This window comes from Corvus cornix, chromosome 15 (genome assembly GCF_000738735.6).
Source record: "Corvus cornix cornix isolate S_Up_H32 chromosome 15, ASM73873v5, whole genome shotgun sequence".
In the NCBI taxonomy this organism is placed as follows: Eukaryota; Metazoa; Chordata; class Aves; order Passeriformes; family Corvidae; genus Corvus; species Corvus cornix.
This window is the reverse complement of record NC_046345.1, coordinates 10,344,243-10,558,045: the sequence shown is the minus strand read 5'-3', so window position 1 is coordinate 10,558,045 and position 213,803 is coordinate 10,344,243. Positions and strand designations below refer to the sequence as shown.

Genomic DNA, 213,803 nt, shown 5'->3' with positions numbered 1-213,803 from the left:
ATGTGTCCAGGTAAAAGAATATACTTTCTTGGAGCAGCACAACTCACTGACCAAAAAACCTAATGCCAAATATCTTGTGAAGCCTTTGAAGATGTAAATACAAAGGACTTTTTGCAAGTTGGGTAACTAAAAAGCTGTCTGTAGTCAAAAATACTTTGGAAATTAACAGGAGTAATTACTTACAAATTTCATTAAATGTCAGTTCTGGCTTGGCTTTAAACCCTGGTTTGCCTCAGTTCTGCAAAAGGTTTTCACAGATCACAGCACTGTCCACTCTACAAACTGTATGCCCTAGAACAAACAGGTCTGAAAAGTAAATCAAAGTGTAAGTTTGTTGAAAAATTAGTTTGTAAAAAGAACAGTTTACATCAGAAGGATCAAAGTCAGAGCCTTTATTAAATGTTCCTTCTCTAAACAGACTGCATTTAATCCCTCTTTCGCATCTGTGATTTCTAAGGCTATTTTAAATACTCCGTTTTACAGGGATTTTCAGTCTTCAGAACCATCACAAGCAGCAAGTTAGCAGTACACAGAAACAATACAACTGAACTTTCACTGAGTTCTATTCCTGCCTCCCAGAGTATGTGGAAAAACCAACAATACTTAAGAGTACTGGAGTTTTTGCACAGACCCTGGAAAGGAAATAGTTGTCATCAGAGTTTAAGCCTGATGTGCTCTAGCCACATCTCACAATTGGCCACAACTGACCAGTATTGGTTAGTATGTCTGTCTCTTGCACATAATCTGTTTCAAAAAGGGGACCAAATTTTTAATTTTCAGCTAATGTGGGTCTAATTAAGGCTATTGTGGTATATTTGATACTAAAATACTCTCTGGGAGTCCTTTTCATGAAATCCCATCAGAATTAATATTTTCAAAAATGAAAACATTTATAATAGGTGTTTGAGTTGAAATGCTGATGCAGCGGTTGGTTCAGTGTTTCCAGGTCTTTGGGAGCTTTATCACGTCAGGATAGTGTCATCAATCTGTTCCTCGGAGTCAGCCTGCCCAGCCAGCTTCCGCAGGGACCTCCTGCAGCTTTCATTGAGAAGCTCCAGGCTGGCAGCATCAAGAATCTTGGAAACTGACTGTGGAAGGGAGATAGCACCTATTAACAACTCCTTATGACACACCATTCAAAATCAGAGTAAGTGTAAGTGCCTTACACGCTGTATCAACTAAAAATCTTTCAAACATATCAAAAGTCTTCACCTGGTTTTACAATTCCAGATGGGGGAACTATCCAAAAGCAGGTCAGACTTAGAAAACAGGTCTGGAAATGGATGCATGAAGTAGTCCATCCTAAATACTCCCTAGCACCACTATGATCTTACAAGTGACCAAAGCAATGAATCATCAGTGCCAGCTGAGGGAACTCCAGCACAGGCAAGGCTTAAGGGGGTATGTTAAATGCCTTGATTCTATTAATGCTGCACTAGAATAGGTGTTGCTGATTTCTTCAGAGCTTAGCATGAGAATGCTGCTGAAGGCCTAAAAAGGCCTACATGAAAACTGGGATGTCCCACTTCCTATTTCATAAGAGACTTCCAGCACATTCCAAGGCTGCAGGCACCCCACAGACAAAAGCAGAACGAGGTGACACAGCCTTTTATGGTTTTTTATGTCTCATACCTCAAGCACTTCTTCACCTGCTCTCATCTTCAGAAGGTTGACAATAGCCTGGTCACTGTAGGCTCTTACACTGGTGTTTTTATCCTTAGTGTTGTCCAGAAGTGCTTTGAGAATTGGTTTAATTGTCTGAGGATCCAATGGGGGAAGATGACTTTTATTTGCCCACCAAATCATCTTTTCTGCAACTAACTTAATGTCACTGGATGCGTTCTGAAGACACTAAAGGAGACAAAGATACTTATGTTCAGATATACCAAGGACACATATTTAAAGCAGTTGTTAATACTTTTTTCTAATTTAAGTATTTAAAACTATGCTAAGAAAAGCAAACAGTTTTCAACTCACAGGTACACAAGAGACACACTTCTTACCAATTAAGTCTGACTAAACTGTGTAAGAGAAGATCAAATCTTGAAAACAAGACAACTTTTCAATAGAAAATTTCTAAATATGTAGTTGATGACAGTGTCACATATTCATCTCAACTGTCTCAGGAAATGACAATGGCCACTAAGTGCAGAAAAGCTGATAGTGTCGGCACCTCTACAACACACTCAGCAACAACATCCAAGTCAGTCTCTAGTTGGAATACTGGGTGCATTTCAACAGTGGATTTCACTTCAAAATTTAAAAATTGGGAGTTTTATATTTTAATCTTAACCCATTTAAAACATGAAAGCTAATATCTGAATGTCAAGTGCATTTAGTGATAAAGATTTTGTGACAAGTGTGATATTTTATATTTTAACACAATACTATTATAGTAATATAGAAAAGTAGGATTTCAAACAAAAGGTCTGCTTTGAACAATGTTGGCCTGTATCATGTCAACTTGGCATGTTTGGTAGTTTTTCAAGTAAATTGTAAATAAATGTAAAATCTGAAAACGTAACATGCTCCAGCATTACCCCTCTCTATCTACCCTTGTCTACCAAGAAGGATACTTGGGGGTGTGGGTGGGGTTCAGGGAGGGCAGACCATGAAAGAAACCAAAAAAATCCAGCCACACACCAAAAGAAACAACCAACCAATAAAGGAATTTTGAATCAAAATATTTAAATAGAAAAGAACTGAAAAGATGTTAATTTCAATGTTCTCAGGTCAGGTGAGTTTTGGTATTTGACATATTTCTAACAAAGGCCGTTTGACCTTTAGCAATCTTAAAAACCTGACAGCTTCCTCACACTCCTCTCTGCCTCTCTGCCAGCTGTTTGCTACTGCAAAGGAAAAACGCATTTATAAGAACCAGACTTGGGATTTAGCACAGAAAGCTCGAAAACAAATTTCCATGTTAGAGCAGCGATGGCAGTGTTGTATTCACAGGTTCAAAACGGGCTCATACAGCGATTCTATCTGCACTCTGCCTCAAAAAAAAATACAGATTTTCAGGGATTTGATAGACCCACCCATGAGTTAGGTCAAACAGAGATTCAGATCACAAGACCACCACCAGGTAGTTACCATGAAAGTTCTTACCTTAATAAAGAGGCTGGAAAGTTTGGGAGGCAGGTTGCCTCCCCCTTCCATGTGGTATTTCATGAGAAAGCCCATCCCTCTGATGCCACTAACTGCAATGGGGATCTTCAACATAAAGACAAGAATTGGTATTACTACAGCAGAATTCAACAACAGCCTTTATAACCAAACTCATGGTCTGTCAGCTTTTGTGGAAAGCCAAACCCATCTTTCAAAAGAACAGCAGCATCAAAGCAGGAAAATGTTGGGTTAATGTTATTGGGTAATATGATGAAAAAAATCCCAATGCAACCATGAGCCAGATGGAATAAGACATCCACCAAGCCCACAAAATTTCTACCCCAAATTACTCATTCAACCCCAGATTTAAAATCATCCTCCTAAAATGAGTAATTTCCACTTCTTGTAAACTTGGCCTGTGAATGAGAACTCTAGGGAAACAGGAGTGTAATTTACTCCAAATGAAACCTACTCTGCAAGTTAAAGATTATTTAATCTTCATCTCCCCAGGGATGAGAACTTAAAAGAACCAGAACGGTTGTGTAATTTCACCATAAAAACTGCATCTAGCCAAGGGAGAATCTTCAGATGTCACGTGGGGATTTTTGTCCTGTTTGGTAACACAGGAACCTGTTCACACACCTTTCAAAACTGCTCCCAACAAGTGTTTGCAACAGCACTCACCCACTGTCGGGCAGGACTCACCCTGTCGGCCATGGCATTGCTGACAATCATCTCCTGGACACTGTTGTAGTATTTTGGGGAACACAGCCTACCAGAAGCCACATTCACAGCCACAGAGAGAGCCAGGCTCCGGCCATGCCTCACCATCCAGTCAATGCCAGAGACATCTGCTGCAGAGGAAAGAACAGAAAAATGGTAGGGCTCCTGCTATCTAGTCCTCTTTATCTGAGAGGCTTTTGGCAGTTTGTGAATTCACTGCCATAAAATGAAATAAAGAGTAGCATCTAAAGCAATAGCCTGCTTCCTCCATTTCTCCCAAAAAGACATACAGACAGAGCTAAAATGCAACACCTTTTCCAGGCAGGAACACCACCTGGGCAGGCAGGAAAGCAGACACAGACAAGGGACTCTCTTGTTCAACTCAGATACTTCTGATGGCTCAAAATTAGACAAGCTTTGACTCTCTAATAAAATTGTAAAAGTCATCTGTAATTTGACCAGTCAACGGACCCCCTTTTTAATCCCACAGGGGAGAGTAATCCATAACACTCTCAAAACACTGGAGTCCTATAAAATCTATGGGTTTTTCTAACTTAGAGGCAAATTAGTTAATTCTCCAAAAGCATGTGAAGCCATCAGATGCTGTCTGCGATTAGCGTTAACCAACCTAAGATCAGAGTGCCCTCCCAAAAGGTGGGATGGCCTCCTGTCCACCCTGCCTGAACATCCTGTCATGTCCAGCTGTCCTTGTGTCGGCACCAGCAATTACTCAGCCGTGCTGGTACTTCTATCAAGTCGTCTGATAACAAATCCAGAGAAAAAAGGTCTGGGTAACCCCAACTGACAACCAGTTACCTGTGCTCCCTGTGTACCAGAGTGCATGAATTAAGAGCCATGAGCAAAGAAAAGCACAAAAAAGTACAAAGGAGAGATTCAGTCACAAAGTTATCCTGAATCAATGGCTGAGAAGGAGTCTTCCCTGCTTTCATAATCTGTTCCAGTCCTGTAAACAGCTTCACCTACCCAGTAAGTGCTGGTGGAGAACAGTGCTGAGCTCCTCGTCAGACAGAAAGGCGCACAGCTCTGCCAGGCAGCCGGCTGAGGCCATGCGGGTGGCATCCTGACAGGGGATGGGAGAACAGAGAACATGGCTTGAGCTTAACACACTCCAGAGACAGGCAGCAAGAAAAACAAGTGTCAGAAGATGACAGGAAATAAAGAGGAGGAGAAAATAAATAGTAGTATTTCACTCCTACTCCCTGTGGATTTCTGTCAGTTCACATAGTTTCTTGTACATAATGGAAATTAAAGCCAAATCTAAGGTCAAAAAAGCCAGCAGAGACTGAAGAATTACAGATCTTATCTAAGTTCTGATTTGTTGAATGGAAAAGTCAAAGATGTTTTAAAAGATGAGTTCGTAAGAGCTTAGTTTAGATTCACTTACTGTAAGTGTTATTTCTAGCCATTTCTGGATGAGCTGATCTCTGTGATAAACTCTTACTACTTTTCATTTAACACTTCCAGGCTTTCACTATTTTGGCTTCCTTATGTGACCGTCCCATTACTACCCACTCCTCACCAAAATTTACAACCCAGTGGGAATGTTTCAATTTTTCTATTTCTAGCTTTTCAACAGTTGCATGTCTGTTGCAGAGACTGACATGAAAAAGAAATTATTAGATGATTTAAATTAATCTCACTCATGTTACTGTTGTTATCTGCTGCATACAGAAGACCCTATATTAAACTTGGAGGGTTTCTCTCGTTGGAGAAAAATCTGCCATTTTCTGAAAAAATTCTCACACTGAATGAAACCTCACCTGAGAGGCTACAAACACATCCGTCCATACAGTGAAGGTATTGCAGGTTTTCTCCAAGATAAAAAGCAAATCCTTACTGCAGAGCTACCTCAAACCTGTTAGTGAGGAGCTGCAGGTCAAACCCACACAATGCAGTTGCTGAGGAAACGCTAAACTGGAGGCTTTTCAGAGTTACCAGGGACTGGCCAGGAATCTCCAGTTCTTCACTGTGACTACATCATTAGTGATTTTCCCAGAAGTTATTTTAGATAGTAATTCTGCTAGAAAGTTCAGATTTTAAATGTATGAACAAGACTGTCTACAGCAGGGGTTCTTTGCAGCTGGCTGAAGCAGTACCTCATCGTGTCCCAGCATCCCCAGCAGCACCACGCTGATATTCTTCCTAATTGCAGCATCTACTTTTGCACCAGCACCTCGTGTGACAAACCGCAGCGCTTGCAGCATCGTATCCCTGAAGCAATCACAACGTACAGTCAGATACTGCTTCTCCCCCACCCTCCAAGAGAAATTTTGCTCTGGATACCTATAGATCCTTGCACAGCAATTACACTGATATGCCTTACAGTTTGGGAGAATGATCCCCTCTTTGCACTGCTGGAAACTCCATCCTAGACAGTACTTCCATGTTTTTCTTTGTTATAACACAGATGTTTTCTGATCGTTCAAAGATTTAAAAAATTCTCAAGTCAGGAAGTTTGTATCTCAGGGATCTGTGCCCTTAGGATACAAGAACAGCTGCTTTACTTCAGGTCAGGCTAACAAGTGGGCTGCTTGGGGATGTGCAGGAGAGGAGAACTGGGCAGACCCCAAGCACTGTTCCTCCTAAATACTCTCACAACTCAGCTTCTGACACAGGAAGGCCCCATCATGCCCATTCTTGGTTTACAGTCCACTGCTTTCATTAATACATACATCTTACTCTAATTGGGGGTTTTGTTCATTCATCCCAGCTCTTTCTTTCATCCTTAGTAAGCAGGAAGGTCTAAGCTGTCAGCTGCAGCTTACCTGATGGCAGAGTCATCACTGGAACGAATTCCATTCAGGAGCTCCATGAAGAGAGGATCCACTTTGACATGGATGACAATGAGTTTCCCAAGAGCATCAGCAGCTTTAAGGCGAACAGCACGGTTTGAGTCTTGCAGAGCTTTGGTGAAGGTTGTTTGCAACTGGGGCAAAAATGGTTTCAGGGCAATCTCAACCTATTCCAGAGATGGAAGAAGGGAAAGTGGTGGGGTCAAGTATTAAAGAGCAGCTAGAGATCAAAGCCTGAAAACAGCATGACCGCTTCTACAGCAGTTTGTTATTAGAGAGCCCTTGTTAGATCTAACACGCTACTAAAATAGGAAAAAAATGAAACAACGATTTACCACAAAACCTTTGACCTTTTCCAATATAATCATCTTTTCTTCATACTGAAATACAAGGGTAGCACTGAGAAATTTTACACTATCACCAACAGCCTTTTGTACACAGAGCCCTGAAAAAAAGCTCAGCTCTGTTCAAAGATACGTAAGATTTTTGCACTTAACAATACATAAAAATGGTGGCTATAGGAGAGATTAATTACATGGTGGGCTTTAATCACTTGAAAGCAGGACCAGAATTTATCAATATTTCTAAGAAGCCCAGTGGTTCAGCACTGGGGGCTTTTTTTGTAGGCCAGAAGCTGCTGGAAGAATGCAATGCAGTTACAGTGCTATTCCTAAATATCAAATCCACAGCAGCAGGCATTCCAGCTGTATTTACATGAACAGCAACAGATATTTCTGAAGGTTGCCATGGAAAATGTTCACAAACCACACTTTGAATCTTACCTTAGCTAAAAGAAGGCTTAAAGTTTCAAGCAGAGCCACCTTGACATTCCAGCTGAACCGATCTCCCAAGATTCGAATGAGGGGCCCAGTGATGCTCACCACAGATGGTTTGAGAGCTTCAGCAGAAGTCAGCTTAATAACCAGCCCTAAGGCCTTTGCTGCCTCCTCCTTCTGTTCTGGATTACCAGTTAAAACACCTTCCCGCAGAACCACAAGTATGGAAGTCACTCCCTATCACAAAAATCAGATAAGAAAGCTTAGAATCTAAGATGCAAGAAATATGTATCTTATTTTTGCTCCCATTATACACCAGATGAACAAACTTGGAGAGTTTCTCTCAATTTCCTGTTGACCTTCAGCTGCCTGATTCCATATTGACAGACCTACTTTTATTTGGTTTGATTTCATGCCTCTTCACCTTACTAAACCAGTTGCTATGAAAAAAGTGGTGGCAGCTCAGGGAATTTTTAAACCAGAGAAATTTGGCACAGAAGTCCAATGTTACTCCCCCACAAAAAGCAGCCAGCAACCATAACTTAGGCGCATAACAGAATTGTCAGAGACCTCATTTCAAGAGGGGTCTTCTGTAGGGTTACTCAAGAGCTCTAACCTACAAAAAGTCCTCCAATATACAGGTGTGGAATGCCTAAATAGTCACTGCTTCTAACAGCTGTAATACCAATCAGCTCTCCGCAAAGGTAGAGTATTGTGGCTGTGATGAATTCACACTCATTCTGATCCTTTACCTTCTTAGGAATACAGAATCCTGGCACATGCTCGCCCTTGGCCTCATTCCCCACAGTCCGGATATCCTTGTGCAGGTCCTCAATGAGAGCAAGCTGGTTCCCAGCATCTAATTTCTGCAGGAGAGAGAGGTAAAACAAAGATCAGGTAACATGACATCCAGATCTCTCTTGTGAAGTCTTCTCAGGCCAGACATTACCCCTGTAACCTTTTTAAGCTGCCTCTCACCTTGGTGATGGAATTAAGTGCATCCCAGCTTTCATTCAGAACTACAGGGTTGGTGTCATTAAACAGGCGAATCAAGCCCGAAACCAAGCTCCTGAGATGACCAGTGTAGTCTGCTTTTGTCTTGGAGCAGTAGATATTCAGCATGACAGCTGCTGCCTGTCTCATGCCCAGCTCAGGGCTGCGGGTAGCTTCTAGCAAATCTTCAGTTATAATTCTTTGTCCAACATCATCTTCCACAGACAGGATCACAGACTGGCAATTTGCCATCTCCTGAAGAGCCCAAATTAACTTTACATTAACTCTCAAACAGAACAAAGCCAAATTTAGCCCCACGCTTCTCCATGTTATCCCCAGCATTGTCTCTAGATAAATACTACAACACACTCCACTCACTAATTGTTTCTCATTAAAGAGCTGGTCACATCACCATTAAAGGCTTGACTCAGTCCTGATGCAGACACAGGTATGACCAATTCTTAAAATTTAACAAGTGACCAAACTCTGCTGAACTGATTGCTGCAGCAGCTGCAGGAGGGCTAAGTTACAAACACTAGAGTAGCTCAGTCTCCCCCATCTTACTTACCCATGAGAGACTGTGAGTCTTGTCAGATAACATTCTTCTGATTTAGGTAGTTTAATGCTGTGCGTCACAGCCCTAATTACAAGCACGTCTGTGGGTACATTAGAGATCTCCGGGCGGACTTGGGGCTAGAAGCTGATCTAATGGGCATCCACAGCAGACAGACAACAGGACTCTGTCACTCATTCCTAATTCACCAACTGATTATGAAAATGTCTGTCCACAGCCACAACTCCAGGATGTTCTCTGGAGTCCAAACACCAGATGTTTTGGAAAGCAGTACAGGAGGAGTGCAGCATGCAAAATAAGAGATTTCCTCCCTGCAGCCCTTTAATCTCTCAGTCTTCTACACCAAGAATAAATACAAAGTTAACTAGACTCTCTGGCAGTTCTCCAGGAATAAGTAAACTGAGAATTGTATCTTGTAGCAGGCCAAGAAGACTTTTAAATGGATACAAATAGATTTGGAAAGCATATGGTTTTTTTGACTCACAATATGCCACCAGGCAAAAAGACTCATCCTGGAAAAGCTAATGGACTGAATTAAACATGCAATCTGTGAATCTAAAGAACACGGATTCTGGGCTGGGAAGTAAACCTGGTGCACTATCTTCAGGCAACCTGTCACAACAAAGAGCTGAGCTGTGCTACTTGCCAACTGCTCTTCACTGGTGCCCAGCTTCTCTTTGAGTGCAGACATCATAGCAGGCAGGATGACACTCAAGTGCCGTGTCAGAGCATCCCCTGCCACTGAGGAGAGGAAAGCCAGCACCCGGGTGTTCACTGGGGGGGTAGTCAGCTACAAAAATAAAAAAATAACAACAAAATATTGAAACAAGCAGAAAGTTTTTCCAAGAGTCTCACTTTCTCTACAACATGAAATATTTATGCATCACAGCCCAAATGACAATGTTTTGAGCACAAAATCAGAAGAAAATTTCAAACTATGTTCTCCCTTTTGCCATATTGGTCCAAAGACAACTGGCAGCAAGCAGAGGAAACAGCACAGATATAAAGTTTAAAATTTGTTTCCCATTGTACCTTTGGCACCAAATAAGGCAGCACCACACGGCTCTTGACAGCCATAACTTGTTTAAGACCATCCACAGCAAAGTCAGCTGTCTCTTCATTATCCTACAGGGAAAGAGAAAGAGACTAACTGAGAAATGATCTGTGACACACCAAGCTAAACCCTGTTTCAAGGGACAATTTTCCATGTGATCATAAAAAAAAAAAAACCCTAACTCTTTCTATTCAAAAATGTTCTCATATTCTCATAGTACCTAGCAAAACCCAAATCAAGCTCTTGTCACATCAGAAAGATTTTCCATTTCAGGCATGGTGGCCAAGCAACTTAAGCAGGTGACAATGGCAATTTCATAGCAGAGCTAGGTACAGCAATCCTTAGGCCTATGCTTTAGCCACAAGATCTTCCCTACCACTGGCTAGGATGACTCCAGGAGGAGACAAAATATTGCTGCCATTCCCTGGCAGGTCTGCCACTACAATCCTCCTTCTTTAAGTTAATTATTCAAAACTTGTCCCACATCATTAATCAGGTTGTTGACTAATGCTGAGCAATGCTCACCAGCTGCTTCAGCAAGAAGGGCAGGATGTCTTCAAGAGCCTGATGGCCAATTGTTGAGTGCAGCTGTTCAAATGTTTTGGCTGCAGCCTCTCTAACTTCTTCCAGAGGGTCACACAGTGCTTTTCTCACTGTAGGGACCAGGGACTCGGAGAAAAGCAGTACCTGAAGATGAAGAGGTAAAATTGCAGAACATTTAAAGCACAACAGACATGTGTATCTCAGTGAAGTAGCTAAGAATGCAGAATTTGCACAACTGAAACTAAACCGCAGTTTGCTTGAAATAATATTGGAAGAAAAGCAGGATAAATCAGCACAAGTAGTTGCAGGGCTCTGACTGATACAAATTCATACAATTTGCCTGAGCAGCAACTCAGTGTTAGTTACAAGCTCTGACTTCAGTCCACAGAACGTATTTTTCTGTCTCAAGTGTAATACCTGCACCATAACATGGAAAAATGGGAATTTCATCTGGAACATGTAACTCACCGCATCTCTGCTGGTTGATTTCATGATCTCGCTCAAACCAATGCAGACTCCTTGCCTCTCATCACTCTTGTCTGATCTCAGTCCATCTTCCAGGATAGGAATGATTTCAGGAAGGATCTTCTCTCCTAACTTTCGGACAAGATCTCCTAATGTCCGTGCTGCAACCTGTCCCCAAAAATGTATTAATAAACTATTTTCCTTTTTTATAAAACTTTAGAAGGTGAACTGCGAGCAAATGTTCAGCTACTGTTCATAGTGCAGACAGAGCAGTATTAATGGAAACAGTATTACAAATAACCATCGAAAAATAGTTTTACTGTCATCACAATCACTCTTGCCTACAGCAAACAGAGAATTCAGACATGCTCATGCTCAGAACAGTTAAACTGATGACAGCTTTGGCGTGACTTATAGAGAAGAATTATCCTGTGTTCCTCGGGAGTTATCTTCTACAGTCACCCACAGGATCAGGAAGGCACAACTTAATTCCTCACCGTTCGCTTATCTGCACAAGTACTGGCCAGGAACTTCAGCAGAAGGCCAAAGAGTGTTGGCAGGATTTCCCGCAGCGTGCGAGGAGTGTTTGAGACAACGATTTTCCAGACATGTAAGGAGGCCTGGCGCACCACCAGCTGCGTGTCCGAGCGGCCCATGTACAGCCCCGCCAGCACCCTGTTCCTCCTCTCCACTCCCAGAGCATTAATGATAGCCTGGAAAGAAATAGCACAAAATTGTATTATCTGCCCCTGAAATCTATAAAAATAATAGAATACATTATTATTCCAAATATCTTTCCAGCAGGCTGTCCATGCTGATTTAAAATGGGAGAATTAAAAAAAAAAAAGAAAAAAAAAAAAAGGCACAACAGGCAAGAACAGAACAGCTTTACCTTGTTTGATTGGGCTGTTCCAAAGTTGTCATCCTCTGAGGCAGTTTCTGTGGTCATTTTTCCAGTGACTCCTGAGATGTGGAATAGAAGATCTCCAAGGAGCTGAACTGAGCTAAACCTGGCAACAGGAGCAAGTCAAGTGTTACGAACAGGGCACTCAGGCAGTACCTGTCCAATTCTGACAGGACATCAGCTACAGACTGGAGCCAGATGTGAGGCACAGCTAGGTCTGCACTGAAATGCTGCATGGGCTGATGTGCAACATCATCTGCCTACATGGCTGAAAGGAGCATGCTAAACAGAAAGGGAAGGAGTGAATTCCAAACTGCAAGGGCTGAGAGAATTTTCAAACCAAAGCAATGAATCTGAGAATAGCCTTGACTCTAAAAAGGAACAAGACAGTGCCTGCATCTGTCTAACCCAAATGACATTCACCTGGGGTAAGAATACTTAGCAGCACTCAGCTGGCACAAATCATTTAGTACAGCTAATTTTTGAGCAACTGCTATCAGCTGTGAGTGCTCCACTGCACATTTTCATACACAGGAGAACGATAACTTGCTCAGCATTTGGAGAAATGAAAAACAATACACAAGGGCTAAATAATGCAACATCAACTGCCTTGGAAGTGCATTTCAGAGTCACTGCCAGAATTAATAATCCAGCATGAATGCTCTGCATGTAGTAGGAAACCTGACCCAGCCTGGCAGGGCTTTGCAGACTCAAGTGCTATAAGGCATCATACTCAAATCAACAGGCAAAAAGCAACACTTGTTTTTGCTTCACAGGAGGTCTCTGCATTTTTTTGAGGAGCAACATAGAGCCTGAATCACACCAGTTTTTCAAGCATGGGGGGAAACATTTGTGGCTAAGCTGATTTTGCCTACCTTATCCTCCACAAGTCATCAAAGAGCCCATCCTCAAGCTGTGGCAGGAGCAGAGCGATGGCTGTCTCTGCATACATGCTGATGATTCGCTGCCCTGCACGCAGCGCCGTGTCCCGCACAAACTCATTCTCGTCGGCCAGGGCCTGCACAGAGGCACAAAAAGGGCCCTGAAAACTGGGCCTTTCAGCACAATACACAAAAGCAACAGGAGGAAAACAAAACAGTGTTTTCTCTCTCCACCATGAAAAGCAAATGAACTACAGAGTTGTGAATGCACAAAGATGTCTTCAAGAAAAGACTAGTGACCACAAATAAAAGACAGCAAGCCCATAATGTAGAAGAAATAATTTATAATTTAAATTCCCTTTTTTTCTAATAGTCTGGACAAGTCTCTGCACATCCCACAATTACTGAAAATAATACTTAAAATACTCTGGAGGCTTCTTTTTATTCTCTAATAAATAAAATCCTTCAGTTTTGCTATATACCTTAAGGATACAAGGAATGATGGGACCAACATAGGGAGTGAACTTGTCTCCAAAGGTAATTGGCAGGTAGTTGAACATCATGATATAACCATCTCGTACATGTGGAGCAATATCCACTTTACTGGCAGTCGCTACAATCTCTGGCATAAGTTTCTCCAGCTTTTCTACCCCCAAACCAGCCATAACTTCAGCCAGACCTGGGGGAAAAAAGCAGGGAATGGAGCTGATACACACAAGAAACAAGCAGCTAATCTGATTTAATATGAGAAAACCTGAGCTCAGCACTCACGCACAGGTGTCCCCACCTTGAGCAGCACCAGAGCGATCCACTGAGCTCTGCTCATATGTCAGTGTCTCCATCAGCCATGGCAACAAATCCTCAAAGCAGGACTCTCCCATACCTTTCACCATGGCCCCCAGGGCCTTTGCAGACACTGTGCGCACCTAACAGACAAGAGAAACAGAGATCTGCAAAATGTCCAGTCAAAGATATGCCAGACTGATCAGGACAATGTTTAACCTAATGCACTGAAAGACAAACTGTGTTTGTACAAAAGACTTACTTCAGGTACAGGATCCAAAAGAGAGGCCTTCAGTCCAGGGGTCACACTGGGTAGGTACGGAGCCAGATCCTAAACAGCCCGAAAAGTCAGAACCAGATTCAAAATGAGAGAAAACATAGTCGCCTTCATGTAAAGGACATTCACCCCTTATTATGAGCAAACATCCCTAACATCCTGAGAGTTTAATTAGTTGCTCTCACAATACTGCAGATAAGCATAGTGAATTACTCTGCAAGTCCGAGAAACACCAGTTCTGTGCAGATTACTCAAAACCTTTTTAACACTCACTCACAACCCAGCAGTTTGTATCTAAGGAAAATCCAACACTCTTAACATTTACACAAGGTTTATATGTAGATATTATCAGCACAAAAATTAAACACAGATCTTTAGCCTATAGTCAGGTCCTACAAATACTTTTCAAACAATCCCTGGATCCATTTGTTAGCAGCTGATCTGTGTTTCACTTCTTTGTTTGTTAAGGCATTTTTTATATGGTAAAAATTACAAGACCTTTTTGCGGGGATAAACTGGTAATAACTAGATTACCAAAGCACAAAGCTGACAGTCTTAAGGACCTGAGAAATGTCACTATCTTTATTGTCATCTGTTCATTTACATACATTTAATTAAGAAGCTGCATGGATACTAATATTTTCTACCTTAACAACAAAATCCCCAAGCCAAATGAATTCTCTCTAGTGCTTGTCAGAGTAATCTATTAGAATACAGTTAGAGAGCATTTTTAGCACTGTACCTTCTGGTCCGTCAGGGAGTACATGTTCCCAATGATCTGGGCAGCCATTTTCCTGGTGTCTGTGGAACGATCCTGAAAAGCTCTCTGAACAATTGGCATGATCAGTGCTAAGGATGGAGCATCAATGAAATGGACAAATTTGGTATCCAGTAGAGTCTGCAAACACTTCTGAGTCTTCCTGGAGGGGTCCGTGAGAGCATCCAACAGAACTGGAGCAATTGCTGAATATTTTTAAAAAGGAGAGAAAAGACTTTATTTGTACATAAACCAAAAACATGTGTCAGGATGAGCTGGTGTGTTCTCATGAGATGTTTGAGGTCCTTCTCAAGCAACAAGCAGCATAAGGACAGGGGAAACTCTATTAACATCAGCTGAAAAAATGGACAGGAACATTTAAAAAGCCTGGAAGCAGACAGCTGCTGTTAAGTCTTCATGTTATACTCCTGTAGGATTAGTTTCATTTCTATACAAATTTGCATTTAATCCTAAATACTGTGAACCTAAACCTTGCTATTATAAACCACAGTCACATCAGGACATTAGAGATGCACAGACAGGTCTTACCCAGGATCTCTGGATTCCTGATGACAGACCCAATCTGCCTGAGAGCCTGCTGCCCTGCATTCTGCACCTTCACATGAGAATCTGTCAGCACTTCAGTGAGTTTGGGCACGATGTTGGGTAAACAGGAAGAGAGTTGTTTGGGAGCACAGTATGCCATAGCCCCCAGCAGTTCCACTGACCCTGTGAACAAAGTACACCAAGAAAAAGAAGACAAAAGAAAAGACAAAACACAGTATTAAGAATTGACATGAGATGATGATCACACTTACTCCAAACTCAAATCTACCAGTCAGAGAACACAAAGGGCTGAAATGCATTAAGTTACTCTATGGTACCTAAACACACCAAATAATACTTTTCTTTTGTATGAGGGAAAAGGAATGTGTTAACAAAATTCCATGTTCTGAAGTGCTACTACAGAGATGGGTTACAAACTGTCCCTTGAATATGCCAGGGGAAAAAAGGTTATTCAAATGTGTCAGGGAACTCAGCTGTAAAAAGCTGTGAAAGATCCACAGTTCCTTACAAGAACATAAAGCATCATGGCCATCTGTAAGGATGAAGGAATACACAAGGGGGATGACAGCAAAGGGAACTGTGGGTTACTCTCAATCATGTCAGGCAAATATTGGTCCATACCAGCTTTAGTTCTCCATGATTCCTCTTCTAGTGCCGCAAGAAGCGATGGCAAAACCAGCTTCACTCCGTGAGTACTCAGATTGCTCATTACAGCTTTGGCACAGTCATCTGCAGCCTCCAAGGAGAAGAGAACACTTACATACTGTAACACAACACTGTTTTCCTTCCTCTGAGACCCTCTGGGAACAAAGCCTTCATGTAAATAGTGTCTCAGTACAACAATACAGCTGGCTAAGTAGCTCCCAATTAATGGCCAATGAAAACAGATGCTTTCAGTTACTAAGAAGATCAAATTGTTATTAGTGCTTTCTTAAGGGATAGGTCACCTTCTCAACTTGCCTCATTACAAACAGGATTCACATCCATATCCATTCCATCTGGGTTTTTTAACACTCTGTGATAGCAGAAATTTAAGGCACCTTACCTCTCGCACGTACTGGTTCCCATCTCCAAAACAAAGCAGCAGGTGAGGCAGTACATGAACCACATAGGGCTCAAAGAGCTTCCCGAGCATGCTGCAGAGCATCTCGAAGGCAAACAGAGCCCCTACAAACCCAAAAAGGATGGTCAGAGGAAAATACAACTTCATTTAAGGATGATGGGAAAAGAAGATACAATTTGCCAAGTATCTGTATAACTGTTCCAAAAGCACTCAAGTCTCACAGCTGAAAGTCTCTTGCTTTCTTGCCCTTGTGGCTTGTGCTGTAGTGGGGATTTGTGACCTCAGAGAAGGAGCTCCCCCCCAGCAACACCTGCCTTCGGAAACAGGAGAGAGGGGCACATCCTTATGGTCTAGGACTAGAAATCCTTCTTCCAGGATTGAATTGAGCAATTTTGGGACACTATACACAACCAATGACCTCACAAGAGCCACTTCCCATTTCTTTCTTGCCAAACTTTAGTAAAATAAATGTAGCTAAACCAAACACAGGGGTGCAAGAATCTCCTGATGGAGATCCTCATCACCTGATGACAATGCTAGTAGGTTCAAGAGAAATGCTAAGTATCTGGAGGGAAAAGCTCCTGTCCCTTACCCTCCCGCCGGCGGAAGTTCTTCTTGTCCTGGATAGCATCAGTCAGTGTGGTCATCATCTCCTGCTGCTTGAGAGAGAGGATGCCCAGGCCTTTCACCAGGCCAGCCAGCCCATAGGCTGCACCTTTGCGCTCAGCATACTTATCAGACTCCAACAGCAGCTGCATCAGCTTCTGGATCATTCCTCCCGCATCCTCTTTAATTGCAGGCACCAGAGGCGGTAAACAGCTTGCCACTGACTCTTGAACCTGTAAAACAATCCACCAGATCACAAAATAGTCATTACTAACACAAATTCCCCCTAGAATGCACCCCAAATGAAACCTTTCTGTCACCATTTTTCATCTCTCTGCCATCCCTAACAGTATCCTGGTGTTAACCTGCCTCTGTGTGGAACCTGACAACTCCTCCCAAAGGCACCTACCTGCTGAGATGGGGTGGACAAAGCTGCTATCAGTTTGCCAACAATTGGTTTCACTTTAGGGTCACTCTTGTCCAGATGTTTTGCCAGTGACCCCATAAGAATGACCACGCTTTGCCTGACAGCATCATAACTGGCATCATTAGGAGCATTTTTCAAGAATTCTTCGAACACTGGCAAGAGAGAGTTAACATTGTCCTGAAAAACAAAACCACAGAACTTGCCACTAGAGACCACTCAGAATGAGATTTGCTATGCTCAGTGGACTTGTTTGTTCTTCTCTGAGCCAACAACTGAACAATCACACTGTATTTACAGTTCATTTCATGTGTCACATCACATAAAACCTTGTACCATCCCGACAGGCAACAAATATTTCCTGCTAGAGAGAAATTAGCTCTTCAAAATTAGAATCCCCAAGCCTGCCAGCATGATGTTCTGCCAGAAGCAACGCAAGCTCCCAGAGTTGAACATCAGTGCCCGCTCCTCTGCTTGCCCCATTTGCAAAGGGAGAACAGAAACATCAAACAAACTTCACACTGTTTTTCTAAGAAACAGAAAGAAAGAATGAATAATATGAAAATACCCCAATTGTCTTGGGCTAAACTAAGGAATAAAGACATCTGTCCAGAGGTGACTGGCACACATGAGGAAATCAGAAGCTGAGCAATTCACACCCTGCACACCCTTCCCCATCTGACACTGCTGGGGAAGGGCTGGCAGGGAGAAGGATGGTCCTCAATTCCTTTGATGTCTTCAGTTTAATGAAGCCAACCATCAGCAAGGTTTCATGTCTTGCTTTGCATGAAGCCTGAAAAGGAATTCTCATCTTCGCAGGATTAAAAGATCTATGGTCTGATTTTACTTTTATTACTCTAGTTTTATAACATTTTAACTCCATTTGATTCAGGGATATTACTTTTTTATAGCAATGACAGGGATGAACCACACCTAGTCAACACTAGACACTAAAAGAACAACTCTGAACACAAAAATTCCTAAATGAAAGTCTTCAGCTGTTACAAGCAACAGCAACCTCAAAGAAATTTATTAAAAAAAAAAAAAATCTATGGGCTCCAACACAGTATCTACATATCCATTACATCTTTTTTCCACTGCTAGAGAGAGAAACGTTCAGACTTACTTTGCCATGAGTGTTGAGTGTTGAAAGAGCTGCATCCAACATGCACTTCCTGACCTCAGGACTGCGATCATTCAGAGCATCCGGCACAAAAAACTGGAAGAGGGGCTTCACCTGAGAACTGTCCAGATGCTCTGAGAGCTTGTTAAGGGCCAGTGCTATGCCACACCTGTGAAGAAGGTGAGCCTGTGAGCTTACTGACTTCTCACAGAATTGAGAGCTCACAATCCCATTTGCTATCAGCAGCAACTGAGAGCAAGAACCATTATGGAAACAAAAAGCCTCAGTGTCCAACCTCTGTGCATTTCATTATATAACCCCATGCCACAGTCCCCCATGCAAGGACAACGATCCCTCAGCCATGTAATAGCTTTTATCTCAATTAATCACTAGGGATACTTGAGCCAAGTTAGACATCAGGATCATATTTCAACTACTGCTGAAATGCAGCAGCTTTACAACAAGGTACATCGGCATTAAAGGATAGATTATCTGAAGACAAGTAGCAAACAAGATGATCTCCAATTACACCTGTACAGAACATAGAAGTAAACAAAAAGTAATTATCCAAACTGGAATTTGGCCAGTTCATTAAGACTTGCACTGCTGCTCTTGAAACAATCAATGGCCCATACAGAGGTGGGAACACAGTAAGCTAAGACAAAAATCAGACAGCCTGTTTTTATCAGGACATAGAGATGACATCATCCAATATTTTGCTGGAGTTCTGCCTGCCCCCAGTTCGCTTGAGGGGCACAAATATTATCTACCAGAAGGACACATGAAAATAGCAAGTCAATACAATTGCATGTAATATGTCCTTCCAAATAAAAATCAAAAACATGTCATTTGGATGCACAGGAAGTGATGAGATTAATCTGAACATGACTATACCGTGCTTCCCACTGGTCAGGTGGTGATTCAGATATCACTCGTCCCAAAGCATCCAAAACTGGAGGTGGCCTCTGGAAGGAGAAAAGATTTCATTGAAATACCTTTTCAAGGATAGGCACACAGAGAATCTGTCAATCATACCTGCAATGCCATTTGATAATACTGCACAGACTTATGATACCACTAGCAGAAGAGCAAGGTAAAAAAATAAGCAGAAAGCAAGTTTGGGGTCAAAATTACTTAAACTGACACTGCCCTACCACAGCCTTTCTGTATCATCTAAGGTGCCCCTCCCACCTGTACAATGGTGCCATTAGTGGCTGATAACATGAAGTTCAAGACACTGAAGTCTGTGCTAAGCTCAAACACAGCAACAGTGGATTCAATGCACATCTTCAGGACAGACAAAAGGAAAAGTGACTAACAGAAAATAAAGCATCAGCTCAGGCCTGTCACCCACAGGGCAAGAGTACTTACATAGAGCTTCTCCTGGTAAATCTCTGTCAGCTTGCTCATGACCTCTGCTGCTTGCTTTCGGTACTGAGCTACAGCTCTGGAAAGAGCTTCAGCCCCTGCTTGTCGAACTGCCTCTTCATGGTAGATAACATCTTTGATCAGCAGGGAACAGAGGTCAGGCTGCAGCTCCAGACCCATGGACTCCCACAGCCTGCAGCACACACACAGAGGTGATGGGTCACCCTTCAGCAAAGAAGCCACTGCTATTATGTACTACTGGAGTGACCTACAGCTGCTCTCCAGCTGTGGAGGCAAAGCCCCTGAGTGCAGCTCCATGCCATGGGCAGAGAAAAGGTCCCCCTAAAACCCAATCAACAAAGAAGAACCCTTACCTCTCTGCCAGCTCCTGAATCTCATCTTCAACGTCAAACTTTACTACCCAAAGGCGACGCAACAGGTTCAGTCCATTATTCTCATCACTGTCTGGGGTTGGTAGAACCATTTGTAGCTCCATCAGTCCCTGAATTAGGTAACAGGAAAATCAGTGCAAGGATCTGACTTTTAGAAACAGATGCATTAAAACACTTAAAACTTTTGGCAAGTCAAGAACTCAGTGGTTGTGTCAAAATTCATGTTTACTTATGCCTTATACTGCCCATGGTGGTCAAGGACTTCCTACTGCTAGTAGGTGAGATGGTGAAACTCAAGAATAGTGCTCCACAGGCAGGCTGCAGAGAGGCTCTGGTGACTACAGTCTAAGTACAGACAAGACAGCTCAGGTGAGCTAAACTGGAACTTGTTTCATGGCAAAGAACACCAAGCACCCTGGAGGCTTTTCTTTCTATGTTCTCAGAATTGACTAAGCCTGAAGCTTTCCAATAACAAGGCCTAGTACAGACAGGAGTTTTCTGACAGCCTCTCTCTTTAAGACTAAGCTCTATCCAGTTGTAAACAGAAGGTGTTAAGTAGTCCTAATTATATGTCTTTTAAGGAAACAAAGGTGTGGATAAACCCAGAGTACTCCTTTTTGCAGATAAATCTGGCACAAAGAGTATGACTTGGAGCATTAGTTGCTCAGACTGCCTCTGACACACTGCCCAAAGCATGGCATCACAGCTGAAGCCTGTCTGCATCAGTGTTAGAGAAGATTCACCTCCCAGAAACTTAAGGAATTCGGTGTCACCCCGAATGATTCCCACCTACCCTGAGAGCTGCATCTCGAACATTCATGGAAGGAGACTGGAGGGCCTGCAGGAGCACATCGATCTCCTCCTGCTCAGCGTAGGCACAGCCATCCTCACCGCTGCTGCTCATGCACAGCACGGTCAGTGCCTCTGAGGCCAACACCTACAACACCATGAGCAAGTGTGAGAGATTCTACTACACCTTGAACTGCTGTCAGAGCAAGCGCTGAGTGCTATTACAGCAGAAGAAATTCCCAAAGAAGCGACAAAACCAAGAAGTGACAAGTTCAGTCCAACTCTTTGCTTTTTATTACTGACCTGTCTGCCACCTCATCCCTTAGAACAAACACTCAGGGGAGAGACTACTGAACTTATTTGGCAGAGCAAGGCCTTAAAGAAAGAAAAAAATGTCACCTCTGGAAGACTGAAGAATATATTTGGTGCAATAAAACCCACAGAAGAAAAGATGCAGATATTTTATTCCAAGAATACCATAAACACAAAAGAACATTGGCAATGTATCAACCACTAACGTCAGAGACTTAAACCAATTGGTACATTTCCCTCATTTAGATGGTGATGAAAGGGAGAATCCTGACTGTGGTTATGAAGCTGAGCACTCACCTGCAACCGTGGAGAACCCGTTCCTATCACCTGGGTCAGCAGAACCAGCATGTCCCTGCGGGGCAGCAACTCTGGGCCATTCTGAAAGGTTGAGGGGAGAAAAGGTGGGGGGAAAAGTCTTTTATCTTGTGATTCCAAAGTGCCTTGCCTGTGTATGACACTCCTTATAAAATCCCAGTCAAAAGCCAGGGCTGGACAGGTACCAAAATCCATGACAGAAAACAAGCCTATACTGTTAACTCTAACTTGGGGAATTTATCTGCTTTGTCCAGTTTACACATCAGATTCTGTTTTATCACATGGCTCATCTGAAGGAGATCATCTGACCCCACAGCTCTCACCTCATCCACCAACAAAGACTGGCCATTTGCTGATGATCTCAACTGAGCATGGACTGTAAGGATCTGCAGAATCTTGACCAGGAACTCCTCCTTGTCTTCACTGTTATGCGGTGTCTCAATCATAACCATCTTCAGCAGAGGAAAGACTAAGGAAAATGCTGGAGCTGATAATGGGCCAGCACCTGCGAAAAGGAAAAACCATCCTGTGAACACAGCTGACCTTCCCATGACTTGGTTTATAATAGTTACTGGTATAAAATGTACACCTGAGTAGCTCATAATAGATATGGCCAAGCTTCAGCCTCATGCACAAACATGCTGAGTAAACCTAAGTATTTGCCACTTCACAGCAGCAACAGTGTAGCTCTGACAGTGACTTTTGGCATTTCACTGTTAAGGGTAGGACTTGATGATCTTAAGGGTTTGCCAACCTAAATGATTCTGTGATTCTACCTGGCTTCAGTTAAAAGTCACATTAGGATTCCAAATTACTACCAATGCCTCAAGAGTACAGAAATACATACTGTAAATGGAATTGAAACAATTCAATGGATTAGACAGTCACTTATAAAGTTCATTTGTCCCAAAGCAAGGCCCTGTTTGCCAGCCACATTTCCTTTAAACACTTCCTACCAACCTAGCTAACCTGTCATTCCAGTCTTCGGCTGGATCCTTGAGAATTAAGTCCTTTTAAATCTGGTGCAAGCTTCAAATCCCCTCCGCTCCTTGAAGAATTAAAGCTTTTGGATTCCCATTGTCAAAAGATTTTTCTCCTTCCTTTTTACAGGGCCTTGTCTATAGCATATAACAAATGCTCCTTCCAGTCCTTCCATTAGTCCAGTTAATATTCAAATATCAGATGTCTAGGGAAAACATTTCTTTTCTATACCCTGTCTGTGCTGACAGAGAATGCCCAAGTTTAAATTTCTAAATGTAAATGAAGAGCACTGCAGATACAATACTGCAGTATTAGTCAGCTTATGTAGGGCAAAAATACTGCAAAAGTACTTTAAGAGAGAAATATTAAATCTCAAACACATTCTGAGCTCCTATTTAGCATGAACAGCTTCAGTAAAACCCTCTCTATCTCTGATGCGCGATTTTTCTCTGTTTGCTCAGTATCTGTTTGCTTTTACACTTTTTTTTCTTTTTTAATTATTGGCCAGATATTTTTAGCCTTAAACCACTGTCCCTCTATACCCAGAAGGAGGAAGAAAGCTTTATTTGAGAAGATAAATGTTCTATTTACACAGTAGCTGGTATTGACCAATATGAGAAAGATTATAAGATCTATCTTGGCATTTCAGCAATGAATGATAAATTCTATCATCCACATTACAAGGAGGTATGGTCTCTCTTAGGTCTCATAGTTACCTAAGAAATTAACCTCTACTAAATCATATCGCACAACTACATTCCAAAGAACTTTGAAAATGAGGAAAAATCCTTTGAGAATATAATACGACTTGTCCAATAAAGTACTCTGGAAACTACTGTCCTTCTCTTGCAAAAGTGGAAAAAAATAGTAAGATATTAATTTAATTAAGCAATATAGGAAATCTTGGAGGACTGAAAATACTTCCACTACATTCTGGAAATAAGCCTGAAAAAGGATTCAAATGTTAATGAACTTGCACTTACTATGGCAATCAATTGCACAGTGGAGACACCAAATTATCACTGAGATGTTCAGCACTGAAGCGGTGCTCAACATGGTCAATTGCCACTTGTCAGCTGTGACAGTGACACGTGCCACAGTCACACCACTGCACATCTGACTGGCAGATGAACAGCAAGAGAACTGAACTATGGGGCTAAGAGACCAAACAGAATCCCACATTTCCCTTAAAAATATACACCATCTACCACAGCAGCTTTTGATTGGGTTGCATGATGAACAGCTCCAAAGCCTGGGTGAAGTGAACCACCTCTGTCCCTAGAGTACACCCTGAGACAGCCAAAGCCATCCCAGCCCCCAAAGGACACACATCAACCCTCCTCTTCTGTACTATTACCTTCAGTGGAGTGGCACAAGTACTTGTGCACCCCACTGTGAAGAAGATTCTGGAAGTGACCTAAATTAAAACTAATCCGTGAAATAAGATTTAAAAAAAAACACAAGAAGAAAGGTTTACTTTAACTCAAATCATATCCTTGCACTGTAATAATATTGGTTCTTGCCTTCATGTTACAGAGTGGAAAGAACTGCTCTTTCTACAATCATGCCAGAATAAAATATTCATGAACTGCAGCACTACACAGCAAACAAGAAGAGGCCATGGGCACTTCACTGGTGTGATCACAGATAACATGCAATTATTTTGTCTTTTCACTTAGTCTCACCGAATCCCTTACGGTAAGTGGTGTTGAAAGGTAGGAGCTGTCCTTGGCAAAGATGAGCCTTAATCTCAGTGCCATTATTTCCGTATGAACCATTTTAAGAAAAAATACTGTTATTTCATTTCTATACTTAACTATAGTTGTAACACTCCTACTACTACCAGCACAAAAAAACCTTGAAGTTTTTCATTATCTATGAAGAGTTATCCAATTAAAATAGAAAAAGTGAAGTTTTGCTTGCAAAATAAAATACAAACTGTGAAAACTAAACCAGTTCATAGTTATTGGAAGTGGGGGCAGTGTCAGCAGGATCTACCATACTTCATACCCGGCTCTCCCTTGCTTGTTCGGCTGGGAATGGTGTGGGCATGCAGCAAACTGACCACCCTGTTCAGAGCAACAGGCAGCTCCTCCTGACACCAGGATTCATCTAACTCACACTCTGGTTTCATCAGGCGCAAGGTCACATGGCTTACTAAAGTACCTGGAATGGAAAAATAAAGAATCCATGAGAGGGCTAAATCCAAAGATTTCTCGAGAGAAAAACCCCCAGGAACACAGGCCCAAGAAATGTAACAAAGCTCTGGGCAAGAGCCCAGGCTGCAAAGAGGCTCAGAGCAGCAAGCCCAGCCCAGGGCTATCAGGGGACAGATTTCTTCACATGTGTGAGTTACACTCACACCCTCCAAACTCCACACAGGGAAGATGTTCCCACAATGAGCAGCTGCTCCTCAGAGCTGGTCGTTGACCAGACAAGTCGTTGTCTTTGGTCCCAGTCCCATCCAGCAGTAGGATCTCTTAGTCATCTCCCTAAGCACTGTTCCAGATGGTTTTTCCTCTTGACTTTCTGTGGTACATGGTCATGATCCACAGTTTGTAAGAGCAATAATTTTCACCACCATCAAAATGACACACCCTGCCCTTAAAGAGCAACTGCAAATATTCACCAAAGGTTTTCAGTTGAGCAGGCATGACACAGGAAGCTAAGGAAAGAAAAGGCTTCTTAATCCTTGGAGCAGCCAAAGGAGATCGAAAAAGTGGCAAGAAGGAACTGATGAGACTAGGGATGTACTGAGTGAGACCGGGAGGCTTTTTCTTTATAACAGTGTCCAGGAGTCCTAGAGCTGTTTCCAGCTCATTATCAAGCTGTAAGAGAAACAATTCAAGAGATTACCATAAAAAAAAGTCCACTGGGAAAAAAATAGAGTTGTTAAATCTCATTTCTAGTAACAGAAACAAATAGGTGATTGCTAGACCATTTTCCCTCTTTCAAAGTGATTTGGGTCATGGTGCCTGCAGAGGACCAAAAAATACAACCAAAACTTACCTCCTTCAGCCGTTTCCTTATCTGAGCCTCCCTTTCCAGCTGTGCGTGCATCAGCTCCTTCTGCTTGCTTGTCAGCTGCACCTCATCCTTTATTCCCTTCTTCTTCTTTATCTCCTGCAATAGAGAGCCATGGACATTATTATCTGGGAGCTACAAACACCATCCCTTCAGACAGAGAAGCAAGTTGGAAACGTTGGGGTTTTTTGCAATTTACTTTTAAAACAGTACCAAAATATCCTTCCAAGTATATCCCTCTTGAGTAAAGACACAAAATGAAAATCAGAAGGTTAATTAACAACACTTTAGTGTCCCTTTAGCAGCATAACATAAGTTTCTCTGCATTGGTCACAAATTATGTGCTATCATTAAAAAGTGCCGTCCAGTTCATTTACAGTGGATGATATGTCACCCTCCCCAGAGCAAAGAGAAGGCAACCTTTATTTTAAAAATGGGATACATACAGATAGCAGAATTCCAAGTAGTTCAGAGAATCTTTCCCACCAGCACACACACATATGCCAGAAACCATAGAACAACACACGACTTGCAGTGAAGATTGTGACCAGCCTGCCATTCCTTTTTCCATCAACTTACCTCCTTCAGCTCCAGCTCAATAATTTGTTCCTTGAAGGAATAAGCTTTGTTCTCCCTCTTCATGTTAGCCTTTTTCATACTATCCTGTTGAGCACTAAGAAGGAAAAGTAGAGAAAGAATCAGCACCGCTCTGGACTAAGGACCAGGCATAAAAATCCAGGAACTTCTGTACAGAAAGACCATCTGACATACCTAGTCACCCACTGGCAAGAATACCAGCAGTGATCAATCCCCAGGTGCACAAAGAAATTATGAAGACTTACCTCTGTATTATAGATTTGTCATACAGTTCTCCCTCGGGTGTCTTCATGATGGCAAATTCCTCTCGAGTAACCTGGCACAGAGCTGGGTTCTCCATTGATGCTGAGACAGTGCTGATGAGCTGTGGGAGCACTCTACCAGGTGAAAGCAGAGAGAGAGATCCCACTGCATTCATAGATGACTGTCAGTAAAATGAAGGAAAAAACATAATCAGTATTCCTTAAAATTGTTTCCAAGAAGTATGTCCTGCTGAGGCAGCCCCCATTACATTCTAATCCCCAATTCATTGTTCAGTGGATATTTGAATCTTATCTAAAATTTTACTCAGTTGCTGGTACGTTCTTTCCCTCTTGAGTCCCAGCTCCTTTTCACCAGAGACATTCTCATTTAACCTCCCTCTTCCCCACCTTTTAGACCAGTTATTACTGAACTCCTCGAAGGTATCTCCCAAAACTAACACAAGGAAAGCAGTTTATCACCTGGTTCTCCAGAGTGTAGGTGGTGATCCTGGGTAAGATGTCATTCAGGTGCTTGTTAATGAAGTCTTTAGGATCTATCTTCATCTTGATGAGGAGGGCTGGCCAAAGTCCTGGCTGCACTGCCACTAGCAAGAAGAAGTGAGCATAATAAACATGAAGCAGGTCGCTGGCACAACAAAACAAAAAAGTACAATAAAAAGTCATACATTGGCCATGAGAATCTTATCCCTGCACTTACCTACAGATGGATGATGGCTCACCAGCAGGATCTCCAGGGCCAGCTTCTCTGGCTCAAAGGAGTCCACGTCAAGCCCTGCCACACTGGAGATGACACAGAGGGCCTCATGTAGCACACGAGGGGGAATGTATGTCCTTCCCAGCTCTGACAGCTCTCCCACCTCTGTCACCAGGACCTCATGAGGCAGAATCTGAATGGACAACACCAAACCTTCCTGAGACCTGAGCACACTTTTCCCACAGTAAAACCAGACAATGCCAACAATCCCTGTCAGTATCAAAAACCTGAAGTTTTCAAAGGAAAGAAGGGGATACAGGATAACAACAAAACCAAAGCACAGGGATGACAGTGACAAAAAGATTAAGAATAGAGGACTATACTGGATTTGGCAAGCTGGGATAAAACTAAAATGATCACTTCTGGCAAAGACTTTGGAAAAGGTCGAGCCAGCTGGCTGGGAAGTATGCCCAACTTCTGCAGTCTATAATCCAGGGCCAAAGAACCAAGATACAAAGAAAGGAATGAAGCATAGCAGAGGTTAAATCTGCATTAAAATAATAAAAATACATGGAAAAATACAGCTTCCGACCCAAAACATTTTGAATATGTCTTTCCTACATATATAGGGAAGACTAGGCACACTCCAGACATTCATGCTGTAATATGCAGTAATCCAGTATAAAGGGGCATTCCAGGAGATCATCTGGAGCTGAATCCTGTTCAGGCTAACATGTAATCCTGTACATCAGGATGTAATCCTGTACATCAATGCTAACAGCAAACCCAGGGCAGGGAGGTGACTGGCAGCACTCAAACATCTGTCTGAGCAGAGACTTGCTGGCTACTCACCTTATGAGAACTGAGAACCACTTTGAGCTCCTCCAAGAGCCCATAGGCCAGCTTGTACCCTCCAAGAGAGGACAAGAGCTTCTTAACTGTTTGATGGGCCTGTCTGCGGACGTGCCAGGTCCGGCTCAGCAGCACAGCCACCAGGGCACGGTGGTACTGCCTGCTAACAGAGATACACAGGGTTAGCCAGGGAGGCAGCTCTGCAATCAAGTGGACACAAAGGCACCAAGAGTTCAACACTCTGTGCTAAGCCCCAAGCCCACCCACCCAGTGCCCACAGCAGCACTCTGAAGTCAGACACGGATCACGGACAGCAAGTGCACTCTACGTACTGAACTTTGCTTTCAGGCAGCCGCTGTGCATGATCCAAGAGCAGGCGCTCTGTCAGCTGCAGCACTGTACACATGGCTGGGGGAAAAGACAAATATTTAAAACAGCATGAGACTTCATAAGGAAACAGATTTTTTTACCTGAAAACAAATGAACAGCAATCAGGACACATTAAAATAGCTCCCCAAGCTGAGCCTCTACATGATCTTCTCATTGAAGCTGGAGACAAATCCAACTCAGATCTGCCAAGACTGGGAACTGAACCATGACTTAATTGAAATGTTTTTAGCTGGATCCCAGGACAATTTTCCTGACCATTGTGTGTGACCTACTTTGGTCTAAGTTGACAGAGCAAAGCAAATTATAAACACCATGCTCAGTGCTTCAGTTCTGTTAATTCCTGAGCCCTGCCAAAACAGCTTCAGTGGCAATGAAATGGGTACTGAGTGTCAGCTGTCACAAGGCCCTTCCATTTGTTTATCATTTGGAATGATAAATGAGTCATAACTCAGGCTCATCAAGAAATAATTCATTTTCAAGCTTAGACTACAACTAGTCTAGATGTACTTCTGAAGAGTACAGAGCTCATTTTAATCTGAAACTGTATCCTCCAAGGATCACAGAACAAGGCTAACAACATTAGCTCTTGTCAAGTACTAAGAAACAGTTAAACAGTAACTGGATATACAGTAACTGCCAATTTACCTTCCTCTGATGCAGACTGCAAAAACTTCTCAGATGTAAAAATTTGTTTTTTCTCATCCAAAATCAGCTGCCAGAAACCACTCAGCTTAGACTCTGACAGGAAAAGAACAGATATCCATCAAGGATGTTTCAAAAGAAGTCAGAACTCATCAGTGCACACAAAATACAGTAGAATTCTCTCTCCTGAAATCCCTCAAATTACTTCTAGCCTTACTTGTCTTCAATTCTAAAGCCTCTCATTTCTCTCATTCAGAACTATAAACATGCCCAAAAAACACCAGCTGACAAAAACACCTTTCTCTGACTTACACATGTGAAATGTAAAGTCTGATTCACCTTAATCTTTAATAGGACAAACCTTCCTAAAAGTGAAGAAAAGGAGGGAAGTGGGTGTGTTGCTTTTGATAGAACACACCTGATGGATGAACAGATGAATGAACCCAGAGAGCTCTTGTAATATCCTCTAATGGGAGGCAGAATTCCAGTCCCTATGCTTTCCAAAGGTTTGTAAAAACACTACCCAAATAACAATCAAGTAATACTTCCGATGCATCAGTCAAATCCTACCATGAAAGGTCAGGGTGAACAGCTCCTGTCAGAATAAAGAGGAATATTGCCCTATGTGAATGGAAGCTGGAATTTGCAAAGCCATGGAAGAGTAAGAATTCTTCACTCACATAAATGAGAGAGATGGAAGTTAATCTTTCCCTGGTTTATAGAAGACCAATAATTCTCTATGTAGAAACTTTACACAGATTAAGAAATAGTATTTCCTGCACAACGTCAAGGAGTGTTAACCCTCAGAACCTGTTTATATTGGATTCTGCCACCTGTTTTGTGACCTTACCAGTTTGTCCCTCTATTACAGACATCCTGCAGATCAACAAAGCTGCAGCAACTCCTTCAGTTACCATGGAAACCTGAGTACTTTGAGATGCTGCTTTTTCTACTGTCTGGATCAGCATCGGTAGCAAGTCCGTTCCCTGCAATAATGTGTCACCTGAGGGGACAAAAGAGACATGTTACAAAACAACACAGTCCTCACTTTACAACCCAGGTATAAATGGTTTTTCTGCTGCCATAAGACAAGGAAAGGAATCAGACACACACTGGGAAGACTCTGAATCTCCAGAGTATTTGCCAATCACTATCATTAAACTGCAATTATGAAAAGCTCAATGGCAACCACTTCAGTCCTTTCTTCACAGACAGAAAAGTGCCATCTCAGTATACTGAGGTTCTGCTCACAGGATGCAAAAGAAAATGCTAATTCAGTTACATTAAAGGAATTACTTCGAATCACAGGAAGTCTGACTTCAAAGATTAATATTTCCCTAAGAGGGAGAAAGCAAATTCCTGGCAAGCCATGACCATCTGTTTCATTTCAAACATTCAGAGGTTAAGGAATCCCAGAGGTCTAAATGAGGATGACATGCTGCAGTGAAAGGGAGCAGGACCAACAGATGTAAATCACTAGAGGATCACCAAAAGAGAATAATTTCTCGAGTTCTTCATTTCAAACACAGTAATTTTTACTTTTTTTTTAAGTTTCCAGGAGTCAAAGCCAGAGACCAAGATCCCACTGTGCTGGGTGCTATATAAAACAAAAGTATGGCTCCTGAGCTAGAATTTAGGTGTACCTTACAATTTAGGTGTAAGACAAAAATAAAGCAATCAAATATTACTTTGAGATATATGAAAGACAGCATGACGGACAGTGATTTTAGTTATACATGGAAACAAACCATCTTTATAAACTTGAAGGCAAAAGAGAGTTTAAGGAGAAATCTGAAGGTGGTCAGTAAACAGACATTGCCTTACAAAATCTTTCCTAATCCACACAGCTCTCTATGTCAGGAAGTACAAAGTTTGATAACTCTCCTCCTAAGCCCCATGGCCAAGAGTTATTAACAGCCCCCAGTTTTACCTTTGAAGGAGGCTAGCATGCACTGCAGGTAGGCATGTCTCACCGCTGAAGTCGAGGTTTTAAGGCTGAAGGCTTTCTTCAGCCATTCTACCAGCTTTTTAGGAACTTCTGTGGTGAACCGAACACACCAAAGAGCCAGGACAGAGACTGCATGAACCAATGTGCCCTCATGGACTGCAAAGAAACAGAGAGCTCACATCAGTTCAGCAATTGCAGAAAGCACAGAACATGAAACAGAAAGCAGGTAACAACATCAGGATGCAGGAAAAGAACACATGTGGATACAAAAATGCTGCTAGCAAGAATTTTTCTCGCTATTTTCTAAGTCTGTGAGAGACTTTTCTCTCTCACAGAAGATAGTAGCAGAGTTCTATAAACAATGAACACCTGCGACCTTGCAAAAGCCTTGTTTATAGTACAGTCAAAAAATATTTTGACAATGGATGTTTTAGGATTTTAGCCAATCACCCCCAAGGGGTGGCTGATCCTTTGTCCAATTAGACTACAAAGAAAAAGTCTATGAAAGAGTTTGTAAAATAATTAAGTAAATCAATCTTGCTGCACAATTCCTGCTTGTTGGATCTTCTCTCCTCCTCCCTACGGCTGCAGGATACAGTAATATTTACTGCACTAATAAACACGTGCTTCTAACAGGCACAGCACTGTCTCCATGGAGTGGCTCATCAAAACAGGGCAACAGATTCTGTAACACAGCAGGCAAGAATCCAGATTTATCTGGAATAACCATGTGAAAATCCTGCTGAAGATGAAAGAAGCTTAGCAAACCCAGAACAAAGGCAAGAAGTCTCACCTTCTTGTTGCAGGAACGGGATGAAAAGCTCAGCCACAGTTGCACTCAGAGCTTGGCTGGAGGGTCCAGAAACCACGTGGTGACTAAGGCTGCCAATCCCTGAAAGGACAGAATTCTCTCAGTAGTTCCCAAACTACGCACGACATCTAAATCCAATCAAGAATGACCCTTCACACTTCAATCCTTGCACAGACATCTCTTTTTCTTGTCACTACATCTGGATGTCACATCTACCACGTATCACACTGCCAGATCTCTGTCTTCATTTTCACCCTGGGTACAAGTCATCCTCTTTGCATAAAATTTTTGGCCTACTAGCCAATTATTATTCATTTATTTTTTTAATAGAAAGTCAGGAACCGGTATGTGGTATCCAGCACCCTCTAATGGCTTCAACTACAGCCAACTTAGAGTGACAGGCAGGAAATCCTAAAGGGTGAGGTACAGATCCCTTCCGTTCAGCTTTCTGCTCAATTTCTTCCACCAGAGAAGCAGCTTTCTTCTAGGATCCTCACCTGAAAGGACACTCATCTTCTGAGCAACAACTGTCAGCTTCCCTTCTGAGCCTGCCAACAAGAAACACAAAGGTGATAGGTGATTACAGACAACAGCTGTAACCAAGAATCTCCTCCAAAACACAGAAGCTTGCCCCATTATCCCTGATCCAAGCTAAGCCATCCATTCCATCCAGGCAGAGAAAGAGAACAGAAAATACAATACGCAAAACTCCTTGAGGCTGTCAAACCTCAATTCAGCCCCACTGCTTATCCTACAATTCACTCACCACCCAAGATGGCAAAAAGGTGCCTGCCCAGCAACTCCACAGCCGAAGGATCGCTGCACTGCCGAGCCAAGTTCTTTAATGCCACAACTGCTTCATCCATCAGCTGCACACTGTTGGATTTCAGATGACCTAGAAAATAATGCACAAGCTAAGAGTTCCTTACAACAAGCTGCATAAAACCAGCAAGTAAGGACTGTCTTTACATGCGGCTTAATGCAGCTTCTGGAACCATCATGTGAACTACTCCAGTTCCAAGTTACAGCATCATCCTCCCTGCCACCTAAAACAACCTTCACACCAGCAATCAAGCTGTTGTAGATACAGCCAGAAAGTTGCAGAAAGCTTTATTCTGAATTCATAATTCCCTCCAGAAGTGAGAGTACTTACTGGCCAGTCCTTTCACAATGTCTACAGCATACTGGCTAAGATCCAGGTTCACAGATACGAGCAAGAAAGAGATTGCTGACAACATAAGAGATAAAAACAGTTACTTAACAAAATGTGATATGCCATTAGCATTTTAATACACCCTTCCCCACAGTTCACATCAAGAGCAAACAGGGTAGTAAGGAGTAGGAATAAAAAAAAAACCTACTGAAAATGATGCCCAATGAACAGAATAATTCAGGATTATTCCTAGCACTAAGCTGCAAAATCCTGTCCCCGGTACAAACAGTAGTTATCACATACCCTGACACTTGGGATCACACCACAAATGTTGCTTCTCCACATCTAACCCTTGGATGCCAGACAATCCTGCCTGCACTCATGGGACCAAAAGCATAGTCCAGAGTGACACTGCCCCAACAGCTCCAGACCACTAAGGATTTAGGCTCTTTGACAAAGCAATGCAGAGAGATGACAGACTCACTTTCAATTACATTCTCAGGACTCCGCAGCAGGGATTTCTGCAAAGTTGGCAAAACAGAGTCCTTGAATTCAGCATGGGACACATAGCGAACCAGCGGAGAACAGCTGTCCTGCAAAGGGGACAGGGCACTCAGCACAGGGCAATGCTGCCTGTGGGACAGCATCACAAGCAGCTGTAACACTGTGTCTCACCAGCACGTGCTTCTGAGGCTTTGTCTTGCTCATAAGGATGGTCTTCAAGTAGAAATCCAGGAGAGCACTCTGAACAAGCAGAAACACCAGATTACAGCCACATCTCAACCTGTACACAGCTCCCCGGCACACAGTCAGGTGCCAGGCTGGACACCCCACCTCCTCCTCCTCTGGAAGCTTTCCTTTCACTCTCACGTCAGCCAGTCAAGCAGAGACCAATGCTCCCTGCTCTATCCTGAGCCCAACACCCAAACCACACCAAAAGCTACGTGCTGCCTTTCACTCCCACAACAGGGACAAGGCAGGAAGCTGTACATTGGACATTCACAGAAATGCACAGGCAAAACCAAACAGCCATGTATCTGGCACCTCCTCTCTAAACACACCCCAGCTGTTTCAATCAGAAGTGCAGGACTACTGAACTGACAGATAGTGAAACCAGGGGCAGATGCAAAGTACCAGCCTCACTAAGATGTCTATTCAGTCCCTTCTTCATGATAAGAAGTGATGCTTCTTATTCCCCAACAAAAAAAGCTGTGCAACAGATTTACCTTGTATCGTTTAATAATATCCATCTCCTTCTGGGCTGTGCAAAACTGGACCACAAGTCCCAGCATTGCAGCATAATTCTGGTTTGGTTCGAGCCCAAGAATGACATATAGGTACTGATCCACCAGATCCTGGTTCTTAAGAGAAAAAGAGCAAGGCATGTTAACACCACAGAACCCAGAACAGCTAGAGAATATAGCACATAATGTATACATCACCTCTTTCCACAGCCTGTTCAATTTCTTCACGGCCCCATCCACTGCCTGCTTGTGGGACCCTCCCAGGACTTCCAAAAGGAGCAAACACTGAACCTCCACCTGCCAAAGGCAACAGCCGAGAAAACCTGCTTCTCAGAGAGCTTGTATCAAACAAGGCATGCCAAATGTCAATGATTAGCTGAATCTGCTTAAGTCTTTTAGGTCATCCAAGCTCTTCCAACAAGCTGCCTTTGCTTTCATCCCGCACCTCTGTTCAGAACAATGCCTAACAGTTTTGGAAACACTAAAAACAGATTACATCTCTTCTTAAAACCTGTTCCAACTATATCCCAATGTGCTATGAGTACAGTAGCACATTTGTGTTGTTAAAAGTGAAAGAAAGGCAAAAGTTCCTTGACACTGTATGACAGAGTATCACACACGCATATTTCAAGGGAGGCACAAGAACTTCATGCCACACTGCAGATGTACCTCAGAGGCACCAGCAGCCATCTCTGTATGCAGAACAACTGCACAGGTGCAAGACCACCCCACTCATGCTTTATATATCTCCTGCTTTCTCCAGGGGAAGAGGAGACATCACAATACACCAAATCTTCCTCCAAACCTGGATTCTAACTTGGTGTTTTCAGTTACATTCAGAATTATTTGCAACATTTCAGCAACTTAAACACATTGGAAATATTTAAGTCTGTATCTGCGATGGGATATTTCTGCAAAGCTTAAAGAACCTACCAGTTTTTTCCATGTTTCTCCCTGTCTCTTGTCAGGTGTTGGAAAGACTGTGCGTACAAGCAGGCATGTCCAGGAGAGTGCCAGCAGAGCTGCAGATCCACTGCTCTTACTGTTGTACAAACAGGAGAGGAAGGTAAATCTACACTTCCCAGGACATAACTTACACCTAACTAGACCATTACAGACCCATTTTGCCCAGGTAAGAACAGCACCTGACTGACAGGCAATTTTACCACACAAAAATGCAGGTAAAGCCTTTAGTTTTTAAAGGAAATAATCAGTCCTCAGAAGCTGTTTCAGCTCTGGTTTGACACTCAGAGCTTCCAGATGGCACAAGAGGCAGCTGAATGCTTGATAGGTGATGAAATCCCCTTTCCTAATAATTTTGGAGACTGTTTCTTGGAAGAGTTTGTTCCTCATCTCTCCAGACTTGAAGTTTAACAAAGGCTAAACCGAAACTCAGACCCAATCCACCAGCAGCTACACCAGGATACTCCCTTTGCCATCCCAAATTACATGGAAGAGGTAAGAGAGGAACATCTGAACAGCGTTAACAGTTTTGTCTCTAAAGGCTTTTAACGCCTCTGCCAAGCAGCAGCACAAGCCTCATTCTAAACAGGAGGAACTACCAGCAACTCAGAACTGCTTCCACACAAAGCGACTCCTCCACACCTGGGAACTCCAGCCTTGCCGCCGATCCCTGAAGACTGAAGTGAGTGCAGCAGGTTTTTTGCCGTTGCCTCGGGCTGGGATTCTGCGAGCTGCTGAAGGGCCAACTGCAGGGCTCTGCGGGACGCAGCATCCCTGTGACAAACATGGATCACGAACATTCTACACCTGCCACATTGCACCGTTACCACCCCTGCACCACACAAAGGGCTCTGCTTTCCCATTTCAGCAGTCAAGCTAGTAACTATTTTATCCTTGCTGTTCCACAAAGTGGAGAAGTTTCTGGCAGAAAGCTCCATTCCCTTCCTCAAATGACAGCAGTTATGTGGAGGCCCTCTGGCAGACTGCAGAAGAAAACAGGTTCTGAACAGCTCCTCTACCACAGAGCACAATTTAATCCCACCTAAAATTGTCTAAAAGACAGCTCAGTCTTGCTTCACAAGGACATGGGTATTCATTCTTGCAAACTGAACCACGGGACTAAAGTTTTAATTTCAAAATTAAAGGTGAAATGCAAGGCAAATGTTGTAAAACATTTTAATGTCAATCCTCCCCTGAGAATGTAATTACAAGATGACATCCTTTGGTGTCATATACATCTCTGTGACACTGCATGCTAACATTTCCAGATGCTCCACACCAATTTAACTACTAAATACTGATAGATTAAATAATACTGCCTTTCCACATCAATTTACTTACCGGTATCGATGCAGAGTAAGGCAGAAGAGTTTGCAAAGGCCTTTCACTGCGCCCTCTGGAAGATCTGTAACAATGTATTCCAAAATATTTCTTCATAAATCAAAGAGCTCTTAATCTTTAACACAAACACAATTCACTTCATGACTGAAATCAGTAAACTGCTCACATCTACGAAATTGCTTGCACAAATCACAGTAAAAGTTTGCTCTTTTCATACATTTTATGCATATTTTTTAAAACAATGGTAAAACTGGAACACACGGTCATCTTCAGAAAATGAGAGAAATAAGTTTCAAAAATTTGCTTCAGCTGTTTTATTAAGACCATCTGAAATCTCCCATACTCCCCCTCTCTATACATGTACATACCCAAGGATTCCATGAGTACTAAAAGAACAGGCCAAGAGTCATGACAGAAACTCAACTGACACACTAATGAAGAACTAATGCTACACAATGCTACAACTGCTGACTGGAAAAAGTAGATGTGCCAAAAGCTGGGGTTCTCTGCTACCCACAAATTCCACGCTTGGAATTAACCCTGTGATGGAGCACTGGCTCCAAACTCTGCTAGCCCCCTCCCTCAAACAAATACCCCTCACACAACCTTTTGAAACAAAACATTATAACACCCTCCTTCACCCTGGTAACCAGAACAGTGCTCCCAAGTTTTTTACCTTTCCCAGAAACACATTTTCCCAGCTCACTGAGGATCTCTCTCCGCTCCTTCACGCTGGCTGTAGTTACTTTCACTGCAAACCGCTTCAGTGTGTCAGAAATCTAAAACCACGAAGCAGAAAAAACATCAGACTGCCTTTGTTTTCAGCCCACAGAACACAAACCAGGGCAAGCAGAATATGTCACTTGCTGCCACATGACCTCTTAGTGCCCAAATGTGAGCATCTGCCATCTCATCTGCCAAGGAAGGGTCACTGTGCACCACACACTCCTTCCCCAAGGCTGAAGGACGACTCCTCTCCATTAATCTGTGCTCTCGTGCTCTGTAAGAGACCCTTACCCCTCCAAAAGTAACACAGAGTAAGAGCTAAGACCCATAATCTGGAGTACAGGACCTTGAAAAGCAAAAAATAGTAACTTCTAGAATTCAAAGGAGCTTTTCCCTCCATGTTATCTCCTGAAGTCCAGGCAGTTCCAAAAGAGCACTCGAACTGCAGACAACCCAGGAAGACCTACACTCCCAGGTTTTCTGCATTTACATAAACCAAAGCACAGCTCTCCAGGAAATGCTTTTGAAATTCAGCTCTTAAACTGAGCAACTTTATACCAGCATCTTTCCAAAAGGCAGCAAATGAGCATGTCTTTAGAAACTCATCTAAAACGATTCCTTCCCTTTTCAGTCTTTTTCAAAGAGCTCCTCAAAGCTGCTTTCAGTGCAGCTTTTTGCTGACGCGCTGGAAGGCTAATCCTGCACAGTGGCTTCCCAAGATTTAAAGGCCACCCACACCTCCCTGAGCCTGTGACCATTTCACACCCACAGGTCCCCTTAATAACTGGCTGGAAGCAAGGCTGCACCTCTGAACAGCAAGGCTGGGTTGAGCTGCAAAGGATGACCAACAATGTCATTGACACCAGAACCAACAGAACCAGCTGCTGTTACAGACCTGCTCTTCTCGCAAAACTTTTCAATTACATGAGTTCATCACATACAAACCCAAACCAAGCTGCACTTAGTCATGCTGCTTCCATGCAGGAAGATGTGCAGACATGAAAAACGTGTTAAAATTATCCTAAGCCTAGAAATGAAAAATATAACTTATGTATAATACTACAGAACCTCACCAGCATCTCAGTAACTTATGCAAACCGCAAAACCTCGACTAGTCTAAACCACCCAGTCTCCCCGGAAGACCCACTCGGACAGGCTTCACTAATTTGCTTTTTATTTTTCTTTTTTAGCATGTTTATGTACACGTTACAAAGCCAGCATACCAGCAATGCTGCTGCAACCAAATACAGAGAACAAAGGCAGTATCTATACAAGTACGGACCTGATGCTGAGCAGACTAGGATTTGCTCTAGGAACATCCCAAGCCCCTCACGATGAAGCCGGCGGCCCCAGGCAGTCCGGGCAGAGGGAGCGGTCACACCGCGGCCAGGCGGTGCGAACCGGGGGCAGCCGCTCACGGCGCCGCCGCCGGGCGGGACGCGGCTCGTGCCGGGCCTCGATCGGGACGGGCTTCGATCGGGACGGGCCCCGCCGCCCCCCGCTCCGCCCGGGTTCCCCGGCGGCGGCGGCCCCTTCCCGCGGGCCGGGCACGGCGCGGTGCGGGCGGCTCGGCGGGGCCCGCCCCAGCTGCCACGTCCCCAGGCGGCTTCGGGTGCCGGGCCGGGCCCCGCAGCCGGGCCGAGAGCGCAGCGGGGCGGGAGCGGCACGCGGCACGGCCCCGAGCACAGCCCCCGCCAGTCTCCCCTGCCCGGGCTGGGCCCTACGCGGCCCATCCCACACTCACCTGCGTGTCGGCCGCCATCACTCCGCCGCGACCCCGGAACCGGTAGCGGCTTCCGGGGCGGGCCCGGCGCCACGGCGATGGGCGCTGCCCACCCGTCCCGGGAGCGCCCGTCCCGCCGCTCGGGGGGAACAGAACAGGATGGGCGGTAGCTGGACTGACCCGACCTGCTGCGGGCAAGGCCTCTACTGGGCCTGGCCGGGAACAGGTGCGCTCCCGCCCCGAGAACAACTGCTCCCCTGCAGCACCCGGGGCCAGGACACAACCGCTCACCTGCCGTGCCCCGGCCCGAGGAACAACCACTGCTCTGGAGCACAGGGCCCCGCCGGTTACACTTTCCCCAAACCCCAGCTGATACGCAGACTACACCATCAATGCAGGCACACATGAAGGTGTAAAACAGCTTTTTATTTCTCCCATTGGGCCAACTCTGACAGAGGCATAGAGTGGCTGCTGTTAGTCAAAGAGACCAAATCCCATGTCCTCGTCAGACTCCTCCGACTCCTCCTTTGCTGCCTCCTTCGCTGGAGCAGCAGCGGCGGCGGCAGCAGGTGCAGCTGCTTCAGCTACCACAGGCATGGCTGCCACAAAAGCAGAGGGATCTGCCAGGAAGGCCTTCACCTGCAAAAGGTGGGGAAAAAATGTAAACTCACAACAAAACATTTTGCAGGACTGAACCTTTGCAATGATAAAGACAGCACTTGCAGCTTGCCTGAATCCAAAGAGGTCCACTTATCACTAGCAGATATGAAGAACCATTCATTACAGCCATTTCAGCTATGCTGAGTGTAACAGCCCCAAAGAAGGAACACCAGGTAAATCAGCTTTCTCCTCCCGTTTGTACACAACACATGGAAGCAAGCACCCCTTCTCCAGACACATGCCACACACAGGTACGTCCCACTCCTCTCAAACCAGGGAACATGCTGTGAATGTGCCTGGCTGCATTTCTAACTCTCTGCAGAGCTGAGAGCCAACCATTCATTACCTTTTCAGCCAGTGGGAAGGTGTAGTCAGTCTCCACAGCCACAGCCAGGACACGCTTGTACCCGTTGATGATGGAGTGGGGCACGGATGCAATGGTTGGGTACCCAATTTGCAGACAGATGCTGGCAACATTACGAACACCCTGTGAAGAGACGGACTTGTGTTTCTGTGGTCTGAGAAATAACCTGGACTAGAAACCACAGCAGAGGATGGCCAGATGACAACTTGTACACTGCCAACACAAAGGACAGTGTGCAATGCACACACAGGTAACAGCTCCAGTGAAATCAAGGCATCAAGATTTAAATGTCACTGATCTCTGCTCTGTGGTGACCAGTGACAGGACCTGAGAGAACGGCATGAAGCTGTGTCATTGGAGGTTTAAGTAGAATAGTAAGAAAAGGTTCTTCCCCCAGAGGGTGGTCGGTCACCAAACAGACCCCCAGAGAATGGTCATGGCCCAAAGGCTCCTAGAGCTCAAGAAGCATTTGGACAATGCTCTCGGGCACAGGGTAGGATTGCTCGTGCAGAGCCAGGAATTGGACTCGATGATCCTTGTGCGTTCCTTCCAACTCAGGACATTCTATGATTTCAAGTGGCCTTAAATGATTTCTGAAGCAGCTTCAGATGAAGAATCCTACAGGAAGGTACTCCCTGACACACAGTTTCTGTGGGGAACCAAGGAGAGTTCCTGGCTCTGCAGGACCTCATGGAAAACACCAGACAGGACGCTTTGTTCTGGGGCAGCACTGGCTCCCAGACCAGCGAGGCAGAACACAAGGGACACGGACTGTGGCACTCACCTCCAGGAAGCGCTTGTGCAAGGTCTCCTCGGTGATGTCCAGCACTTCAGGGTTGTAAATGCTGCCATTGTCAAAGACCTGCTGGATCACCAGCCCGAAGGAGAATGGGGAAATGTTCAGCATGTTGAGCAGGGTGGCTTCACTGGCACCCACTTTGTCTCCAGTCTTGATAAGCTGCACATCGCTCTGAGGAGATCAGGGAAAAGGAATCAATACACACCAAGAAATTCCAGTACGTCAAAGCAGTGGGACACAAATACAGATGGTGGAACTGGAGGAGCAAACAAGCACAACCAACACACTCCAGATTCAGCTCCACAAGCAGAGAAAGCCCCAAACCATATAAGCAAGTCCGCATCAGCTAGGAGAAAGGCAGCACCTTTCCTGCATTACCTATAGGTAGCTCACCTGCATGTTCCTCTGACAGAGCCTACCCCTGGAAATCTGATGGAGAATTCAATCGCCCCACGCTGCACACTGGAGCCAAGCCAGACACCCTCCTTCCACATCCCAAAGTGCAATAATCACACTGCTCATACAGTATTTTGGCACTAACGGGAGCTTTGGCCTTCACAGCTCCCTCAGCTACCACAATCAAGGCCTCCCAGTCAAGGAACAGCTTCAACAACACGCAGCTCACTCACCAGAATTTCAATGGTTCCTCTGGAAATCTTCGTGGTGATGCCCAAGGCCTGGAAAAAGGAGGTCTTCTCGGGTCCAAGACCCGTGTTCTGGGCCGGCACAGTCACATCACAAGGAGCAATAGCACCGGCACGGGCAGCAGCTGGCACCTGGGAGGGCGGAGACGAGAAGCTGCAAGAATGCTCTCCTCAGATCTTGTGGGATCACTTCCTCTGTGACACACTCATTGAGGGTAGACAGTACCCAGGCACGCACAAATGAGACAGCTGAACTTAAGCAGTTTGGCTAAGACTGCAGGGGACAGTTCCCAACCCTTGAGGACTCCTACTAATCGGGTGTCCACTGTGAAGACCCAGTTTTATTTTTCATTCCATCTCAGCCTAAACATGCAGTGAGGGCTAATCTCCCTTACCTTGTTAGCCAGCAGCATGTCCCGGATCTCAGTCAGATCCTCCTTGGTGAAGACAAAGCCCACATTCCCACGGATATGAGGCAGCAGCCTGAAGGGAAGATGACAGCTTTCAGTTTTATTCCTTGGACAACCTCCTCTCCTTTCAAGACAGAGGACCCAGAAGTGCCCTCAGGCAGCATTACCCACTTTTCTAGGGCAGGGTTATTCTCCAGATGACCACGAATAGCTTTGCGCATCATCGTGTTCTTCCCCATCAGCACAACAGCCTTTCCACGCAGGGACATACGGATCTGCTGCATCTGCTTGGATCCCACATTGTCTGCTCCCACAATGAAACATTTTGGGTAATCATCCAGGAGTTGCTATAGCAAAAGAAACACTGCAACTATAAAAAGAAATTCGGAGCAGTGCACATAGCAGCATTAAAACCTTAACACGTTAAAACGTAAAAAAAGTCTCTCAGAAGTTTGAGAATGCTAAGCTCCAAGTGAGGCTGGATGTGCCACCGGCTGCATCTTTCACTCAGCCATCGAGTCACGTCCCTGAAAAAGTCTGCAAGCGCCGAGGCAAATTCTCAGGAGGCCTGATCTGGACTGTCTCAAGTCTCTTCCTAGCGCCAGGTACTCGTTCAGACACCCCATAGCATTCACCTATCTCTCTTAACAAAACCCCGCAGCCCGGCCCGCCCGGCTCTCGCTGCCCCGAGCATGCCCCGGCGGCGGCAGCGCCCCACGAGGGCTCCGAGTCGACACTCACGATGATTTTCATAAAATAGTTGGACTTCCACGTAGCCCTGTCTTCCCTGGGCATCTCGGCGGTGCTCCAAGGATCGCCCGGTGGGTTTAAAGACGAGCTGGGACCTGCCAGGAAGAAGAGCGGCTGAGGTGGGTCCCCACCCTTCCCTCCGCCGTGGGGCCCAGCGCTCCCAACCCCACAGTCCGGCCGCGGCCCAGGACCCCGCTCCTGGTCCCGGTCCGCTCCCCTCGACGTGGCCGCAAGTCCCGCCCGGGCCTCGGAGACGCCGCGCCGCACCCACACCCGCACCTCCACGAGGGCTCCGGGAAAGAAGGGCCGCAGGGCGGGCCCGTCTCCTTTTATACCGCGCCTAATGACGAATCGCAGGGCGCCGCGGCACTGCCCCTCCTCAGCCCATTGGCTGCCTTCAGTGTCAATCATCCGCCGCTCTGTGGGCAGCGCGTGACGCCAGCGGAAGGCGCGAACGCCGCAGGAAAACGCGCGCGGCCGGGCGCACGTCGCCCCCTGGCGCCCGGAGGAGCGCACTGCCCCCTTCCCTCCCTCCCTCCCTCCCTCCCTCCCTCCCTCCCCTCGCGAGCCCTCTCAGCCGTGAGAGCGGGGCCCGCCCTGGGTCCGGTCCCTCACAAGCTACGGGGCGGGAAACAATCACGACACAAGCGTGACAATAATGGTGAAAATTTTATTGGCGTAACTGCAACAATTTTAAATGGAGTAAAAAAAAAAGCGGAGTTAGAAGTTTACAAGGGAGGAAAGAATCAAATAATTGTTGACCCAGCAGAGCTTCCCCCCCAGCCCAGCCCGGACATGATGTGAAAGGCCTTCCCCAGGGATAGCGCCTGGCCCGGGGGTGCACTCATAGACCCTGCCGGCGCACCTCCATCTCCAGCCCTCGCACCCCCGCACCCCAACAGCGGCTGTGCTACCCTAAAACCGCATCTGCAGTGAACGAACAGGCATTTTGGACACCCACAGTGGCGGCAGCCACCACAAGGCGTTATTTGGCAGAGTAGCATCAGTGTGGCATCCCAGCATGTCAGACACCAGATGAAGGCAGAAGGTGACTGTGAAATTATCTCAGTTAAGCACTAAGGCCAGAGGAGCCTCCTCTCAGCACCACGCACCCTACACAGCACCCTGCACCCAGGTGTGCCACAAGTGTCACTGACACAGCCTCAGCTAGCAGCGAGATAGGTTAAAGACTCCGCAGACAGGGAAAGAGAGGCACAGGATTACACAGTTTGCAGGTGTCCCACAAAGTGGCAGTGCCAAAAACATTTCACGCCTCTCCAGCACTTCCACAAAACGGCTGTGTGTCCCCTCAGTGGCACCAAGGAAGTTGATCTTTCCAGCGAGATAAACACAGGCAGCTTAGGAGCATCCATTTTAAGTCAAATAGACTCACAAGATGAAAAGGCAAATGCATAAGGACTCTTGCCTCAAGAATTTCCCAGAGCTGTGCTCAGCCCAGCTGACACAGCTCTAGTGCTCCCACAGCTCTCTCTGGCCTCCCACCCACAGCACTGAGTGAGGTTTGTTTGTCGGGAGCAATCAGTGGGACAGTTTCAGTGACCTGAGCAGGGCAGCACTGCAATGAGGTTACATGGGGCAGTGACCCAGGCTTTCAGGGCTGGTTTCTGACACAGCTGCCCCTGGACCCCTATAATGCGCCTGCCAAGCTGCACAACACAACCGGATGCCAATGGTTGTGTTGTGCTGCAATGGCAGCAGCTCTCTCGAGCAGTAATTCCAAACACCACTCCAGGGCTGGTACCACAGAATGGCCACCGGGAACTTCACCGCAATACTTCCCTCTCCATAGCACCCTCCAGCCAGAGACCTAAAAGTGCTTTAGCAAACATGAACTAGGCCTCAGAATAACCTCACAAATCCAGGCTAAACTGCCCCCATTTTACAGATGGGGAAACTGAGGCACGGTAAGGTTTAGTAACCTTCCCCAAAGTTGCACAGCTAGTCAGGAAGAGAGTCTGTCTCCCAGTTTCTTCTCCTCAGTCACAAGACCTTTCTTCCACAAAAGAAAAGGAGCCCCTTCCCCAATTAACCCTGCTCTGGTTTCAGGCAGCTGAAGATGAGAAGCCAAGGGCAAAGGTCTAAGCTCCTTCTCCCATAGCATCATATTAAGACTCACTCTTAACATCCTGGAAGCTCGGCTTTGGGAGAACAGCAGGTGATTCAAATACAGCAGTTTATAGGTTACAATAAAAACCAGAATCACACTTTTAGGTGACCCAGAGGAGGAAAAAAAAAAACCCCAAACCTATTCACAGTTCACCTGCCTTTGCTAGGGAAAAAAAAATACAAGTCACATTCCCTTCCCCATAGATTCCAGCCCTCCCAACCCGCAACAAAAAGGAAATAGTGAATGTTAGTTAGGCTTAACAAAGCATTGAGGTTACAGATGTAGTAAGCCAGCACAACTGGCACTGTCTAGAACAGCACAGCTTGATATAAAAGTTGCTTTCTTAAAATCACTTCAAAAACAATTTCTGTATAAGAGGATTAAAAGTAAATTAGATATGAATTCAAAATCAGTGTAGAAATCTAGTTCTTATCAAAGACAGGATACAGTATTCACTTTGATAGTAAAACTCCAAGTGTGTCATGCACACCTGACCCCCAGGACTTGTTATACCAGTAACAGTCAATATAAAAGGTTATTGCTGTAGCATCTCTCAGTAGAACATGTTTAACAAGAGTACAGAAAAGGGAAATACTAAGGAGCTGATAGGTCTCATTAGCAAACTGGAAGAAGAAAGGATATAAATTTCAGATTTTTTTTTCTGGCTTCTTATACCCTTCCTTCTCCCCAGTCTTGTGACAGATTCAGGCCCTGATAGATGGGAGAGTTTCAGGCCAGATAAACACACGCACATCACACTCACTCATGACAGGGATGGATGAAAAAGGCTGCTCTGACCTCTCTGCACCTGTGTTTAAAGAAGGGGTGATGCCTCTTCCTCTCTCTCAGGAGCAGTAGGTGAGGGGAGCAGATGCCCTGAGCTGGCCTGGGTGCCTACGGAGCTGCCTGGCACAGGCTGTCCGCACAGCAGAGCACAACAGTGCTGAGGGATGGTCGAGACTTGCCCCACCTCCTGCTCCAGTGTGCTGAGAAAAAGGCATTGAGATAAGGAGTAACAAACTAGGGAAAAAAAGAAAAAACACCCCACACAGTAACATCTTGATTCCTCTTAGTTTAAAAAAAAAAAAAAAAAAAAAAAGAGCAAGTGGTATTATCGCCTTACAGTGTAATGGAACTGGAGAGACCCTTGCAGGGTCTTGGCTGCCTGTGCTGATGCTCCAGTCTCAGGAAGTCACACACACCATGTGACTCTGTGAGCAGAGCCAGAGTGGCACTGAGGCCACAGGGTGCCCTCGCTGTGCTGTCGCTCACCCTACACACGTGCAGGCAAAAGCTTGAGAAGGAGGTGTCAAAGCAGAGGGTTGTGTTGCCTGCAAGTGTCACGATTTGCTCAGAGCGCTGACACAGGCTGAAATGTACTGGCAAAGCCTCCTGCTGCCAGGAGGGGGCTGGGAAAATCTCCCTGTTGGAGCCCTCGAGCTAACCTCAGCTATCAGTCACACACACAGACACACACACAGCATAATGAGGGATCTCAGCCTCTCTCTCCTGAGACACAGCAAGGGCGTTTCCAGTTTAATGGACCATCTCATCCCTGGATCTACTGCCTCTCCATAGCAGCACCCCCCACCCCCCACCCCCCTCCTCCCCTGCCTGGTAAGGATCCTAAATCACAGTAATGTTCAGAGAGACAGAACTGCCAAGGGGGTGGCAGAAAGATGCTTTAGCGCCCATCTATGGTGCCTCTAACAGAAGAGCTTGAGGAAGCAGTTCTGGCAGTAGGGCTTGTCGTTCTGCTCTTTGAAGGTTCCTTTGTTGAGCTGCTTGAGGCAGAAGGCACAGACAAAGTGTTCGGGGTGGAATTTCTTGCCCATAGCAGTGATGCAGCGTCCTGTGATGGGCTTCTGGCAGCCGGAGCAAAGCGAGCCACGGCGCTCATGGTAGTGCACCTCACAGTAGGGCTGCCCATCATGCTCAAAGAAGCTGCCGTTGATGAACGGGGTGAAACATTCCTGCAGCAGGACAAAGCAAAGGGGACAGGTTGTTTGAGAAGCTGGGGTGGTGCGGAGGGGCAGCTCCACAAGTATCCTCTGCTCTATGGCACAGCCCAACTGTGCTGTGGGCAGATGAACTGCTGCCTTTCAGCACTGTCCTGTTATCCAGGGCCAAATTCTGCCCATTGCAAAGAGTTTCCCAAAAAAGTCTGAGAAATGGACAGATACAGACACAAGCAAGGGAATTAACCAGCTCCTTTGCCCAGCTGGCTTCACTTCTACAAAGAAAATACTATGAATGAGCTACCAGATGTATCCAGCCAGGAAAAAAGAGAGCATTCCTCCCCTGAAATGGGAAACACTGCAGCACCTTTGCCTGGTTTTTTTTTCCTCACTCCAGCTTCCCCACAAGCGCAAGGAGAAGCAAGGACCAACTCAGGCTTTCATGCAGCAGAATCCTTATGAGCATGGGACTGGTTCCAGCTGAGAAAATCAGGCACAATTAATCTTTATGAGTGACCTCTCCAGAACGGCTGGCATTAGACAGGTACAGTCTGCAAAGGATTGTCAAGCCTGAAACATTTCCACCAGTTACACATGGGTCACTGCTGGGAGAAACTGTTTGTTTTACAGTGCTACTGATGTTGAAAAGATATGGGGAAGAGCATACACCAGCTATGTGGTAAGAAGTGTCCAGAGCTGCCCCTCCCCCTCAGTGTCAGGCAGCTGAGAACACTTCACTGCAGAACCTGCAACAGAAGCACCCACCAGACTGGGGAGACTCCTCTCCTTGTGGGAGTGGGAAACTGAGGCAGCAGAGTAAGGGAGAGAGTTGAGGACACCACCAGATCTTACAAATATATCAGCACCAAGACCCAGAGGAGAAGCCAGTTTCCTGACTCCTGGTTTTGCTGTCCTCTTCCCCAGGGAGGACACTGAGTATCACACACAACTGGATCCCAGCGTGTGGACAGGAGTCCAACAAACAGCATAGGCAGCTGAACACTTGCAATACTGGGGGAATGCAGTTTGCCTGCAGTGAGTCCAAGATTTTACTAATGCTGACAGTTATTTCAGTGAACAGTCTTTTCCCTCAGTCAGCTGAAAAGTTTGCTCTGCTTTAGCAGAAACAGGAAGAGAATCACATCTTGTGGCCTGGAAGAAATCTGTGCTGGCCCCACTAATTCAGGCCACAGCAGGGGGAAAGGAAAACAAAACTGCTTGATGAAGTCTCAATCTCTGCACAAGAAAGCATAGCCCCTCCCCACGCCCTAGCCCCAGTCAGGCACGGCTTCTGCTTCTTTCACTGCACACCACTGCAGGAGCGCCAGACAGTCCCAACAGGCTGGTGACCGTCTGCTCTGAGCATCACACCAGGAATCAGCAGGCTGTGGTTCTGACTGCTTGATCTGGTTTCTGCCTTTCTCTCCCACTCTACGGAACAGTGGTTGATTTGGCTCATCTCTTGGGGATTGTGAGAGTTAATATTTGCAATGCTCTCTAAAAGACTGCCAAGTATTTAATCTGCAATATTCCTGTTTACTATGCTTGCTGTATGGAGCCTGCCACTATTTCACCGATTTGCATGTTTGTCTGAACAAGGTCAGTCTCATTAGTTTACATTGTCAGATGGAGCATGGGAGGAAGATCCTCAAGATCTGATTGCTGAGGCAAGTGCTCAGAGAGCAGCTTAGCTTGTAAGTATTTAAAGGTCACAGAAAATAACTCTGTTTATCTGTGAGCTGCTGCAGGAGCCCGTAATTGCAGCTGGGAACAGGAAGAGCAAAGCAACTCAAAAGTTTAATGTAAACAGGCAGAGAACAAGAAGGTGTTTGGTTTTTAAGTTGTGGGGCTGGCTGCCCTTCATTACCCCACAGATGCCTTTCCCTGATATGGGACCAGATGCCTCAGGGTGGAAACAAGAGGGGTCGTACGGCAGCAGCAAAGGACCTTGGGTTTCTTACCCGACAGACAAAGCACTCAGGGTGCCACAGGGTGTTCAAGGCAGAGATGTAGTTTTCCAGGATAGCCCGGGCACAGCCTCCACACTTGGGAGCAAACATATCAAAGTAGTCCTTGCGGCAGTAGGCTTTGCCATCCTTCTCATGAAATCCTGTCAAAGGAGAGGAGAGGCAAAGGGATCAGCTCCCCATCTTCACCTGCAGCCACACAAGCTGTGCAGGGTAACCTGCATGGGTAGGATCATCCTTCCCCTGGTAACACACACAGAAGCTATAGCTGTTCCTTGTTCTGTTCCCTTCCCATCCCATCCCAGGCACGTTCTTCCTTCCCGGGAGGAAGCCATGATTACTGGCAGCATCCTTCCCCCATAAACAGCTCCCTTGGAACTCCAGTGGTTCCCCTGTGATGCCTCAGGCTGTCCCTCCAGCAGCAGCTCTGCCTTACGCCCTTGTCTGCAGTTCAGGGGGGAGACTGTTTTCCCCCTGCATAAACCAGCAATACCTTCAGGTCCGAAGAAAGCTCCACATTGGGCACAGAAAAAGTGTTCAGGGTGCCATGTCCTGTCCAAAGCCGTCACCACTTTCTGTTCAGAAGAAAACACAAAGTGCAGGTCATGTAAATGATGGCTTCAGCTTGGAGGTGAGTAAGGGGGGGCTGGAGGGAGGGGAGAACACATGAATGTTGGTGCTGACAAGAGCAAGCATTAAAATAGACTGTCCTTTAGAGAGCAGAGTCAATTCACCCCTGCGTCTGGCTCATTCGGACTTTCCCACTGCACACTTTTTTTTACCCTAAAAGGATCTTGGGCACTGCTTCCTCCCTTACACAGGGCCCCACCCAGTCCTCAGGACCAGCCCTGGTGCCTGTTACCACAGGCTACCAACAACAAAAGCTGAGGAATCATTACCAGAATGATGGAGCAATGTGGAGTTCTGAAGGAACTTCAGCAAAGATAAGAGGGACTAACTCCACTGACTAGTGTAAGAACTTGACTGTGCCAAGTTGTTTCCCTTTCAAAGCAAAGACAAAACAAATACAGAAATTCCTGAACAAAATCTTCCACCCAGGACACATGGGTGAAGTGGAATTTTAACACCTAGGCCTGCAGCAACTTGCCAGCACCATGATTCCTCCAAGGAACTCACATCAAGGATGGGCCCATTGCAGTAGTAGCAGCGTGGAGAGAAGAGGTTGTGATAGTCCTTCTCGCAGTAGGGCTGCCCATCCCGCTCAAAGAAGTTCCGAGACCCGATCTCCTCCTGGCAGTGGGTGCAGACAAAGTGCTCAGGGTGCCAGGTTTTCCCCATGGCTGTAACTACCTGTTGGGAAGACAAATTATGGAGAACAACTCTATCTCTTCCTCCCCTAGACCACATGACAAGATACCAGCTGGAGGTCAGCAAGAATGACAAGTTCTACTACTCAAGTGAGCCCTGGACTGGGGTAGCATGAAAACTGAATTACCTATCATCTCAGGAAAGGGCAGTCGCTCAGGGGCAGGGTAGAGGTCACTGGAGGAGCTTACAGCGTACCTAGCCAGTGGATAAATAGAGTACTTCAGTTTCTCCAGCATCTCCAGTCTCTTCAGCCTCACGAAACAGCCCTCCCCATTACTCCCAGCTGCAGTCCAAGGTTCAGCAATGAGGCAGCACCTTCAACTCACCTGCCCAGCAATAGGCTTCTTGCAGGCTCCACAGACACCTTTGGCAACTGTAGCTACACCCAGTTTATTCAGGTCAGACTGAAGACTTCCCAGCATGGTATCCAGCTGACTGCCAGGCTTGGTGGCTGTGGATGGAGGAGAGCTGCTCCCGGCTTTTCCCTGTGCCATGAACTGCAGGTAAGAGAAAACAAATACTGTAAGGTAAATGCTGCTGTGCTTATCAGGTAATTTCCTGCTGTTGCTGCCAGTGGCTCCTCTGCAGAGACAGACAGGAGTCAGCTATGCTCTCTGAAGAAGCTGGTGAGAGCCAGGATCAAGTACACACATGTATTCTGCCCATGCAGAGACATGCAGAGAAGCTGGGATATGTAACAGCAGAGCTGCGAACTGAGGATTTGATTTTCCTTCACTGCGCACACAGCAGAAGTCATCAGCACATCCCAGGCACTCAGTACAGTGCTCTCTAAGCCTCTGGCAAAAATCTCCGTTTACCTCATCAGTTCTTGGCCTGCTGACAAAGCAGACACCATCCAGAGGGCCCCTCCTCCTCGACCTCTCTCCATTCCTATGCTCTTGCTCTCAGTTGTCTCTCCTCTCTAATAGAGATGCTCTTCTCTCACTCACCTCACCTCCCCTTTCAGCTAGAAAATCTTCTCCCTTTGCACCAACTTCTGCACATCTGTTTTCCAAGTCTCTCTCTCTCTCACTCTCAGGTGGTTCTCATCCCATGCCTGAGCTAAGCAACTGGAAGCAGGAAGGAAGTAACTCCCTCCCAGTTGCCTGCTGTTTACCTACAGTGCATCCCCAGCAGACAGGGCTGCCACATGTATTGTCAGAGCTGGAAATGCACCAGTGGGGGAAGGGGATTTGGATACTTGTCTCAGAGGCCATTTCTGAAACTCACACCACCACAGCACACATGGTGTGAAAAGGCTTCCTAGAGGAGCGGAGAAATGCTTTACTGAGGTTCATAACTTATAAACAAAGTGTATGTTTTCCTCGGCCATCACAGCCCCTCTGCAGACAAACCCCAGCAAGGAATTAAGAGGTTATTTTAGCTGACTTCGCACTGCCATAGCTACTGTCAGGTTTAGGGACACATGAAGAAGTAGGGTTTGCAGCAGGTGAAAGGGTAAATTAAAACAGACAAAATCTATGCCTGTGAACAACCCACCAGCCTGCTGCCAGCATAGCCAACGGAGCTATGGGACACACTGAAGTGCTCCAAGCCTTGGCAGACCCTGCCCTTCCAGCCACAGGAGGAGCTCTACTCCCTGTCCTGCAGCTGCTTGTCCTTGCAGTCAACCAGTTTACTCAATGACAAATCCTGGTTTCTGCTCGTTTGTATAAAAATTCTCATGACATACATGAATTTAGCTGCTTTTACACACACATCCACACGCTGCCCAGTCTTGCCTCACATGCAGCATGACTCTCAACAGAGCCTAACACGCAGCTTTTTTCCTCCTCTCTCCTCCCATAACTTGCAACCTCTCCTAGTCCAGCAGCACAGAGCAGCCCCATCACACCCCAGTGTCCTCAGCTTAAAACAAACCCTTCACCACACAGCAGACATTTGCTACCAAAAGCTGTTACAGTGACTGTTTCCAAAGCACACACACAACTGCAAGGAGACTCTCACAGAGGGAGACAACAGGTTTTTGGAGACAAAGCCTGTCCAGAGCCCCAGGATAAAGCCCAGGCTTCCTGCATGGTGCAGCAGGAGGAAAAGGGCTGCACTCTGTGGAAAGAATCACAGCTTCTCTTGCTCTAGCCAGGGGTTATGGCCATGCAGGGCAGGCACACATGCCACACACAAGTGATAAATACCATCCAGGGAGAAAGGAGATAGGATGAATTCAGTATGTAGCAACAGAGCACTTCACCCTTGTAGTGACCTGTAGGGACCACACACTCCTGCCAGTCACGTCTGACCCCAGAGCAGGCACAAATACCTGTGCACACCTCAATTTCTAGCTGGCCTGGCCATCCAGCCTTCTTGAGAGCTCACAAATGAGCCCCTACCTGAAAGAGGTTTGTTTCCACCTCCTGCAGGTAATGCCTGCTGTTTGCAGGGGACACTCAGCACAGCATCCACATAAACTTATCATGCAAAGGCCCTTCAAATTCCCACCCTTCACCCATGAGATCTGCCATCACTCAAGTTCAGAGAAGGGCTCTATGAGTAGCAAACCATGCAATACAGGATATTATCCACATTAATGGTGCTGGGAGCTCCAGGAGCAGATCCCAGCACACTCATCAACCAGAAGAGCACACACCATGCTAAGGAAACAGAAGGGGGATCCTGCCTTGTCAGGGCCTGGGGGGCCCGGGGGTGCAGGAGCAGCCAACAGACTGGCACTGTGGACAAGGGGAGGAGCAGAGGCCACCTGAAAAGTACAACAGATCAAGATGCAGAGGTGTTTCCTTGCTCACTGCTTGAGAGCTGCCTGTACACTAACACTGGACTGCACATATACATTAAGACTTCCCGGCACCCTGGAGCTACAGCCCTTCCCTGGCAGGAGATGCAGAACTCAGCTCTTGACCATGCCATTTCCTCCCCCAAATCCACTCATACTGTGGACACCTGTCTAAAAGGGCAAACACACGAAGGACTGCTGAGCTGCTCCTTCCAGTATGGATGTTCTGCCATCTTTTACTCCCCTCACTTCAGAGAGATTATGGCAGGGAAAGCTGCAGGCTGTGTTTCAGAGTTACCTTCTTAATCTCAGAGGGCAGTAAGAGCCCCTGCTGCACAAAGTGACTGTCAGGACACACAGGACCCACATATCCCAGCAAGTTATTGCACAGACATGTACTGTGTACAGCTGGGATTAGATATTGTCCATGAGTCCTCTCTCCCATCCAGCAGTTCATACCAGGCTTTACCTCAACACTGTATCTACTGAGCTCTCAAATTACACGCAGTAGTTGGATTGGAAAATACTACTAAAAACACAGAAGCCTGCCTGCACTTCTGGGAAGAAAGCTTCATCTTCAGTCTGACAGCCAACAGAGACAACTGTCTTGCTGCTAGGAGTCCAGGTCTGGGGAGAACAGGAATGTTTGGGATCTTCATTAGGAGGGGTGCCCACAATGGAAACCACATGATAACCATTATCAGAAGCTTCCCACTGGAAGAGAGGCCGGGGAGCCAAGCTGAAGAAAGAGGAAGAGACTGGACTAGGAGCTGGGGTAGATGACACATGGGAAGGCTGAGGTGGGAGTGAGAGAAGAGGTGCAGGGCCAGAGACAGGAAAAGGAGCAGTGTTAGCAGGGACTATCTTTGCAGTTTCTTTGAAAGGCTGGAGCTGGGAAGAGGCTGGAACAGAGATTGTCCTCCTGGGGAGGAGTGGGGATTCTGGAGGAAAAACCACCTAGAAAGACACGGAGGAAGAAGAAAGGTGAATAAATCCAGAGAGGAACCAACAAGCACTTCCTTTAACAGGAAGGCTGGCTGCTACCAGTATGTTATCTGAGGGGAAAAAGCAGCAAGAAAGAGAACTAGAAAAGGTGCTGCTCTGTGTAGCTCAAGGAAGAGCACCATCTTACTCATCCCCAGAAAGCCTGCACAGGTACAGCACTGGGTAAAACAAAGTACGTCTCCATGTCAGGCTTCCCAGTGTGGTTTTAAAAATAGTCCCCACATGGACATCTGAGATGTGATAGCAGCAGACTGCATCAACAAACACCATCAGCAGCTCCCTCAGATCCCACTCCAATTCTTAAACACCCAAAACTAGGACCCTGTGCTGCTTTCCTTCTCAGGCCAGACAAGGATGAATAGAAAGAGTTAGTTCTTCATTCCGTGTTGTTTAGGATGCTCAGAAACTCAATCTGCACCTCCACACAATGCTGCCTGGACAGAGGGACATGCTGGAATTCCCCAGCACGAGTGACCCTGCTTTCTACCTTCTCTACTTGCTGTTCACCACTCTGCTCTTCCCCCCGGGGCCTGGCAGTGACAATGACCCCCTCTGTCAGCCTAGCATCCTGGCTTTGCCATTCTTCCTGCTCCTGGTTATCGATGCCCAGTCTGTCCTGAAGCTCTTCAATCAAGCCATCTTGGGACTCAGTCTTGTGGAATACGGCAGGACCTAGTTTACGCCTTGGAGAGAGGTCTCGAGACATTGGATGCACATTCGAAGTCTCTTTTGTCCTCTTGATTAAAGATTTAATCTAAATGACAAAGGCAATAGTATCAGCAGACAAGAGCAATGTCATAGCAAGCCCCAAGATACAACAGCACAAACTCAAAGACATTAGTGACAATTGTGAGCAGGAAAAGTGATGTCATTTATTCCACAATGACAAATTTCCTCTTGGCACAGCCCAGAACAGTGACTCAGTGCAAGGAAAAGCCCCATAAGGATAATCACAGCAGCCAAAAATAACTGTCTAGAAAAGGAAGAGAAAGATTAACCAGCAGGAAGCCAAGATAAGAGGTGCAGCATGAGCACTCCACTGACCATTACAGAAACCTCAGCATCACAAGAGCACAGAGCTGCCTCTCTGTGTTTGCCCTTGACAGGCACAAGGCTCTTGGTCAGAGATGTCTGGTGCACAAAGTGTACTTACAGCACGGGAAGGAACAATAACAGCTTCAGCAATGAAACCTAAAAAGGTAAGTAGAGCAGAGGAGCTGCCATCCCCATCAGTGGCATGAAACAGCCCTTTCAGCTTCCTGGAGGTCTCTGTGGACTGAGCCTTACCCCAGTTAGGGAATAAAGTCCATTTCACAAGGACAACCCTACAAACTGCCATGTTCTGTGCTGCTGAACCACATGCAGGAGAGACCACAAGATAAAGCCAGGGGTTCTGAAGCCCTGTGACATGCAGCTGTCATTGACACCACTCAGAGCTCATGCTGTTAGTGGAGGTGAGCCAGGCACGCTCACTGCACACACACACAGTTAGTGTACTGGCAGTACAGTCCTGGCTAGGACTCGCCCTACTCCTACATTCACTCAGTGCCTGCCTGGCCTGATGCAGAAATCCTCTCAATGGGTGGTTTGGAGACACATGGCAGATCCCATTCAGCTTTCCCAAAGCTTTCAGGAGATTCCGGAGTGACTGCAGAGCTTCTGAACTGCTCATTTTCCTGGTCTCCTCTGGCCTTGTTCATGTTATCAATGCCTGCCTTCCTAGGAGTTCTGTCTCTGCCCTGCCTCTTCTTGCCCAGATCAGGATTGGTTTCATGTAGCACTTCAGCTTTTAGCTCCTGTCCTTGCTCCACTACAAAGCCCAACTGGTTTTTAGTGTCGGGGAAGACATCCCACCAATCCAGGGCAACAACAGAAGGTTCATTAACAGAATCCAAAACGACATTCTTTGCATGCACCTCTGGCACATGTGTAGGCAGTGCAAGGGCCCCCAGCTCATCTAAAGCTGTTTTCACACTTCTGCCCTGGGAGGAAAGAGCTGAGTTGTCCCTGAGTGCTCCCTGCTGATGCAGCTCTTTGGGTACCTGCCCCTTCAAAGCATTTGAAATGGGTACACTTGAGATTTTGAGGTCAGTTCTCTGCTCCTTCTCTGTCTCTGCCAAGTCATACCCTAAGCCCCATGCCTCCACATTAGCAGATCTACAGAGAAGCTCCACACTGGAAGCTGGCACAGCCTGGGAAGTACTTCTGGAAGAGTCAGGCTTTCTGCTCAGGTGAACTAAGCTTGCAGAGGTCACCTGCTCCCCACGAGTAGCATAACCAGAGGAACTCCGTGGTGGGGGCACAGGGACAGTTTGTGCTAAACCGGGCACAGGTGGAGGGGCAGCAGGATGCCCCGACGAAGGCAGAACTGCAGTCTCACTGCCTTCCTCAATGCAGGGGTCTGCTGAGGGGACAGATGTTGGCGCTGTTGAGTTCCCACTGTGACTTGCAGAAGGGTGTTTGGAATGGGACAGCACTGTTAAACTGTGGTGAGTGTTGCTGGAGTCTGCATTTGCTGAACAGGGAACCGGTTCTAGGGAAGATTCAGAAATCAGAGACATAGTGGAACTAGTCTGAAAAAAAAGAGATAGAAGGAATAAGGAGAGGAAAAGATAAAGACAGAGATAAGGAGAAGAAAAAAAAGCAAAGAATTAAGCATTACAATAATCATGACTTCCAAATCAAAAAGCCATGTTGACCCAAAGCCTTACTTCCAAGCGTAAGGAAGAGAAATGGGACACCAAAGTGCAGAACCAGTATGACATTGTACCGATCTTCATGAGTTCTACAGCCACTAGGATCCTTTTCCTGTGCCCTTCTCCTCAGTGACAGCTCAGTGTTCACTTGCAGCTGTGATGGGGGCATGGCACAGCCACTGCCACTGCTGGGAAGCCAGCTCCAAACCCAGGAATGTCTCGACTGTGAATAAAGGTCACAATAACTTACTCACAAGCCAGACATGTAGATTTTATATTCCAAAGCTGAAAAAATTCAATCATGGAATAGAACAAAGCATGACATTTTCTTCTTGATACACTAATAAAATGCTCCAGTTGGCTAAGTTCATGGCAGCGAAAACAAAGCTTCAGGGCATTCATAGCAAGAGCAGATGACATGGGCTTTGTTCTATTCATATCACTAATCTCACCTTGGAAGTGACACATACTGAATCTATACAAGTCTGCCAGTCATTCCATGCCCTTGTGAGCATTGCTTAGGTGGCAGATTAGCCTCTTCCTCTTAGGCAAAAGACTCCACATTGATACTGTAATAGAATCAGTATTAATTTTGATCCAAAAAAAAATCTAAAAAGAGCAACTAATACAGAGGTTTTGGGTTTCCTTGACTTACAGGATCTTTTGAAAACAAAAGCTTATGGGTCTTTCTTTCCCCACTTCCAGTAGTTCCTGACTAAACTCTAGGAGACAAAGTGGTACTACTCGTTTTTCTTAAAAAGGAAGAATCATAACAGCAACTTGGACAAGCTCACACAGCAGGTCAACCTAAGACCAAGACTGGGCCTTCTCAGTTTTAAAAATGCATCCACAAAGGATCTCCAAATCCAAGAGCTATCAAGACCTGCTCTGACTCTTAGTCATATTTTCCAGAGAAGGCTAAAGAAGTCAGATGCTTACGCTATAAGGTGGAGGGGCACATAACTTCCTAAGTCCCATGTATGCTATCTCAGTCTCTACTCACCTTTCTGAGATACTTATAATGAAAAAAATGATATAATTAACCAGAACATGCACAAAACCTGTCAGTAAATGGAAGAATCATAACCTTCAGATGACCTGAGCTCCTGCCATGCTGAGGGGCCAGGAGCTGGCACACATGCACACATTTGCAAAGTCACACCAGTAGTGCTACAAGAAGACTGTGCTCAGAAAGGAAAGAGCAATAGGAGACCAAATTTCATTAGATTGCTCTTCCCCTCAAGTAGCACAGCCAGGCCCATAGTCACAGCAGAAAGGAAAATGACTAGCAAGTATATTAAAATGAAGGAATTTCCCAATAGTGCCCTCGCCCGGTATTTTGCCTAAGCTGGGTACACCTGTGAAAGTAACCTGGTTTGATGCTGTGCTTCACACTTGGTTTCCAGACTTCCTAAAATGAAGTCAGTCATTTTCAAGGCAAGAGTAACATTTTGCTCAAACATCAGTATTTTCAATATATTGAAACCATACTAATTCCAAAATAAGAGCAATGGGCGAGCACCCAGCCGTAACAGAACAGCTAACTACAAGCATCCAGCTATGCAGTAAGCAGGCATCACATTACACAGAAATGGCAGAGGGTAAAAAAACAAGTGCATTAAGTAATCTCAGTGGCCGCTGACTGATGAGCCAGATAACCAAAATCAAATGGATTCTGTAAGCAAAAAGAAGGGGCAACAAATTAAAGTGAGCAAAAGATGATAAAAGGGTAATATATCAGCACCTTTTACTCTGGGGTATAAGGCAAATAAAGCACCAGTGCCTCCACTCCTCCCATCGCGATCTACTGCAACTTCTACCAACTCCAACTAATTATACATCGTATTTGGTTTTGGTTTTTTATCCTATTTCCTGTAGTCACACACAGGTCCGGTACCTGAACAGCAGCCTTTCATCTTCCTCCTTTGCAAGGACTCCCCTTCTCTCCCTTGTATTCTGACACTGGTACAGATTAGAATACATTTTTACAGACAAGTTAACACCACCAGCTGGCACAAACAGAAGAGGTATAACCAAACAAAAAGGACTAAAGGGAAAATGAAGCAACCTGGAGGACAGGAATAAATGAAAGTAACTTAAAAACACTCAAAGACATCATTAACAAAAGGAAAACAATCACAGAAGCTATGTTCCTTGCGCTCCAGGAAGAATGTTTGGGCACAGATGAGCTCAATGCCTCACAAAAATACCAATGCTGTGCTTAATATATCCCAAATCTTAAAATCTTGCCGGATTTCAATTTGTTCTCTGAAGTCAACTGAAAATTAAGCCAGAACGGCAGGTGGTGTATTAGTCACAGCAGCTCATCTCTGTCACTCAGGTTTTACTGGAGATTCTAAAGCTTTTTCTCAAGAGTGCAAAGTACTGGAACACCGACACTTAAAAATGTCTCCTCCTTGGATCTTGCCAGAAAAACCTGTGCTGGGCAAGGTCATTCTCAGTTGCCAAGAGCACACCTAAGAGCAAAGACTGGGCCACACCCTGAGCTTGTTTCCTGATAAAAGCAGCAGGGGCACAAGGCCACAGTACTCAGCTTCCACAGCACATGGAAGGAGCAGGGCAGGGAATGCCAGCAGCACAAGTGGGAACTCCCTCCAGCTTCACAACACTGCAGTGTTTCAACCAGGCTGAACAAAGCTTGTGGCTATCCTGCACTCCACCCTAGGACCTCAGAAGGAGAAAAAAGGCAACACTAAGGTGTCAGTATTTGCAATTGATTAAACACACACTACAGTAAGTCTAGGGAAAACACTGAGTAATTCCCAGATTCCACCAAATTAGGTGCATGTGCCAGGAATGGCAGACTGAATTCCATTCCAGCAAGCACAAGCCAAGTGAAGCTTCTCAAGAATGTGTGTGCTCAGTGCTGGGTTCTGAGCTTACACACTTGTCGTAACTCTGGGTATTGTACTGACCTCCATGGGACCCACCAGGCACAGAAAGAACAGCAAACAACAAAGCTGTCACTGAATGTCCTGTACCTCTCCTCACAAAGCATTGCTCAGCTCTGGCTGCCCCACCTAACATCATCTAGGAGGGGGTGGAGTTCAGCACAGACAAGAAACCTCAAGCATCAAGCAGAATTTTTCATATGAGGATAAAACAGAGAGCTAGGAACTGACTTCAGATTAGAAAGTAGATACGTATGCAAGAAAGGCAAACAAAGATTATCTAGTATGTTTGCTTTCTCCATCTCTCTCAGAACAAATCCAAGTCAACAGATCAGTAAGACTATAAGCAAAGCAGCTGAAAGTAGAGTGAGAAAATATTTTTCATTTTGCTATGACTATGGGTAAATGAAGTCTCATGAAAACAACTTCCACACTTCATCATCTAGCGCAGGAATGGTAACATATCCACATGAATAAAGAAAAAGTTATTCAAGTACGTATGACAAGACTGAATAGTATTTGCTATCCTTTGCCCCCACAAGAAGCTCAAACTTTAATCCCATTTTGAGGCGAATAAGAGATTTTGTTTTAAGACAAAACCTTTGAAATCTCCTTCGGTCTGATGCAAAGGCTTCAGTGCCCACACCACATGCCTGGAATATCCATCCTCCTCAGGGAAAGCATATCAGGGTAGAAACACACTCCAGAGAGGAGAGTCATCCTACAGAGCAGAAGGGCCTGGTCTCTGTCAGTAAGCAGAGTGGTGCCCCATGCCCCTCTCCTTCTCATTAAGTTGTAGCATAGCAAAATAATTCACTCTGTACTGAGCAGTAACAAAGCTCATGATCTTTAGCAAACAGACGAACTGCAGAATTGAAGGAAAAACAGATCCCAGAACTGCCTTACCCTGCGCCAGTGATGAGAATTTATAGCAGTCAAGGACACCTACAGCACCACTCAGAAAGCACAAATACACCACGAGAAGTTTATCAGAGCAAATGTGAGAGGTAAAGGAGGCATTCTGGAGATCACCCAAGGTCAGCAAATGTGGCTAACAGGCAAGAGAGACTGTGGTGGGTAGGGACAAGATGAAGCATTAAGCTGTCATGACAGGGTACCTTAAAGTCAGAGAGAGATGCCATCAGCTCATCCAGCTCTCGTGTAGCTGAAGAAGCAGAAATACGGGTCTGCTGCTGACTGGCGGTGACGCGCTGGGGGCTGCTTACCTCGCCCTGGCTCACAGTGATCGCAGGCCTGGCCAGGGAAAAAAATAAAAATTTTTAGAAGAGTGTGTTTAAGCCTGGGAGGGCACTCCTAGACTGGAAGTCCCACTGTTCCAAGTAAGCAGAGCATGAAGAGTTTCATCAGCACAGCCCAACCTGGCCCAGCTTCCCCAACACATGCAGACTCTGCCTCAAGTACGCACACACATCCCATCTGGTAAGAAACAGATGATGCCCAAACATTCATTTTGTCAGACGGGTGTTTGTCGTCAGCTGTAAATCTGAGCTTGAACAGTCCACCTCTTATGCATGACTTAGGCATTTTTTCATCCAGAAGTAGATTAAAAAGCACCAGCATCTTCATGCACCTGCCTGACTTCTGACCCTTTACACAAAGCCCATCTTCCATCCGTCACTCTCCTGCAGTAGCTGCCCCTACACTACAGTCACCAGTCCCACAGGAACCCATCCCATCCCACCCCACCCAAGCCTGCAACCACTAAAACATTACTCACACTGGACTTGGCACAGAGCTCTCCAGCTCATCTAGCAGGCTCTCCACACTGGGACGCACATCTTCAATCCCTCGTGCACCATTTCGCTTTGGCTTTTCTTTTGTTGCGGGTGCAGCCTTCCCTCCCCCAGAGCTGCTACTCTCTGGGACAACATAGTGAGGGCCAGCCACACTGGGCAGTGATGGGCTTCTGCCAGCCTCATCTGAAGAAACGGGAGCAGAAAACAGCCATTCAGAGCCCCATTCCAGAAACACACACACATGCTAATCACAGGCAGGAACAAAAAATTGTCCAGAAATCTTGTGGAACATCCATCTTCGAGGATATTAAAAACTTAACAGTGCAAGGGCCTGAGCAACCTATCCTAACTTCAAAACTTTAGTTAGAGGCAGTTTTGAAGTTGGCCTTGCTTTGAGCAGGGTCTTGCAGCTCAGACCTCAAGTGATCCCAGTCATACTAAATGAATCTTTGATTAAGGGCTGGAGGAGTCTTCCTCACTAAGGATGTTGGAAAGAAAAAGCAAGCTACTATTGAGAATCAAACTATCCACTCATACCAAATGTCTTCCTATTCCTTACCTGCTGTGAAGCCACTGGCAGGAGTATGTTGAACAGCATTCAGTTCCAGAAGGAGTCTGTCCAGTTCTGAGAGGTTGCTGCCCAGAGAGGAGCTGGTCATTGTGGGAGATGGTTCTGCAGACTTCTGCTTGTTTGGGAAACTGAAGATAAAAGGGAAATGTGAAACTTCTGCATCAAGATACAGCAGAAGGATGGAGGGAACCTCACATTAGGTTCCCAAAGTTTACACATATGCTGTGCTCTTTTCAGGCTGATGCTTTTAGCTCTGGGGGGAAAGAAGACATCTGCTTTGTGACATGACTAAACACAGCCACTGCTGCTTTTGTAAATTACAAAAATAGCACTGATGGACAGGGCCTCTGATTTTAGGACTACGTGCTGCCCAGCCCTGTAGGAAAGAGTTAACTGTCTGCAGATCCAAAATGCACAGAACAGCAGCAGAACCATTAGCTCATATATGGGAAAATGACTTGTTTCTGCTGACACCACAGCAACCTCACCCTCCCTGAGCGAGGGAATGCAGGGCTAGCACAGACTGGAGAGAGAGGCAAAGTGCAAACCTCAGATTATCAGCAGAAACTCTGAAGCAATAGGTTATGTGATAGCCTCTTGCAACACTCAAGGTCTCCCCAAGTCCTCACACCTTTAATTTGAGTAACTCTATTCAATTTATAAGAAGGTAACTTGATATTATTTTCTATTGTGTTAAATACACATGCATGTATAAAGCACTGGCTGTAATTACTGCTAGTCTTATATGGGTGATACCATTTACCACACAGAATTGACAACTGTTTCAAAGCAGAACTTCACATCAATGCAGTGATTTTTATAGCAGTTGCACTGTAGTAACAGTCTTTCCATTGTCAGTGGCAGGAACACTTTTTTCCTCCTGGTTTTACAAGTGAAGAAAAAACTTCTAATGCTGTAGAAGTTCTTATTTTATCAAAAAGACACTTTCCAAATCCAAAATGGGAACTTCTGCCTTGTGCACAGGACCACATTATGCTCAAAAAGTTAGTATCTAGCAGGCTTAAGGTCTCTGACACCAGCAACACCAGTGACAATTATGAATTCCATAAGGGAAGTTATCCTTCTCTCCAGACTGAAAAACAAAATCCACAACTGCAACCTGAGGAGAACATACTTCACACCAAACCAACACACCAGCTGCAATTCACACCAGAACTGAGCCATGCCAGACCCTTGTTCAAGAGGACTTATGGCTGTAATTACCTTCATTTCATACTAATTGCATGCAGTCATCTGAAAAAATTGCAATTACTGTCTCCATTGGACCATCTCTGGCTAGGCTGCCCAGAGAGGAGCTGAGCTCTACCCAGAATTAGTTCTGCTTAGAAGCAACTTCCTGCTCAGCAGAAGGAGCTGGCATAGTTAGATTATGACTCCAAAGAAACACCAGTCTCCAAAGTGTAAAAAGGTGCCCAGGATGAACTTCTGACAGCCTCTGCATCACTCATCCCTATGTCAGCAGAAAAGTCTGTCTCCTCCAACCTCTCAGAGTGAGAACAGATGCCTTTTCAAGTGTAAACTTGTTATCTATCAATCACCTACTGAGATGGAGGTTTTAAGAAGTTTGAATTTACCTGAAAACTCGAGTCTCTGCACATCCCTCCAGGCCACAAGTACTGAGTTCCCACAGAAAAATAACCCAAAGGCCATCCACCTCCTAAAGAACTTTTGTGCTGTTTAACAGGAGAATGGATTTGTCACCTGTGTCTGGATCATATCCTTCACAAGACTGTCCAGATCCTGCTCTGTCTGACGGATCCTTAACCTCTTGCAGCTGAGCAAGCCAAGGGGCCAGGTCAACTTTGAAGTGAGTATGAAAGTTACAGTGGCATGTTACAAAAGAGGCAATCAAAACTGACACAAAGCAATGTAACACACACGGGAAGCACTGTTCGTTTCCACTCACAGAAGGCAGCTTGAGCCTCAGCAGGCTCAAGTCGTGAGTCAGGCTTATCTCTTAAAAGGGACGAGATACCTGTAGACGTGCTCCTCCTCACTGGCACGGGGAGAAGGAGAGCTGAGCCCGTCTCTAGGAACTGAGGCACTGGAGCTTTTGGCACTAGAGCTGTATATGGGAGACTGGGACTGAGGCTGTGGAAATGAGACTTGTGTTGGAAACAGAAAATACAAAACAAATACGTACACTACTGCACTGCAAACTGACACATCAACAGGGCAGAACAAAGCCCAGCGGAAATAAAAAAAAGACCTGCTCTTTAGTCAAGCCGGTCTCTATCAGATGAGCTACACGAGCAACAACTTTTCTCCCCTTACTTCAGACCTGCCTGTGAGTCGCAGCTCTGTGCTGGAAACCCCCAGTCTGCTTTCCACAGGCTCAAGACAGATGACTAACACTAATCTCATCACACTACCATTTTGTCAGCACAATGACAATGGCTTCAAATTCTTTTCTGCCATTTGTTGCAACCAGTTAGTTCTAATAAAAGCTCCTACCTCCCCCCATTTCCCCACTCTGTTCATAGCCAAATCCATCTTTGCTTCTTTCTATTCCCTCCTCCTTACTTTCCGGAGAGATCCTGCACCCACAAAACAAGCACCCTCCCACCCGCACGCACCCACTTACCTGCTGGTGGCCGTATCTGGGTGTGTTGGGTTGCCACTGGTCTAAGGGGTCGATCACGGTGCCATTCAGGGCCTCGTTGGAAGGCGGTGGGGGCACCGGGGGTGGCACAGCAATCTCCTGGTACGTGTGGTTTCCAGTTGGGTAGGAGTAAGGAGTTTCCTCCGTGAGAAACACTGGTCGTTTGGAGATATGTGAGGTGGTGGATTCCAGGTCTGCCAGTAAGGCGTCTGCAGGAAAGCCAAAAAAACCCCAACAAAATGGTAAAAGCCTGGACTACAGCTTTGTCTCTTTCTTCTCATTCAAGGTATCTGTATCAGAAGCTTTTTGGGAAGACTTTTCATCTAGGGTAATCTACCAAATGCCCTGAAAAACACTGCTGCTGTCCAGGAATGAACGAGTTAATCAAACTTCTACTACAAAGAAAACACCAGGATGTAACAAAGCAGCCAGAAAAGCTGTGTCAGTCTCAGATTTTTGCCTTAACTGGAAAACCACCCAACAACAGGAACCCGTAGTCTCATTGCACCCTGCAGAACTGCAACCTAGGCAAGCCTGTCCAGAGATCTACTCCAACAGGATATTGACACAGACTAATTACAGGCCCCACATCATCACAGAGTCATTTACTGTGGCCGCAGGCACTGCTTTCTGCAGGAAACAAGATCTCAGGAGGTGTTTTCTCCAGAGTCCAAGGTCGTGGAAGAAGCATGAAACATTCAGATCAGTCCATCAGTGCAGCAGGAGAATGCGTTTCAGTTTTCTTAACAAAAAGCCCTCTCAGTACAGCATACAAACAGTTAACAAGTTTCCCGAGGCTGCCAGGTAAATGCCATTTCTTCTCCTGGAAACAATTCTTAACTAGCTGGGTGGAGACCGCTCACAAATTCCTGAAGAAAAGGAAAACTTCCACCAGCTAGAAACACTGTCACTCATGCCAGGCAGAGCACTGTCACTCATGCCAGACAGTTAGCACTTCTCAAAAATCTTGAAGTCCCCTCAGAAGTGAGGCATAAAAAGGCATTCCCAGCTTTCTGGATTTCTCCCTGCAAATGTATCCTCTGCCCATTCCCAACCCTGCACTCCTCTGTGGTGACTCAAAGGCAAATCCTGACCTGTTGGACCTTCCACTCCATGAGCCCACCCTGCAGAGCCCATTGCAGTCCCTATGGGGGAAACTCCAGTGAGCGCCTGCAGGTCTGTGCTGCGCTCACTTTCCAAAGAAAGCCTCCCTGGCCACGTGCCCAGCTTTCCACCGGGGCAGCAGCATCAGTGCACACCTCTGGAAGGCAGAGAGAGAAGTCAGCTCACTGGGGACATCTGTGCTCTCCGTGGAACAGCATCAGGACATACCTTGCAGGTCCCTTTGGAGATGTGGAATGCCACCAGAAAACAGTAATGCACCTTCAGCAGAATTAGGAGGGGACACTCTGTGAACCCCCCTGGATCTCCCTTCCCCCTAAGCAGACTCAGCTGTCCTCAGAGAGTCTCAGCAGGTCCCTTTGCCTGCACACAGCAGGTACTTGACACTCAGATTTGGGGCACAAGGGCTCAGCCTGAGCATGACCATCCTGCAGTGTCCCCCGGGTCACAAGGAGCTGGAGCTGTCTGGTGGTACCAGAATAGCAACTGAGCAACTGCTCGCACTAATGGCTGCCCACCCACAGCTCCCCAGGCAGCACCTGCCAGCCCCGAGCCACTTCCTGAGCACAGCACTCCACAGCAGCCAATGCACTAAGCAAACCTTCAAGAAAATGTATTAGAAGAGGACAGTACTATTGCATTACAAGATGAGGAAGGTGCCACTTTTATATTGACTCTTTTCAAAAAACCAAAGCATCACAAAAGAAAAAATAAGTGGTCCTGAACTCAGAGAGCAGAATACAGCCATTAGCAAATTAAATACTGTGTTAAATTATTTCTATACACCTTTCATTTAGTTAAAAAGATGCTCCAAACCATTAAAGTCACAGGATCTATCTTCCTAAAGGGACCAAAATATCCCAGAAACAGATTCTGTGAAGGGAGACAAGCATTCTGCAGCTGGGGAAAAATGAACTGAATCTTCTTTCTAAGGAAAAACAAAAAAAAAAAAAAACAAAAAAAAACAAAAAAAAAAAAAAAAAAAAGGTTAGATTCCAGAGTGAAAGGCACATACCTCCAGGAAACTGCCGATGAGCTGCAATTCCTACAGTCAGGCAGGTCCTACGACTGCAGATTTCAGGCACACAACCTCCCAGAGCAGTGCTTGCCGAGAAGGAGTGGTTTTTGCTTCTCCTCTCCAATGACAAAGGCAAATCAAACTCCACCAGGAAGTGAAAATCCCGTGAGGATGTTGGGCTCCTCCGGCCCTGCAGACGGGACCCAAACCATTTTTCCACCCTCCACCTCCAGCCCTCAGTGCAGGACCGGCAGCTGTAACCATCTCGCCACATAAATTCCCCTGCTCGGCTCCTCTCTGTGCTGATGATCCATGGGACGGACACCCGCTGCCTTTTGCTAATGACACAGAGCGAGCTCGGCTACACGCACTGGTTTACTTCTACAAGTCTGCGGAAGAAGGGAGGTCTGGAAATACCAGGAGCACTGAGCCCCGTGGCTGTGAAGGAGTTAAGATTAATGATTAACTTCCCCCATATCCTCCCCCTTCCTGACTTGAGCAAACAGGCAGAGCCGAGGAACGAGAAGCGGAGGGAGGAGAAAAAGGCTGGAGAGGAATCAGTCGGTTACTCAAACTAAACTCCAACTTTACAACTGATACCGAAGCAGCTGCACGAAGGCACCACCCCAACCCGGCGGGACAGGAAAGGCGCTCACACACCGGTTTCCCGATGCCAAAGGACCTCTCCTTGTGCCTGCTCGCCCCCAAGTCCTACAAATCCGTGTCCTCCCCTCCCTGCGCCCCAGCCGCTCCAAGCTCACAGCCACAACAGACAGGGCTTCCCCATTCACGTCCCTCCCCGTTGCTGTTCCCGGATCCAATCCCATCAGCAACCACACTTCCCTGAAACTGATGAAATGGGATATTGCGCCTGTTTAAAGGGTCCAACACCAGCAGCAGAACGTCCCCGGCGAAGGCAGGGTGAGAGTGGCAGTGGCACTGTCCCACCTCACGGACATCACCCTGCCAGAGAGAAGCGACTCGCCAATCCACAGGCACGGGCTGCAGGTCACTCCCTTGGAGGTCACCCCAAGGAGTTCTGCAGTCCAGAGTGTGACTTGAGGCAATTATTCAAAACCCAACCAAAAAATTAACCAAAGGGATTAACATTTTGTTTTGCATGAAGCACTTCATCCCAAGAGGTCCCAAAACACGGTGCATTCATTTAGGATTTGTGCAACTACCAGAAGACAATGTAAGATAAGAGATGAGGGGGAAGAAGGGAGATTTATTAATCGAAAAAGATGCATTGCTCTCTCTTTTACAAAAGGGCCCAGCATCTGTAACCTGATGAACTGTGACAGGGATGCTGTCCCTTGTGCAGTGCTGCACTTCTCATCACAGCTCTGAGTTCACTACAGTGGCCGCTCCTTAAATGGACTATTAAATGCTTAAATAGAAATATTAAAGTCTCGATCGATTTACTGGGTAATGAAGTGTTCCTGCCCAAGGTGACCCCTGAGGGACAGTGCTGCAGGAGGTGTGAATCAGCCAGTTAGTCCCCACAACCCGTAGGAAGCAGCTGACTGGGTCACCTCAAGGCAGTGAACTCGGGCCAGTGCCCACGGGCACCATCCATCAGAGGGCACCACCAACACCCTCACAGGGATAGAGCGACGAAACCCACGGCAGTGCCCAGCTTGGCAGTGCCTTCACCTCACCTGTTCAGCCCCGCAAGAGCCGGGAACCTGCCCCTGTTTTAGGCACACAAACTCGGCGGTGCCACGTGTGCTACACCTCCCCACCGAGACGCGCATCTTCACAGCAGCTACCGCCCAGTACTCCGGAAACAACCACACACACTGACCTCACCACAGCCTTACCGCTGCCCCAAATACCCTCTGGAACACTACAGACACAGCTCTAGGACGCAGAACCTCCCAAGGATAAAGACCACAAATTTAGTTATCTCTAGAGAATAGATTTAACCATTTTGTAGCAGTAAAGTAAACCACAGTTATAATGGACCTTCAACCAATTGCTCCTCTGCAGAATCACCCCTCTCTCCACTTTTCACCACTACAAAAAGCCACTAACACAACCCACAGACAAAATGTCAACTCACAGACATGTGCATGGAGCAGAATCACTCCAGTTTCCAAAGATTCGGTAGGGCTCAGCTATGCATGGGCTGTGCATAGAGAAATCTGTATTTTCCACTCCATTAGCAGGGTGCTGCTCAGGAGGGTGCAAAAGGGATACCTGCTAAAACACCAACGTGGACACTCCTGCTTATCATGGCTACTCTGGAGCGATCACACAGCCAACAAAACCCTAACCTCGCTGTCCACTGCAGCACAGAGCACCTCAGCATGTACATGGCTGGTCCCCCACAGGCTCAGGTAACCTGGCCTGGCCCACCCACCTGGTAAAGCTGTGTAAAAACATGAAACAGAAGGACAGAGTCTTCCTCCCCTCCACTGGGCAGCCCAAAAATTACATATTCTATTGAAATCATATTCAGGCCTGAGGGCTACTCATATTGAAATCATATTCAGGCCTGAGGGCTACTCAAACCACATCCTCCCCAGTATGGGAGGACATTGGTGTTTGCATTCAGGTGGGTTTTCTACACAGGTTTTCCTGTGGAGGAGGGGCAGTTAAAGAATGATACCACATTTGACACCTTTACCATTATCAAGCGCTCCGAGACACCTGGAGGTCCAGGGACATTAGTCTGCTCCTCTGTCCCTTTCCTCACTTTTGCCAAAAATCATTATTGACTATGAGGTCCTTGGGATTCTGGTCTACAAATCCCCCACACCACTCTGCACATATGTTAGATATGTATAAGGAGCCCTTTAATACCAACTGCATTGCTTCAAGGTAATTCCCAGCAAAAGCCAAAGCTCTGCTGGTCATTTCAACAGCTCAGGTCAAGAACTCTCAGGCTGACATCCAACGAATTGAACCACTCAGAAAGTATCCCTTCTACCACCAAAGTAGCAAGATGGAAGAGCGCGGCAAATCTTTAGGCTAAGCCTCATTTACCAGTTCAAGCTGCATTGAAAAGAGCAAGTTCTATACTGCACATTCCTGTGCTATCTCCCCAGCCCACACCTCTGTGGGCCGAGGAACAGCTCACACATTCCAAGGGGTTCAAGGCAGGCTCCTTCACCATTGCTTCGTGTCAGCACTCGCTGGCCTGCAGATGCAGCATCCTGCAGCAGGAACAGTGTCTGTGCAGCCAGGGGCACATTCTTCAGCTTCCCAAGAGGCCAGGTCTGTCTGACAAAGAGCAGTTAACACCAGCCTAGGGATTACAGCACTGCTCTGGTCTGGAACAGCAATGGGTAACACCGGGGCCCCTTCGTACTAATGCATACATCAACACCCCTTTCTAGCAATCTGAGCTGTACTCAGCCCCCTTAAATAGGTAGAGTGAATTTACTAAAAAGAAAAGTATATATAAATATATATTTAGAGGTATCTTCCCATGGATATCAAAGCATCAAAGTTTGTTCACTTCCCCTTTCCTGTGTATCTCAAAAATGCTCTTGGATTAAGGTGACACAGTGAAGCAGAACACATCATGGACTAGTTCTGGAAAAACTGTCATGACAAGACATCGACAAATTCACATTTGCCAACTTACATCAAGCAGCTTTTCAATGCTAATTTTTCCTCAAGCAGTAAATAATTTCCCACTATTCATAAGCAGTTTAGAATTTATCTTTTTCTTCCTTTTTTTAAAGTGAGGCAATTTAGAGAAATCTAAATTTGCTTTCCCCTGGAGAAAAGATTTCCATATGCAGTTCATCTCTCTCAACAACTGAGGATTATTAAGCTGTGCTGACACAGCAAATCACAGCATTATCAATATAGTGAGTAGATCAAAAGGATGGTGGTCAATTTTCTTCCACATCTCATCTACTGCTGGGGAGGAAATGGATGCATAACTGAAGCAAGATACTTCAAATGCCTCATATATCCGCCTTTCATTTTCAACAGCTAAAAGCCACATCTGCACATGTATCAAACCACACGTTGCCTGTAGCTTGGCTTCTTGCATGGGACATCTGGAAATAGAGTAGCACTGGAGACAGGATTTCTCATCCAGCCACCACACAGAGCAAATGCATTCAGCCACAGAGTCCCATCTCCCCCAGCATCTCTGGTGCCACACATCCCTGACAGCCTAGACACAGAACACTGAGGAATGAGGATGAGGTGTCTGAGCACAAGCTACAGTACTTCCTCTACTGCAGCTGCACAGAACAGGCATCTTCACCTATCTGCACCCTATTTTCCCCCCTGCCTCTACTTACCGAAATAAATAGAACTGCTACAAGTTTTCCTAGTTTAGGCAGCAGAAGATTCCTAGAGGACTGGCAAATAGAAATAAAAATCAAGATACCCGTAAGGGCAGCCCTAAATGAGGACATGGACTTTACATGCTAATCCTATCTCACTCTGCGTAAGATGAATTGCAGACCTCTCATTTGTAGAATCACACACCATTCTCCAGCCCTTTTTTCTTAATACCTGCAAGATGCTGAACTCAAATCCTTGATTTTTGCTGTCCCCTAAGAGAATGAGGGGAAGTGAATTGCATCTCCAGAACCAAAGTTCGAGCTTGCAGCCTCATCTGAGCCACCTCTTTGCAAAATCCCTGAATGAAAACTTTTTAAATCTCATTAGGTTCAAATAAGTCTTCTTCCCCCCACCTCCAGGAGTAAATGCAGCTCCAGCTCACATATAGGGAGACAGCTCAAGGCAGAAACCCAATCCCTGGCACGACAGTTTTACATTGTGAGTAACTGCAGAGGAATGGGAAGCCTGGGTATATTTATCCTATTAAATAGCCTTTCAAAAGAAATATTTGCAGTGCTCTACAAGACCTGCATCAAGACAACTTGCTGGAGCCTTGCTGTAGGGACTTCTCATTGCCCTGGAGTTTGACAGCAGAATGTGTGGGGAGCCCCAAACACTGATGGCAGGAATTCCCATTTTGATTTTTCTCAGCAAAATGGAAGAGCCTTATCAGAAATAGGAAAATCATGAACAGGTAAAGGCAGGCACTGACTTCCAGGTAAAAGACATTTATTAACAGGTTCTTAAGGCATTATATTCTAATCAATGCTTTTAAATGCAAAAAGATCAGAGACTACAAAAGCAATAAAATACAAAGGCTACATGCAAAATGAGACCTTAAAAACTCGAAGTGCAATTAGAAGCTCTTAAAATCCTTAAGTTCTCCAGTTCACATATACAGAAAGCACGTAAAATAGTTTGGCTTACTGTGTAAAACATTTTGAGGAGATGACATTTAAAAGTTTTCCAAAATTTAACCAATATGTCAAGAAGGTGGTTAGAACACAGGACACATAAAAGTTCTCAGCTTTCTTGTGAAGCAGGGGCAGATTGTTATTTAAGATACACAAAAAATCAAGGCACAAAAGGTAGGTCATTTTCCAGACCTAACAACTGCTGGAGTATCAGTACAGAGCAGCCACTGGGATTTTTACTTCATGTTGCCCAGATCTGCCTAAAGGAAGTTCAGATTGCATGGTCAGTAAAATCACTCAGCTCTTTCTTTGATGTACTGATGTTTAAAGCCTTGTGCTTTCTCATTATCAAGTCATGCCTTGTGTCACTGCTTAACAAAAAAATGTCCAAACTAATATCAGTATGTCGTATGGTAAATTACAGTAAAGACAATATCCATTAAAATTTTAAAGCTTCTCTGTACCTTCAGACCAAAACTGCCCCTTAAAATTAGCAAAACTTTGCATTTGTGGCACCGATTTACAAATTCATGTGGGTCCTCCTGAAAAGCTCAACAGCAAAGGCAGCCACCCAGCAGCAGTTATGCCTGGCTACCTGTTGGGGAAGATGAAACGGGAAAGCCTTATAAATATGATTGCCTGACAAAAGATTTTGGGAATATGAAAACTACAGGCGACATCGAAATGAAAGCCACTTTTGAAATACCAAATCTTAGTTACTGAACAACTGGAAAACAATGGTATGGCCGACTGAAGGTAATCCCCTCTTGATGGAACAATACCCTCTGCTTGCAGGCAGGTCCAAGGGTCAGAGTAGACCCTACTAGCTCAGCAGAAGGGGTCCAAAGAGTAGTTTTTAGAAGTTAAGATGTAACACTCTATGGTAATATAAGAACTCTTATAGGCTGTATGTAAATGCTATAGGATTTGTATCTTGTATTAGATTGGTTAGTGACAATTAGAATATTCAGTACAGAAGATGATTTATTGTATTGTAACCAGGACTTCAGACACTCTTGCTCTTACTCCTTCTTCTTCACTCTCTTTGCTCTTACACTCTCTCTCTCTCTTACCCGCTTACTCTCTTGCTCTCTTGGGCCTGCTCCGAGCTGAGTCTGGCAGCTCTGAGCAGTGCCCCTGTACCCACGCCCTTTGCAATAAACTGCCTGTGTCCCAAGATCAGACTATAGAGATCTCTCGTCTCCGTCACCGACCGTCCCGACCGAACCCGTTAGTAACCTACACTACCCCAGGCTGCAGAGACAAACTGAGCAGGTATTCATCCTGTGACAGACAGAACTGCTGTCAGAATCAGGTGGTGGCAGCCACCATGAATCCTTTCTGTGCCATAACCGGAGTACTGACAGCCAAACCAGTGAGCCTTGCCCAGTACAGCAGCCCATGCACCCAGCTCTGACCACTATCAGCAAATGTCTAAACAAAGACAAGACACTGCAATGTGAGATGTGGTCTCACATGAGCAGCTGCAGCAATGACTGTGACTTCCTTTCCCAACCATTGAGACCCAAGCTGGAGAGCTTATTCCAGAGCTTGTGGCCAACTCACTGGTCACAACTAACATGCACTACTACCACCCCAAGCCTGAAATTGTAGAAGAGTGTGCAAATACAGCCTGTGTAAAGCACTTTCAGGAACTGTTTATCAGTAACTACTCCCTGCACATTTGGGGATGAACTGCAAACCCCTGGAGTGCTCTGGCTGTAGTTCCAGCAGAGCTGACAGCATCATGCAGTGCCAGTGTAAGGGAAGGGCCCAGGGCCCCTTCCCCAGCATGCAAACCCATGCTGTTCCTGGAACTTGCCCTGCTGATCACCAGACACATTCTAAACTAATTCAATTTACTAATTCAACAGAAGTTTGTTGAAGTGTTGGTTTGGTTTTTGCAGATGAACTCATTCGGTTTCTTGGAAGCACAACTCCAACCACTCTGACTTAAGCAGCTCTTTAGAATATGTATTAAAAAGACCAATGCCAGAATTGAGCCCTTGTTCAAGTGAATAAAGCGAATAAAACTTCTGCTTTAAATGGGAAATGCTCTACTTCCACCTTCAAAACTCAGGCCAGAACACAAATTGTAAATCCAGCCCATCTTGCCATTAGTTGAAAGAAATCACCTACCCTCCTGTCAGATTCCCATAATTCATCTGCAGCTCAGATGCACACCAGAAAAAAAGGCAGCCTGAAAAGATGCAATCAGCAGACAGCTCAAACTGAAGTGCTCTTAATTCTGGAGACATCCCTCACCATTACCTGCCGCTTCCACCTGAGCCTACGCTGACACTTTATTTGGCTTTCCACCCCCAGAACTGTGTGACAGCTCAGTCCCTAGGGCTGCACACGCTATGTATCCACTGGTGCTCTCATTTGTGCTGCTGAGCTTAAGAGTAAGCTTTTGACAGAGACTACTGACCATACACCTGAAGATAAGCCAACTCTGTATGCTACAAAAACCCAACAGAAGCCATCATGTGAACTCAGACCTTCCACCTGATCCCTCTGATGGGCAGGAGGGCTATTTGTGCGTGCATGTGTGTGTGCTGAAAAACCATTAACATCACCGCTAGATCCTTCCTGGAAGTGCCCACACCACTTCCTTGCAAATGAATACATTTCTGTGACGCCCAGACCTGCACGCTCAGCAGTGGTGCATTTGTCTGCATGGTCAGGGTGCTGGAGTGCCGGGCAGCATCACGTGGAGTCAGCAGGTTCCTGTGCAGCCCAGCAGCTGCACGGCTCTCAAGGGCACGACGACACTGTAGGAAAACCAGCTGACCAGTTTGCAGCTTTACACCAGCAGTCCCTGGGAATCACAGCCCCACTCCTTGAGAGAGCACCTCAGAGCCTCCTCTTGTCATCTTGGATGCAACAGGCTGGGAAATCCTTCGGCTGGCTCCGTTCACATCACTGAGCTGGCAGGTAAACTAATCTTAACTAGATCCACAGGGCATGGCATCACCAACTCAGCGTGCTGGCTGAAAGACACTGCAAGTGCTTTAAAGATTGAGTCATCACAGTTTCCTGGATGAAACAATACAAATCCACAGCACTCCCTGCCCTACAGTCCAAGTTGTGTGAAGAAACCACAAATGATTTTCCTGTAGGACTAGAATTTTTCCACTTAGCTCTCTGAACACTAAACTAGACTCCAGCTCAAAATGGGTGAGAGAAACGAACCACCACCTACAAAAGAGAAACATGTAGTTATTCTGGCTTTCTCCAATTTCCTTATCAAAGCTTCCATCCCCTTTCCACTGTCTCAGAACAGTTCATTAGATGGCTGAGATAAAGGCAGCCTCACAAGGTACGTAACTGCTTTCACAGAGATAAATATTCCTCAATATGTTGCAAGTGTGCTGAGCATCCTTACACTGAAAACGATTTGCACTTTAAGTCCCTTCTCCTGTCAGAAGGGATGTACCTGATGTTCCAGAGAAACAAAAAATATGGTTTGAGTAAGTTTTTTCGGTTTTCAGACAAAAAGCTGCTAAAACCAAATGTAGCCTTTTGAAGTTCTTCAAATTAACCTCAGCTGTCCACTCCACTGCCTTGGTTATCATATTCAAAAGCTGGCAACAGAAATACCAAGAAGAACAAACTCTTACTGGCACTGAAGATCTAAGGACAGCACAGAGGAAAGCAAGGCCATACAAAGCCAGCAAGGTTGGCTGTTGTACTCTTCACCTATTGCCTCCAAGAGGAGCACTCGAACTAAGCAGCAGCACTGTGACAGCTACTTTAAGAGGCTGTTCCCTCTCAAAGGTGTGTCCTCCCGTTTATTTCTCATTTCCAGAAATGCTGGATCAGGGGGAGGGAAGGATTATTTCCTGCCACATACAGCATCATCTTTTTTATAGCATGGCTTTCTCCACACTTGAAGTGAAAAGAGACATCTTATATTTACATCCCTCTGTTTATAGACCTGAGCAGCAAACAGCTCATGCCAAGTAAAAACACCCTATGCTAAGACTAGCTGCCTAAATCTGAATTCATGTTCCAGCTTACTAAACAAATACATGTTTTCAGTTTCACAGCTACCAAAGGCTCCTGAGAATGCCAGATCCAGCTACACAAGCCTTGAATGCTTCAGAGATTCATGGCTCTGTGAAGCTAAAACAGAAAATAATCCCTTGTGTGGTTCCTTTCTACCTAGATTCATTGGACTGTCAGACTCCTGAATAACAGGAAACCATTTCCAAAACTGTTATAAGCGCAGTCAAAAAATTCTTTCACTGCTCTATGAACAATCTTCAGGAGAATGAGGAAAAGTTTGTCAAGGCTTTGCACGTCACAGCTGCAGCACATCCTGTGACACAGCGCGTGCAAAAGCTGAACCGACCTCAACAGTTGCACAATGCTGCAGAGCACAAAGCTGGGTTCTGCTTCACTGGACAGAGAAGTTGGAGATTGCACAAGTATCACAAGATGATACGTAAAATGCTTCCCGCAGATGTAACCAGCCTTACCCAGTACTCCAGCTCCGGACCTCCAGGGATTCAGACCCCTATGATTTATGCACCACTGTCCTCAGATGATTATCCCACCCACAAGTTACAGCACTTACCACACAGAAGCCTTTTTCAGTCACAGCTTCACACCCTAAACCTGAATCTCCACGTATTCCATTCCAGATAGAACTGGCTGTGGCCTGCAGCAACTGCAGGCAGTAAAGTCTGCAGGCAGTAAAGTCTGCAGCCACTGCACCTGAATCCCAACGGGGCTCACAAATCAGAATCCTCACTTCCTTGACAGCACAAAAGAAATGTACCTTTCAGAAATGGAGAACTGAGACGCAGCCCTTAACAGCGTAACATAACATGGCAAGTCCACATTATATCAGAATAGAAAGCAAATCTGACTCTCAGGCCTGTACTAAAAATATTTAGGTTGGAATTTCTCAGCCTGCAGTCTGCTATGAGCTCCACTGGCCACCAAGTCTTTTGTCAGAATCCTCTCCTTTTGGAAGCAAATTGACTGGTGTTCAACAGGCAGTTATAGCTAGCCCTGTAAAAGATCACAAGGAACAACTATCTGCACAAATTAGAGAGTCTCCCCGTGTGTCAGCTATGAAATTGGAAACAGCTTTGGGCTCCCAGGAGGGTAAGTACAACCTCTGACAGTCTTCTCCTGGAGTGGCTCTTCTTATGCAAGATCTATTTCTGATCTCTGCCTGACAGCAAACACATCCTCAGGCATTTCCAGGAAGTCCCAGACAAAGGCAATAGTAAATGGCCAATCCTGATCCAACTATCTCTGGGAGGGAGGTGAGTTGGCTCAGGCTAAAGCAAGGGACATTGCTCTGTACAAACAGGAATGAAATGGCATCCTGTCCAGTTTGGTGGGAGGAACAGACTGGAGTGAGTGTAAACATTTTACACAAACAACTGAACAGTTAACACCTCAGTACTGATCTGGGCTGGATTTTAGCCAACATTCTTGATGGGAAAAAAAAAATTTAATAAACTCAAAACCACTAGTAACCAATACACTGTCTTTTTTAGCCCTTTATTTATCTTTATGCATGCAAAATATTAAGTTAACCCTTCTCATGCACATCATAAGAATTTTAATTTGCTGCTGGCTTCCCTCTGAAAGTCTCTAGAAGTCCAACAGGATCTGCTCTCCTCTGCCAAAACAAAACAAAAAAAAATTTCATGAACACCAAACAAGCAGCCACTGAACTGACCCCTCACAGAAAATTTCCAAGGCCAAGGCCTCTGGACAAAATACCAACTCCCTTGTATTCCTACAGGAAGAGGGGCTCAGCCAAGCCAGCTATCTGAGGAACCAGACCCTTCCTGCTACACCAGCGAGCAGCTACTCCACAAGCACTAGGTCAAAACATAGCGCTGCCATTCTACAAACATCTGACAAATCTGGTACAAAGGAGATGTCCACTAGACAAAGAGCCCGAGGATGGGAATAGAACCAGCAGGAAACAAGACACTGTGGATTTTAAACCACAGCTCTGGTAAAGGGCATAAACAGAAGCTCAAGGCTTGAGTGCAGAGGTGTGTAGTACTCCAGCTACAACAAGCAACCCTCCACATGCCCACTGAAAAGAGGATAGACAAGGGCATTTTTTAAGCCCTGCATTGGTATTTGGTTGAGATTTATGTAACTGAAAGTTGTCATAAACAGCATTGAGATTACAACACATGCTGATCCAGGACTGTATCACTCTTCCAAGCAGCTTCTAAGCAGTAGCTTAGTGTGAAATCAAGAGTGGCAAATCACAACATTGTTAACATACAGCAGTGGTCTCCAAATCTCTGGGCAACAGCAATCGTGTGCATCCTCAGGTGGAAATGACAAGTGCATGGGTTTGACCTCTCAAGGGGACCCCTCACAACAGCTGTAGAGCACTTGTCAACTTGGAGATCATAATTTGGTAACTGCTGATTCTAACTCATCTAGGGAAGGAAAACATGTTGCATCAGACTTTACAGTGCAACAGAGCACAGGAGTTCCACTGGACAGTGAGCACCTTGGAGTGAAGGATACAGTTTCATAAGATGCAGAAAGGCAAATTAACAGCTCACCACTGCCAAAAATGGAGAGGTTTTACTCCCTCTTCCAGACATATGCAGCTGCCACTTACTTGTGCAGGCTCTGGCTCTCACAAGTCCCCTCTGTGAACCAATCCAACAGAACATCCACCCAGTCAAAAAAAGCTGTCTTCTTTTGGGTCAGGAAAGAGATGAGCACAGCAGTCAGCAAGAAGGGCTATGTCCAAACAGTCAGAGAGCACAGAAGGAGAAAGGACAAGTAAAAGTAAAGCCATCTTCCTCTTCAGGAGCAACAAGCCCTTGTATTGACTCAACCACCAGCAGGACCACCACCTCAGACACCCCAGCAGCACACAGGTAACCACACTCAATAACAACACTGCTGAAGATCCCTGTGATCCTCTCCATCTGCATATGTAAAAATGGATTTGGACACAGTTGCAGACAAAATACCATCAGAGCCTGCACATTCCAAGTTAATTATCTACCTTTTTAGAAGTAACAGAAACAGGAAAGCATGTGGACCCTATAACCAATAAAGGGAAGAGTAGGATTTGCATGGTTATGCAATAATAGACATGGAACTTGAGGGGGAAAAAAATAGCATCTTTTAAGCTGTGGGAATCCTATCCAAGCAGCATAAACAGATCTGAAGATAGACCCATTCAGGCAAAGTGCCAGTTACAAAATTTGAGACACACATAAAGATGATTAAATAAATGACTGAAATACTAGTGTAAATTCTGAATTCATTAAAAGCATTAGAAGCACAAATTCTGCCAATGAAATGTAGAGTATCCTGGTTACCAGCAAAAGAAGGATTCCAGTAATAATGAATGGGCACACTAAAGAGATTCTGTAATCATATCCATATTTAGTACAGTCTTATTGAGGCATTCCTATCCTGAAGGCTCTTAAATGGGATATCAGAATGCAAACTTGACAGATTTTGTCCTTGAAAAGCATTCATTAGCTTCAGCAACTTCCCATTCAGTAAGAAAAAAGCATATCTCCAGAGAGCATAAATGCAAAGAACATTCAGCAAATGCAAATCTAGCCTTAAAAAACCAAGGTATCTCAAATTGTAAAAGCCTGTGTCAATAAGGAGATACAAAGTCCCAGGTAATCTCACCCAGATAAAAAGTTAGTATATTGAGACATAAAGACTTGCTGGCTTCACCTGCCAACCACTCTGAAGTGAGTTGTTTCCCTTTTTTTAAAATGGGAACTTGTGTCAAATGTCATACGTGGTTTAACTGGCTTGTTAAAAATCTAATTACTGAGGAAGTACTTTTAAAATGGTGGATGTTTCTTTTAAGAAGTTTTCATTTCTGCAAGGGTTCTCTGCAACAGGGTGGGAGTAGTCTTGGAAGCAACACTGAACTCTTTGTAAGCCAAAAAGCGTAAGTCATCACCAACAACTGACAAAGCGCTGCCAAAAGCACAACGTAAATTCACAGAACAGGGCAAGGGGAAATGACAACAAAATATTTCACATTTTTCAGTCGTGTGGATCTTGGTACTACTTATAACTATAATAGGTAGAAAGCTTTAAAATAAAGCTTTCAGTCTGATGAGCACTGCACTGTAACTTAAAATAACCCAAGTAATCATAGATACTGGACAAGCAACAGCTTTGAAAGAAAACAGAGTACAAGGGGCCAAGAAGCACATGGTTAAAAATCTAGTTAAAGCAGCTTCTTTTCACTTTAAAAGCAGCTTCTGGGAATGTAAGGTGGACAGTGTTTCAGAAATGAATGTGGGAACTGGTCTCCCGGTCCACTTTGGGATATGTGGGTGGCAATTTGATGGAGACTGCTGATGGCTCTACAGCTGCAGAGCTCTGACTTAGGTGGTTTTTTTTTTAGTATTGGCACAAGAATGTGGCTCAAGAGTTTCACAATGGCCCACTGAAAGAAAGAAAATTGTTAAATCTAGACAGAAAACTAATATTTTTAGAACTGGAGTATATTTGAGTCAGTAGATGGAGAAGAGCTAAGAGAATGTTTAAGGTTTTCTTATCTCTTCCTACATGAGAAAGTAGATGACCCATTGTTCTACCTGTCATCTGGCATCATGACACAAGTACTAGTTACAAGTCTCTTGCTTGTTTCAGCAGCAGCAGCAAGAGAAACAGTGAGGATTTTTTACCAAGAGCAGTATTAACAAAGCAATTAAACGCATGACAGCTTTTTCATCTCCCTGCCCTGAACACAAGTTGTTGTTGTTATGTGATAAAGAAAAATTTTATTCTATCAACCAAAGGCTGTTACTCGCAAGAGAACTCTTGACCACAGAAAAGAGCGACTGGAAAGAAAAATTACAAAGACCAAAGAGAAAGTAGATTTTTGAGAGGTAAAGATGAGTAAGAGAGACCGATCTCTAGCACTGACCAAAAATGGAAATGGCAGCAATACTGAAATAGAAGCAGCATGAGAATAAAATTCCCTTTCAGAGGTACATGAAATAAATCCTTCTTCAAATTATTTTCTTAAAAGGGGGTTTCAGCACAATCTCTGATTGTTCCTCCACCAATCCTATGATTAAAGTCAACAATCATCGGAGATAACTGGAGAGACTGTTTTGCACTAGTCTAAAGAAGTCAAGATTCCCATTGCCTACATTTCTGCTTTGCTGAAAATTAAGTGGACTTCTTTGTCTCAACTCATCATGTTCTTCCCTGCTATGTCCTGAAGTAGGGCACAAAGGAAAAGAGATTAATTTTCCTATCAAGTATCTAGATGCACATATATTTTATATGGACATGTACTTACCCACATCACTTTCATCCTGTTACTGTTGGGTATTTTAAAATTAACCTGCTCCACCTCAAACCACACCAGCATCCACAACCCTCAGAGGAACACAGGGACCAGACCCTGCCACTTACACATCCAGTGTACAACTTCCCACACATGCACAACAGTGCAACTGCCCCCTCACCAAGAACAATATTCCACTTCTATCTTCATGACAAATCCAAGCCTAAGTGTTTAAAGCAGCTGGAAAATAGAGCAACTCCAACTCCTTCCCCCCCCCAAAATAGAAAACAAGAAAAAAAAACCAGCTGTTTCTGCCAAGCAAGTACTGAATACACTGCATTCCATTTCATTAAAACAATTATTCAAAAGCCAGCCAAGAATTACATAAAGCTTCCTCCCTGCACCACCCCCAGCCCCTTCCTTCAACCCCTCCTCCCCAGCAAACAGCCTCCCAACCCTGCAAGGACAGGACCACTCCAGAGAAACACTGCTCTGAACGCCTCGCATCCCACTGGCTCTCCCATCCCACATACAGCATTTTCCAGACCCAAGCAATACAATCAGGGGGCTCCAGCCCAGACAGCCCAGAATGTTTCAGAGTTTCACATCACCACAGCCATACTGCGGTGATCTCTTTCAAGTAGATTTCTTCCTCGCATTTGATGGGAAAGTAGCATCCAACAAATAAAGCCCTTAACCAACCCTTACAGAAAAATGAATGATAACCTAACAGATTTTCTCTCTAACTCACACCAAGGCTTTTAAGCATGATCCCAAGAGAGAAGGTGCTGGAGGCACTGGATTTAAGCAGTTAAGAAGTACAGGAGCAGCATGCCAGAGCAGCTGTAAGGCACTGCCCAAGCAAACTGCTTAGGACAGCCAAGCAGCAAATCCCAGATTAAGCACAAGCAGGATAGATTGAAAACTACAAGCTTAGGGTTATAAGAACCTGACTGACAAATTCATCCCAAACTCCACACAGCTGCTCCACAGCTCTCAGCCTCACTGACAGTGCTGAGCTCCTCATCTTTCACAGCAGAAATAAAAGGCAGCTTCTTCTGGCCAATGCAGCTCACCCACTCAAAACACTGAGTTGGCCACTGATAAGAGATTTCATGACGTGGATGAAATGGCATTTCGTTCCCTCCCCCAGTGCTCCAGCTCTCTGCAGGGATCCTGTCTAACTGCTGGAGCTGCTCACAGCCAGGCAGAATAGTTCCAGCTGTGTGTCACACTGCCTGACCAGGCCTACACAGCCCAAAAAAAGTCTCCCCCATAAAACCATAACGAACAGGAGATTCAAACCAGAAGTACTCCTCCAGGCACCTTACTCTTGGGGATCACCTCTGCCCAAAAGGGGTCATTTGCTAGCAGCAAATCAAACCTAGTCCCAAGGCAGCTGGTGGTGCTGAGAAATGGGGAGCAACAGATGCAACTAATGGTCAAACAAGATGAGCAGCAGAGACCAGCCAAGCCATCATCTTATTCCAGCTCATGGGGCACCAGTAACCTCAAGTGACATGCAGTTAGCCTTAGGCTTTTTTGTCTGACCCAGCTGAAATTAGTGGTTTCAACCCAAAAGAAACCTGTTCTCAGAGAAGCCCTGAACTTGTTCAGAACCATGGAAGAGGATAAAACAAGGGAATATTATGCCCCTAATCCACAGCACATATTTTACAGCCCTCCTGCCCATGACCTTTTTCTACCTCTGGCTTCTTTTACCACCTCCTACTCTTATTAAAACTCAGCCTAACCACAGTCCCTGAACCACCACAAACTTCCTTGAAACACAAAGTGAAATTCTCTGTTCACCTTCCTCTGCAGCAGTGGAAATAAAGCAAGATCCTGTGAGGCACCTAGTCAGACACAAGATTAATTCTGTCTGCCAGCTCAGTTCTGTGACAAAAACATGGGACTGGTTTATTCCTGGACCCCCATAGTCTGATTTATAGCTGAGCCATTTAAAGCACAATTCCCCATGCAGAGTTGTCATTCAGAAGGTTTATTCCCTGGCGCGCCATTTACTTTTTTTGATGTTCTTCAAATAATTTGCAAAATGTTAGAGGTTTAAGCATATCCAATAACCAGTAAAAAACCACAAGAAATCAAGCTACACTCCACTGCATGCTGCCAGCTAGACAGTCACCACTCACCCAGCAGAGCCATCTATGCAAACGTGCACATGGTAATAAGAACACTGTGAGAAGTGACATGACAAGCTGCATTGGACAACTTCAGACTACCTCATCACCGTTTAAATAATTTGAACTGTACTTGTTCACAGTGTAGAGACAGTCCAGCTCAGGAAAAAAGGAGCCAAGCACTAACAATGCAGGCTGCCTCCCCCTGTGCCATAAGTTCTCTTGGCTCCTCAATTTACAGTTGTCTCAAACCGCTTAGATAAACTTCCCATGTAAATTCAGAATAGTTACTGTCTGCTACAAGAAAAAGCTGCATTTGTGCGAGCAGAAAAAGAGTTTACCAGACTCCTAAACAGCACAAACACAAAACCTCAGGGACTCAGTTCCTGTAACCAAAACACCACCACCACCAAACTTCTTCCACAGCACTCCAGTTGCCATTTCTACTTTGTTTGCTTCATCAGGAATTAAAAACACACATGCACAGAAGAGAAAGCATGGGTTTTAACACCCATCAGCCAAGGGAGACCGCCCCCAGCCAGCTGGTAGCTGCTGCTCTGGGACCATTTGCAAAGAGACTTGAGCATGAATGGGAAAAACAGCTAAAACTGATATGAGAAAGTCATCACCCACCTCCTATTTTTATGGTATATCTTTAGCACACAACATTCTTCGAATGACTTCATGACACTCTGTGGTAAAGGGAAAGACCAGGGTAGAACTACTGAGGGGAACTTGGAACGGAAAGGAAATCTTTTCTCCCTACTCACAGCCTGTCGTAACAGGCGATGAAGAAAGGATGAGCAATCAGAAAGCAGAGAGGGAACATTCAACAGGGCTGAGAAATTCAAACGTGCCACTGTAAGCTTTTCCAGCAATGGTGACCAGAAAAGCTTGAAAGAAGCTTTTCAGCTGAAAGCTATTTCAGAAACACAAAGATCTCAACCAACATTAATCACGCTTTGCAGGTAAGGAGTAATTACTGCTGTTTCACAGACAGAGAAACAACAAGCCTTAAGTTAGAGTACATTTTTGAGGCTGCGGATAAATGGTTACCTTATGCTATATTAAATATAACCCACAGCTGAAAGAGGTGGCCTCACTTCCCAGTCCACTGTTTATGTAAAAAATGACTTTGAGGAGAATCAGCTCACTGACCCAGTTAACAGTTATTGTGGACACAAGGAAGGGAGATGGCCACAGGGAACAACATCTCAGCAGCCAGCAGTTAAATCAGGTGAAACTAATTTGAGATCACAACTTCACAGCTTATTCCCTAACCCATTCAACTTCAACCAAAATGGAAAGTAATGGTGCCACTTCTTGCTTCTACTCTGCACTACTGGATGTAGTAATCTTACCACAGACCAGACAGTTCCCTACTTATCATTTTAAAATGCAATATCCTAACGGTCATGATAACCTGTACTTCCAGGGCTTGTTACTAAACCTCAGTTAGTTAGGACAGGTCTAAAGTGAGCAAGAAACTCATTCCCTAAAACCCCATCATCTTATCACAGCATGAGAAAGCTTCCTACAGACAATGTCTCACTTTCAGGCAGCTGGAATAGAAGAGCATCTTCATTAACAGCTTCCGCATTAGACAAAAAGGGAGACACAGGATCAGTACACAAAGAGGGAAGCGTAGGCTGAGACCAGAGCAGGAAACTGGGACCAGAGATCCTATTCATTTGCACTGATTTTCCACTAGCGCACACAACTGCATTCGGAATTTGCTCTGTCTGTCTCCAAAGCTGCAGCAGATTCTGGATATCACAACTAACACACTAGTTCGATTCCAACAGATTTGTTTAGTGGCCACGGACAGGCTTTTTCCACCCTCTAGTTAGAGAGTTTTAATTTAAAGGATTTATCTGTCTCTTAGCAGCAGATCAGAAAACCAACTCTGATCTAAATACAAGTGCATAAATACAATAAATACAAGTCCTTGTTCTGTTGCCAGACTTTAGAATTTTAGCTGTCATTTCTACCATTTCACAACTTGTTTCATATAATAAATACACTCCAAAGGGCAAGAGGTAAGGAAAAAGGGGTCCAGAGAAACTGAAGTATCACGATTCCCTAGGAAAGAAAGAAAAAGGAGAGAGAGAAAGAGTTGAAGATGTATGAGAAGTTTCCCATTTGCTTCTCTAGTGGCAGAGATGGTGTCAGAGGATCAGTTCTAACCAGAAGGGCAGCTGAACACTTGTGATAAGTTGACCTCTCCCATGAGGGACAAAGGAGCTAAAGACATCACAGAGTCCAGCCTTTCTGTGGAAATAGAGCAACAAGAAAAGAAGCCTCTTTCTGCATCGCACACTGCTTGAAGCAGAGGACTCCCTGTCTGAGTTCCTCAGGACAATGAAGTCCCTGTTTTACAAGGGGTCACAACAGCTAAGGAGCTGAAACAAGTCAGAACCCTATTGTGCAGAGCATTAGTTCTGTTTACAGCCTTCTCACCCAGCAGCAGGAAGGAGTCAGAAATCTGAGCCAGTAGAAAGCCAAGACACCAAATTACTTTACCAGTACTTCCCCCCAATACCATTTCCTGGGCGTAGCTGACCATGAGCAATTTCACAGTAAACTTTTAGTTAAGTGGGCCCAAAACCCACAGCATATGACCCCCCAACTACAGGAACTGAGTCAGAAACAGGCAAGCATCCCCCTCTGGAGAGGGACAGACAGCACCGCCCTGCAGAGCACAGCAATCTTCCAAATGTAAGGACAGATGACAGATGGAAACACGTGCACCTCCCTCCACACTCCCTTAAAAAATCAATGGCAAGATTGCTCCCTTTAAAGTCAATCTTGAGGGGATTAAACACTGAAGAGAGGGTGGATTAGAGTTCCTAAAACAGAGGGAAACAACTTTTAAAGCAAAATCTCTTGTGCCACTGAACCTTTGCACCCAGAATTTTGAAGCCAAATTGCTAGACAAACCTTATGCAAAAGAAAAATCCTTCTAGAAGTGAGCAAGCACACCTAAAAAAAGCAGCTCACAGTCTAGTTTACATGCACAGCCAAAATACTGCCATAAATATGTCCCCATTAAACAGGTATAACTTCTTTGTAAAACACCTTTTAAAAGCTCCAGTGAATGCTGTTTTGGTTTTGATTGCAAAATCCAATTTAAAAATATCTGAAGCCTTTGAAAACAAAATTTTTTAAGAAAATAGGAGTAGAGAAGTGAGAATTTCAAAGACATCAAATGAAAGCTTCTAAAAGCCACAGCATTTCTGTTTGGAGTCACCAGAAGGTTTCCCAGTAGTATTTGCAAACAACCCCTTTCAGAAAAAGGCTGTAAAAAACTTTTGGAGTCAAAAATCGAACAGTATCTGACTAAAGCAAATGTAAAGTTTCTCTTCTCCTCTCACCACAAATACACGACACATGACACAAATTAGGTTTCTTCCTCTGCAACAAGCAGATCCTAATGGATCTGTTCCCTCATACTACTTAGACAAGGTAGCACCACAGAACCAGTAACTCAACATCTCACTCAGTGGCTCAGGTTGTCTGAAGCAAGTATGTGTGGATGGTCACTTATGTGCTGGAAGGTGTGCTTTGGCAATCCCGTGAAAGCAGCAAGAGCCCCAAGTCAGGATTCTCACTCTTTAGGACAAAGCTGTACTCTCTGTGCCAATTTACAGCACTGCAGAAAACTCATTCAGCAAACTTCCTGTCAAACTCCAAGCATATCCACAAAATGCGCTTGCGCTTCCTTAGAGAGATTGGAGGGAGACAATCTGGACAAGCCTGGCCAGCTGCTCTCCTCCCCCTTCCTACCATGGGCTGTTCTAGTTTACATCCAGCCCCAGCACTGTGTGTCCTGTGCCACAGAGGCTCCCCCAGAACAACAGGGTGCAGCTCCAGCCCGCAGAAAGTTTCCTGTGTGAGCTTCTTCAACACTGGAAGAGGGGGAAAAAAGGAAACAAAGACTTTTTTCAATTCCAAATGAATCCCCAAAAAGAGACAAATCCACTCTCATATGTTTCATAACCTCTCCAGTCCAAGCACGAAACTGAGATACTTCTGGACCTCCATTTTACAGTGCACAAGTACACACTGATCAAATCCTCCAGCTCTAGGAAGAGGGAAGAGATTTTTGATAAAAGCAGGGAGTTAAGAACAGACACACCAGTGGTCTCTGTGAGAGGTTCCCTCATGCCCAGCAAGGCCCTTTACTCACTGCTCATTTTCTGCACCACACAGATTCCAAAGTGAGGTGTGGAAGTATCCAAGCTGACTTTACTCGACATCAACTCTGAACCTGCAAGTACCGGCTCAATACCAAACTCCTTTTGGGCCAAAACTGTCCCTGGAAGCAGAGCAGCTTTGTCCACATGGCACCGTGCCTGAACCAACAAGTCCTGCCTAACCAGCTTGACTCTGGACAGAGCCAGTGCAGACATCTGTATCCATGGCACAGTTAATCCACAACTCAGATAATCCACCTGTAGATAATGAGGAAAGAAAAACAAACAACTCTCACTTGAGTTCAAAAGTCTGACTTATTTCAGGGGAGTTGTACGAGCACAGCACTGTTCCATTATGTGTGCATCCCAAGGTGAATGGCTTCACCATGGATGAAGAATTAGAGAAGTGAGACATTTTGGAGCTAACAATGATTCGCAGATGGAAAACAGCTGGTGTGCTTTACCATGGTGAATTCTGTACACCACAGAAAAGCTTAGAGAGAGAAAGGGTCACACTTTTTTGTTCAGCTGCTTACTGTTAATTAGATCTTGTCCAGTCTGAAAGGCTGCATGAAAATTGAGACAGATGCAGTGTAATTAAGACTTCATGAAATCAAGTTGCTGAGACTAAAAGTTCTATTTTCAAAGTCAGATCACAACTTTAACTTTTGGTTGTCTCAATACACTTTGGAGCTCAGAAGAACAAACCAGGCATAAATTCAGATCCTTTTCACAATTTCTTTGCAGTTCACCTCTAATTTTCCTACAGAGGAAAGAAAAAATACTAAGAAACTGCAGCAGCCTATTCCAACAAGCGGGAAGTCACACTACTGCTGTTCAGGAATGCAACTGTTGCAGTGGGCACAGTACAGCTCCCATGGTTTACTCAAGAGCATGTTGGTGAGACACTAAACTGGCCTACACAGACCCGTATGCTCACTCTGAAGGGCCACTCAGCAAGTCAATACTGGGTGACTGGGTGAATCCTGGTCTGACTAGCAATGCATTCCTGAACATGCTTGGATCTTGCACCAAATCTCCAACAGATAACCAGAACGAGGGATATGAGAAAAGGTAAACAAAGCTGTCTCCACTTAAAGGAGCAATAACCATGAGAAGAAGCTGCAGTAGAAATTAATTCTGTTTCCACCAACAGCTACTTCACCCAAGCAGAGGGTACGGTTTCAATTCCCAAGGATCAATCCTTCGTGGGCACACCTTTCACCAGGAAGCCATGCAGCAGATGGACTCCCTGCCCCATAAGTTTTATCACTAGCCCAATTCAAAGTCTGTTTTCTGAAGGTGTGACCACCAGCTTTATGCCAGCACCGTAATGTGAGCTTCCAGGTCCAGGAATAAACCTGCAATTTTCTTGGACTATATGTTAAGAGAACGTCTGATTTCTATTAAAGGTAGGATGGAAGTAACGGATCACAGCCCCTCCCCAGTGTCTGATTTAATCAGTTTCATAAGCGGAACTCAGTCGCCCTAATGCCTCCCAGAGCACAAGGGATTTTGGCATATCCACACCCTTTCCGGCTTGGTACCAAAGGAACTCAAATTCTCTAGATCTTTCCCTTGAGACCAGTTGCCTGACATGTCTCCATTACACGATTTCAGGCAACCGTATAATGCAGCACACCGGGGAGAAGCAGAGGGAGGACGACGATGAGCTCCGAGCCCGGCTGGGCTCCGCTTACCCCCGAAGGCTCCCCACTCCATACCCGCGCAAAGTTCAGATCTCGCCCAAGAACGGGCTAGAGAGGCTGCGGCGGGGCAGAAGAGGAGGTGCTTGCTGAAACCCGAGCACGCTCCACGCTGCTCCGGGCACAGGAGCGCACGGCGCCCTTCCCGGCCAGGATAGCCACCGCCTGCCCTGGCCGCGAGCGGGCGGCGCCGGGACAACCCATCCGAGGGCGCCCGGGCGCAGGCGGCGGCGTGGAGAGCCGGGATAGCCGGCGTAGTGCGCGGGGAGCGACACGTCCCCGGACGCCGGCAGGCGCGGCCCGAGCCCCACGGCGCAAAGGGGCGCAGGGTGGCTGGGCGGGCCGCGGCCGCCACCGCCCGGGGCGCGGAGGGGCGGCGGCCCCCGTCGCGGGGAGCCCGCGTAGCTCGGAACTCACCCAAGTCGTCCATGGTGCCACCGTGCCCGGTGCCGCGCCCGGAACCGCTCCCGCCCCGCCGGTGCCACCGCCCGCAACTTTCCCGGCCCGCCTCCCCGCGCGCGCGCCCGCCCGCGCGCCCGCCCACCCGCCCGCGCGCCCCCGCCGTGCGCCCCGCGCCGCCCCCTGCCGGCCGCCGCGGGAGCCGCCGGCCCGGCCGCGGGGAGGGCAGCGGGGGATCGCCTGCCCGGTCCCGTTCCCGGTTCCGGGGCGCAGCCCCGGGCTGGGAAAACCCCCAGAGAAAGGTCGGGCGAGGCAGCAGCTCCCAGAGCCCCCACCCGTCCGCCCGCCCGCGGGGCTCTGACCCCGGGGCGAAGCCTGTCCTGCCGCAGAGGAGCCGTCCCGCTCTCCTGCGGCCCCACGCGCATCAGAGACTGAGCAGGAACACGACACGAACCCTTGCACTGTTCACTGGAGGAGCAGGACCCTTTCCCAGAGGAACGTCCTCCGGGGGCAGTGATGCAGCCGCGCCGGGCTTGGTGGGTGCTGCGGTAGGGTTGTGCCCCAAAACCTTCAAACAAACATTTGAGCCCCAGCTAATTTACCCCATCCCAGGGAAGCTGGGCGGCGGAAACCTTTCCTGAACAATTTTCCACAAGCTGTGGCCACCATAAAGGAAAGTCATCAGCCACTTCTCCTTTGCTGTGTTCAAAGACCGTAACAGCCCACCTGGATTTCTCATGTGATGATCTTGAACCATCATTTCCCACTGGCTTTTCCTTTGAAACCTCCATCAAACAACACCCCAAGGCAGCAAGGTCCTTGCTTCGTCCGAGCCACAGCACAGCTCCACCCTCATCAGAGATACCGTTTCCCATGGCACTTCAGCCAAGTTGACATGGCAGTAAATGCAGTAGTTTAGCCCAAATGTTCATCTCCTAATCTGATGAGAGATGTACCAAAAAATATCAGTGTGGAAACTGCTGAGGATCCAGGAAACATGACTCTTGTAGCTCTTCTCCTTACAAAATTACTACCAAGTCAGAGAATGTTCCCAGAGCTGAACAGCACACGTCCTGCTGTTGAGCTGAGATTACAGGATTGTATTTTCATAAAACAGAGGCCATGAGGTCAGCTGTGAGCAATCTCCAATGCTGTATTTTTCACTCTCTGGGCACAAACATGCCCAGTTTCCCCTGCTAGCACAAGTCAGTCATCATTATTTCCTGTGTTAAGTCATGCTTTAATGGGAATTATCGCTAGGGGGTCAGGGAAATATCTCCTCCCTCATCCCAGCCAATGCTTACAAATAGTCAACAACCTCCAAGAAATTCATTACAGCTTTTACTCCAAATACAGGACTTGTCAGAAAATAACATCCTTACCAAGATCTAAGTATAACACAAATATAAGCAAAGACTTTCATTGCATGCTTCACCATCCATGCCAAAGATCTCACCTGACATCCCCCTTGCTGGTCTCCCTCAGCAAAATGTAAAACATTATTTGGAGGGATTGTTAAATTTTCTCAAAATCCATCACTGGCTGTACAGTGACAGCTTCAGGATGTGTGTCCCCAGGTGGAGCAACATAAACCACTAGCACTGACTGGTCACAGAGCAGACCTAAGGTCATCAGAAGCATGTCCTTTCCTGGGGTCTGTATGTTTCCTCCAGCAACATGTGACAGGCATGTGCCTCAGCTTGGGTTGTATTTTTACCTCTGCATAAATAAAGTGCCTAGTGTGCTCTGTTCATATTATAGCCTGGTATGCAGGGGGTTTTTTTCAGCTTCCTACAGTGTTCTTTGGGAGTCTGGAAGTGAGTGCCAATCAAGAAAGCAGTTTCTATTGTGTCTCAGGGCTGAAATTAAGCTGTCATAGTACCAGTTAGGGTTGCACCCACAAGAAATGGGTTGTGTCCAAGCTGCTCAGTGTTAAAAACAAAAATAAAGTCATTGCTTCTAAAGCTTTGCCTGTGGCTTCAGCACTGCTTTGAAAGGGTTGGTGAGGTGGGAAGGCAGGGCTGTCCCATGAATGATACTATCCTCTAGTCATACTGCTTTTAAAATCAACCTGCTCATAGCCAGGTGCTGTTCATAACTGAATTCTTCACACACTGACATTTTTTACTTAAAATTGCCAGTCCCTAACCCTCCCATGAGAGCTGAAGGAGTAGGGGCAGGTTTAAACCCCAACTGCCAAGACAACTACTCAGTGGTGAGGGCTCAAGCTAAACTCACCCAAGCAATGCTCACCCTGTCCTTCCCAATGCCTTGAACTCCTGTTTCCTCATCATCTACCTGCTCTCTGCCTCAGACTCTCACTGACTCATGAACATCTCCTTGCTGATAGAAACACAGGCCTTCCTCTTACACTGTGCCCTGTGACTGAGATACATTACGGTTTACCCTTGTCTTTCACAGAAGGTGTTAACAAGAAGTTACCACCCCCATTTGCAGATGGGAAACAGGGCTGGGAACTGGAAATGAAGTCAGACAGTGAGTCAACATCCACAAAATCTTGGACTTTAGGGCTTCCTGTCTCCACACAATCCGTGTTCAGAGTATTTTTGACTCCACACAACCTGTGTCCAGAGTACTTGCTCAAGACATCTTTCCCTCTTGTCGAAGCATCGTTTACCAGTAACAGACCGGCTCCCTCAAAGGGCAGCTTAACCCAGTGACCACACATGGGAGCCTCAGAGTAGGTGGATTAACTGTCCACCTGCTCCTGTAATTTCAGACTGGCTGCCAAACAGAGCAGTGATCCAAGCTCATTTCATAGTACCACCAAAGAAAAGCATCATTATTTGCAATCTATGTCAGAGAAGAGATATAAAGTTACACTGGCTCATAAGGCATGTTTAGAACTTACCTGCGCACTTTCCAGAGAGTGACTTGAAACTGCAGAACAAGGACAATGCCTTCACTGCAGTGTGTGCCCTCTGTGCTGTGCCACATGAACATCATGCAAGGAGATTTAGCTCTTTCTTCAGGAGAATGCAAGAAAAAAAATTTCTATCAGAGCTTTAGGGTTCAGGAAACAGCAGTAAATCACAACATGCAACTTCCCCGTTTGAGGTCCACCTTCACACCTGTTTAAAGGATCTATTACAGCAAAACAAACAAACTTGGTTTCTGACATAAGATGTGGGACATGACTTTGCAATGCAGATTGAAAGCACCACACCAGGGCATTATCACAGACAATTCTGCCAGCAAAGATGAGAAACAATCAAATGAATAAACCCAATATTTATCAACACAGAAACAATAAATTACCTGAAGTGTATGACTCACTGCAAACTGCATATGACTTTGCTATTTACCCGTGTGGCTTGTTCTGCCAAAGGGTAATGGCATCCCTATGCTTCAGGTTTTGATTTCAATTGATATTGCTGGCAGTAGGAACAAATGGGGGGACGAAGGCAATCTATGAGGTTTCACTGTCACTCTTGGTCACTGTTATGTATAATACCCCAGCATGGCTGAATGTTACCAAAAAAAAAAAAAAAAAAGAAAAGAAGAAATCATTAAGAGGAAACACTAATGTTCACTACAAAGTTTTTTACTCTACGGAAGTTTAAACCAGCTGCCCAGATCAGGGTTTTACTGGCAGGGCAGGAGCATCCGGATGGCACACGTGGATCTGATTCTCTGCCCACATGGAGAAAGTCAGAGGCAACCTGTCAGCAGCATAAGGTACATCTCATTCATACAGCTTGCAGTTGCAGTAGAGCCTCAGCGGAGCTGGTGTGCACTGGTCATTAGTCTCCCTCCATAGGGTCTGCTTAGCTATTAAATAAGACAACTGCTGCAAATTAGGAAGGGATGGGGTTTACTTACATAATAGGATTTGACACCAGCAGCTGCTTTTTCCGGAGTAAAGTTTTGTGATTTCTTTGACAATAAGGAGCCTTTTTCTATTGTTTTGGGGTTTTTTTCTTCAAGTGGTGCCAATGGCTATACATAAAGAAATGAACACAAAATGGAGTTTACAGTATTTACACTAAGTGTTCCCTAATAGGTTTTCGAGGACTTCTGTAGCTAGGGAAGCACGATTCAGACTTTCACTCCCCCTCCCCCAACCTCCTCACTGCCTGTTGAGAGGCTGAGCTCTTCTAAGGATCCTGCTCAAAAAGAGCTACTCGAGAAACCTTTCTCCAGCACCTAAGCCCCACCACTTGCATTTTCACTGACCGACTCCTTTTTCAGCAGCTTTGAGAGAAAAAGAAGGAGATTTTTATGCAAAACCTCCCACATTTTATTAAACCGCGTTTTCGGCGGCAGCAGACGCTGGCAGCGGTAAATAGTCAAAAGCCGTCTAACGTTTTGTAATGAACCTCTGCAGGCGTCGCGCAGAGCTTCGTAACAAAACTAAACTGTGAATGCTATTTATACTACTGCAACAAACCTATTCTTTTACCAAAATATTCAGTCTCCGTAGAGACTGTCAAAAATTGCCAATGCCGACTATATTTCAAGTCGTCATGGCGGGGTATTGGGAAAAGTTTTCAATTAGCAATAATCGCGCCTCGGATTAACCTCATTGGCTACGATACTGCCACTGCGCAAAGCTGACGCCCAACTTTCCGTCGCCGCCGCCACTCGCCCCGGGGCTGCTGCCTAGCTCGGGGTGAGTCCTCGCGTTTAATCGGCTCCTCCCTGTGCTCCCCCAGCAGTGCCCCTTGCCCGCCCCGCGCTCCCCATGCCCCACCGGGACCAGGGCGCTCCGTTCTGCCTCCGTTCTGGGCCCCGTTAGACCCGCGAAGGCTGCTGGGAGGGAATATGCAAAGTAAGCGCGACGTCACTGAGGCCAGCCCCGCGCGGAACGAGGGGGGGGCCTCCGCCCCCGCGCACCCTCAGGGCATCCCCGCCCGCGCACCGCCAGGCCGTGAGCTCCAGCCAGCCCGGAGCGGCCACCGCCATCGGTGTGCCCCATCCCAGTACGAGTCTTTCCCCAGCATCCCCACTACCTGCTCCAGCGAAAGACGGTTTAATAAATTGAGCGCGCTTTTAGATAATGAGTTTAGTTCCTGTCTTTTTCTTTCAGAGGTGCTGATGGAGGAATGGATCAGTGCAATTAGAAGCGGAGGAATCTAGGTACGAGAGAGCCCCCCCACCTGAGAACACAACCTCCAAAAACAGAACACCTCTCATTGTTCTTATGCGTATCTGTCTTTTAACCACAACAAAACCCGCCCGTAGAAAGGCTCTCAAAAATTGCCAATGTCGACTGTATTTCAAGCCGTCATGGCGGAATATTGGGAAAAGTTTTCAACTAGCAATAACCGCGCCTCGGATCAACCTCACTGGCTACGATACTGCCTCTGCGCAAAGTTACTAATAGCCTCCCCCCTCCCGGGCCCACGGCCGCCGCGCCCCCGCAACTGTTAGAGCGTGTGGGCACGATCTCGCTGGCGCCCGTCCGAGCCCCCTCCCCACAGCCTGCGCAACGCTGGGGCGGCCAGGAATGGACCGGGAGGCAACGGAGGAATGGACCGGGAGACGGTGGCACCACCGGGACCCGCGGAGGTTGCCGGGAGGGCACTATGGTAATGAGCGTCAGGGAAGGCGCTGCTCCAGCCGGGGACATTGGCCCAAAATCCCGGAAGGGAGCGCACGGAACGGGGGGGTGGAGGGGCACTCTCGGGGAGTACCAGGGAGAAACGGGGTCTGGGGGTGCCACCTGCCCTCACCACCCTGGTGCAAAGCAAAGTCATCACCCAACAGTTTAAAACACGTTTAAACTCCTAAAGTATAAATCACTGAAAGTAATTTAGACTCACGAAGCTGCCAAAAAGAGGGTTGCATTCCACACCTCTGCCCAGGGGCAGAAGGACAGGCAGGGTGGCACTGCACACCGAGCGAGCAGGATACACTTCTTCCTTGTGATCACAAAATTACGCACTGCTACACAGAGGCTCGGGCTCACCTGGGCTTTGAAATAACTGTAAGAGACAAGAAAAATGGATTAAAACTTTTGCAATGTTTTGAACTGTTTAGCAAGAGTTCTTTGGTGAATGCATTTAAAAAGCAGTCCAAATGTTTAAAAGAGCCCATTGTCTGTAAGACAGCTGAGCATCCAGTGCACCAGGCTGCTACCTTGGAGCAGTCTGGCCTTTCTCAATTTATTTGTTCCTCAGAAAAATAAGTCTCATTTGAATAAAAACAAACAAAACCCAAACCCAAATGCAAATTCCTTATTGCCAGGCAAACTGTACAAATTACCAGGTGATTATTGAGACTGAAACCCGCACAAATCAGAGAGGCATGATCGGTTCCAGCCAGAGTGCAGAGTCGGCAGCAGACAGGTTGGCACTGCCCCAATTCCCCAGCTAGAAGAGATGCCTTTAGCACCCCTCAGTGGATTTTTCTTCCATTATTTTAGTCACATTTTAAGCCTAAAACCTGTTAGTATCAGTTAAAAGAAAATGCATCTTTTATACGGACAAACATCTACAATGCATTTTATCAATGCTATCACATGCATTTGTATCAAATTAAATCGGATTTTAATCTTATACGTTTCCGTGAGGGCTGTTATGAAGTTCTCAGCGTTTTCAAGTTGACTCAGCTGTTAGGATGTTGGGAACACTTTCGCTGCCACTCTCCCCTCTAAACCCGCGCCTTGACGCATGGGAATTGTAGTCTTTGTGCTTAGGGCTTGTTCTTCCCCCATGAACTACATTTCCCAGAGGGCTCCCCTTCCGGCAGGCCAGCCTTATCCTTCCGCGGCCAGGCACGGCAGCACCATGAAAGGTGAGTTTTCAGCGTTATTCACCGTATCTCTCTTATTTCATTAGACAGGTTCGGTTCGACTGTCACCGATAATGCTCCGCCATTATCACAGCACAAGAGACACGTGGGAAGATGACGTGGGAGTCCGTTTGGATTTGTGGCCTGTAGCCGTTTGTAGGATCCTGTTTATCTTCTACCTTAATCTTGCCTGATCTTTTTCTGTGGAGCATCTTGGGTGTGTGCTAAAAACAAACTCTAGCCTCAGATCTCCGTAGGTACGTTTAAAGAGTTTCACTTATTATGTACAGTAATTTTTTTTTTTTAAATCTGAGCACTTTCATTTTAAAAGCAGCTTTGTATTTGACGGGTAATATTCTGTCCTTTAATTTTCTCTCTTTCATAGTCCTTACCTGGTTCACAGCAGCTTTCAAATGTACCTGTAATTTTTGATTTTTCTCTCCTGTGGGCCAAGCCCTATTACATTTCCATTACATTTCCCCTCTGAACATTTCCTTCTGAGAGATCTTTTGATGATAAGGAGCAGGAATTAAGAGTTTTCATCAGTGAAAGCAATTTAATTACCATCAAACTGGCTTAAGAGTCTGTGGGGACCATCATGACACAAGTTGCTCTCAAAGCAAATTAGTTTATCGGGAGACTTTGTCCCTTCCAATTAATTCATATTGGAAATTAAACCTCTTCAGAGAGAACGCCCAAGACAACTCCTGCTAAACAGCAAAACAAAGCGAAAATCATTGCAAACAGAATCACTGCTTAGATACAAAAAGTAATTCAGACTATGGAGTCTTGTCCAATCTTCCCTGCATTTCAACTGATGATGACAAAAAGCCTTGAGAACTGAAGACTATCTGAGCCAAATCTACTCTTTGCCACTAGCATGAATTTAGAATCACAATACTTAGAGCTGAACACCTAAACCTCAGATGTATCTAAGCCCCCAGTTGCCCCCAAGTACTAGGTCTTACAGTAAATGGAGCAATATTTAAATACATCTGAAGTTTAGGTGTTCAGGAGATCGTCCCCTTTTATCAGTAAATAAAATTCTTCCTCCATCTTCCACATCTTGTACAAGCCCCCTTGCTTAGGGAGATTTAAGGAGGCAGAAATACCAGTCAGTTCTCAGGACCATTGCTTTCAAAGCTTTTTGTACATTGTTTGCAAAACCATAGAGAGGCCCAGAAAAAATAATTCTAAAATAGTGAAATAGAGAAAGAACTGCAGACTGCTAGAAAGCCCAAACAAAATCAAAGTCCAAGCCCATCCACTTGTGTCTCAACAGGTCCTGCACACAATTCCAGGCTACTTAATGAGCAAAGCCATCCTGCCCATCCCCAGCAGGGCATGTCATTCCTCCCTTAAAGCAGAGTATCCCTCCCATTCCTACCTGCCAGGCAGTTCCTTCTACCCCTCCCCCCCCCCCACTTTTAATGATCTGTTCTCTCTCAGAAAGCCCCTGTTGTGGAAGCAAAGCAGTACCTCTCCATCTCCCCACTGACTCTGGGGAGGTGGCACCCACAAAAGAGGAGGTGCCAGAGGCACTGAGACAGTGTAGACAGTGCCCTCATCATCTTCAGTCCCATTTCAAGGCCTGTTCTGCACCAGGCCTTTGTAAAGAAAAAAAAAACAAAAAAAACCCCAACCAAAACACACCACACAGGAGTAACTCCAGTCAAGGCCTTTGTCAGGAAAAAATAATATTTCAAGGTTGTTTTTCTCTCCGTTCCTACAACATATGTAAAGGATGGGGTAAATAAAAAAGACCGATTTGGAGCAGGCAGAATCTTAAAAATACAGAGCAAGGCTCTCTTCTGAGGAGAAACCAGCCAGTGCCTTTGGGGTGAGGTGCTTGGCCTTCCTGCCATTTCCTTTCTGGCCCACTACATATACCTGGGAAAGGCTTTGCATGCACAGGTCTTTCTGGGCTCTTTACAAGTCCTCTTAGGCACTCATCCTTTACACCAGGATAGAACAGCAGGAACCCTGCAAGTCAGGGTTGTTAACTTTGTGCTCAGTGTTCCCCTCTGCCAAAGGAACATACTGTCCTTGGATGGTGGGCTTTAGTTAATGTTTCCAAAATAATTTGGTTTTTTACCAAAAAGAGAGCAAAGAATACTTATCAGCATAATTTTCTAGAGAATTCCAAGAAAATGGCATTAAGGACATGCTTTTTACTTTCTTTTACCTGCCATGTGTTCTGTTCTTGCCTTTTAGCTGAACATGTTCTCTGCCAGGAAGTGTTCTGGAGTTTTCAGAGCCATCAGACTGCATCATTTCAGATCCCATTCTGTATCCAGAGCCTTTCCAAACCTGACTTTCGTGCCAGCCTGTCTTCCCCCAGATCCCGTGGAAGTGGAGGAGCTGCAGCGCTTTGTTTCTAACTCCAAGAGGCTGTTTGTAATGACTGGAGCTGGAATCTCGACTGAGTCAGGGATCCCAGATTACCGCTCTGAGGGTGTTGGGCTCTACGCCAGGACAGACAGACGGCCCATCCAGCACGCCGAGTTCATCCGCAGTGCCAGTGCCCGGCAGCGCTACTGGGCAAGGAACTTTGTGGGCTGGCCCCAGTTCTCCTCACACCAGCCAAACAAGGCACACCTGGTACTAAGAGACTGGGAGAAGCTGGGCAAGCTTCACTGGCTGGTGACCCAGAACGTGGATGCCCTTCACACCAAAGCTGGGAGCCAGCGCATGACGGAGCTGCACGGCTGCACACACAGGTACAGCTGCTGGCACAGGGGGGTTGGTCAGTGGGTGACTGACAGGCAGCTGCAGTGTCAGCTGCTGAGAAAGGAGGCAAAATGTCCATGCTGTGTTCCTGGAGATGACACGCACAAACGTGGTATTGGGCTGGGGTGGAGGAAAAGATCACAACTCAGCGCTGTTCAGAGCACGGTATTTAAGAAACATGACCCCCACTCCATTTTTGGGAAGCATTATTTGGATCAGTTTCCTTGAAGCCTGCATCCATTTCCCCTTTCCTTGGTACAGTGAATGTCCTCTTAGTAAAGAGAACAAGGGGATCATGAGGATGCAAGGATTATCCACCTTAAGAAGAGTGGATAGTGCCAGAATTGCATGGGATGCATGGACTGGAGAAGGGCCATCTACAGCCTGGCTGGGATCATCCAAAATTTCCAGATGTAAAAGCACATGCTGAGAGAGGATGTACAGCAGGACTCAAAGCACTTCCTCTAGAGCATTCCTACAAAGCAACAATCAGAGGCAGAAAGACATCTCCTTGACCTGTACTATTTGGTAAATAAATTTGGAAAATCATTACAGGCCTCCTAAGGAACGAGGTAGAGTCTCCAGATCCTCAGCTGACACGAAACTCTCCATTAAGACTTTGCTCTGAATTTCAGGGTTTTCTGCTTGGCCTGTGGAGACCGAATCTTGCGTTCTGAGCTCCAGGAGCACTTTGAAACTCTGAATCCTACTTGGAAGGCTGAAGCATTTGGTGTGGCTCCTGATGGGGATGTCTTCCTGACGGACGAGCAGGTGCACAATTTCGAAGTCCCAGCCTGCCGTAAATGTGGTGGAATCCTGAAGCCTGATGTGACCTTCTTTGGAGACACAGTGAGCCAGGAAAAAGTCCGTTTTGTACACCGACGCCTGGCAGAATCAGACTCCATGCTGGTAGCAGGATCCTCTATGCAGGTAAGTAGGTCTGCCTCCCAAACTGCATTCCTGCTTCTCTGCTACTCTGCCTGCAATGATCCTTGGTCCCACAATTTAGGACTACGAATGGTTTGTGGATCAGATCAACCTTTGCAGAGCTTGTTTATATTTTATTTTTACTGTGGTTGGAATCTGGCTTTATGGGTGACCTGTTTGGGCTTCCCTGTCATTCTGTTGCCAGTCTGCTTCATGCTGCTGTAAATAACGCCATTCAGACCTCTCTCTGCTGTCTCCTCCATCAGGTCACAATTGTCCATGAAGGCAAGATACCTGAAAAATTAATTCCTCACTTTTTTTTTTGCCTGAAATTTTTAGCCTTTGGTAGTTTTTTAGGCTTCATGGCACACTGTGTAGAGTACCAGATTTTAGGACCTCTCATTCCTTATTAAATTCTCAATAAGAGAGCTGAAATATCTCTGCTGCTTGGGGTTGTCCTTTGTATCAGGATGTGTTTTCTCCACTAGCCTCTTATCTATAAGGTAAGGTAGCTAAACAACAGGGGTTTCTAAACCCATACAAGCTTTTGTTGTAGTGTTTGTATAAGATAGAACTTGTTCCTGGAAAAATATATTACATTAAAAAAACCTTATTCTAACACCTCTCAGAAGGAGAAAAAACCAAGGCTGCCTGATTGTGATTCTCTTGGCTTCAGGATATTGGATACAAATTCCTTGAGCTTGCACTTCTTAATCTTATAATCCTCTGTACAGGAATGATTGAAATGCCTTAGGTTCGTTCTTGTACTACCTAAGCTGGGCCATGCAAGAACCATCAAAGTGCAGCATTTAAGTACCTGTGATAACTAACAAAAACTGCTGCAGAGATTTACTAAAAGACAAGGACATTTTCCTTCAGTGTGCTCTGAAGCTTCAGTTTCTATGAAATTGCATATCCTTCACTGACAGAGGGTAAAAGCTGTTCTTTTTTGTGCACTCCTGAACGAAGACATTTCCTACCTGAGCTCAGTGCAGCTGCCTAACATAGCATGTACATACAGCCCTTTTCCCATTGCCAACAGCAACTATTTCATTCCTTTCTGTAACTCTTCTTTTGCCTAAGCTGCCAGTAATTTTGTCTTCTGGTACTCCCGCAGGTATACTCTGGCTACAGGTTTGCTCTTGCTGCCCGAGAGAAGAAGCTGCCAATTGCAGTCCTTAACATTGGGCCCACCAGGTTAGATCACTTTGCATCTTTAAAGCTGAATTCCCGCTGTGGAGAGCTGCTGCCTTTAATTGTTTGCACATGATCCAATCAGCTGAGCTTCAGTAGCTATCAGGATTAAAGTTATTTTTACGAGGTGAGTACCTTTCCTGGTCAGTCACCTTACAGGGTAAGAATATGGGTTCCTGGCAAATGCTGAGGCTGAGATGTGCTGACTGACAAAATGTTCCCAAACTGTGCACCAAAAGGTGGCTGTAAATTTTAATCTGTACCTGGGCTGTTCTGATGGGCCATGATACCGTTTCCCGTGATGTTAAACAAAAAACATACTAAGTGCTGGCACTCCCAGAGGATTGGGTAGGAGTAGCCAGAAAACTCAATAGTGTAGAATTCGAATCCATTTGTTACTATCAGGAAACTACAGGATCACCTGTAGTTCCAGAGAACCTGATCACAGCCATTGTCTTTGCAACTGACCATTCAAAAGCTGTTCCTGATTGAATTGGTCCAGCTAATCCTAATCAAGGACTGCTGTTTAAAGTAACCAGTTCAATCCATAAAGCAGCTTCTTTCTTCCTCTCTTGCAGGACTCATCTCAGAAAGGGGAAAACTCCAATCCAAGAGGCAGCTGTGAGATCTACTGCACGGCCGCTGAGGGCACCAGGAGAGGGCAGCAAGCCTTGCACATGTCAGCCTCACCAGTTCTCTCCATTGAAACCATCTCCACTTACCCGGAAACAGAATGATGATGGGAAAAAAAGTACTTTTCTGCCTTACCTTGCCATTGTAAACAGTGCCTTTTCATTCACTGGGGCAGGATAACTGGACTACCGTATCCGAGGACAAAGTACCTTTCTTATAGTTGTCCCCAGAGGAGAAGTGGGGACAGGGATTCTGAGGCTATAGCACAGGAGGGCAATGTGGGAAACCAGAACACTGCTGAGGGATCTGATGTCACTGGTGGGATACTGTGGAGTGTGCAAAGAGGAAAAGGAGGCAAGAGGAACTGCAGTTGTCACATAAAAGAAAAAGGGTTCAAAATAGAAGCTGGACAAGAACAGTGCTCTCGTAACAGATTAATTGGAAGCAGAGGCTATAAGGTTGATGTCTTCCAGCAAGGAGGGGAAGTCAGCATTTCTCTCAACTGTCAGTTGATGAGCTAAACTGCTTCCTATCTGAATCCTTTAAAAATTAAATATTGTTGAGGTGCCAGAGCAGTTACGTTAAGCTAATCTGACCAGCACTACTTTCAGTGAGGTGGCTACATTTTCCAGAATCCATTTTTTGAAGATGTTATTTAATTAATGAATAGCTAAGGAATCAATTAAAATTGTTTACAAGATTGAGACTACTTGCATAGTAATTTTCTCTCCCTCCTGTGATTTATTTAAGTACATTCTCAGTAGCCAGTTTAGATTCAATTTTTACATTGCAAAAATGCAGGATGTAAATACTAGCAGCTGATGAATTAAGAGAGAAATACAATTAAATCTGTACAATAGGTCTCCCTCAGGAGGTAATCTCTATTAACAGGTGCAATTTCCACTCTCCTAACAGGAGATCCATCACTACTGGGTAGTGATCTTTTGTTGATTCTTAGGGTGGTATTGTAAGCCATGTCAAACCATTTACAGAGTAAAATACAGAACCTGGCACAAACTAGAACACTAAATTTTTGACCCGACCTTCTGCATGAATCTACCACTCCCCTTCTAGCTTTGAGGGATTTAATTGTCAGGGTTGCCCGAGTGCCCCCTCCTACTCTCCAAGTAACATGTCCTGTACTAATATTTTGACAAGAACTGTAACAAGCAGTTGGAAACAAGGATGCCAGAGTCATCTGCTAAAAGGTCAAGTAGCAAAGCAAGGACAACTGACCAGAGGATGCAAAGTTCATTTTTGCTTTGTTGTTGGTTCAAATCCATGCCAGGAAGGAGCAAATAAAGCACAGAATCAAAGGGGTACATAAGACATCCAATTTCTACAGAAGGTAGAGGGCACTAAGATGCTTAACACGTTTCAAGATTTGGCTGTATTGGGTTAGAGGGGAGAGAGCTTCACTTAGAAGCCAAGCAAGAACAGTTTGGGACTCCCACCTGCCTTCTGCTGTCATTGAATGGTGACTCCCTATTCCGGTGACTCCATATTCCAGTGACTCAGGTGTCTGCTGTTTGGCAGTGAACAAAGCTCACAGATGTCAGTCCATCTTTAGCTGCCCTGTCCATAGTACAGCTGTCCCACTAACCAAAGCTATTGCAGAAATCATGCCTAAAGCACAGCAGAATCTCCACATACATCACATTTTCATATAGGGATTTCCCTGTAAGAAGAGACACTGATGCCTGCTCAGCAGAGGAGCTGGGGCTGAGCTTCTCACTATCCACATCATCTTCTCCCCCTCCTTGAAACTTGCATGACATTGGTGTGTCAAAACCAGAGGCTGCAGGTTCAGTGCTAGTAGAGCATTTTGAGAAGGTGTGGGAACATTGCCAAGCAGTCTAAAACAAGTCTTAGAATGAGTTCTGTGACAGGTAACTAAACGTCCCACATCTACCCCTGCCTCTTCTCTAGTTCTGCAGGCCTATGGGAGGGGAGTCAGGTGTCTCTTCAGCATCACTATCAGATGAGTCATTACCCCAACTGGACACTGATCATACTTTTAAGCCACCAGGACCATGGCTTACAATAAATGAACATTACAGTAAATTTCCCATGCATGGTTTATTACTACATGTTAATGAGCATATATACAACTATATGAGGCTGAGATGAAGAAGTTCCTTCTTTTTTGTGTTAAGTTGATCCAGCACTACTAAAATTGACTTTTTTAGAGCAGGATCAGAGGACTTCACTTCTTACCTTGTTTCCCAAAATACCATTAAAAAGTTTGGTCGCATGAGAAATGCCTGAGAGAGCCTAAAATTCCTACACCAAAAGCCGTGGCATGAAATTAGCTGAACCAACAGCTTTTGCTCTTCCCTTTTTCTTACAGCTGTTTCTCCTGAAGCTTGGATAGAGGAGCTTAGAGTAACTTATAATGGATTTTTCTTCTGCTCCTCTGACAGTGGGATTGGAGTTACGCAAAGCAAATAAAAGTTACTTCCTATTTGGCAAATCTTGTCTTTGTTTCTGGGCAAATTCTCAGAGCAAACTGTAATTGAGTCCAGCAGCCTGAGGAAGGTATTTCATATACTGAACTCCAGTGAGGGCAGCAGAAAATTCAGATGGCCCAGAGGTTTTGGTATCTGTGGTATAAGTGCAGCCTCCCACATCTTATAGTCAGATTGCTCCTACTGACACACCTGCTTGTTCATTACTTCTGGAAAATGACCCAAAATCCAGGGCATGGAGAACTTGGGAGGTTCAGTGGAGTGAAGATGACTAAATCTACCATCTAGAGCATGCTTCTTCCCCTGTGACTGCTTGGGATATCGCCCTGTGAGTGCCTGGGATATCGCCCTTTCCCAGCCTTTGCAGTAGAGTCAAGCCAGATGGGCTTTAAAACCACTGTTCCAGACTGTTCCTGCAATTCTGTGTGCAGCTCCCTGTCATCTCCCTTCCCACTAAGGAAAGATACCCCAGTACCACTTTCTGCACTTCTTCCCTTCTGCACCACTAACTAAACAATGGCAGAGAAAAAGAGAAGCTGAGCCTGAAGAGGACAAGCAACAGTGCAAGTGTCTCGAATTGTCTCCAGGCCCAAGCAGAAATTGACACAGGATCATTACCATGAGCAGAGTTGTTTGCTGTCTGCATGTCTCACCTCTGCTGGAGCACTCTTTTTCATCTGTGCAATGCCCATATAGTTAAGAGTAATTCAGCTCTCCCTGCAGGGAGTGAAAAATCTTGGCATGGAAAACAACAATAGAGAAGAGAGTGAGACTTCACTTCTGCAGTGTGAGCCCACGGAGCTGCTCTCCCTCCAGCATCTTGCGCACCAGCTGTGGTGCTGTGTAGGGCCTCAGAGCTCCCACTTGCTGAAAACAGGGATACTTTGTGTTCCAGGCAATTCCTTTCTGGTTTGGAACAGAAGTACAGGCCAGCATGGCAGAAGGTCTTCACGAACTCCTTGTACTCCCCTACACTGGAAGTTCAAGCAGTCACTAGCCCTGCTCTTATAGTCTTCCCACAACGTTCCTCAAAGCCCTAATGAGCAGCTTTGCTCAACCCCTTCAGCCTCCCCACCTGAGCCATTCATTAGGGCCTGACACTGCATTATGTGGGAAGGCTCCCTATAGATGGGGGATGTTTGGATTGTTTGGATTCCCATGCCATCAAAGTGTCATGGGAATGAGAAGCATGATCAAGGGACCAAACATAAGTACATGCTTATAAAATCCATATGGAGTAAGACAGATATGGAATGAATTTGAGCCTTCATCTCTGAAGGTTTATCCATGGAATGCTAGTGTGCCCTAAATGCTGAATGCCAGGAGTAGATATACTGCTCACCTCAAATCTAGAGTTCCTGTTACAGGCAAAATTCATACTAACAGTTTCTGAAATGCTTCCAGTGCACCCCAGCAATATTCCCTACTTGTGATAATACAGCTCAAAGGTGCAGTTCCTTCTAGACAGTGATGATGTTAGTTTTTTTCTCTACAATGAGATTTATCACAAGGGGATTTAATAACATTTACTTAGGGACTTTACTGTTCTACAAACAATAATTTCAGAGAATCTAAGCTAGAGAGTGAGTACAGGAGACCTCATCTTGCTCTTCCAGCCCTAAGAATGACTCGTTTTGGCCATATGATGGGATCTCATCCAGGATCCTCAAGATTTCTGTGGAGGACTCCAAGTACTCAATGTTTCCAGAAAATTCATATACACAAACACCTGAGGACAAATAAGCAACAAATACTTGTACAAAACTAGGACAAAATGCAATTCACTATCCTTTCTCATTATCATTCTAATGCCCTCAAAGATACATTTACTTTCAGTAGGAAGGCATTGCAAATACCTTCCAATAACATATCAAGACAGCTTCATCCTTCTCCATGTTTCTCATTTCCCAGACCACTCTCAGATCCTTGGGTTTTGCTCTGTGTTTGGGTACAGTTCATTCTGATGATGAACTGGGGCCCTCCTCATGCCCTGCCAGCAAGCAGAGGTGTGTGTAGACCCTGCCCTGGGAGCTCACCCACACCTCCAAAAGCCTCTGCCAGCAAAACTGGTACCAAGGGTGGGGGTTAGCTTTGGCACAGGACCTTGGCAGGGTTGGAAAAGTGGGGCAGATACTGTCCCTCAGAAGGGCTCCCTGCCTTCCAGGCCAACATTACCTCCTTCTCTCCAGCTCCTAAATGGGAACAGTGTCTCCTTCCCTGCAGCTCCTGACTGGGAACAGCACCGGGCAGGGGAAGGGCTCCCCGGGCTATGCACACAGGACACCCTCAGGAGAAAGGAGCACCAAACAGCTCAAGACCGTCACGCAGCGATGCCCCGGGGAAGAGGGACCGCTGTGCTCTGGCTAACGCATGGGCAGCCCGAGGCGAGGGAGGCAGAGGCGAGGGCGTGAAGGGCGCCCTCAGGAGTCCCGGGAGGGCGAGGAGCTGCGCGAGAGTGAGGGCGGCGGGAGGGTGAAGGCGGCCGTCAGAGTGAGGGCGGGCGAGAGGGATGGCCTGGAGAGTCTCGGGAGGATGAAGGCGGGCGGGAAGAGCGCCCTGAGGAGCCCCAGGCGGGCGGGAGGGGAGCGCTGAGCAACCTCGGGAGGGTAAGGGAGAGAGGGTCGCCCTGAGGAGCCTCAGGAGCGTGAGGGCAAGCAGGGACAGTTGCCTTCAGGAGCCGCGAGAGGGTGAGGGCGGGAAGCCACGGCCCCGCCCGCAGCACCCCCAGCTTGCGGGCACCTGAGGGGCGGGCGCGCGAGGCCGCGACCAGGTGCGCCCCGCCCCACCCCGCCCCTGCCACCTCCAAGGGCCAATCAGCGAACGCGGGGACGCCGCAGGCGCCACACTGGGCCGTAGGCAGAGGGGCGGGGTCTCCCTCCTTCTCTCTTTCCCTCTTTCTTTCTTTCCCTCCTTCTCTCCCCTCCCGTCTCGCCCGCTGTCCTTTCCCTTCAGCGCGGCGGTAGGAGGCGGCTAGGAGTACCGGTTTAGGTTATTTATTTGTTTATTTGGTCCTGCGGCCGCCCTGAGGCACATGAGGGCGATTATTTGCAGTATTTCTCGGTGTCCAGCTTCTTGTACTCGGGGTTGTAGGGCGCCTTGGCGAAGCACATGGCAGCGGCGCGGTCGCAGTTGCAGATGAACGAGGCGCACTCCTTGTTCTTGCCTGGAGGAGAGAGAGCAGCGGTCAGAGCCCGCGGCTCCTTCGCTAGGCGCTGCAGTGACTCGGGCTGGCATTTCTGCTGTCACGGTGTACTCGTTTCACTGTTGCCATCGTTCTGGGAGTGCACAGGTTTCTCCCCACTAACCCACTGCCCCCAAAGCTTTGTGTTCCATCCAAGCCATCTCTCTCTTTGCCCCTTCCTCCCTTCCCTGCAGCCCTATTTGCCAGCCTCTCTGCTCTTTACCTCCGTTCCAGAGCCCTGTAAAGTCTCCACTATTCATCAGAGGTGTCTGGCAGAAGACGTATAGCAATTCCCAGTTAACATACTGATCTCTTGGATACTGCCATTACAGGGCCTCCCAGAAAAGTACTCAATACCCTGAAGAGTAGACAGGCTTCCCTATATCCTGCCGTACCATATATCTTCATAAAACTTTAAATTGTGGGCTATATAGAGAATACTCGTTTGAGTGCCTGTGTGAGGTGCCCTCCTTTTAACAACCAGTTCCCCTGGCAAGAAGTTGCACTGGTGCAAATGTAACACAGCCCTGTGCCTTCCTAAGAGAGACTGGAGAACATCTGGAGTGATGTGGAAATGGACATACTGCTACATGTGATCTGCCCATCAGAGCAGCTGAAGTGGTACAGCTTAGTGTAGGGGTTGTCCAGGAGGAATCTGCAGGATTCCATTTTCTTTGCCTGGGTGTAGCAGTTATCATGTACTTGGCAGCACCTGGGAAATAAGGAGAAAAAGGTTAGAAAATACCAGAATTGCAAGCTCAACTGACCTGTAAGACACACAAATATGCTAGATTTGCTTTGACAAGGCACTGAACAATTAAAAAAAAGATACCCAGTGATAAGAGGGCAGACACAATGGGATAGAGTTGTGCCAGCTCATGGTCCAAGAGGTTCTAGTACATATATATACTTACAGGAGCATCTTCACACTTGTCTGTTGGGCACAGGGAAAGCAAAAGCCAGTGTTTACCCTACACACCCGCTCAGTGCCTGGTAGCTGACAAGCTCTCAGCCAACACAGTCCAAGACCTGGTTGTCAGACTTGTGTGTCTCTAAATTGCCCATGCCATTTCCTAGCATTTTGCAGTGCAATCCGGCTCTGCACATGTTGATGGTCAAGCACTGGGCAGAGTGTGCAGAGCTGCATCCAGGCTGCTGGCCCAGCACTGCTGCAAAAAAAAGGCTTGAATGAGCACACTGTGCTGCCATAGAAGAGAAAAGAGGAGTTGCTGTAATTATATTTTATCTTAGTAATAAGGCATCAAGGTGTGATAGTGCACATCCTTTTCCCCTTGAATCCATCTGTGAGAGAAAGCTGCGTTCACAGCAGCCAGAGAGTTTTGTAAATGTTCACAGGCAGGGCCAGCTGAGATGAAGCTGAACCAGAAAAGTACAAGCAAGGAAAGAGGTTTGTAAAAGTAGAGTCTTATAAACCTGTCGAGCTTGTCCACTGGAGTGCCGGTGCCCCCCAAGCCACAGTAGCAGCCATAGTCAGCGAAGTCCAGCAGTGGGTAGCTGCCCGGCAGGGTGCACTTGATCATTTTGCGGAACAGCCACACAGCCCGGGGCGAGACCTCAGTGCTAGCTGCACCCACTGGGGAGAGACACAGAGAGTGGTTAGTGTCAGGTTCAGGGTTACCAGTGCGAGGGCAAGGGCACTTACACACCTGACAGCAGGAAAAGCAGGGCCAGGAACTTCATTCTCGCAGCACTTGACACAGAGACTGCTGCTAAGGGAAATGAGTCTTTATACAACAGGGTCACCTTGACATGGGTGTGATATAAACCAGCCAATATTTATGTTACTAAATGCAGACTTCTTCCATCAGAGGCTGTGGGCGGCAGGTTGTGGCGTGACCAGTTGAAGGCCAATTGAGATAAATCCATGAAAGCCAGAAAGGCAAATATTTGCTCTCTAGATTTTTACTATTAAATTCTTGTAGTGCTACTATTAGAAGTCAGCCTGAAAGACCTGGATATTTTTAAGGGCTCTCTACTAAAAAATAATGGCAGTGTGGTAGTTCAGTTGGAAGTTTCTGGCACACTAATTAAGTACCTGCCACTAATGCTTGCATCCTCTTTTTATGGTATCCCACTTATCATTAATCCTGTATCTCTCCATGGGTTCTCTTGGTGTAATGCAGAAAATAAGGTACAGGTTGTCCACTCACATCAAATGACTATTTGGCATGAGCTGAACTGAAAAAAAATCAAGCTGTTCTTTACTTTAAAACCACAGAGAAGGAGGTACTACTAGGCAAGAAACAGGAGCCAAGTGATCTGGAAAACCTCTCTATTTGGCTTAAACAAGGAGTAGTATCTGGTTTTATGTGGCCTTAAGCAATTTACACTGGAAATGAACCGGGCTTAGAAGTTTCAACATACACAGCAGACTTCAGTAACTTAGAGCAGTTTCTCTTTCTCCAACACCAATGCAGAACCCAGTTAAGAACCTTTGGTCCTCTGTGCCAAGGGACGAGCTGAGTTAGGAACCTTGAAAGAAGTTCAAAAAAATGGGTAAGAAAAAGCTTCCTGGAATCAGCCTTGGGTAAGTAAAAACATTGCACTCATATTTAGATCCCAGAGGCTCTGGCATTTTCAGGGCTACAGGTTTGGCATTTTGACACACTCAAGATACAGTTATTAGATGTGATTGTCAAGTCTGTGTTGATTTCCAAAGCACCAAACAAGCCCTCAGCTTTTAAGAGCAGAGGAGGAGGCAAAGGCCACCTTTCTGCAACAGCCCAATATACCAGAGTGCTCATGCAGGAAACTTTGGGCTCACCACCCACCAGTAGGTTCCAAAAAGGGTGATGAGGACACCTTCCTCCTCATAGGGTCTGAAACTACACCAGGGTACCCACAGTACCCACTGGATGTTGACATATCTGTAGGACATCTAGGTAAAGCTAGACATGGTGCTGAACAACCAGATCGATTCCAACTTTTTTGATCTCTTCAACCGCTCCCATTCTGAGGCTCCCCACTCATGGATTACCTACAGCCAAATGGATGCCGAGTTGCAGATTTAAGATTCTCAGTGTTCTAACAGAGTATTGAACAAACATTAAAGGCCGATGTAAAGGACAGTCTGTATGCACAGTTAGTTCAGAAAAAACAATTTAAACTTTTGTCCACAGATCAATCTGCCGACTTTCCCTTCAATATCCACTTAAGTGCTCTCTGTCTTCTCTGCTTTTACCATTAAAAAAAAAAAATTGTTTTCGTACCTATGAAATGTAGGAATCTGTGGTTCCTTTTTCCTCTTTTCTCAGTATCTGATGTATTATTGATGTTTGCTATAAAATTTCCAGTCAAGTGGCCTTTTAAAATCATAAATCAACAACTTCCTACATTTTTAGTTCAACAAAAGGATCACCAAGTGTGGGAAAGCAAGCATGTGAGCATTACAAGAGTGCCTCATGAGAAAAATCCCAGCAGGGTAAAGATTTTTTCACCGATGCTATTTTTGGTTCCCCCCAACCTGTGCTGTATACAAAGCCACTGGTCCTCAGTACACTTGTGAGCGCATTTCAACCTCTTAACTGGTTCCAACTTACAGGCTTAAGCCTTAAATTATTTTTAAGACTTTTTTATAAGCCCCATTGCAGAGTTCCCTACTATTCTACACTGTTAAAATTCTCCTTTCTCTCTTTTGTCTGTTAAGGACTTTACTTCCCATCTCCACATTTTACTTTCTTACATCTAGCTTCCTTGGTCCACCACAGTCAATTGAATCCAGGGTATGAGCCTAACTTCTAAGCACCACATTATCTCCTTTTCTGAACCTACAAATACTTAAACAAAACCTCCGTAATGTAGAGAAGAGACACAATCTCTACTAAAACCAGATCTGCCTCACATTATAAACTGGGCCACTGCCCAAGTGGGGAAGCATAACAGTGAGTAAGAGACCTGCCTGGGGCTTTTATCCTTGAGGCGGGATGCAACTCCTGCCAAGTCTAAGTTCACCTGAAATCTCCCCCACTGGAAAACCTCGCACCCCCAAATAATGACAGAGAAGGACAGTTTTCAAATAATTTATTAGGAATTTAAAACTGAAATCTGGAAAAAGGGTTACAGGTGTGGAGAGAACAAACATTGGAGTGTAATAACTTACTGGCTTAAAAACACAGCTTTATTTCTTTTAAAAAAATGCCCACCCTGAAACCAGAGCCCCAGCCTCCAGGCAGTGGCTAGAGAGTGACTCACAGCCCAGCAGCAGCACAGCTGGCCCAGGATGTCTGGAGGGGGCACAGAAGCAGCTCAGCGCATACACCAAGAGGGAGGAAAGCGCTGTCTGCAGACCCAAATTTGAAGTATATAGAATAAAAATAAACCCAATAAAATGCAGCTCTTCTTTAATTAGGAAATATTTAAAAAAACAGACATACAGACTCTTGTCTCAGTAACAAAAATTATTGCTTTGTGTTTTCAGTACTGATCTGTTAAGTACCTTCTTAACTAAACAGAACTCTCCAAACGCATCGCTCAGGTCAGGACAAATTCCAGCAGACAGGGGAGAGATGGAAGAGAAGGGCCCCGTGGGCACTGTGGCCCTCCCAGTCCTTTTCTAAATGCCCATCTCCTTTATAGGGGCTCAGTTTGGGAGAAGAGAGGGAATGATTTTTAAACTTAAGATGAAGCTGTTATTTCCCTGGGAAAAGAGTTTGGCTGCATCTTAATAAAAGGCTTAATCACCCCCCTTAACAAGGTCTTTGGTTCACTGAAATCCAGACCCAAACCTGCCCTGTGTACTCCTGCTGGAGGCCTCCCCTGGCAGAGTGCTGGTTAGCAGGGGCCTGGATCATACCAGGGGAAGCCCCAGCAGGTTCTGGAGAAGGGACCGGATCACCCGCACAGGACAACTGACAAATTCCCACAGTCTTCAGAACACAGAGTAAAGCAAACGGGAAGCTGCAATTCTGTAATTCATATAATCCCTGAGAAGCCCTTAACCCGCCCCCAAATCACCACCCTAATGCTTTTCTCCCCTGTTAATGAATCCCCATCCCAGAGCCTTGCCCTTCAGAGAACGATTACCCAAATCTCCCCCTGGCTGACACCCCTTCTGATACCCTCGTCTCTGGAGGAGGATCCCCTTTCTCAGGAAATCTTGATGCAAGCGATATTGTTTGGAGAGCGAATTCCTTTCGAAGTAACCAAGACAAGCAACGGCAGCAAAGCCCTTTGCCTAAGCCAGCCCAGAGCTGGCGCTACAGAGCCCAGGGATGGAGTCTGTACATCGAGCAATTCAAAGCAGCTTTAACCCGCTCAGCAAAACAGCCGATGGCTGGTACGTTTCACTCCCGCCCGCCCCCCCCGCCCCCCTTTCATCTCATCTTACAGTAAAAGGTGTACAAAAAAAGAACAAAGTCCTGTCAGGATTCTGCTGGAGAGTATTGCTCACGCTGTGGCACCAAGTCCAGGACCTGGAGCGGCTCCTTGGAGCCAGGCTGCAGGCAGCAGCCAGGTTCAGCTCACAATATTTACATATTATACAGGAGGAAAAGAAAACCCCACGTAAAACTAAACCTAGGGAAAAAAAAATCTTTCAGCTGTAAGGATAGTGTTTTTCACTTAGCAAAATATACATTTGTTTTGTTCCATAGTGATGTCCAACATTTTCGGATCCTTGGAGTTTCACACTTTTCAAAGCCTCACATTCCTCACATTTACAAAACAGAAACAATTAAAAACAGTTTCTTTAAAAAAAATAGAAATACAGCAGTTCCTCTCAGCCTTTGCTCTCTGTCTCTTTCTTCCCTTCAGAACTGCATTCTTGTTACATACCGTGCTTTAAAAACACTGACGACAACAACAACAGTTGAAAATATTCAAAACAGTTTCAAAGCCAAATAAAAATACTCCTCAATGAAAACTACCTAACACAATCACAAAGCCAATTCATAAAATATGTCTACTAGCTCGGGAAAGAGCAAACAACAAAAAGAAGGGGCAGCCCCCAAAAACGATAAAAAAATAAAATAAAAAAATAAAACTAACAGCTAATAAAATAAATAAAAGAAGAATCAGTGGGCTGGGGGCAGGGAGGGGGAAGCGTAAACCGTCGGTGGTTAGTAACAAAGCGAGATGATCTCCTCAGGTTCAGTCCAGTGTGGTCTGGTCAAAGGGAGAGATCGGGCAGGGTGGCAGGAGCCTGGCAGCCAGCCGGCAGTGTGCAGTTTGATTCAAGAGAAAGGTAACCTTGGCTCATCCCCCGAGGCTCACCAGATCCTCCAGCCGCTCACTGTCCTCGGTTAGGTCACTGGGGAATCTACAGGACATAGCAGGAGAGGGAAGGGACAGGATCTAGAACAACCACAGCTTTCCTTCTGGGGTTTTCTTCCTGTGTGATCTGACAGTGATCTCAATACCCAAACTTTGCCCCAACACAGTCTTGCTCTGCACATCGCTGGGACAGGGCATGGGAGAGACGTTTCCATCTCTAATGGCAACATGCAGGCCTGGGAAACAAGGTCCCACACACCATGTGGCCTGGCCCATGGGAGGGCTGGGACATAGCAGGGTTCAGCCATTTCCCCAGCACTCAGCTCAGTGCAGCTCTGCCAGGCTGCCATGGGCTCCTGTCCATGGACACCGTTCCCTCCAGTTTTTGCCCTTCTTTTTGAAAAGCTGGTTGTTGAATTTATTTTAAATTTCAAGCCAGCTAACTTCAATCATATTTGTAAAGCAAACAAAGAATATCCACCAGCTCCCTCTCAGCCCATCCAAGGACCAAAACTAGAACTGATTAAACTTTCCTTCTGCCCTTCTCCCAGGCAGGAGATGAAAAACCTCCCTTCCCAGAGACTGGTCTCAGCAGCAGTGAGAAGAACCAGCTGGATGGTGGAGGCTTCCCCAGCCACACAGAAGAGCCAAGCTTTTCTCTCAGGATCACCACTGGGTTGTGACTCTGGCCAACCCTGCAGATGTTTTCTCTTTTTGTCAGTGCTTCATTTTCTTCCTCTTTGTGCCAGACACTAAGACACTCTCCACTCCCAGCCTGGGGAGCATTCAGTAGGAACCCAACCTGCCAAGCCTCTGGTGCAGGAGAGAGCCCCAGGCTGGCCACAGGACTCCTCCCGCCGACTGGGCCAGGCCATGGAGCCTCACAGCAACATCCACAGCTTCAGCTGAGAGCCCGAGCACAGGGGCCAGCTGAGAACCTCACTCCTCTCTCTCTCTTTACCTGCTCCTGTTCAAAGGTCTCTTACCTCCTGCCTCCTTGGTCCCCAGCTTCAGTGATACCCATTGGTAAAAGCTGTTGCAATCAAGGGACCCTGTGAAGAAAGAGTTAAAACCCCACTCTTAAACAAAAGAAAAGTGAAGAAGAATTACTAACACGACAAATTCAGTCATGGCCCAGATGACAGAGAAACTATTTTCAGTTGGAGGTGCCAGGTCTAAAGAGCACATCACCCTGCAGGATGCTGTGTCAGGGCCAAGACAGGCTCTTGGAAAGCCTGAGCTAGATCTGGGAAAGGTCTGGAGATCAGGACCTTGAGTGGTGATCAGGCAGAGCCAGCAGAAACCAAGGATGTGGACTCCAAGTGAGCCACTGCACTCTGCACAGTCTGTCTTTGGTCTGGGGCTCAGCAGTGGCACAGCCAATGCTGCAGTGGGTGGTATTTCATAAACAGAAATCAGGCTGTAGGCTGAGGGGGCTGCCCGCTGCTGCTCACCTCCCTCACCATGTGGAGACACAGCCCACTCCCCATCTCCCTCCCCCCCAGAGGGCACAGGGAGCACTCACCCCTAGGCTGTGTCCAAAGCCGGTGCTTGGGGCTGGACTGGCAGCGCTGATGTAACTGCTAACCCCTGAGTCCTGGTTGGCGGCTCCATAAAGCTCTGCCATCGGCCCGGGACTGGTGGTGCCCAGAAACCCACCAGTGCGACTGGGGGTGGAACCTACAGGAGGCAGCAGAACTACGTAGTGAAGATCCCAAAAATGCAACCCCATCCCACCCCCCCTCCCACAGCCCCTTGGCAAACCTCCATGACAAGACTCCCCCGCTGGGGAGAAAGTGGAGTTACCTGTCCCTCGCACCACGGCCGCTGCAGCCGCTGCTGCTGCCATTGGTCCATATGCAGTGAGGGGGATTGCTGGAAAAGAAGGAATAGGCATCTCAGGAGCATTGTGGCTACATGGGAAACTCCTCGAAGGCAGCCTTCATTTCCCACTGCAAAATACTGGGCCCACACATACATACTGTCTTAGTGCACCGAGAACATCCAAGGATGACAACAGGAAAATGCATAGCCCTGAATTTATCAGTGTTCTTTTGCACTGCCAGCGTCCAGCAGAATGCACGAGCCATGCTCTGTCAAGCCCACACCCCAGAGCAGCCAAAGGCACGGTATGGAAAAGCTAGCTGAATGAGAAGTGGGCAATTTCAGATGTATGCTGTCACTACTAAGCTTGCAAGATGCAGTTAATCTGAAGCTACGGATCCAGATTTTGCAGTGAATGTGGAGAATAGGAAAAGCTCAAGGACAGAAGCTTAACATCCTGAGGCTCAGCCCCTCCTCTGTCTCTTGGTAATATTCTTGAATAACAGCCTCTTTCTATTCTTTAATAGCCTCTTTCTCCCTATTTCTTTGCTCAAGATCTACCATCCTTCTCACACTGAGTTTTGCTCCTGAATTGCTCAAAACCTCATTGTTCATTGTAGAAAAGCAGGAAACATATACCTAGGGAGCAGGAACTAGAAATGGCTTAATTAAAACAGTTAAGTCTTAATTTATATGTAGCAGTTCTAATTCCCAACTCTACTGCCACAGGCATTCAGCCCTCGGGGCAGAAGGCATCTAGCCAGTATGTTTCTCTTTGCCCTTAAAATGACTGGGTCAGCATTTCATGCTTGAATGTGAAATTCACTGTGATTCTGTTTAGAGCACCATAAAAAGAGGTCAGAACAAATCAATCATGTAAAGGCTGAAACCCAGACTAGCTTAGGAGGGAATATTTAGTAGCAGGCACCAGCCTGTTACAAGCAAACATCATACGAGGCTTCTATCTGGGTTAGTTGCTCATTACAGGCCCTGGGCCAATGCAAGCATGTTGCTGCTTCACATCACCCCCAAAGATGCTGTTCTGGGAAAGAAAGGCTTCTGGCAGCCACTCTCCTACCCCATCCCTGCTGCAAGTCCCTAACACAAGAGTGAATGTGGTTTTACTGAGAAAGGAGGTGAGGTCTTCTCAAAAGCTCCAGTTCTTTTTCCAAGAAAAACCCTTCTTGCCTTTGCAGTCTTACGTACTGAGACACCAGGCTTGTGTTGTGGTGACAAAGCACCTGTGCGTGCATCCCTGGCTGTGCCATCCCCTCCATTTGGTTCCCCTTGCCAAGCCACAAAGTGCAGCCCATGTGTGCTGCAGCCACTTGAAGGCACAAGGGCCCTTGAGTGCACAGCTCGCTGCACCTTCGTGGGAGCGGGGGCCCTGCCCTCTGTGGGGCAAACTCCAGCCTATACATGGGAATCGCAGCCACGGCCCAGCCAAGCGGCTGCGCAGGGCTTGTTTAACAGGAGGTAAGCATATCGAGGAGGGAAGAATGCCATGACCTCCAGCTGGTATTTCAGAGAGACACTCAGGACTGTAAGCTAACGTGGCATCCAGCCAGGACAGCAGCATTAATAACTTCTTGTTGTGCAGAGCCCTGGTGCACCCAGGCTACCGGTGACAGCCAGGCATCAGGTGAGTCACCTCTGCTAGGGAAAGGCACAGGACAGCCGGGGGTGGACATGAAGGGAAAAACACTTCTGCCAAGTCACCAACATTCCGCTACAAATGTGATGGGTTTTGCAGAAAAACACACATGTAAATAAACAACTGGACCCCCATCTGCTTTGCTTGCTAATCAGAAGGCTCAAAGGTGCTTATGCAGCTGTATACATTGTGTCAGGGAAGGGTTTTGTTAAGAGGGAGACAGGATTTAGTCTTCCCCTACCTCCCTCAGGGAAATTTGTTCATAGGTGGCCACCAACCTCAGTAGAGAGTCCCTGATGATTAACATAATTTTGTGCCACAGAAACTCCCTTTCAAGCCTGTTTGTACTGCTAATTCCAGAAAAGCTTCCCAGGAAGGTTTTCCATACCCTTTTGCAGAGAAATACAAGCCCTGAAACAGGTGGGGGGGCAAGGAAGCACTGGAAAGGAGGACCACAGAAATGAGATGGCACACAGGGAGCAGAGTGCTACACAAAGCTGCTTTTCTATGACAAAAATCATGGACAGGACAGAGCTGGGGAAAACATGGCCATAGAGGGGAGAGGAGACAGAAGGAACATCACGTAGGGAGAACACACTGCACACACCCCGGGAGCTGAGGATCCAGAGGGCATTTGGACTTTGAAGACACTGACAATGATCCTCTGCTCCCATTTTGTTCCACAGCTCCCTACAAGCACTGCAGAACTTTGCAAAGTCCCACCACACTCACTCCTACCTGGGAAGCCTGTGTGGGAGTAGCTGGGGAGCTGCACCACCCAGAGAAGGGAAAGCATTCCCTGCAGCCCCTCCTGCCCAGGGAAATGGGATTAGAGTAACCAGGGGTGCATCTACACCCTCTCCCTCCCCCCAGCACTCCAAATTTCATTCTTGCAACAGCTCAGGTTAAAGCCATTTGTAGACCTGTGGAAGTCACCCTGCTCTCTGCAGTTTCCATATCTGGTTTACATACAGCCTGGGGCAAGGAGCAAAAAATGAGGCAAGCAGCAGGAAAGGACCTGCATGGCCCTTTTCAGAGGCAATGCACACGGCTCTGACTGCCTCTCCATCTTTTCATCCCCAGCTTTCCAGATGAAAGAGGAAGGAAATAAGGCACATTTCCAGTCTAACTGCACGAGGCTGTGGAGCAGCAACATCACTGAAACAGCCCAAAGCCCCCTTCTGCCCTTCCAGCTTGTGAGTTTAGGAAATGAGTGGGACTGACCTGTGAGCTCAGGGAGGACGGGGGCACTCGGGAGAGGGGTCCGCTCTACACGGAACTCTAAAAACGAAATGCAAGACAGCTTAGGAATTCATCAAATGCCCCAAGGGAGACCCCGCAGAGACACAGCAGCCGGGGTCTGCTGGGGGAGCAGTCTGCAACCAGACTGCGACCAGGCCAGTGTCTTCTTTAAACTGATTTATAACTGGTGCTGAAAGGTGCTCGACTCCTGCCCTGAAGGCTGAAAGGATCCATTTATCCTTGGAATAAATGTGGCCAGGGCAGGGCAAGTTCAAGCTTCAATGTGCAGCCTCAGGTCTGCCCTGGAGCACTGCTCTGTGACCTGGCCAATCTGACCTGTCAGTGGCAAGGCCAGTAGGTGCTCAGTACGTGCCACACTCAGCCTGGCACAGGTTTACAATGAGGGACTTGAAGCCACTACAGCTGGATTCATGGAGAGCTTCCAGACAGCCAGGAGGCAACAGCAACTTTCAGCCAGTCAGCCTGGGCTCACCTCAGGCGAAGGGGAAACTTCTCATTCCCAGCCCCTAATATCAAAACTTCATATATCAACCATCACACTGAGGGATGGAGTAAGGAAGGGATGCTCAGAGTTGCCACATCTCTAGAAAACAGCAATAGCACAGTGTGTCCCTTAAATGTGCTCTGCCTCATTTCCCTGCCTGGCAGAGAGTGAGAGGGAGGAGAGGCCCCACAAAGCTCTGAGCAGCTGCGGCACAGCAGGTTCCAGCCATTGATCTCAGAATCCATGTTCTGAGCACATGGCAGGGGTGGGAGCTTGAAACCACCCAGTTTGCAGGGGATCTGCAGCCCCCTGGCCAAGCAGATGCTTTGTGAAGGTGGTGAGTGGTCCAGGCACTGTTCACAACACAACTGCAGTGCTGCAGGCCCCTGCCTTTTGCATGCCCAGGAGTTCCCTGGCACATAGGGTTTAACATTCTGTTCTACTTCCAGAGTGGTGGCAACTCTGGTAAAGAGAGAGAGACACACACAAAGGCGGTGAGACAGGCAGAGCTGCAGGGCCCTTCTGTGTCACAGCAGCAGCCCTACAGAGGAGGCCAGCAGAAATGGTGTCGGAGCAGCCTTGGGCTTTTCTTGCCACTGCAGTGTGAGGATAATCCTAATGAAGGACAGGCTGTTCCCACCTATTCCAGGCTTCTCCCATCCCCCTTCCACATCCATCTTCAATTTAAAGAAAGACCAAACAGGGGAAAGGGTGAAAGGGGCAGGGCCTGGGTTATAGATCATGCCAGAGGCTCCCATCACCTGAAGGCAGACCAAAAAACAGAGCAGGGAGTTCCACTCACCAGGAAACTGGTAAGTGTAACCAGGTGCAATGCCAGTGTAACTTCGACTCGCGTAGGTGGCAGCTTGGAAGCCTGGATAACCTGGGGAAGAGAAAAGAACTCTGTTACTGCAAGCTGGCAAGGTCTGTGCCTGCAGTACCTGGCTGCTCACGAGCAACATGACCATCCTTTGGCATTAGACAGCAGAAAGAGGGGTAACAGCAGAAGCCCCAGGAGAGTGCTGGGCAGAGCGCAAAACGCGTGCGAGCCTGCAGAAGAGTTTTAGCAGACCCATTTAATTTTTCCTTGCTCCAAACACATAAGGACGTGGAGATTTCCTTCTTAAACTCACAGCTCCGCAGACTAAGGCTTTCTGATACATCAGCTGGATTTACAAACTGGAGATCAAGGAGGAGGGGGCATTTGAATGGCTGAACAGCTCTGAGTCACTTTTGCACTAGAAGGGCTGGTGAATGCAGGTACAAAGAATATTTCTTCCTGGCACAGGCAGGAGCACAACTCCTGCTGTTCTCCGGGAAGCTGACCACCTACAGGAACAAGCCTGTGAGAATGCAGGGCATTGACTCACAGATTAATATTTGATTTGAGATCTCCCAAGACATGAGTCTGTGGATTTCCCAGTGACTCAGTTTGAATCTTGCTGCTTTAAAATCCACATGGCTTAGAAAAGGCAAAACCCAAAACCACAGGCTGGAGATTTATTTTCCTTCAATAAGTCAAGTGAAAACATTGGTGGAAAAATGCCCTTTTGGGGGTTTTGTTCAGTGACTAACTGCTACTCAGCAGGCTTAGCACTGAGAGCCAGGCTGAGTACACCTTGCCCAGCAACACCAGCAATGATCCTGAGCAAACAGTACTCTTGGGTCTGAGCTCCAGTGAAAGTGGGAAGAGAGAGAAGCCAGGACCAACACTCACACTGGAAGGATCATGCTGACTCTCAGATCTAGGCATGAGGTTTTGTAGACCTGGAAAATGAGGCTACAAATGACTCTTTTTTTCATTTCTTAATTTTATCTGAATGCTTCTGCCTTGGGAGCATTGGTAGACATGATACCCAGCCTGCTTGTCACCAATTTCTCCTTACAAGACAGTCCCATGATAAATGTATCACTTTCCCTGCAATACCAGATATTTGCTGTACCTGAGAGGGAGGGAACAGAGTGAAATAACACTGAACTAGAACTTTAAAGGCATTTTAACAGTCTTTAAATGGCAGAGGGGACATTTACGCAGACCACTGTTTCAAGTGGAAGCTCAGGGGCTCTTTTAATCAACTAATTCATCAGCAAGCCTGTAGAAGTATGGGAGGAAGATGCCTGGGTGCAGATTACTCCACACTCAGCTCTGCAGTTACATCCTATTCCATATGAAGGGATTGCTGTCCGTGCGCCACGGCACTGCGGGACCGTGGAGGAGCTGCCGAGAGGCAGAACCGCGCCCGCAGGGGCTGTGCCCAGCCGGCCCAGCTATTGCAGGACCGGCCGGGCTGTCGCAGGGCAGCGGTGGCACGTTTGCAGTTTTTCCAGGTGCCAGCAGAGGGCAAGTTGCGATCGCGAACAGGTCCCGGCGCCCCCGCAGCGCCGCCGGCCCCGCATGAGGAGCGCTGCCCTTGGCCACTGCGCCGCTCCCGGAATAAACCTCTAAGCTGCTGCCTGGCACGGCCGGCAGCGGGGGAGCGCGGGAGAGCTGTCTGGGGGCTTACCCAGCATGCCGATGCCCAGCATGAAGGCATCCATCCCGTAAGGCATGACTCGGGACCGCCCTCGTGCAGAGCCCGTTGGAGACATCACCTCCTTCGGCTGAGCTTTTTTACACTCCACCTGCCACAAGAAAGTAAGGATCAGGCTGGATCACAGGCTGTCACAGGACACGGCCAAAGAGCACAAGCAGACCAAGCAGGGCTGCCTGCATGACAGCACATCCCAGCTCCAGCCACCTCCGCCAGCCCGCTCCGCTGCCCTTCCCTGGCATCCCTGTCCCCAGCCTGCATGGTGCCAGCCTTCCTTCTTGCTCTGCAGCCACCACAGGCAATGGGGAGCTCAGACATTTTTCTTCTCCTCCTAGTGCTGCCCTTGATGTTCTACCTGACCCTGCACCAGGGTCTCAAAGCCTTATTTTCCTCATTTCTGAATAAAAGTAAAACCTGTCCCCTCCCAGGCCACCACGAGGTTTTGTGTAACTTCAAAACCTCCAAGCACAGCACAATTCCTTGTTTAATTAGCTCTCCTCCTTGAGAACTCAGTATTATGCTTGTTCACCTCAATATGGTGACTTTCTTCCCCAGACTGACTGCTGTGATTTTTGGGAAAATACTCGATCTGATTCCCCAAAGCAGAGAAAATGCATCAGGACTCAAGTGCCTCACACCCTGCTCCTGTGCCACTGCCCTGCTCTCTCCCACACCTCTGTCCCTGCTCCCCCAGGTTCTGCCCCAGACACTCACCATTTTGTTGTTGATCTCATGGAAATGGATTTCACACACTTTTTCCACAATGTCTTCACTTTCAAATGTGACAAACCCAAATCCTAAAGAAAAAGCAAAACTCCCTGATCAGGTCAGAGCTCTCACAGTTTGAACCCTCTACTCACAGTCTTTTACTAGCAGGAGAAAAGTACAGTACAATCAGCCCTTTTGAAAACAGCTGTCACTCATCTTCCCTCTCCAGCAAATTCTGCTTTTATGCACAAGAACAGGATTGTCCTCTTATAGATTCTCCTCGCCTACTCATCCTGTACTTCCCACCCACTCTGACCCACCCAATTGGTCTCAAAAATAGGTTTGGTTTTTTTTTTAAACTTCGCTATTTATGAGGCAAACCACATGGCTGGTAACACTGGGGAGATCTGGGCAGATGCTCACACAAAGAGTCGGTGGGGAAACCAACAGCTGCTTGCCAGGTCATCACCACTCTCACTAAACACACCCCACCAGCAGGAACACCCTGCAGTTCCCTCGCAGGCACTGGCCATAAAGCCTCATGTGAGCAGGCACAGATCAGCATTGCAGCTGCATACAGTGAGGCAGATATAGGCACAGTGATTTGCAAAGTTTCACCAAAGTAAGGTTTTTATCTAGGGTAAGACAGGACAGCATGTTCCTGGCCCCTGGCCCACGCTCACACCTCCTTTCTCTCACCAACCCCTTTGCTGACAGTTTTGGCAAAGCCCCTTGGGTGGGCAGACTGAACTCCTCTCAGCTGACTGCAGCTGTTTCTGGAGAACTGAGGCAGGTGGGAGGATATCTTAAAGCTTGCCGTGCAAGCAAGCTGGGATTAAGCAGAGCTTTCCGCTTTCCAGAACTGGCCAATACCATGGCGCTGTAAAATAACATTTAAAAGCAGACGGGAATCCACTGCCCAAAACCCCACCTTTTCTCCACACTGCCAGAAACACCTCCCAATAAACTTCGCCATCTGTCTGTGCCCAGGTAGTTTCACAGCCTTCACCTCAACACCCACAAGCAGAGGAGCTCAGGAATTCAACAGCAAAACCCTGATGTCAAAAGCAGACCCCCACCAGGCCTGCTGTGCCCTGGGCTGAGGCCCTCACTGTTGACACAGAGGCTGGCAGCTCTCCCTGCTGCTTCCCAAACACCTAACAGCTCTAATTGGACCAGTGATTGGAAGGCACCCATGGGGGTGCCTTCCAGTCACTGGTTCCTCCATGGGTCACATGGAGGAACAGGGGTTAACACTTCTTCCCTTTCAAGATGAAGCTGGAACAACATCCTCGGACTGCCAAGGCCTGGCAGTCAGAGTAGATCTAATGGCTTTAGAAAAAAGCAAAAATCTGAAGGGCACAGAGTGTAGCAAGAGCAGAAGGGAGAGTTCCCTCACTGCTCTGGGAGCAGGGATGCTTGGAAGTGCTTCAAACAACGGGATAGCAGCCAGCACAGGGCTGTTACTGACCCTGACTGGGAAGAGGCTGAAGCTAAGTTTGCAGGTCAAGTTGTTGCCAATAAATCTCCAAGTTGGATGCAAGTGTCAAGCCCTGCCACACCACCAGGTAGTTGGTCTGAGGACTCACCAGGAAGGCAGGGATGCCCATGGATGGGCTGGGTCCAGATAGCACAAATAGTACAGCCTTGCTCCCATCCTGCAACCAGACTCCACCAGCAGGACTCAGGTAAGAGAAGGTGACCTGGGCGCATAAGTGGGCTCCAGGCCGAGGAAGGGGTGAGAAGCAGGCACTCTTCAGGCTCTCGTGTCAGCTTTCCCAGAGCTCAGATTACTCGGGACAAGGTAAGACACATACTGCGGGCTGGAGCCACAGAGGTGAGCACACAGAGGAGGGGGCCGTCTCGTCTCACATAGCTGCAACTCGACAAGTTTACAGCACAGGAAATGCACTGGACAAAAGCTCTCTGTGCTGCAAGGGCCACTGGTAAAGGATGCAGATGCAAAAGAATGGGGTGACTGGAGGCAAGATAAAGAGCAGCTGTGACCCGCATCCCCTGCTGCTGGGATACTGACCCCTCCCTAGGCAAGGCAGGGGGCAAACCCTCTGCAGTAACCTCTCCTAGGGCCAGAAGACAGCTCTCACCTCGGTGTCGGTTCGTTGTCTTGTCAAACATCAGCATAGCATCATCCACCTGCAAAGAGAACGGCTGCAGTCAGATTATTACTGCTGCAATGAGCATCCTCCAACACAATTGTTCAGAGCTTCCTTGCCCTCCCCAAACCTGAGGGGATCAAGATGAGAAATCCTGTCCCCAAGAAGGAAACAGGGTGTGCACACATATGCACTGCACATAAGCTACTACACCAGGCACTTCCCCAAGCCACAACCAGCATGGTCCCGGTCCCTCCACCAGCCCGGGGCAGGTGCTGCCGAGCTGAGCCCCCTCAGCCCAGCCCCTGGCAACAAGCGGCCCCAATTGTTTGCCTGTGGCTCCAGCCGGGGGCCAAGGAGCAGGGAGGGCATTGTTCCCAAATCCCGGCCTCAGAGGAGAAGAGAATCAAAGGGGGGCAGAGAAGCAAAGCTGGAGAGGGGAGAGGAATAAGGGGCCTCCCAACGGCAGGGGAAGCAGAGGTCTTAGACAACACAGCCTGCCTGGGAAAGCTGGGAAGCACCCCCACCCCCACCCCCGAGGAGCCTTTCCTCTAAGTGAGGTTTCCCACTGCTAGAGGCTGTAATTAGAGCAAATTTACTGCAAGGCCTGAGCGGGGCTGCCTTCCCGGGGGGAGGGGCGGCCGGATCCCATCCCCCAGCCGGCCTGGGGCTGCTCTCCTTCCCGGCACATCGCCGCCTGGTGCCACTTTTCCCCCCATCTCCCCGTGGGTGTTGCCTTGCCGAGCTGCATCCGCTCCACAGGTCAGCCCGAGCAGGGTTAAAAAATACACTTCAATCCCCTCCGTGTAAGCCCCAGTGTAAACCTGTCCCACTGACCCATCCCTCCTCTAATACCACTGCCTTAATCCGATTATGAAACTGGACGTGCAAGTGCTCAGGGGAGGTGGCAGCAGTCTCTGGCCAGCAGCTGCCCTGGCCCTCCTCCTTCTCCATGTGAGACAGCCGTTCTCCGAGCAGCAAGCCCTGCACGCCCAACTCCACAGGATTACTCCCTTGCCTCGCCCAGGGAAGTATCTGTATTGCTACCTCCTCCTGAACAGTCACTGGAGAGGGCAAAGTACTGCCCATGCCCTGGCACAGGCAGCCACGGGCTTTGCCAATAGAGAGCCCACAGCCCCAGCCAGGAAAGGGAGAGGGTCCTACCCTCAGCCCCCCAGGACAACACAGGACACCCAGCTCCACCTCACGGCCAGATGGATGGAAGGAGCCTTACTGCCATTTCCAGTACCATCATAAGCAGACAGAGATCATATTTGATGCTCTTGGCCTTGTCTAACACATCCACTCCAGGTGACAACAAACAACCTGGCTCCCGCTCATCTCACACACTTACCATTCTGGCTCAGCCTTCCTCAGCCAAGTAAACAAACACCTGAGAAACATGCCAAGCATCCAGGCTGGAGCCACAGGGGACATAAGCCTTGACACAGACCCGAAGCAACTCCTCAGCAACTTCCCAGGACACACAGTTAGGGAAGTGGGCACTGAGGGCAGCTCCTCACACTGTCATTCCCCATTGCCACTTGTTCCTGCATCTGCACCATCTCCCTTCATGGTACAACACAATTGTGATGTGCTGGAGGGAAACCCGATGTGGTTGAAAAATAGTTCAAGAGGTTTTATTATCTGGTTTTGTTCATTTTAAAATCTAGATCCATTCCCCCATCCAGTTCACAAGAAGGCTGGAGAAATAGCTGTTCTCCTCCCCACTGGGACAAAGCTGTGACAAAGGCACTCTGAGGCAGTGCCACTCCCAACTCAGGTAGCTGGAGACCACAAACCCATCACAAGGAGAGATGGGCACAAGAAAAAAAAAGTGTCAACGAGCACACGCCCACTGCTAACTTACTCTGCCAGACCAGCCCTCCTCTCTGCAGAGCCTGGGAAGCAGGAGCAACTGCAAGTGGCAGAGCCCAGTGCACATCCACACAAACCCATGGCACAGAAATATCCCAGGCAATGGCCGGGCACTGCCACAGCACTCAAGCACTCAGACAGTGTATCTGCAACTGCTTCATCCCAAACCACACCTCATGTTGTGAGGAGAGCTGTAGCCTTCATTCTTCTGAGCTTTTTCCTACAGCTCTGCTTTGAGATCAGGTGTCTACCCAGCACCCCAAAATGAACTTGCCTTGCAAAAATGTATTTATTTTAACACATGTACTCTATTTGACAGCTGTTTCCTGCTAAAAACTAAATCTTATACAGATATATAAGTGTGTGTGTGTATATATATATATATAGGTGTATATATATATATAGGTGTATATACATATATTTAATTCCGGGGCTTCAACTCTGTGTATGGCTATAACTGATGTATTTTATTGCCATTAAAACGTACACATGACCATCTTTACGTCGCCTTTCAAGGCAACCTGAGAGCTGAGCTGGGTGGTCTCAGCACACACCTGTGAGGTAAAGCAGGGCCCAGATCCCCCCTAACTCTTGCTACAGGGGATACATCTCATACCACACACAACCTGGGCAGACCCTCGAACTGAGGGACCACAGCCAGCACCCACCAAAGCTGTGCCTGCACTGACTCTACAACCACCCCCAGCCATAACTGGGCAGCTATTGTGGTGGTGAAGCACAGCCCCCCCTTCTTCCCTCCCCACCCACCACCGCCACGTTGGGCCTTTCCTGGCTGGGTTGCGCCGGGCCCCAACAAAGGCGGCCGCCGGCGGGGCTGTTGCGATGGCAACGCGGCCGCCATGGCAGCTGGGGCCCGGATTAGCGGCTCACAAAGCCGCCCCGCAGCGCTCGGTGCCCGCGGCCTGTGATGGGCTGCGGGAGAGCACCCAACGGGGGCCTCCAGCACCCCAGCACAGGCAAATCGGCATTCTCGAGGGATTCATCGCGTCGTTCCAATCCCGCTGCTGTGTGCAGGGACACCTTCCACCAGGTTGCTGCAAGCCCCATCCTACCTGACCTTGAACACTGGGATGGGGCAGCCACAGGTCCTCTGCGCAACTTGTGGCACGGCCTCACGAACTTCACAGGGTAGAACTTTATCCTAAGATCCAATCTAAATCTACTCTCTTTCAGTTTGAAGCCATTCCCCCTTGTCCTGTCACTAAGTGCCCTTGTAAATGATCACCCCCAGGAACCTGGTACCTGGAGCTAGAGGAATCGAGACAGGATGACTTGGTGCTCCCTGCTCTCTCCTCTCTAGACCCTAAGTGTTTCTATGCGTCCCCTAGATAAGAAGGAAAAAACGAGGAGTGATTTTATTTACATGCTTTCTGTCTGGGCTAAAATGTATTTTTCAAAAGCATCTATCCTAATTTAAAGGCCTTAAGTGGTGGCAAATCTAAGACACACTCAGGCTTGTGGCCTGAGGGTTACCTACAAACCTTCATGCAAAAGCCATCCAGCAGCCTGACCTCCCCTGTCCTCAGAAACAAAGCATGATCTCCCCCTGAAGCCAAGATCCAAACTGAGCTTGCCACTGGATTCTCAACCATTGACTACAAATCACCCCTGGGACCCTGCCACCGTGAGCTTGAGGAATCAAGACAGGATGACTTGCTCCTCTGAGCTCTCTTCTCTCTAGGTCCTAAGTGTTTCCATGCCTTTCCTGGACAGGCAGGAGGAAAGAGGAGCAATTTTTCTCCTGCCAGGTGCTAAAAAGCTGTGGAGCCACTTGGAAGAAGGGTGAACAGAGTTACAAAGCCCTTTCCTCAGAGGGCAAGTCCCCTGAAGAAATGCTTTAAAGGGGCATCCTTAACAGTTCTTTTTTTCACACAGTCCCAATGCAATTCCAGAAGCAGTACCGGACCCAAATGACCTGGAAAGTCTGTCTGAAAAAACATTTTCTGAGATGAGGATACCACCACGACTGAAGCTTCAGCACCTCTCACTTAAAGGTGCCATAATCGTAAATGATCCATGCAGCCTCAGCCAAAATACCTGGGGTTTTTCATGGGTTTAATCCCAGTCTAATATCTTTCAATTTTCCTGTTTCATTCCTAGTTATCTGCTATGCGGGAAGCCAATGACATCCTCAAGCAGATTTAAAAATTAATGATTTCCAATACCAGTTTGATCAGAAATGTTGGATGCACTTTCACAAGGGTAGATTTTGAAAGTTGTAAATATTCAAAGTGTTTGTGGAGATGCACATCTTCCACCTGAACTGCAAATAAAAATGGCTGAGCTGGTCCTAGAAGGAATCATGGCAACATACTTGTAGTAAAGTCAGGCAGAAAAATAGTAACTGTTGAGACAACTTCCATACGGAAAATATAAACCAAATTATCTAGAAACCACTCGGCCATCCTGTCAAGAGACACATAGCATTAACACCCCTGTGTGGTTCTCCCAGCTACACCAACAGGACAGGCCAGTTCCAGGGAGGAGGATGCATGGACAGAGAGCCTGGCTCCTAGGAGCAGGTGTCCTGTGCCATTAAGACCCTTCTTACCCCACTCTGCTGGCCACTCTCAGAACTCTGGGAATGAGACTTGGCCAAGGGGACAGAGCCTGCTCCATGCCACAGGTGAGCAGAACAGCCTGTCCAGGTGTTCCTGCCTGCTCTCACACAGGCATCCGGCAAATATCAGATGAACCCCAGAATGACCATTACTGCTACAGTGTTTTCGGCTATGTGCCTGCCAGATGCAGAGCACAGAGAACCCTTTGTTCCAGAGGCATTGTTACCACAGGCCAAACCGCCTACTGCCACAAGAGAGGTGATCAGATTCCCCTTCTCCTCCCCTCCCCATCTGTTCATGGCAACCATGTTAAGTGTGAGAATTTACATAAATTGCCCTCTGATCTGTGGAAGAAAATCCAAAATTCAGTTTGGAAATCCATAGCAGGTTGACAAGTAGCTTTGATCCCTGAAATTTCCAGAGAGGAGCAGATTAAGGATTAATTAATTAACATTCTCCCAATCCAAAGTGAGGAAAATCATGCCCACTGTATGCACAGAAACAAGTCTTCCTTGAAAGACATTTGCCATCAGTATCTGAAGGGTCTCCCATTAGTCAGCACAGAAAACTCATTTCATACACCCAAATCAACCACCCCATTTTTCTGGCAGGAGTACATGAATACGCATTTGTAACAGACCTACAAACCCTCATCAGATCCAGCACCTCAGATACTGTGATTTTCTCTCATTGGAACAGTAAATGCCATCACCCCAATGAGATCTCAGGACCTCTCAGGCAAAGGGTCCAGAATTTGGATGAAGTATTAGATGGCAGCCCAAAGGTCAGAACCCCCCTCAGACCTTAGATCTTTTTTCTTGTTTGCTTCCAGGGTATTTTTAGAGAGGAAACCTCTGGGCAAGAGCTGCCTCAGAGAGAGGCCAAGCTTTCATGACCGACTCATCCACACACAATTACCTCAGGCCCATCGAGAGATGTAGACTGGTTTTAAGCACTTTCCAAGCACCCTTGGTGCTGCAACTGATTAGTGAGTCATGCAAAGACGTCATTGTGAATGTATTTCCTGCACTGCTGCTTCACCAAATGCAAAAGCATACAACAAAACCATGAGTTCAAACACCTGATTCGGGTGCAGGCCCCCATTTCTTCCAGGACCTCTGCACTTCCAATTTCCGTAAAGATCAGCTTCTCTCCTGATGACACGCGAAAGATTGGCTGCACCAAGTTAGAGCAGAGCTCTGCCTTGCCCAAAACCTCCCAAGATATCAACCAACAACAGACAACTTTGGAAGAACATAAAGATAAGGCAAGAATATTACCGTAGATCCCAGAACACTATCCCCTTCCAAGCTATTTGTGATTTGGAGATTTTCTGAATTCAAAGGGGTGTCTGTGTAAGTTAAAAGACCTTCCATGAATTTGCCCAAACATTTTGGAGCTTATGTAAATTTTAGCAACAACATCCTGTGGCAAAGATTTCACAGTTTATATATGCTCCATGAGAAAAAGACTATTTGTTCTAAGCCTTCTCCTACCTTGCAATTTATATGACTTTCTCTACCACAAAACTTCATTAGACCAACTCTTGCATTAGAAAGATGATCAGAGTTTTTTCAGTTTTGATTTGAAACAAATAACCTTTCTTACAAGATCAGAGACCCAACAGTCCAAAGAAATTACTCTGACGGACAATCCCTTTTCCTCCCCAAAAATAATACAGAACAACATGTTCCCATAGGTCAAAGTAGAAAAGGAGAAATCTGCAACTTGAGTTCCTCTGGCATTTTCATACATGTTGAACTAGACAGAGGACTAGCTGTGCCTGAGGTGGTAGGTGCAAGACACCTTCCTCCTCTCTTTGTGTTGCAGGTTTCAGTGAGGGTGGTAGCCTGAATCTAGAGAAGCTGTTGAAATAATTCCTTGTGCTGTCTAAAGATGTTCAACACCATCCAACTTAAGCCAAACTACTTGGCTACACATACTGTGAATGAAAGTCTTTCCAGGACTTCTGCCCTACAGTTGAAAAAATAATCTCCTTTAGAAAGCATGTGCATGGCCTGAGCTTGCATCTCAGAGAGATTCAAGTTTTGGAACCAGAGAAGTGTTTCCTAGAGATCCCACTATGTTCAAAGTCCTTGCAGCTGCACCTGACAAACCACAGCCAGCTTGAGGTCACTTCTCAGTCTCTCTCCCTGTACTAAAAAAAAACCTTTGTATTTTCTTTCTCAGGAAAACAGTAGCCCTAGTATTTTAGTCAGAGTTTTGGACGGGAAAAAAAACCCAAAATGATTCTTCTTAGAAGCAGAGACTCTCACACTGTATTTGGGATCTTCTTTGAAGCTTCACCTTTTGTGCCTGTTAAAATCAAGTATTTTGATATGAAGAACTGGGGTACCAGCCTCTCCCTTTCTTGCTTTATCACTAAGTAATACTCATGGGTTTCTTTTTCACACATTTTCACCCTTCTTTTGCCACTTCCATTTTACAAAGTTGAGAGAAGGTTTTGGACACAGCAAAGAAAGAAAACAAAACGAAACAAAAATAGGAGAAAAAGCAGAAATGCCAAAATGGAAAAATCAGATTTGGGAATTTTGTCTAATGAAATAAAAAACCATTTCCTTTGCAGCCCAACTAAACTTCCATTTTTTCCTGCTAATGGACGTAGGAGGTTCTGACCTGACACAAACCACCTTGGTAGACATGTGAGCTGCAGTTCACGGATTTGAACTGGAGAGAACATTATGATAATCTAATTTGACCTCATCTGTTCTGCAGGCCATAGCACTTCCTCTTGTAATTCCTTCAGCATGTACATGCTTTCTGTCTGGGCTAAAATGTATTTTTCAAAAGCATCTATCCTAATTTAAAGGCCTTAAGTGGTGGCAAATCTAAGACACACTCAGGCTTGTGGCCTGAGGGTTACCTACAAACCTTCATGCAAAAGCCATCCAGCAGCCTGACCTCCCCTGTCCTCAGAAACAAAGCATGATCTCCCCCTGAAGCCAAGATCCAAACTGAGCTTGCCACTGGATTCTCAACCATTGACTACAAATCACCCCTGGGACCCTGCCACCGTGAGCTTGAGGAATCAAGACAGGATGACTTGCTCCTCTGAGCTCTCTTCTCTCTAGGTCCTAAGTGTTTCCATGCCTTTCCTGGACAGGCAGGAGGAAAGAGGAGCAATTTTTCTCCTGCCAGGTGCTAAAAAGCTGTGGAGCCACTTGGAAGAAGTTACAAAGCCCTTTCCTCAGAGGGCAAGTCCCCTGAAGAAATGCTTTAAAGGGGCATCCTTAACAGTTCCTTTTCACACAGTCCCAATGCAATTCCAGAAGCAGTACCGGACCCAAATGACCTGGAAAGTCTGTCTGAAAAAACATTTTCTGAGATGAGGATACCACCACGACTGGAGCTTCAGCACCTCTCACTTAAAGATGCCATGAACTGAAGAGATGAAGACCATTCATGGTGTCTGGGACACCCATAAAGGCAGGATTCTGGGAGACCTCGTAAACCTGGGAGGCCCCAGCACATCATAGAGAGCCACCAAAAGAGACTGTATCAAAATCATGTTTTCCATGAGTCATACCTGAAATTGAAGGCAACAGGCTTTTCTTAGCCCTACAAACCATACATTGGCACATTCAGAGCTCAGAAACCTAGAGCTGAAGGCTACAGGGGCTTTCCTCTGAAACGCACTTTCCCGCTGATCCTGCTCATCAGCCATACCGAGCTATCTACTGGGGAGAATCTCTCGGGAAACAGTTCTCCTGGCCATGGGTGAATTATTTGAGGCTTAGCCTGGAAGATGGCTACAGGCCAGGAATGATGCTTTACACAAGAGCTCTGAGGAGTCTCTCATCTGAAGTGAACAGATGAGTCAGAAAACTCCCCCAAAACCATCAAGTCAATCTGACCAGCCCTAACCTCTCCCCATGAAAACTCCCCAGAGCCAAGGGGACAGCTGCTCCGGCCTCATGAAGGCTTGGAGCACTGGATGTTGTCTGGGACACTGGTTCTTCGGAAATGAATCGCACCGAGCTATGTAGAACTCTCCCCTCTGCCCACTCCAGAGAACAGTCTCACACAACCAGTCCTTGCCAGTCTCCTGATGTCAGGACACCTCTCAGCACACAACCATTAAACAAGAGAAACATAACAGGACAACACCCCAAAAGAGCTGAAAAGGGCTGCTCAGACTAGAGCACCTGTAACTGCCTGTAAACTGAATACTCCATGACATGCTTCTTCTTTGAATTAGCAGGGATACAGTCAAGATTAAAAGGGGATTATGCCCAAGGCATTTTGTTTTCCTATCAAACACACCCATCAGCAGCATAGGAGAACTTGCAAGTCAAACAACCTTTAGACTGCACAGACACATGCAGTAGCACCCTCAAGGATGCTACCACTTGTGTCTTGGGGACACAAGAGAATTTGCTTATTTCTTATAGAAAATGAAACCACACAGAGCTAACAACTGGCAAACATGGGGATATCTGACCACTTTCTCTTAGGAGTGAACTTTGCACACGAGGACGTGCAAATTTGGCTTCAGAAGCTGAACAAAGGTTCTGAGCAGGTACTTGTCCCAAACTTTCTGCCCAAAAGTTTCAGCAATATGGCAAATCTGGTTACAAAACTCCTTTTCCTTTCACTAATTAATGTGCCTTAACATAACATCACCCTTTTGCAGAAAATTTCAAAAGAACATAAATACCAAGCCTTCATCCCCACACTGCAGTGCTTATGGTACTTCCCTCCATGTCCATGATGCTATCAGCAATGTTCTGGCCAGGTTACCACCCACCCACCAAACCATGTTCTTCCCTCCTAACTGGGCAGGAAGGTCCCAACAGCTTCAGAATCCAACACTTCCTGCCCCAAAGAGCAAACCCATGCACACCACCACTGAACAACAGTGAAACAGTCACAAAGTCCTGCCACAGAGGTGACCACACTCAGCACTTGGGTACAATGATCCCCTTCAGTTCCTAATCCCATTAAAAATCTCGGGATCCTTCAGTCTAATACTGATGATATTGCTCCTGGGGATGCTGACAACCTCCTCAGCTGAAAGGTCACAACTGAGCCCCCTTCAATCCTCAGATTTGGTCCAGTCTCACAATTCACACACCTGGCTGTCATGGACCATGGCACAAGCGACTTCCAGCCACAGTAGCCCACCCTTCCCTGAGCCACCTGCCACAGAAGAGCCAGACCAACACAAGGGACAGCCTTAGTGCCAAACTTTCTTCAGCTGTACAAAACTTACAGCACCACTCGCCCAAGACTCAGCAGGAGAAGTTTCAGGACCAAAACACTTATTTTTAATAAAGGATTATTGAAAGATCAATCACAAGGTTTTGAGTTAGAAACAGGCCAAAATCAGAGGTTTGATAAAGCAGCCACTCCGTTAGGAGTGTCTACAAACCTTCCTCCAGCATTTGAACAAACTGTAAATCTGTGAGCCACAAGATGCTTCTGGATAGGGAAAAACTGGAAAACCATTTCCCATAGCCGAGGTCCTAGCAACTCTGGGAACAAGGATAAACTCTGTTTCAAATCATCACAGGGCAGGAGTCACTGGCTGTAGCCCCTACAAGGACATTACAACTAGCCAGCGTCCGTAACTGACCTTCAATCTACTTAACCCTTGCAAAAGACTCAAGCTTCTAATCCCGCCACAACAAAAGTTCAGAAAAACTCCTTTTGCCCCAGAAGCAACAGCTTTGATCCAACACCACTCAAGAGACTTACCTTCCCAAACTGCTCAAAATACTGTTTCACATCCTCCACAGTAGTGTTCACAGACAGACCACCCACAAATATCTTCTTCGTTCGGGTCACCATCTGGAAAAGGGAAGGACAGAAATTCACCATGTAAACCCAGAGTGAGCAGAGAACGAGACTCAAAAGGCCACTAACTCCCCTCTGCTGCTGGGAAGCATTTTTCCCTTCGCTCCACTTGAGCTTCCACCTTCTTGAAGCCCTCTGGCCAAACATGGCTGGCAGGTCTATCCCACACCACATTCATGCTCTTGCCCTCACAGATCCCATCACATGTGCCAGCACCCAGCCACCACCTCCTTGTCAGACAATTACCAGCCTCTCCCCTCACCAACCTGCCACCGCTCCCTTGGCACTGTGACACCACCCCAAATGCATAGGGCACAGCTGTCCCCTCCCCAGCCCTGCCACTTTGCACAGCCAGCCTCCTCCAGGCAACCCCAGAGGTACCTGCTCTGCTTCCAGGGTGGCAGGAGGCCTGCCAGCACAGGCAGGTTCCCTAGGCTCTGCCCTCCTACCCCACAAATTGCACAGCATTCCAGTCTGAGATGGAATAAGCCTCATTTCACTACCATTCCCCAGTCACTTAAATGGAGCCCAGTCAACACCCAGTTAAATCACTTTTGCCTCTGCAAGAAGGCAAAGACAAGATCCTTCTGCCACTTCTCACTGATACAGCTGGGACGAGGAAGAAAACTAACTACCCTGAGAGGGGCCATGGCTGCTAGGCTGAGGCACACCGACATCCTTTGAACCAGCTCTCCAGCTGCATCCTCCCCTTAGCTGCTTGGCTACACCCCTGCTCTTAGAGGAACACATGGTCCTAATTACCCCAAGGAGCATAGGGCTAATCCGCAGCAATTCCCTGGCTTGGAGAGCAGCCCGTTCTAACACTAAAGCACCTTCTGTCACCAAACTGCTTAATGGAATTAACCCAATTCCTACCATGTGCTTCCTGGCTCCAGTTACTTGGGATACCTGCTCACCAATTGTTCTCAGTGCCTGAACCCCTTACTTCCCTCCCAGCACCAGTCTCCTTTTCCCTCTCTGCTTCTCAACACAACTTCTCCCCAGCTCTTTCACCCATAACAGCACTTGGAATACACCTAAAACTTTAAACTTTAAAACTCACATCCAAGAGCCAAGTTAAAGGAAGACCCAAAGCCTAAAGGCAGTCTCCAGCCTGCTGCTGGCTCCTCAGCTAAAAGTTTCTAGCTGCACACCTGGAAAAAGTTCCTGCCACTGCGCATTTTAATGCCAGAGCCTCTTGCAGGTTAAGATCCAACACCAAACTCCTTCTGCCTTTTCCAGTGCTGAAGCACACAAGGATATTTCACAAAACGAAATCCTTCTCCCCTTCCCTGCCACACACCTATTTATCACACACAGGTGCACACACACAACATTCTTCCACCTGTGTCACATCACAGCATGGAGCTGTTCCACATCTCCTAAGGCCTGGAACTTCCAACCATTGTCTGCAATTTCAGAAGGACTAAGTTCGCCCTGGGCAGCATTTAATCCACCAGCTCTATCTAGTGCATCCTGAAGTACAACCAAGGGGCCTCCTGGTTCCTTCAGCGCCATGCAAACTCCCAGCACTGTGCTCCAGGTGAGTCCTGAGCAAACCCCAGCAAGCAACTTCGTTGCATGCACTGGCCACCTTGCTCAGAAGGACAAGGTTCACCACCACAATTTTTCCCTTTGGGGCACAAGGGCTGCCCCCAGTGCTTACCTTGGGCTGTGCTCGGCGAGGGAATGCTACCTTCGGGTCAATCTGAAAGAGATGTGAGGAAGAATAGGTGAATACACTTTTCCTGCCTATTTACAGACAAGAGTTTCCTCCATGTGTGCAGCTGTCTCTGCCCATGTGGCACCTTGCCAAAAACCCAAAGAATCTACCTGAGGTGCATAAAATGAAGCTAGCTGCAGACATCTTTCTGTCTTGGTAAGGTGTAATCCAGGGAGACTACAAGTCCCAGCATGCAGTGGTCCATCTCCAGCTGAGCACTGGGCAGATGCACTGAGAGCCCATCACATGCTGAGATTAACAGGCTGGGCTGCACCCTCTGGCTCGGCCTGCCCCTAGGTGCCTTGCATCACCAGCCTCATATTAAAAGTGGTTTCTTTTGCCTTTTTGCTCTCACCCTTCACTCTGCCTACAAGTACAGAGCTCACCTGGGTAGCAAGGAGACAGAAACGAAGCAGCGCACAAACCCCCAAACGTTTCATCCCTTCAAACACAGACTGAAGCAATAAAAGAGCAGACAGGATGGCACAAATTAACCCGAGGAGCCCAGGCCCCCTGTCTGCAGAGGCTGCAGCCGCAGGGATCGTGCTGCCCCTCTCCCCAGGCCGCACTGCACACAAAGCCGCAATGTCTCCCTCCCTCCCTCTGCGGGCTGAGCCTAGCCTCCATTATGCCTGTTCAGCTTCCCTGTAAACCTGCTGCCGGCTGGAGCAGCCAGGTCCCAAGCCGCCATCCAGGTGCCACACGTTCTGCTGGGCTCAGCATGGATGAGCGTGTGCCTACACTGGCCTCACACCACCACCAGCACCACCACAAAAGCTGGGACAACACTAATGCAGCTGCAAGCCAAACACCCACAAAGCCTTCTCTCCTCCTCAGCCACCACCTCTTTCTTTATAGCCTATTTTTACAGCAACTCCTGTAAAGTTACATCACATCGGGGATGATCCAGACCTACAAATCAGCTTACAAAGACCTGTGGTAAAGGCAGGTTTGGCTCATCCCTGCACTTGGACAGGCTGCAGCTGGGAGGGCAGCCTGAAGCCGTTGTCCCATCAGCCCAGCAGCTCCAACAGCCCAAAAGGAAGCTGTGTTTCTCCAGCTCCTCTCACTGCTTTGTTCAGCTTTCCAGCCTGGCTGCCCTCCTGTCCCGCATCCTTTTACTTGTCTCACAGCCACGGAGCTTGGCCCCCCTGCGCCCTTCCACCAGCTTCTCTCCCTGCCTTCCGCACCTCCATCCTGACTCACAGCTTACAACTTAAATAAACTCAGCATGTAGGTAAACAGAGGCAAAAGTGAAGAGCACAAATAAACTCAAAAATAAACCTTCCTCCCCAAGCTCCAAGTGCCAGCTGATTAGCATACCCTCCAGTGCCTCCCTCGGGCATCAGAACCATCCAGGCCCTCCCCTCCCCACACACACACACCCCCACTGCTTCCTGGCTAGTGCAGACACCCACAGCGAATTCTGAGGATGGGGGACGGCAGGAGACCAGGAGGTTGATGGCAGATAATAAGCAAAAACAATAACCTACTGTCTTTTACTTCTCAGTCAGTGTCATTCAGCTCCTGCCAATAAGATGCTTTCATACTCAGCAATGCTAAGCTCAGCTTCATTTTCTCATTACCCTGAGTGTGATCAACTGGGCAGAGATAACATGTCCTCCTGGCTGAAGAGAGCAGGCAGTCATTTCACAAATTCTTCTGCACAACCAGCTATTGTTGCAGGTAGAGGGAGGCTGGGGTGACCGACTGCAAGCGCAGCCCTGGGAACATGCAGAGGGGAGTGAGTTTGGTGCCAGACTCAAGTTACTCAAACCGGACTGCTCCTTGGTGGCTGGAGTCTTTCCTAATTAAAGCAAAAGCACTGGTACCTTATTCCCTCACTTCTGGTGTTAAAACAAATAGCCCTGGAGGAGTTGTGTTTCAGTGTCACCCACTGACGTAATGGATCCTTTTTACAAACCCAGATAGAAATCTGCTAAGAGCATTCAGAACTGCTCAGATTGTATCCAAAAAACAAAACTCCAGATCAGGCTGCTGTGAATGGAAGTTACCTGAGCTCAAACTGCTTCCAGTTCACCCCACAAGGCTTTGGGGATGAGGAATCCCACTGATGTCGCAAGTGTATCAACAGGCCAGCCAGGTCCCGGGGGCCACCTACAGCCCCATTTCATAGCTCAGGTCGCGTAACTCCTGTCTTAGTCCAGCTGCTATCAGTGTTCCAAAGCACAGGGAGGGCTGGGAAGGACCTGTGAGACATCAGGTCCGAGTTTGTTCGTTCATTGTACCTCTGCCACTACCTCCGCCCTGCTGGTCTGCACTGCCAGGGAGCTGCAGATCACTCCATCCACCACAAAAGACAAACCCAGCAAAAAAACTCAATGACAGCAACAAAGAAATGATGGGGTGACCCAGCACTGCCAAGTGCTCTTCCCAGAGCATGTAAAGAAGCAGCTCAAGACAGCAACCAGCTGCAGCTCTACAAAGTCACGCAAATCTTTTACCTTGAGAATGCTGTAAAGCCAATTCTCATATCAAGTATTTTCAAAAATAACCCTGTAGTCTGCTGCTATCCAGCTTACAAAAAAGAGGAGTCTGAAAAGGACAAGGCTGTCCCGAAGAATCAGGCCAACTGCCTTCATTAGGGTAGGAAGAATCAGAAAACAATGAAGCAACAAGTTGAGCAGACACTGTCTATCAAATGCTGTTTGCCAGGAGACACCAAGCCTCAAGAAAAGGCTGTCCTTACAGGACACCAGGCCTTTTTCTGCAAAGTTTCATAAAGCTCTAAATTAAGATTTAGATGAGCTTGTGTCATTTAACCCATGACTCACAGCAGAGCCTTTCAGCTCAGCAGGGAAAAAGCATATGGAGGTTCCATGTGCTAACACAAGACCAACCTCTCATGAGGCAAAACACCCCAAAACATCTGAACCAGCTGAAAACAGCACAAAATAAAAAACGAGAATGAAGGGGGAGAAGGATCAAAGTTCCTAACAAAGGAGGGGCCTGGCGAAACTGTCCCCATTCTCCGTGCTGTGCCGGCCGGGCAAGCGGGCCAGATGCAGCAGGGAATTTCAATGGCTGGCCGGTCCCCACGTGCCCTGCGCCATGAGGCCCTTCTGTTCTCCTGCAGTGCCCACCATCCCTCCCCGCCCTCGTGGGCTGCACTGTGGGCTGCAGAGTGCCTTCGCACAGCCAGCAGCGGCAGCTTGGGGAGAAGAATAGACACCATGGGTTTCAGCTCACTCCTAGCCACGAAACACTTCCAGGATTAGTGCTACAACAGACATCCATCACTTGCCTTTCCAAGAGGCGTCTACGCCAGCCTACAGACTCACAACAGGACTAGCTGATCAGACACTGTGTTTACACAGGCTAGTAAAAAAAATAAAGAGAAAAAAGAAAACCCTGGGTCCTCCTCAAAAGACTTTACTGTAAATCCCCCTCAGAGAAAAACTCACTTTACATCACTCCTGGAAGGAGGAGAGCTAGGAATCCTGGGGACCCAGACTCAGTCAGGAAGGCTGGGGTAGGTTTAACCAGGAGCTCCCGTGGGGAGGAAGGACCTGTGCACATCAAAGGGAGTGATCCAGGCAGTTAAACAGGAACAGACATAAATCTTGCTGCAACTCATGCCGTAAACCCTAAGAAAGAGGGTCTTACTCTCCCGCCCTCTCCTTCTGCCAAGATAAAGGCTAGGACGCCTGGGCCATGCACTGTAAGAAATAAAGCTGTGCATTTGGACTCCTCAGCAGCCCTCACCTGGAGCCAGAACATGTCCCCTCACCATGCCATCCCCTTGCAGCCCCTGCCACTCCCCCATCCCTACCTTCACCCCAGGGCATCAATAAGGAAAAGGAATTCAGTGGAAGGCAAGTCACTAAAACTAAAGAGAAGGGACCTCCCACTCAGACATCTCCCCCCCCACCCCTCGAAACAGCCTGCACATCTCCTGAGTGCCACAAATTCACAAGGCAGGACCCACCATGTTATGCCACTAGTCCAGTGAGCCACCAAATCTTTCTGCTGGCCCAGCTGGGGCTCCTCATCACCCCAACTTGCAGAATGAGGGCTGGAGCCACAGCCACTCCAAGAGGCTGGTGGTGGCCCACATAGGCAGGCACTGACCACACTCGGAGACAATAAAGTCCTGAACCTCCATGACTGTTGCAAAAACTTTGCCTGGGGAAACCACAAGAGGTGCACAGCATGAAGGCTCTCTGCCGGGAAGGGGGGGCACAGGCCACCATGGCCAGGGAAGCAGGGCCTGGGCGCCAGGGAACAGCACCCCTGAGAAGTGATCAGTGCTCAGCAGCACACAGGATGAAAGGGCGGCTTCCCTCTCTCCAAACGCAGCCACATCTTATTTCCCAGGACAAATCCTCATCCCAAATGTGCTCAGGTGACCCAGCTTCGAGAGGGCTAGAGTCACCGCCCAGATGGGCCTTACAACCAACGGGTGAGAGGAAAACCATCACCAGGATCTACAGACCCACACCAGGAATCGGCACACGGTGAGCCCACTGCTTGGGCGGCAGCTAGGCTACCCGCCGGCAAGCGGCACAGAGAAGGGAACCATCGATCCGTATCAGGAATCGATAGTTTACAACCTCTAACTGGAAATCAAACACTACAGTCGACGGCTGCTCTGAGCACAGCCGCTCCGCCGGCAAATACACCCCTGAGATGAGAGAAGTCATCTCACCGTCTTGGAGTCCAGTTCATGTCTGGATTGGGCCAGGACCTTGTCGACGCCAGCCTGGTCCATGAACGTGACGAACCCGAAGCCCCTGAGCCCCGCAGCCCGGGCAGAAGAGGGGATGCGGAGAGAAGAGAGAAAGTTGGTTAAAGTGGCGGCCGGGCCGCGGCAGGGTCAAAGGGAGGCGCGGGCCCGGCCTCTCACCTGGATCTCTTTGTCAGCGGGTCCCGCATCACCAGGCACTCCTTCACCTCGCCGAACTGGCTGAAGTACTCCCGCAAGCCCTCTGCAAGCACAGCATCCACCGTGGATGTCCCGTCCCGTCCTGGTCCGGCCCGGCCCGGCGCCGCCACCCCCCCCGCCCCGGCTCAGCCCCAGCTCCACCACCCCCAGCCCCAGCGGCAGGTGCGGGGCACCGCGGCGCTCACCTTGCGTGGTCTGCCAACTCAGTCCCCCGATGAACATTTTGCTGCGGGAGGAAGGGGAGAGCCGTGAGCGGGGCCGCGCCGGGGGGCCGCGGCGCCCCGCGGGGGTGGCGGCGGCGGCGGCGGGGCCGCGCGGGGAGGGGAGGGCGCGGATCGGCCATGTTGGCAGCGGCACCGCCGCTGCTGCCGCCGCCGCGCCTGCCCGGGCCGGGCGGCCAGGGCCGGGGGAGGGGGCGGCCGCGGCCGGACCGGGAGGGGCGGTGGGGGCGGCCGGCGGCGGCTGCCGCGGCGGTACCAGGGGTCGTGCGGGGAGTCCGGGGAGGCGAGGCCGGGCTGGCTGCCGTCTGTCTCCATTCGGACCTCTTCTCCCTGCGAGGAGCGGCGCCGTACTCCCGGGGCAGATGAGCGCTGGAAAAGGGGCCGGACGGACAGGCCATGCTGCCCCCTCCCCCGACCCCTCTCCGCCGGGCGGGGAGGGAGCGAGGGAGGAGGGCCCGGCGGGCACAACCTGCCCGGCTCCTCCCACCCCCGCCGGCCCGCCGGCCGCCCTGCGCATAAAACCCGCCGGCTGCAAAGGGGCTGAGTGCTGGGAGCCGTGTCTGCACCGTGCTGGGGGAGAGCGTCCGACCCCGGGCGCGGCGGCGGCGGGAAGCAGCCTGGGAGCCCGTGGCCGCTTTGTCCTTGGCCGCCCCGCCCGCACCTGCCCCAGGGCGGCGGACAAAGGGCGGTGGAGCCAGGCCTGGCCCGGTGCGCTCGGGCTCGCTGCGGCGGACCCCGGAGACACCGGCCCTGTTCCTCCCGGTGTTTCGCCGCCGCCGCCGAGGGCGCTTCCAGGTCGGGACTAGGACTGCCCTGCTCACCCCGGGGCCCCGACCGGGCAGCGGGGAGTCGAGGCACCTTCCCGGAGCCCTGGTACCTCCGTACCCCCTGGCAGCCCACGGGGACCCTGCAGGGGTCAGGGGCTTCCCGGCCTCACCGGTTGCTGCCCCGCACGGGAGTGCCTAGGCTGCAGGACCCGGGGCAGAGCTGCTGCCGGGCACCACGGAGCCCCGTAGAGCCCCGCAGCACCAGGTACGCACAGCCCAGCCGCTCTCCTCTGCCCGCGGCTCACTGGGAAGAGGGTAGCCTGGTCCCTAAGGCACTGCGCAGTTTCTTGCTCACTCAGGCTGACAGACTCGTGCCGAGCCCCAGCCGAGTTCCACAGCCACACAAGTTCATTCACATGCTGCTTCTCGAGCAGGTCTGTGCACTCTGCCTCTGCTCTTGGGCAATCTACCCCGAGTGGCTGGAGGAGCTCAGCGAGGAACAAATGAAATACCTGTAAAGTTGGAGTTGAGAGCTGAAAGCTCGCCTGACTGCGCCAAGCATCGCTCTGGGAGAAGGCACTTGTTTGTATCCATGGCATATCAGAACAGAGCAGTGCCCAAAACCTCTGGTGACAGTGCTGTGAGCCCTTCTCGTGGCAAGAGGGTATCACTGGATCCCAGGAATGTGCTACTGTATTGCGAAATACTCCCCACAGGCATCCCTGACTCTGCTCCTTCCAGCACGTGTCCCCCCTGTATCTTCTCACTGCTTAAAGCAAGGTATTGGTAGCTCAGGTCAGTGCCATCCTTGTTTGACCTTTCTTCTTCTCTCATGACTGTTTTTCCCTTTCCCAATACACATCATCTCCTTCCTGGAGAGGAACTACACCTTTGTTTTAACAATATTTTGCAATAGTATCTTTTGTTACATGGGCTGCAACTCTGAGTTAAATTCATCCTCTGCCCATTAGCTCTGCCAAACCACCATTCACCCACTCAATTTCCTGAGCTGGGTCAGTGACCCTATCCTGTCTCCTGGCCCTGTGCTTGGGCACAGCAACACACTCAACACCAGAGACTTGGTAGCTGCCCCTGGGAACAGAGCTATGCAACGTCCCAGCTCCTGCTGCCACTGATCCAGGCTGAGCTGCTTCTCCAGAATAACCCACTCTTCATTCCACAGGGCTGGAGTCATCACTTTGGGTGGAGGTGCCCTGAGAGGCAGCAGGGAAATATAAATAATGACATGCAGAGGTGGTACTGCAGCTGGCAGTGATGGGCAGGACTGTGGAGCCAGTGAAAGCGGTGGTGCTGAGGCAGCATCCCAGCCATCTCCCCTTGCATGTCCTGAGAAACCTGAACAAAGCTGGGCTACCAGAGCCACCACCGCTGCTCTGCTCCTTCCTGACACCTGCTCTCTCCCATTTGGAGGGCAAATACTTCAAAGGGGGAACTAACTAACTAACTCTTTCAAGTCAGCTAGAATAGGTTTTATGTTCCATAATTGCCCAACCTAGGCACACTACTAATGCCAATTAAAAACAAGAAAGGAAAAGAAAGAAGAGCTCAGTGATGAACTCACTAAAGGATAACATCTCTTGGTTTGCTACCAGTGCATTATTATAATGTGTTATTTTTAAGGCAGTATAAGTCAGGCACTCTGAGGGACACTGTTAAAATGCTTCATTGTGTCTTTTTTTTTTTTTCATTATTTTTATTATTTATTCACTTTTTCTCCACTGAAATAATATTGGAGAGGGGAGAACAGGATCAATGTGAGTTAATATCTGTGAAGATCAGCGGAAAAAAACCTGAGCCTTCAGAAGATTTGGATAGAGGATGTGGTAGGACTTGCATCATTGGCAATGACACAGTAACCTACCATGTAACTTATTCTGAGGTTGTTTACAAAACAAACACATGATATTTTGTATTTCCACCTTAGGACCCTGAAGTGCTTTGTAAGAATCAATTCATATATTTCTGTAATGCACAAGACAGTGGGTCTTGAAAAATCTGCTGATTAGTGACAGTAGGAAGCTTTCCTCACAGAGAAGTAAATATATAAAACATCCCAGACCTTATGATTAGAAAGATGATCTGCCGAATATAAAATAATGCAGCATTGTATTCCTGGGGCTGCAGACAGACAGCTGTAGTGCTTCAGTGGCTGCTGCTGAGAGGTTGCCAAACACCAGTGAGATTAACAAAACTGCTCAGTTTTCTTGCTGCTATTCGGTGTCTCATGTGTGGTAGAGTGACACTATCAAAATCATGTCCACTTCCTGCTGAGGAGGATGATTGGCAAAGCTCTGCCCAGCACCAGTGGCAGACACTGGAGTTATTCATGGAGAGAGGGAGGTTCCAAAAGGTGGAGGTTAGGGGAGGGGCAGGGACAGCAGCCACCTCTTTTCCTCCCTCATCATATAAAGCTTAAGGAGAGACTGTCTGGAGACCTGTCTCTAGCTGGGAGGTTTTGGCAGTCAGGAACTATGAAAAGTTTCATTTTTCATTTAGTTTGGACAGTTAATAAACAAATCTGAACTGGAATTAAAATAATTTTTGTAACACTTGCATTATGATGCTGAAGATGCAAACCTGGAAGGTATTAACTGTGGCTCCATAGGCAGCCTGGGGGCAATGCCAGGCTCTGGCAGTGGCTGCTGGTGGTGCTCACGCCTGCTTTGGGAGGATGGCTGACCCTCTGGAAAGGCTGGTGGCAAAACCCTTCTAGCCCATGCATGAGGCAGCCAGGGGTGTCTACCTTGAAGGGAATCCACTGCTCCAGCCACCTCCTGCCTGGCAGGAGCTGGCTTGGGGCAAGAGTCAGGCACACAGGCAGAGAAGAGCTATTTAGGGAAATTAAATTATTTAGATTCCACTCAGGTGGGGGGAGAGACAGAGTCAGCAATAGGAAGAGACTAATGACTGCAAATGCACCAAGGATTTCTTTAGTTCATATAAGAAACCTCAGGGAGCAAGATTCATGGCGGGGAGGGGAAGACTTTACATGGTGCAGAGCACTGAAGTACAGAATGGGTGGGAGTACAGAAGAGGAACAGGGTGGCATGCAAGAGAAACATAGAAACATAGGTATTAATAAAGATCAGGAAAAAGGGGAGTAGGAAGAGTAAATAGAGACAACTGGGATAACTGGAAGAAGTGAGGGAGGAGAGAGGAGGAGACCACCCCAATTACCACAAAACAGCAAGAAGGATTGAAGCCTTAGGGGGAAAAAAAGGGAAAGAAGTCTGCAGGGGATGGAAAATAAAGCATCAAGAGAACTTGCAGCATAGTAAATTCAGTGTAGGGATTCAGCATAAAATAGCAAAACCAGAGAGATCGCTGAAGGACAATAGGAGATTGCAGGCTTCTACCAGCTGTCCTGGAAATGATGGCTAAGGGAAAAATCAGAGAGCCCTGCCTGCTATTCTCCCTCTCTACAAACTCTAAAAACTACTACGTGGCGTCTAGTCTCCATGATCCTATCTAAATCGGTCCAGCAAATGAGGGAGGAAGCCCTGGCTGCTCAGCTCTAACACAGGAGCTGTTCCATGCACGGAGTGTGCCCAGCACCACACCAGCCCAGCCCAGGTGCCACCTCTCTGCGGCAGCCTGCAAAGGATCCCCCCTCCCCAAAGAGGAGCTGGAAACATTTTCATTTCCCAATATATATTTTTTTAAATCAAAGCTTTAAATCCAAAAATTGCATATGAAGTGACAGAAAGCAACAACAGATTTGAAAAATGAGACCTCCTCGAAAGTGCCCTGAGCTCCCCCTTCCCTCTAACCTCTTAGTTACCATTTGTCCCAGTCACTGCTTTCTGGTCCTTTCTCCTACCTAACCTCTTCTCAGTCTTCACTTCCTATGGAAAAGGGACCTTTCTTAGAGCATCCACGGTTAAGAGGCTCTTCCCCAGCTGAGAAGCAGAGCATTGCCTCCTGCTCTTCCCCTCCTTGCCTGGAAGGTCAGAGCTTCCCATGGTGGGATACAGAGGGACTCATTTCCCCACCATTAGAAAAGAGAGATGAGGATGGATGCAACCAAAGTCCACCAGATGTGCTGGACTGTTTTAAAGAAGATTGATTAAATTGTTTCTTGTGCTCACTGAAGGTAAGGCAGTAGGTTCAGTTGACACAGAAAGAGATAAATGTTAGATATCAGGACAAACTAGCAACTATAAGAATGGCTAAAGATGGGAGAGGTCAGCCAGGAGGGCCAGGGAATCCCCATTCATGAAAATTTTTAAGAATAAATTAAGCAAATATCAGTTTGCTGATCACATCCTGTTTTGTTCTTGCACATTACATGCATAGATGGAGCCTAGAGAAGAGGAATAACAGAGAAATTTAAAGGCTTTGGTCCATGGGCTCATATCAGGGCAAGTAATAGTGCAGCATGGGGCCGGGCTGACCAAATACCACCAGGACAGAGAAGAGGTCTGGGAATGAGCTGGGTGAAGAGGGGTAATAGAAAAAGTTCTGGGTCAGGTTTGAGAGCTGCCAGACACCTTATACAAAAGGGGTTTCTGTACTAACATTTTAAAAAAGTATTAAAGTTCTTAATTTAAAATAAAATCTTGTGTCCCAGTGGAGGAGGGGCAGGGTGACCCCCAAACACACCACCACAGCCAACATAGCTTTTCCAATGTCTCCTTGCAGTGACACTGCTGGTGCCTGGCTGCTCAGTCTGCTGGGCCTCCAGCATCAGCTCCTCAGGCAGTGATGCTGCACTATCCGTGGACCTGCACATCCTCTGCAGGTGTGATGCATGTGTGAATTATTAAACTGGGAATGAAGTCAGCACCATGTCAAGGACCTCTAAAATCTGCCTTAAAGAAGGTAGACTCCAAGAGAATAGAGGAACAAGGGGAGAACAGGGCTCAGGGGAAGGACTGGATTCCCTGCTGAGATGCTTGCAGGAGACAGAAAATCTGGGTCCTGGCACTATCCCAGAGTAGCACCAGAAGGAAGCATGCACAGGAGCAGACAGAGAACTTTTGGCTCAACACATGAACAGGAGCTGAGCATGCAGAAGCTGCTTCTTCATCCCCTCTCTTTCAGGACATAATCGATTTCCTATCTTTGCTATAGCACTCACACTGGCTTTTAACTCTCCCATTTCTTCAAGACTTATTTTCTAATCTAAGATGATGGGACCTCTGCTCCACAAATCCCAATGGCAGTTCTCAGAGGATGACATTATAGCCTTCAGGTACCATGATGGTGTTAAGTAACTGGGGCTAAGTAACTGTTAACAGCACAACATTGAGAAGGTTTGCAGATTATTTGGAGGAAAGAACAGAAAAGAGCATCTTTAAAATCCAGGGTACATGCTGGAGCTTCTGAGATGAGAAAGGTTCAGACCAAGGCAAGTGTACAGGACAGAAATACACACTGTAAATCTTCCTAAGCAGCTCAGCCTGTCCTGGTTCCTCGAGGTTTTGCCAAGGTATTTTGTTTGTACTTGTCACATGACTTACATCAAGCATCACATCCTAATCAAGACGGACACCAGTGTCTTCCCAGGCAAAGCTCCCATCCTCCGATTGCAGGAGAGGCTTAGCTGCTCTGTACATGTCACTGCTGCCTGAGCCTCCTCCCTGCTGAAGGGGAAAGGAGGCGAGAGGCTGCCAGGGTCCAGGTGCACTTGAGGTCGGTCATCTCTGGTCATTCTCCTGTTTGCTGTAGAACAGGCAGGCTGCTGAAAGGCACAAACTCACCCAGTGTGTGTTATACTCAGAACTGTTTTTCTACAGCAGTGCACCCAGCACAGATGCTCTGAGGCAGGAGTGGTGTCCACCAGAGAGGGAGGGCTTCTCCCACCCCAGGACACATCTTCACTCAGGCTTACAGGCTCCCAATCCTTCCAGGCGAGGGAATGTGAAATGAGATGGCTGTTACTAAATAGTTTCAGCAACCTTCACCAGCTTTTAAATGTGTTTGGAACTAGAAAAGGCTCAAAATCTGTTCTTTGATCCCAAAACACAGCGATTCCCCCTGCCCACACACCCTGTGAGCTGACCTCTAACTGAAGAGAAGCTCTCATTCTGCACTGCTCAAAGTCTAGTGGGAAATACTTTGCTCATGCTACTACTTGTCCATTCTTGCCCATCTTTTTCTCACTTTTCACAGCCTTTAAGCATTTATCTTTTCACGCCTTTGCCTGCTAAGGATTTCCCTCAAGGCTGATTTTGCTACCTTAGGGTCCTAATGCTGTTTTCTTTTCTCTGGTTTGTTTGGGTTTTTTTTGTTGTTGTTGTTGTTCCAGGCATAAATTTGCCCACCTACCTCATGTCCATAAGTTCCATGAGCTGAAGTAAACTGAGTCACTGACCCTTTTCCCACCAGGAGCAAGTAGTGATTCACAAATTATATTCCTCAGAGCTCCCAGCTGGCTGGTGGCCAAGGCACTGCAACAGCTAAGGACCAGCTCCCTCAAGGACAGAAGTAGCTGTCCAAGGCATTATTTAGCACAGGGCTAAAACAGACAACATGGAGACACTCTTCCAAAAGCAGGGACACAGAGGAGCAGCAGGAAACCTCTCTCACAGTGGAGGTGTGAAATGTGTATTGAAACCATCCCTTCAGTAAAGGTATGAATGAAACAGTAATCTCTACAATTCAAAGTTTCTGTCGGATACATGAATCAAAATGGGGAATAGTAACATTAAAAAACGCTTAAGGTTTAGACAAAAATGTGTCTAAGATTTTAGTTCCATCTCCTTACCATATTCCCAATTATTCAATGAGCAATTCTGCACTCCTGTTTGCAGGAATGATCAGTGCCTTTTTAGAGACATCAGAAGAAAGGACTCTCATGAATTACATATGAAATAGAGGGATCATACTCTGGTTTAAGACATCTTGACTCGCTGGACTTGGATTATATGGGTGTTTTTGGAAGCCCTGTGCAGTATGTCCTGCTCTGCTCCAGCCTTTCCCTTCTGGAGGCAACCAGGTTTACTGCTTCACAGACACCCTTGGCGTTTGGAAACTGCCCACTTGTGATGGATGGAAATAGTGAGGCATCTTCCAGAACTTCCCACTGATTTTAAATGTTTAAGTCAAGAAGCTGGAAGTGAGTAAACATTCCTCTTCCAAAGGCAGCCTGGGGAAGCTCTCAGCAGACAGCATTTTCTGCAAAACAAGCTCGTGGTGTCCCATGGTGTGCACACACAAGGTCTGGTGACCAGGTCAAAAGCATAAGGCTCAGTAATTTATACCTTCTCTATGTTTTTAGCTGCAATGCATCCTAGCCTCTGTTTACCAGCACTCTGCTGGACACCCACGAAACCAGTAGGAGTGTTTTCCTCTCTCAAATGTTGCAATGTTCCTGTAATAGAAAGCGTATTTAAATCACATTTTGAAGGGTGAATCTAAAAGGTCCTCTCTGGTGTTTGAAGAAACCTGGGAACAGAATAGACAGTTACTAGTAGAGCAGCTCTGGAGTAAAACAAGTTTTTGAAGTAGGAAAGCTGCTCCTACACACTCCTGCTGTCAGGCAAAGCATGCGCAAGTGTGTTGGTCATTCTGAAGCCTTGAAAGCAATGCAGTGTCTGGTAAATTCATCAGATGCTGGGAGAACAAGGGTTTGTGGGAGACAGTGTAAGATGGGGAGGGATTTACAGAGAAAAAGCAAATCAATGAAAGTTTGTTCAGACTTGCTTCCCTTTTGATTCATTTTTAGTGAGGCTGCAGGAAAAATTTTAAGATTTTATGCTTGTGTTGCTTTAAGGACAGGAATGCTGGTATTTGATACCTTTGCTGCTAATTACAGTGCAAGCTCCCAGTGTCCTGACAATGCCCTTGTCCCTGACCTGGAGGGGCCTCACTGTCTCAGGGTCAGCTGTAATTTAGTTTCAGGTCAGACCTGGGACTCTCCTGCCAAACTAACTGCACTTTATTTTGAAGTAGAGACCATTTACTATCAAGTCTGAGACCATCAAACTCATTTCGCTAACAAGAAACAGGAACGAAGTGCAGAGCCCCTGAGATGGGTCAGTGTTCGACACAAGAAGAGTTCAGCTGCACCATGAAGGAAGGGGCTGTTCTGCCCACCGAACCACACAACCACGGGAGCTCAGATCTTCTGCTCTCCTCAATTAAACAAGTTTACTACAGACAAGCCCAGGGACCAACTAAGCCCTGCTAGGCCCTGAGCAGGCAAACAGCACTGTCAGCCCCCATCTTAGAGCGCTGCTACACAGTTGCTCTATTTCACAGGAGGCTCCAGAGGAGTGTGCTCTTCAGTAAAGTCTTAAGTAGTTTGTGCTGCTCCTACCTCTTTCTCACAAGTTGGCCAGTTGATTTGGGCCAAGAAAACTCTCTTTCACTACTTGAAAACAGAGGGGTTTTTTTCCTACCTCAAAACAAAAAAAAAAAAAAGAAAAAGAAGTTTCAAGAACTTCAGACAGAACATATTGCAGAAAATAACTCAAAGCTGTAAAGGGAAGTACTCTTTATCTTCCCTAAGTAATCAGCCCTCTCTAAATCAAGGGAAAGTAGTATTTTTTAAACAGAAAAACAGATTTTGATTCTGATCGTCTTCCCCTTCACCATACTGATGGCCAGAGATACCACATGGCATTACCTGAAATTAACTTGTCACTTAATGAGCAGTTCTTTACAATTTTTGTGTTAGTCTGAGCGCCCCCTGCATTTTGCATATTTTCAGAGTCCCTGTTCTTTTGCATTTATGTAGACATAAGACTGGGTTTGCTAAGGGAAAACCCACCCACAGCACGATTTTTTTTTTAACTCTGCACATCACTGCAACAAGAGGCCAACTTAAAAAATCCAGATAAAAAATTAGTCCCAATTGCAAAATAGTAAGAGGTTTTTGACATCAAAGGAAGGTTCTATGTCCAAATGTATAAACACACGAGTGAAGCAGACAAGTATAGACCCAAACATGCTTTTTGGGAACAGTAAAACATATTCAGCTCTAATTGATGGCCAGAGTTGGGGTTGTTGGTAGGATGTGAGAGATCACAGCTATAGCAAGGAAGAGGACCTCTAAGGGATGTTCAAATCTTTCTTTCATAGAAGTTGACTAGAAGACTGCAACACACCCTGAGGTATGTTAACACTTGTTCCCTGCCATGCTGGACAGCTGCAAAGCAGTGTGATAGGAAGAATTACCGGCCCCACAAACTCCAGATGAGTTCAAAATACAACATTCCTGTTGTCAGACACCACAGTTCCCTAACTGCCTATACACCCAAACCACTCCTCTAAGCATTGGTGCCTCTGCAAATATGAAACTAGCTTCCAAGAGCTCATCTCCACTGCCAGAGCTCTTTGTGGGACAGATCCCAGCTACCCAAGAGCTAGGTACCTCCTTTGTGACTCCCTGAGAAAACCACGTGTTTCAGGAGCAATGGAATTGCCATACACCAGAACAAGGCTCTGGAGCAGAGCAGATAGCTTCCTTGGCAGCTGGCCTGCAGTGTTGGAGCTCACTCCCAGGAGAGATTAGAGGGAGTGGAAACCTCATTGCGATCACGGCAAAATGCTCAACCTGCTCCTACCACAGATTTCTCACAAGAGTAAAAAAATCCAAAATTATCTCTACAAATAGGAGGCTACAAGAACAGAGAAAAGATAACCCAGTTAATGTCATGCACACAGCTTTGCTACCAGCTCAGGCAACACTGATCCGCAAAGGACAGGCAGAAGCTCTTAGCAGAGCCTGTTTTACACCTGGAAGATTACCTGGCGAACATCTGGACAGAGAATTGTCTCCCTACTTAAAGTCACCCAAGCCCCAGATCTGCAGTTGCAAAGCTTTCTAGAGAGATTTTTTAAATTTGGAAGTTGAATAGCATGAAATGTATTCTATCCCCCATATGACCTTATCCAAGCTCATTTTCAGGACACAACAGAGGACGGAAGTTACCCTCGGGTTCCCAGCTAATGGAATTTATACCCTGAGGAAGATGAAAATACAAACTACGTGGACTCACTTAGACTTTGTGTCCTTTTGGACTCCCCTGCTACTTCAGGTGTCACTACATCTGCATGACCCCTACAGTGAAGGGAAAAGGAGAAGGTTTTCACTCCTTTCAAGGAAGGCTGAGCTCTGCCCATAGACAAGGTAATTTTCTGTCTACACACAAAGGAGCTCTTTCCCGAGGGCACAGCAAGAGCTCCTTTCGAGACAGCTCCCAAGGCTGGAGCTCCTGCAGGGCACCATGTGGGCTCATCCTCAGCCTAGGAGGCTCCTGGGAACAGGGACACAATGAGCATGGACTGCCCAGTTAACTGTATGGAGGTCATCTCCCATCCTCTGCTTCATTGCCACCGAAGTACGACTCTGCAAGGTGGAGCATGAAGCTCTGGGCAGGGCTGTGCGGGTGGCAGCCCAGCCTGGGAACTCCAGAGCAGCAAGGAAGGAGAGGATGCTGGAGTGGAAGTGATTTGAATTAGAACAAACTGGCTGCTGAATAGAAGCTTTTATTCCAGCATGGAGAAGGCTTTGTTAGTCAAGCACATGTGATGCACAAAAGCCTCCACTTGAATTCATTGAGTTTTAATTGGTTCTCAGGTGGGGGAGGAGATGGGTGTTAGGAATTAGGGATTCCTTAAAGAGGCAATATCATTAAATCTTAACGCCTCTTCCCTCTCATCCCCAGCTTTGGCTTAGGAGTCTGGCCTCATTCAATTGTCTCATGTTAGAGAATCAGAAAAACTGAGGGAGAGAAAGGGTGGGAGGGAGAGTCACTAATAAAGCCTAAAGGGAGATCAATGAATGAGGAGTGTTAGGGGCAGGAGGAAGACTGAAAAAAGAAAGAGGCTGGTTGGAAGAGGAGGGAGGTCACATGCAGGCAGGGAAGACAAGAGAACCTCAAAGGGATGAGGGAAAGAGAATGATGCCATTTGGGTCTCGGTGCTTTCTTTTCTCCCTGCATTCCTTCTTTTATTGAACACTTAAAACTTCCTTTGGAGATCCTCTATCTTGGGTCTGTAAGCCTGTGCTCCAAAATAACAATCACCAGAAGGAAGGAAGCAAATCCTGGGATGGGTATGGGGTGCATGGTGCACGTGCATGGGGAATGACAGCAGTGAGAGAAACCTGCTTGGAAGGACCTTGCAAGAGCTGCTGCTTGTTTTGCCAGACACAGCACTTCTCAGACAGAAGTTCTGGTACTAAGAGCATGCCACAGACATAGCTGACTCAAGGTCCTTGTGAGTGAAAAAGAAAGGGAGTAATCAGGAGTTAAGGAGATTTCACAGCCAACGTTGCAGGAAGTTCAGCACACTGCCTAGTGTACAGAAGGGACCCTCCGTGGCCTGTGAGCCAGACCCTGACAGACAACTGCTATGCTGTAATGTGGAACACACATCTCACAAATGTGTAATGATTTCCATCAGTCCAATACATCATAGGAGAATGAATTAATGTTGATTTAACTACTACACTTGGAATTTAGATAGGTAAGTGAATGACATACCAAATGCACTGCCAGCAAACACCAACTCAAATGCATTTTCTTTTAGGGTTCCTGACAGAAGAACACTGTTTCTATATTTAAGCCAGACAGTTTATCCTGTACAAAGCCATTCACAGGAGATATTCTTTGCAGGAAGCACTGCCTACTGTTTTATTATAATTCTTCATTACAAAATTAGACTGCACGATCTCTGCTTGTAGACACCATGGCACTAAAACAGTGGCACTGCAACCAATTACTATACAAACTCAAGTAGGAGGTCTCTGACTTATGTTCGGGGACAGTGTGGGATGCTGAAAACAGCATTCCCATGGTGGCTTCTCTCTGAGAGAGTGTCTGAGCCAAGTAACTTACTGTGTTGTGAAATCTGAAGAAAACACAAGATCCTCCACTGACATAGCTCTGATACAGGATAGTTCTCATACACTTAGGTTATTCATGTATTTCAGAGCACAGAGGAAAAAAGAGAGATTGGTGAATTCCCCCAATTGAAAGTGTCATAGGATTCAATTTTCTAAACCCCCTACCTGAAAGAGGAGCCTAAGTATCATTTAGAAGTGACACAGCAAATGAAGTCTAATTTGGTCCTTAACTCCAACTAAAAGCAGGTATGGTCTCCACATGGGCAAAGGCATTTGTGAGCAGTGGGCTGCGACAGTGCCTGGCACCAGCTACAGAGAAAGCATTTAACCACACATGGAGAAGAGCTAACACCACTTGCCTTGATTTTTAATACTGCAAAGTCTACACACAGACTCTGCCAAGCTGCCTACTGTCACCACTTGACCAGTGGCAACCCACAAGAGCCCTGCCCTTCAGCAGTAGCAGGGCTTTCCTCCAACAAGGAAGTCTCCTCTGGACAGCTCTCATAGGAAAATACAAACAAAATATCCTATTAGAGAGGTATTATTTTTCCTTTTCAAGAAATGTTTCTTATGTGCTTCAGCTTGTCTCTTCTCAGAGTGTACCTGCATCATGGGTAACAGAGTTATTTTGTTTTTTATCTTAAGGGTTTTAAATAATCCATAGGCATAATTTCAAATTATATCTGACTCATTTGAAGCAACCATCTGCTCTCCATCATCAACAGTAACACGGGTGAGTCCATCTTATTGTGCATAGTTCTAAAACACAATCCCTGCCCTGTTGGAAAGCCACATCACTCTGCACCAGACCAAGCAATTGTACTGTTTTCCTACAACCCTGCATTCCATGCTAGAGATAGAACAACTCCTGTTACTATCTTCCCAGCAGCACAATGCAGGAAAAGGCTGTTGTAGTAAGGATGGGCAAGGTCATGCCTCCAAGACTGTTCCCTATATTTATCCTAGACTTTTGCCCTGGATGCATTTGCCCTCCTCCAAGCAGTTTGCTAGTAACAGCCTTTCCTGTAATTATTTTCTTCTCTTTCAGATATGTTTAGTTTATACTTCAGTGCTGGAGTATCAGTTTTCATGATTTCACCTTGTTTCTCAAGAATCCCCTATTTTGTAGCTTTCAATAGAATCAGACCATTTATGCCTTTGGAAAGAAAAATATTGGGGAAAAAAGGTCTCCCAGTACTCTCAAATACCTCATTGCTCTCCTATGGCTTTCAGTAGAAGCCTTTGGTAGTTGGGATCCTCTTGCAACATATTTCCTAGCAAGTACCATATCCACAACCTCTTGGTATGCGATAGCAGGCACTTCTGAACTGCTTCACTACACAAGCCACAGATTTGTCTGTCACAAACAGTGTCAGTTATCACAGCATCAAATTTGCTGTGTGCAGCAGGTCCCCAAGACTGCCATGAATTGAAAATTGTTTTGCTACCTCTTCTCAGTGCCTGATGGGACAGGTATCTCAGCAATCAGCAGTGGCTTTGGGGCAAAGTGTGACTGACACATCTGTATCAGCTATCCAGTTAATTTTATTCCTGGCCTGTTTTGTTACATTAAGCCTCATGATGCTCACCATATTTCCTCCTTTCCAAGCAGGAGAGATAGCAAAACCATCCTTTCAGTCCAGAAGCAGTTTAGCTATGGCTGCTCCACTGATTGGACTGGCTTCACCTCACAAGTCCTCCTGCAACCAGGAGATTGCCTCTTCCTTTTCGAGTCTAAAATCACAAAATGAAGCCAATCCTAAGCAAAACTTAGCCTTAATAAGGTATCACTGACAATTTCAACAGGACCACAACAGAAATATCCTTGCCCAAGCTACTGGTCAGGCACAAACTTTTACCTTCTGTTATCCTCCGGGAAGGGGCCAATTTGTGTGGCTGCTGACATAGTTTCAAGAATATGAAGGCCACCTACAGCACAGGTCTTTACAAAGCTGGTCAGAATGTTAAAACAGAAACAAGCCCTAACATCCTCCGAAATCACTTGCAAGGACGCTGGGAGCACCCATCCTTTGCTCTGTCAATGGCCACATCCGCATCACGTGCTGAGCCCAAGGGTTTCCTGCAGATTGCAGCTTCTCATGCTGCTTCATTTAAAGCTGCAGCCCCCAGGCAGGCTCCACACACAGGCTCCTGCTCCAGCCCATGCCAGGGCTGTAGTACCTGCAGGACCAGCCATCAGAGCACTCACAGCTTCTCTGGGCCCAAAGGCCACATCCAAGTCTGTGCAGGAGGAGGCCAGAGCTGCACTGGAGCCAGGCACTCTGTGTTACAGACAGAATGAGGCTAGGATGACTAATGAGAGAAGCCAGCACTGCAGAAGCTTTCCAGTCCAGTGCCCTCACAGGTTTCTGTGTGAGATGGTAGCATTTGCACATTTATCAGTGTAATAGTGCACACTTACTCTTCTTTAAATTTGAACAAACCTGCACCTCCATTGCTCTGCTGGTCAGTGGACCTTGCTTGGAAAGAGCTTTACAAATGCACATCACTACTGGTAACAGCACACAAGTTCCCACTGGGAACTTCAGGGGAGAGCTCTGCACTTTGGTACATTCACTCATTGTATCTAAACATGTTATTTCTCTGAAAGATACCAGTGCTCCGTCTCCTGTGTTTTGACAGGTAAGTAGATAAGGGGCACTGTGGCATTAAGAAGGTCATTTCCACTGTCCTGCCGCTGTAATTAGCCTGCTAAAGAAAGGGCAGAGGCTGGAAATTGGATTGAGCAAACCAGGCTTTAGCCGCAGGATGAAGGCAGAGCTCCGGGATTGTTATGTTAATCACCTGAGCTCAGCAGTCCCTGCCCTTCAAACCAGCACAAACCCGGTGCAAACCCAGGACTTCTCTGCAAAGCAATCCCAGCCTGGCTCAGGCTTCAGCCTGGTATCTCCCAGGGTATCTCCCTCCACCTGAGATGCATCTCCATCCTCCTTGGATGCAGGAGCCACCCCTGCAGACGGGCCTGGTGGCACCCGGAGAGGATCCTCTGCCTGGCTGCAGCCTCAGCCCCTGGTCATAGAGCTCCTCTGATCCAGAGCGGCAGGACACAACTGCCAGCGGGGTGAGCACTAAACGGGGGTCACAGGTGATGCTGTGAGCTGATGAGCCAGGGCTGCTTTTCACCATGAGGATCCAACCCCGGTCCTGCTGGGTCAAAAGCATGTCTGAAAGCACAGATTGCTTACTGCTATTTCACAGATGAAAAATAGCGTTAAGAACAATAGGCCAGATTTGTATTCGGCATAATAATGGCTGTAGGTAGCAGGACTGTGGGCATGTGTCAGCCCCTCTGCAACAACAGCACAAGCCCCCCAGGTCCCTGGGCCACTGGCTAGTGCTCCAGTCCAGTGTCTTCAGCACCAGAACTACCCCAGTTTAATCCCTGGAGCAAGTCCCGGGGGTACAGTCCCTGACCTGCCCCTGAACTCTCTCCAGGAATGCAGCCACACTCTGTGCCAGAGCTGTCACCTGCACCAGACAGTGGTGTCACCTCAACAAGAGGTCCTCCAGAAGCAGTGGCGAGCTTGGCCCAAGGTGCCCCACGTGCTGTAGAACATGTTTGTGGCACAGCCAGTGAGAGTTGGTCATTAATTGGTCCAACCCGGCTGCCTGCTGCCTTGTTTTGTCCTCTCCACCTCTCCCCTCCACGGGAAACAAGGCTGGGGTTTACCTCACTGCACTTTACTAGCTTGTATCCCTGGGAAACGTACCATTTTGTCTCCTTTCTGCTCAGAAACTTTGGGCTAACAGCCCTCACCACCACCACCATCCACCTTCTTTTCAAGGCAGCAACCCAGGCTGGCCATTGTCCCCTCCTTGCTGCCCCTATTTTCTTAGGGCAAGCTTATGCTTCTCCCCCACATCGGGACAGCTGGGGCTCTGCGTTACCTCCCTTGTTCTTTGGCACATTTTCTCACTGCATCCCTGCGCTGCTGGGGAGGGGGGAAGGGAGGGGAGGAGGATGGGAGGGCAGTGTCTGGCTCCGCATCCAGCACGCCGGATGGCATGGTTTTGGAGAGGCTTGGCTTAGTGAAGTTATTCAAGCCAACGGCAGCCTGGCAACCGGGCAGCCACAATGGGAGTGCAGGAGGAGGAATGTTTCCACATGCCTGATCAATGGGAGCAAGGGAGACAGCAAAGCAAACAGAAGCTGGGAAAGAGACACAAAGAGAAAGCAGCCTTTTCTCTGCTCGGTTCCTTTCATTTGTCACAGCTCTTTGTGTGGCTGATGACAACGGAGGCCCTTTGGAGACTAGTTTTAGGGAGTTTGGTTTTTCTAATTAAATAAAATGCCGTGTCCTTTTTATTCACTTGTCGCCTTCCCACTCGCCAAAAAACCCCCAAGAGCAGCCCCATCAGCTCTTCAGCCTCCTGCTCCATGCACCTCCCAGGAGCCCCAAGCAGCACTTTCGCCCTGGGAAGGTAGAAGGGCACAACCACCCCCTCGCTCCCTCAAGAGCAGCTCTGTGCTGGATGCGCTGCCCTGCCCAAGCCCTGCCAGGGGCCTGCATGGGGGCTGCAGCACAGGCCACGAGTGCCCCCCCCTCCCCCCTCCCCCGGCTGCTCATTATGGGAATAAAGAGCCCAGCAAAGGACAACTTCTCTAGAGGTGGCATGCTCCTGCAGCAGCTGCTGACAGGACTAATGGGCAACTTTCTATGGGAATGAGGCAGCATTCAAAACAGGGTGAGGGGAGAGTTGCCATGGAAACTGGGGCCATTTCTGCTGAGGAGCTACAATTTCCCTCGAAATGTCCCAGACAGGATTTACCTGGGAGCTGACTGTGGGAAAGAAACTCCTGCAATCTGCAAAGCAGATGCCTAGAGAGGAGATGAAGGCAAAGGAGTGGTTTCGGAACAGAGGAACCAGCGTGCTGGTGCTGGGTTGTGTGGTGACAAATAATCCAGCCCTTTTGCATAACCAGTGGTGGGAGCCCAAAGTTGTTTCCTCTAATTACTATGCAAGAGTTCACAGCGATAGGCCTCCTCTTTTGCAGGAGTTTACAGGAAAGGTCCTCCCTGGCTCGAAGGCATCACCAAGTAACAGGAGAGAGAGTCTGAGGGTAAGCTTTCCTGCATTGAGGCCAGAGCAGAGGTTATCCTGTCTCTTTTTTAAAAAGAAGTCTAGCTGGACATATATAGCCCTGAAGAACAGAGAAACCTTCTGGTTGCTGAGGAACAGGAGGCAGGACATCTGCCTCCTCCACACCTCTACTAAAACACATGCTTCCCCCTCCTGTAAACAAGTAGACAGAGCTACAGCAGCTCAGCTCCAGCCCGCTGACCATCATGAGTGCAGGAAAAGGACTAGTGATCCTGCATGTGCCTTAGGAGGAGGGAACCTCTTTAATGAATGTGGCAATGTTTGGGATCTCACCAGGTTTTTGCTCAGAGTTAGTGTCAAGCTGCAACCAAACCATGTAAAGCAGCTCCAGCAGTGTAAGTCAGTGAATGGCATCATGAGCTCAAAGAAATAGAATGAACCTTGGTACTAATCATGGGTATAGCCTTGGTTCAACAGCACAGGAAAATTCCTGCCCACTTCCAACATCCAAAGACACAAATAGCTAAATACAGGCTTTTCAGTCCTCATGGACAGATGTTCCAGACTGTCCAGGTAGACAGCAAGTTCTTCTATCAACACCTCTTTCTATTCCCAGGATTTATACTGAGCTCAGGACCCCTTGTGTCCTCAGTAGTCTTGTGTCTCAGTCAATCAGTGGACCAGATATTTTGGCAGTCAGGATCTGAAGTGATAAGGATAGGATGTGTAGCATTATCCGCTTCCAACATCACTCCACATGAATTGCACTTCATACCCTGCTTCTCTACCCAGCCCTCTCCTTTGGGGTTTCAGGCACATCTGTATTGGCAGGTTAAAGAGGATCCCACAACCATTTTTCACAAAAGCTGAATTTCAGCAGTGTTGGGATTTCTTCTGCCTCATTCAGGAGGCATCAAGGGGGTGACATGCCTCAGTTTCACTGTTTCCCCCACCTCCTCACAGCATCACATGTGACGCTTTGCTGGGTAATAATGTCCGTGAGGTATTCCTTTAACAACGTAATTGCCTCTAAATAATAATAATAATTACAATTACTAAAAAGGAGGATTCTACCCTACCCCTTAACACCAAGTTGTTTGCTGCCATATAATCAGCAAACTTGCTTTTGGGAAGCATCTCGATTTCCATATCGAGTATATCACTTTTGTCCCAGTCCTGCCTGGCTCTTCCACTGCCCCCAGACATGTGCTAAGTGCCAGTCTGCAGCTGAACAAATAGGAACCTCCCCCCCACAACTGGAGAGAGAAAATTCACTCCACAGACATTACCTGCCCCTTCAAACTCATTCTGGTGTTCCTTGAGCCTTTTTGTAAGGAAGAAGAAATCCGCCTTCACTCCTGCTCAAAGGACTGCTTTCATTAAGGCCTCTACAGATTTGCAATGGCAAGTATTTGACCTGCTTCAAAAATATTCATGAGACTCACATGCATTCAGTAAGGGCAGACAAGGAAAATCCTCAGCTCATGTTCTCCTGAGGTTTCGGGGTGCTGATGGCAATATACATCCTAATTACAGTATATAACATATTGAGAACAAGACCTTGTCAGCTCTGGTGATGCTTTATTTGAGTCAAAGAATCTGGAAGTGATTGTGATTATTTCTCAGTAGATCAGAAAAAAGTCTAACCATGTGCAAATACTTTCAAGTAGCTGCCCTTTTCCCTGGCCTCAGTGAGAAGCTTTCAAGACAGGCCACAGGTAACATCTGAACTGTACAAGAAAACTTAAGACACCTCCAGAACCTGGGGTGTGCAGAACAGCAAAATGGGCTGCTCCTATGCAGAAGAAAAAATAAAATTCTCAGGTATGCAGATTGCCAAGACAGTCCATTATGGCATTCATTAAGCTCTGAAACAAAGATTGCTCTTCTTCACAGACAGTACATAGTGTAATGTGTGTGGACAAAACGAGCAGGAAAAGCAGCATTCATTCCTCACAGAATTCAGTTCCAAGCAGTTACTGCAGACTTCCAGAAATGTTGCAAAGCAGTGCAAAACACAATGCAAGTGGCCCCTTGTGAGGAAGAAAAGCAAAGTGTACTCCCTCTTAACATGATCACTGCAAGGCAGAGCAGTTCTCACAGAGCCGGTGCTGCTCTTTCACTCTTGCACCTATTGTGAAGACACCATCCCAATAAGTAGCAGCATTCTACAGCTCCCTGCTCTGCCTCTCTCAACAAGATCCTTCTGTGCTGCCTATGGATTCATCTCAAGATAATGTTCTTTGGTAGAAGGACAATCTGCTGATGGACACATGCAATTAGTAGCCTGCTGACAGGAGCCCTTTTAGCCTGTCTGTGGCCCCTTTTACTCAGGTAAAGCTGGCACAGTGATCCAGCCACTCATCCTTTGTTACAGCTCTATAAAGCAGAGGAAATAATTCAAAAAGTCTTAAAGGGAACCTCAGGGTGGAAAGCGAAAACCTGACAGGTATTCCATAACTGAGGGACAGGCACCATTTTATCACTGTTGAAACAGCTCCCACTACTGAATCAATAAGTGCTTGAGCTTTTTATGATCCTCCTTAGCACAGGTAATACCAGAACAAGGCAAAGAGCTACCTCCTGCAACCATATAAACAAGTAAATCTTAGAGGGGAGAAGGGGTAGGATGGACAGAGACCATTTCTCTCACAAAATACTGTGTTCATCCCAACTGAAAGGGGATACTTCATCTAATAGCCTTTCTTTCAGTCTTGTTACAATGTGACCCTGATGCAGATAATGCACAGGTGATGCAGAGAGCACACACAAGACACCTGGGATGGTGGTGTTACCCCACCAACCTGCTGGCCTCCTGAAAGTTATGGACTACACACCATACCCAGCAACCAGATCTCCCAGCACCCTAATTACACAACCTTGCCACAGGGGTCAACCCCTAGGAAAGGAAATTCCTTTAGGCATATCACATCAGATCTTCTTGAGATCCTTCCCACTTATTTAAGATCTCAGTCCCACACATGTGCCACAGCCTTGCATAGTTGTTTTCTGAACAAAACTGGAAGCAAAGTGATTCCAACTCATTTTAGTATGGAGCAAGAAAAACAACTTCACATGGCTACAGGACAGACTGCAAATGTTTACTATAACACCCTCTTCCATCCACCGCCCCGCATCCTGATGAAAATCAGAGAAACCCATGCCTTGGGTACAGCCTGTTCTTGGCCACAGCACATGTGGGTGCCAGAGACAAAGCACAGGGCAGATCCAGCTCTGCTTACTTCACCACTTGAGGCCCTGACCTTGATCATTCACTTGGCAGAGGATGTATGTGGCGTTCAGAGGTTGCTCTCTGCAGTGTTCAGGCTTTTCTCTTTGCTCACAAATATGTTACACGAAACACAGCCCAAAGTTACCACAGGTTTTCATAGCTGTGAAAACCAGACATCGTCTCTATGGAAATCCACCAGTTTCCCTTTAGCCTACCACAGCCCACTCAGATATTCCTACAAACCCAAGAAAAGCGGCTTGTAACCTGTTCTCATTTGCAGACACTTACAGGATTTTCACTACAAATATGGACCTATACACAGTGACTTCCAGCCTGCTGCAGATACACCACATTTCTGTTCCAAAGCATGTAGCAAGAATCCTTACAAGCTGGAGAAGCAGATATTAAGCTGGGTCAACAGGAAAAGATTACAATTGGTCTTTACCTAGGGAAGGAACCTTTGTTCCAGTAAAAAAAAGCTGAGAATTGCAGAGAGCTTAGGCACACTGACTTGTGTAGCCCATCCCTTATTTTGCAGTGATCAGCCAGGCTGTGCAGCCCAAGGGAGAAATCTCTTCTGGCTTGCTCTCTGTCTTAGAAGAGAGGACCAAAGAACACCCATCCGAATGCTACCCATAAACTCCACTGGAATTAAAAAGCCATTCATACAAAGCCATCAGTAACCTCCTATACCCTGCCAAGGTCTATGAGCAGGCACAGAAATGCCCTCCTAATAACTCTGAAAATTCCCTTTCAGAAAGGCTCTGACAGCTGATCTCTGTTACACCATTTAGCACCTGATGAGCAGCAACCAGGGAAGGGGATGCTTACAGTGGCTGCCATGATGTGCATCTCAATACTGGGGCCCTGCCAGAGGCAAAGTCCTGCACAGATCTGGGGGAAGGTGGATTTCATCACTCCGAAATTGTGTCAGTGCAGCAGGTCAGCCCTCTTCTGCATTGTCACTCTGGCCAGCTGTTTACAGACAGTTGGCTTGAACTCCAGGAGCAGCAAAAGTTACTGTCTCATTTCTTCTGTCATCTGTGTTGTCTTAGCTCTAAAAGCCATATGAATCCACAGAGATAAATCCACCCACCTCTGCAATTCCAGAAGTGTTTGCATCCTTCTATCACACTAAAACTGCCATACTAATAGTGCCTAGCAGCAATTCCCCATCCTGCCTCTTGGCCAATGTGAAAATAGCTCTGTTATGCTAGAAGAGTTTGTCAGCTTGTCTCACACCCAGTTCTGGGGATACTGGTATATCCAAAAGGCATCTCTCAACAGCCCATCATAAAAACAACCACAGGGCTGAGTACCGAAACTGGCCATGGGATGTCTGCCCACAGCTCCAAGGAGCTAATTTGAACCAGGCTAGAGCTGTATGGACTCCATAATTAAGAAAGAATGTACATGTGATTCACATGAAGTCAGTATATTAAGGGGTGAGAATATATTTCAGGTCTAGAGAATTAAACCATTGTAATCAGAGAAGAAAAAAAAAAAAGATGTAAAATTTTTGCATAGACCTTGACTATTCCCTCAGCAGGACAAACCTGATGACTAGTTGTTGTTTACAACGATAAGGTCAGAGGAAAGGCCATTTCCTCTCAACAATTGTCAGAAAGGATTAAAACCTGCATTCAGTCTCGCTTTGAACTAGCAGGTACTCCATTCCCCGATGGTATCAGGATCCATTCAGCTCCGTCTCCGGCAGCCTCCGGGGCATGTCTCCATAATGCCCCCATTGTGGAAGTATGCACAGCACTGCTTCCTGCAGTGACTCCATCTTTATGAAGCTTCACCCTTGTGGTCTGATACCCAGGGCAGGAAGCAATCCTGCAATCACTGTTTAATTAGTCATTTCCCAAATCTGCCTCAGATGAGAGTTGCTGCTGCTTGACAGCTTCTGGAGAGGGCGGCTGGGAGTCAGAAACATCACTACCAGATTGGGAAAGAAAAGTTGCTCGCAGGATTTGAGGCACATTATACTGCAGCTCGACAGGCCACATTCTCCATTTCCACCTTTTTTTTTTCTAAGTAGAAGGATTTGAGCAGATGAAGGGACCATTGCACCTTCTGCAAGTCGAGACAAAAGCTGATTTATAACAAAAGTGGCTTTATTTTTGTTGATTCATTGTTATGGGCTGGGCTTTGGTTGGCTTGGGTTTTGTTTTGTTTCGAGTTTTTTTTTCCTTGAGAAATAGCGTCTTTGATACAAAGCACATACTTCAAGAGAGGTCTGTTCCAGGAATTCCAGTTGCATACTTTCCTTTGTGGAAGTAAGTACTGAGCCTGAGAGGTTGGATACATGCAGCTTCGGCTTTTCCAAGTGAGATCACTGGAAGAGGTACTTACCACACAGTCACCAATTTGAAAAGAATGAGAGTTACATAGTATTAAAATATTTGTCTAGATAATGAGTGTTTGTGTGTGGAGGAATGCTAAAGGAAAAAGTATGTTTGTTGAAGTCGAACTGTTTTGAAAAACTATGATTTCTCTGTTTAACAAAACTATTGAGGTATTTAATGTCAAAAATGCCTATTTTGGAATTTTTTATGTACTGGACATAATTGAGAAAAGCTTTCCAAAATAAAAAAATATATACAATTATATAAAAAGTTAGATGAAGCTATATAAAATAACTTCTTTTTCAGTTTAAAGACACTGAAATCAGAGGAACTCTGATCAAAAGAAGACAATGTTTTCAGAGTTAAATTTTGTAAGAAAGCTCAATTTAAAATGTGGTACATTCTGTAATAGTTCTGAAATCTCAACATTTCCCAGTAAAATGAGAACTTCTCTCTTTCTCTAGTCCCATTTTCCTTTGCTGCAACAAAATAATTGTAAAAGTTGTGTATGCAAAAAAATTCCTTGTGGCAGTAGGACAACTCTGCTTTTGGTCAGTGGGTTGTGAAGCAGGAAAAAGCAAATCAGAAGAAGAAAAACCCCAGATCAGCAATCCCACTGAGAAATTTACACAAATTTCAAGAAACTGGAATTCACAGAAGACACTGGAAACTGACTCCAATGGACAGTAGAACTGGCGAGAGAATTATGAATTATTGTTGTTATCATATGAGAAGTTCCCGCGCTCTCCCCAGATCTAGCATGTAACTTCTTATAACCTTGTTCAAATCACATCCTGTAATATGCTGGATCAGTCTCTGTACAGGGCTAATGTACACAGCTTCCAGCAGCTCACAGTGCAGGCAGAAAAAATATCTATTTGCTACAAAAAATGGTGCAAGTAGGTCCTCAGAAGGGTTTACCCCCCCTTCTTTCTCCCACTAAGGCTATAGTAACTTTGGCAACAAAATCGAGAAGATATGGGGATGAGACAATGTCACATGAGCATCCTTTCTCCTCAGCCACTCAAGGAGACAAGTGGCATCTTCTCCATGCTCCTTTCCTCTGATTCCATGACAATACCCCTTTCTGCAGTGATGTTTCTGGGACCACACTATGCTCCTCTGTAATGTGATCTCTCTCTTAAGCTGAGGTTTCTTGCAAAGTCCCAAAACACAATAAGAAAAATTCTTGTTAAGACTGACACGGATGAGGGAAGGGTGCACAAGAGAGCTGTGAGAGAGCTCAGGAACACCTGTAAGGTTATGGGTTCCATCCCCTCACCTGGGGGAACAAAGGCTCAGCATCCAGCATTGCCATAGCACCAACAGCCATCAATAAATTGCTCTTCTAAGAAAAGAACAGATGTGACAAAGATTGTTCCAGGGTCTGTAGCAGACCACAGCCAAAGCAGAAGAGTCTAAATGTGCTGGGCTGGAATGGCAAGGGAAGTCACAACTGGGTTCAATATAGAGGGAATTATTCTTACACTCAATTCATCAATTTATGGGCAAGCAATTCCACAGGCAACATTGACTTGATTAAACAGAGCCGTAATGACAGTGAGTGTAGGGAAGCATCCAGCCAAGTATGCAAACTAGCCTTCTCAGTCTAGAATAAAAGCTTTCCAACCAATAATTTCATGCTTTTATCTATACGATCATTAATACAGATACTAAACAATGCCAGCTTGACGTGGTGTCAAAGGCTCTGACAACCTCTAATTGATAATAAATAATTCAATTTCTGTCCCAATCCAAAACTGCTGAATCTTGGGACATGATCCAAATAAATGATTAAAAAGAACTTTGAATGTAATAACTGGGGATATTGCCCAGATGAAATTTACAACAACTATTTAGAGCTACAAAATTTCAATGACACTGACAACTCTTCATGCCTACTAGAAAATGAAATGTTTTTTACCCAGGTGATGGCACAGAGTGCATTTTTTATCAACAGCTTTATGCCAGCAACTCACCCAGGCCAACAGTGCTCCCCACAGCAGTGCAGTCTTTCCCAAAAACACTAAAGAAAATTTGGGAATAGGGTTTTGATGCAGCCATATCTTCATTGTTCTGTACAAGCAGAACTGGATCTTCTTTCTGATACACCTGAGTCTTCCTCTCTCCCTAGACTGCTTACATTACAATTAGCAAAAGTTTCTTAAAAATTAGCACTCTTAGTTCCTGGAAGGAAACTAGGGCAAGGTGTTTCAGCAGGAAAGTGACTATCAGCGCAATCCTGAAGGGATGAAGGCAGCATCTCAGAGGCACATCAATTGTTCTCAGTAATTCCCAAACTCCAAAGCCAGAAGGATCTCTGAACACTTACTGAAAACACAGGACACACACTTACAGAAACATCCTTACATAACATTTGACTCCTATTTTTCTCCCATATGTATAAATCCTCGCTGAAATCTTACTTTCTGAATCTGTAAACAAGGGATAATATTCACTTTTAATTATTTGGATGCAAATTTTTTTGAATGCAAATTTTTCATTTTCTTAGGAGAAAGGTATATGTAACTGACCTGAAGTAGTGACTGTAAGAACTTTGTAGGTTCACCATAGATTGTAAGTTAAGTTATATAAAAGTGCATATATATGTATATAGACACACGTAAGATACAAAAAGGAGGGCAACTAACAGAATATTTAAATATCACAAAAAACAAGGATACTTTCTTTATGCAATCTCAGTTGCACACACAAACTAGACAAAGATCCCACATGTCTTCAGAGCCTTGGTGAGGTGGTTGTTATTTTCTACGATAATGGAACAGTGGAACCCAAGGACAAAATACTGTAATGTCAGAAATCACTCTGGAAGTTGCTGAGAGAACTGGATTGAGCTCTGTGACCCTGTAACATTTTCACTGCCAGGTCACAGGTACAGAATGTGTGTTCACAAAGTAACTTTTAATACTTTGTGGTTAAGCCATATATCTGTAGGAAGTGTGTTCCTAGCACTTTGTTATGCAAAGTTCATTAAAAGGGAGTTTGCAGCAGTTCATTCAGAAATTCCACATGGTCAAGTCCTTTTTGAAAGACCAGAAGCCAGTGGCAATAACAGAGGATTCAAATTAATATCTTGATTTCTCATTGCACATCTGCAGGTTGGAAAGGGCATGGGATGTTACAACAGCTGTGTGCTTCCCCTCTAGAAAACCAGACAACACATCCCTGCTGGCAGCTTTTCTGCTGAACAGAAGGGATAGCATGGGAAGACTCGATCTAACATCTCTAATGTTAAAAGAATTTCTCTACTAAAAAGCCCATAAAAACAAAACAAGAAGGAAAAGCATTTCAGAGCTCCAAGAGGGGCCAGAAATGGGATAAGAGAGAAGTAGAAATACATATGATGTATTAAAAAGATGTCATCACTTCTTTAATGTGTTTTGTCTTGTCAGCTGTTAACATCCATAGCTGCTCCATTTGCAGTGGTACAGAAGATGGGGAAAGGCTGAGCTTGGAGCAGCAGCTGTACTCTGAGGGATGGGTAACTGGATCCAGCCTTCTCAAGCAGACACAGGGCGAGTGCTGCTGAGGTGAACTCAGTTTAATAGGTTGCTACTTACAGGCTTAGACCGATTTACAGGTGTTTGCCCTGAAATATGACCACATCATCACTGCTAATCCTCTCCCCTTCTGAAATACTCCCACTTCAACAGGTAGCTATTTTTGGAGGAGAAAACCCACATATATACCAAAAAGCAACAGTGCTCTCTAAATCTCCTCCCACAGGAAAGGCAGCCTGACTATCACAAGAGACAAGTTGTCTGGTACAGCACAACACCAAACCCTCAGTTGCCTCTGTCATGGTGGGTGCCAGCCACCTGCAAGTGACAGTAATAACAGGGATGTTACAGGGAGAACGCACACAGACCTCTCATCCTCCTCCCTGGCAGCCTGGTAGAAAACCTCCTGTTGGCAATGCAAAGCCTGGGAAGCATAGCTGGCTGCTCCCACTGTGTCCAGGGGAACAGTGTTTCCATCTTTCTCTGCTGAACACTCCTCTTTTGCTTGCTCTCTCAGGCTTCTGACCTCTTTTCTGCAACTGAGTTTCCATCCAGCCTGCAGCCCAGTTTTGGATCCTGACACACTGCTGGAGACACACACTGAGAGATTCAATGGCTAGGGCACTGTGATGCTCTGGACCTGGTGAATCAATTCCTATTCCCTGCACATACTGCCCCAGCACTGTGGTAATGATTTACAGACATACAAGAGGACAGGGTTCACAGTCTAAGTATACTAAACAAAAAATTATCTTGGGATTGAATGTAAATTTACATAAGTAGATAAACTTTTTTCCTTAAGTAATATATCATATAGGTACTGACTGTGTTGCATACATCTGTGTCTTAGCTAAGCTTAGAGACTGCTGGGTACAGTTTCTAGAAATCTACCGCTCACAGAAAAATGCAGCTTCAAGGAGCTCAAGGCCATGCCAAGTCTCACATACTGAGCATAAGATCTGGTATCCTTGCTGCTGTTCTTTGCTTCATACCCACAGAACCTGCATTTTAGCTATTTTGAAGCATAGCAACCCTCCCTCTCTGTCACTTTGGGATTTTATGTGGCAGATATTTTGGTTTTGCAGGGCCTGCTGTGGGAGAGGTGCCCCATCCATGAACCACAACCAAAACTGCTGCCAGAAGGAATAGCCTGGTGTTGGGGACCACCTTCCCCAACATGTAGGAGCTGCCAAGTGGGAGATACACAAACCCATCTCAGAGCCCAAACAATGCCAATCAGGATCTCAGTCAACTCAATGTATTCCATAACTTAAAGAATCAGATGCATAGGCACAGGAGCCCAACTTTTTACCCTGAAAAAATGTCCAGAAAGCTCCTAGAAATTTTCACAGACTTTCTAAGCAGAAACCAAACAGGAAGCCAAAATATACAAGTTAGATACAGGGATAAAACTGGATGAAAGTCCACTGTGAATGCGAGTTTCATATCCGAACTAGCAGGGAAAATGAATCTCTGTGCTGCTGTAAAACAGTCACATATGGAGCTCGCAGCACTGCAGGAACAGTTCTGTCTGGGATTCCCCACTTCTTTTCAGTACTACAGAACAAATACCTCCAGCAAAAGCTGATGGTGACTCTAAGTGATGACAGTGCAGGGATCCCACATGCTTCATGTTTCACCTCCATCTCTCTTATTCTTGGCCCTAAAAGTACCATAATATTTTGAGGTATCTAAGTGTGTGCCAAGAGACTGACATTGCCCTTCAGTTTCTGTGGATGCCACCACTCTACAAAAGTTTTCCTTGGGATAGACAATCGCATATGTGCATTTCTACCCTTTCAGTTTTGCCAATGGCTTCCTCTTTCCATTCCCTCCCAGCTTTTTGCAATACATCCTGCTTCTGTTGTTCCTCTGCCATGTAAGGAGTTCTCTGTCTATTCTTGCTTTTTTTTTCTCTAGCTCTGCACAGCAGCTACTTGCTAGTTACTCAGAATCCAAATAATTTAGGTCAAAAAGCCCAGTGAATCTGATGTGGTTTGTTTCACACAAAAAGAGTGAAATTGAAAACCACCTTTTTCTTCTCAACTGAAATGCTGCATCCCTATTAATTCAGGTGTACAAATAACACTCTCTAATGCTGCATCAAGGGTTCTGCTTTGTGATTAAACCTGCCTCCCTGACCTGTAATTAGAAACTTTGGTTTTGAAAGGCAGTTTGCAGAGAGAAAAGGAGAAAGAAAGAGAGAAAGGAACCAGCTCTCAGACCTAACAATTTTGTTCTTAATAAATTATTCAGTTTTTGAAAGTTGAGCTGGATTTCCATCTGCTAGTATTAAAGACCCAAAGGGAAGAAGAACTGAAGGATTATCACAGCAGAACACAACAGTACAGAGTGGGGGGCTGGAAACCAAAACCCAGATGAGAAGTTCACTGTGTCCTCTGCCTGTCCCTGCCCAGTTCAGCTGCTGCCTGTGGACACCTGGACTTCCAGCAGGTCTCAGAGTAATGCGGAGTTACCCTCCACCAGAGTCCCACTGTGCTAGTCATGTGTTTGGGACATAACATTAGAAGAAAACCCCCAAAATTCATGAATGTTTCACAAATGTCAGCAGAATCAGGCAATGAACACACAGAATAGTGATGGTCATGAGTACAGAAACAACATAGACACCAGATTGCATGGTCATACACCAGTAATATATAGCCTTTTCAAGACAAGTAATTTAAAGATGAATTATAAATTATTAACTGATTTTTTGCTCCAGGGGCAGTCAGACAGTACAGACCATTGTTCTGTTAGAGATGCTAATCACTGTTAGTTGCAACCCCAAGGTACACCTGCTGTTATAAGGTGAACTTCTCACTTGGAAGTGGGGAGATAGTAAATATCTTTTTCTCCTGGAGTCAAAGTAAAATAATTACTATTCCTTCAGCCAAATGTTGACTCATTTTAACATTAAAAAAAACCCAAACAAACAAAAACCAAAAAACCCACCAAACATGACCCACAAATAAAACTCTCCAATTTCTGAAAAGGATGTCAGTAAGCTTTCCTCTTTCCACAAGCTGGGGACAGAACAAGCTTTTGAGCACTGTATAACACAGGTGATGAACTGACCCTGGGAGAGGTCTCTGGCCTTGTGTATTTAGCAGCTGTTTCCAGGGCTCTGCTTGACTTCAGATCAGAGAGATTTTGTGATGAATTCCTCTTCTGGTTACACCTATAATCTTTGTGTTGAGGGTGTGACTGACATCAGTCTTTTATGTTTTCAGGCTCAAGTTTGCAAGGCCTCACACCAGGGGAATCAAGAGTCTGATAATTTTCTGCACAATTGTTTTTCTCTAGGAACTTTACCAGGTTGATCCGAAGTTCCAGGGCAGTCTTATGAATTGAGACATCAGGTTTAAGGAGACTTATGTGAGAGAGGGGAAACCTGACTTTTACATCTCAAGGACCCTTTGGTCAAAATACCAGATGTCACTGAATTCTCCAATGTTTTATATCTTCTACTGTGTTTTTTGACATGCACAACTTTAACAAAAAGAACAGGCTAAATCTACCAAAATAATAAAATGTCGCTGGTGGAAATGTCTTAATTCCAGTTTGCCTAAGTTTGTAACGTACAGAGCCACTGGGGACCAAAAACTAGGTACGAGGGTGTGGATCCTTGAAACAAAAGAGTCCTTCAAATTCAATAACAACAAGTTTAAGTAATCTTTTGTGTTTGCAGTGTGGTAGAGTCCAAGTTTGTCACAGAGCTGCCAGAACATAAATCTGATACAAACTACTTTGGATTAGATAGTACAGCAGAAAGAGCTTTACTAGGGTATTGTGACAAGTTTTATGAACTTTTTAAAGAAACAGAACTTGGAAATACTAACACTGTTGTTAAGTTATTGTCTTGTGGGCTTGAATACTCAGCACTAAGAAGGGAAGAAGAAAAAAGCTAACAAATTCAGAAAAAAAGCAGTACTTGAAACTTGTATTAAGCTGCATTTGTTTCTCAACTGGAATTTTATGTCAGCTGAGTCCTGTGAGTCTAGCATGCTCTAGCATGCTCTGCCCTCCTTGGGTGCAACTGTGGGCTCTCCTCCCCCCATTTTTACAAATCCTCAGTGAATACTGTGTCGCTTCACTATGCTTGCCTTTCAGGGTCTCTCTCATCTTTTAACACTGGCATGCAATTACATAAGCAAAAAGAGGTAAAAAGAACTAGGAATACATCAACTTCCAGTGACTACCTGTCTCTGCATGGTACCTTCAGGGACAGGGAGTGCCTGGTAGCCCCTGAGATGCACCACCTCTGCACCAGCACAGAGGGGAGCAGCCAGACAGCAGGTCCAGCTCTCTGCAGGGACCACATTCAGGGTAAGCTACTTGTGTGGCTCTGCTTGGAGCTCTGTCCAACCCTGGGCTCCACGCTGGCTTGCTTGAGTTACTTACCAGTTTCTCTGGTTTCCAGCAAGTCATACATGGCCAGAACCAGCCCACATGGCTTGAAACCTCCTTTCCCACCTGCTGCCATGGCCCTCTCACTCTCCACAGCCATCAGCAGAGTTGCTCAGGGTGAGGTAGCTGCCTGCCCTTTACTTCTCATTTCTTGTGGGCAGTTCACTATCTACAGCCTTTCCTTTGAAGATTTTGCTCTCCCAGGCAGGGATTTATTCCGTAAGTCTCACAACCTCCCTACACAAATGCCTCATATGCCACCTTCCCAAGCTTCTTAGCTCCCCTGGCAATGTCTGGGGTATGTGCATGCCCTCAAGCAGGCTGTGTATGCGTTGCTGTGATCGCAGCATTTTCCTCTTCAGGAATCCCTCATTCTCTCTTACAATAGCATTTTAATGCCCCATCTACCTCCATTCCCTGAGTAAATGGGTTCTCTAAATGTCACTGTCAGGGTTCCTGTGGACACTTACTTACACTACTGCTCTAGCAGGGCACCCTGAACTGCCTCACATCAGGGTTTCTCTTTCCTTTTAACTTCGGATCTCGATTCTCCTCCAGTTCTGCAGAGGTTGCATACAAGCCCTGTACTTATCTGGTGACAGATCTTTCCGTGTGCTCACATGATAACTTTTGTAGAGCAATAGACAGAGATGAGATAAAGGTATTGGTATGCAAGAGCTATCACCCAGTTGCTTCACACCTACAAGTGCAGTGGTATCTAAATTACTGCTGCTTCCCAATTCTCCTTTTTTGATTTCCCAGTATTTTCACAAATTAGTGGTGTTCTCTCTCACAGTAATAATAGGAAGTCACTGAAATTTTTGTTATTGATCAGATCAATCATTTAGAAGTTATCCTATATCATGAAATCAGAGAGAAACAATGACCAGATGAGCACACAGCCTCACAAGTTCAGCCTTGGACATTATGAAAATCAAAGGGAAACTTTCATCATTCAAACATTGAGCTGAATCACAGTGGAATAACCTTCAGTTGGTCTTGGGAAAAAGAGGGTTTATGTGAGTTTTTCTTGGTGACATCCCAAGTGATTTCCAAATCTCAGAATAAAAGGAAAGATGGATCCAATGGTTTGTATTTTTCCCAGCCTCCAGGCTGAATATGGTACTACACTGAAAAAGAACTCTCAAAAAACCCCAAACAAACAAACAAACAAAAAAAACCCCAAAACCCCAAACCAAAACCAAAACCAAACCAAACCAAGCCAAACCAACAACAAAAAAAAACAAACCAAAAAGGAGGAATTGTTCAGCATTTAATAAACTCCAGTGACTCTGAAGAAAACCTTCCCCATTTCTAAGTACAAATGTTTTTCTAGCCTTCAGAATGCAGAGAGGGTTCTAAAAATCAAGCTGGGTTTCTGAGCATCAACAGAGGTGCCATTTCTACACTGCAGCTTTGAAAATATGATTAAAGCCTGAAGCACAATGCTGTGCTCCATGGGACATATCTGACCCACACGCTGCCTTTTCAACTCTCTGCTTTTTCTAAATCATGTACATTATGAGTGAATAGGAAGAAAATGTGTAAACAAGAACAGAAAAGGTTATTGCGAGTTCATTAATTCTGATCACTTAATAAGCTGTAAATTGAAGTGCATGAATTCCATTCTCTTGAACACCAGGATAAATTTGAAGAATCTCTATTGACTTAATTTATGCTGATATGCATTAGAATAGTTTCTGGCACATTCAGAATCAAAATAATTATTACAGTAACATTCAGGACCAGAAGGCACCCAGTTCCCATTTAGTAACTAAATGAGGGACAGACTTACAAAAGTAAAGAATTCACCAATTAAAAAAATAAATCTTAATTATTTTTAAAGGTGGTGCAGAGGCACGACCATGAGGGTTGTGAAATTTAGGGCTGCAGGAGTGGCCCGAAGAAGCAGAGTGATACTTTGCACCTAACTAATGAAAACACTGTGCTGTGCAAAAGAGCTACTACTGTCCTCTGTAGCCACTTCTCACAGAAGACAAAGGTGAACTGCATATAAGGAGGCAACTATTTGAATAACTTTGTCAGGCCAATAATCAGAGTGGTACTGATACATTTCAGAGCCTTTTGCTTGCAGGTCCTCTCAAAGGTCATGAGGACTCCAGGAGGATATCTTCCTATGCTAAAACAAATATTGTTTTGGAATTCTTTACTCCGTGGTTAGGATGCTGTCCAAGAAATCTTACACTAGCTTTCTTGGAAAATAAAACACTTGGCCACTTCTAAGGACCAAAAGGCATAGTCAGTATCTTCCTGAATACCTTAAGTATCTAAAATAATGACAGATAAAAGCATCATGGTGGAAGAAACAAGCTGAGAAGTCTAAAAAAAATTTTAAATAAATCACTGGGGCTGCTCGGTTGCAATACCACGAAGTTTCCTCTGTCTTCTGCTGCTGCTGGTTTGTCTGCAAGAAAGTCCCACGAAGGCAGATCTAAAGCGATGCCCTTGAAACATGCGTCTGTGACTTCCTGGGAATGATCCAGCGACGTGTCCAGCGAGCTCCTCCTGCCGGCTGCTCTCCCGGCATCCAGGCTCCTGCTGATAGACCTCAATTTCGCTTTGGCTTTTCAGGAAGCTGAAGGGAGGCAAAGCTAATGACATGTCTTCCTTATTGTCATAGCAATAATGTCTCTCATATCACTGCCCACCCCCTCTAGGAGTCTCAGAAACACAGAGGTCCTGTGATCCATGCCAGGAGCTGGGCAGAGCAGCCACTGCAGAGGAGCTTGGGAAGCCTGAGGAGCAAAGGTGAGCAGGGCTGGAAGCAAGGACAGCAGGGGCCTCCGTTAAAGGGGTACAGAGACACAGTGACCAAGCAAGAAGAGCAGAGTGACCACATATAGCCAGGAGATCAGTGAGCCCACAGGGATGTGCCAGGTCTGAGGCCCAGCCAGGAAGTCATCAGGATCAGTCACAGCCAGGTCCACAGTCAGGCACAAACACCCCTACAGCCCACCCCAAATCAGGACTGAGGACAAGGGCAGCTCTGTGCCATGGCTCCCAATGGAAGTGGGGAGGCCCCAGCTGGCTTCTCCCAGCTCTTTGGCAGACAGCTCTTTTCACAGCACTCTGATCCCAACTTACATTCCACTGTATCATGACAGACCTCAAACACAGGCAGCCAAACCTGTAGGACAGGGGTAGGAGGTTGCAGAATCAGCTGGTGCACTCAGGGCCCTGTCAACACACTGCCCAGCACAGCCAGGGGAGAACATAAAAATTATTCAAAGTGCTGACAAAGGAACCTGGGTACAAATACGCCACAGAGGTTAGCAGTGTGCAAGACTGACAATCTGTACTTCAGCTGTTTCAGGGTCTGATAAGGAATTACCTCTGCAGGGCACTGTATGTGTGCTCATGTTTTGCCAGTCTATTGGGAAACCCTTCTTTCTAGGCTAGAATAAAGAAAACTGCCACTGAGATGTAATGACAAAGCCTTTCCAATTTTTAGCTTATAACTTAAACCAGAAAAAAAGCAAATGTAAACTAATCCTGGCTTCCCATAAAAAAAGCCACCCACACCATATATTTCTCTGTGACATTTCAGTTGCTCAGTTCTTTGGTCAAACTATGTCCCGAAAGAAGAACACAGGCAAGACATACTGGTACCCCATTTCCTACCTCCTCACAGGTGATATCTGCCATGGCCCTGCACTGGCAGGTCTTGCAGGTATGTGCATCAGTCCAAACTCCTAACCCTGCCCGCATGGACAGGTGAAACTTCCTGAGGTAACAAAGCCCAAGTGGCAGATAACAACGGTTTTCAAAAAGGGAACTTGTTGAATCAATAAGGAAAGGCTAACCCTTTTGAAAAGGGTGTCCCTGATTATCTCATTGAGTTACACCAGGAAAAATCAAAGACAGACAGAGAGGGGAAGGGAAAAAGCGTGAGGTGAGCATCCCAAAAGTGTTCCCAGCTGCACTGACACACTGCTCCGATAAATCCAGTCTGCCCTGCAAAGTTTACGTGGATACAGTAGAGAGCAACGGTCTACTGAAAAAACCCCATATTTTATCAATATTGATTAGAAACCCCTCCAAATTATATCAAATATTTTGGAAAAAAGTCACATTTATGAAGAGGAACCCATAATTTTGCTGAGGTGGCCAGGAACATATTGTGTCTCCCTCCATACAGAGCACTGAAAGTATACAGGACTGCTACTAAATGTGGCTTGTCTGCCATGTAATTGTATTCCTGTACTTTATATTTCCAGTGTGAAAACTCTAATGAAACATTTTAAACCAAAGCAGTTTCCTTGGAGCTGCATTCAATTTTCTTTTCCTTCTCTCTCAGCCAAATCTTCCTGCCAGGATGAATTCAGACCTAATGTCTGCTCCTCCCCACCAAGCTTTTGGATATGTGACAATATCCTACTCACTGGGAGCTGTGCCTGCTGGTGCCCATTGTCTTGTGTCCAGTTTGGGAGATGGCTTTTAAGGAAAAGCCCGGAATTAAATTTATGAAGAGTCCAATGATTTACAGGAACGACCAACGCTGTAGCTACTTTGTGCACACATCTACCAAAAACTTGTGAGTCCTTAGTAACTAATTCACAAGACTCCAGCATAGGAATGGTTCAGGGTCCAAGAAAAAGCTTTTGAAAGCTTAAAAAAGAAAACAAATAAACAAAAACAAACTTGAAATGAGGGTCCAATCTAAAAATACTACAAGCCTGTGCATCCGCTAGAGGTGTGGTAGTGGGACTGCCTACCAAGCTGCTGTGCAGAGCCTGTTACATTCCCGACAGGCACCAAAAGGGGTTACACACAGCCCAGACAGAGCTGCTGGCTGGGCTCTGTGGAATGCATCTGTCCCAGCAGTTCGGTGCAGCCTGATCACAGCCACTGCCGAGTACAGCCAAGGCACTACATCATGACACTGAGGTCCCAGTGCAGTGACAGAACACAATGAAGGGTCCGAGAAAGGTGCTGCTCAAAATGGAAATGCCAGGTACATCGCCCAGGTAAAAGAGGAGTGGGTCTGTGGGACAGGGGACACAGAGCAGCAGCCAGGTGTAGCAAAGTGCAGCTGATTAAGGCCCTGCATAATCCAACAATGGTGCTGATGGTATGGTCAGACACTACCAGAAAGAAATCACATTATATGCCTTATTTACAATCACTCCAAATCTGTAGAAACATTATATGTATCATCTGTGTCTCACTTTGTGTGATGTCACCTATACTGCCTGCCCTATATCGTTTTGGTACGTGAACAAATACATACCTTGGGAGAAAATAAAACTGCTTTCTCTGTTAAATCTCCTCTGGTAACACCACAAACCAAAAAACCTTTGCAGATATCTATCCAATTCCCACATTAAATCAGTATGTTGCTTGACAAACGTTTTCATTTAAAGACCAAGTACCTGCTAGGAATTCACAACTAGGCTTGAGCCCTTGGTCTACACACTCTTAACTTCTCTTCTTCAGCCCCCTGTCTCCCCTTCCATCAGTGTTCTGCAATTTGCCAGCCTCTTTTACATCTCAGTTATGTCTGCACGATGTGAGGCAGGCAGACTCATGTGCCCACAAACAGAAAAGCTCCTCCACCTCACAATAACTCAGCAGGCTTCTGCAGTTTTCAGAGCCTGCATTACTGTGTGCCCATATCTGCTGTCAAATTACTGCCTGGACACAGGCTCCACAGCTAACTTCAGCCTTACCCCAAACATGAAACTGTCTCTGAGCCCTCAGGAACATTCATCTTCTCATGCAGCTCTTCCTACACAAAGTGGTGTAAACCTGGCTGATGCTTCTAGGAAATAAAGAACAAGCTTACCCCTCCAAAGATGTGTTATGATTTTATGGCCTCTTTCTGCAACCTACTGAGAGTGGATGTGCTCCATATAATGCATTTAAAACACATCAAAACAGATTTGAAGGGTGGACAGTTTTCCTGAGGTTTCTAAAGGAAAATAGAGATGAAAGCCATAAAAAACAACCCTCCACACACAGCAGAGGTTGAGAAGTAAAATTTAAACATAAGTTCATTTTTCCCTTTAGTGTAATTTCTGGCAGTCCCAGGGCTGTTCTAACTTCTAGCTGCTTGTCATGGCTGCAACATCACAGCAGTGAGAAAAAACTCATTTACTCCAACCTTAGCTGCCTTCCCTTAAAACCCTTACCCTGCCCTACTCTATCTGAGGCTGTGAAAAGACAATGATAATAATAGGAAGCTGCTCCTAGAGCTCCTACTAAGGAAACAGTTATTTTCATGCCCTGCCTCATTGCAAATACCTGTACATAGGAAAGATGACATGCACAGAGCACACATAAACCTGTAATCGAGGCAAGTCAAGATGTTATTGACTGTAATTGCTGTTGTCTGTGTCGACCTTCTCCTCGAGGTGTCTCCACCTCCCATTACAATGTCACAGCTAAAGGAGTTCCCTGGTGGTCTGCAAAGAAGCAAAACAGCAAATGGCTAGAGAGAACTGACACTGTTTATATAACATTAAAATTAATTCTAAATCAACGATTCAGAGAAAGTAATGTTGCATAAAAGTAGACTAAAAGAGATTTCACTGACAGACAGTGCTAACAGTAACCTTTCTTCAGTGTTTTGCAGAAAAAGTGAGGCATTCATAGGGTTTTGCAGATTAACTGACAACTTGCCACCAGAATGAAGAAAAGAATCCAGGCTTTTTAATCTATTAGTCAGTTATGTGCATTATTTTAAAGCAGCCCTTAGATTTACTCATTTTAGTGTAGGTTGGGTAAAAAAAAGAGCACTAAAGCAGAAATATGCATGTGTTCTGCATCTTAAACCAAGACTTTCCTCCTGGAATGGCAATAAGGATACCCTGCAGCCCAAGGTTTTCTATGCAGCCATAAAACCTTCATCTTCTTGACTGTGCTGGTAGCCAGGATAACCAATCCATATTCTATACCCAGTGCATGCTGCAGGAGGGAAAGATAACAAAGGTTGTGACAGAACTCCATCAGAGAAGTCCTTTTGGGCCCCATTTCCATTAGCTCATAAAAGGAACAGCCTGGACCCACATGCTGGGCTCTGCTAGGGCTGCTCCAGGCTGCAACTCTTCATTTGCAAGAGAAATGACCCATTCATTTCCCTCTGACCTCTGCAGATACTTCAGACTGCTGACCTCATCTGCCAATGGCTCCCACCACTATGAGCCAGCATGATCAAACAGGTGCTCCCAGATAAAACCCTCCACCTTCCCAGGCAATCTGAACTAACACAGCTCCAAGAATCCCCAGTCAAGGCTCTCAGGAGATTATTTGTGCATGGGCTGGGAATGTTCAGCCCTCAACTGATTTATTTCCTGTTCAGAAAAGCAGAGGCCATATATGACAAGGAGGTACAGATGAGGAGGTGTAAATTTCTCTTTGTCAAGTGAAGTTAAAACATATAAGTGCACACTCACATGCTTGTATGAGTGTGCACTTGACAACACAGATTTCTTCCCTGCAACTGCAACTCCTGTCAGCTACACCTCCTATTAGTGTGTGGTGCCTCAAGCACTCTGAAGCCCCTCCAGAAAACTCAGTGACTTGTGACTGGGAGTTCTCACCTCTGCAGTAGGTTTCCAGACTCAGTTTTATGACCAGGGATGAAAGATGACATTGCTACTTCAGCAGAGGAATCCCCGTGGCTTGTATTGCATCCCAGGAAAAAGATACATCTCTTCAGACACACCCGTCTTCCTTGGCATTCACAGCCTTATTACCAAGAGTATCACAATACATATTGACTTTTGTTCTTAACAGCCCCATTCTAGAGAGATTACTCCATTCCACAGCTAAGGATACAAAGGCATTCGGTGGCTGAACTGGGAATTCAGTGCTGGTTTCAAGTTCAAGTTCAAGTTCAGAGTGCTGCTCACTGGACTAATCTCTGGACACTTTTTCTACGTGGCAGAGAAGTGTGAGTTGTCAGATCTGAAAGAATACTGAGGTCTTCAGACAGAGTCACAGATATATGTATCACAGACTAATATCTTTGTCAATAAAAGTAGCATAAAAACAAAGCAAGCTAGGTCAGCTCTTCTGTTGGTCTCAAAAGAACACCCAATTATTAGAGTCAGCATAATCATCTTTAGTAACTAAGCTGTTTTGGAAGCTGGATAGTTTGTTCCAAATGCCACATAGACAGCTCTTGCTACTGGCAGAAGAGGACTGTGAATCAGAGCCCGAAGTCTGATGCAAGAGAAATTTGGGCGTCTCAAGCTGATTTCCCCAGCAGAGAACAACCCTGTTAATTTGAGAAAGTCCCCTGCCTGCTTTCTCTCTGAGTAATTAAGAGTGAAATCCTCCTCTCAGTGACCCCAATGCTCTCAGCCTAGGCTGATTTACACATGAAAGGAACCCTCTGAGGGGCTTTCTCCCTTTCACATTCACAACCAGGCAGGACCTATAAATAAAACCTTTCTGAAAACAGGAGCTTTCAAAAAGGTCTGTGTATGTGCACAAATGTGTATGAGAGAAAGGGAATGGCTGTGTGCACTCGAGGATGTGTGTTTGCATGCGTATGTGAGGCGTGGGTAAGAAGAATGTGCATTCACACACCAGCCCTCATGCAAACAAGTGTACTCAGAAAAGCATCTGCATGGATATGGGAGCGTGCACAGGTGCTGGGGGCACTTACAGGAGCCAGAAGGCATATCCAGGCTGGTTTCCAGCTAGCACAATCCCAGGGGTTTGCCCCAGTCAGCTGAGTCATTCTAGAGTTACACATGGAAAAGCGAGAGCAGATTCAGACCCAATTGTGCATGAGACCATGCTTGTGATGCACTTTCCCTCCACAAAGCAGTAAAGTACTTAGAGGACAAACACCAGTGGTTTACACTGCTTTGGCTTTAACGAGGGAGGTAGCATAGACTCAGGTCTCAGGGTGTGTGTTCCTATGATTTTGACAGAAGGTGGGGTTTTTAAACGGCCACATATTCTCAGCTGCTTGGGAGAGAGAGTAGTGTTGCATTTTCCAGGGCTGTCATTGCTCAAAAGTAATTTTTAGTTTTCTGGAACATTAAACCCCTCAAAGTTTGAAAAACAAACAGCGAGACAGATGACCCGAAAATGAAGGTCAGGAAATCAAAAGGACTATGACTGCCTTTACAGTAGTTATAAACACAAAAATGCCTAGATATGTATCTGAACTATCCCTCCCCTACTGTCCTGTTCATCCATGTGGCTACAAAGTCAGGATCTCTCCCCTTCCATGAGGCCTGCGGAGGACTCTACATAACTTCCAGGAAACTTGGCAGTTACTGTGACCCTGCCCTAATACAAAACAGGTGACAAGGAGCTCAGAGCCAAGCCAGGACAGACCATAGGAATTCACAAAGCAAGTTCTGCTCTGTGGGTCTTTGCCCCTGTAAGAGGTGGCTTTTTAAGACCTGGCTAAATGATAATTTCACAACTGCAAATTATTCTACTCCACTACTCCTGACCAGCTGAATCATTTGCTTTACTGAAACTGTGCCTGTGCCATATGCTAATGCTAGCAATCGGGATGTAGGTATGTTAGAACCACTGCAGCTGCTCCACTGCTTGGTGGAAGACTCCAGGGTGTGAGAGGGGGGCAGGAGCGGTGCTGCACCCTTCTGACTTCATCGCTGCTAATCGCAGCTCTTGGACCTCTCTCTCTCTCCACCCCTCCCCCCCCGCCCGCCAATTCTTATGCAAACATTTAGAAGAAGTAGGCAGAAAAAAAGGCACAAATCAGGAGACATAAAGAGTGCGAAGCCTCACAGGAGCGCACAAAGCACAAAATGTCTCTTCTGCTCATTCAAAAGACTTCCCAGCTCCTTGCACTAGGCAGGAGTGTGTGAGCACGGATTCAGAGCTCCCCTCCCACTGAGCTCGGAGCTAAAGCCCTCCCCCAGTTCCCAGGGTCTTCAAATGAAGATTTGCATAGTTGTTCCAGATCATTCCTGAGAGAAGGGACAATGGCTCTCTCAACGTCCTCTTCCCCCCATCCTTCCCTCCCAAAGCTGATAAAGCCCTGGTGAAAAGGGGAACAAAGGATTTACAGATGTCAGAATATTGATTTCTGCCATTCCAGGACTACAGGGAGAAGATGAAGAAAACTTTTGCCCCCAGAAACTCTCTGAAGTTTGAGACACAGACGCTATCTCTGCAGCACGAATTCCGCGTTTGTTAAGACAGTATCCGATGGAGACAATATTGCTATTCGAGAAGGATGAGCAGGGCCCTGAAAACGCGAAAATGCTGGGGGATGAGATTACAGCCTCCAATCTCAGAGAGCGCATTTTGTTGTTCCCAGACCTGAACGGAGAGGCACTTCCAGTGAAAGCAGTTTGCCACCAGGCGGGCCGGGCCGGCATTGCTCTGAGCGCCGGAGATACAGCCCTCCCATCTCATCGTGACTCATGCTGGTATCCGTGCCCTCTCTCTGCCACCCACCACTGCAGCTGGGAAAAGTAACAGAAAGAAAGGTGAGAGACGAGTCTTTGGCAAGTGACCTTTGATTCTAAATCAGAGTGGAATGGAGGTTCTTAAAACTCACTACATTTAGGACCATTACCTGAAAGCCAAAGCTTTCTGCTCCCACAAGCATTTCTGTGCACAGTCCATATAAACCCGAGCTTGCTTTTGCACAACAAACATTCTTTTTCACCGTAGTGTGTCAACTTCCCCTCTACTGAACTCCACCTCTACCAGCTTGCTGCAATCATTCAAATTGTGCTAAACAGAACAGCGACATGATCCAAAGTGTCACATGTCACTGCTGCACACCCAGCAGGAGAGGAGTACTGGGCAGCCAAGTCAGGTTACAGGAGTTCTGGCCTGACCTCCACCTGTCCCACCACTACTCTGAAACACCCTTCTCTTGGTGACTGGATACTACCACTTTATAGACTTTTTTTTTTTTTTTTTTTTCAGAGATAACTTTGTAGCATTTCTGCACTCAGAAAATTCCTGGGATGCTGGATCTTTTGTAAAAATGTACCTGTTGAAAATTCCTCAAAATGCTGGATTTAGGCCTGGATTTTTAAAGGTGATCAGCTATTTTCTAAATCAAGCTCTAGGCCCTCAGGTCAGCTTGGGGAAAACCCACCTGAAGCCCTTTCTGCAAGGCACAATAGTGAGTACAAGAGGGGTTTCCCATGCCATGGGTCAGTAATTCAGACAGAGCTCCAGAGCCAGAGTTGACTGTTCACTCATTTTCCACACACCTTTGTAAAAACACATGCTGTCAGGAGGACTGCAGTCATCACAGTGATAATAACCATCACATATTGCACAGTTAAACACATTTCATACAACTACATCAAAACATTATTCACAGTACTCTTAAAATATCTAGGTTTCTTTCAATACCTGCCTGTCTTCCCTCAACTAAAAGAAATTATTCTTCTGGAATATTTTGTGTCTTCCAGCAGTCACTCCTAATTTACATTTAAAGATGTGAATCAGACCCACTAGACTCCTGATACACCTCATACAGAGATTAATCACAGCTGTTGGAATTATAAAGACTAAGACAGACTCATTTTAAATCAGTCTATCGCAGACTATAATGAACCTCCTACCATGCTCAGGTTCAGGACAGACTCAAACCCCATTTTCAGTTGCTCTCCATGAGCCCCTTGGAGCTCCATGGGTAGGACAAGGTGCACTTGGGACAGTTATGCTAAGAGTTGCCACTACTGCCTTCTCCAAAGAGCATTTTCCAGACCGTTGGAGGAGTAAGGGTGTCAGAGAGAACTAGGGAGAAGCAAACCTTGGCTGCTCTCACCTCCTGCTGAACACTTGTATGTTGTGTTTTGAGGCTGCTGCAGCAGCAGCACATCTCACAAATTTGTTTTATTTTAGAGAGAATTTTTCCTCATCCTAGACAGATGTTTTCTTGTTTTGCTGATTCTTTGTTTTCTCTCATCGTAAACATTAGTGTCTGTTGCTTACTTAAAGTTCTTTTTGCTACAAACAAGAGTAGTTTTGCTTACGTAGCTCCCACTACAAATTTGCTTTAGGATACAGAACTTAATCTTGGTTTCATCACTGAAATATTGTACAAAATAATTCTCGGATCTTCTGTTCCCCCCAAAAAACACATGCAAATTACTTTTAAATTAAAAGTCTGATATATTAGATGTCCCATAAGCCCGAATCCAAAGGATGAAGGTGTGGAAAGGCAAAATCTACCTCCAGTGTGGATTTAGCAAAGCAGGTGTGTGTGCACATGGCAAGCCCCAGTGGTTTGAGGGCTGTTTTGTACAAAATGAATCATGTCCATGATGACAGAACAGTTCTGCAGATACACACAGTACCACCTGGGAATAACTTCTTTCAGTATGGAAGCAAAGCTGTCCTTAAAATTATTTATTAAATAAAATAATATTAAAACAAATTACTGGAAGAGCTAATTGTAATTAAAAAATAAAATAAGAGAAGAACAGAGAAACCAAAGCACTTTTAACAGTTTACAGTGCCCAGATACAGTAAACAACTGTAGCAGTATTTTCATGCCAAAGTGTGTTTCACAACAGCCTTCCAAGGTTCTGGCTATCTTACCGTTCCTTTATGCCATATAGTAAATTGGACACAAGCCCTGCTCTACGTGAAAAAGGGTAAAGAAATCCTGCTCCCCAGTAGCAAACACAGCTTCCCACCATCTAACAGCCATGCCACACTGCATGCCTTGGTCTTGGCAAAAGAGAAGTGACCAATTCCATGGGACCAAGGTGTGCACATTACCAACAAACCTCCTCCTTCCAACAACAACTGAACCTTATTTGGAGTAAAACACAATTCCTTCATGTCATTCTTCTCAGACCAGCCCCTACCACTGTCCTTCACAACAGCTAAGTTTCTTTGCTTTTCTGCTGTTACAGTTTCTACATCCACCATGGGAACCCTCTCATTTTGCTTGATGCTTTAAGTGCTGAAAAATGTACTCTATACCTACACAGCTTCTGCTAAAAGTCAAACAGCTAACCATAAGGCTCCAATAAAGAACTAAAAGAGAACCTAGATATTTGTTATTTTTTTCCTGGAAATCTTGTCTTCATTCAAGTGATGTTAATTTTTCAATAGAATCATCCCAGGAATACATGTAATTAAAAACACATTCGTGGTAACAGAACTGCCCCACTTGAGGGGCCCCTTGATCCCCTCATGCCTGGGACATCCCCACAGCTCTCCCTGTCTTCACATCCCCAGGACTTCTCACTCTCTTAACTACTTATCACTCTCTACTTGACAGGAGGTTGTAGGCAGGTGAGGATCAGCCTCTTCTCCCAGGCACTAGGAACAGGACAAGAGGAAATAGCCTCCAGCTGCACCAGGGGAGGTTTAGCTTGGGCACCAGCAGTCATTTCTCCACAGAAAGTGTGATCAGACATTGGAATGGGCTACCCAGGGAGGTGGTGGAATCACCATCCCTGGAGGTGTTTAAGAAAAAGCTGGACGTGGCACTAAGTGCCATGGTCTGGTTGACACGGTGATATTCCGTCATAGGACGGATACGACGCTCTCAGAGGTCACCACCCACCTAAGCGAGTCTCTGTCTCTGTCACCGCCCCCCGCACAAGCTCCACAAACCCCGACCGGCCTCGCTCCGCCCTCAACACCAAGAAGGCGCCGGCCCGCCCCTCAGGACACCCCGCGCGTGACGTCACTGCCCCGCCCCTCCCGCCCAGGGCGGCGCGTGCGCGCGGGAGGCCCTGTTCAAGGTCAGCGCGGCCGCTGCCGCCGTCGGTTCCGCCCAGCGTGGTTCCGGTTCCGGTGTGCGGACGGGGAGGACATGGCGGCGCTCGGACGGGTGTCCCGCCTGCTGCTCGGCGCCGCTGCCCCGCGCTCCCCCCCAGCGCGCGGCATGGCGGCCGCGGCACACGAGGGCGGCGGAGGTAACGGGGCTCTGCGGGCGGGGGCGGAGCCAAGGGCGCGCGCGGAGCCAAGGGCGCGCGGCGCTGCCCTTGACAGCCGGTGCCCTTCGCTGGGGGAACGGGGCATAGCAGGCGCTTGGTGTGAGCCCCCGCCGGGGCACCAGGGCTTAAACCGTGAGCCCGGATCCCTGTTACAGACGGGGAGGAGACACGCGCTTGAGCGTGGGACACAGCGTTCATTAGCGCCTCGTTAATGCGCTAATTGTATTTAACGTGCTATCAGGTCAGTAATGCTAATGAAAATGGTGATTGTTGTTCTAATTGCTGTCCCGCTGCCCCCGCCCAGCCCGGATGTGGAAGACGTTGACCTTCGTGGTGGCGCTGCCCGGCGTGGCCGTGTGCATGCTGAACTCCTACCTGAACGCACAGCACGGGGAGCACGAGAGGCCCGAGTTTGTGCCCTACACCCACCTTAGGATCAGGACCAAGGTACTTCCACCTGCAATGTTTAGGAGCCCTCGTTTCCTCCATGGCTGCAGAGCTTCCTCTGAGATTGCCACAGCATTTCTTTTTCGTTTGCTACATTGGCTGTGATATCAACTCATGGCTGTTTTTGAGGCAGTAAAAGTTTGTCACAGCTCTGATGAAGTACCCATGGTATTCACAGGCCTTCCCACCCCAAAGTGATCCTCCCAATGTCTTGCTGAAAAGTTTTCAGTCCTAAAGCTGCTGTACTTAAACTAATACAGATCTAAAAGCTAGCAGTGGAGATGCTAAATACTCAAACTTGGGGTCCTCATAATACAGCACAGTTGATCTTTAAGTAAGAGCAAAGACTGTGCTGTTTATAGACTGTGACTCCCAGCCAGCTAAGGGAGACAGTTTTCCAACTCTTGCTTCCTATGTCCTGGGAGCCAGCTTGCTTAATTCACCAGCCTGTTGAGCTGTGTGATCATAAAATTATTTAGGTTTGAAAATACTTCCAAGATGGAATCTAGCCTGTGACTCATCTCCACCCTGTCAACCACATCATGGCACTAAGTGCTACCTCTAGTCTATACCTAAACACCTCCAGGGATGGTGAGCCCAGCAGCCTGGGCAATGTATCCTAACGTTTAACAACCCCTTCTGTGACGAAATTCCTCCTGATGTCCAGCCTAAACCTTCCCTGGCACAGCTTGAGGCTATTTCCTCTTGTTCTGTCACTAATGGCCTGGGAGAATTGATGTTTGAGTCTGTATTGCTCTTGGTTTCTGATGCTTGAGGGATTGTTCAGGAGCTGCCACTGGCTTATTTTCTTTCTTCTTTCAACAGCGTTTCCCCTGGGGTGATGGGAATAAAACTCTGTTTCACAATCCCCACACTAACCCTCTTCCAACTGGTTATGAAGATTAAAACCAAGATCCTGACCACAGCCAGAACTTTGGCTCTCCCCATCTTGAACGAGAAAGTTGAGTGGGATCCATCATTTCATGGGATCATAGTTTCAGAAACTGCATTTCTTCTGTGATGAAGCTGAGTGGTGGTGGTCTCCATGTGTATTTGTGATGGGGTCCTTTAAATAAACAACTCTGGACATGAATTTCGGATTTGACTTTGTTTGTTAACCTGAATTCTTAGAAGTTTTTTAGTTCAGTGTTTGCATAAAGCATTAAGATTTCCCAGAGGACACAATGTATGAGCAAAGGGGGTTGACTGCCTGAATGTTAACATATGTTCCTGTGTCTGATAACACAAACAACGGGAATGCACTTGGCATAGGACATGAATCAATTTCATATTCTTCATGTCTGGTTTAGCTGATGACTCTAAACTCACAGCCAGAACAGATACGTGGATTAAAATTCAATATATACTGAAGCACATTCTCCATCATCAGCTTTTACAGTATTTATTAACAGTCATGAAGGTGGTCTTCTCTTGGTTCTTCTGGCAGACGGAGTGGCAGCAAAGATGTTGAGCTAAGCTCTGCCTTCACACTGTTCACCTTAAGCTCTGAAATTTTCAGGTACATCAGCACATATCTTGCTCACCACTCTGCTTTCCATAAAGCTGCAGTCTGCACCGAAGTCTCTCACACAGGTTTTGCAGAAGAAAACACAATTTTGGCTCTACTGCTTATGTCTGTATAATGTGTACTGTGTCATGCAGAAGCTGCTTAAAGTAGAAGGGATTAATGAGCCAACAGCCTGGGCCTGTGCCAGTACAACCTTAATTTTCAAGTTTTTGCTCGCTACAAGTCAACCATTTCCCAGTTCTTTCTATAACTTCTGTATTTTTTGGACGGTATGAAACTGAGCTCTCTCTCAACTATCATTAATTTGGTTCTTCCCAAAAGGTAGAATGCAGCAGCTGCTTTGGCATCTTGCTGTTGAAAGGAGTGATGGATAGCAAGAGAGAATCTCAGAGTGGGTACTGCAGGATGTCCTTCCCCATGTTTCCATATGATTTTTTTCATCTGCTTACCAGTAAAAGATTGCTGAGAAAAGTTTTGCTGTGTTGAAAGTACAAGGCACTGATGGGCACAGTTGTTTTAAAGCTGACAAAATCACATTACATGTAGCCCTACATGAAGATCACAGAAGAGCAAACTGGTTTTGTGTGTTATTCCTTAAAAAAGAAAACCTACATAATTAACTGTCTTCAGAATGCTATTTATAGATCATTCCCTTAGATCACTGTTTTCATTTATACCTGAGTGACACAGCACTTTGCCAACAGCTTGTTTCTTCAGTGCTATGTTTACCCCCTGTGCTGACACTAGGAGCTCTCTGCACCTGAGAACAGGAGTGTGGCTCACCTGAATATGTGACTGACATAGGAACAACAGCCTCAGGCTGCAGCAGTTCCTGATGCTTTGCACAAGGCCCACAGAACTGTGGGGGTCTGTGAGGGGGCTGTGGTGCAGGCAGGCCAACTATAATGTTTGAGAACTGCACCTTTTTTAGGCTTTTTAAAAAGTAAAACCTTTAAATAATTAGTAGAAATTAAAAGCAGAGAGTGAAGCTTTCTTTTTTCCTCACTCTAATTCTAGAATTAGGAAGCTGACCGATCTTTTGTCCCCAGGCCGTAATATCTTTTACTCTTTCACCTGTGTTGGTGTAAGTAGGGGAGCAAGCTTTGCGCCATCCCTGTCTGAGGATCAAACCACATGAATGTGTAAAGCTAAAGGAGAGAGAATTCAAGTTTGTGGTTGCGTCAGTACCTCAGAAAAGGTTGAAGTAACCTCTGCATTAAAAGTCTTCTCTTCAGCTTCTGAGCAGGCCAGCTCTGTCACTCCTAGAGGTCACAATCAGACTCTACTGCACAGTTACCTACTTGAACAAAATATAACCTGGTTGTATTTATTTTAGCCAAGCTGTTGCAGGTCCAGTAGTGCTTTTAAACCATCTCTCTTGCTGACACAGAACAGTGCTTAAGCCCTTCAGCTTTCAGGATCACATGAAACCAACTTCACCAAAATTCAGCAGCATAGAGATGACACAAAGTATATCAACTCCCTCCATATTCTTCTTAAACACTTTCAAGTGTTATATAAATAAGCAAAAGAAATCAGCCACAAAGAAACTATCTCAGCCCACTCCAACCCATTCCCCCATTACATTCAGTAGGAAGTTAGTTCACATGGATTTTTAAGCCATTAGATGCTGAACCACCAACAACTTTCACTGGAAAGGAGGCAGCAGTTAGCACATGATCCAGTCTTTTTTTTCCTTTTAACTGTTTGTTTTCACAAGCAGAGAACATTTCTCACTTCCTATAAGGGAGTTAACAAAGGTCTTCTCCAGGTGGCATCCACGGTACACCTGGTGATGGTGCTTAGTCCAAAGGCTTGTATTAGTGACTCCACCCGTACAGCCAACATCAAGAGGAGTTTTCAGTTTTTCCTTTACTCGGGCCCATGAACTCCAGGCCCTCAATGGGTATGTCCTTCTCCTTGATTGCTTTCTGAAAAGAGGAAAAAAGAATACCAAATAATTCAACTTGACGCTTCGTTATAGGGCTACATGATGTAATCTTTGGTACAAAACACAGAATCACAGGATCAATTAGGTTGTAAAACACCTCTGAGATCATTGAGTCCGACCTATGACCCAACAGCATCACGTCAACCAGACCATGGCCATGCCCAGTCTTTCCTTAAATGCCTTCAGGGACACTGACTCCACCACCTCCCTGGGCAGCCCATTCCAATGTCTGATCACCCCTTCTGTGAAAAAATTCCTCCTGATGTTCTACCTAAACCTCCCTGGTGCAGCTTAAGTCTATAACCTCTTGTCCTATCGCTTGTTGCCTGAATAGAAATTATCTAAAAAGAAATGACCTAGAAAAAGTAGTCTTAAAGCTGGTTTGAATAAAGCTTCAGTGTTAATGAAGGACGTACTGAGAACTCACTGAACTATAGTCCGGATCGTATAACAGAAACGTGCTGCAGCCTCTACAGAAGCAGCCTTAAGAACTTACGTACAATAAAATTAGGAGACACCTGTAAAATATTCCATGTCATGACCGACAAAGGGCGAGATAAACCCAGAGCTGCGTGTCGGGGTCACTGGTGAAGGCTGAGGCTGCTCCTGGGGTACCAGCACGCCGGTAAGAAGGGTCAGAGCGGGGGAAGGACGCTCGGGCAGGGAGCGAAGGGGGCCCGGGGCCCCGGGGCCGGACGCACCTGCACGCAAAGTTGGTAGCGCTTGAAGAGCTGCCCGCAGGGGTCGCCGGCGCTGTCGCCCTTGAGGAACTTCTCGGCGAACCAGCGGTTGAAACACTGGTCGTACTCGCGCTTCAGCTCCGTGCACGCCTCGCCCACGCTGTTCATCGCGACGGCCGCGCCGGGACGGGACGGGCCGGGCGCGCCGCCGAGTGACGCGCGTCCGGCGCGCGGGTGACGCCACGCGCGGATATGTGAGGTCACGCGGCGGTGGCGCAATGCGAGCGCTGTCCCTCGAGCGGTGGCTCCGCGCCTGGCGGCCCTTCCGCGACGCCCCTCACGCCCGGCGAGGTGGCACAGCGGGCACCGGCCGCAGGTACCGCCGCGGAGCCGGTTTGCCCCTCGCGAGGCAGGACAGTAGAAACAGGATAAAACAAGGGTTAATTTTCCACGAAAGTAACAGGAACCAGCGGGTCCCTACCAGTAGGTTGGATTTGATGACCTTAAAGGTCTTTTCCACCCTTAACGATTTTAGGATTTTTTGGTAAACTCTGGGTTTGACGTATAATAAGTTATTACTTAAAAGAAAGTAGCACTATTAAACTTGTTAATTTCTGACTTTTTTGTCCATATTGGTGCTTTTGTGCAGCAGAAAGTGTCGGTGGAAGTGCTGGACCACTTGGAGCACCTGGCCCTGGTGGATTTCCAGGATTCGGAGGCCGTGGAGCGGCTGCAGAAAGCTGTCCAGTTTGCTGATCAGCTTCGTGAAGTAAACACCGACGGCGTGGAACCGATGGATTCAGTGCTGGAGGACAGGTGGTGTATCACAGCAGTCTCCTTTTATCTGTTAATGCATCAAGCTGTTAGCTTTTGTGACCTTTTTTCCCTGGGAATCATGATGCATGTGGCCACTTTGCTCAGAATGTCTTACTGTGCTTTTGTGGGGGATAAAGTTGTCACTGGGACATGATTTTTATGTGTGAGCAAAGTGAAGGTGAACTTCAGTTCTTTAATCTGTGTTAATTGTCACCCTGCTCCCCAAATACCTGCTAGTGGCATTCTTGGGTGCTTCAAAATGTTCCAGTACTTTTCGAAGTGTTTATTTAAGAGACCAAAACCAGGTTTAGACATAAGCCACCCTTCCTACCTCATATTTACAGAATAGCTGAAAGACAGCCAGTAACCTTTGTCCTTCAGATGTCTGTATCTTAGAGAAGATGATGTGACAGAAGGCAACTGCACCAAAGACCTGCTGGAAAATGCCAGAGAGAAAGTAGAGGAGTACTTTGTAGCTCCACCAGGTATTGACTTTCTTACAAAAATCTCTTAATCTCACCTGAATTAACCTGAAGAATATAACCTGCCATAGCTGCATTTACTTTCAGAAATACTAGTTAATAATAGGGAGTACTAAAATAAATTGCTGTAGCCATCTATGTAAAATAATGTGCAATTTATTGGTCCAGAAGCAGTACAGAGGCTGACCTGATTCTGAAGTTCTGCACATGTTGTGAAATTCCTTAGAGGAAGTCAGACAGGACTTACTTTCCTGACTTTCTCAGGATATTTAAGCTGCCTGTACATGGAGTAAACTGGAGAAGCACTTCCGTGCCAGAGTGTCCTGCCCACAAGGTAACTTACAGCTGGTCCCACACAACTTGTTTTTTGTTTTCTCTCAGGTAACATCCCTTTACCAAAGCTGGAAGAATGAGACACTTTTCTGCAGGGCTTTTAGTGACAGCCCAGAGCCCAAATGCCCTTTCAGTATTTTATTTGGGAAAGCAAAGTTTTGTGCAGTCACAGCTGAAACACCCTGGCACACCTTTTGGTCAAAAGAGCACTTGCAAGACAGAAGAATGAAGATGTTAAAGTCTAGTAGTGCTGCTGAAATATTCAATGTCTGTGCAGCTGGAAGGCAGCATGGCAGATGACCTTGGTGCTTTTATTTGGCAAAGTGAATTTGCTGTCTGGAGGTGAGAACAAACCCTTGTCCCACTCTGTGCAATTACTTCATTATTTGTTTAAGCATCCATAATATAGTCACATATATGCATAAAACATGTAATTACTATGATACCTGAATTCTTTCAGTGGTATTAAAATAAAGCCTTTGTTTAACACCACTAATCCAATCCTCTGCAAAGCTGTAACACTGTATTATTGCTTTAGTGTCAGACTTGTCAAGATTCAGACCCTGCAAATGCTGAAGTTTTACCAATATACAAGCTCAGCCTAAAAGAAATTTATAATGTGTATATAAATCATAACAAGGAAAGACTATCAATCAATCAATATGATTGATACCACAATCATATTAGCAGATAATTCCCGCTTTGAGAAGTTCCCCCTTGTTCTATCCATTTTGGCCTCCTCCTTTGACCACCAGAGAGAATGGGGACGATATTATTTACATAGAAGAAGGAAGAGGAATTTGAAAGTGAACTGCATGGCTGCAGGAGCTTTTAACCCAAAATAGCATCAAGTAACTATTTAAAGGCAACAGCTAAACCAACAATTTGGACAAGATGATTCCACATTCCCAATGCAGCACAGGCCAAACTTAAAACTGCCAGTTCAGTACTGCTCCCACACACTCCAGGGAGAGAACAGACTGCCTGATGCTTGTTCCCTGCAGCCCAAACTGCATTTGAAGTGGAAAACACACATTTCCTTAATGAAGGGGTTTGATGCAACTACACGAGTAAGGGCATTGCAACCTTGACTCAGACACCTGCAACCACCAAAACAGAAAAGCTCACAGACGGCGGATGAGCTGCCTGTGGGACAGGGCGAGTCAGTGTCTTAGTGGGTCTAATGTGGTGGTGCTCAGCCCCACAGGATGGTGCTGAACCCCACTGGGCCCTGGCTGCACTTTGAGAGAGGGAGAGACACCCCTCATGTGCTGGTTCACCTGCATTCACTGCAGGACTCAGTAAATGGATCCAGTTTCTCTGGAGACCATGGAGATAACCTCACTTAAACCTGCTAACGTTTTTCCACCACCACAAATCTGTACATATAAAATTGGATTGGAAGCCCTTGCATATAAATCCCAGGTTTACAAAGAAAATTTCAATGTAGGGATTGCTTCACTTTTGTGAAAAGAAAAAGAAAATGGAAATTGTTTTATTGCTAATAATGATTATTTTATGTTTTGGTATTAACTAGGAGCCCCAGTAAAAATCTTTATTAATACAGTGATACATTGTGCAAGACAGACTAAAAAAACAGCTCACGCGAAAAGTGCTTACAGTCTAACCTCCATCTGTGAGAGGAATCTCATATGCCTTATCCATTACCCAGATTTCTTAAGCACCTCCTCTACCCCAGCTATCATCTCCTGTGTTTGTTCTGCATTTCCCTGCAGCTCTGTCCTGAGGGAAACTGTAGTTTTATATTCTTGATTAACAAGTAGGACTCTAATGTCTCTCTGTAAAGCCATGTATCTCAGGCTTTAATGTTTCTCATTAATGACGTATCTCACCCACACTGACGTTTCCTGCAGTCGTCATTGCAATTGTTCCTTCAGCAAACCATTTCTTAATAAATGCAGAGAAACTTGCCTGCAGCTACCAAACACAACCACCTCCTCAGAGATTCATGGGTATTTCTGAAGTTCAGTGTAAGCACTTGGAAGATTGTTAAATGGTTCCATTCTGTCAGCACAAAACTGTCCAATACTCAAAGAACAACTGCAAATGCTGCAGATACTGAACACAGTTCTGTAAATTACTTACTTAATGTGGCCGCAAGACCATTCAAAATTTCTTCAGATTTCTAGCACACAAAGTTGTGAACTGTATCTCTCCTAACTGGAATGCTAAAATCTGGGAGTCAGGAGTTACTCCTGAGATACTCTAGAGTGACAAAAGTATTACATTATCCAGTTTCAATATTTCTGGGGGCAGTATATTCTTCTGAGTGTTGCAGTGGGGATACTGCAACACGCATATATCAAACCAGGAGTCCCGTGGAAAGGAAATATATATGGACAGACAGATTCTTGCTAGCTGTTTCAGAGATGTTTATTTCTCCAGCCGCATGGCCGGAGCTCTGCCCAGGAACTGTTCCAGTCACCGGACCAAGGGTCCTTCTGCCCGCGCAGGGAACACAAACCAACCAATGGGAACGAGGCTGAGCAGGGGCAGGGAAGCCCCGTGTCTGTGCCCTCAGGGCCCCTCTCCCAGGGCTACACAGCAGGGGAGGGACCCCAACACCTCACCCATTTTATTTTAATAAAAGGAGAATGAAAACAACTGGATAAACATAACAAGAACAGTTTCAAAACAAAACAAGCCACCCTCCTGAGTCTTTAAATGTCCAAACAGATTCTGTGGAACATCTTAGGGCTGACAGAAGGGAGACAGGACTCTCTGAGCATGCTTTGTGGGGAAACTGAGGCAGGAGAGGGTTTAACTTCTTCCCTCCCCCTTTTCATCCCCCACTCGGCATTGGAAAGGGATTTTGGGGAAACAATTGGCAAAAGCATGGTTTTGTGAGGGAAACCATGGATGAAAAAACAGATTGGGAATACACTGGGGGTAATAGGACATAGGGTAAAAGGGAAAGGTGGGATTAGGAAAGGGAGACTGTAGGGGGGGTTTACAAGGGAGATATTGTCTAACATGACTACGATTTTTAGCATATATACTGCCTTTTACAGGAACACCATCAGGCCCAGTGACCTGCGATGCTTGTAACCCTTTTCTCCCTAGTACAATATTAAATTCCACCACCTCTCCATCTCCCAAGCTTGGGATGCATTTTTCAGGGTTATTCTTTTTAATAGCAGTTCTATGCACAAATATGTCTTGCTGGTTGTCACACCTTGTTATAAAACCATAATTTTGCTTAACATACCATTTTACTATCCCTAAGGTCTTAGTTACTATGATCTTTTCCTTTTTCCGAGTGGCTGCTGTTTTCTGTCTCGCTGCGTCTTTGCTCTCTCCTTCAGTCGCTCCCATGTTGGAATTGTCGGGGCTGCTGGTGCCTGCGCGCTCTTCCCGGGGTCGCGTTTGGGGCTGTGCGGGCCGGGCCGGGCCGCGCCGCTCAGTTCTCCGTGCGTCGCCTCCTCTGGTCGCAGCTTCGCTGCCGCTGCCAGGTGCTGTACCCACGTCTCGGCTGGGCCCCCGAGTGACAACCCCCCCGCACTCCGCTCCAGCGCGTGTCTCGGCTGGGCGCGGCTCCGTTCTACCGCCACCACCACCAGCTGCCGCCCGCACGCCGCCCGTCTCGGTCGGGCATTCACGGGGCTCGCTCCACCACGCACTGCGCAGGGCCAGGCGGGCACCGCCGGGTCCCGCCGCTCCCGCCGCGCCTCGCTCCGCCACCGACACTGCGGCTCCCGTGGCTCCGCCCGCGCGCGGGAACTGCCTCGCTGCTGCTCGCAGAGCGCTCGGTGCACGTGGCCTGGGCCGCACGGTCCCTGCGCCAGGCTTCCCTTCGCCAAGACACAGCTGACATTGCTCAACAGTCTCGGTAACTAAATAATATTCACGAAAATATTCTTCCATCGGCATATATTTTGACTCCAATATTAACTGTGTCCAAACGGTTTTCCAAAAGCCCTTCGTAAGAATTAAATCCCAAGAAACACAGAAAAAGTTCTTAAACAACCATGCCAGGAAGTGTTTCAGTTCTTTTTGAGCTTGAATCAAGCTAAAATTTACAAATCGTTGTTCAAGAATCATTTTAAGATAAATGTCCATATGCGGCTCTGAGAGCCAAGAGTCTTCCCACGGTTCCTCCATAGTTTAGATATGGAATAGCAAAGCAAAACCAAGAAGAGGAATCCAAAGTTTCCAGGGTTTACTCACACAAATCAGTCGCTTAGGGATCGGGGATCATTCTGCTCTCAATTCTCCACCAGTATGTTGCAGTGGGGATACTGCAACACGCATATATCAAACCAGGAGTCCCGTGGAAAGGAAATATATATGGACAGACAGATTCTTGAAAGCTGTTCCAGAGAGATGTTTATTTCTCCAGCCGCATGGCCGGAGCTCTGCTGAGGAACTGTTCCAGTCACCGGACCAAGGGTCCTTCTGCCCGCGCAGGGAACACAAACCAACCAATGGGAACGAGGCTGAGCAGGGGCAGGGAAGCCCCGTGTCTGTGCCCTCAGGGCCCCTCTCCCAGGGCTACAGGGCAGGGGAGGAACCCCAACATCTGAGGTTGCCTTAGAGTTTGCGAAAGCAAAGGGTTGCTTGCAGTTATGCTACTTTTGCTCTGAATGAGATTGAGCAGGTAACTACACTGTATGAATATGAAAAATATATACATTTCAAGTGAGGTAAATGCTCTTGAGGTGTTTTGGTTTTATTTTTTTTTTTAATTTCTACAAGGAAATCTGAGTCCTACCAAGCAGTATTTGAAAATTTATTTTAAGTCATCCTGTGCTGTTTGCTATAGACATGGTTCAGAGTCCTATTATTAACAGATCACCAGCTGTGGAAGACTCCAACAGCAATGTTCTATCTGCTGACAAGAGTGTAAGTAGAAAGTGCCCCAGGGAGAGTGAAACTAAGAAAACAGACCAGTGGGGACCTACCAAAACATCTTGCTTCATTTAAACAAAAAAAGAAACCAAAACAAAACCAACCCAACCAACCAACCAAAATAACCCCCAAACCAAACACAAACAAAAAAAGGCAAGAGTTGCAGAAATAGTGAGGTCTGCAAAAGATGGTGTAAATGTCTGATAGATTTGTTTCACTAAAGGAATAAAGTTTGCAGCTGACTTGATCATACCCAGTAAATATGGGTCAGAGATTTCGATCAGAGGTCACTGAATTGAAAACACACAACTGAAAACAGACAAGTGAACAGGACAGATGATCAAGTGTCATTTACAAGCTATGGAACTCCTTCCTTCAGCATGGGTGGGCTTCACTCTCAGTAAAGGGCATATTACTGAAACAGCTACCCCAGGTAATATCCCAGTATTCTTTCAGTAATATCACATACTATTGAAAGGGCTATTCCCAACAAGAGCTTGTTTCAAAGAGAAACAAAGTCTGTTGCAGAGATAATTGGTTAACGTCAGCATTTCTGTGATCCAGGCTGGGGCAAGTAATAAAGTGGCTTTTGGGGCCCATATATCAGCTATGGAAAGGTATTTTACAGGAGCTGGTGGACACATTACAATGCCTTGGAGACTGAGCATACTTTAAGGAACAAGTTTTTTACCCAGGATCACCTGCTGATGTCACACAGAATCACAGAAATAGATTGGAAAAGACCTCTGAGATCATCGAGTCCAACACCACCATGTCAACCAGACCACGGCACTCAGTGTCATGTCCAGTCTTTCCTTAAACACCTCCAGGGACAGTGACTCCACCACCTCCCTGGGCAGCCCCTTCCAGTGTCTAATCACCCTTTCTGTGAAGAAATTCCTCCTAATGTCCAACCTAACCCTCCCCTGGCGCAGCAGACGAGTAGCACGGGAGCCAGGACTGAAGCTTTGCATACACAGCCCAAATCTACGTGATCATCCCAAAACATGCGCCCTGTGCTCCCGTTACCTCCCCGCATCCCGCCGGTCGCCAAGGGAATGGACGCGGCGCGAGGCATCCCGGGCCGCAAGACAACGCTGCAGTAAAGGCCTGCCGGGCGCCGCGCCGCAGCCAATGGGCGCTCGGGGGGCGGTGACGATAGCCAATGGCTGGCGGCCGGCGCGCAGGGGGCGGGGTTGAGGCGCTGCGAGGCGCGCACGGACCAGAGCGCAGCGTCGTTCGCTCCGCACCGCGCCGGTCCCGCAGCGCCCGAACGGTGAGGGACGGGGCGCGCACGGCTCCGAGAGAGACTCAACCATTCCGGAACCCGGGGACCCCGCGTGTCCTGGCGGCTCCCCGTGCCTGGGCTCTTCCCCGGCCGCCGCCTCCGATTTTTCCGCATCCCCGGCAGCTGCCGGCGGGACCCTGCAGCCACGCGGGGCTCCGAGCCCTTGGCCGCGCGTGCCGGGCTTTCTTCGCCTCCCTCAGAGGAGGGAAGGGCCGTCGGGGCCGGGCGATGGAGCGCCCGCGCTCTCTCGCGGAGCTCCCGGCCGGAGCGGGACTGGGGAGGGCGGAGATTGCGGCGGTGCTTGTGTCGCTGCCGGCCGGAGAGCGAGTGCTTAACATGAGCCGGCGTTTGAGCCGCCGCTGCTCGGGCTGTGCCCGTGCCCAGCACACTCGGCCGACGCTCCCCGGCCACGGCGGTGGCACCGCGCGGCGCCCGAGAGCGCGCTGGGAATGAGCTTTGAGGCTGCTTGGCAGGTGGTTCTGGCAGGCGCTCCTGCAACTCTGAATTTCCTTCTTCTTTTCTCCAAGCAGGCAATCATGAGTGATCGAAAGGCAGTGATCAAAAATGCGGACATGTCAGAAGAAATGCAGCAAGACTCCGTAGAATGTGCTACTCAGGCCTTGGAGAAATACAACATTGAGAAGGACATCGCTGCTCACATAAAGAAGGTAGATGTTGGCTTGTAATGTACTCATGATATCTCTATGCGCATGAAAAATCAATTGGGGAGAAGGCTGCTAGGCAAGTAGCTCCAGAGAAACGAGTTCTAGAGGCACTAGATAATCAACTTAGACTTTCTCTCTTTCTCTTCCTTTCCCCACCCTTTATGTGGACCTTTCTAGGTCCTTCTGCTTTTCTCTTGTAGTGCCTTACACCTTCTCTGCCACTGTCCCATTGTCCACGTGAGGACAGAGTGGCAGCTGACTTTCCCTGTGACTGATGAGCTGGTAACAAGACATAGGCTCTGTGCAGCCTATTTAAAGAGTGGTGGTTTGCCAACCATGTAATAAGTGTGTTTGGTTTTTTCCCTTTCCCACCACATGTAAGACAAGCTGTTCATGCTAACGCTGAACAGATGGTTCATAGCTTACAGTTCGTCACATTTTCTCTCTTCACTCCTACTGAGAGCCTGACTGAGGTGCAAGTAACTGAAGGGTTTGGTTGAGCAGAACAGAAACTCCCATGTCCTCACAAAAATATCTTCAGATGACAGCTCTTAGGTACTGGAGTATAAATCTACTGACTGCATGGGTTTGCTCACTGTAGACCTGTAAACAGGAGTTTATTTATAAGTTGTAGCAGGCTCCTGACAACAGTGTGTCACAGCATCATCTGATGACCAGGTGTCAAGGTTGTGGCAGAGAATTTGCCATTAAGTGTCCTTTCAACATCCTTATTGCAAAAAACAGCTAATGAAGTCAAAATACCAGTTTTGTTGGAGATTCTGAACAAGCAGTGAAGTTCTTAGAAGTTATGGTTTGAGATCATGGCATGACTTTAGGGGAAAAGTTACTTCCCCAACCATATGTTTTAAGCTTATTCCTGCTCTTCTTGGAAGCACTTTTTGTTTTAATATGACTAAGCAGCAAATGAGTTATAAAGTGACAGATGATCCTTGTACTTAAGAACATATGCTGCTCCTTAATTGCCTTCTTACCAAAGTGATACTTGTTAACAAGTGACAAATCATTGCCAAAAAACCCCCCCAACTGTTAGACAATATTAGTATAATTACCATGAAAATGCTGAGTTTCTAATTCTCTCTTCTGTAGGAATTTGACAAGAAATACAATCCCACTTGGCACTGCATCGTGGGAAGGAACTTTGGCAGCTACGTGACTCATGAGACCAAGCACTTCATCTACTTCTACCTCGGCCAAGTTGCTATTCTTCTTTTCAAGTCTGGCTAGAACCGTGGACTGTTACTGAAACTTGCACCTGGGTACAGGACTGCACACTGACTCCCACCTTCAGCCTTCCTGATCTTCAGGTCTTTTGTTGTATCGTTAATAGTCAGGGATTTTGCTGTAGCAGCTGGTATTTTCATTGTGGCTATAGAAAAAAGCAAAAATATCTTCCTTGTATTTATTTTCTTTCAAAAGACGGCTTCTTTGCTAATAAAACTGTTGGAACAAGTTTATCCCTTTGCCCTCTTGCATTACTCTCTTTATTACCTTGTGAATGACGGATGAACATCCCCACCTCTATTCCCAAATCCATCCTTTCTTAGCAAACCTTCTTACAAGACTGATTTAAGTGGAAAAAAGTTCATGCAGAGCCCTTTTATTTCATAAGACTTTCCATTTGCCTTTGAAAGAAGTAGAGGAGTCATGGGAAAAAATCCCTAAACTCCACATGACAAAGATAATAACAGCTTCATAGAAGTCCATAGTTACTTCATAAATCCAAGTTACTTTTCGCAAGTATAATATCCTCCTTAAAGCTTAGTAAAAAGAAAGGCATCGTATTTGAAGACTAATCTGTCTATTTCTGTATCCACACCCACTGCCAACTTGCTTCACTTGTTAGCATTGCTCAGTTTTGGCCATGTCTTTTACATTGCACTTGAAGGGAAATGCAAGTGTAAGAAACACCACTGGAGTCACTCCACAGGTTTCTTGGTGGGGATAGGTAACTTGTGTTCTTCTGAGTTTGGCTGGTGAGCAAGTATCTGCTGCACAAGTTCTTGGAACTCCTCTTGATGCCATTAAAATTCCACAGCTTTCATAACCTTCATGAAAATTATACTTTTGGTGTTTTGCTACACAGACTCACAGTTTGAAACCTGAGTGAATGGCAACAATGCCAAAGTTTAAATTCTCATAATCCACTTTGAAAAAGCCTACATCTTCTATCATTGCCTTCAGCTCCTCCTGAAAAATAAGTGCCATAATTATTAACAACCTGAAGGCCTGTAAACCAGCTGGCCACAAGATTATGCTGGAATTGTGTTTTGTGTGTTAATGAATTAGGGGAAATACTACCTTACCTGAGGGGGGAACTGTCGGATGCTCTCCACAAGATACTGGTAAGACTTCCAGTCACCAGCAATAACCTCACCCAGGACAGGGATAACCTGGAAACTGTAGAGATCATAGAGCCTGCAGAGAGAGACAACAAATACAGATCAATAGAAACAAATTTTAAACCCTCTCCAACATGAGCTGGTCTCTCTGCCACTATGCTATGCAGTCTGTAGCTGATTTTAAAAGTGCACCAAGATGTAGCCTCAAAGTGTCTCCATGTCTTATTCTGAGTACAAATAAGAGAGCCTTGTGACACAGCACAAAGTGTCACCATGTTCCTACCTGGAAAGAAGAGGGTTGCTGACATGACTGAATTCAAGGCAGAGAAATCTTCCTCCTGGTTTCAGCACACGATAGGCCTCTTGAAGTGCCTGAGACAAAGCAGATGAGATAAGTTTGTTTCTATAGAACAGCACCTGCCTATTATCATGCCATGTGATATTATCATGCAGCTCTGATGAACTGAGGGGAATTAAGAGTATCCTGACCGGCAATCTACAATATTTAATGTAGAGAAGGATCTCAAGACAAGTAAAAAAAAAAAAAAAAAAAAAAACAAATAACCAAACATGACACAAACCCAAAGCACAAATACTCTTGCTGCTACATAAATAGACTTTTACAAGGCTTTGTGTCAAAACTGTGATGTCAGGTTTGCAATTTTTCTTTTCTTTCCCTACTCCCATCTGATGAAAGTTTGTTGGCAGAGCTCTTCTAATTACATACCAAACAGAAAAGGGAGAAGGTGACTCACCGACAAGAAACTGAAAATGAAAAAAGGGCATGATAGGTTTTTTTTAATCAAAAGAAAGGATTTTACTGTGAGGCACACCCAAAGGTTCAAAGAAGGAATGATACTGGGTTTCGGATGAGCAATGTGCAAAAACAGGAAGAAGGAGAAGGAAGAAGAAAATCTTTGGCTACTTTGAAAATTCCATCCTGCATTGAAATAGAATACCTAACAAGAATCTGGACAAAATTCTGTTTAAAACTGTATATTCTTTCATACAAGAGCAGAGCAGAGTTGTATTCCAGAACCTCTGAAGGCTGTACATCTGCTTGACTTCAACTGTCCTGTTCCTACAGGATAAAATATAAACACTACACAGGAGCTCTGCTACCAGACTGCTGTATGCATGAAGGCAAAGAGGCTTTGCTTTGGAAGGGTGCAGACAAAGCACCAGGAGAAGCCATCCACATTAAGTTCAAATGCATATGGTTCAAGGTGGTTTGGATCCAAATGCTACACCTTCCACAGGAGCTCTGCCAAGTTTGTAACACACTCCTCCAAAACAGACAACTAGCATATCCAGTCAGGTGTCACCCCCACAGCCAGTCCTTCTCAAAGGACAGAGATGGTTTATAGGGTAAGACTTATCTTAATTAAAACCATACTTGTTCTTTATAGTGAGCTCTGCCACCAGCCAGTGTAAAGACACTGAGCAGAAGTGGGCTGAACAGGTTAGTTCACCAGCAGTGGGGGCAGCAGCCTCCTTCCCACTCTGCTCTGGCAGTTCTGTTGGCTCAGGCAGGGAAACAGAAGGGGACAGGAAGCATTGGACCCCCTGTCAGTGGGATATAGATCAGGTGCTTCAGGAAGATTTGAGATATACACACTACTGCACTGTGCATGTGTATATCCAGCCATGCCATAGGTCAGGAGAAGGTGGGGAATGACTGTAGCATCCAGCCCTTTGCCTTAGGAAGAGACTGTGTGGCTTGCCAAGCTGTAAGGATTGGGTGCAACTGGTATAAATCTACGTTTTTATGGCAAAGGTGGGGCAGTTGATTGCATTCTCTATTCAAAGAAGTTGCATACTACATGTCACTTATTTTAAATGTTTCAGGAGTAGACTAGGACCTTCCTTTATCCAAAGGAGTTCCTACTTTGCTTCCTTTGTAGAATAAAAAATCATAAGGACCATATGTCAGGATACATTCTAGTAACTTACCAAATCAATACGAGTTACATTTCGGATTCCAAAGGCAATTGTGTAAACATCAAACTTATCATTATCAAAGGGCAACTCTTCGGCATTCCCAAGTACCCAGGACAAGCCTGTAGTGAAAGACAAGTCCCAGAATTGAACTCAGACTGCTCCAGAAAGGCTAGAACTTACCCATTCTAGAAGGAATTCATTAGTTTTAAAGTGATATTTAAACCAAATGTTTCCATTTTGCACTTTTGTTGGAGCAAAGACACCTTGACCTATACTCACAAATCTTTCAAGACAGAGTAGTTAATTCTGCAGATCAGCCAAAACACTGTTCCACATAAACACATAGTATGTATGTGCCAGAAAGATTTTACCCAAAACTTGCATTATAGTGGAAAGCATTGTTGGCTGCCATTTGTTTGTGGCAAAGTTGTAAAAAGAAAATCTCTGCTCAAAGTGTAACTATAGACAACTACTAATGTTTTGCCATGCAACACTGACCAAAACACTTAATACATTTTGCTAGAAAGCTTCCAAAGTCTGAGGAACATGAAGAGCCACACTCCCTCCATAAGGACTATCAGTATGTGATGCAGTTGCAGCTGTGTTGCTTCCCAGTCTCCAAAGGATCAAGACCATGTCTATCTGTGGGACATGGATGTCCAGGTTACTGATAAGCCCACCACTCATGTAGACAAAACGCATAATCACTGACTGTGTAACTCATGTTCCTTCTCCCCATGCACAGTTCCCACTCTTGGTGAATGTACACAGGGAAACAGCGAAAAAAAACTCTGCCACTTAAAATTTCTTGCTATCAGGAATGTTACTGCCACGGTACAATGCATTACTTACCTTCAGAGTAGCCAAGATGCTGTGCTTTCTGCTTCCCAACTTTTAACATTTCTCTGTTGATGTCACAGACCACCACTTGGGAATCTCCTAGTGAGTTAAATTTGTCTTTCTGGTAACTCTCAAAAATTTCCTGCCATGACAAATTCTGACGGTGCTTGAGCTTCCTCTGGAGCTGGCGTTCTCGTACAGAGCGAACATAGTTAATGAATCGAAAGGCAATATCACCTGCAATTGTTTAAAAGGAAAGAAACACATTTTGGAATGTTTTCTGACTCCAGGAAGTTGAAACATAAGGCTTTGAACATCCAACTGAGTTAATATTTCTTTTCAGTCATATATATTTATAAAAACACCCCCTCAGACACACTGCATAGACACAGAAAGAGTGTGTGTACATGTATATAAGGGAACTTATTAAAATCAGAGTCCATGACTTTCTACAAATTCACACAGTGTTCCACAACATATCATTGCAGTACTATAACACTCTCATCACCTTAAAGCAAGATATTAAAAAACACTAAAATAATAGCTCTCAACCCTTCTCTGGGAAAGTCAAGTAGAGTCAAGTAGATGCTTCACTAGTTTTAAAGACAGGGAGCTAAGGGGGGGGGGGGGGAACCCCCAACAGGCAACATAATTCTGAGCAGACTCAAACAGCTGAAAAACAGTGTGGCATTGTCATGTGGAACTCACCAAAATTATTTACCTGTTCCCCCAGCAACATCTAGGAGAAGTGTTCCTGGGGAAGGGTTCATTTTATGCATGAGGATATCTTTCCATACCCGATGAATTCCTAAAGTCATTGAATCATTCATGACATCATATTTCTTGGCCACACTTTCAAAGACCTGATAAACTGCAAAGAAAGGACATGGGAATGAGATGCAATTTACTTAAAAATGCTCATGTCGAAGTAAAATGTATCCTTCATTGCCTTGCAGAAGTCTGTCGCTACGTGGAGCTGAAAAATACCACACGAAAACTCATTACAAAATAATATGACTGAATCCTACTGAACCTGTTGCCTGACAAAGGTCTCTGGAGAAACACAGCCTTCCCGAGCTGAAGGGAGTAACAGTGATATTGACTCCCGGTAATGCCTCAAACAAGGGCCCAGCCCCAAACACGTCCCTAGCACCCTGGAGAACGATCACCGGCTGCCCGGGAGCCCAGCTCGGCTCTAGGCCCAGCCTCCCCTCTCCCGCCCCCGCCGCCGCCCTCACTTTTCTCCCTCCTCTCCTCCTCCGTCACGGTCTGGAAGCCGAAGTGCATCTCCGGGCCCCGCAGCCAAACCGCGGCGCGCCCGCAATCTCCCGGCGGGCCGGGAGAGCAGCGCCCAGAAGCGGCACCGCCACAGCCGCACCGCCGCCATCTTCGGGGCACCGGCGGGGCGGGGGCGGCGCGGGCCAGCGCAGGGCGGGAGCCGCGCTCCGGCGAGTGTCTGCTCCTACCGGGGACGTACCGGGGAGCGGCGCGTTCTCCGCAGCCCCACGGGACGCCAGTTCTGCCGGACACGGTCACCGAACCCCCCTCGGTCCCACCGCTGCTTACGGCATGACGGAACCTGTGCTGCGAGGACTAACATGACAGGGGAAAAAAACCCCAAAACCCAAACCGAACACAATCCTCACGGTGTACTTGACTAATTTTGTAAATCGTTTTCTTTAACTTTTCTTTATTTTCTTTAACTTTATTTAGTTTTTCTTTAGATTTCTAATTTTGGACTTTCCTTCACTTAAAGTGAAGCCTCGTGGGGAGCAGGAGGGAGAGTTTGTGGCTTCTGATGAATTGCAAGGAGTGAAAGGTGCCTTGATTCCTGTCAAGAGCATTAGGACACATTAGAAACCTTTTCTACCCTTCCCCCCCCCCCCGCCCTGCTTATCACTTTTTTGAATCATTCAGGAGTTCTGCCAACTTGTAGATACAAAGAAGCTACTTAACCTATTCTCAGGAGAGATGACATCATGCTGTTAAGATCAGCCCAGGGACTGCATTCCCAGGGCATGAGCTGGGGTCCCTCACCAGGATCTTCCTGCCATATTGAGACTTTTAGCACCGTCATCAGACCACACCATGATTTTCCCCTATTTTTCTCATATAATATTTTTTAATTCTATGTTCCTTGCAGCAGGATGCCCTCCAAAGCATCATATTTGATTTTGTTGGGTATTTTTCTCAGCCTCAGCTGTAGTGACAGATGATCTTTGCCTACCAGAGCAGTGACTGGGAGAGTCCCTCTCACACTGTAGTCACAGACACTGCACAGACACCAGTGACCAGCTGCATGCACAGAGTCACAGAATGGGGGAGGCTGGAAGGGACCACTGTGGGTCATATGGTCCAACCTCCCTGCTCCAGCAGGGTCATCCCAGAGCACATGGCACAGGATTGTGTCCAGACGGTTCTGGAATAACTCCACTGAGGGAGATTCCACAACCTCTTTGGGCAACCTGTTCCAGTGCACAGTCACCTGCAAAGTGAAGTTCTTCCTCGTGCTCAGGTGGAACTTCCTGTGCATCAGTTTCTGCTCGTTGTCTGCCTCTTGTCCTATTTCTCAGCACCACCGAGAAGAACTTGGTCCACTCTCTCACACCTACCCTTTAGGTATTTATATACATTAATAAGGTCCCCTGTCAGCCATCTCTTCTCAAAGCTGAACAGGCCCAGCTTCCTCAGGCTTCCCTCATAAGAGAGATGCTCTGGTCCCTCAATCATCCTTGTTGCCCTCCACTGGACCCGCTCCAGGTGCTCCATGTCTCTCTTGTGCTGAGGAGCCCAGAATTGGACACAGCACTCCAGATACACCTGACAAGGGCTGAGGAGAGGGGCAGGATCATCTCCCTGACCTGCTGGCAATGCTCTTCCTAATGCTCCCCAGGATTCCATTGGCTTTCTTGGCCCCCAAGGCAGACTGCTGGCTCTGTGCCCCAGAGCTGGCTCAGGGACAGCTTGTTGTCCACCAGGACCCCAAGTTCCATCTCCACAGTGCTGCTTTCCAGCCAGTCAGCCCCCAACCTGTACCGGTGCTTGGGGTTATTCCTTCCCCTCCCTCCTTCCTGCGTTCAAGCAGCTCTGCCGTGAAGCAAGAAAGAAAGCGACAGGGAAGGGCTGAGCACGGCCTGAGGGCCACCAGTCCTGGCCTGCCCTGCGCTGGCCCGGCGGGGCTCCGGGGTTGCGCCAAGGCCGTGCCCCGCCGCGCATCACCGCGGCCGCCGGTCGCTGTGGTAACGGCCGCAAGGCATGCCGGGCTGAAAGAAATTGCTGCGGCAAAACCCTGCAAGAGCGCCGAACCGGGGCCAATAAGATCTCGGGGTGATGGTGGCCATGACCAATGGCTGGCCGCCGGGCTGAGGGGGCGGGGCTGGGGGCGCTCGGGGGCGCCGGCGGCCCGCGCGGGTCGGTTAAACAGCCGCGGCGCCGGAGCCGAGTGTGTGGATCCTTCCGCACGTCGCGCACCCTCAGCGGCTCTGCATCCGCACCGCGCCGATACCGCGGCGTCCGCTCGACGGCGAGGGTAAGGTGTTGATGGCCTTGAACGTTGGGCAGGGACAGCTGCCGAGAGGGGCTGGGTCCGTTTCGGGTACTGGGACGTCTGGGACTGGGTAGCCCCGTGCCTGGGCTCTTCCCCGGCCGCCGCCTCCGATTTTTCCGCATCCCCGGCAGCTGCCGGCGGGACCCTGCAGCCACGCGGGGCTCCGAGCCCTTGGCCGCGCGTGCCGGGCTTTCTTCGCCTCCCTCAGAGGAGGGAAGGGCCGTCGGGGCCGGGGCGATGGAGCGCCCGCGCTCTCTCGCGGAGCTCCCGGCCGGAGCGGGACTGGGGAGGGCGGAGATTGCGGCGGTGCTTGTGTCGCTGCCGGCCGGAGAGCGAGTGCTTAACATGAGCCCGGCGTTTGAGCCGCCGCTGCTCGGGCTGTGCCCGTGCCCAGCACACTCGGCCGACGCTCCCCGGCCACGGCGGTGGCACCGCGCGGCGCCCGAGAGCGCGCTGGGAATGAGCTTTGAGGCTGCTTGGCAGGTGGTTCTGGCAGGCGCTCCTGCAACTCTGAATTTCCTTCTTCTTTTCTCCAAGCAGGCAATCATGAGTGATCGAAAGGCAGTGATCAAAAATGCGGACATGTCAGAGGAAATGCAGCAAGATGCTGTGGAATGTGCTACTCAGGCCTTGGAGAAATACAACATTGAGAAGGACATCGCTGCTCACATAAAGAAGGTAGATGTTGGCTTGTAATGTACTCATGATATCTCTATGCACATGAAAAATCAATTGGGGAGAACGCTGCTAGTCAAGTAGCTCTAGAAAAACAAGTTCTAGAGGCACTAGATAATCAAGTTGGACTTTCTCTTTAGGCTGGTGTCCATGTGTTCCTTTCCCCACCCTTTATGTGGACCTTTCTAGGTCCTGCTTTTTTCTTGCAGTACGTTCAGTTTAAGCCCTTTTTTGCCACTGTCCCATTGTCCACGTGAGGACAGAGTGGCAGCTGACTTTCCCTGTGACTGATGAGCTGTTACAAAACACAGGGACTCTGTTGAGCTCTCCTGTGGCTTTTGTCTGACAGGAACCCTGTTCTCCTTGGTTTCAATTGTATTTAACTTAATCTTAAGGATCTCTTTACAGTTCTTGCCAGCTGGATCAAAAATAGCAGGGAAAAGCAGTTTTCTGCAATTCTCTGTAATCACACCTCTTCTTATGTAGTGATACAAGCACAAAAGAAAAAAAATTCTGGTGGCACTGATTATCTGTTGTTTGCAACATCTGTGTCGTCCTTTATGTAGGATTAACAATACATCAGAAAGATCTAGTTCAGATTATATTTCCTGCTTTGTCAGATTGGGAGAACGGAGAAATCAAAGTGCGTTAGTAGAAGTTATACTGATCTGAGTGGAAGAGCTGTTGAAATGTTAAGGCCACTTGGACTGAAACTGTCTAGATTTAACTGCTTGGCATGAGGAGCTAAAGTGATAAAGCTTTAGGCCACAAGCTGAGAATTTTCACATAGATACATTAACTTTTACCTAGCACTGTGAAAAAGGGCCTCAAGACCTAGTTCAGGCTGAAAAATAAGGAAGCTATAACTGTCAGCAGAAGCCACAGTAAGAGATAATAAAGACTGTCCAGAGACAATGAAAAGACCCAATAAAGAACAAGAAGTCCCCAGACCCTAATGTTCTTATTGGTCTGAACCGTGAATGGTGGGGAGCTGAGATTGGGAGGGTTTAATTGCGTGGCAATTTCTTCGTTGAGGTCCTTCTGAAGGTACCCAGCTCGAGCTGTTCTACCGCTGTACCACTCAAAGCCTGAGGCTCTGCTCCAGGACACCTGGGGTGGAGATAACTTTAAAATACAGGATACTTGGGGTGGAGAAGCTTCTCTACCATGAGAAGTAATTCAGCTATGCAGAATGATTGCCTCTGCTAAAGAAATACTTGTTTGCTATGACCACAATACAGAAAGGCTTTTTTCTCCAGATGCAGAAAGTACCTAAGAAAGTTAAAAAGAAAGTTTAATACTTTTCAGATATTCTTTGCAGCAACTACTGAGAAATTATAGAGGATTTATTTGAAAATATGTAAAACACAACTACTAAGATGTGTTGATCATACTGGTGTTACAGAGCATGTGGCAGAGAATTTTCTGTTTAGCAGCTGTGCTGCTGATAAACAATGAAGTCTAAATTACGGCTCTGTGGGTACAAAACTAATGGTGAATCTTTTACTTGAGGATTGTATATTCAGTCATGTTATGAATTATGGGGATTAAAGACTGCTTTCAACAAAAGTAATGTTTTAAACCTGCTACTGCTTAGTTGGGAAGCACTGTGGGGTTTTTGTGTGTCTGACTAAGCAGCAGGTGAACAATAAGATGTAAATAAGATAATTCTAGTACTTAAGAGCATCTGTTCTTCCTCTGACTGCCTTGCTCAGAAAGTGAATACCTATTAGAAGAGTTCTTAATTTGTAGTGATCTGTTTTGCAGGAGTTTGACAAGAAATACAATCCCACTTGGCACTGCATCGTGGGAAGGAACTTTGGCAGCTACGTGACTCATGAGACCAAGCACTTCATCTACTTCTACCTCGGCCAAGTTGCTATTCTTCTTTTCAAGTCTGGCTAGAACCATGGACTGTTACTGAAACTTGCATCCAGTTACAGGACTCTCTGACTAGTTACTGCAGCCTTCCTGAGGACACAGGCCTTGATCTTCAAGGGCAATGGCAGGGATTATGTTGTAACAGATGACATTACATTGTGGATATAAAAAGGAAAAGTACCAAAAACGTCTTCCGTGTATTTATTTTTTTTTCAGAAGGCTCATCCTTTGCTACTAGAGCTGTTGGAGCAGTTTTGCTTTTGAGAGTTTTATAGCCATCTACTGTATTTCCCGATTACTGCTAGTGCTATGCAAGTACTGACAGTGTTTAGTTCTTTATGTTCCAAACTTCTCTTACTCCTCTGATTTTACTTTTATAAAATAATTTTCCCCCTCTTGTTTTGCTGGATGTGCTGTCCCAAAACCTGAGCTGTTTCTTTTTCTGTTGTCTCTGGAGAATTGTGCTGGAGAATAAAAGCTGAGTTCTACCCCAGCCAGGTTGTTATTTCTGGCTGATTTGTAATGTTGTGGTGATGGTGGATGACTCAGTCCAAGTGAGCTGTGGGGAGTGCTGTCTCAGGGCATATGCTGCCTAAAGGGGTATGCCGGGCTCGAGGTGTTCCTGTCGTAGCCGATGACTATGAGTTCCCACTGTGCCTGGGGGTCCCCTGGGATCAGCTCCATCCGGATCTGGCCATGGCTGCAGGCGACTCGTCACCATTACCAGGCATCAGTCGTGGTCCTGGAGATGGAGCAGAGCCACCCCCCCTGCGGGCCGACACTGAAGAGCAACAGCTGCACTCTGCCTGGGCTAGGCTGGTACAGGGGAGGGGGAGCCCCAGAGCCGTGAGACGGGCTGCTGGCTGGAGAGCGGGTGCTTAACGTGCATTTGAGCCACCTCTGCTTGGGCTGTGCCCACGGCTGTGCCAGTGCCTGGCACACCTGGCCACTGCTGCCCAACCACATTGTGTGGTGCTGAGGGTGTGCTGGGAATGGTGATACCTGTGGGGCTGCTTAGCAGGTGATTCTGGCAGGGGGCTGCTCCTGCAACTAAACCCTCTTCATTCCTTGATACAGACATCCATGTATGATCAAGCAGCTATGGTAGCGGATACAGATGTGTCCAAAGAGATGCAGCAGCAGTCTCTGCAATGTCCATTTGGGCTGTGGAGAAATCATAGCCATTATAAAGATGGTAAATGTTTGATTGTAATATCCTTTCATTGAACACTATCCACACCAGACATCAAGCGGGATAGGTGCTACAACGCTTCAGAAAAGTGAAATACCATGTTCACAAGATACTTTGGACTTTTCCTGGGGCCTGGTGTTACCTGTTAAAGAAATCTCTTCTGAACTCTGGAATACCTGAATGCTGAGCTAAATACGTAAGTCAGTAACCCAAAGCAGCACCAAGGAGCACTGTGGTTAGACAGGCTTGTCCTCTGCCAGGGACAAGTAGGAGCTACAGCAGCCCTTGGCCTGGGTTGAAGGCCATCTGTCTATCCCATGCCCTACTCCTGGTGATTTGCTGCAGGCAAGGAAAATATGTGGAGCCTTGAAGACAAGCCCAGTCTCCTCTGTGTTTTCCCACTAACCACAGACTCTGCTGATAGCAGACTCTCCGATAGTTTTTTGAGAAAAAACTCAGAAACTCTTCCCAGTGTGGGCTCAAAGCTCCTTGACGAACTGGAGAGCACCCAGCCAGGCTCTTGCTCTTGTACAGCAAACAGTGTTTCTAGGAAGCTTTTAGCCTAATCGCCTCCCTGTTCATTGCAGCGTCCACAGCATTACAATTGCTTCAGGCAGAGTTAGGCAGCAGCCGATCTCCCTGGTATCCCCGGTCACCGTGGCTGCAGCGGCCGCAGAGCCGGCGGCGTTCCCGTCACCATGGAAACGGGAGCGGGCGCGCGGCACGCCGGGCTGGGGGAGCGCCCCGCCCATCTTCCCGCGCCGCAGCCAATGAGCTCCCGGCGAACTCCTGGCGGTGACCAATGGCTGGCGGTCGGCCCGCAGGGGGTGTGGTCGAGGCGCTCCGGAGCAATGGCGGCGGAGCGCGAGGGGCCGGATCCGTGGGGTGGGGATGGCGGAGCGCGGCCGGGGCGTGAGAGGAGCTGCGGGTCCTTCCACAACCACGCCCTTCCCGCACCCGGCACACCCGGCCGACGCTGCCCGGCCACGGCGGTGGTACCGCGCGGCGCCCGAGAGCGCGCTGGGAATGACGATACCTGTGGGGCTGTTTGGCAGGTGGTTCTGGCAGGTGCTCCTGCAACTTTGAATGCTTTTTTATTATAGGTGACCATGTGTGATAAAGGACTGTGATAAAGGATATGGACCTGTCCAAAGAGATGCTCTGCAGGGTGCCAGTCGGTCTCTGGAGGAATGCAGTGTTGAGTGTGGCACTGCAGGTCCTATAATGAGGACAATTGTTTGCTCCTAATATCTTCCTATTAAACACTATTTGGACTATATGGTTGTTTTTATTTCGGTGCTGGGTGGGGGAGAAGACTTCCTTGTATTTAATTTCTTTCCACAGCCAGCTAATTTGCTAATAAAAATGTCGTATTTTGCTTTTAAAAGTATTGTGTCCCTATAGTCTTTTTCTAGTATTGCATGTGCTATTTCTTATTTCCTTTCAAATGTGGAAATATGGAGGAGCAACTTTGTTAGAAAGTGGATGTTGAGCTTTTGACGGGGTACCCTTCCTTCTCGGACCAGGTTAAAAGAGCAGACGAGGCTGCTGTTCTGCTAAGCTCTCTATTTCATAGTCTCATAGCTTTTTTGAAGGCAGTGTTCAAAGGGGGTTACATAATAAAGCCAAGTGCAGCAGCAACCGCAGGCAAAAACACCTTCTTCTATATGCTCTATATGGTCCATATATTTTTTCTTACAGAAGTGTGGATTATATTTGTTAATTGACCAATAAGATTAACACACAATTCTGATTTTTCTTTTCTTAACCTGTCCTGGTCTAATTCTAACAATCGTAAGTCTTACACAAGTGTTACATAGGTATTACACAGATTTGCGTGTACAGTTTCTGTCAGTTCTTATTGTTTATGTGAACACTCAATTTTAAAAAAGTGAACAGTATAATTCTATGTATATTTTGTCTAAAGTAAAGAATTCTGTGAAAAGGTAACACTGCTGCAGCAAGAACTGTGTTTAAGGTCTCTGCTACAGCTTTTTAATGTTTAAGGCACTTAGCATATATTTCTACTAAAAGTAAAAAATCTATAT

At 46.6% G+C, this 213,803-nt stretch overlaps 12 protein-coding genes, 1 long non-coding RNA gene and 2 other non-coding genes across 25 annotated transcripts; 5 read left to right on the top strand and 10 right to left on the bottom strand.

The window, feature by feature from the left end:
• Positions 1–318: 318 nt before the first annotated feature.
• On the bottom strand, positions 319–39,042 carry GCN1 (GCN1 activator of EIF2AK4). Of its 3 annotated transcripts, none has more exons than XM_039560981.1 (58): positions 38,984–39,042; positions 37,190–37,292; positions 36,514–36,577; positions 35,815–35,946; positions 35,143–35,251; positions 34,408–34,506; positions 34,192–34,326; positions 33,641–33,709; positions 33,450–33,558; positions 32,966–33,040; positions 32,579–32,707; positions 32,310–32,360; positions 31,795–31,893; positions 30,984–31,157; positions 29,904–30,056; positions 29,057–29,149; positions 28,354–28,429; positions 28,022–28,184; positions 27,173–27,362; positions 26,935–27,059; positions 26,458–26,636; positions 26,195–26,288; positions 25,601–25,714; positions 25,221–25,419; positions 24,602–24,757; positions 21,934–22,115; positions 21,593–21,673; positions 20,988–21,131; positions 20,177–20,304; positions 19,806–19,995; positions 19,329–19,399; positions 18,438–18,603; positions 17,297–17,491; positions 16,874–17,120; positions 16,264–16,385; positions 15,840–15,954; positions 15,201–15,380; positions 14,637–14,857; positions 13,880–13,948; positions 13,622–13,760; positions 13,317–13,513; positions 12,829–12,971; positions 11,942–12,059; positions 11,547–11,762; positions 11,053–11,217; positions 10,567–10,728; positions 10,020–10,112; positions 9,634–9,777; positions 8,399–8,668; positions 8,173–8,286; positions 7,427–7,657; positions 6,618–6,811; positions 5,949–6,063; positions 4,816–4,912; positions 3,814–3,962; positions 3,109–3,213; positions 1,633–1,851; positions 319–1,088 (listed from the first exon to the last, which is right to left on the bottom strand). In XM_039560981.1, the coding sequence occupies exons 1-58, from the start codon at positions 38,999–39,001 to the stop codon at positions 963–965; spliced, it is 8,016 nt and encodes a 2,671-aa protein (XP_039416915.1). In that variant the 5' UTR covers positions 39,002–39,042; the 3' UTR covers positions 319–962. The 3 variants fall into 3 exon arrangements, with proteins under 3 accessions (XP_039416915.1, XP_039416917.1, XP_039416916.1); XM_039560983.1 differs by having other exon boundaries at positions 3,814–3,959; XM_039560982.1 differs by having other exon boundaries at positions 963–1,088; positions 28,022–28,181; positions 38,984–39,001.
• Positions 39,043–39,367: 325 nt separating this feature from the next.
• RPLP0 (ribosomal protein lateral stalk subunit P0) lies at positions 39,368–42,892 on the bottom strand. The gene is made up of 8 exons (XM_020584552.2): positions 42,869–42,892; positions 42,581–42,684; positions 42,011–42,186; positions 41,825–41,912; positions 41,415–41,561; positions 40,771–40,956; positions 39,969–40,109; positions 39,368–39,601 (listed from the first exon to the last, which is right to left on the bottom strand). Exons 2-8 carry the CDS (start codon positions 42,632–42,634, stop codon positions 39,437–39,439), a joined length of 957 nt encoding a protein of 318 aa, XP_020440141.2. The 5' UTR covers positions 42,635–42,684; positions 42,869–42,892; the 3' UTR covers positions 39,368–39,436.
• A 347-nt stretch (positions 42,893–43,239) lies between these two features.
• PXN (paxillin) lies at positions 43,240–90,161 on the bottom strand. 4 transcript variants are annotated; one of them, XM_019285230.3, is made up of 11 exons: positions 90,113–90,161; positions 64,270–64,496; positions 63,661–63,776; positions 61,653–61,792; positions 61,075–61,276; positions 60,455–60,590; positions 50,298–50,468; positions 49,780–49,953; positions 49,136–49,217; positions 48,637–48,785; positions 43,240–46,690 (listed from the first exon to the last, which is right to left on the bottom strand). In XM_019285230.3, exons 1-11 carry the CDS (start codon positions 90,144–90,146, stop codon positions 46,424–46,426), a joined length of 1,698 nt encoding a protein of 565 aa, XP_019140775.1. In that variant the 5' UTR covers positions 90,147–90,161; the 3' UTR covers positions 43,240–46,423. The 4 variants fall into 4 exon arrangements, with proteins under 4 accessions (XP_019140775.1, XP_039416918.1, XP_010396361.1 ...); XM_039560984.1 differs by lacking the exon at positions 90,113–90,161 and adding an exon at positions 89,405–89,472; XM_010398059.4 differs by lacking the exon at positions 90,113–90,161 and adding an exon at positions 80,957–81,254.
• Positions 90,162–92,970: 2,809 nt separating this feature from the next.
• Positions 92,971–95,991, bottom strand: LOC109144430. Its single transcript, XR_002045201.2, has 3 exons — positions 95,911–95,991; positions 95,173–95,334; positions 92,971–93,346 (listed from the first exon to the last, which is right to left on the bottom strand). It is a non-coding gene; the product is annotated as an uncharacterized LOC109144430 (long non-coding RNA).
• On the bottom strand, positions 93,822–93,962 carry LOC120410879. The gene has a single exon (XR_005603214.1). It is a non-coding gene; the product is annotated as a U4 spliceosomal RNA (small nuclear RNA).
• On the bottom strand, positions 94,585–94,725 carry LOC120410880. Its single transcript, XR_005603215.1, has one exon. It is a non-coding gene; the product is annotated as a U4 spliceosomal RNA (small nuclear RNA).
• A 104-nt stretch (positions 95,992–96,095) lies between the features above and the next one.
• On the top strand, positions 96,096–102,332 carry SIRT4 (sirtuin 4). Of its 2 annotated transcripts, none has more exons than XM_010398061.3 (5): positions 96,096–96,145; positions 98,357–98,862; positions 99,508–99,802; positions 100,917–101,120; positions 101,572–102,332. In XM_010398061.3, the coding sequence occupies exons 2-4, from the start codon at positions 98,363–98,365 to the stop codon at positions 101,067–101,069; spliced, it is 948 nt and encodes a 315-aa protein (XP_010396363.1). In that variant the 5' UTR covers positions 96,096–96,145; positions 98,357–98,362; the 3' UTR covers positions 101,070–101,120; positions 101,572–102,332. The 2 variants fall into 2 exon arrangements, with proteins under 2 accessions (XP_010396363.1, XP_010396362.1); XM_010398060.3 differs by having other exon boundaries at positions 96,103–96,399.
• A 4,778-nt stretch (positions 102,333–107,110) lies between these two features.
• On the bottom strand, positions 107,111–111,235 carry PLA2G1B (phospholipase A2 group IB). Its single transcript, XM_010398062.2, has 4 exons — positions 108,943–111,235; positions 108,710–108,869; positions 107,860–107,987; positions 107,111–107,257 (listed from the first exon to the last, which is right to left on the bottom strand). The coding sequence occupies exons 1-4, from the start codon at positions 108,974–108,976 to the stop codon at positions 107,136–107,138; spliced, it is 444 nt and encodes a 147-aa protein (XP_010396364.1). The 5' UTR covers positions 108,977–111,235; the 3' UTR covers positions 107,111–107,135.
• Positions 111,236–111,299: 64 nt separating this feature from the next.
• Positions 111,300–141,727, bottom strand: MSI1 (musashi RNA binding protein 1). 4 transcript variants are annotated; one of them, XM_039561098.1, is made up of 15 exons: positions 141,533–141,720; positions 141,176–141,216; positions 140,952–141,033; positions 140,754–140,838; positions 136,028–136,069; positions 134,263–134,355; positions 124,076–124,124; positions 121,977–122,059; positions 121,236–121,353; positions 119,534–119,614; positions 118,209–118,265; positions 115,313–115,381; positions 115,032–115,186; positions 114,493–114,558; positions 111,300–113,552 (listed from the first exon to the last, which is right to left on the bottom strand). In XM_039561098.1, exons 1-14 carry the CDS (start codon positions 141,607–141,609, stop codon positions 114,517–114,519), a joined length of 1,074 nt encoding a protein of 357 aa, XP_039417032.1. In that variant the 5' UTR covers positions 141,610–141,720; the 3' UTR covers positions 111,300–113,552; positions 114,493–114,516. The 4 variants fall into 4 exon arrangements, with proteins under 4 accessions (XP_039417032.1, XP_039417033.1, XP_039417034.1 ...); XM_039561099.1 differs by having other exon boundaries at positions 141,468–141,644; XM_039561100.1 differs by lacking the exon at positions 118,209–118,265 and having other exon boundaries at positions 141,533–141,727.
• Positions 141,728–186,079: 44,352 nt separating this feature from the next.
• Positions 186,080–187,800, top strand: LOC104688539 (cytochrome c oxidase subunit 6A1, mitochondrial). The gene is made up of 3 exons (XM_039561198.1): positions 186,080–186,239; positions 186,565–186,707; positions 187,533–187,800. Exons 1-3 carry the CDS (start codon positions 186,137–186,139, stop codon positions 187,611–187,613), a joined length of 327 nt encoding a protein of 108 aa, XP_039417132.1. The 5' UTR covers positions 186,080–186,136; the 3' UTR covers positions 187,614–187,800.
• Positions 187,801–188,587: 787 nt separating this feature from the next.
• Positions 188,588–191,095, bottom strand: TRIAP1 (TP53 regulated inhibitor of apoptosis 1). Its single transcript, XM_010398066.3, has 2 exons — positions 190,888–191,095; positions 188,588–190,166 (listed from the first exon to the last, which is right to left on the bottom strand). Exons 1-2 carry the CDS (start codon positions 191,032–191,034, stop codon positions 190,083–190,085), a joined length of 231 nt encoding a protein of 76 aa, XP_010396368.1. The 5' UTR covers positions 191,035–191,095; the 3' UTR covers positions 188,588–190,082.
• A 9-nt stretch (positions 191,096–191,104) lies between these two features.
• On the top strand, positions 191,105–194,428 carry GATC (glutamyl-tRNA amidotransferase subunit C; the record flags this gene model as incomplete). The annotated part of the gene is made up of 4 exons (XM_010398067.4): positions 191,105–191,242; positions 191,516–191,682; positions 192,064–192,167; positions 192,546–194,428. Coding segments are annotated over 4 exons (441 nt in total), but the record flags the coding sequence as incomplete, so codon positions are not given.
• A 4,072-nt stretch (positions 194,429–198,500) lies between these two features.
• On the top strand, positions 198,501–200,794 carry LOC104688542 (dynein light chain 1, cytoplasmic). Its single transcript, XM_039561229.1, is given in 4 exon segments — positions 198,501–198,536; positions 198,538–198,642; positions 199,182–199,322; positions 200,427–200,794. Coding segments are annotated over 4 exon segments (420 nt in total). The 3' UTR covers positions 200,565–200,794.
• A 111-nt stretch (positions 200,795–200,905) lies between these two features.
• COQ5 (coenzyme Q5, methyltransferase) lies at positions 200,906–205,865 on the bottom strand. The gene is given in 8 exon segments (XM_019285311.2): positions 200,906–201,527; positions 201,644–201,755; positions 201,963–202,051; positions 203,633–203,739; positions 204,473–204,697; positions 205,182–205,331; positions 205,699–205,756; positions 205,758–205,865. Coding segments are annotated over 8 exon segments (933 nt in total). The 5' UTR covers positions 205,848–205,865; the 3' UTR covers positions 200,906–201,425.
• A 1,990-nt stretch (positions 205,866–207,855) lies between these two features.
• LOC104688543 (dynein light chain 1, cytoplasmic) lies at positions 207,856–211,060 on the top strand. Of its 2 annotated transcripts, none has more exons than XM_039561228.1 (3): positions 207,856–207,989; positions 208,545–208,685; positions 210,450–211,060. In XM_039561228.1, the coding sequence occupies exons 2-3, from the start codon at positions 208,554–208,556 to the stop codon at positions 210,585–210,587; spliced, it is 270 nt and encodes an 89-aa protein (XP_039417162.1). In that variant the 5' UTR covers positions 207,856–207,989; positions 208,545–208,553; the 3' UTR covers positions 210,588–211,060. The 2 variants fall into 2 exon arrangements, with proteins under 2 accessions (XP_039417162.1, XP_039417161.1); XM_039561227.1 differs by having other exon boundaries at positions 207,906–207,989; positions 208,548–208,685.
• The last annotated feature ends 2,743 nt before the right edge of the window (positions 211,061–213,803 follow it).

What these genes read in the sequence shown, in the direction of transcription:
- LOC104688543 (XM_039561228.1), top strand. Translation starts at nt 208,554, where the DNA reads ATGAGTGATCGAAAGGCAGTGATCAAAAATGCGGACATGTCAGAGGAA. An exon ending in TCGCTGCTCACATAAAGAAG is followed by an intron (nt 208,686 to 210,449) that starts GTAGATGTTGGC and finishes TCTGTTTTGCAG; the next exon opens with GAGTTTGACAAGAAATACAA.
- SIRT4 (XM_010398061.3), top strand. Translation starts at nt 98,363, where the DNA reads ATGTTCTCTGCCAGGAAGTGTTCTGGAGTTTTCAGAGCCATCAGACTG. An exon ending in CTGCACGGCTGCACACACAG is followed by an intron (nt 98,863 to 99,507) that starts GTACAGCTGCTG and finishes TCTGAATTTCAG; the next exon opens with GGTTTTCTGCTTGGCCTGTG. An exon ending in TAGCAGGATCCTCTATGCAG is followed by an intron (nt 99,803 to 100,916) that starts GTAAGTAGGTCT and finishes GTACTCCCGCAG; the next exon opens with GTATACTCTGGCTACAGGTT.
- PXN (XM_010398058.4), bottom strand. Translation starts at nt 66,701, where the DNA reads ATGTGGCGAGATGGTTACAGCTGCCGGTCCTGCACTGAGGGCTGGAGG. An exon ending in TCATCGGCAGTTTCCTGGAG is followed by an intron (nt 64,497 to 66,424) that starts GTATGTGCCTTT and finishes GCTTTCCTGCAG; the next exon opens with ACGCCTTACTGGCAGACCTG. An exon ending in AGCTTTCTTCGGACCTGAAG is followed by an intron (nt 48,786 to 49,135) that starts GTATTGCTGGTT and finishes CTCCTTTGACAG; the next exon opens with GATTTCATGAGAAGGATGGC.
- PLA2G1B (XM_010398062.2), bottom strand. Translation starts at nt 108,976, where the DNA reads ATGAAGTTCCTGGCCCTGCTTTTCCTGCTGTCAG. An exon ending in CCTGCTTTTCCTGCTGTCAG is followed by an intron (nt 108,870 to 108,942) that starts GTGTGTAAGTGC and finishes GTCTCTCCCCAG; the next exon opens with TGGGTGCAGCTAGCACTGAG. An exon ending in CCAGTGGACAAGCTCGACAG is followed by an intron (nt 107,988 to 108,709) that starts GTTTATAAGACT and finishes CTTATTTCCCAG; the next exon opens with GTGCTGCCAAGTACATGATA.
- TRIAP1 (XM_010398066.3), bottom strand. Translation starts at nt 191,034, where the DNA reads ATGAACAGCGTGGGCGAGGCGTGCACGGAGCTGAAGCGCGAGTACGAC. An exon ending in GCTACCAACTTTGCGTGCAG is followed by an intron (nt 190,167 to 190,887) that starts GTGCGTCCGGCC and finishes TCCTCTTTTCAG; the next exon opens with AAAGCAATCAAGGAGAAGGA.
- RPLP0 (XM_020584552.2), bottom strand. Translation starts at nt 42,634, where the DNA reads ATGCCCAGGGAAGACAGGGCTACGTGGAAGTCCAACTATTTTATGAAA. An exon ending in AATAACCCTGCCCTAGAAAA is followed by an intron (nt 41,913 to 42,010) that starts GTGGGTAATGCT and finishes TCTTCCCTTCAG; the next exon opens with GCTGCTGCCTCATATCCGTG. An exon ending in CCTTCCCACTGGCTGAAAAG is followed by an intron (nt 39,602 to 39,968) that starts GTAATGAATGGT and finishes CACCTTTTGCAG; the next exon opens with GTGAAGGCCTTCCTGGCAGA.
- MSI1 (XM_039561098.1), bottom strand. Translation starts at nt 141,609, where the DNA reads ATGGCCTGTCCGTCCGGCCCCTTTTCCAGCGCTCATCTGCCCCGGGAG. An exon ending in ATGAGATCAACAACAAAATG is followed by an intron (nt 121,354 to 121,976) that starts GTGAGTGTCTGG and finishes TTCTTGTGGCAG; the next exon opens with GTGGAGTGTAAAAAAGCTCA. An exon ending in TTACACTTACCAGTTTCCTG is followed by an intron (nt 118,266 to 119,533) that starts GTGAGTGGAACT and finishes TTTCGTTTTTAG; the next exon opens with AGTTCCGTGTAGAGCGGACC.
- GCN1 (XM_039560981.1), bottom strand. An exon ending in TCCTGAGAATGTAATTGAAA is followed by an intron (nt 33,041 to 33,449) that starts GTGAGTCTGTCA and finishes TTATGTTGTCAG; the next exon opens with CAATCTCTTTCTTGCTCGTA. An exon ending in GAGCCATCATCCATCTGTAG is followed by an intron (nt 27,060 to 27,172) that starts GTAAGTGCAGGG and finishes TCTTCTTGCTAG; the next exon opens with TGGCAGTGCAGCCAGGACTT.
- LOC104688539 (XM_039561198.1), top strand. Translation starts at nt 186,137, where the DNA reads ATGGCGGCGCTCGGACGGGTGTCCCGCCTGCTGCTCGGCGCCGCTGCC. An exon ending in GGCACACGAGGGCGGCGGAG is followed by an intron (nt 186,240 to 186,564) that starts GTAACGGGGCTC and finishes GCCCCCGCCCAG; the next exon opens with CCCGGATGTGGAAGACGTTG. An exon ending in ACCTTAGGATCAGGACCAAG is followed by an intron (nt 186,708 to 187,532) that starts GTACTTCCACCT and finishes TTCTTTCAACAG; the next exon opens with CGTTTCCCCTGGGGTGATGG.